The 288,358-nt window shown below is 39.9% G+C and overlaps 1 protein-coding gene across 50 annotated transcripts; it reads left to right on the forward strand.

Moving 5' to 3' along the window:
* The first annotated feature begins 15,800 nt into the window (after window positions 1-15,800).
* LOC129023809 (ras-related protein Rab-40A-like) lies at window positions 15,801-210,316 on the forward strand. Of its 50 annotated transcripts, XM_063660305.1 has the most exons (16): window positions 16,179-16,468; window positions 61,799-61,931; window positions 63,855-63,945; window positions 73,836-74,011; window positions 86,640-86,815; window positions 90,136-90,214; window positions 92,663-92,825; window positions 111,946-112,056; window positions 124,112-124,274; window positions 124,912-125,019; window positions 144,446-144,636; window positions 147,615-147,697; window positions 147,889-147,999; window positions 148,493-148,633; window positions 152,511-152,587; window positions 184,137-188,313. In XM_063660305.1, the coding sequence occupies exon 16, from the start codon at window positions 184,209-184,211 to the stop codon at window positions 185,043-185,045; it is 837 nt and encodes a 278-aa protein (XP_063516375.1). In that variant the 5' UTR covers window positions 16,179-16,468; window positions 61,799-61,931; window positions 63,855-63,945; window positions 73,836-74,011; window positions 86,640-86,815; window positions 90,136-90,214; window positions 92,663-92,825; window positions 111,946-112,056; window positions 124,112-124,274; window positions 124,912-125,019; window positions 144,446-144,636; window positions 147,615-147,697; window positions 147,889-147,999; window positions 148,493-148,633; window positions 152,511-152,587; window positions 184,137-184,208; the 3' UTR covers window positions 185,046-188,313. The 50 variants fall into 50 exon arrangements, 16 of the variants coding, with proteins under 16 accessions (XP_063516374.1, XP_063516376.1, XP_063516377.1 ...); XR_010125377.1 differs by lacking the exons at window positions 90,136-90,214; window positions 92,663-92,825; window positions 124,112-124,274; window positions 124,912-125,019; window positions 184,137-188,313 and adding exons at window positions 134,121-134,331; window positions 135,813-135,942; window positions 205,461-205,514; window positions 208,419-210,316 and having other exon boundaries at window positions 16,184-16,468; window positions 86,640-86,704; XM_063660292.1 differs by lacking the exons at window positions 90,136-90,214; window positions 124,112-124,274; window positions 124,912-125,019 and having other exon boundaries at window positions 16,183-16,468; window positions 86,640-86,704.
* Window positions 210,317-288,358: the final 78,042 nt, after the last annotated feature.

Consider the following 288,358-nt stretch of genomic DNA (forward strand, 5'->3'; position numbering starts at 1 on the left):
TTTTTTTTTTTGTATTTTTAGTAGAGACAGGGTTTCACCATGTTGGCCAGGCTGGTCTTGAACTCCTGGTCTCAAGTGATCTACCCACCTTGGTCTCCCTGAGTGCCAGGATTACAGGCATGAGCCACCATGCCCAGCCTCCCCCAAAGCTTCTTAATGCCCCTTTGTAATCCCTCCCTCCTCTCTCTCCCTGTGCCCCTAACCCAGGCAACCATGGGTCGTTTTCTGACAAAATAGAATTGTTTTCATTTTCTGTAACTGTGTATAAATGGACTCATACAGCATGTAGTCTTTGGTCGGGAGGGGATCTGGCTTATTTCACTTAGTGTAATTATTTGAGATTCATCCATATCATGTGTCTCACTATTTCATTGCTTTTTATTGCCAAGTAGTATTCCACCATATGGCTTTACCACAGTTTATTTATCCATTCACTTGTTGATGGACATTTGGGCTGTTCAGAGTTTGGCCATTATAAGTAAAGCAGCTATGAGCATTTGTGTACAAGTGTTTTTATGGACATAGGCTTTCATATCTTTGGAATGACATCTAACAATATTGAATCTTCTGACCCATGAATAAAATCTCTTTCCACTTATTTAAGTCTCATTTATTTCTCTAAGCAGCATTGTGTAGTTTTCATGCAACATGCTTTTTTAGCAGCTGCATATATTCTTTTATGTGGTTCTATTACATGTTATTTAATCCGTTCCCTGATGATGAACACTGACAGGATTTGGGAAGCATGAGTAATTCTATGATTTGGTATTTAAATCTTATTCTATAGGTGAGGAAGACCAAAGTTGTGATGGGTAAAGAAGCAGCAGTCACTAATATTAGCCAGAATGGGGGCGGGTATTTCATCATTTTTATAATTGGGACAACGATTTTCCGTGTTAATACATGATTATAGAGTAGTCTTGCTTTTGTCTTGATACATGACATTCATGGAGTAGCCTGGTCTGATGTTAATGTTCTGTGAAATTGTTTCAATTCAGTGAGAGAACATCAAGGCCTAGCTGTGAGTGCTGGGCCAGCTCTTAGATGTCAGACTGCTTTTCTTCTTGTCATGGATATTTACAAATATTTATGTATATTGCCTAACCTTCAAAATGAATCTCACCAACCTCATCTCATGGATCATGAATGTCTGTTTCTTCATATACTTGCCAACACTTCGTATTACTGTTTTTAAGTTTTGCTACTCATAGACAAAATCATCTCATTGTTATTTTTATAACAACATTTTAAAGGTTACATAATACTACATATTATGGATGTGACAATTGAATCGCACCTTTATATTCCATTGGGTTAATTGTAGGTATGTGAAGATGGACCCCATTACTTAGTGGGTGGAAGAGAGGAGTATATATACATCTGTGTCACTTTGCCTATTTTCTTTATGCCTCCTCATTGCTGTCCTTCCCAAATGATCTGGAGGCCCTTGCAATTATCACCAACTGACAACTAGAAAAGTTGTATCACTTTATGCCCTGGGAACTAGATTTAAAACAAGAATGAAGAGTTTAGCTGTGCTGACATTCTGTTACAGAGTTCAGGCCCTGAACTCTGTTATGGACCAACACTTAAGCAACAGCCATAGTGATTAGACTTGCAAGTGATACGTACACACAACTACAGCTCAAAACAAAATGGGGCTTATTAATGAGACAAGCACAAATGCTTTCCAGTTACAGTTTTATGAAGATAACATAAATGTACTTCTATTTCTTCAAAGAGTTGATCATTTATAAAATAAGCTTCAGAGAAGTATCATAATTAATTGTGAGTTGATAAAAGTCTTCCAGAGCAACATGCACATTTTGCTTTAAGATTTTAGCTTATCTCTGGACACCCACTTTCAGCTCGATAATGTGCTATCTTGTGTCAGCAGCTCTTCTGAAAGGAGCTCTGGCCACCTCTCTCCTAAAGGTGCCGTGTGCCTCTCAATGGTCGTTGCTAGGGTTTCCCTGAAGGAGAGGAGAACTGCAGAAACTTGCAAACTGGAACAGCTATTTGTTGTGTATGTTGAACACCTCATTTAGCAAACAAAACTAGGCTGTTCTCAGGTTGTGATATCCAAAATAAAGCAAAATATAAAAGACTTGGATAGAAATATTTTTCTTCTCCAGAGGATGTTAATATTCCATGTAGGAGGGAGAGACTGGCTACTCCCTAAGGCCCAGTTAGGTCCTTTGTGGAAAGCTGTAAAATGTTAGGAACAAACAAAATGCTTAGTATGTTAGCAATGAACAGGAAAGAGGAGTAATGCAGAAAGCAATAATGTGTTTCCAGGTGCTCTGCTCTGAATTAGGAAAGAGTGCTATTCCCTCACCTTGTTGATAACAAAATGTCATTTTAATGGGAAATTGCACTGGAGAAAGCGTGCTCCACTAGGCCCATGCTTTATTATGTAGCTTTTATGTGTAGCTGTGCTATTGTAGTTTAAGTATACAAAGAATTAATCTTTTATCAGAACCATCTTGATTCTACAAAATATGATAATGTGATATGAGTTAAATTGCACTCCTTAACACACATCGAATACTTTTTTTTTTTTTTTTTTTTTTTTTTGAGATGGAATCTTGCTCTGTGGCCCAGGCTGGAATGCAATGGCGTGATCCCGGCTCACTGCAACCTCCGCCTCCCGGGTTCAAGTGATTCTCCTGCCTCGGCCTCCTGAGTAGTTGGGATTACAGATGCTCACCACCACACCCGGCTAATTTTTGTATTTTTAGTAGATACGGGGTTTTGCCATGTTGATCAGGCTGGTCTCGAACTCCTGACCTTAGGTGATCCACCCACCTCGGCCTCCCAAAGTGCTGGGATTACAGACGTGAGCCACTGCACCTGACCTACATGAATACTTTTATAATGGCCTTCTGGAAAGCCATACACTTGTGCTGCAATTGTTCAAAACATTGAAATTGCCTTTAGAACCAGTTTGTATTAATTTTATATTTATGATTGACGCATTATAATTGTGTATATTTATGGGTACAGTATGACGTTTCAATGCATGGGTGCATTGTATAATGATCGAATCAGGATAATTACCATATCCATCACTATAACCACATTCAGAACCAGTTTGTGAGTTATACAAGGACACCAGGATCATCGCTTTATAGCCGTGGCTATATATTGAATATTTTTGTACTCAAGATCAGTGCTTTTCCATCTTCATCATGTCCTAACACACTCAGAAAAAGAGTATTTGCATGGTATAAACAGACACATCTGTTCCACCTTAAAGGCATCAGCCTCAAGGACTCCAGCTCCCCCATTCCCACCTGCAGCTACTGTGAGCACTGAGGGAAGTGGTATCTTCAGCACACCTGTAACCTATTTCTAGCATGTGATTGGAATGCTCTACCCCAGGTCCGTGATTTTCAATCTGCCTTTCTTGGAGTCTTAGGATTCCCAGGAAATGCTTCAAAAGGCACTACAGAGGTTCAGGGGAAGCTGAGTGGGTTGGATCTATGTGCTTCCCACTACTCTCAATCAAAACAACTTAGCTTTGGGATTATGTGTAAGAGTGTGTTTGGAAAAAAGTTCCCCCTGTTAAAAGTTGCTGTGACCACTTCTATAAATATCCATTCATCCATCCATCTTTAAAAAGAATCTGCATCTAATGGTTGAGTTGCCCTTCTGCATATTCCTAACACTGACAGTATTACTATCTACTGATTTTTTTAGTTGATGGAAATCTATTCATGTTACTCAAAAGATTCCCGTGCTCAGGTTTCACATAATTTATTAAAAGCTCTAGCTAATACCTTCAAATAAAGTTTGTAAACTTTTATAAATTCTATTTTTGGAGAAGTGTGTCACACACATGGCAGTCAGGCAAGAGTAAATAGTAGTTTTGAATACAAGTCCCAAATGTATCATTTTTTTATTTTGATGCCAGAGTTCTCAACTTCCTTGGCAGTATTTTCTGTCTGCCAAAAGCATAGGCCTCCACTGTACACACGTCCATTTGTGCAAAGGTTCCCCTAGGAAACATTTCTAGAATTTGAATTTCTAAGTCTGAATAGAACATTTTTCATCATTGGTGAAGGTGTAGAACAGTGATTCTTAACCCTGGTTGCATTAGAATCACCTGGAGAGCTTTTAGAACCTAGTCATGCCCAGGATCTGCTCCCAAAGATGCCTATTTAATTGGTCTGGAGAGGAACTTGGGCCTTGATAATTTTTAAAACGTTCCCTAGGTAATACTAATGGGCAGTCAAATTTGAAAACCGCTGTTGTAGAGAATCAGGCAATCTCATCAACTGCTGGAGGCAAAGGAGAATAATTTGGTGTAACCTCTTCTAATGGTCATTTGCCAATATCTATTAAAAATGTTCATATTTTTGAATGAGAAATTAATAGATATTTATCCTACAGAAAAAAATACATAAAAGTGGGCACAAATATTGTATAAATATGTTAATTGTATCAATGTTTGTATTTTTGAAACTAGAAATATTCAGCATATCCACAAATAGGAGATTAAATAGCTTACAGTAGTTCCGTAGTATGGGATATTCTGCATTAGTTTAAAGTAATCGAAGAGATCTATATGTACTAAAATATGATCTTCGTTTTGAAAATGCATGAAAAGAGAAAAACTGGAATGACATATAAAATATCTGATAGGTTTATAGCTAGTGGAGGAACTAGAGTGTTTTATTATCTTTTTATCTTATTTCTCTAATTTTTCTTTGGTAAACAAATACTACTTATGTAATAAAACATACAACCTTAAGGAGAAGATCTGATAAGGAAGCATTTGTTACACAAAAAGTTGAGCATATGCCCATAAAGGAAATATCAATTAAATGGAGCTTCTCGGGCCGGGTGTAGTGGCTCATGCCTGTAATCCCAGCACTTTGGGGGGCTGAGGTGGATCACTTGAGGCCAGGAGTTTGAGACCAGCTTGGCAACATAGCAAAACCCCTTTCTACTACAAATACAAAAATTAGCCAGGTGTGGTAGCGCGTGACTGTAATCTCAACCACTCAGGTGGCTGAGGCACGAGAATCACTTGAACCCGGGAGGTGGAGGTTCCAGTGCGCCGAGATCATGGCACTGCACTCTAGCCTAGGCAACAGAGGGAGACTTTCAAAATAAAATAAAATGAGATAAATGGAACTTCTCTAGGGGTGAATTATTGGGGCAAGATACAAAGTCGAATTTCATGAACTCATATTAGTCTAGGAATTACAAAATATCGTAAATGAGAAGATGTAAATATGAGCTAAAATTCACAGTAATCGCCCAAGTAAATGAGATATTTAAGCAATCCAGAATCTTTTCTCATCAAGTTGATTAAGGGAAATAATCTCCCAAGGTGTTGGGAGGCTGATAGGAAAGTGTGTGTTTCATAATCAGAACCCAAGAAATCTGACAGACACAAACTTTGAAAGTGTATAAGGGAATGATCAAAAATTAGCTGGGTGTGGTGGTGGGTGCCTGTAATCCCAGCTACTCAGGAGGCTGAGGCAGGAGAACCGCTTGAACCCAGGAGGTGGAGGTTGCAGTGAGCCAAGATGGTGCCACTGCACTCCAGCCTGGGCAACAAGAGCAACACTCCATCTTGAAAAAGAAAATGTATAAGGGGATGAGAAATGTTTTGTTTTCCAGAGGTCAAGGGAAGTCGCAGATCTTGGATGGCCATTACATATATTATTGGCAATGCAGAGAGTCAATTTACATCCAGACACCATACTCTCTTTTAAAAATGACTGCACCAAATAAGTCTTGTGAAAAGAAAAGAAAATAATAAAATTGTGTTTTTATCTTAAACTAGTAACAGAAGCAATCAGTTGCTGAATGGTCTGTCGCTTTATATTCAGTAGGACCTCCCTAGACAGGATTATTTTGTGAAGTAGCATGGTTGGAACAAAAAGTAGCTAAGGAAGACATTTCTTTTTTCCTTTTAATAGACATTCTGTGCACCCTTTAACACAATATGGTTGCAGCATCAAAGGACACAATTGATTAATAGTCATCATAAAACTTCACAACCATCCTACAATGTGAAAAACTGAGCACTTAGCCTCTACTAAAGGTTTGTTTATTACATGAATGGAGGAATGAACGAATGAGCTGTGAGGCACTAGATATTGATAAAAACAATTCTCTATCTTTAAAGTGGAAGTTGAGAAGAAAACATTAGTTCCTTGAACAGGCAACTACCTTTGCCACCAGTAGGTTTAGTCATAGAAAAATCTCGTGAATGGAATCTGTGGTCTTTGAGGTATTTCAAACTGTGATAGAAACAATGCAATGAATTCGAGCAGGTCCTTTCTTTAGGACTGATCTACAAAATATGATAATGTGATATGAGTTTAATTGCACTCCTCTACACTATAAAGGACATCTACACTGATCAGGCAAACCTCACAATTCAAATGAACCAATTCAAACTGCACATGTGAGCTTCTCAAATGTTCTGTAGGTATAGGCTCAATAGAGCGTTGTTTGCTATTAAATATTAGAAAGTTTACGAATTTGTGTTGGGCAGCATTGAAAGCCATCCTGGGCCGCATGAGGCCTGCGGGTCACGGATTGGACAAGCTTGCTTTAACTCATAATTTGATTTTTTAATGTTTCTCTGATGCATGCGAAAATCTTATGAGTAAAAAGACAATGCTTGGGCTCTGCTTTAAAATACTCTAGAAAACACACACACACACACACACACACACACACACACACACAAGTGTTGGAGAGAGTTTTAAAAATGACTGGCAAAATGTTACTAGATGTTGCAACTTGCATATGGGTGTTCATTAAGCTATCTTCTGTACCTTTGTATATGCTAGAAATTAAAATTTTAATCCAAAAAAATAAATATTGGAATCTTAATATACAATTTTAATACTTTTATCATTTGACATGTCCTATATAATATGCGGTGAGGATGAAAATACAACTCCATTTTCTTTTGAATATGTGTTAAAAATAATAATAAAAATTATTTTTCTTTACCCAGTGATTTGAAAATGCCACTTTTATCATAATAAACATTTATAATGCTTTGGTCACTCTCTCAGTGGGCTTTCTATTTTATTTCATTAAATTATATATTGTTATATTGGTTTTAATTGTTCTTGTAATTTGTTTTAGTATAAAACAGAGAAAGAGTCTCTTCATTATGCTTCTTCTGAATGGCCATCATTCTTGTTTTATTTTATTTTATTTTATTATTCCTGTTTCTAATGGAAGTAAGGATGGGTAGAGTGACTTACTCAGTGTTATAAAGTAAGAATGTTGTTGATATAGCCCAGGGATCCAGATTTCATGCCTCCCATTACAGTATTCTGTTTGTCAGCATCGTTATTTTGCTTTATTCTTTTGTGGGATCTTGTCTCTCTGTACCTTGAAGGATATAACCAACATCAAGTTCTCTTGCTTCTCTGCTGCTGACAGTGAAAAAAAAGGGAAGCAGGAATGTACACACACCAGTTACATATAAATGGGTGGTCTTTCATCCCTATCTCAATTATATAATCCTAAACATTCTACAATACAAAAATGATGCTTAAGGTAATATATAATGTAATATGTGCTTATTTCTCTGTCTGATTCTTAAAAAATTTCTGATATATTTAACAGTCATGCTGCAATCTCACCAGAATTCTTACACTTAGTCATTACATTCAGTTCAATTAGTTAAACAAAAACTCCCAGAGTGTTTGGCCCTGGCTGAGGCTCTACAGATATATGTTGCTGTGTGGTAGGATACCATTGTGGTTAATACCAATGTGCTTTGATACCATACAGTCTGGGCTAGCTAGTCTGCCTCTGCCCCCTACTAGCCATGTGGTCCTGGACAAGTTTCTTAACCTTTCTGTACCTTGAGGTCCTGATCCATAAATGGGGATAATACCTTAAAGAGCTGTTATGAAGCTCAAATACATTAATGTCATTAAAGTACTGAGCATGGTGTCCAGCATAGAAATGTAGGCTAGGATGGACCTTCATGCTTTTTGTTCATCTGTCTTGACGTTGAAACTCCTTTTGGGTCTGGCTTTACTTGCTGCTCATATAACCAATTTCTACATGTTTTAGCATTTAAAACATGCATTTAATAAAGGGGAACAAAAGCTAAGCTCTAAATTTTGGTTGAAACTGCAGATTTTGATACAGTTTATAAGAACGACTGTACTTCAGTTTGAGAAACTCATGTAAGGATGAAAAAAGACTGGAGACTCTCAATTCTGTATGCCATATGCATTTATTTGACAAATATGTATGGAATGTCTATTATATGCCAGGCTCCAGAAGCCCTCAAACCATATCTTTATTACAGAAATTTCTTCTAGGGTCCAGACCCATGAATTCAAATACCTATGAGCAATTTATATCTAAAGCAGTGATTCTCATACAGGAGCAATTATGTTCCTTAGCTCCAGGGACATGGAAATGTCTGGAGACATTTTTGGTAGTCACACCTGGGGGTGCTACTGGAATCTTATGATTAGTGGCCAAGGAGGCTGCTGAACATCCCCCAATGCCTAGGACAGCCCCCACAGCAAAGAACTCTCCAGCCCAAAATGTCAATAGTGCTGAGGTTGAGAAAACCTGCTCTAGAACAGGGCAAATGTTACTACCCACACCTATCTGCAAAGGTTCATGGTGGAACCCAAGGTTGGGGTCTGACCACCCTGGATTCGAATAACCATGCTGCCTCTTATTGGGCGTGTGTCCTTGTAAAATATATTTAACCTCCATTAGCCTTAGGAGAGCCTGCTTCTGGGGAGGAATAAGTTTAAGCAGGGAATATTGATACCTAACTTACAGAACAGTTGTAAGGACTTAGAGAAACAGTATGTGAAGTGCCTAACACAGTGTCTGACCCGTCATAGGCCCTTGAAGTGTTAGTTTTCTTTCCATCCCCCTTTCTAACTTCTGCTTCTGAGATGACTTTAACCTAAACTACATAGTGCTAAGCAGCATAATTGTGTTCTAAAGAGCTTCTGAAAGCAAGGCAACAGAAAGAAAAATAAACTCACACAGACCCACATTATGTGTAAGAGTTGGTGCCTGTTCTGTGTTGTGGCATCGTGCATTGTAGGTGGGATGGGGAAATGTCACCCCATTTCTTTAGAATCAGTGTACCTTTCCTGACCTCTTTGGGACCCCCTTGGAGAGTGAACATCAGGAGTGGCCATTGACTGATTATCTGGGTTGTTCCTGTGGCTCCATAAAGACAAATCCCCAGGGAAGAGTAGAGCATGAGGATGGGTCTTCTGGAGAGAGCAATGGAGTGAAAGGCAGAAGATGTCACTTCCAGAGCCTGACAAACTGCTTTCTGTGTGATGTGGGTAAAACATATACCTTCTGCTGGCTACGGACTTGGTGTTAGGGCATGTGAGTTGAGGGGATCTTCTAGCAGGCCAATTTTGGGTATAAATCATTTGGCTTGCCTCTTTCCAAGCATTTCTGCCATCATATAAGTTCTCATATTCTAGTGCTGCTGAAGGATTAAATGAATTAAACTATCTCATAGGAAATCTGGGACATTCCTGAGGCAGAAGGTCAAAGTGTGCTGGTGGGACTCCTAGATGGCCCTTATCACTTCTGCTTGGGAGGGGCACATTCCATTTCCCCTCATAGCTCATTGGCCACATCTAGTCACATGCCCAGGTCTGATGTCAGTGGAGTGGGGTCAGTGGGTGCCTCAGTGCACTTGAGCTGCCATAACAAAATACCTGAAAGTGGGTAATTTGTAAACAACAGAAGTGTATTACTCAAAGTTCTGGAGGCTAGGAAGTCCAAGATCAAGATGCCAGAATATTTGTAGTGTGGTAAAGACTCTGCATCATAAATGACACCTTCTTGCTGCATCCTCACATGGTGAAAGTGGCAAACAGGTTCTCTCAGGCCTCTGATAAGGACACTAATCCCATTTATGAGGGCTCTGCCTTCATGGCCTAACTACCTCCTAAAGATTATTAGGTTTCAACATATAAATGTGTGGGAGACACAAACATTCAGAAGAAAGAAGTGGGCCTAAGAGGGACCCTAAGGAACTGCCGGTACATGTAACCTCACAGCTAGGTTTCATGGGCCAGAAAACGAGATTTCATCTCCACCATCATCTTCGTCAACATGAGGGGTTATTGAGTGAGTACCTTTAGGGGACAATACTAGGGAAATGTAAAACTATCATCTTCCAAATAGGAAGCTGCTGGTTTTATTGTGGGGAGGGCAAGAATGGAATCACATTCCATTTCTGCCACTTCTCTGGAGAAGGTCTTAGTCCCTTTGAGAAGGAGCTTGGTCATCTGTGAAATAAGACGCACCACATTATCTTCTTCAGAGTACTGTCCCGAGGGATAAATGAGAAAACCTGTCAAGTGCGTATGGGGATAGTAGGACTTCAGCATATAACAGGCCTGGCTATTTGCCCCCTCCCTCCCAGAGAGTAGATGACATTGACCTAAACCAAAGGGAATTACTGCCATTGAGAGCTTGTGGAAAGGTAGCAGCAAGAGCTGAAATATATCCCCATAACCTATGAGCTTTGGGCCAGTTCTGAGTTGTGGGATGAGTTACATGTGAGAGCTGGGGAAAAGCAAAAATAAATCACCATACCATTTCCTATAACTGCATCTGCCTTCCTATCCTCTTAATTTATCATTCAGTTTGACACTGGAGGAGCAGTTTCCCATTAACTTTAAGGTAGAAGGGACACCACAGGGCAATATGACGAGAATACTGGATGGAAGACTAGAGTCGTAAGACCAGACACATTATGATCCACGATTATGTTCTGTTATATGGCAAAAGGGAGATGATCAGCATAGGCCTGACCTAATTAGTCAAGCCCTGTAAAATCAGAGAATTTTCTCCTGCTGTTTAGAGCAGGGCAAGTCAGAGATTCAAAGCACAGGAAGCCTTCAATGTGCCATTGCTGGATGGAAGAAGGAGGCCACATGGCAGGGAAGTGGACTAGCCCCCAAGAGCTAAGAATATCCCCAACTGATAGTCATCAAGGAAATGGGGACTGCAGTTCAATGGCCACAAGGAAATAACTTCTGCCAGCAGCAAGAATGATCTTGGAAGCAGATTTTTACCTAGATCATCCACATGAGACCTCAGTGGAGCCAACATGGGCACCTTGATTCTAGCTTAGTGAGACTGAGCAGAGAATAAGGTCATGCTGGACCAGTCTTCTGACCTACAGACCTGTAAGCTACTAGACGGATGTAGCTTTCAGACACTAAGTCTGTGGTTACACACCTACAATAAATTAATACATTCCAGTTAAGTTAAATCTATATTCAGTGCATACACAGTATTTTTGTTTACATGTACACATGTGTATAGATGATAATTGGTGGAAACATAATTACAGTTTTTACTAGTGCATGGTGGGGTTAGATACTATCAATATTCATATTGGTATTTGAATGCACTTTCCACATTTTTAAAATAGACAATGGGTTACTTATTAATCAGAGATAAAACACATTAGAGCTTTGTTCATGTCAAATTTGATAGATTTCAGACTTTTCAAAAGGTATTGTAAATATGATAGTAGGCAAACACGTTACACAACCAAGGTTATGAAGCAAAACATTACAGAGTGGACTCTCCTGTGTGAGTTCCCTGATTGCCTCAGCACCCCCAGAAGGAACCACTATCCAAAATTTCTTGTTTAGTCATGAATACATCCCTAAACAAAACACATAATTGCTTTGCATATTTTTATCTCTATATAAGTAACATATTTATATATCAATTATCGAAATGTTTTCTTCTGAAAATAGTGTTTCTGAGATATTTCTAATCAGGTGACTTTGGGACTATTTTGATATTTACCCATGCTCCTGTGAACAGGTTTGCTATGTACCAAGACTCTGCAATGCACATCTGAGAGGGCAGCAGATGACAGAGCCTCACATGCTTCTATTGTGGGTGCTGCTCAGTATCTCCACAAAGAAGTTGTACCAATTTGTCCACTCCAAGCTATGTATGGGCTTCTTGTGGCCCCAACATTTCAATTCAAACAGGATGCAACATAAACACAAACTCGATGATTGGGTTTTCTTTTCAAACTCTAGAATTATTCCAAGACATATTCTAAGGTATAATGTGGAACCATTAGCTAAGCATTTTTAATGCACCTGTGAAATACACTATTTAAAACATAATACAATAGGGAAAAATAAAGAAAATCTAATGTGCCAATAACAGGATCTCAGAATAAAAAATATTAAAAATCTGTGAAACCTATTGTTTGCACAAATCAGGAAAAACAGATGTTTTCAAATTGTTGGATGGAGTATAAGAACTATTAAAGAGATTTTAAAGTTCAACTATATAGGAAGCATTAAAATTGTTAAATGGTCATGCTCTTTGACAAAACAGTTCCACTTCTGGGAATGTATCCTCCTGATATGGCCTCAAGAGTCTCCTGCTGTAACCACTCGTGTGTCCACACTGTTCAGGGCTGAGATGACCATTTCCTTAGTTGGCCCAGTGCCTTCATGTCCCAGATCCTGAGTCATCTACCCCTGGATCAAAACAGGAAAATCAAATCTGAATCATGGATGGATGCCCAGCCTCGAAGGACCATCCACTAATTCACCACAAACATTGATATAGAGCAATGCTCAGGTCCCAACTCCTGGAGAGACTTGTAGACCTCAGACCTCATCCCTGTCTGGGAGAAATCTTCCTTCCTCTCCCATCTTTGTGTCCTGAGAGGCCCCCACGTCCCTACCAGGTACAAGCAGCCCAGTCCTTTCAACAAATTCAGTTTTCATAAAGGATGAAAGAAACACTGGCTCCAGAAGGCTTCTGCTTTCAGCCCTCTCACAAACCTCCCCTGAAGTAAGGAGAGGGGGCACCAACCCTACTGCAGGGAGGGTAAGCAAGGAGAACAGAGATTAACCTTCTTAACAGTACATGTCCAAATACATTTGCTAAAGTCTACCACTAGCAACTCAAGGTGCCCAGGCTGGCAGGTTCTATCCCGGGCTCTGGTAGTGGGCCTGATGAGTAACCTCCTTGCCATTCAGCACTGTGTTTAGGAGCACGTGCTTTATGGTCACTGACATCCATGAGGAAGAGAGGATACTGGTACCTCACTAGCACGGCTGTCATGAGATTAAATCCAGACACTAATGTGAAGAAACTGGAGCTGGGCCCAGCTAAACCATCTGCCTTACAAAATAGTAGCTGTCTTTTCCTCCTCCAAGCAGGGAACTCATGTTGCTCTGAGCTGCCACCTCAGCCAGGGCCCCTTAAGAGGGCGCACATTGTAGTCACCTTGATGAGTCTTTTCTAAACCCTCAGCTGAAACTCCCTTGTTGGTGGAAAAATAGGACTTTTGCATCAAAGATCATTAATGTCATTAAGTTATAATATGAGCCTTAGAAAACAGATATATCCACTTGGCACCAACAGTATATGTGAGCGTCTGCTGGCTTTTCATTCCACCAACACCAAATATTACCAACTTTTGTCTTTATTGCCAATCCGATCTGCTCATTTTCCCCAGACCTGTCCCATTGGAAGAATCAGCTCAGATGGTCATTAAACTTAGAGATTCACAGGGTCATCCCCTGCAATTGCCAGATTTAGCAAATAATAAGACGATTTAAAATTTTTATTTTATTATTTATTTTATTTACTTTTATTTATTTAATTAAAATCCAGTTGGATTTTAATTTTAAATAAACTAATACTGCATGCCACATAAACTAAAAAATATTCCTATTAATCCGGAATTTAAAGTTAACTGAGTTAATTTTAATCTGGTAAATGTACACATGGAGGGCTCTGTGGAGAGCCAAGATGCTCAGGTCAACAGCCTTAACTGAGCTCCCAGCAGACGCCAACACCAGTCATCATTCATGTGAGTGAGCTCTCTCAGATGTCCCAGATGAGTGGAACCTCCAGATGACTGCAGCCCCAGGTGCCAGACATCATATAGAGCAGAAAACATCCAGCTGGGCCCAGTTAACGCAGAAAATACTGAGCGAAAATAAATGGCTATTAATTGGGGGTGCTTGTTAAGAAGGAATGGATATCTAAAACATTATGGTTTTGGTGAACTTTTCCTCATTTTCTGTGTTGTGTTATCACTGCATAAGAAAGGGATTTTCTTATCCTTGAAGGCTTAGTGAAACTTGGTTATAATTGTATTATCTGAGTGTTGGCTTACACGTGGGTACAGATTTCTGAACATGTCATCAATTCCTTCTCGAAGGGATTCCCAAGGGCAATTTACATGATATCTATTTTTCATGCTAGTCTTAAAATTTGAAACCTAACTCCATAAGAAGAATTCCCACTGCAATCATGTGAATTAAGATACTGAGAGGGCGTTGCTACAAACCATTCTATGAGGAAACGTGAGAGGTTGTCTTCGTGAGTATTCATTCTGAACAATTTTAGAAGTGTTTCTCAAAGAAAGTGTCCTGAAACACTTTCTCCTGCTATAGTGATAACCCTTGGCAAAGAAGTAACTTTCCTTGGGCACACATAGACAGGGCTCCTTTAGGAGACAGCAGATAGATATACATTGCAGTCCTTGGTCTTTATGACTGTCCCAATGCGGCACTGCTGGGTGGATAAGTCTGTCCAATTCTAGAACTTACTCACAGTAAGCCCACGTGACAGCAAATCTAAGTCACATTCTCCAATATCACCTTATAAGAGATAAAGTCAATATATGTTTCTCCTTATTCTTTTCCTATGTTTCTCAGTTGGTTTAGAGCTCAGACTAGAAGCAGAAGAGTATTTTGGGGGCCCCTTAAAGAATTAAGCATTGTGAATCAAGAACTATAGGAATAATTGTAGAGTCAGTGAGACACAGTTAGAGGAGTAAACCTGTGGGCCTATTGTAAGTCCCATCTCTGAAGGCAAAGCTGAACAAGTGCCTCCTGAAGGGCAGCTTACTACCAAGAATTTGAAGGGAGAGCACTTGGGCAGAGTATCATGTGTCTCCTTCCAGATTCTCCAATCGGGTAAGTCACTCCTGCCGTAGAGAGGAGTGAGTGTGTAGAGGCTGCATGTATTTTTGTCATGGATGTATTTTCCACATGGAAAAACATACCAGGAATGAAGGATAAGAATTTCCTTAAGGCAGGGCTGGGCGCGGTGGCTCACACCTGTAATCCCAGCACTTTGGGAGGCCGAGACGGGTGGATCACGAGGTCAGGAGATCGAGGCCAGCTTGACTAACATGGTGAAACCCTGTCTCTACTAAAAATATAAAAATTAGCTAGGTGTGGTGCTAAGCGCCTGTAATCCCAGCTACTCGGGAGGCTGAGGCAGGAGAATCGCTTGAACCCGGGAGGCAGAGGTTGCAGTGAGCCGAGATTGCGCTACTGCACTCCAGCCTGGGCGACAGAGCGAGACTCCGTCTCAAAAAAAAAAAAAAAAAAAATTTCCTTAAGGCAAACTACTGTGTGTTTTAATTGACTGGATTCCTGCCTACTAAATGATTATATTATTCTAGTCCGGCCTCCCTGAAATAACTGTATTATTACTCAAATGACAGTTTTTGTGTTTCTAGATCATTCAGTCACTTGATTATAAACAATCTGTTTTCTGCCACAGATAACCAACTGCCTAGCATAGTGTGTGAGTTGTCCATGTTCCTCCTCAGAGGGCTAGCTCATCTCTCAGAGTCCTAGGACACCTCTCTGGGCTTCTGTGTACTGATGATAATCCTCTAAGGTCACTTTTTTTTTTTTTTTTGAGACGCAGTCTCGCTCTGTCGCCCAGGCTGGAGTGCAGTGGCGCAATCTCGGCTCACTGCAAGCTCCGCCTCCCGGGTTCACGCCATTCTACTGCCTCAGTCTCCTGAGTAGCTGGGACTACAGGCGCTCGCCACCACGCCCGGCTAATTTTTTATATTTTTAGTAGAGATGGGGTTTCACCGTGTTAGTCAGGATGGTCTCGATCTCCTGACCTCGTGATCCTCCCGCCTCGCCCTCCCAAAGTGCTGGGATTACAGGCATGAGCCACCGCGCCCGGCCCCCTAAGGTCACTTTTAAAGCAAAATTCCTGACAACATGGACTTCCTTTCCTCTACCATGAAGAGTAGAGAGTCTTGAAAATTGCCCGGATCTCAGCCTCTAATTGGTATGTTTTCTCAGGGAGTTACCTGAAGAGTGAAGGTGTTTTGCTTTAAGGGATAGGCTGGGGATGGAGGAGCGGGTTGTGCATAGTCATTTTCAGGTGTGGAAGACAAGCCCGTGCTACGCGGTTGCCACAGTAACCTGACGTCATATTAGCGACGGTGACGACTTTTTTTTGAGACCAATTTGGCCTGGGGAGAACCGCAGAGTCTCCGCTTCAGGCGTTTGGACTCAGTGGAGGTTGTGAGTGCCCAGCAGTGTGGCCTGAATCTCCGTGGAGTTTAGGGAGACGAAAGGACCCCAGATCGACGTCCCCTCGTTCCCACTTTGGGGATCGGCGCTCTGGCTGTTTCGTGAAGGAGAGAGAGGTGGGTCTCTTCTGGCCCCAGTGAGTGTGGTGTCCTGCTCCAGGGTGTCCCGGGGCTACTTTCCATGTAAAGGCGGGACGCGAGAGGATGAGACAGGTAAAGACCCTCTCTGAGCCCAGTTTCACACTCTGTAAAATGGAGATAAAAATGATCACTCACAGGATTGCTGAAACCTTCAGTGATAACATAGGTGCAAGATGATAGCCCTGTGGTTATTGCAGGATCAGGAATGCCTGTATGAAGTCAGGCCTCTTCTTGTTCTGTTTCAAACTTTCTTACGGTGTAGACAAGGGAGAAACTTTATGTTTAACATGCATTTATGATAAGTTTATATATATATTTCTGACTGCATAAATAATAATCAGTGATTCCCATCAACACTATCAAATGAATGTTGAAATATAATTAGAAGGCCTTCCTACCAATTTGAGATTATAATATGCATTCTCCCATATCTGTTGTGTAATAAATTTGTTTATGAACTATAACTTATAAAATGTCAATTAAAAAGTCGTATGATGTTTTGATATATTTTATACATTGTAGAATGGCTGAATCAAGCTAATAAACCTATGCATTACCTAATGTACTTTTTTTTTGTGGTGAACAATTAAAATCTACCCTTTTAGCAGTTTTCAAGTGTACAATATATTTTTATTAACCATGGTCACTATGATGTACAATAGATCTCTTGAATTTATCTGAATAAATTCTTTCTAACTCCTTTCTAACTGAAATTTTGTATCCATTGACCACCATCTCCCCAAACCCCTCCCCAGCCTCTGTCTAGTAATTATTATTCTACTCTCTGCTTCTATGAGTTCAACTTATTTAGATTCCATATACAAGTGAGATTATATGGTATTTGTCTTGCTGTGCCTGGCTTATTTCACTTAATGTCCTCCAGGTTCATCCATGTTGTCACAAATGACAGGATTTCCTTCTTTTTTCAAAAAGCTGAATAGTACTCCATTGTGTGCATGTATGACATTTTCTTTATTCATCTGTTGATGGATACTTGGGTTGATTCCATACCCTGGCTATTGTGAATAATGCTGCAGTGAACATGGGAGTACATACATCTGTTTGAGGTACTAATTTCATTTCCTTTGGATATATACTCAGAAGAGGGACTGCTGGATCATTTGGTAATTCTATTTTTAGTTTTTTTCAGGAATGACCATACTGTTTCTGTAATATCTGTATAAATTTACATTCCCAATATCGTACAAGGGTTCCATTTTTTCCACATCCTTATGAACACTTACCATCTTTTGTTTTTTTAAATAATGGCCATCCTAACAAGTGTGAGGTGATATCTTGTTATGGTTTTAATGTGCATTTCCCTGATGATTAGTGATATAGAGAATTTTTTCACACACCTGTTGGCCACTTGTATGTCTTACTTTGAAAAATGTATATTTTATTATATATGGACACATGATAATTGTACATATTTATGGGGTACACTGTGATATTTCAATACATGTATACAATGTGTAGTGATAAAATCAGGGTAGTTAGCATATCCATCATCTCAAATCTTTATCATTTATAAGTGCTGGTAACATTCAACATTTTCTCTTCTAGCTATTTGAAAAAATACATTAAATTATTGTTTGATAATTTAGTATAATGGTATAGAACACTAGAGATTATTCTTCCTATCCAGGGTCTGGAGTATGGGCTAGCCTTCAATGGATGTTAATCTGATGTCTGGAGTACAGACATGTGCAAAGTGACCTTGGCTTAGGGGCCCGGATCCCAGCCTAGTTCCTCTAATTGGTATGTTTTCTCAGGGAGTTATCTAAAGAGTGAAGGTGTTTTGCTAGGTCTCTATGGCAGTGGCTCTGGTGTCTGAGGCATGGGCAGGCACAATGAGGCACAGAGCTGGGGTCTGGAGTATGGGTATTTACAGAGTAGCTGTAGCTTGAGGGGGTCAGTGACACACGCAGGATTGGGACAGGTGGCACCTCTGGTCCCAGAGTGGTATAATAGCTGCTGCTTCTTGAGATGAGAAGTGTGCAGCCTCTTCTCCCTCTCTGGGGTTCCATGGGCAGGAATGGCTGTTGGTTATCTCAGTGGCAAAAGATGCCAGTGTCCTCTCCAGAGCAGACTGCTGGGGACCATGGTGGTTCCTGCCACATGGCTAATAGCAATAGCCTTTGCCTTTCTTCTTTGCTCCTAGACATCTCCTGGCACCTCAAGTATACTGATCTCACCAGCAATATTTTCTGTGTGGATAGTCCCCATTTTTTTTTCTACTGTGTTGCTACAGATTCTTAAATGGGCCCCTGAGCCCTCCCATGAATACTTTAGTTTGTGGATAGCTGTCTACACTTGTTTTTTTGTGGCAAGGGGTGGTGAAGGCTGATATCTCCTACTCTGCCCTCTTGGTCCTTCATTATATAGTTTGCCCTATTCTAATGATACCCTGCCATGTCCCCTAAAGGAACCGTATAGGCTTATATATCATTGTTATTATTTTCCAGGACATAACATTTTCAGTTCTGTTGTACCCAGCCTACCCATTCCTCCCACTGTCCTGTCTCCAGACAAATACAGCACTTTTGTCATTATAGATTAGATTTCATTTATTTAAAAATAATCATAGAGGTTTTTTTTTTTTAGGGATCTGGCTTCTTTCATTCACTCTGTATTTTTAGATTTATCCATTTTATTGCCTATTTCAATAGTTCTTTTTTTTTTTTATTACGGAGTAGCATTACAGTATAGGATATACTACAATTCGTTTTGTCCATTCACTTGCTAATGGATATTTGGGTTGTATTCAATTTAGGGGATCTTCTGTATGAGTCTATACAGAGAAATGTGCTTTCTTTCTCTAGGGTAAATACTTAGGATTGCAGTGGCTGGAACATGTTATAGATGTAAGACTAACATTGTAAGAAACTGCCAAACTGTTTTCAAAGTGGTTGTACCATTTCTCATTGTCTCAGCAGAGCTTCATCCTCCACAAACGTGTCAGTGCTTGGTATGGTCAGTCTCTAACTTTAGTGATTCTCATGCGGAGATAAAACAAGAAGACCCAATGGAGCTTAATTAGGTCACACACAAAAAATATTAACTATTTAAAGGAAAAATATTTAATCTACTGGGCTAAAAATTTCAGTTGGGGTAACTTCAGAGCACCGTACAACCTCTGAATGATTAAAACCTGGACTAGACAAGTTATTCATAAAAGTATTTTATAATTTATTGACCCAAGCAATTTGATCAATAGAACAAGTTACCCTAGGGATAACAGCATGATCATATCTTAGAGTTCATATCAACCATAGGGATTTACAATCCTGATGTGGGATCAGAACATCCCAATAGTATAACAGCTATTTTTTGTTTTTTTTTTTTGTGACGGAGTCTCGCTCTGTCACCCAGGCTGGAGTGCCGTGGCACAATCTTGGCTCACTGCAACCTCTGCCTCCCAGGTTCAAGCGATTCTCCTGCCTCAGCCTCCTGAGTAGCTGGGACTACAGGCGCCCACCACCTCGCCTGGCTAATTTTTTGTATTTTTAGTAGAGACGGGGTTTCACCATGTTAGTCAGGATGGTCTCGATCTCCTGACCTCGTGATCCACCCGCCTCAGCCTCCCAAAGTGCTGGGATTTCAGACGTGAGCCACTGCGCCTGGCCAACAGCTATTAATGGTTTATGTTTTCAATGACCAAAGTCCTACATGATTTAAGTTCAGGATCTGGGTTGGTTTCCACCTATTTAATATTTCTCCCAGTACAAAAAGAGAAGAGAATTATGGCACACAAAAAGCACCCTCAATTCAAAAGATGATATAATCTAAATCTAACTTATTATTATACACCTTGCCCCAAAACAGGGCTTGTTAAGATGGTAGAGCCTGGTAATTGCATAAAACTTGATATTTTATAATCAGAGGTTCAATTACTCTTCTTTTTAAAATAATTGTTTATTTTATTTTTATTTTTTGTGGGTATACAGTAGGTGTATGTATTTATGGGGTACATGGGACATTTTGATACAGGCATGTAATGCATATTAATCACATCATAGAAAATGGATATCTCCTCAAGAATTTATCCTTTCTGTTACAAAAAATCCAATTATACTCTTTTAGTTGTTTTAAAATATACAATTAAGTTATTATTGACTATAGTCACCCTGTTGTGCTATCAAATACTAGGTCTGTTTCATTCTAACTATTTTTTTGTACTGATTAACCATCCCCATCTCTCCCCAACCCTCCCCAATTCCTTTCCCAGCCTCTGGTAACCATCCTTCTACTCTCTATCTCCACAGGTTAAATTGTTTTGATTTTTAGACCCCACAAATAAATAAGAACATGCAATGTTTCTCCTTCTATGTCTGGCTTACTTCACTTAACATAATGATCGCCAGTTCCATCCATGTTTTTGCAAATGACTGGATCTCATTATTTTTTATGGCTGAATAGTACTCCATCGTGTATAAGTACCACATTTTCTTTATCCATTCATCTGCTGATGGACACAGGCTTCTTCCAACTCTTGTCTATTGTGAACAGAGTGGCAACAAACATGGGAGTGCAGATGTCTCTTCAATATACTGATTTCCTTTCTTTTGGGTATATATCCAGAGTAAGATTGCTGGATCACATGGGTAGCTCTATTTTCAGTTTTCTGAGGAACCTCCAAACTGTTCTCTACAATGGTTGTAGTAATTTACGTTCCTACCAACAGTGTAAGAGGGTTCTTTTTTCTCTACATCTTCACCTGCATTTGTTATTGCCCGTCTTTTGGACATAAGCCATTTTAACTGAGAAGGGATGATATCTCATTGTAGTTTTGATTTGCATTTCTCTAATGATTCATTATGTTGAGCACCTATATATGCCTGTTTGTCATTTGTATGTCTTCCTTTGAGAAATGTCTATTCAGATATATACATATACATATATATATATATTTTTTTTAGACGGAGTCTCGCTCTGTCGGCAGGCTGGAGTGCAGTGGCGCAATCTCGGCTCACTGCAACCTCCACCTCCTGGATTCAAGCGATTCTCCTGCCTCAGCCTCCCGAGTAGCTGGGACTACAGGCGCATGCCACCATGCCCAGCTAATTTTTGTATTTTTAGTAGAGATAGGGTTTCACCATTTTGGCCAGGATGGTCGATCTCTTGACCTCGTGATCCACCCGCCTTGGCCTCCCAAGCTATTGGGATTACAGGCATGAGCCACCGTGCCCGGCCTGCCCATTTTAAAATCAGATTATTATATTTTTTCCTGTAGAACTATTTGAGATACTTATACATCTGGTTATTAATTCCTTGTCAGATGGGTAGTTTGCAAACATTTTTACCCATTCTGCGGGTTGTTTCTTAACTTTGTTGATTGTTTCCTCTGCTGTGCAGAAGCTTTTTAACTTGATGTGGTGCCATTTGTCCATTTTTGCTCTGGTTGCCTGTGCTTGTGGGGTATTACTCAAGAAATTTTTGCCCAGACTGATGTTCTGGAGAGCTTTCCCAAAGTTTTCTTGTAGTAGTTTTATAGTTTGAGGTCTTAGATTTAATTCTTTAATCCATTTTGATTTGATTTTTGTACATGATGAGAGATAGGGGTCTAGTTTCATTCTTCTGCATATAGGTATCCAGTTTTCCCAGGACCTTTTATTGAAGGTACTGTCTTTACAGTATATGTTCTTGGCACCTTTATCAAAAATGATTTCACTGTAGGCGTATGGATTTCTTTCCGGGATCTCTATTCTGTTCCATTCATCTATGTGTCTGTTTTTATGACAGTAGTATGCTTTTTTGGTTACTATAGCTCTGTAGTATAATTTGAAGTCAGGTAATGTGATTCCTCCACTTTTGTTCTTATTGCTCAGGATCGCTTTAGCTATTCTGGGTCTTTTGTGGTTCTGTATCCCTTTTAGGGTACTTTTTTCTATCTCTATGAAGATTGTCATTCTATTTTGATAGGAATTGCATTGAATCTGTAGATTGCTTTGGGTAGTATGGGCATGTTAACAATATTGATTTATCCAATGCCCGAACGAGGGATATTTTTCCATCTTCTGGTGTCCACTTCAATTTCTTTCATCAGTCCTTTGTGGTTTTCATTATAGAGGTCTTTCACTTCTTTGGTTAATTCCTAGGTATTTTATTTCGTTTGTGGCTATTGTAAATGGGATTACGTTTTTATTTTTTTTTTCAGATTGCTCACTGTTGGCATATAGAAATGCTACTGATTTTTCCATGTTGATTTTGTATCCTGCAACTTTACTGAATTTATTTATTAGTATGAATAGTTTTTTGGTGGAGTCTAGGTTTTCCCAAATATAAGATAATGTCATCTGCAAACAAGGATGATTTTAATTCTTCCTTTCCAACTTGGAGGCACTTTATAGCTTTCTCTTCTTTGGATGCTCTAGCTAAGAGCTCTAGTACTATATTGAATAACAGTAGTGAAAGTGGGCATCCATATTATGTTCCAGATCTTAGAGAAAAGGCATTCAATTTTTTTCCCATTCAGTGTGATACTAGCTGTGGGTCTGTCAATATGAGTTTTATTATGTTGAAGTATGTTCCTTCTACCCCAGTTTTTTGAGAATTTTCATCATGAAAGGGATGTTGAATTTTATCAAATGCTTTTCCAGCATCAATTGAAATGATCATATGGTTTTTGTCTTTCTGTTGACATGATATATCACATTGATTGATTTGCGTATGTTAAACTGTCCTTGCATCCCAAAGATAAATCCTACTTGGTCGTGATGAATGATCTTTTTAATATATCATCGAATTGGGTTTCCTAGTATTTTGCTGAATATTTTTGCATCAATATTCATCATAGAAATTGGCCTATAGTTTTTTTTAATGTGTTTTTGTCTGGTTTTGGTATCAGAATAATACTGTCCTCATAGAATGAGTTTGGCAGTATTCAATCCTCCTGTTTTTTGGAATAGTTTGAGTAGGATTTGGGTATTAGTTCTCTTTAAATGTTTAGTAGAATTTAGCAGTAAAGCCATGGGGTCCTGGACTTTTTCGTTACTGGGTGTATTAGTCTGTTTTCACACTGCTGATAAAGACATACCCTAGACTGGGCAATTTACAAAAGAAAGAGGTTTAATTGGACTTAACAGTTCCACATGGTTGGGGAAGCCATACAATAATGGTGGAAAGCAAGGAGATACAAGTCACACCTTATATGAATGGCAGCAGGCAAAGAGAGAGAGAGAGCTTGTGCAGAGAAACTCCCATCTTTAAAACCATCAGATCTCATGAGACCGGTTCACTATGACGAGAACAGCATGAGAAAGACCTATCCCCATAATTCAAACATCTTCCCCCAGGTCCCTCCCACAACATGTGGGAATTATGGGAGCTACAAGATGAGGTTTGCATGGGGACAAAGAGCCAAACCGTATCACTGGGGAGACTTTTTACTGTGGCTTTAATCTCATTACTTGTTTTTTTCTTTTTTTTTTTTTTTTTTTTTTTACTTTAAGTGTTAGGGTACATATGCACAACGTGCAGGTTAGTTACATATGTATACATGTGCCATGTTGGTGTGCTGCACCCATTAACTCGTCATTTAACATTAGGTATATCTCCTAATGCTATCCCTCCCCCGCTGCCCCCTCCCCACAACAGGCCCCGGTGTGTGATGTTCCCCTTCCTGTGTCCATGTGTTCTCATTGTTCAATTCCCACCTATGAGTGAGAACATGTGGTGTTTGGTTTTTTGTCCTTGTGATAGTTTGCTGAGAATGATGGTTGCCAGCTTCATCCATGTCCCTACAAAGGACATGAACTCATCCTTTTTTATGGCTGCATAGTATTCCATGGTGTATATGTGCCACATTTTCTTAATCCAGTCTATCATTGTTGGACATTTGGGTTGGTTCCAAGTCTTTGCTGTTGTGAATAGTGCCGCAATAAACATACGTGTGCATGTGTCTTTATAGCAGCATGATTTATAATCCTTTGGGTATATACCCAGTAATGGGATGGCTGGGTCAAATGGTATTTCTAGTTCTAGATCCCTGAGGAATCACCACACTGTCTTTCACAATGGTTGAACTAGTTTACAGTCCCACCAACAGTGTAAAAGTGTTCCTATTTCTCCACATCCTCTCCAGCACCTGTTGTTTCCTGACTTTTTAATGATCGCCATTCTAACTGGTGTGAGATGGTATCTCATTGTGGTTTTGATTTGCATTTCTCTGATGGCCAGTGATGATGAGCATTTTTTCATGTGTCTTTTGGCTGCATAAATGTCTTCTTTTGAAAAGTGTCTGTTCATATCCTTTGCCCACTTTTTGATGTGGTTATTTGTTTTTCTCTTGTAAATTTGTTTGAGTTCATTGTAGATTCTGGATATTAGCCCTTTGTCAGATGAGTAGATTGTAAAAATTTTCTCCCATTTTGTAGGTTGCCTGTTCGTTCTGATGGTAGTTTCTTTTGCTGTACAGAAGCTCTTTAGTTTAATTAGATCCCATTTGTCAATTTTGGCTTTTGTTGCCATTGCTTTTGGTGTTTTAGACATGAAGTCCTTGCCCATGCCTATGTCCTGAATGGTATTGCCTAGGTTTTCTTCTAGGCTTTTTATGGTTTTAGGTCTAACATTTAAGTCTTTAATCTGTCTTCAATTAATTTTTGTATAAGATGTAAGGAAGGGATCCAGTTTCAGCTGTCTACATATGGCTAGCCAGTTTTCCCAGCACATTTATTAAATAGGGAATCCTTTCCCCATTTCTTGTTTTTGTCAGGTTTGTCAAAGATCAGATGGTTGTAGATATGCGGCATTATTTCTGAGGGCTCTGTTGTGTTCCATTGGTCTATATCTCTGTTTTGGTACCAGTACCATGCTGTTTTGGTTACTGTAGCCTTGTAGTATAGTTTGAAGTCAGGTAGTGTGATGCCTCCAGCTTTGTTCTTTTGGCTTAGGATTGACTTGGCGATGCGGGCTCTTTTTTGGTTCCATATGAACTTTAAAGTAGTTTTTTCCAATTCTGTGAAGAAAGTCATTGGTAGCTTGATGGGAATGGCATTGAATCTGTAAATTACCTTGGGCAGTATGGCCATTTTCACGATATTGATTCTTCCTACCCATGAGCATGGAATGTTCTTCCATTTGTTTGTATCCTCTTTTATTTCATTGAGCAGTGGTTTGTAGTTCTCCTTGAAGAGGTCCTTCACGTTCCTTGTAAGTTGGATTCCTAGGTATTTTATTCTCTTTGAAGCAACTGTGAATGGGAGTTCACTCATGATTTGGCTGTTTGTCTGTTATTGGTGTATAAGAATGCTTGTGATTTTTGCACATTGATTTTGTATCCTGAGACTTTGCTGAAGTTGCCTATCAGCTTATGGAGATTTTGGGCTGAGATAATGGGGTTTTCTAGATATACAATCATGTCATCTGCAAACAGGGACAATTTGACTTCCTCTTTTCCTAATTGAATGCCCTTTATTTCCTTCTCCTGCCTGATGGCCCTGACCAGAACTTCCAACACTATATTGAATAGGAGTGTTGAGAGAGGGCATCCCTGTCTTGTGCCAGTTTTCAAAGGGAATGCTTCCAGTTTTTGCCCATTCAGTATGATATTGGCTGTGGGTTTGTCATAGATAGCTCTTATTATTTTGAGATACGTCCCATCAATACCTAATTTATTGAGAGTTTTTAGCATGAAGGATTGTTGAATTTTGTCAAAGGCCTTTTCTGCATCTATTGAGATAATCATATGGTTTTTGTCATTGGTTCTGTTTATATGCTGGATTACATTTATTGATTTGCGTATGTTGAACCAGCCTTGCATCCCAGGGATGAAGCCCACTTGATCATGGTGGATAAGGTTTTTGATGTGCTGCTGGATTTAGTTTGCCAGTATTTTATTGAGGATTTTTGCATCGATGTTCATCAGTGATATTGGTCTAAAATTCCCTTTTTTGGTTGTGTCTCTGCCAGGCTTTGGTATTAGGATGATGCTGGCCTCATAAAATGAGTTAGGGAGGATTCCCTCTTTTTCTATTGATTGGAATAGTTTCAGAAGGAATGGTACCAGCTCCTCCTTGTACCTCTGGTAGAATTCGGCTGTCAATCCTTCTGGTCCTGGACTTTTTTGGTTGGTAAGCTATTAATTATTGCCTCAATTTCAGAGCCTGTTATTGGTGTCTTCAGAGATTCAATTTCTTCCTGGTTTAGTCTTGGGAGAGTGTATGTGTCAAGGAATTTATCCATTTCTTCTAGATTTTCTAGTTTATTTGCATAGAGGTGTTTATATTATTCTCTGATGGTAGTTTGTATTTCTGTGGGATCGGTGGTGATATACCCTTTATCATTTTTTATTGCATCTATTTGATTCTTCTCTCTTTTCTTCTTTATTAATCTTGCTAGCGGTCTATCAATTTTGTTGATCTTTTCAAAAAACCAGCTCCTGGATTCATTAATTTTTTGAAGGGTTTTTTGTGTCTTTATCTCCTTCAGTTCTCCTCTGATTTTAGTTATTTCTTGCCTTCTGCTAGCTTTTGAATGTGTTTGCTCTTGCTTCTCTAGTTCTTTTAATTATGATGTTAGGGTGTCAATTTTAGATCTTTCCTCCTTTCTCTTGTGGGCATTTAGTGGTATAAATTTCCCTCTACACACTGCTTTGAATGCATCCCATAGATTCTGGTATGTTGTGTCTTTGTTCTCGTTGGTTTCAAAGAATATCTTTATTTTTGCCTTCATTTCATTATGTACCTAGTAGTCATTCAGGTGCAGGTTGTTCAGTTTCTATGTAGTTGAGTGGTTTTGAGTGAATTTCTTAATCCTGAGTTCTAGTTTGATTGCACTGTGGTCTGAGAGACAGTTTGTTATAATTTCGGTTCTTTTACATTTGCTGAGGAGTGCTTTACTTCCAACTATGTGGTTAATTTTGGAATAAGTGTGGTGTGGTGCTGAGAAGAATGTATATTCTGTTGATTTGGGGTGGAGAGTTCCATAGATGTCTATTAGGTCCACTTGGTGCAGAGGTAAGTTCAATTCCTGGATATCCTTGTGAACTTTCTGTCTCATTGATCTGTCTAATGTTGACAGTGGGGTGTTAAAGTCTCCCATTATTATTGTGTGGTGGTATAAGTCTCTTTGGAGGTCTCTAAGGACTTGCTTTATGATTCTGGGTGCTCCTGTATTGGGTGCATATATATTTAGGATACTTAGCTCTTCTTGTTGAATTAATCCCTTTACCATTATGTAATGGCCTTCTTTGTCTCTTTTGATCTTTGTTGGTTTAAAGCCTGTTTTATCAGAGACTAGGATTGCAACCCCTGCCTTTTTTTGTTTTCCATTTGCTTGTTAGATCTTCCTCCATCCGTTTATTTTGAGCTTTTGTGTGTCTCTGCACGTGAGATGGGTTTCCTGAATACAGCACACTGATGGGTCTTGACTCTTTATCCAATTTGCCAGTCTGTGTCTTTTAATTGGCGCATTTAGCCCATTTACATTTAAGGTTAATATTGTTATGTGTGAAATTGATCCTGTCATTATGATGTTAGCTGGTTATTTTGCTCGTTAGTTGATGCAGTTGCTTCCTAGCCTCGATGGTCTTTACAATTTGGCATGTTTTTGCAGTGGCTGGTACCGGTTGTTCCTTTCTATGTTTAGTGCTTCCTTCAGGAGCTCTTTTAGGGCAGGCCTGGTGTTGACAAAAATCTCCCAGCATTTGCTTGTCTGTAAAGTATTTTATTTCTCCTTCACTCTTGAAGCTTAGTTTGGCTGGATATGAAATTCTGGATTGAAAATTCTTTTCTTTAAGAATGTTGGATATTGGCCCCCACTCTCTTCTGGCTTGTAGAGTTTCTGCTGAGAGATCAGCTGTTAGTCTGATGGGCTTCCCTTTGTGGGTAACCCGACCTTTCTCTCTGGCTGCCCTTAACATTTTTTCCTTCATTTCAACTTTGGTGACTCTGACAATTATGTGTCTTGGAGTTGCTCTTCTCGAGGAGTATCTTTGTGGCGTTCTCTGTATTTCCTGAATCTGAATGTTGGCCTGCCTTGCTGGATTGGGGAAGTTCTCCTGGATAATATCCTGCAGAGTGTTTTCCAACTTGGTTCCATCCTCCCCGTCGCTTTCAGGTACACCAATGAGACATAGATTTGGTCTTTTCACATAGTCCCATATTTCTTGGAGGCTTTGTTCGTTTCTTTTTATTCTTTTTTCCGTAAACTTCTCTTCTCGCTTCATTTCATTAATTTGGTCTTCCATCACTGATACCCTTTCTTCTATTTTATCGAATCGGCTACTGAGACTTGTGCATTCATCACGTAGTTCTTGTGCCTTGGTTTTCAGCTCCATCAGGTCCTTTAAGGACTTCTTTGCATTGGTTATTCTAGTTAGCCATTCGTCTAATTTTTTTTCAAGGTTTTTAACTTCTTTGCCATGGGTTCGAACTTCCTCCTTTAGCTCGGAGTAGTTTGATGGTTTGAAGCCTTCTTCTCTCAACTCGTCGAAGTCATTCTCCGTCAGCTTTGTTCCGTTGCCTGTGAGGAGCTGCGTTAATCTCATTACTTGTTATGGGTTCGTTCAGGTTTTGGATTTCTTCCTGGTTTAATCTTGGTAGGTTGTATGTGTCTAAAATCTGTTCATTTCTTTTAGATTTTCAAATTTATTGGCATATTGTTGCTCATATTAGCCACTAATGATCGTTTGCTTTTCTGTGCTATCAGCTGTAATGTCTCCTTTTTCATCTCTTATTTTATTTATTTGAATCTTCTTTTTTTTTCTTAGTCTGGCTAAAGGTTTGTCAATTTCATTTAACTTTGCAAAAACCCAAGTTTTTGTTTCAGTGATCTTTTGTGTTGTTTTCTTCATTTCTATTTCATTTATATCTGCTCTGATCTTCATTTATTTTCTTCTGATTTGAGGTTTCAGATTTGTTCTTGCTTTTGTAGTTCTTTAAGATGCATCATTAAGTTGTTTATTTGAAGGTTTTTTTCATTTGATGTAGATATTTATATCTATAAACTTCCCTCTGAGTACTGCTTTTGCTGTATCCCATAGGTTTTAGTGTTTCCATTATTATTTGTTTCAATAACTTTTTCAACTTCCTTCTTAATTTCTTTATTTTCATACAGGTCATTCAGGAACATAATATTTAATTTCCACATTTTTGCATAGTTTCCAAAATTCCTCTTGTTACTGATTTTTAGTTTCATTCCACTGTGGTCAGAGAAGATGCTTGATATTATTTTAGTTTTTTGAATGTTTTCAGACTTGTTTTGTGACCTACTATATGGTCTATCCTTGAGAATAAGCCCTGTGCTGAAGAAAAGAATGTGTGTTCTACAGCCATTGTATAAAATGTTCTGTAAATTTCTATTTGGTCCATTTGGTCCATAGTTTTGATTAAGTCCAAAATTTCTGTGTTAATTTTCTGTCTGGGAGATCTGTCCAATGCTGACAGTGAAGTGTTGAAGTCTCCAGCTATTATTATATTGGAACCTATATATCTCTTTAGCTCTAGTAATATTTGCTTTATATACCTGGGTGCTCCAGTGTTGGGTATATGTATTCTTAAAATTGTTATTTCCTCTTGCTGAATTGATCCTTTCATCATTATATAGTGACCTTCTTTGTCTCTTCTTATAGTTTTTGTCTTGAAATCTATTTTGTCTCATATGAGTATAGATATTCCTGCTCTTTTTTGGTTGCTGTTGGCATGGAATATCTTTTTTCATTGCTTTATTTTCAGCTTATATGTGCCTTTATAGGTGAAATGTGTTTCCAGGGACCAATCCTGGAGAAATAGATATATGTGACCTTATTTAGTTCATTTGGTGAGGTCATGTTTTCCTGGCTGGTCTTGATACTTGTAGATGTTTGTCTGTGCCTGGGCATTATGGAGTTAGGTATTTATTGTACTCTTCAGTCTGGGCTTGTTTTTACCCATCCTTTTTGGGAAGACTTTCCAAAAGGACTTGAATGTTGTGATCTAAACTGTATCTGCTTTAGGTGAGACCGCAAGCCTAGGATTGTGCTGGGCCTGACCTGAAGCCAGCACATCACTGGGTCTCACCCAAGGCCTGCTGTAACCACTTCCTGGCTACCACCTATGTTTGCTTAAAGCCCTGGGGCTCTACAACTTCAAGTGGCAAAGCTAGCTAGGCCTATGTCCTTCCCTTCAGAGAAGCAAGTTCCCTCAGGGCCTTGGTGGATCCAGAGGTGTCATCCAGAATCTAGGGACTAGAGTCAAAAACCTTAGAAGTCTGCCTGGTGTTCTAGTGTACTGTGGATGAGCTGGCACTCAAACCACAAGATGCAGTCTTTCCCACCCTTTTCTCCCCTTTCCAAAGGCAGAGGAGCCTCACCTCATGGCCAGTGCCACCTCAGGCCCACAGGAATATTGCCAGACTACCTCTGATCCTCCCTTAAGGCCCAAAGTCTCTTCAGTCAGCTTGTGAATAGTGACTCACCTAGGGTTCACTATTCAGGGAGGTGGACTCCCCTCTGGCCCAGGGCAGGTCAAGAAATACTATTGAAGAATGAAGTCCTGGAATTAGTCCCACCAAGTGGGATCCCAGGAGCCCACTTGGTGCTCTACCCCCCTGTAGCTGAGCTGGTACCTAAAGTATAAGAAAAAGTTCCTTTTACTTTTCCCTCTATTTTTCTCAAGCAGAAGGAGTCTCACTCCATAGCCAACACAGTTGGGAATGTGCTGAGTCTCACCTGAAGCCAGTAAGTCTCCAAGTCTCACCCAAGGCCCTCAACATATTACCTGGATATCACCGCTGGTTATTCTGGGCTCAAGGGCTCTTCAGTTAGCAGGTGATAAATTCTGCCAGGAGCAGGACTAGGTCCTTCCCTTCAAGCAGTGGGTTCCCTTCTGGCCCAGGGTATGTCTAGAAATGTCATCTGGGAGCTAGGGCCTGGAAAGGGGACCTCATGACTCTAATTGGTCCTCTATCCTGCTGTGGCTGAGCTGGTATCCAAGATGCAAGACAAAGTCCTCCCACTGTTCTTTCTCCTCAAGTGGAAGCAAGAGATCTCTTTTGGAGCCGAGAGCTTTGCAGCCTGGGTTTAGGGGATGTGTGATACCAGCAGTCCCTTACTTGTGCAGGCTGATGTCTTAGTAGGTCAAGTGCCCCTCTTGTCCACTGGCAGTGGGCCCAGTTTAGCACTAGGACTCGTCAGGTGTTGCAATCCTTGTGGCCTAGACTGCCTTTCAGATTTATTCGGAGACCCCAAGCACTTTAGGTCACAGTGGTGAGGCCTGTGGAAACTCAAGTTCAGACCACTGGGATCAGCAATTCTGCTCTGGCTAGGTCTGGTTTAAATTCTCCCTCCATGGGTAGGCATTAGGTGAGTTTGGTCCGGTTTTGCTTTCTGCTGTAACAAGGGCAATGCTGAGTTCAATGCCTCACAATTGCTGGCCCTCCCTCTCTCCAGCACACAGAAACTCTCAGCACCAGGTTGCTGCTTCTGGGCAATGGGGGCGATGGGGAAGGGGTGGTGTTCAGTATTCAAGACTGTTTTTCCTGCCTCTTCAGTGCCTCCTTCAGTGATATGAAGTTCAAACCTGGTACTGTGAGTGCTTAACTGGCGTTTGGCTTTTATGAAGGTGCTTTTTTGTGTCTAGATAGTTGTTAAGTTGACACCCTTGTCAGGGGGTGTTGGGACAATCGGTGGAGCCTTCTATTCCATTATCTTACTCTGCCCCCTCCTCAACTTTTTTTTTTTTTTTTTTTTTTTTGAGACAGAATCTCATTCTCCCACCCAGGCTGGAGTGCAGTGGCATGATCTCAGCTCACTGCAACCTCCACCTCCCAGATTCAAGCGATACTCCTGCCTCAGCCTCCCGAGTTGCCGGGACTACAGGCGCGTGCCACCACGCCCGGCTAATTTTTTGTATTTTTAGTAGAGATGGGGTTTTACCGTGTTACCCAGGATGGTCTTGATCTCCTGACCTCATGATCCGCCCACCTCAGCCTCCCAAAGTACTGGGATTACAGGCATAAGCCACCACACCCGGCCAACTATTCTTCTTAACAGCGTGTTTATAATTGATCTTCACCTACTCATTACCCCTGCCATTCTCTCTATAGCATTCGTAACATTAGTTGAACAAAATGTATTAGCCTATATGCAGCTTCTCAAAGGGCCTAACAGTATAGGCCCTTGTGGCCTACTTCAGCCCTTTGTAGGCACAATAAAACTATTAAAGAGCCACTGTGACCACTGACGTCTTCTATACTCTTATACAGTATTGCACGTACCCTAGCCCTACCCCTTGTACTTACTATATGAATCCCATTACCTATACCACATCCATTAATTAGCCTAAACATAGGAATACTATTCATCTTAGGTACATCAAGCCTAGCCATATCTTCTATCCCATGATCAGGATGAGCATCAAATTCAAATTATGCATTAATTGGTACACTATGAGCAGCAGCACAATTTCATATGGAGTCACCCTAGCCATTATCCTATTACCAGTTCTCCTAATAAACAGATCATTTACACTATCAATATCCTAATTATTACCATAGAATATATATGACTAATTCTTCCATCATGACCCTTGTTCATAATAAAATTTATTTCAACACTAGCAGAAACTACTTGAGCTCTATTCATTCTGACAAAGGATGACTCAGAACTGGTAACAGGCTTTAAAGTTGAATATGCTGCAGGCCCATTTGCCCAAATGTTTTAAATAGCAGAATACACCAACATCATTATAATAAGCACTAAACACTATCATTTTTCTAGGGGCACTCCATGACATTCACATACAGGAAATTTATATAATCAATTCTATCATTAAAACACTCCTCTTATGAGTTCATGCATCATATCCACAATTCCAATATGATCAACTCACGCACCTGTTTGAAAATTTTTTTTTAGCATTTGCACTAGCATTATGCATGACACATCAATATGCCCATTTTACTATCTAGTATTCTACCGAAAACATTTTTAAAAGTCTGATAAAAATTATTTTCATAGAGTAAATAAAAGAGGTTTAAATCCTCTATTTACAGGATTATAGGAATTGAACCTACTCTCTTAAGAATTCAGAAATCTTTGTGCTACCTGATACACTATATTCTATAGTAAGGGCAGCTTAATAAGCTGTTCTGTCTATACCCTGAAAATTTTGGTTTATATCCTTTTTGTACTAATTAATCCCTTAATCTTTTCTACCATCCTATCTACTCTCTTCATAGGAACCATAATCACTTATTCAGCTCACAGTGATTAATGATCTGAATAGGACTAGAAATAAATGTATATGATTACCCCCATTTTAATCAAATAAGCAAACCCATGATCCACAGAAGTAGTTAAATATTAACACAAGCACCTGTATCTATACTCCTAACAATGCTCATTGTCATTATATATTGTACTCTGGACAATGAAGAGCTGTAAACATTTCCAGCCAAACAGCATCCCTAATAATTATTATAGCACTAGTTATGAAATTTGGATTATCACCCTTCCATTTTTAAGTGCCAATAGTTACACAAGAAATCTCACTAACATCAGTTGTAATTCTGCTAACATGATGACAATGTGAAAGGAAAATAAATCTTGGGATCCCAGGCTCACTAAGCCAAAGGGAAAAGTTAAGCCAGGAACTGGGTCACTCAAAACTGTCTCCCCCTTTTGATTCCTAAATAAGATGACTACAAGATGAAAAGCTACATGCCTCCCCCATATTTTGCCCACAAGGAAATTCCTAGTGAGCTCCAAGATCTTAACCCTAAGGTGTTTCTGTTAAAATTTCACCATGACAATGTAACTCGATAGCTCATTGACAGGTGCAGTCACTCCCCTGCCCACGTGACACAAATGCATACCTGATTGTTCCCCTGCCCGATTTTGCCTATGTTATCTTATGTGAAAATACAGATTCCTGCATTTTTCCTCTGCCCCATTTGTCTGTGTCATCTTAAGTAAAAATGCAGATTCACTGAGCCAGACAAAGACATGAATGACTGTTTTTCCTTATTCCCCTCTTACATGAAAATTGTGTACTTCTCAATACCCTGCCCTTTTCCCTTTAAATTTGGAGACCTCAAAATCATCTTAGGAGAAAGACATAGACCTGTTTCCTGGGTGCACATCCTTAACTTTGGCAAATAAACCTCCTAAAATGATTGAGACTTGTCTCCTCATTTTTCTTGATTGACAACAACTAGCACCAATTTCAATTATGTTTCAGGTATCATCATCAGTTGATCTAAATATAATGCTAACAATTGTTATGCTGTCTGTTCTAGTAAGAGGGTGAGGAGGACTTAATCAGACAAAACTTTGAAAAATCTTAGCCTACGCATCAATTGCACAAATAGGCTGAAAAACAACTGCCTTCTTTTATAGCCCTTCCACAATAATTCCAAATTTACTAATTTATGTAATCCTAATACTCACCATATTCATAATATTTAGCTTAAATACAAACACCACAACCCTATCACTATCACACATATGGAATAAGTTACCATTAATAACTTCCATAATCCTTATTACCCATTTATCCTTAGGTCTACCCCCACTTACAGGATTTCTTCTCAAATGAATTATTATTCAAGAACTAACAAAAACCACACCATCATCATGGCAACATTTAAAGCTATTATAGTGTTACTCAACCCATACTTTTATATACGATTAATCTATCCTACATCATTAACCATGTTTCCAACAAACATTAACATGAAAACAAAATGACAGCTCAGAAATTTAAAACATTCTTTCTACTGTGAATCCCCAAAATTTGAGACAAATCTCAGCTAATTTAGAAAGTTTATTTTGCCAAGGTTGAGGATATGTGCTCATGACACAGCCTCAGGAGGTCCTGATGACATGTGCCCAGGGTGGTCAGAGCACAGCTTGGTTTTATACAATTTAGGGAGACATGAACCATTGATCAACATATGTAAAATGAACATTAGTTTGGTCCGGAAAGATGGGACAACTCTAAACAAAAGCAGGACAATTTGAAGCAGGGAAGGGGCTTCCAGGTCACAGGTAGGTGAGAGAAAATTGGTTGCTTTTTTTTTTGAGTTTCTGGTTTGCCTTTCCAAAGGGAGCAATCAGGTATGCATTTATCTCAGTGAGCAGAGGGATGACTTTGAATAGAATGGGAGGCAGGTTTACCCCAAGCAGTTCCCAGATTGAATTTTCCCTTTAGCTTAGTGATTTTGGGGGCCCAAGATATTTTCCTTTCACATCCCCCCCCACCCCCAACCTTTTCTTTTTAAAAATCTTTTGGAGAAAGCATTTTAGAAGAAAATGAGTCTCTGGTCCCAGGTTTTATCTGATCTCTCATGGCTAGGATGGTTTTTTCCTAGACAGGTAGGTCTTGATTTATTAGGAAAAGCTCATTTTTAGCAGGTTGTGAAGTCTCATGTCCTATGAAGAAAAAATAGGGGAAGGAAGGGAGAAAAACAACAACAAACAAAAGACCGAACCTGGAAAATCAATATAGGCAACGTTACTCTGAAGTCCATACATCAGTAGGCAGATATGAAGGTGGCTTATGTATGTAAATAGGTTGCTCTTATTTTTGCTGTAGTTTAAGTTGTCTAGCTTCAGTTCACAGGGCTATATGAAAACACAGCTTGGTTTCAGTGACTCAAAATTAGGAAAAATGGGGAAAAAAGGAAAAGAAAGTTGAAAACATTATTTTGCAGACTTGTAGCCAAGAAAAATTAGAATTCGATCCAAACAGTAGAAAATAATAAAATGGAAAAACGTTAGGCAAGAGTAGAATCTAACAACAGGTGTTTTGAAACCATTTTTCTCTCTCCAGTTTCCCATTTTCACTAAAGACAAATTATGGTAGGACTGGTTTGCTTTATTATACTTGGCCTAATCATTTGTATACAATGCAGCAAGAATAATTATTTTTTACATAGGCTTTTAAATTGGCTTCAATGCTACTTTGTTCCATAGAAGGAATCTCAGATAAGACTTTTTTAAAGCCGAGCCCAGCCATGGATTTGTGCCATCAAATTCCTGTGAGTTGGGTGAATTTCCTCTCCTCTTGAGGTTCCAAGATAAACTTGGGGCTCCTGGGCCTGTCAGAAAGTGACATTCTTTACTTGCCACAGGTTAGGAACCCTGTACAGAGCTGTGCAGACAAAGGTAAGAGGCTACTTTTTCCAAGGGGCTGTTATTGGCTCCATAAATTAGGTTTGATACCTTAAAGGATAGCACACCATTCCAGTCAAAGCCTTGGTAAAATAACCAGTTTCTTCAATTGTGTCCTGTTACACATGAAAACAGATTCTTATTGCACTTATGCAAATAACTATATTGTCATAAGTTAAGAATACTCACAAATAGTTTCCAAATTCTGGAGAAATTAGGTAGAGAGATATATGCTTCAAATTTTGTTTACAGGAGTATAGTTTACTCAACTATTACAAGCAGTAACTAGCTTGAAAGTTTTCTTGACTCTGAAAAACAGAACAAAGGATTAGCAAGGTTTTAACGAAAAAGTTAAAAAGATTACTTTAGTCTTCTATTAGTTCAGTTCACACAGTTAACTCCTGTTCTGCTTGATATTCATGAACATTTCAGCTCTTCATGAGAGTCCTGAAAGTTTTTTCCTCTATTCTAGTGTCACAAACTCCAAAGTTATCAGAAACCTGCATTTAACAATGCCTGTTACACAGTTCTATAGCTGATTATAAAACCACCTTCTAAGGAGGATCAAACAAGACAATTGTCTGTGAATGACAAAAGGTTTTAGGGCAGCCATAGTCAAAGACACAATTGACAAGGAAATTTGTTACCTCTGTGGCATACAATAATTTAACATAACAATTATAATTATTACTAATAATGTACACTAAGTCATATCAGAATTATAGGAGTTTCCCATGATTTTGGAACACATACCAATAACATTTATACAAATACATCCTAAAGAAAACCAAATACCTTTTCATATTTGACACTGTTTCCTGTATAATTTTTATACCAAATAAGCCAAATTATTTCATTTTTGGACTTTAGGGAAACTAATATCTCAAAGGATTTATTAGATCAGAAAAAGATATAATTCGTAATTTGATTTTGGAAAGTTTGTCAAATATCAGAGGGTTAAAACACTTGATATCACAGGTCATTGTAAAATAAGTCATTCATTTGATCAAAATGATAACTCAAGGATTTCAAAAAAAAAGGTGAAAACCTTCATTCTTTGATAGAAGAGACTTGATTTTCCAAACAATCAGCCCTAATAAAAAGAGCATGAAGCCAATTAAGTTTGTTTTTCAAAATTTTGTAGTCTATAAAATTTTAATTTTGACCATAAGGTAATAGCTTCCATAAGCCTTTCATAACCTTTATAACCTCTATTTAGGAGTCAGTTAATGCTTCAAGAAAACCTTGTTAATCTGACATGGGCGCATATGCTGGTCTTGCATCAGTGTGCCTTTGACATTAATGATTAATTTATAGGGAAACGGAACTTACTTTATGTCTCAAAATCGGCCCTTATAATCTCATATGCCCACCTCTTCTGCGATAGTCCCTGGGCCTTGAGAAGTTGAATAGCTCTAATTTCTGGCCCTGTGTTTCAGGAATGCAGTTTATTTTGATTGGTATCTTCTACCAGGCCTGAAGATGGGGCTTTAACTGCTGTCAGTGTTTAAAATTTAGCAGGATGTGGTGTCCTTTTTAGACCCAGGAGTCAAACCCCTGTAACTCAATGTCACAAGTACTTTAAAAGTGCATACAGAGAGAAACACAGATGTTAATAATGTTAATTTTTAAATTTATTTCTTCTAACAAAAAATGGGATACATATGCAGAATGTGCAGGTTTGTTACATAGGTTATTACATAGGTATGCGTGTGCCGTGGTGATTTCCTGCACCTATTGACCCATCCTCTAAGTTTCCTCCCCTCACACCCCCACCCCCCAACAGGCCCTGGTGTGTGTTGTTCCCCTCTCTGTGTCCATGAGTTCTCAGTGTTCAACTCCCACTTATGAGTGAGAACATGCAGTGTTTGGTTTTCTGTTCCTGCATTAGTTTGCTGAGGATGATGGCTTCCAGCTTCATCCATGTCCCTGCAAAGTACATGATATCATTCCTTTTTATGGCTGCATAGTATTCCATGGTGTATATTTACCACGTTTTCTTTATCCAGTCTATCATTGATGAGCATTTGGATTGGTTCTATGTCTTTGCTATTGTAAATAGCTGCAATAGACATATGTGTGCATGTGTCTTCATAGTAGAATGATTTATATTCCTTTGAGTATATACCCAGTAATGGGATTGTTGGGTCAAATGGTATTTCTGGTTCTAGATCCTTGAGGAATCACCACACTGTCTTCCACAATGGTTGAACTAATTTACATTCCCACCAACAGTGTAAAATAGTTCCTATTTCTCCACAGCCTCTCCAGCATCTATTGTTTCCTGACTTTTTAATAATCACCACTCTGGTGTGAGATGGTATCTCATTGTGGTTTTGATTTGCATTTCTCTGATGATCGGTGATGTTGAGCTTTATTTCATATGTTTGTTGGCTGTGTAAATGTCTTCTTTTGAAAGTGTCTATTCATATCCTTTGCCCACTTTTTGATGGGGTTGTCTTTTTCTTGTAAATACGTTTAAGTTCCTTGTAAATTCTGGGCATTAAACACTTGTCAGATGGGTAGATTACAAAAATTTTCTCCCATTCTGTAGGTTGCCTGTTCACTCTGATGATAGTTTCTTTTGCTGTGCAGAAGCTCTTTGGTTTAATTAGATCCCATTTGTCAATTTTGGCTTTTGTCGCAATGGCTTTTGGCATTTTTGTCATGAAGTCTTTGCTCATGCCTATGTCCTGAATGGTATTGCCTTGGTTTTCTTCCAGAGTTTTTATGGTTTGGGATATTACATTTAATTCTTTAATCCATCTTGAGTTAATTTTTGTATAATGTGTAAGGAAGGGGTCCAGTTTCAGTTTTCTGCATATGGCTAGCCAGTTTTCCCCGTACCATTTACTGAATAGGAGATCCTTTCCCCATTGCTTGTTTTTGTCAGGTCTGTCAAAGATCAGAATGTTGTAGATGTGTGGTGTTATTTCTAAGTCTCTGTTCTGTTCTATTGGTCTATATATCTGTTTTGGTAACACTACCATGCTGTTTTGGTTACTGTAGCCTTGTAGTATAGTTTGAAGTCAGGTAGCGTGGTGCCTCCAGCTTTGTTATTTTTGCTTAGGATTGTCTTGGCTATACAGGGTCTTCTTTGATTCCATATGAAATTTAAAGTAGTTTTTTTTTTCTAATTCTGTGAGGAATGTCAATGGTAGTTTGATGGAAATAGCATTGAATCTATAAATTACTTTGAGCAGTATGGCCATTTTCATGATATTGATTCTTCTTATCCATGAAGATGGAATGTTTTTGCGTTTATTTGTGTCTTTTCTTATTTCCTTGAGCAGTGGTTTGTAGTTCTCCTTGAAGAGTTCCTTCACATCCCTTGTTAGCTGTATTCCTAGGTATTTCATTCTCTTTGTAGTGATTGTGAATGGGAGTTCATTCACGATTTGGCTCTGTGCTTGCCTATTGTTGGTGTAAAGAAATGTTATTTTTGCACATTGATTTTGTATCCTAAGACTTTGCTAAAGTTGCTTGTCAGTTCAAGAAGTTTTTGGGCAGAGATGATGGGGTTTTCTAAATATAAAATCATGTCATCTACAAACAGAGACAACTTGACTTCCTCTCTTCCTATTGAATACATTTTATTTCTTTCTCTTGCCTGATTGCCCTGGCCAGAACTTCCAATACTATGTTGAATAGGGGTTTTGAGAGAGGGCATTCTTGCTTTGTACCAGTTTTCAAAGGGAGTGCTTCCAGCTTTTGCCCATTCAGTATGATATTGGCTGTGGGTTTGTCATAAATTGCTCTTATTATTTTAAGATATGTTCCATCAATACTTAGTTTATTGAGAGTTTTTAACATGAAGTCATGTTGAATTTTATCAAAGGCCTTTTCTGCATCTATTGAGATAATCATGTGGTTTTTGTCTTTGGTTCTGGTTATGTGATGAATTCCATTTATTGATTTGTATATGTTGAACCAGACTTGCATCCCAGGGATGAAGCTGATTTGATCATGGTGGATATGTTTTTTGATGTGCTGCTGGATTCAGATTGCCAGTATTTTATTGAGGATTTTTACATCAATGTTCATCAGTGATATTATCCTGAAGTTTTCTTTTTTTGTTCTGTCTCTGCCAGGTTTGGTATCAGGATGATGCTGGCGTCATAAAATGAGTTAGGGAGGAATGATTCCTTTTCAATTGTTTGGAATAGTTTCAGAAGGAATAGTACCAACTCCTCTTTGTATTTCTGGTAGAATTCAGCTGTGAATCTGTCTGGTCCTGGGCTTTTTTTGGTTGGTAGGCTATTAATTACTGCCTCAATTTCAAAACTTGTTATTGGTCTATTCAGGGATTCAACTTCTTCCTGGTTTAGTCTTGGTAGGGTGTATGTGTCCAGGAATTTATCCATTTCTTCTAGATTTTCTGGTTTATTTGCATAGAGGTGTTTATAGTATTCTCTGATGGTAGTTTGTATTTCTGTGAGGTCAGTGGTGATATCCTTTTATCAACTTTTATTGTGTCTATTTGATTCTTCTCTCTTTTCTTCTTGTCTAGCTAGTGGTCTATCTATTTTGTTAACTTTTTCAAAAAACCAGCTCCTGGATTCATTTGGTTTTTGAAGGGTTTTTCATGTCTCTATCTCCTTCAAGTTTTCTCTGATTTTAGTTATCTGTTGTCTTCTGCTAGCTTTTGGATTAGTTTGCTCTCGCCTCTAGCTCTTTCAATTGTGATGTTGGGGTGTCGATTTGAGATCTTTCTAGCTTTCTGATATGGGCATTTCGTGCTATAAATTTCCCTCTTAACACTACTTTAGCTGTGTCCCAGAGATTCTGGTATGTTGTCTCTTTCTTCTCATTGGTTTCAAAGAACATCTTTATTTCTCCCTTAATTTCATGATTTACCCAGGAGTCATTCAGGAGCAAGTTGTTCAATTTCCAAGTAGTTGTGTGGTTTTGATTGAGTTTCTTAATCCTGAGTTCTAATTTGATTGCACTGTGGTCTGAGAGACTGTTTGTTATGATTTCAGTTCTTTTGCATACTTCCAGTTATGTGGTTGATTTTAGAATAAGTGCCATGTGGCACTGAGAAGAATGTATATTCTGTTGATTTGGGGTGGAGAGTTCTGTAAATGTCTGCTAGGTCCACTTGATCCAGAGCTGAGTTCAAGTCTTGAATATCCCTGTTAATTTTCTGTCTTGTTGCTCTAATACTGACAATGGGGTGTTAAAGTCTCCCCCTATTATTGTTTGGGAGTCTAAGTCTCTTTGTAGGTCTCTGACAACTTGTTTTATGAATCAGGATGCTCCTGTATTGGGTGCATATATATTCAGAATAGTTGGCTCTTGTTGAATTGTTCCCTTTACCATTATGTAATGCCCTTCTTTGTGTTTTTTGATCTTTGTTGGTTTAAAGTCAGTTTTGTCAGAGACTAGGATTGCAACCTCTACTTGCTTTTTTTTTTTGCTTTTTTTTTTTTTTAACTTTCCATTTGCTTGGTAAATTTTCCTCCATCCCTTTGAGCCTCTGTGTGTCTTTGCCCGTGAGATGTGTCTCCTGAATACAGGATATCGATGGGTCTTGACTCTATCCAATTTGGCAGTCTATGTCTTTTAATTGGTGCATTTAGCCAATTTACATTTAAGGTTAGTATTGTTATGTGTGAATTTGATCCTGTCATCATGATGCTATTTGGTTATTTTGTGCGCTCGTTGATGCAGTTTCTTTGTAGTGTCATTGGTCTTTATATTTTGGTGTGTTTTTGCAGTGCCCGTTACTGGTTTTTCCTTTCCATATTTAGTGCTTCTTTCAGGAGTTCTTGCAGGGAAGTCCTGGTGGTAACGAAATCCCTCAGCATTTGTTTGTCTGGAAAGGATTTTATTTCTCCTTCATTTCTGAAGCTTAGTTTGGCTGGATGTGAAATTCTGGGTTGAAAATTCTTTTCTTTAAGAATGTTGAATATTGGCCCCCAATCTCTTCTGGCTTGTAGAGTTTCTGCTGAGAGGTCCACTGTTAGTCTGATGGGCTTCCCTTTGTAGGTGACCTGGTCTTTCTCTCTAGCTGCCCTTAACGGTTTTTCCTTCATGTCAACATTGGAGAATCTGATGATTATGTGTCTTGGGGTTGATCTTCTCGTGGAATATCTCTTCTGGTGGAGTTCTCTGTATTTCCTGAATTTGCATGTTGGCCTGTCTTGCTAGGTTGGGGAAGTTCTCCTGAATAATATCCTGAAGTGTGTTTTCCAGCTTGTTTGCATTCTCCCCATCTCCTTCTGGTACTCCAATCAATCCTAGGTTTGGTCTTTTTATGAAGTCCCACATTTCTTGGAGCCTTTGTTCAGTCCTTTTTATTCTTTTTTTTTCTATTCTTCTCCGCATGTCTTATATCAGTAAGGTGGTCTTCATACTCTGATATCCTTTCTTCTGCTTGGTAGATTTGGCTGTTGATACTTGTGTATGCTTCACTATATTATGAGTGTTAGGTTTTATCTTTTTATTTACATTCAGAGGCCTAATATTGTATTAGCCAACTAATCACTAGATACTGTCCTTCATGATACATATTATGTCATAGCTTGTCTCTTTTATGTTCTACCAATAGGAACAGTCGTTGCCATTATGGGAGGATTTGTCCACTGATTCCTACTATTTTCAAGTTATACACCTAATTTAACTTGAGTCAAAATTTATTTTACAATTATATTTGTAGGTGTTAATGTTATTTATTTATTTATTTTATTATTTTATTTTTTTGAGACAGAGTCTTGCTCTGTTACCAGGCTGGAGTGCAGTGGTGCGATCTCAGCTCACTGCAACCTCCGCCTCCCGGGTTCAAGCAATTCTCCTGCCTCAGCCTCCCGAGTAGCTGAGATTACAGGTGTGCACCACCACACCCAGCTGATTTTTGTATTTTTAGTAGAGACGGGATTTCACCATGTTGGCCAGGATGGTCTCGATCTCTTGACCTCGTGATCCACCCGTCTCAGCCTCCCGATGTGTTGGGATTACAGGCGTGAGCCACCATGCCCAGCTGGTGTTAACTTCCTTTCCACAAAGAAACGTTTCCAACATTTCCTTGGCCTATTAGGAATGCCCAACAATACTCCAATTACTCCATACATATACAATATGAAATGCCATCATCAATAGGCTCATTCATTTCATTAACAGCATTAATGTTAAGGATTTTCATAATCTGTTAAGACTTCTATTCAAAATGAGAAGTCTCAGTACTAGAACTTTCAAATATAAACCTCAAATGACTTCATTGCTGTCCACCACCATATCATAGATTTGAAGAGCTGCTTACATAAAGACCTAAAATAAAAAAGAAAGGAATCAAATCCCCTATTACTGATTTCAAGCCAGTCCCATAACAATTATGGCTTTCTCAACAAGCAAGATATTAGTAAAAATATTACATACTTTTTTTCAGTTAATTTATAGGTTAAAATTCTTTTTTTTTTTTTTTTTGAGATGGAGTCTTGCTCTGTCGCCCAGGCTGGAGTGCAGTGGCGCAATCTTGGCTCACTGCAAGCTCCACCTCCCAGGTTCATGCCATTCTCCTGCCTCAGCCTCCCGAGTAGCTGGGATTACAGGCGCCCACCACCACGCCCGGCTAATTTTTTGTATTTTTTTAGTAGAAACAGGGTTTCACCGTGTTAGCCAGGATTGTCTCGACCTCCTGACCTCGTGATCCACCTGCCTTGGCCTCCCAAAGTGCTGGGATTACAGGCGTGAGCCACCGTAAAATTCTTTATATCTTTATGGTGTACCCATTCTAACTGGGCTTTCACAATGCAATATCAACTCTTATAGACGTTCTCCATTACCACCACCACACATTAATAACCATTTTCTTAATTATAGAGGACTAATACTATTAATGTTTTATTAATACTAACAACTAAATTAACTTATATATAGATGCTCAAGAAGTAAGCAGTATGAACTATTCTACCCACTATTATTTTGAACCTAATTGCCTAACTGTAAACACTATAGGCCACCAATGATTAACATGAAACCCCTTGAGAAAAAAAAATGAACCTTGATTATTGTATAATTCATACAACAGATCTTAAACCAGGGGAGCTACGATTACTTGAAGTTGATAATTGAGTAGTTTTACGCATAGAAATATCAATTTGCATACTAATCTCATTTGAAAAGGTATTACATCCGTGAACTCTTCCATCATTAGGCTTAAAAACAGACAGAGTTCCAGGGTGTTTAAATCAAACAACCCCAACATCCACATGACTAGGCCTATATTATGGTCAGTGCTCAGAAATTTTTGGATCAAATCAGGGCTTCATACCTATTATACCTGAATTAGTTCCTCTAAATCATTTAAAAAACTGATTAACATTTTGAAACTATTAACATCTATGTTATAATATCACTGTTAAATAGCATTAACCTTTTAAGTTAAAGACTGAAAGTACTCATCTTTCTGCAATGAAATGCCACAACTAGCTACATCAACATGATTTATCACTATGGTTTGAATAATTCTTACACTATTTATCTTATTTCAATTAAAAACTTCAAAATATATCTACTGTTTAAGCCCAATACCAAAAAATATTGAAGCATTATAACATGAAACCCCTTGAGAAAAAAAGTAAACAAAAATGTCTTGGCATCTTTCATTATCCTTACAATAGTAGAATTACCCTTGATATTCTAATCATTTCATTCCCAAACATTGTATTCCCTACCCCAATCACCTAATCAGTAATCAACTAACCACCATACAACGATTAGTGCAACTCATATTAAAACAAATGATAATAATATACAATGTCAAAGGGTGAACTTTATCCCTCATATTAATTTCACTTATTCTGTTTATTACCTCAACAAACATCAGGATGACTAACCCACTCATTTATGCCAATAACTCAGTTATCAATAAATCTCAATATAGATATCCCACTATAACCAAGAGCAGTTATCACTGACTTCCACCACAAAACAAAAGCGTCATTGGCTTGTTTGCTACCACAAGGATCACCCATTCCACTAACCCCTATACTTGTACTTATTAAAACTATTAACCTTTTTATTCAACACTTAGCCCTGGCTGAACAACTAACAGCCAATATTATAGCCAGCCATCTACTCATACACTTAATCGGTGATGCCACACTAGTGATAATATCCATTAGTTTTGCAACAGCTTGAATGTATTTTAACATTTACATACATATATGCATACATACACATAAACACACGCATACAAGGTCTCGCTCCAATGCTCCAACTGGAGTGCAGTGGCACAATCATGGCTTACTGCAGCCTCAAACTCCTGGGCTCAAGTGAGCCTTCCACCTCAACCTCCTGAGTAGCTGGGACTACAGGCACACTCCACCATGCAAACTAATATCTTTTTTTACTTTTTTTTTGGAGATGGAGTCTCAGTTTGTCACCCAGGCTGGAGTGCAGTGGCGCGATCTTGGCTCATTGCAATCTCCACCTCCCAGGTTCAAGCGATTCTTGTGCCTCAGCCTCCCAAGTAGCTGGGCTTACAGGTGTGCACCACAATGCCCAACTAATTTTTGTATTTTTTGTAGAGACAGGGTTTCACTATGTTGCCCAGGTTGGTCTGGAACTCCTGACCTCTAGCAATCCTCCCACCTCAGCCTCCCAAAGTGCCAGGACTACAGATGTGAGCCACTGTGCCCAGCCATATTTATTATTTTAATTATATTTACCATCTTTGAATTTGCTGCAGCCCAAATTCAAACATACCTCTTCACTATACTAGTTAGTCTTTACTTGCACAACAATACTTAATGACCTACCAAATACATAGCTATCATGTATTTGACCCTTGACCCTGACCACTTACAGGAGCTCTATCAGCCCTGCTAATAATATCTGACTTAGTAATATAATTTCACTTTAACCTAGCTATCTTATTATCTTTAGGTCTACAAACCAATAGATTAATGATATACCAGGGATGATGAGATATTGTCCAAGAAAGCAGATTTTCAAGGTCATCACATATTAATTGTTCAAAAAGGCCTACATTTCTATTTATCATGTCAGAAATCTTCTTCAAAGGCTTCTTCTGAACTTTCTACCACTTAAGTCTGCCCCCAACCCCAGAAGTATGAGGTATCCTACTTGCTATCATTATTAACCAATTAACTAATTAACTAATTTATTTTCGTTAGCTTATGCATCTTAAGCCAATCTAATGAAAATAGCCTACATTTTTCATTAGTCTTTTTCTTTGATTCAAAATCAGCCCCCCTTTTTATATTAACCTGATTGCTCTGCTTAATAATTATAGCCAGTCAGCATCATCTCTGCAAAGAATCATACATATGAAAAAATTACATATTTCTCTATTAATCTTTCTACAAATGTTTTTAATGATAAAATTTACTGCTACAGAATTCTATTTTGTATTCTCTTTGAAGCAACACTAATTGCAACACTAATTGTCATTACCTGATGAGGAAATCAAACAGAATGATTAAATACAGGACTCTTATTTCCTGTTCTATACACTGGCTCCCTGCTCCTACTCGTAGCACTAATTTATATCCAAAACTCCATAGGCTTATTAAACTTCTTAATAGCCTCCTACTGAATTCAAGCACTACCACCAAGCCCCTGATCTAATAGCCTTTTATGGTTAGCATGTATAGTAGCATTTATAGTAAACATACCCCTTTAGGCCTTCACCTCTGATTACCAAAAGCACAGGTACAAGCCCCAGTTGCTGTGCCCATGGTTCTTGCAGACATATTGTGAAAATTAGGGGACTATGGCATAATACAAATTACTGTGATTTAAAATCCACTAACAGAGTTTATAGCTTACCTATTTCTTATACTATCCTTGTGAGAAATAGCAAACTGTATTTGTTTATGCCAAATGGACTTAAAGTCACTCATGGTATATTCATCCAAAAGTCATATGGCACTCGTAGTTGTAGTTGTTCTTATCCAAACACCATGAAGTTTTATAGGAGCAATAGCCCCAATAATTGCCCATGGCCTCACCTCATCCATATTATTCTGCATCAAAAACTAAAGTTATCAATGAATTTATAGCTGAACCATGCTATTAGCTCGAGGACTACAGACACTGTTACCTCTCATAGCTAACATGAGTACTAGCTAGCCTAACTAACCTAGCCCTATCACCAGCCATCAACTTAGAGAGTTATTTGTAGTTATAACATCATTCTCATTATCTCATTTTACCATTGCCGTAGTAGAATTTAGTATATTTATTATGGCCTTATATTCTCTCTATATGTTAATCATGACATAATTAGGAAAATTTATATATCACATTAATAATATCAAACCATGCCGTTCACAGTCATGCATGCCTGTAATCCCAGCACTTTGGGAGGCTGAGGCAGGAGGATTACTGGAGTCCTTTCTACAAAAAATGAAAATAGCTGCACATGGTGGCATGTGCTTGTAGTCCAGCTACTTGGGAGGCTAAAGAGGGAAGAGTGCTTGAGCCCTGGAGTTTAAGTCTGCAGCAAGCTATGATTGCACCACTGCACTGCAGCCTGGGTGACAGAGTGAGATCCTATCTATATCTATATCTATTTGCAAAATAATATACTCTTCTCACTTAACCCAAAAATCATTCTAGGACCCATATACTGTAAATATAGTTTAAATGAAACATTAGGTTATAAATGTAACAGCAGAAAATTAAAACTTCTTATTTTTTGAGAAAGTGTGCAAGAATTGTTTATGTGATGGATTATGTTTATTGATTTGCATATGTTGAACCAGCCTTGCATCCCAGGTATGAAGCTGACTTGATCGTGTTGATAAGCTTTTTGATGCGCTACTGGATTCAGTTTGCCAGTATTTTATTGAGGTTTTTCGCATCGATGTTCATCAGGGATATTGGCCTGAAATTTTCTTTTTTTGTTGTGTCGCTGCCAGGTTTTGGTATCAGGATGATGCTGGCCTCATAAAATGAGTTAAGGAGGATTCCCTTTTTCTATTGTTTGGAATAGTTTCAGAAGGAATGGTACCAGCTCCCCTTTGTACCTCTGGTAGAATTTGGCTGTGAATCCGTCTGGTCTTGGACTTTTTTTGGTTGGTAGGCTATTAATTGCTGCCTCAATTTCAGAACTTGTTATTGGTCTATTCAGGGATTTGACTTCTTCCCAGTTTAGACTTGGGAGGGTGTATGTGTCCAGGAATTTATCCATTTCTTCTAGATTTTCTAGTTTATTTACATAGAGGTGTTTATAGTATTCTCTGATGGTAGTTTGTATTTCTGTGGGATCAGTGGTGATATCCCCTTTGTCATTTTTTATTGTGTCTATTTGATTCTTCTCTCTTTTCTTCTTTATTAGTCTTGCTAGCAGTCTATCGATTTGGTTGATCTTTTCAGAAAACCAGCTCCTGGATTCATTAATTTTTTTTGAAGGGCTTTTCATGTCTCTATCTCCTTCAGTTCTGCTCTGATCTTAGTTATTTTTTGTCTTCTGCTAGATTTTGAATTTGTTTGCTGTTGCTTCTCTAGTTCTTTTAATTTTGATGTTAGGTTGTCAATTTTAGATCTTTCCTGCTTTCTCTTGTGGGCATTTTAGTGCTATAAATTTCCCTCTACGCATTGCTTTAAATGTGTCCCAGAGATTCTGGTACATTGTGTCTTCATTCTCATTGGTTTCAAAGAACATCTTTATTTCTGCCTTCATTTCATTATTCACCCAGTAGTCATTCAGAAGCAGATTGTTCAGTTTCCATGTAGTTGTGCAGTTTTGAGTGAATTTCTTAATCCTGAGCTCTAATTTGATTCCAGTGTGGTCTGAGAGACTGTTTGTTATGATTTCTGTTCTTTTGCATTTGCTGAGGAGTGTTTTACTTCCAATTATGTGGTCAATTTTAGAATAAGTGCAATGAGGTGCTGAGAATAATGTGTATCCTGTTGATTTGGGGTGGAGAGTTCTGTAGATGTCTGTTAGGTTTGCTTGGTCCAGAGCTGAGTTCAAGTCCTGAATATCCTTGTTAATTTTTCTGTCTCGTTGATCTGTCTAATATTGACAGTGGGGTTCATGGGTGTAGCAAACCACCATGGCACATGTATACCTATGTAACAAAACTGTACATTCTGCACATGTACCCCAGAACTTAAAGTAAAATTAAAAAATAAAAGAAAGTGTATAAGAACTACTAACTCATGCCCCCATGTATAACAATATGGCTTTCTCAACTTTTAAAGGGTAGAAGTAATCTGTTGGCCTTAGGAGCCAAAAAATTGATACAACTCCAAATAAAAGTAAATAAATGTATTTTTCCATTTTTTTTCACAATTTCACTAATCCTCCTAATTCTACCAATTATTGTAACTATAACTACTTTAAAGTTATTTCTAACCTCACTATGTAAAAACCTCTATTTCATACACTTTTACAACCAACCCCATTCCAGCCATAATATTGATTTGGTTGAGCCAATAAATAATTGTTTCAAACTGTCACGATCCAAACTTTAAAATTAACACTCACCTTCAAGCTAGATTATGTCTTTTTAAAATTTTTTTAAAATTTCCATAGGTTCTTGGGGAACAGGTGGTGTTTGCTTACCTGAGTAAGTTCTTTAGTAGTGATTTATGAGATTTTGGTACACCCATCACCAGAGCAGTATACACTGTACCCAATTTGTAGTCTTTTATTCCTCACCCCACCCTTCCTCCAAGTCCCCAAAATGCATTGTAGCATTCTTACACCTTTGCATCCTCATAGCTTAGCTCTCACTTATGAGTGAGAACATATGATATTTGGTTTTCCATTCCTGAGTTACTTTACTTAGAATAATTGTCTCCACTTCCATCCAGGTTGCTGTGAATGCCATTATTTTGTTCTTTTTTTTTTTATGGCTGAGTAGTATTTCATCTACATGTATATATATATATATATATATGTTTGTGTATATATATATGTATATGTATTATATATGTTTGCGTATATATATGTATATGTATATATATATATATACACACACACACACACACATACATACACATACATTTTCTTCATTCACTCATTGATTGATGGGCATTTGGGCTGGTTCCATATTTTTGCAATTGCGAATTCTGCTGTTACAAACATGCACGTGAAAGTATCTTTTTCATATAATGATTTCTTTTCCTCTGGGTAGATACCCAGTAGTGGGATTGCTGGATCAAATAGTAGTTCTACTTTTAGTTGTTTAAGGAATCTCCACACTGTTTTCCATAGTGGTTGTAGTAGTTTACATTCCCATCAGCAGTGTAAGAGTGTTCCCTTTTCACTGCATCTCTGCCAACATCTATTTTTTTTTATTTTTAGATTATGCCCATTCTTGCAGGAGTAAGATGGTATTGCATTATGGTTTTGGCTTGCATTTCCTTTATCATTAATGATGCTGAGCATTTTTTCATGTGTTTGTTGGCCATTTGTATATCTTCTTTTGAGAATTTTCTATTCATGTCCTTAGCCCATTTTTTGATGGGATTGTTTGTTTTTTCTTGCTAATTTGTTTGAGTTCCTTGTAGATTCTGGATATTAGTCCTTTGTCGGACTAATATCTGATTGTGAAGATTTTTTACCACTCTGTGGGTTGTCTATTTACCCTGCTGGTTGTTTCTTTTGCTGTGCAGAAGCTCTTTAGTTTAATTAAGTCACACCTATTTATTGTTGTTTTTGTTGCATTTGCTTTTGGGTTCTTGGTCATGAAGTCTTTGCCTAAGTCAATGTCGAGAAGGGTTTTTCCAGTGTTATCTTCTAGGATTTTTATGATTTCAGGTCTTAGATTTCAGCCCTTGATCCATCTTGAGTTGATTTTTGTATAAGGCGAGAAATGAGGATCCAGTTTCATTCTTCTACATGTGGCTTGCCAATTATCCCAGCACCATTTGTTGAATAGGTTTTTATCAGTAGCATTTTTTATTACATGATCTGTCATAGAGTTCTCAATATGCTATATACATTCAGATCCAAACATTAACTGATTCTTTAAGTATTTACTCATATTTCTTATCACTATACTATTTCTAGTTACTCTCAACAACAACTTTCAACTCTTTGAGAACAAGCAAGAATTATATTATTTTTGTCAATTGATTATATGGCTGGATAGATTTTTCTAGATTTTCTAGTTTATTTGCATAGAGGTGTTTGTAATATTCTCTGATGGTAGTTTGTATTTCTGTGGGATCGGTGGTGATATCCCCCTTATCATTTTTTATTGCATCTATTTGATTCTTCTCTCTTTTTTTCTTTATTAATCTTGCTAGCGGTCTATCAATTCTGTTGATCCTTTCAGAAAACCAGCTCCTGGATTCATTTATTTTTTGAAGGGTTTTTTGTGTCTCTATTTCCTTCAGTTCTGCTCTGATTTTAGTTATTTCTTGCCTTCTGCTAGCTTTTGAATGTGTTTGCTCTTGCTTTTCTAGTTCTTTTAATTGTGATGTTAGGGTGTCAATTTTGGATCTTTCCTGCTTTCTCTTGTGGGCATTTAGTGCTATAAATTTCCCTCTACACACTGCTTTGAATGCATCCCAGAGATTCTGGTATGTTGTGTCTTGGTTCTCATTGGAAGCAATGGCAACAAAAGCCAAAATTGACAAATGGGATCTAATTAAACTAAAGAGCTTCTGCACAGCAAAGGAAACTACCATCAGAGTGAACAGGCAACCTACAAAATGGGAGAAAATTTTCGCAACCTACTCATCTGACAAAGGGCTAATATCCAGAATCTACAATGAACTCCAACAAATTTACAAGAAAAAAACAAACAACCCCATCAAAAAGTGGGCGAAGGACATGAACAGACACTTCTCAAAAGAAGACATTTATGCAGCCAAAAAACACATGAAAAAATGCTCACCATCACTGGCCATCAGAGAAATGCAAATCAAAACCACAATGAGATACCATCTCACACCAGTTAGAATGGCAATCATTAAAAAGTCAGGAAACAACAGGTGCTGGAGAGGATGTGGAGAAATAGGAACACTTTTACACTGTTGGTGGGACTGTAAACTAGTTCAACCCTTGTGGAAGTCAGTGTGGCGATTCCTCAGGGATCTAGAACTAGAAATTCCATTCGACCCAGCCATCCCATTACTGGGTATATACCCAAAGGACTATAAATCATGCTGCTATAAAGACACATGCACACGTATGTTTATTGCAGCATTATTCACAATATCAAAGACTTGGAACCAACCCAAATGTCCAACAATGATAGACTGGATTAAGAAAATGTGGCATATATACACCATGGAATACTATGCAGCCATAAAAAATGATGAGTTCACGTCCTTTGTAGGGACATGGATGAAACTGGAAATCATCATTCTCAGTAAACTATCGCAAGAACAAAAAACCAAACACCGCATATTCTCACTCATAGGTGGGAATTGAACAATGAGAACACATGGACACAGGAAGGGGAACATCACACTTCGGGGACTGTTGTGGGGTGGGGGGGAGGAGGGAGGGATAGCAATGGGAGGTATACCTAATGCTAGATGACAAGTTGGTGGGTGCAGCGCACCAGCATGGCACATGTATACATATGTAACTTACCTGCACATTGCGCACATGTACCATAAAACCTAAAGTATAATAATGATAATAATAATAATAATAATAAAAGAAAAAAAAAAAAAAGACAACTAGGTCTTATAATAGTCATTATTGGTATTAATCAACTACATCTAGCACTTCTCCACATCTAGACACATGCATTCTTTAAAGCTATACTATTTATATATTCAGAGCCATCATCCACAACCTTAATGATGATCAAGATATTCAAAAAATAGGATGTCTATTTAAATACATACCTCTTCAATCCTCCTTACTTATTATTGGAAGCCTTGCACTCACAGGCATACCTTCCCTTACAGGCTTCTACTTCAAAGACTTATTTATCAAAACTGCAAACATGTTGTATACTACTGCCTGAGCCCTTTTAATCACACTTGTCACCACCTCCCTAACAGCTGTCTACAGTACTCAAATTGTCTTTTTTGCACTCCTAGGACTACCTAGTTTTTCAGCTTTCATTATTATCAGTGAAATTAACTCCTTCCTAATTAATTCAATTAAACCTTTAACAATTGGTAGTATTTTTGCTTTTTTAAAAATTTCCAACAACATTTCTCCTGTAACTATTCCCCAGATGATTATGCCATTATACCTAAAACTTTCAGCCCTTGCCATAACTATCTTAGGCTTCATTATGGCAATTAGAATTTAACCTAATAACATGTAATCTCAAATTTGAATTCTCCTCATACATATATAAATTTTCTAACCTTCTAGGATTTTTCCAACAGTTGTTCACCATTTATCAGTGTACCTAAACCTTTCTAAAAGTCAAAATACAGCATCACTTTAATTAGACTTGACTAGAAAAATACCAAAAATTATCTCATCTCCAAATAATAGCCTCAGTAACCATCCCTAACCAAAATGGCCTAATTAAATTATATTTTTTCTCTTTCTTCATTTCATTTTTATTATCTATACTTCTAGCCACTTAATTACTGTAATTTCAATAACAACAAAATATTAACAAAGGGATCAGTCTCTTCCGACCATTAATCAACTCCATTAACTGTACAATGCAGCCACACCTATAGAATCTTCACAAAGAAGCCTGACTTCTTTACCCTCAAAAATCACCCAATCCTCTAAATTTTTGAAATCAATAATAATTTTTATTTCATCATAGCCTATTATTTATACAATGATTACATAATTCTATTAATAATCCTAACTATTGTTAGGATTTGAACCTCCCCCAAATAACACCACCAGATCCTCACATTTCAGGATTGTCTTTAGTAGCTATGGCTATAGGATTCTAAACACTACCAGTATCCCTGCTAAATAAATTTAAAACACTATCAGTCCCATAAAACATCCACCAAAATTTATTACAATCCTGCATTCCACACCACCATTGATAACCCTAAACCCACGTAATAGGTAAAAGTTTTGAAGAAAGTCCTACGATGCCTACAACAAAAATAGTAACAAAATATAGTATATGTCATAATTCTCACATGGAATCTAATCATGACCAATCACGTGAAAAATCATCATTGCACGTCAACTGTCAGAGCTCTGATAACCAACATTTAAAAATCTCACTTCCTAATAAAAATTCTTATTTATTGATCTACCTGCACCATAAAACAACTCAACATGAAGAAATTTCGGTTTCCTACTGAGTTTGCCTAGCTTTACAAATCATTACAGGGCTTTTCCTAGCTATACACTGTACCTCAGACACAATAACTGCGTTTTCCTCTATCACACACATCTGCTGAGATGTAAGCTATGGCTGAATCATTTAATATCTGCCTGCTAATGGATATCTATATTCTTTATCTGTTTATTCATGTAGGCTGAGGTCTGTACCTTTCTAGAAACCTGAAACATTGGAATTATTCTTTTATTCACAGTAATAGCTATAGCATTCATAGGCTATGTCTTATCATGAAGAGAAACAACAATCACAAGTTTACTATCAACTATTCCATACATTGGCACCAACCTGTTAGGATGAATCTGAGGTGGATTTTCTCTTGACAAGGCAACTTCACACAATTCTTCACCTCTCATTTTATTCTGCCATTCATTGTTTCAGCTATAATTATTGTGCACCTTGTATTCCCACATGAAACAGGATCAAATAACCCAAGGAATCTCAACCAACTCAAATAAAACCCCATTCCACTCCTATCACACAATTAAAGGCATTTTAGGATTTGTTTTTCTACTATCACTTCTACTCAAACTTGTTTTATTCTCCCCTGACTTTTTAGGAAACCCAGATTATATTCCGGCAAATCCCCTCAATATACCACCTCATATTAAACCAGAGTGATATCTTCTATTTGCCTGTGTAATTTAGGATCTACTCCCAATAAACTAGGAGGTGTCGTAGCCCTTGTGCTCTTAATCATAATTTTAGCAATCATCCCAATCCTTCAGTTATCTAAACAACGAAACATGATATTCCAGCTACTAAGCCAATGCCTATTCTGGGTTCTAGTATTATAATAACCTCATATTCACACAAATCGAAGGTCAATCAGTAGAACACCCTTTCATTATTATTGAACAAGTATTATCCATTTTATATTTTTCCCTTGTTCTCATATTAATACCACTTACTAGCCTAATCAAGAATAAACTTCAATGAAGAGTTCTTGTAGTTTATTAAATTTGATCTTGTAAACCAAAAATGGAGAGCACCTCTCCCCAGCGCAGTCAAAGGAAAAGCTATTCACTCCACTATCAGCACCCAAAGCTGAAATTCTATTCCCTGATTCTTATACTGAATGCAAAGAAATTGTTCTTGAGTTCTATGTCAGTATGGAAAAAAAACATAAAATCTAATCACCCTGTGTACATCATGCATTATGTAATTTACCCCATTAATTATGTAGTAGTACTATATACACTTCATCATAATTATACATTTATATCTTATGGTGCTTTAAAATCCATTCCCCATGCATACAAGCATGCACATCAAACTAATCACAGTGCGTAATACATTAAATTAAAAGTTCACATATATGGATTTAACCATGAGTATTGTTCCATACAGTAAGTTCTTCATTTTATAGGACATAATATTATTGATCATACATAGCACAGGAAGTCAAATCCTTTTTTGACAACATGCTTATCACCTCCAATAGGATTTCTTGTCTACCAAGCTTTGATAAATTAGCAGTCTGCTCAGGAAGTGTCCATCTTCTCACTCTGGACTTAGAAAACTTGGGGGTTTCTAGACTGAAACTATACCAGACATCTGGTTCTTACTTCAGGGCCATGAGCTTATAACCATCCACTTGTTCCTCTTGAATAAGACATCTCAATGGACTAATGACTAATCAGCCCATGATCGCTCATAACTGTGGTGTCATGCATCTGGTATTTTTTAATTTGGGGAGATGATGTGATCCAACATGGCTGTCAAGGCCTTGACAAAACTTGACTGTAGTTGAACTTAAATTGAATGTTATTTTCCAAACAAAAACCATAAGGTGTTAATTAATCCATGCTCAATGGACATAATAAAAACAAGATACAGTCACAGATGCATAATTATTCCCATCATACATGATTAACTCTGCAAACTCCCTCTAATCCCCTACTTTAAGCTGTTACAGTATTTATGTAAATATAAGTCTTTTGTTCTTGCCAAACCTCTCAAACAAAAAATCTTGTGTCTGCTGATTATTACCTAAGGCTCTAATATGTACCCACATATTATTAAATTCAATTATAAACTTATCTAAAATATTATTTCAGCCTAACTCCTAATTAAAGCATTTTCTAAAACAGACAAAAAAATCCATTAAAAATTTGATTTTCTAGGCTAAAACTTTTTGTTTCTTAATAAGATTATCAAAAAATTCTCAATACTAGAATAACACTTAAATTTAGCAATTTCCCCTCAAGAGTATTCTCTAGATACAAGTTGATGTAGCTTAATTCAATAAAGCAAGCCACTGAAAATGCCTGGATGAATTCATGTAACTTCATAAACACACGGGTTTGGTCCTGCCCTTTTTAGTGAGATTACATATGCAAGTGTCTGAATACCAGTGAGAATGCCCTCTAGATCAGTGGAAGATCAAAAGGAGCAGATACCAAGCACACTAATTAGTATCTCATAATGCCTTGCTCAACACACTCCCACGAGAAACAGCAGTAAATGAAATTAAGCAGTAAATGAAAGTTCGAGCAAGCTGTAGTAATTTCCCATAGGGTTGGTAAATTTTGTGCCAGCCCCTGAGGTCATATGATTAACCTAAATCAATAGAACCCAGAACGTTTATGATTATATGTAACGAAAGCTAAACTGTAAGCCATAAAAGGCAATAGCTAAAGTGAAAATAAACTATGAAAGTGACTTTATTATGTTCTGAATTTACAATAGCTAAGACCCAAACTGGGATTAGATACCCCACTATGCTTAGCCATAAACTTAAATAACTGAATAAAGTTATTTGCCAGAGTACTACTACCAGCAATAGCCTAAATCTCAGAGGATTTGGCGGTGCTTTATATTCCTCTAGAGGAGGCTGTTCTATAATTGATAAACTCTGACAAACCTCTCCATCTCTTGCCGATTCAGCCTGTATACTGCTATCTTCAGCTAACCCTAAAAAGTCTTAAAGTAATCACAAATATTTACATAAAAACGTTAGGTCAAGGTGTAGTCTATGAGATGAGAGGAAATGGGCTACAGTTTCTAATTAAAGAACACTCCACCTATAATAACCCCTATGAAACTAAAGGTCAAAGGAGGATTTAGTAGTAAGTTAGGAATAGAGAGCTTAGTTGAATGAACATGAACACACCACCTGTCAGCCTCCTGAAATACTTTAACAAACCCAAATTTATAATTAACACAAATTTATGTATAAAAGAAGGTAAGTCACAACAAAATAATCATACTGGAAAGTGTGCTTAGGTAAACCAAAATGTATCTGAATTCAAAACACCTGGCTTACACCCAGAAGATTTCGTATTAATCTGACCACTTTGAACCAAAACTAACAAAACTCAACAATTACGTATATTTAAATGAAAACATTCATTCATAAAAAGTATAGAAGATAGAAATTTATTTAGGTGCTATAGAAATAGTACTGTAAGGGAACAATGCCAAGAATAATTTTTAAAGTACAAAAAAAGCAAAGCCACAAGGTAGTGATGCCTTGTAGTTTTCATTTACATTTCCCTAATGATTAATGATGTTTGAGTATATTTTCATGTGCTTATTTGACAGTTGTTTATCTTCTATAGATGAGTGTCTATTCAACTCTTTTGCCTATTTATTTATTGGAGTGTTTAATTGAATTTTGTGATATTTTTCTATATTTTGGATACAACTACTTCATCAGATATGATTTTCAAACATTTTCTCCCAATCAGGGGCGTGTCTTTTCATTCTCTTAACAGTGTCTTTGTAAGATCCAGAGTTTTTAACTTTGACACATTCCAAATTATTGATTTATTCATCTAAGAAATCTTCACCTAACTCAGGGTCACAATTTTGCTCTCCCGTGTTTTCTTCTACAAGTTTTACAGCTTTACGTTTTATATTTACATCTATGATCCATTATGAATTGCCTTTTGAATTGTCTTTTGTACATGGTACAATATATAGATCAGTATATAATTGTGTATATGAATATCTACTTGTTTCAGCACAATATTGAAGATACCATCCTTTATACATTGAATGGCTTCTGCACCTTTGTCAAAAGTCAGTTGTCCAATATATGTAGGTCAATTTTTTGGTGGTTTATTTTGTTCTTTTGATCTACTTTTCTGCCTTGATGCCAGTAGCACACTGTCTTGATTACTATGGGTTTGTAAGAAGTCTTAAAATTAGGTAGTGTTTGTCATCCGTTTTGTTCTTTCTCAAAGTTGTTTTCATAGTCTAGATCCTTTGTATTTTTACATGAATTTTAGAAACAGCATTTTACTTTCTGTTAAAACTGTATCAGTTAGGATTTTTATTGGGATTGTTCTGAATATATAGATCAGTTTAAACAGAACAGGCATCTTAACACTGAGTCTTCAAACTCATGAAGACAGTATGTCTCTATTTATTTAGGTCTTCTTTAGTTTCTCTTTGCAATGTTATGTAGCATTCACTATACAGACCTGTCACATATTTGGTTAGATTATTCCTAGTTATTTCATATTTCTTGGTGCTCTTATAAATGCCAGTATTTTGAATTACATTTCTGCATATTTTATTTTCACTGAGCTGTCAGCTGCCAAATGTTTGACAGTAGCTGTTAATCTTCTAGGTTGAGATCTCAGACTATAAAATGGAAAAGGTACCTGATACTTAACAAGCATTTGCCTGTGTTTCCATGTCAGCTTTCAGAAGTTATTGAAAGTGTACTGTAACTCGAGGAAAAAATGTCCCAGAGACAAATCAACAGGTCATCTCCAGAAAAATCCATTATAAAATAGTTTAGTAGATTTTGGCTTTATATGTGGTCAGAATTGAATCTATTGAATTGTGGGGTTTGTTACCTACTCCCCACCACCAGCAATCCATCTCAGTGAATTCCTGGGATCTTGGGTGTTGAGAAAGAAAGAGAGAGAGAGAGAACATGTATGTATGTGGGTATGTATGTGGGTATGAATGTGTATATTGCTGAAGCTGCCAGAAGTATTTATTGTGAGGAATACCTCAGGTTAATTACTATAGTCATATCAGACCAGTTCAGTTCCTAGGACATACTAGAAAACAAATTAAAGTGATGGTTATTTTCTTTTCCGAGCTGTCTTGGCCCACATTGTTACCATGGTGACTCAGTGACTGCCATGACATTTGGTACAGAATGAGCATTTGTTTATGTTTTTTGCCTGAATCACATATTATTATGATAGTTGTTAAGTGAATGTTTTCCAGTTCTGATATTCCTTCTGGAATTATTAGTTTGCATCTGAGAAAAAGATAGAGCTTTTTCTTCTCCCTTATTTATTTATCAATGTATTTATTAACATTTATTTATGTCAATATGACTCTGAGATTCCCATGTTCCTCAAAGGGTTACCCTCTGTAATTATTAGTATATATTTTTTGTATTAGGCCATTCTTGCTCTGTTATACAAAAATACCTGAGATGATAATTTATGAAGAAAAAGGTTTAATTGGCTCATGGTTCTGCAGGTTGGACAGGAAGCATGGTCCCAGGATCTGCATGGCTTCTAGGGAAGCCTCAGAGAGCTTTTAATCATGGCAGAAGGCAAAGCAGTAGCAGGCATGTCACATGGCAAGAGTGGGAGCAAGAGAGACAGACAAGGGGAAGAAGGTTTCAGACTTTTAACAACCAGATGAACTAACTGATGGAGAACTCACTTATCACCAAGGGGATAGCACTAAACCATTCATGAGAAATCCACCCCCATCATCCAGTCACACCCCATCAGGCTTCACCTTCAACAATGGGAATTGCAATTCTACATGAGATTCAGAGGGGACAATATCCAAACTATATCAATTTCAGTGCTGAAGTGTTCTCCAAATTGGCCAGTGGGAGCCCTTAAAGTAGGCCTCATGTCCATTTGAAGCTTCCGTAAAATTCCTTGAATATGTACTTGTCCCCCGAAACCTATTATCCCTCATCTGTAGAAAGCAAGCTCTGATGTCAGCCTCAGAACATCGCTGTGAGGACTTGAAGAGAAAAAGCCTGAAAATAACAACCTACAGTGTATGGTACCTAGTAGACTATCAGCAAATGGTAATTCCCCATTCCAACTTGCCTCTTCCATTCTGTCAATGGAATGCCTCTGGCGTTAACATAATGGCCTAACTACTAGAGCGAATACTTGGAAATGTAACATCAAGCAAGAATAAGCCCACATTTCCATTATGTGTGAGCTTCAGTGTCACTGCTGTGTGGGAGGGGTTCTGGGATGGAGTTGAAGAAGAGGAAAAACATCACTGCACAGCTTCCAGTTAACTGAGTGGGGATAGGCCAGACATCATCACCCCATCCCCTGCATTTCATGTGCTTTCTTATCCTCTTACTTTCTTCTCTATTCCATGTGCTTTCTTATCCCCTTACTCTCTCTTCTAGTTTAACATCAGAGACTCTGAAAGCCTCTTAGGTTACTGGAGCAAGAGGAAAGAGACCCAAGTCACATCATGGGGACACTTTAGGCAAGTCATACCTTTCTGCCAGTTTTGTCTATCCAATAGGATAATAATCCCCACACCTCTAGACCACCCAGGAATACTCTGGAATTTAAGTGTGATCCAATGTGGCAATCTGCAGTCTTATGCAGTGGGGAAGAACCAGTGTACTTTCAGCTAAGTATATTAACAGAGCAAATGCAGATATCCCAGAACTTTGTATGGTGGGCATTAAATTTATGGTACCCAACTCTGAGCTGTTTAGGTCAGGATTTTTACAAGTGTGATCTACGGACCACTTCAGCAGATTTGTCCACGGTTGCTTGCTAAAATTGCACATACTTGGGCCCATCCTAGATCTGCAGAATCAAAACCAGGAAGGTGAGGTGAGAGGTGTCTAGATTTTGAGTAATTTATTTTGTTGTTTCTGTTACTCATCCACGATTGAAAAGCAATGCTGTGGATGGCAACAAGGTCTATGAAAAGTTTAAATCCTTTGATGTCTAATTTCATTGTTAGTTGCTCCTGCTACTCAGCTTTAAATTTCTGTGTCTTCTCTTGTGTGTCCAGTAGGTAACAATTTTTTCAATTCAGTAATTCTTATTCAGTGATTTATGTATGAGACACTGAAGAAACATCATAGAGAATAAAAGAAGAATCCCTGGAGCTATCGTTCTAGTTTGGGAAAACTGGCAATAAGCAGGTAAACAAATCAATGAGTGAGGCAATTTCATATGGGGATTTGTATTTTGAAGAAAATGAACAGGTAGAGTAGAAAATGACAGAGACAGGGATTATTATAGATGGGGTTGTCAGTGAAGCTCTTTCTCAGGAAGTGACGCTTGAGCTGAGTCCTGAACAACAGAAAGAAGCCAGGCATGGAGAGGCCATTTTGTCAGTGTCCCTGTGCTGTGTGTGGGCACCATTGATCTAGGAGCAGAGGACAAGTTGAAGTGGCTGAAGCCTGGCACATAAATGCAGACAGGTGGGAGATGAGGTTGAAAGGGCAGACAAGAGCCACATGGTTTGGATCCTTTAAGGAGTTTGGGTTTTATTCTGAGTGTGGAAGGCTAGAGTACAGGAGTGACGTGATCTGATTCTTGTTATCAGAAAGTGACTCTGGCCACTGTGTGGAGAATGGACTGGAGAGGGACAAAATAAGGAGTGGGGATAACCATTAGAAGAATATTACAGAAATTCAGGGAAGAGGCACAGATGAATGGCACCAGGACTGCAGCTGTGTGCAGAGGAAGGGTTAGACCTGGACAGGTTGTGTTTGGAGGTATGACACGGGGGACCTGCAATGGCTGTGTGCGTGGGGTGTGTGGGGATAAGGCACAGTCAAGGAGGACCCCTCGGCTGTTTGGCCGTGCAGAGAAATGGTGGGGTGTTTTCTGAGATCAGTCCTTCCAAGTGCTTTTGAGGCATTCTTAAAGTAATTAGTCAACCAACAGTGGTTGTAGTGAAAAAAGTGATTTTAAAAATGCATTAGTTTATGACTGATATTCATACCTGAGGGTACAGGGAGAGAGGAGAGTAAGGATTGAAAACTACCTACTGGGTACTATGCATATTACCTGAGTGGCAAAATAATCTCCACACCAAACCCCTGTGACACGTGATTTGCCTGTATAACAAACCTTCACATGTACTCCTGAAACTAAAATCAAAGTTAAAAAATAAACAAAAATTTAAAAAATAAGTAAAATCAAAAGCTGTATAAGGCAAAGGTAGGTAAACATGACAGCAAAGTTAAAAACTATTATTTAACAAAAGATACCACAAACAAAAGTAGAGAACTCCAACAGATTTGAGGAAAATATGCCATTTTTATAATAAAGAATGAGTATCTGGATCATAAATAAATAAGAAAAAGGAAAAAGAAGACTCGTTTGTAAGACTATTAAGCTTTATTGAATTTATTGAATTGGCTTGATTTAATCTTTCCACAATGTAAACATATATCAAAACATTACAGTGTACCCCATAGTATATACAATTATGTCAGTTAAAATTAAAATTTAAAAAATACCCGAGTTGATAAATAGGATTCAGTTGCAAGACTATTAAGCTTTCTTTCCCCAGTATCTCTGCCTTAGATAGAATTTTCAAGTTAATGTGATCCCTGGCCATTTATATTTTTAAAAACCAGAACACAGGGACTTTTTAATTTTAATTTTAATTTTAAGTTCCGTGGTACATGTAAAATATGTTTTGTCCTCTATTGTAAGTACTATATAATCCTGGTTTTACTGACAAGACTTTGAGTGATTTTATGGTGAAATAAAAGTATTCAAAGTCACAAGATTTTTACATGGCAGAACTAGGGTTTGTCTCTAGTCTATATACAGAGCCCACACTCCTAACCAGTACACTTAGGAAGAAGAGACAGACATTTGTTGAACTATGTCAACCCATGGTGGTTGGTGTAACACTGAGACCATAGCTCTTTTATCTATGTTTCTGTAGTCATTCTACATTGTACCAGATGGTATTTAAGAAAAAGTAATAATTTTTAAAATAAAAACATTAATAAACATCATAGTTACTTTGTACTAGACAACTTGGCTGTTGATGTAGATAATTCCTTGGACCCCCAAGATGAATGAGTTCTCTTTCCTTTTAGGAACTCAGAGTGGTTTTCCAGATGGGAATCACATTGCTCTCTGTCCCTGAGATCTTGCTGGAGACAGGGCTACTCAGTCCCTCTTTGCCAGGTAAGTATAGATGCAGTGTGGTGACTTACTCAAGGGTACCTAGAGTTAGTGGGATAGGTCTGGCACTGTGGCCAGGTATGTCTCCTGTCGCATATCCATCTGCATGTCCATTATACACAGCTGTATTAGTTTGTTTTCATGCTCCTGATAAAGACATACCCAAAACTAGGAACAAAAAAAAGGTTTAATTGGACTTACAGTTCCACATGGCTGGGGAGGCCTCAGAATCATGGTAAGAGGTGAAAAGCTCTTCTTACATAGTGGCAGCAAGAGAAAATAAGGAAGAAGCAAAAGCAGAAATCCCTGATAATCCCATCAGATCTCGTGAGTCTCATTAACTATCACGAGAATAGCACGAGAAAGGCTGGCCCCCATGATTCAGTTACCTCCCCCTGGGTCCCTCCCACAACATGTGGGAATTCCGGGAGATACAATTCAAGTTCAGATTTTGATGGGGATGATGGGGACACAGCCAAACCATATCATTCTGCCCCTGGCCCCTCCAAATCTCATGTCCTCACATTTCAAAACCAATGATGCCTTCCCAAGAGTCCCTCAAAGTCTTAACTCATTTCAGTATTAACCCAAAAGTCCACAGTCCAAAGTCTCATCTGAAACAAGGCAAGTCCCTTCCACCTATGAGCCTGTAAAATCAAAAGCAAGCTAGTTACTTCCTAGATAGAATGGGGATAGAGGTATTGGGTAAATGCAGCCATTCCAAATGGGAGAAATTGGCTAAAACAAAGGGGTTACAGGGCCCATGCAAGTCCAAAAATCCAGCAGGGCAGTCAAATTTTAAGGCTCCAAAATGATCTCCTTTGACTCCAGGTCTCACATCCAGGTCACACTGATGCAAGAGGTGGGTTCCCATGATCTTGGACACCTCCGCCCCTGTGGCTTTGCAGGGTACAGCTTCCCTCCTGGCTGCTTTCATGGGCTGGTGTTGAGTGTCTGTGACTTTTCTGGCCATATGGTGCAAACTGTCAGTGGATCTACCATTCTGGGGTCTGGAAGACAGTGGCTGTCTTCTCACAGCTCCACTAGGCAGTGCCCCAGTAGGGACTCTGTGTGGGGGCTCCAACCCCACATTTTTCTTCTGCACTGCCCTAGCAGAGGTTCTCCATGAGCACCCTGCCCCTGTAGCAAACTTTTGCCTGGGCATCCAGGAGTTTCCATACATCTTCTGAAATCTAGATGGAGGTTCCCAAACTTCAATTCTTGACTTCTGTACACCTGCAAGCTCAACACCTCATGGAAGCTGCCAAGGTTTGGGGCTTCCACCCTCTGAAGCCACAGCCTGAGCTGTATGTTGGCTCCTTTCAGCCACAGCTGGGACACAGGGCACCAAGTCCCTAGGCTATACACAGCATGGGGACCCTAGGCCCAGCCCAGGAAACCATTTTTTCCTCCTGGGCCTCCAGGCCTGTGATGGGAGGGGCTGCTGTGAAGGTCTCTGACATGGCCTGAAGACGTTTTCCCCACGGTCTTGGGGATTAACATTAGGCTCCTTGCTACTTATGCAAATATCTGCAGCCAGCTTTAATTTCTCCCCAGAAAATGGGTTTTTCTTTTCTATCACATAGTCAGGCCGCAAATTTTCCAAACTTTTATGCTCTGCTTCCCTTATAAAACTGAATGCCTTTAATAGAACCCAAGTCACATCTTGAATGCTTTGCTGCTTAGAAATGTCTTCTGCCAGATACCCTAAATCATCTTTCTCAAGTTCCAACTTCCACAAATCTCTAGGGCAGAGGCAAAATGTTGCCAGTCTCTTTGCTAAAACATAACAAGAGTCACCTTTACTCCAGTTCCCAAAAAGTTCCTCATCTCCATCTGAGACCACCTCAGCATGGATCTTATTGTCCATATCGCTATCAGCATTTTGGGCAAAGCCATTCAACAAGTCTCTAGGAGGTTCCAGACTTTCCCACATTTTCCTGTCTTCTTCTGAGCCTTCCAAACTGTTCCACCCTCTGCCTGTTACCCAGTTCCAAAGTTGCTTCCACATTTTCGGGTATCTTTTCAGCAACACCCCACTCTACTGGTACCAATTTGCTGTATTAGTTCATTTTTACACTGCTGATAAAGACATACTCAAAACTGGGTACAAAAAAGGGTTTAATTGGACTTACAGTTCCACATGGCTAGGGAGGCCTCAGAATCATGGCGGGAGGCAAAAGGCCCTTCTCGCCTGGCGGCAGCAAGAGAAAATGAGGAAGAAGCAAAAGCGGAAATCCCTGATAAACCCATCAGATCTCATGAGGCTCATTAGCACAAGAATAGCATGGGAAAGACTGGCCCCCATGATTCAATTACCTCCCCCTTGGTCCCTCCCACAACATGTGGGAATTCTGGGAGATACAATTCAAGTTGAGATTTAGATGGGGACACAGCCAAACCATATCAGCGGGGATACAGCCAAACCATATCAACAGCATTAGCCGTGTTCATATCTGTAGTGCTTCACTTTTCAAAGGCTCAGAGGATATGTGCTTCTCTGAGATTAACCTGCAGATAATATACAGGAACACTAAGTACCTTCAAATAAGAGAAAATAGAGTGTTGAATTTTTTATGTAGCCCAAACTGTAATGGGAAATTAGAAGAAAAATTCCTAGAATCATACATCATGTTCTCTTTTCTAACTTTCTTCCTTCAGTCAACATACTGTATGTGAGATTTACATTTATTATTATCTATAGTAGTAGATCATTCATCATCATTGGTGGATATTGTTACATCGAGTGGATATTTCACAATAAGCATATCTGCTATGTGGATTTTTTCTAGTTTTTGACATTATGAATAACAGTGTTATGAATGTCTTATACATATCTTTGGATAAACATTTATTTTTCTTTCTTTTGGGTGCGTACCTTCCCCAGACCTAAGAATGAAATTTCTGAGTTGTAGGGTGTGTGTATGATCAGCTCAGTCAATATTGCCAATCACTTTTTCAAAGTGGTTGTTGAATTTATATTTTCACCAGTGCTGTGAGAATTACACAGCTTCCATATCCTCACCAACACTTGGTGTTTTCCATCTTTTTAATTTTCTTTTTCTGGTGTAAGTGTGGTGGTATCTCATTATGGTTTTAATTATACTTTAATTTCTCATTAACTCTCTGGAGTTTTAAATCTCTTTTCTCTCTTTGTTTTTGCTTTTCAGCTTACATATTGAGTATCCCTAATCTGCAAATCCAAAAGCCTCCAAAATCTGAAACTTTTTGATCATTGACATGATGCTCAAAGGAAATGCTCATTGGAGCATTTCAGATTTTGGATTTTCAGATTAATGATACTCAACTTGTATTTGCTTATTATACTGGATCTTTGGTTTGTGGAGTTTACATTCTCAATTTTGCTGATTGTATCCCCATTGTGCTGTTTCTTACATTGCTCTGGCCCCTCCTATTTTCTGCAAATTAGTAGAGTTAGAGGCTTCATCCAGTTCAGGATTTTTTGGCAAGAGTACCTCAGATGTGTTACATACTTCCTATATCCTTACACCAAGTCTTAGTTCAGGCTGCTTTACCAAATTACCACAGACTAGGTGGCTTAAATAACAAACATTTATTTCTCATGAGTCTGGAAGCTAGAAGTCTAATCAGGGTGCCAGTATGGTTGGGTTCCTGGTGAGGATCCTCTTCCTGGTTATGTCCTCACATGGCCTTTCCTTGGTGTGTGCATGCAGAGAGCAAGTAAACTCTCTGTGTCTCTTCTTATAAGGACACTAATCTCATAATGAGGGCTCCACTTTGATGACCTAATTATTTCCCAAAAGTCCTATTTTTAAATACTGTCACATTGGAGATTAGGGTTTCCACATATGAGTTTTGGGAGGACACAAGCATTCAATTCATAGGCATACAAGGAGCCTCATTGTGTCTGATTGTCACTCCTACCTTGACATTAAGATTGAGCACTGGGCTCAGGTGTTGTTGGACTGATCCATCTATTATGAAATTTCCCATCTGCTTTTTACCTCATGATTTTTTACAATCTCTGATCTTTACCAAGATCTGCATTTCATTAAAAATTCTAAAATGATGATATTTAGATACAATTTCTTCTGCATTTATTAGCTGGACATTTTCTATAAGAGAAACTCCCCCCCACCCACCCCCACACCAAACCCCTGCCAACTAGTAGGCTTAACTCAGGTATGGCACACACAGGAAAGAAAGGACAAATATTTAATCATTTTGCAGTATTTCCAGTTTTAAGAATAAGTATTGTTTCTGTAGGATCCTCCACAGATTAGCAGTGAGTTGGTTTTGTTTGTGTTTTTTCTTTTAGAGTGTCATCACGACTCAGAGATGTTTCTGTATGTGATGTGTTTTAACTCACTGTAGGCACCAATGTTTTTGATGCTTAAATTGTTCTTATTTGGTCTGTGGAAGTCCTATCAGGTTGGCTTCTGAGTCTTTTTGACATGTTCGCTGGTATGATCATTCAGTCCAGACTCATCTGGTACAACCCTACCACAGACTTGGATTCAGCCATTTTTCCTCGTGGGTAATATTTTTAGAGGACTCAATCTGGGTACTAGAGTTCTTCATTGCTACTGGGTTGGCCACTGTTTCTTAAATTTTTCAGTGCATCAGACCAGTAAATAGGTATTATATTTTTAAGAGAATATATGTGATCAGCTTCCATCCTGGACTGCTACTCTGTTCCCTTATAAGTAATTATTTTTATCAGTTTTTGTTTTAACCTACTGGTTTAAAGAATATAATAGAATATTATATGACTGTTAGTTTTCTCTTCTCCTCAGAGGTAAAAGGTGGCATATTCAACCTCAGTCAAGTTTCTAGAAGCTCAGAGGTGTGGAGCATTTGAGATATCCCTTCTAAGGTGAAGGATAAATACTTGCACCTGGCCTCTCCTACAACCAAAAAAGAGGTACACCATCTGGTGGGCTTCTTTAGATTTTGGAGGCAACATACTCTTCATATGGGTGTGTAACTCTGACCCATTTACTGAGTAACACAAAAAACTACTAGTGTTGAGTAGGGCCTAGAACAAGAGAAGGCTCTGCAACAGTTCCAGGCTGCTGTGCAAGCTGCTATGCCACTTGGGCCATATGATCAAGCAGATCCAATGGTGCTTGAGTTGTCAGTGACAGATAGGGATGCTGTTGGGAACCTTTGGCAGGCCCCCATAGGTGAATGGCAGCACAGGCCCTGCCATCTTTCCTAGATAACTACTCTTCTTTTGAGAAACAGCTCTTGGCCTGCTAATGGGCCTTAGTAGAGACTGGAAACAACCAAGTTTTCACGTGACGTGAGCTGCCTACCATGACCTGTATGTTATCTGACCCACATAGCCATAAAGTTGGGTATGTACAGCAGCACTCACTCCATCATCAAAGGTAAGTAGTATATATGAAATCGAGCTCAAGCAGGTACTGAAGGCATAAGTAAGTTACATGAGGAAGCAGCTCAAATGCCCATGGTCCTCATTTTTGCTACACTCCTTTCTTTCTTCCAGCCTGCACCTACAATCTAAATTCCCTATGATCAGTTGACAGAGAAAGAGAAGTTTGGTTTACAGATGATTCTGCATGATATGCAAGCACTACTCAAAAGTGGACAACTAACACTACATCCCCTTTCTGGGATGTCCCTGAAGGAAAATGGTGAATGGAAACTCTCCCAGTGGGCAGAACTTTGAGCAGTGTACCTGGTTGATCACTTTGCTTGGACAAGTGACTGGACCTGCCATTTCTATATATACTGATTCATGGACTATGGACAATAGTTTGGCTGCATGATCAGGAACTTGGAAAAAAACATGATTGGAAAATTGGTGACAAAGAAATTTGGGGAAGAAGTACTTGGATAGACCAACACTTACACATTGGGAATCAAGTTTTCAACACATAAACTTTAGTGAACACATTCATACTGCAGCATTCTGCCCCTGGCTCATAAAATTCATGTCCTTCTCACATGCAAAATATTCTGACTCCATCCCAGTAGCCCCAGTGTCTTTACTTGTTCTGGCACCAGCTCAAAAGTCCAAAGTCTCATTCAAATCAAATATGGATGAAAGTCAAGGCATGATTTATTCTGAGGCAAATTCCCTCAAGCTGTGAGCCTATAAAATCAAAACAAGTTATCTACTTCCAAAATGCAACAGTGAGACAGGCATAGGATAGATATTCTAATTCCAAAAGGGAAAAATAGGCAAGAAAAGAGGAGTAACGGGTCCCAAGTAAGTGCAAAACTGAACAGGGCAAACAACGTTAAATCTCAAAGCTGGAGAATAATCTTTCTTGACTCCATGTCCCACCTTCTGAGCACACTGGGGTATGGGTTAAGCCCCCAAGGCCTCAGGAAGCCCCACCCCTATGGCTTTGCTGGGCATGGCCCTTGCAGCAGCTCTCATGGGTTGGAGTCTCCTGCCTGCAGCTCTTCCAGGCTGGAGCTGCACACTGATAGGTTTCCAGGTTCATGGTCTCAGTGGCAACCCTATGCCTGTGGCTCAACTAGGCATTACCCTAATGAGAACTCTATAGTGCCTCTGCCCCTGCAGCAGGTTTCTGCCTGGGTCACAGGGATGTCTGATATATCCTTTAAAATCTAGGTGAAGGAAGCAGTACCCCCACAGCTCTTGCATTCTGCTCACTTGCAGAATTAGCACCATGTGGGAACCAGCAATGCTTACAATTTGCACCCTTCATAGGAGCAGTTAGGTCCACTTGAGATACAGCTGGGGCTGCCAGACAGCACTGTACTAGAATGCAGGGATCATAGTCCCAAGACGGCTCTGAGCAGTGAGCCCATGAGGGACACCCCAGGCCTGTCCCTTGAAATCATTCTGCCCTCCTAGATCTCTGGAGTTGTAGGAAAGGGGCAACTTTGAATATCTCTGAAATGCCTTCAGAGTCTTTCTCCAATGCATTGTCCTGCTGAACAACACCCAGCTTCCTTCTTTCCATGCTAATCCCATTATCGGAGAGTTGCGTGGCTGCACCCTTGCATGCTTTTTCATTCTTTATATGACATGAATGTGAATTTTCCAAATATTTATGTTCTGATTCCCTTTTTTTTTTTTTTTTGAGACGAAGTTTCGTTCTTGTTGCCCAGACTGGAGCGCAATGGCACGATCTCAGCTCACTACAACCTCCACCTCCTATGTTCAAGCAATTCTCCTGCCTGAGCCTCCCAAGTAGCTGGGATTACGGGCGCCCACCACCATGCCCAGCTAATTTTTGTATCTTTAGTAGAGATGGGGTTTCACCATGTTGACCAGGCTGGTCTTGAACTTCTGACCTCAGGTGATCCACCTGCCTCGGCCTCCCAAAGTGCTGGGATTACAGACATGAGCCACCATGCCCGGCCCTCTGATTCCTTTTTAATTATAAATTACAAATTCTGTCTTGAAATCATTTCTCTTTTCTTACATCTTACTGTATGCAGTTACAGATGCCACACGGTTCCTCCAATACTTTGCTTAGAAATTTCTTCTGCCAGATACTTTAGTTCATCACTCTTAAATTCTGCCTTCCATAAAGCCCTTGGGCATCAAAACAATTCGGTCAAGTTCTTTGCCAATTTATAACAAGAATTGCCTCTATGCCAGTTTCCAATAATATATTCCTAATTTTCATCCAAGACCTGGTGAGAATGGCCTTTACTGTCCATATTTCTACCAACGTTCTGATCATAATCACTTAGGTAATCTCTAAGAAGATTCAGACTTTTCTTACAGCCATACTCTTCTTCTGAGCCCTCACCAGAATTGCCCTTAATGCTCTATTCATGGCAATGTAGGCTTTTGCTAGCTGGTTCCTCCAAACACTTCCAGCCCCTATTACCCAGTTCCAAAGCCACTTTCACATTTTCAGTTATTTGTTGTTTCAAAACCCCACTTCTTCAGTACACATTTTCCTAATCCATTTTTGTGCTGCTAGAACAATGTCACAGACTGTATAATTTGTAATGAACAGAAATTATTGGCTCACAGTTCTGGAGGTTGGGAAGTCCAAGATCGAGGGGCTGGCATCTGGTGAGGGCTTCTTGTTGTATCATCCCGTGGCAGAAGGGCAAAGAGAGGAGGAGAGACAGCAAGAGGGGAAACAAACTTGTCCTTTTATGAAGAACCTACTCCCACAATAATGGCATTAATCTGTTTATGGGTACAGAATCACCATGACCCTAGACATCTTAAAGGTCCCACCTTCCAACACCTTTATATTGGGAATCAGGTTTCCAACCAATGAACTTTGGAAGACACATTCAAACTATACCATTGTGGATACCAATTAGAAGCAAGTCACTAACTCCAGCTCACACACAATGAGACAGACTATACAAAGGAGTAAATAACAAGAAACAAAAATCTTTGGGTGCATACTTAGATTCTACTTACGATAACATCACTAGGCCATTTCTCCTTACTGATTACTGGGAATGTTTCCTATGTCATGATAATTAGACTCATATAATTTAATATTATAATCTAATTTAATATTACAATTTTATAATGTAATTTTAATATAGTATATTTAATATATTAAAATTAATTATATTTCGTTAAATATTTAATAATTTGATGTTATATATCATATAATTTAGTATTACAGTTTTAAAGTAATATAGTTCATTATATAAATAAATTAAGCAATGCCCTGGGCAGTATTGCATGTGAGCACTGAGAGAGATTAGAGCATTCAAATTCCTGGTGGCTTCAGGACACAATGCCTTAATGAAATTTCAGTTTCTATTACTGAGCAGGCATTACAAAGCAATTTGTCTGATTTATGTAACTGTTCCTAAATTCCCATAATTTAATCTAAATTATACATTAAATAATAGGCTACTTGAATAAGTGTTAAGATGAAAAGAGATGCAAATTAGAGCATTTCTTGCTCATACTAGTTTTGTCAACATTAATTTTCTACCCTCCAGGTAATCTGTTCCAGAAGAAACATGTGTCGTTCTGACTAAGCCCCTGCGTGTCTGTCACCTTAAGAGCCAGTCAATTCATATGGTCCCCATATCAAAGTCTCCTGTGCCCAGAGAGAGGATTTCATTTCAACCATCACCATCACCACCATCATCATCATCACCAAGAGGGGTTGTTGAGTGATCATGGGGAGGAGAGTAAAATGATCAATTCCAAAGCCCTGGTGGCCAGTCATCTACATAAGAAGTCACTGGGCATAGGCAGTGTTTCTCTCACCTTCTTTCATTCTTGTCCCTGTTTTGGAGGACTTTTAGACATGTTCTTCCTCACACATCCTTTCTGCCAAGAATGTAAAATTTTAATTCCACACATAAAGTGGTAACTGTTTATGTACTGTGGTACTTTGCAGGACCACAAACCATTGTAATGTCTACCATCCTCCTTACCATCAAGAGCCAATTTTCAACCCCTTGGGCATAATGTCGCCTCTGTTGATAATGCATGAAATACTGTGATGACAGCAAAGGCTGGACCACATTCCTGCCCCTTACTTGATGTGTGATGCTGAAATCCTTTCTTACCCTCTGTCAGCTTGCCCTTAGTCATCTGTAAAAGGAGACTCACTACGTCTTCCTTACATAACTAGTCTATGGTGTAAATAAGAAATCCTGTACAGCATATATGTCACCTAGTAGGACATCAACAAATGCTTATACTGACCCACTTTTCACCTCCCTCCTAGAGAAGTGATGACTGTTACCTAAGCCAAACAGCACAATTGCCATAGAGTCTACCTGGAAACATACCAAGCAGTAAGAAGTTAAACCTACTCACATTTGCATTATGAATGAAGCTTTGGGAACTATTCCTGTGTTGCAGGAGGGCTTTGCTGAGGGATCAGGGAAAAGGGAAGGAAATAATTAAAACATTTCCTTTAATCCCCTGTCATTTTCTGCCTCCTTGTTTGATCTTCTAGATTGATATTGGAAAAGCAGTTTCTATTGAGCCCCCAAATGAAGAGTGAGTGCAGATGAAGAGGAGGCAGGACTCACAAGCCCTTGACCTTCATTCCAGATCCGTTAGCACCTACAGGATCCTGCACCGGGATTTCATCTGTACTATCAGCTTCTTCAAAGAGAGAGAGGTTGTTGAGTGAGTACCCACAAGGGCACAGTACTAAAAACATGTAAAATTACAAGTGTTTAAGTCCTAGAAGGTTATGATCTATAAAGAAGATACCTGGGTGTCCTTTGGGAAGGGTGAGAGTTAGAATGCCATTCCTGTTCCTTACTAGATGAGTCTGCAAAATTGATTTTACATCAGCAAGTTTAATATAGTCAACTTCAAAATGGGAATAATGATGATTTCTCCACAAAGTTATGAGAGAATCATGCAAAATATATAACTACATGCTTTTAGCTATAAATATATAAATGACATCATAGAGTAAGTGCTCTTTTAAAAATTTTCATTCTCTGAAAATAGTATTACTTAGCTATATCTAATAAGGTGATTTGAGATTCCTTTAAATATGACTAGCCATGCTATCTTGGCCATCTTACATATATGCTGTCTAGACCTAACAGTACAATGGGTGACAGGTGCCTTGCTTTCTTTTCTCACAGATGTTGCCAAATGTCTCTGCAAAGAGGTTGTACCAATTTGTCTTCCCTAGGCCATGTATGGAATTTTCATGGCCCCACATTTTCCATTTAATGAGGATACAGCATAAACACCAACTCACTGATTGAGTTTTCTTTTCTTTTCTTTTTTTTTTTATTATACTTTAAGTTTTAGGGTACATGTGCACAACGTGCAGGTTAGTTACATATGTACACATGTGCCATGTTGGTGTGCTGCACCCATTAACTCGTCATTTAACATTAGGTATATCTCCTAATGCTATCCCTCCCCCTTCCCCCCAGCCCACAACAGGCCCCAGTGTGTGATGTTCCCCTTCCTGTGTCCATGTGTTCTCATTGTTCAATTCCCACCTATGAGTGAGAACATGCGGTGTTTGGTTTTTTGTCCTTGTGATAGTTTGCTGAGAATGATGGTTGCCAGCTTCATCCATGTCCCTACAAAGGACATGAACTCATCCTTTTTTATGGCTGCATAGTAATCCATGGTGTATATGTGCCACATTTTCTTAATCCAGTCTATCATTGTTGGACATTTGGGTTGGTTCCAAGTCTTTGCTATTGTGAATAGTGCCGCAATAAACATACGTGTGCATGTGTCTTTATAGCAGCATGATTTATAATCCTTTGGATATATACCCAGTAATGGGATGGCTGGGTCAAATGGTATTTCTAGTTCTAGATCCCTGAGGAATCGCCACACTGACTTCCACAATGGTTGAACTAGTTTACAGTCCCACCAACAGTGTAAAAGTGTTCCTATTTCTCCACATCCTCTCCAGCACCTGTTGTTTCCAGACTTTTTAATGATCGCCATTCTAACTGGTGTGAGATGGTATCTCACTGTGGTTTTGATTTGCATTTCTCTGATGGCCAGTGATGATGAGCATTTTTTCATGTGTCTTTTGGCTGCATAAATGTCTTCTTTTGAGAAGTGTCTGTTCATATCCTTTGCCCAGTTTTTAATGGGGTTGTTTGTTTTTTTCTTGTAAATTTGTTTGAGTTCATTGTAGATTCTTATTCCAGGACATATTTAAGACATAAAGTGGGATCATTATCTTTGCATTTGGTAATTTAAATGTGAAATATGCCATTTATAGGAAAATAAAATATGGAAAATGAAAAATAATCTAACATTCCAACAAAAGTATATCACATTAGCAAATATTAATAATATAGTGAAACCCATTATTTGTACAGATCTTGAAAAATGAGTATTCATATCTTGTATTTCATTGTGACAAATTAGTAAAGAGATTTTAAGGTGAATTAGACAAATGTTTAATATTCATGCTTTTTGAGGAAGCAGTCCCACTTGTGGGAACTTATACTCTAGTTAACAGCCTGAGAGGCTGCCATCATCAATCATGTGTCCCTCCTGCTCAGTGCTGAGCTGACCATTTGCCTGATTGGCTTGGTGCCTTAAGGACTCCCTGACCCTGTTCCATCTATCCTTTTATCCAAAGAGAAAAATAGGTCTCATGGATGGATGCCCAGTTTCAATGGACCATATACTGATCAAACCCAAGGGTTTATATGGAGCAGTGCTCAGATCCTTACTCCTGGAGGGACAAGTAGATCTCTGGCCTCGTCCCTATTTGGGATAAATCTCTCTTCCTTTCCTTTCTCTATGTCCTCAGAGGCCTTCCCTTTCCTACCAGATAGCAAGCAGTCCAATCTTTCCCTTAAGTTTAAGTTTCCTAAAGAATGGAAGAAACTGGATTCAGACATCTTTGGCTCCCAACCCTGTCATAAACCTCCCCTAAGGCAAGGGGAAGGAACACCAAGCCTGGTTACTTGCTGGAAATGCAAGGAGGGTAAACACAGGGAGGACATACATTAACTTCCTCAACAGTATGTGTCCAGATACATTTGCTAAAGATCTGCCACCAGCACTTAAGGTGCCCAGGTTGCCAGCTGCTATCTCTGGCTCTCTCAGTTTCTGTGGTAATCAAATCCTTTGCCATTCTACTTTGCCCTTGCTCATCTGTAAAAGGGGACTCACAATGCCTTTTTTAGACAAGTTTTCTGTGGGGTAAATGAGAAATCCCATACAGAGTAGATGGCACCTAGTAGAACTTCAACTAATGGTCATCCAGGCCCACCTTTTTCCTCCCTCCCAGAGAAGTGATGACTGTTATCTAAACCAAGCAGCATAACTGCCACAGAGACCACCTGGAAGGAGAGCAGGAAGATGGAGCATGTGCTCACACTTACATTATACATGGACATTTGGGGCCATTTCTGTGTTGCAGGATGATTTGCTGAGGTATTGGAGTGAGATGAGAAGATCGTCAAACCAATCCCCTATCATTTTCTGCCCCCTCATTTGATCTGCTACGTTGATTTGGAAAAGCAGTTTCTATTGAGCCTCAAATGAAGAGAGAGTGCAGATGAAGAGGAGGCAGGAGTCATAAGCCTTTGACCCTCATACCAGACCCATTACCACCTATAGGACCTTACGCTGGGATTTCATCTGCACGATCAGCTCTTTCAAAGAGAGAGAGGTTGTTGAGTGAGTACCCACAAGGGCATAATCCTGGCAACATAAAAAACTACAAGTGTTTGGCTGAGCGCGGTGGCTCATGCCTGTAATCCCAGCACTTTGGGAGGCCGAGGTGGGCAGATCACAAGGTCAGGAGATCGAGACCATCCTGGCTAACACGGTGAAACCCCGTCTCTACTAAAAATATGAAAATTAGCCAGGTGTGGTGGCGGGCACCTGTAGTCCCAGCTACTCAGAAGGCTGAGGCAGGAGAATGGCGTGAACCCGGGAGGCAGAGCTTGCAGTGAGCCGAGATTGCGCCACTGCACTCCAGCCTGGGCAACAGAATGAGACTCCATCTCAAAAAATATATATAAAATAAATAAAAATAAAAATAAAAATAAACAAACTACAAGTGTTTAAGTCTTAGACGGTCATCCGCTATAAAAAGAGACAAGTGAGGAGAGTGAGAGTTACATCCCCACTCCTGATCATTACTAGATGCCTCTGCAAAATTGATTTTCCATCAGTGAGTCTTAGTTGGTCATCTGTAAACTGGAAATAATGATGCCTTCCTTACAGACTTGGAGAGAATTATGCAAAATATGTAATTGTACATTTTTGGCTATAAATATTTGTGCTATTGTAGAGTAAGTGCCCTTTTGCACCTTCTTCCCCTCTGAAAATAGTGTTTCTGAGATTTCTCTAATAACGTGACTTTGGGACTGTTTAGATATTATGAATCCTGACCATTTTTGTACCGTTGCCCAGGCTGCTTGATTCCATCCCTGGCTCCATTAGTTTGTGTGGTGAGCAGACTCTTTGCCATCCAGCTCTGTGCTTAGGAGCAAGTGCGTTGTAGTCATATACATCCATGAAGAGAGCATAATCGTACCTCACTAGTAGGGTTGTCATGAGAATTAAATTCAATCACTAAAGTGAAGAACGTGGAGCTGGACCCTCTAAACAATGTGTTCCATCAATATTAGTTGCCTTTCCTCTCTGGATCAGAAAACTAATGTGGCTCCTAACCTGACCCCTCAGGTAGGACTCCTTCACTTGCATGCACACCAGAATTAGCTTGGAGATCCTTTTCTAAACCTTTAGCAGAAACTCACTTGTTGTTGGAAATAAGACTTCTATATCAAAGTCCATTCAAGTGATTAAGCCATAGTAATATGGGCCTCAGAAAGTAGATATTCCATTTGACACCTAAAGTGTTATGTGAAAACTCATTTCCCCTTCATTCCATCTGTGCCAGGTATGACCAGCTTTTGCCTTTACTGCCACTCTGATCGCTCATTTCCTTAGACCTGCCCATTGAAAGAGCTCTCTCAGATAATTGTTAACTTAGAGATTCACAGCTCTTGTTCCTCTGTGGTGTCTCCTGTTTCAAGAGCCCAACATGAAAATATGACATGCTTCTATGATGTTAACGTGCTGATAAAATGAGAGGACACAAAATAGCTTATTATCTGGAAATAGGATGCTGATTTTTATCCCTGACCCCAAATGTCATGAATGAGATGATGAGATGGCAAGTGACTGATGATGCTCTATTCTTCACAAGATGCCATCAGCTGGAGATGGAAGCCCCAGTGTGGGTTCCTGGGGCTGCCTCTACTTCCTTTACTCCCTGAATTATTTTCTGTGGACTAAGATTTGTGCTCCGTTTATGGCTCTGATGGTGTTGGTGTGTGCTTTCTGGGAAGTAGGAATGGGGAAGAATGCTAGGGAGGTGTTAGCTGTTAGGGAAGCCCTGAGAGGAGGGGATTCTGATGTAAGAGAGGATTGAAAACCATGGCCCTAAGTCAGGTTAGCCCGGCATGCATGTGATGTCTAATAATAAGGGGGGTGGCACACTTCCCCTCCTAAGAGGCACCTGAATTTCCTGTGAGGGGATGTCCCTGCCATGTTTGTGTGCCTTGGAAACTGACTTCTGACACTGTAAGGACAGCATTAGTGTTGTCCTCAGAAGGCTGGATGGTGGGGTGAGGGTGGGGGAAGATTGAATCCTCAGAGCAACTTAAAGACCCTACTGACAGAGACAGAACAGCCTGCTCCAGCTGAGAGGAGGGCAGGAGAGATAACTAGGTGGGCAACAGGTGTCTCTTAAAGCAGGAACCATACAGTGGTACATGAAGACCTGGACCATCAACTCTGGCTAAGTGAGATGCTGGCCTGAGATGTTAGAGCACTTTTACATGCTTTCATGAGCTGGAGGTAGAACACAGGCCTGCCGATTCTCAGTTCTGTGCTCTCATGAATTACTGCAAGCTGCCTTTTCAAAGGAAAGGCAGACTTGGTTCTCACCATCTTGGAGACACAGTTTCCTCATCTCAAAAAAGGGAACTGATACCACTCCTTTTATAGGGCGGTGCTGAAGATGGACTGTTATCCTGTATGTGCAGAAAACAAACTCCGCAAATATAACCCTATTAAGGAGACCCTGTTAATGAGACAGACCCTGGGGTCATTGGAAAATGGAAGGCTCAGCCAATGGTGCCGTTTGCTCAGAGCACAGAGTACTTGGCACACAGGGCTAGAAAATGTAGGCTGGATCCATGGTGTGAGGTGTCTCTGGCAGGGAGAGAAGGTGGGTTGCTTTTGAGGATGTTTTGAAGGTATGATTATCTTTATCCACTTTGTTAATGGTGCCAGCATTACCTGGGAGTGCTCTTCCTTCCAGAGATTGTATTTGTCTCTGAGCCTCTGTTGCTATGCAACAGCCTCCTCTGAGCTCAGAGCATGATTCAGCGATACTGGTCTGAGCTGCTGCATCAAGAGTCCTGGAGATGAGATGACAGAGAGGGAGTGGGAGAAGGTCTGGGAAGTCTGTACAGGAGTGGAGTCTTGGGGTCTTGAATGGCCTGCTGTCTGGGAGGGGCCATCTCTAGAGCGAAGACATGTCAGCCAACACTGATGAGAGACAGAGCGAGCAAAGGAGATGGATCAGTGAACAAAATATATGGAGTGGACATAAAATGAAGCTTATGCTTAGCCTTTTAATATACATAGGAATTTTCCAAAAAGAATTGGCAACACATTCTCCAAACTGTTTCACGAATGACTCTAAAGACTAACATCTGTTTGGTCATCTAAAAAATTAGGAGCTTTAATTTTTAAGAAAGGAAAACCAAAATGATGATAGATCCCCTTTGCCCATAATTACAGCTCTAGAATTCTCAGATGGTGACTCAGCAAGAGTGGTAGGAGGGAGTAGGGACCTAGGCTTGATGGTTATCAGCCAGGGCTTCTGGAATTTTCCACACATTATCAGCAATCTTGTGTATTCATCACTATCTGGGATCTCTAAGCCCCAAGATAGGAAGCCCAGTCTTCTCTGAGATGGAGAGAAAGCTGTACCTGGGAGTGTGTATTTGGCGTGATAGAGTTTGAGCCCGAAATACACAAACACATACAATGTTGTTGTGTTTTAGCCATAGACACACACCCACATACAAGTACACCCACACCTACTATGTCTAGGCAATTATTTCAAACTGCTTCTTCTCCAATGAGCAATATGTTTTGTACATATTCCAAAAACAGTAGGTGTATGTGTACGTGTTTTTGTCAAACCATGTACAATTTAATCTTAAAATTATTACCTCAGTGGTTTTCTCGATTATAACATTTCAAAAAGTAAAGATATGTATTTATAAAATGAAATATATATATATGGAGAGAGACAGGAAAGAGAAAGTGATAGAAATGATTACTACAGTGAAGCACATTAACATATTCATCTATTCACATAGCTATCATTTTTTTGTGAACGCACTTGAAACCTAATCTCTTACCAAATTTACAGTGTACATTATATTACTATTAACTATAGTCATCATGCTGTATATTAGATTTCTAGGCTTATTTATCCTTCATAGCTTCAATTTTATACCTTTGAACAACAACTCCCCTCTTCCCCCCATCCCCACTCCTGGTAATGACAGCTCTATGCTTCTATGAGCTTGACTATTTTAGATTCTACATGTAAGTGAAATCATGCATAATTCTTCTTTCTATGTCTAGCTTATTTTACTTAGCATAATGTCCCCCAGGTTCATTCACACTGTCACAAATAGTAGGGTCGCCTTTTTAAAGGCCAAAATAATATTCCATTGTGTGTGTGTGTGATTATATATATACACACACACATATATACATAAATAATAATTATACAATGTAATATATATTATATATAATCACACACACATATATATACATACATTATATATATTCATATAATGTATGTATATATATAATCACACACATATACATACGTATATATACATATATATTTATAATACAATATTCCATTGTATATATAAAGTCCTTGATATAAAATGGGGTGGTATATAACCTATGCACATCCTCCCATATACTTTAAATCATCTCTAGATTACTTATGATACCTAATACAATGTAAGTGCTATATAAATGTTGTTATACTAAATTGGTTTTAAAATTTGTATTTTATTGTTGTATGGTTTTTATTTTCTTTTCAGAATATTTTCAGTCCAAGGTTGGTTGCATTCATGTATGCAGAATCCACAGATACAAAAGGTCAACTGTACTTATTTATTTAATTCTCACCACAACCTATGAGAAGGATCTATTGTTGCCTGACTTTAGAAAAAAGGAAACTGAGGTACAGTGAAGACAGAGTTAGCAAGTACCAAGGCGTAGATTTGAACACGGGCTGTGTGGCTCCTGAGTAAATTCATCTATCCAGCGTGTGCTGCTGCCTCTCAAATGATGAGAAAAATCTTACTTTTTCAGGCCGGGCACAGTGGCTCACGCCTGTAATCCCAGTTACAGGGATCACCTGGTGATCTCAGTGATAGATAACACCAGGTAAGCCTAATGGCTCCTGGACTGTTTGGTATATTAATATATTACAGGAAAGCCGGGCACAGTGGCTCACGCCTGTAATCCCAGCACACTGGGAGGCCTAGGCGGGCGGATCACTTGAGGTCAGGAGTTTGAGACCAGCCTGGCCAACATGGCAAAACCCTGTCTCTACTAAAAATATAAAAAGTAGCTGGGCATGGTGACGCACGCCTGTAATCCCAGCTGCTTCTCAGGTGCTGAGGCAGGAGAATTGCTTGAACCTGGGAGGCGGAGGGTGCGGTGAGCCAAGATTGCACCACGCGCTCCAGCCTGGGCAACAGAGCAAGACTCCATCTAAAAAAAAAGAAGAAGAAAAATCTTACTTTTTCATCAGGGCACAACACAATAAAACAGTGGGTTAAATTGTGTCCCCTCTGATTGGAAATGTGTATATTAAAGCATTTCCATTTGCTCTTGACCCCAAATCTGCCTCGCATTTATAGATTTATCTCTCACCTCATCAGTAAAGGTTAGGTTGGGGTGTTCACAGTGTAGAGGAGTCCCTCCCAGAGAGCAGAGTGGTTATCCTTCATTACCCCAACCTGTACAGGTTTTCCAGACCTTCGCCCACTCCTCTTCGTCTCCAGGATACTGTGAACATAGCAGCCCAGACCCCACTCCGCTGCCCCTCTCCTCTGTCAGTCACCTCCTGCTGGCCCTGCCCCACGTTATGCCTTCCAGCCAGTGACTATCAAGGGGCAGTAGAGCTACCTGGTGTTCCATCATATGGATGCCCCCAGAGTATGTTGTTGTTGTTGTTGTTGTTGTTTTACAGTCCTCTTGCACTTTTAAGTTTTTTTCAGGCAGAATTTGAATCATTCGAATGGTTCCATAAGGGTTAATCTAGGTTTTTAGGGAGATATTGTATTTTTTTGGTTTTTGTATACACTTCTTTGCAAAGAAGTTTGATAATGGAGGTGCATTGGTGCCACCTTGTAACAGAAGCCTGAACTGCAGCCTGAACTAGTGTAAGCTGGAAGGTGAAAGGGAGGGACTGTGGTCCAAACTTACAAGATAGAACTTTCTGGAAGTCTGGGTGTAAAAGGTGGCATACACAGGCAAAAAAAGATACTGAAGGCCTCTAAGCAGGAAGTACGGGTTTTTAGTATGTTAAAGAGAAAGAGGTATGTGAGAGGAACTAAAAGATCATTTTAATGTTTATGCGTTGAGACTTGTGGTTAAATAGCTAGAAGCCTATATAAGCAAAAATGGCATCAGACCATTTATGATTTTTGTAACCCACTTTTACTGTTATTGTGATTACCTTTCTGTGTAAATATATTTTTATGATAACATTTGAAATAACTACAACAAAATTTTAGTGTCATTTTTTTAGTGGCCTGGGTATCAGCTCATCATGTGGATGCCCTAAAATTTATTTAATTTGTATCCTAATTACAAAAATTTAGTTCCCTTACTATTTTTTTCTATTACAAACAATAGTATACTTAACACTGTGCTCATATAGATGCAAATATCTTTGTGAGCATTTATTTATAAGTTCCTGAAAATGTCATTTCAAAATCCTTTGAACTATAATATTCTTCAAAATACTATTACTAATTTATATTCCTTATATCACAGTATGAAAATGCCTGTTTTTCCACACATTAAAAATAATGTGAATCATTAATCTTGTCTGCAAGAAATCATTTTTTCATGATTATTTTTATTATAATTTGTTTTTGCTACCTTCTAGAATTCCATCCTATGGATGTGATATTATCAGTTTTACAACTCTATGTTATTCAGAGTATTCTGATAGTTCCTATTACTGACATTCTGTGGATGAAATCTTTTCAGAGTCTGTGCACTGCAAAAGGGCACAGTTCCCATAGCTGTTTGTACTGGTAAGCAGAATGTGTTCCTCCTAGGAGAATTCTGGTATTGTGATAACAGAACATGATTATTGTATAAGAGAGAGTTCGTGTGTACTGACAACTACGTTTCCCTCTTCCTTCTGCCTCTTTATGGCCTTCGGTCCCATTTGGTCTCTAAATTCAGGCTCTGCAGTGAAGGAAGGGAATTATCAGGATGACAGGCCTTAACACTGGGTCCTTATCAACATCTTCCACTATGTCTTTAAGATAAACTTCTAAAAGAGAATTGTTGGTGCAAAAGGTGTACACCTATGTAACCCTTTGCTAGGTGTTGCCATACTGACACCCATAAAGGTAGTTCCGTTTAGGCTCCCCAAGTGGAGTCATGTGGCTGCAGAAGAATGAAGAAACTAGTCATGTTGACATCTAGTCACACAAGGCAGGTGCTGGACTTTGTCATGGATCAACTCTCAAGCCACTACCATAATTGGAGGATGTGGAAGTGATCAGAAGTTATCAAATTTTGCACACAAGCAAAACCCAAGGTAGCATGAAGGGAAAGGGGACAGTCATTGCTTGGAGGAACACAGGAAAGAGTTAGCAGATTGGGATATCGCTACAGTTGTATACATTCATGTTTATATGAAGCAGGTACGTCAAATCAATGTCAGAAGACCAGATCAATATCATATTTTTTAACAGCTTTCTTGCAGCTAAACCTACAGACAATATAATTTATGCATTTAAAGGGCATAATTTGATGAATTTTATTAAATGTATAGCATTGTTCAACCATCCCATAACTAAGTTTTAGACATTTCCATCACTCCAAAAAGTCTCATCATGCTTGAATGCAATTAATCCTTGCTCCCACCCCAAGCCTCAAACCACAGATATGCTTGGTGTCTCTGTGGATTTCTTTACTCCAGAAATTTCATGTAAATGCAATTATATAATATTTGGTCTTTTGCATATATCTTCTTTCACTTCACATATGTTTTGAAGGTTCATCTATATTATGGCATATCCATACTTCATTCCTTTTATTGGCAAAGAATAATCATAATATATCACATTTAAACACATTCATCAATTAGTGGACATTTGAGTTGCTTCCAGTTTTGGGCTATTGCAAATAAGATTGCTGTGTACATTTGTGTACAAGTTTTTATGTAGACAAATGTGTTGATCTTGGGTGTGTACCTAGGAATGGAATTGCTGAGTCATATGATAACTCTATCCATGTAAGGAACTGCCAGATGATTTTCATGACTGATTGTCTTGAGGAGTACAGACTTAGTTTTTCTTGTGATTAGACTAGTGTTATAGGTTTTGAGAAAGAATGCCACAGAGTTGAAGTGCCCTTCTTGTCACATCATATCTGGGTTTACATAATGCCCACATGAAGTCACTGGTGATAATGTTTCATCACTTGGTGAAAGTGGTGTCTGTCAAGTTTCTAATAACTATTTTTTATTCCCTACTCTGTTCTTTAGGAGAAAGTCACAAAATCAGCCCTACCCTCAGCAAGTGGGGTGCAAAATTAAGCTTGACCTCAGGGAGAGCAGATAGCTACATATTTCACTTAGAATTATTTGAAAAAGACAATTTTCCTTCTCTCACCTATTTCTTTATTAATTCAAACTTTTGTTTATATTGGTATGGATTCATGTATACCTATGTTAAATGCTGGGATATTTTATTGAACAAATGCATCACAATAGAAAATCCAACATCTTGGTATCTGTGGTACAGACTGGAACATGAGTGCCAGGGAGATTAGAGCACTCAGATTCCTGGCAGCCTAAGGGCACAAAGCTTTAATGAAACTCCAGGTTCTATTACTGAGCAGGCATTAACAACATAGTTCCCCTGATTTACTTAACCTCTCCTAACTTCCTATAACCTGACCTAAACTATGGATTTCACAATAGGTTACTTGGGTGAAGGTGAAGGTTAAAGGATATACAACTTAGAGTATGATATGATTACAATTTTAAAAACATTAATATCATCTCTCCCAGAAGAAATACCTGTTGTCTGACTGAGCCCCTGTCTGCCATCTTAAAAGACAGTCAGTTCACATGGCTCCCATACACAGGTCTCTTGGCCCTAGGGGCAGGATTTCATCATTATCCTCATCATCACCAAGAGGGGTTGTTGAGTGAGCATCCAAGAGGGATTGTAAAATGACTAGTCCCTAAGCCTTGGTGGCTCATCATCCACAGAAGTCCCCGAGTACATGCAATGTTTCTTAACTTTCTTTCATTATTTATGATCCAAAGGAGGCTTTTTAGACATTCATTTTTTTCCTTATTAGTTCTTTCCTGCCTGGAACATGAAATTTTAATAGCACAGATATAGTGTTAACTGTTTGTGTGCTGTGTGGTTCATTGTAGTGCCACAAACCATTGTAACGTCTACCATCTCCCCACCCTCCAGAATCAATTTTCAGCCCCCTGGGGACAATATCTCCTCTATTGAGAATGCATGGACGTTGTGATGATGGCAAAAGCTGTAACTTCATTCCTGTCCCTTACTTGATGTATGACACTGGAATCCTTTCTTAGCCTCTGTCAGCCTGTTCTTGGTCATCTGTAAAAGGAACTCACAATGCCTTCCTCACAGAACTGTTCTGTGGGGTAAATTGGAAATCCTGTACAGAGTAGATGGCACCTAGTAGGACTTCAACAAATGTTTGTCCTGGCCCACCTTTTCCTTCCCTCTCAGAGAAATGATGACTGTCACCTAATCCAAACAGCATAACTGCCACAAAGACCACCAGGAGATGGAGCAGGAAGTAGAACATTGTGAATGAAGCACTGGGGCCATTTCTGTGTTGCAGGAGAACTTTGCTGAAGGATTGAGGGAGGCTGAAGAAGCTCATTGAACCATTTTCTTTAATTCCTTTTCATTTTCTCCTCCCTTGTTTGATCTTCTAGATTGATATTGGAAAAGCAGTTTCCCATTGAGTCTCAAATGAAGAGAGAGTGCAGATGAAGAGGAGGTAGGAGTCACAAGCCCTTGACCCTCATACTAGACCCATTACCACCTACAGGACCTTGCAGTGGGATTTCATCTGCACCATCAGCTTCTTCAAAGAGAGGGAGGTTGTTGAGTGAGTACACATAAGGGCATAATCCTAGCAACATAAAAAAGTGTCTAAGTCCTAGACGGTCATCATCTCTAAAAGAAGACCATATGTTGTCCTTTGAGGAGAGTAAGAGTTACATCCCCACTCCTGGTCATTACTAGATGCCTCTACAAAATTGATTTTCCATCAGTGAGTCTGAGTTGGTAATCTGTAAACTGGAAATGATGATGCCTTCCTCACAGACTTCTTGTGAGAGAATTACACAAGGCATACAATTGTTTCCATACTTTTAGCTAAGTTAGTGCTGTCATCCAGCTTTTCATTCTCTGAAGATAATGTTTCTGAGATTTCTCTAATAAGATGACTTTGGGATTGTTTGATATGACTAGACATGTTGTTGTGACCATGCTTGTATACCTTTTCTGGTGCAACACGCGTGTTTCTCTCTATAGTCCATGATTAAGAGAGTAGCAGCTGATGGGGGCCTCATTTTGTTTTCTCATAGTCTCTGCAAAGAGGTTGTACCAATTTGTTCTTCCCCATTAGTGTATGAAGTCTTTTCACGTACATTTTCCATTTAAATGGGATGTAGTATAAACACACACTATCAATCATCAAGGTTTATTTCTAAACTCGATAATTATTCTATGATATATTCTGAGGCATAAATGTAAACTATGTCATTTATTTTAAAACGTGATAAAAAAATGAAAAGGAATCTAACATTATAACGCCAGGATATCAGATCAGCAAATATTTAAAAAGTCTTATGAAACTTATTTGTTCAGATCTGTAAAAGCAGGTGTTCTCTTCTCATAGTTGGTTGGGATACATATTAATAAAAGGATTGTACAGTTCAATTAGACAGTACAGCAATGTTAAATTTTCATGCTTTTTGAGGAAACAGTTACACTTGTGGGAATTTAGCCTCCTGATATAGCAGGAAGAGCTCTGGCAGTCATCACTCGTCTGTCCACATGACTCAGGAAGCTGCCCATTTTCCTAGCTGACTCAGAGCCTTCAAGTCCCCTCTTCCTGAGGCATTGTTTTACAATGTAGGTTTTACTATTATTTAGGATAGTGAGGCCAAGGAATCAGGAGACAACTGCCATTAAGGAGATAGTTTATTACTCAAAGTTCCCAAGAGGAGGCACTTTCCATTCCTTATAAGTCCACTCAGAGTCCACCAATTTAGGCAGGAGGTAAACGTGGGAAAAGCCTTTATTGTGGTTTTCCATGGTAAATGACAGACAAGGCAGGATAATTAGGCTTAGGGTGACTACTCGGAATAATTTCAGCAGGTTCTGTGGTGCAGGGGCTGTCCTAAGTTGTCTGGAATTGTTACTGGAAAGAGGTTCTGATCCAGACCCCAAGAAAAGGTTCTTGGATCTCACTCAGGAAAGAATTTGGGGCAAGTCCATAGAGTAAAGTGAAAGCAAGTTTATTTAGAAAGTAAAAGAATAAAAAAATGGCTACTCCATAGGCAGAGCAGCCCCGAGGGCTGCTGGTTGCCCATTTTTATGGGTATTTCTTGATTATATGCTGAACACGGGGGTGGATTATTCATGAGTTTTCCAGGAAAGGTGTGGGCAGTTCCCAGAACTGAAGGTTTCTCCTCATTTTAGACCATATAGGGTAACTTCCTGATGTTGTCATGGCATTTGTAAACTGTCATGGTGCTTGTGGGAGTGTCTTTTAGCATGCTAATGCATTATAATAGCAGTGTGGACAACCAGAGGTCACTTTCATAGCCATTTTGGTTTTGTTGGGTTTTAGCTGGCTTCTTTACTGCAACCCATTTTATCAGCAAAGTCTTTATGACCTCCTATCTCATCCTGTGACTAAGAATGCCTTGACCTTCTGGGAATACAGCCCAGTAGGTCTCAGCCTTATTTTACTTAGCCCCTATTCAAAATAGAGTTTCTCTGGTTCAAATGCCTCTGACAGAATCAGGTTCTGGTATGTTTAGGGGAGGGTACTATTGGCCTGGAGTATAAGAGCCCAGTAGAGGAGGTGTGAGTGTGTATGTGTAGGTGCTCTGGATTAGTTAGTTTGAATATAAAAGGTGTGCTCCTTAGGTGAGTTCTTTGTTAGGACTAGGAATTAGCTAACCCTGGAAGGAGTAGTCCCTCCCCAGTTAGCAAGGCCTCAGATGCCAGAGCATCAAGCATACAAGAAATAAGAAAAAAATGCTACCATTGTTATCTATCCTTTGATCCAAACAGAAAAATCTGTCTCACACTGGATACACACTCTAGGTGGACCATCCAGGGGCCACTCCAAGCTTTGATATGGAGCAGTTCTCAGGTTCCTACTCCTAGAGGGACCTGTAGACCTCTGACATCATTCCTGTCTGGGAGAAATCTCTCTTCCTCTTCCTTCTCTGTGTCCTCAGAGGTCCTCCCTTTCCTACAAGATAATAAGCAGCCCAATCCTTTCCTTGAGTTTTCATAAAAGATGGAAGAAATACTGGCTTCGTGTCTGAAGCTTCTGCTTCTAGCTCTGCCACAAACCATTCCTGAAGCAAGGGGAAGGGGCACCAAACTTGGATCCTTGCTGGAAATGCCACCAGCACCTTAGGGTGCCCACATTGACAGATTCTATTCCTGGCTCTAGCAGTAGGCCTGGTGAGCAATGTCTTTGCCATCCTTCTCTGGTAAGGAATATGTGCTTTGTAGTCACATCCATCTGTGGAGAGAGAATAGCAACACCTCACTAGCAGGGCTGTTGTGTGGGTTAATTCCAACTACTAACGTGAAGAATGTAGCACTAGGCTTGGCTAAAAATCGGCTTCATAAATGTTAGCTATCTTTCCTCTTTGGGGCCAAAAGTTCATATGACTCCTAACCTGCCCCCTCACCCAAGCTTCCTTAACCAAATTGCAGGTCAAAATCACTTCGGGATCCCTTTCTAAACCCTCATTTGAAACTCTTTTGTTGGTGAAATAGGACTTCTGTATTGAAGGCCATTCAAGTTATGAAGTTGTAATAATGTGGGCCTCAAAAAATATATACACCAATTTGGCAGCAACAGTGTATCCAAGTGTTCATTGCCCGTTTATTCCACAAACACCAGGTATTACCAGCTTTTGTCTTTTTTTTTTTTTTTTTTTTTTGACAATCTGATCTGCTTGTTTTCGCCAGACCTTTCCCATTGGAAGAATCATGTCAGATGGTCATTAAACTTACAGATTCACAGGGTCACCCCTTAGACTTTCCAGATTTAAAACAAAACAAAAAAGTATGACTAGTTGAATTTGAACTTCAGATAAACAAAATTATATACATTAAAACATTCAGATTTACCTAGATGTACTCTATTTTATCTTTCTACCCTTCCCATAGAAGACTCTGTATTGAATCAAGGTGCTCTACATGGTAGCCTCCACTAAGCTCGCAGCAGATGCCAGCATCAGTCATCCATGTAAGTGAGCTTTTTTGGAAGTCCCAGAATGCATTTGTCTGTATTCAGATGATTGCAGTCCCTGATGACAGATACCACATTGAGCAGAAATCATCCAGTGGAGCCTAGTGAACACACAAAATCCTGAGAGATAATAAATGGCTATTATTGGGGACATTTTGTTAAGTAGAAATGAATATCCAAAACATATGGATTTGGTGAACTTTCCCTCTTTTTCTCTAATCTATTATACTGGAATTTGTAGAGATTCTGTAAGCCTTAAAGCCTTGGTAGGACTTTGTTATATATTTTGCCATAATCTGCATATGAGTTTATGTGTGGGTATTGAATTCTGAACATATCCTCAATTGCTTCTTGAAGGGATTTTTCAAGGGAAAATTTCACAATATATGATTTTCAACCCACTCTTGGAATTTAGAACCTAATTCAAATCCCCCTCCATAAAAGGAGCTTCCACTGCAATCACTCATTTTAAGGAATTCAGAGGCTGCTACTACACGCTACTCCCAAGCCATATGGAAAATCATATCTTCAGCAGGTTGCTTGATGAATATGCTATTGGGACAAGGGATATCTATCACTTGTGAACTGTTTTTCAAAGAAGATGTCCTGAGATACTTTCTCCTGCTACAGGGATAGCCCTTGGCAAGGAGATTACTTTCCTTGGGTACACATAGTCAGGGCTCCTTCAGGAGACAGCAGGCGGTTAACTGTTCATTGCAGTCCTTGGCCTTTGTGACTGTCCCAATGCAGCACTGCTGGATGGACTAATCTGTCCAGTTCTGGGGTTCATTCATAGAAAGCCCATGTGACAGTAAATCTAAGTCATATTCTCCAATATCACTTTTATGAGGAATAAAATCAGTGTATTATACTTATTACTTTTTTGTGATTTTTTTTAGTTGGTTTAGAGTTCAGACTAAGAGCAGGAAGGTATTTTGGGGGCTTCTTAAACATGAAAGCATTGTAAAGCAAGACCATAGAAAGAGTTGAGGAGCCAGTGAGGCACAGAAAGGGGAGTAGAGCTGTAGGCCGTTGTAAGACCCATCCCTGAGGACAGAGCAGAATGATTGCTCCTGAAGGGCGGCTTACTATTTAGAGTTTTGAAGGGAGAGGACCTGGGGTGAACAACCCATTTCTCCTTTCAAACTTACCAGTCGGTTAAGTCATTCCTGTGATAGAGAAGGAGTGAGTGTGTAGAGAGGCTACATGTGTTTTTGTTTTTTTCTTTTTTTTTTTTTCATGGATGTCTCTCCACATGGAAAAAGTATCAAAAATGTAGGATAAAAATTTTCCAGGATAACCCAATGTGTTATTGAATTGACTAGATGTCTGCCTACTAAATGATTATATTATTATAGGCCTGCTTCCATGAAATAAAGTTGAGGTTCCTTAAATGACATTTTATGGTATTTTAGATCATTTTAATCATAAATGTGATTATAGACATTCTCTAGTTTTCCACCACAGATGACTAACCACTTAGCATGATGTATGAGTTTTGCACTTCACTCTCAGAGGGCTAGCTCATCACCAAGAGCCCTGGGGTACGTCCTGGGTCTCTGGATACTGGTGATACTCCTCTACTGTCACTTTTAAACAAATAAAATTTTTGACCACAGGGACCTGCTTTCTTCTACCAAACTGGGCAGAGTTTCCCCAATTGCCTGGGTCCCAGCCTAGTTCCTCTAGTGAGTATGCTTTTGCAGGTGGTGGTCTAAAGTGGTCTATATGCTTTCAGCTATAGGCAAAGGAACTATGCAAAGGCATGTGAGATATAGAGGACAAGTCAATGCATCACAGTTGCCATGGAAACCTGAAGTCATTATGGGGCTTCTGCATCTTTTAATAGAGCAGAAGACCTAGAATAATATGGCTTTGAGAGCAAGGTCCTGCCTTCAGATGTTTGGGACTCAGTTGAGGTTGTGGGTGCCCCACAGTGGGGGCTGAACTGCCCTGGGATGAATGAGAGAGATAAAGGACTCTTCTCACCCCAGTGAGTGTCGTGTATTGCTCCAGGGTGTCCTGTAGCTACTTTCCATGTAAAGGCCAGGCATGGGAGGATGAGACTGGTAATGACTCTCTTTGACCTCAGCTTCCCCCTCTGTAAAATGGGGATAAGAATGCTCACATACAGGATTGCTGCAACCGGGATTGTAATAACACAAATGCAAGCTCATAGCCCTGTGGTTATTGCAGAATCAGGAATACCTGTGTGAGTTGAGGTCACTTCTCATTCCTTTTCAATTTTGTTGTTAGAAGATAGATGAGGAAAGGAGAAGAAAAAGGTCCTAGTGAGAAACCCACTGACGACCCTTCTAATTGTTATGATCACTACCCAATTGTATCAGTGTCATTGTTCACTAACCCAGTGCCTAGCATGGTGCCAGGCACATAGTTACTCTAAGAAAGCACAGTGATTGCTGGATTCTCTTTCTCCTTGTGCAGCTCTTCATGTGGATGTCTGAGCTCATATCAGGTGTCTGAAAGAGGCAGATTCTGAGGATTTGGGTCATGATGGCTGCCAAAGCTTCTACTCCTGACTTAAAGGGCAACAATCCTAGGAGACCACCAGCACTTAATCCCTGGTAGGACATGACACCTGCTTATGGTGAGTTCATAGATCTGAACAAAAGCATGTGGTAGAATAGCTCCTGTGAGGTTTACAAAATAGCTTAAAAGTAAAGAAGCTACTTTCATCTCATCACTGGGGAAGAGGTTTAGCAGGTGGAATTTCCTTTCATCAGCAGCTGTATACTTTGAAGTAGCCCTTGACACCCATCTAAGTGATGCCTGCTTTGAAAGCAATGAATTACCCACACTGAAGAAATAACTTGATCTTAATATGCACTTGTAATAAATAAATATTTTTTCTGACTGTATAAGTCATTCCCATGGATCTCCCAGATAGGGATTGAACTATGTAGTTGGTTAGAAGGTGTCCCTAGCAATTTGATTCATGTATTAATATTTCTCCTTGCAGTCTTACCAGTTTTAGCCTCGTTTTACATTTTTTAAAAGACTTTAAATCAGAAAAACAAAAATTGAGGGAATTCCACATGAATTTTAATATCAACTTGTTAATTTCTAGAAAAAAAATTATGCTAGTATTTTGACTGGGATTCCATTGAAAGCATAGATCATTTTGGGGAGAACAGACATCATAACAAAACTGAGTCATCCAACTCAAGAAGAGAAGAAAAGGCCTAAAGACAATCTACAGGCCAACTCTAGAAGGATCAATCTATAAAAGAATAGTTATAGTACTTCCAATTTTATATTTGTGGTTAGAATTGAATCAGTTGAATTGTGTTTTTCTTCCTTACCTGATGAATCATGAGTTCTTTGGTGGTGAGAGAGAGGGAGAGAGCATGTGGATATATCAGTGTATGTACATGCACATATATATATGTTTATATCACTGAAGTTGTGATGAGTATCTATTGTTAGGAACACTTAAGGAGTGTTAATGTGGTCATGTCAGTCTCTTTCAATTCTTCGCACATTTTATGAACCAAATCAGAGTGATTATTCTTTGCTTTTTTTCCACCTTTCCTTGGCCAGCATGGTTACCATGGTGACTCATTGACTACTGTGGGATTTTGTGCAGACCGCGCATCCATGTATGATTCTCATCTGAATCACTCACCATGAGTGATTGTCTGTCCACCAGACATAGTATTAGCTTTTGATCTTATATGCAGTTGTTCACTTCTAAAGGGCTCAGAAGAAACTTGCTTTGCTTTCTGAGGTTAAGCTACATAACATAAGAGGACACTAAGTAACTTAAAAGAAAAAGAAATGGGTTGTTGATATTCTTCTCCTTCCTCAAGCTTTATCAGGAGGTTAGAAGAAATATTACTGGAATCATACAGCATGCACTCTCTTGTGTCTAGCTCCCTTCAATCAACATAATGTGTGTGAGATTAATGTATATCGTTGTTTGTAGTTGTAGATTATTCATTCTCATTGTTGTAAAGTATTATATTGTTTGGATACTTCACAATATAGTTATCTGTTATAAAAACTTGGGTATTTTCCAGTTTTTGACTTATCATGAGTAAATGATCATACGAACATTTTTGTTTGTATCAAATAGATGGACATATATTTTCATCTCTCTTGGGCATATACCAAAGAATAGCATTCCTGAGTCATAGGGTATGTCTGTGTGTGGCTCCATAGATACCACCAAGCAGTTTTTACGGTGTTTTTTTTTTTTCAATCTATATTCCCACCAGCAGTGTGTGAGAGTTTCACTTAATCCATATCCTCACCAACACTTGATATTTTCCATCTTTTCCATTTTTGTTGTTCTGGTGAGCATGTGGTACTATCTCCTCCTGGTTTTAATTGTAATTTCTCCAAAGTGTTAAGTCCCTTTTAATTCAAAGAAGGTCCATCCTTTTTTTCAACCTTCTACTTAGTCAGAGTTCTCCAACAAAACAGAACCACTCATATATATATATGTGTACATATATATGTATATGTGTGTATATATGTGTGTATATATACACACATATATACACATACACTCACATATATGTATGTATGTATATCTGTGTATATATATATACACACACACACAGAGACATTGCAGAGATATTACAGGTTTAGTTGCAGACCACTGCAATAAAGCAAATACCATATTAAGCAAGTCACATGAATTTTATGGTTTCCCACTGCATATAAAAGTTATGTTTACACTACTGTAGTCTATTAAATATGCAAAAGCATGTCTATAAAAATAGTGTACTTACCTTAATTTAAAAATACTTTATTGCTAAAAACTGCTAACAATCATCTGAGCCTTCAGTGAATCATTATCTTTTTGTTGGTAGAGGGCCTTGATGCTGTTGATGGCTAACAGATCAGGGTGGTGGTTGCTGAAAGCTGGCATAGTTCTAATAATTTCTTAAGATAAGACAACAATGAAGTTTGCTGCATCCATTGACTCTTCCTTTCACAAAAGATTTTTCCATAAGCATGTGATACTGTTTGATAGCGTTTTACCCAGAGTTGAAGTTATTTCAAAATTAAGGTCAATCTTTCAAACCCTGCCACTGCTTTATCAAGTTTATGTAATATTCTAAACCTTTTGTTGTCATTTCAATGATGTTCACTGCATCTTCACCAGAAGTAGATTCCATCTCAACCAACCACTTTCTTTACTCATCCAGAAGAAAAAACTCCTTATCTCTTCAAGTTTGATCATGAGATTGCAGCAATTCCATCACATCTTCAAGCTCTACTTTAATTCTAGATCTCTTGCTGTTTCCATCACATCTGCAGTTATTCTTCCACTGAGGTCTTGAACCCCTCAAAGTCATCCATGAGGGTTGGAATCAACTTCTTCCAAATTCTTTTTAATGTTGATATTTTGACCTCTTCCTATGAATCACAATGTTCACAATGTCATGTAAAATGAATTCTTTCTAGAAGATTTTTCCATTTACTTTGCCTGGGTCCACCAGAGGAATCACTGAGCAGTAGGCCTCAATAGTGGGCTTAAAGTATTCAGTAAACCATGCTGTAAACAGAGGTGCTGCCATTTAGGCTTGTTGTTTTATTTCTAGAATGCAGACAGAGTATATTTAGCATAATTTTTAAGGGCCCTAGGATATTCAGAATGGTAATTGAACATTGGCTTCAATTTTAGGTCACCAGCTTTATTAACCCCTAAAAAAAAAGAGTCAGTCTGTCCTTTGAAGCTTTGAAGCCAGGCATTGTTTTCTACTTTCTAGCTATGAAAGTTCTACATGGCATCTTCTTCCACTGTAAAACTGTTTTCTCTACATTGAAAATATTTTGTTTAGTATAGCAACCCTCGTCAATTATTTTACCTATGTCTCTGGATAATTTGCTGTAGCTTCTACATGAGCACATGCTACTTCACCTTGCACTTTCATGTTGTGGAGATGGGTTCTTTCCTTAAACCTCACAAACCAACCTTTGCTAGCTCCAGCTTTTCTTCTGGTTACACTTTTCTTCTGCTGCTTCCTCACGTTTTCTTAGCCTTCGTAGAACTGAATAGAGTTAGAGCCTTGCTCTAGATTACGCTTTGGCTTAAGGGAATGTTGTGGCTGATTTGATCTTCTATCCAGGTTACTAAAACTTTCTCCTTATCAGCAATAAGGCTGTTTTGCATTCTTTTCATTCATGTGTTCACTAGAGGATAACTTTTAATCTCCTTGAAAAACATTTACTTTGTGTTCACAACCTGGCTGTTTGGTGCAAGAGGCCTAGCTTTTGGCCTGTCTCAACTTTTGACATGCCTTGCTCACTCAGTGTAATCATTTCTAGCTTTTGATTTAAAGTGAGAGACATAGGACTCGTCCTTTCACCTGAACATTCAAAGCCATTATAGGGTTAATATAATAGCCTAATTTCAATATTGTTATGTCTCAGGGAATAGGGAGGCCTGAGGACAGGGAGAGAGACCGAGAAACAGCCAGTCAGTGAAGCAGTTAGAGCACGTACATTTATCAATTAAGTTAGTCATCTTAGATGGGTGTAGTTTGTGGTGCCTGCCCCAAAACAATTACAACAGTAACATCAAAGACCACTGTTCACAGATCACCACAACAGCTATTACAATAATAATTAAAAATTTTGAAATATTGTGAGAATTACCAAAATATGACAGACACACAAAATGAGCACATGCTATTGGAAAAATGGTGCTAGTAGACATGCTTGATGCAAGGTTGCCACAAAACTTCTGTTTATAAAACATGCAATATCTGTGAAGTGCAATAAAGCAAAGAGATATGCTTGTATGTATATACACACACAAACACACACACATATGTACACACACACACACAAACACACAGAGGGTCCTTGACTTATTATGGAGTTACATCCCAATAAAACTATCCTAAGTTGAAAATATCATAAGTCAAAAATGCACTTAATACACCTAACCTACTGAACATCATAGCTTAACCTAATTTGCGTTAAACACACTCAGAACTCCTACATTAGCCTACACCTGGGCAAAATCATTCAATACAAAGTCTATTTTATAATAAAGTATTGAATATCTTCTGTAATTTATTGAATACTGTACAGAAAGTGAAAAACAGTTGTATGAGTACTCAAAGTACAGTTTCTACTGAATGGATATCACTTTTGTACCACCATAATGTTGAAAAATTATAAGTTGAACCATAGTGATAAAGATTTATTATAAGTAGTTGGCTCATGTAATTTTGAAGGCTGAGATTTGTCAACATCTGCAGTAGGCAAACTTGATTTCCAGGAGAGCCTATGGTATAGTTCCTATTCAAAACTGAAGGTCTGAGAATCCGGAGAGTTAATGTAAATTCCAGGCCAAAAGCCTGCTGGCTAGAAACACAAGAAAAGGTGATTTGAATTCATGTCCAAAGGCAGGAAAAGACCAATGTTTCAGTTCAGAAAATGAGGCAGAGAAATTCCTCCTGGTCAGCCTTTTTGTTCTGTTTACATCTTCAATTGATTGGACGGGGCCCATGCACATTAGAGAAGGCAAACTGCTTTACTCAGTTCACCCATTTGAATGTTAATCTAATCCAGAGACACCATCAAAGACACACCAAGAATAACTTTTTTTTTTTTTTTTTTTTTTTTTTTTTTTTTTTTAGACAGGATCCCTCTCTGTTGCCCAGGCTAGAGTGCGGTGGCACCATCTCGGCTCACTGCAACCTCCACCTCCCAGGTTCAAGCAATTCTCCTGCCTCAGCCACCTGAGTAGCTGGGATTACAGGCGTGTGCCACCACACCTGGATAATTTTTGTATTTTTAGTAGAGACAGGGTTTGGCTGTTGGCCCGGCTGGTCTTGAACTCCTGGCCTCAAGTGACTTGCCTACCTCGGCCTTTCAAAGTGCTGGGATTACAGGCATGAGCCACCATGTCCAGCCCAGAATAATGTTTGACCAAATATCTGGGACCTTTGTTGCTCAGTCAAGTTGACACGTAAAATTAACCATCACACATTCCAATTTATTTGCTTAAGATATTTTGCTCTATGGAGTTTGCTTTGTGGATTTTGCTGACTTATATCCTTATTGTGTTGTTTATTATATTCCACTGGCAACTTCTTTTCCTTTAAATTTGTATTAGATTTAGAGTCTTGATCCAATTCAGATTTTTTTTGGCAGAAAAATCTGTGGTGTTGTTTATTCCTAAAGCATTATACCATGAGGAGGTTAATTGTATCTAGTTGTCTCTCCTCTTACGATGTTAAGATTGATCACTAGGTTCAAAAGTTGTTAGATTTATTGATTATAAAAATTCCCATCTGCATTATACCTCAAGTATTTTGCAGCCTCTAAATGTGTATAAGTCCACATTTCATTAAAAGTTGTAGCAAGGTGATGTTCTAATTCTATTTTTGGCATTTATTAGCTTGAATTATTCTAGAAAAGAAACATCCCCTCATCAACTATAGGTTAGTATGGTATGCATAGGAAAATAAGATGAATGCTTAATTCTTTTGTTATATTTCTACTTTTCAAAATAATGGGTTGTTCTCCTAGGGTACTTCAAAGGGGAGCAATGAGTTGATTTTGTTTTGTTTTCTTTTGTTCTATTCTATTATTATTTTAAAGTGTTTTCATAAGTTCTGGATGTTTCTATATTTGATGTGTTTTAACCTATTGCAGTACTTTTATTGATGTTCAGATTTTTCTGTCTTTGTGAATGGAAGCTTCTTTAGCTCAACTTATTCTTGACATGGTTTTGAGTATGTTAGTTTGGTCTAGACTCCTCTGGTACCATTCCTACCCTAGACCTGGAGTCAGACATTTTTTCCAAAGGAGTCTGGTTCTTTTTAGTGGGAAATGTTTTAGAGGTCTCGTTCTTGGTACTAGAGTTGCCCATTACTATTGGGTTGGTCATTATTACTTATCCTTTTCAGTGCTTAAAACCATTAAATATGTATTATATTTTGAGATAATACACATGATTGTCTTTAATCCTGGGCTGCTCTTCTATCCCTTTATGCATAATCATTTTTATCAATGTTTGTTTTGACCTTCTAATTTTAAAATTATAAGCAAATACATTATTTTCTCCTATTTTATGGTTTGAAACTAGGCTACTCTACTTCAGTGGAGTCCAATATGATTTCTGCAGAGATAAAAAGAGTCTCTGTCTACACTGTTCACCACAGTAGCCACTAGGTCCCTGTGGTTATTGAACACCCAAAATGTGGTGATTGTAACTGAAGAACTGAATTATTAATTTCATCTAAATTTAATCAACCTAAATTTAAATAGCCACGTGTGGCTAGTGTCTACCATAACAAACAGCAACAGCTCAGACATATTTCTGCACCTCATTTTTTCCACTTAAGAATATATTCTAGAGATCAATACATAGCAGTATAGAGAAGGAGTCCTTGCTTTTTATTGCTGCATAGTATTCTAGGATATAGATATACCTTAGATTATTCAATAAACCACTTATTGGTGGACATTTGTTTTATTTCTAGTCTCCTGTTGTTATGATTTGTTCTGCCAGTAATGGCCTTGTGTTTATGCCATTTGGTTTTTTTTCATTGTGTTTTTGGGATAGATTCTTAGAAGAAAGATTGCTGGTACCAAGATAAAATACCTACCTGTAATAAAATAGAAGATTTGAAACAGAGTGTATCTGGAAATGTAGCAGCAGAAAGTGACCTGAGGTCTTTTCATTCCTTTTATTCCACATGATTTTTGGTTTCTTTCTTTCTTTCTAGGGTGACATGGGTAAAGGAATTTCTTTCTTTTTTTTATTTTATTTTATTTTCCTTTTCATTTATTTTGTATTTGTACAATACTATTTGTTTACTTTTTTTTTTTATTTCCACAGGTTTTTGGGGAACAGGTGGTATTTGGTTACATGAGTAAGTTCTTTAGTGGTATTTTGTGAGATTTTGGTGCAACCGTCACCTAAGCAGTATACACTGAACCTGACTTGTAGACTTTTATCCCTCTCCTCCATCCTACCCTTTCCCCGAGTCCCCAAATTCCATTGTGTCATTCTTTGCATCCTAGCTGGAGTGCAGTGGTGTGATCTCAGTGCAGTGGTGTGATCTCAGCTCGCTCCAGCCTCCACCTCCCAGGTTCAAGCAGTCCCACCTCAGCCTCCCAAGTAGCTGGGATTACAAGTGCGTGCCACCACACCTGGCTAATTTTTGTATTTTTAGTAGAGACAGGGTTTCACCATGTAGGCCAGGCTGGTCTGGAACACCTGACCTCAAGTGATCCACCTGCCTTGGCCTCCCAAAGTGCTGGGATTACAGCACTTATGAGTGAGAACATATGATGTTTGGTTTTACATTCCTGAGTTACTTCACTAACAATAATAGTCTCCAATCCCATACAGGTTGCTGGAAATGCCATTAATTCATTCCTTTTTATGGCTGAGTAGTATTCCATCACATATATCGATATATACCACAGTTTCCTTATCCACTCATTGATTGATGGGCATTTGGGTTGGTTCCACATTTTTGCAATTGCAAATTGTACTGCTATAAATGTGTGGGTACAAGTATCTTTTTTGTATAATGACTTATTTTTCTCTGGGTAGATACCCAGTAGTGGGATTGCTGGATCAAATGGTGGTTCTACTTTTAGTTCTTTAAGAAATCTTCACACTGTTTTCCATAGTGGTTGTACTAGTTTACATTCCTACCAGCAGTGTAGAAGGGTTCCTTTTTCACTGCATCTATACCAACATCTATTTTTTTTCAATTTTTTTATTATGGCCATTCTTGCAGGAGTATGGTGATATTGCATTTTGGTTTTTATTTGTATTTCCCTGATCATTAGTGACGTTGAGCTTTTCTTCATGTTTGTTGGCCATTTGTATATCTTCTTTTAAGAATTGTCTATTCATGTCCTAGGCCCACTTTCTGATGGGATTGTTGGTTTTTTTTCTTGTTAATTTGTTTGAGTTTGTTTTAGGTTGTGGATATTAGTCCTTTATCAGATGTATAGATTGTGAAGGTTTTGTCCCACTCTGTGAGTTGTCTGTTTACTCTGCTGACTGTTCCTTTTGCCATGCAAAAGCTCTTTAGTTTAATTAAGTCCCAGCAGTTCATCTTTGTTTTTATTGCATTTGCTTTCGGTTTCTTATCATGAAATCCTTGCCCAAGCCAATGCCTAGAATGGTTTTTCTGATGTTACCTTCTAGAATTTTTGTAGTTTCAGGTCTTAGATTTAAGTTTTTCATCCATCTCTAGTTGATTTTTTATAAGATGACAGATGACGATCCAGTTTCATCGTTCTACATGTGGCTTGCCAATTATCCCAGCACCATTTGTTGAATAGGGTGTGCTTTCCCTACTTGAAGTTTTTGTTTGGTTTGTCGAAGATCAGTTGGCTCTAAGTATTTGGCTTTGTTTCTGGGTTCTCTATTCTGTTTTATATATATAAATGTTTTAAATATAGTCTATGTGCCTATTTTTATACCAGTACCATGCTGTTTTGGTGACTCTGGCCTTATAGTATAGTTTGAAATAAGGTAATGTGATGCCTCCAGATTTGTTCTTTTTGCCTAGTCTTGCTTTGGTTATACAGGCTCTTTTTTGGTTCCATGTGAATTTTAGGATTGTTTTTTCTAGTTCCGTGAAGAATGATGGTGGTATTTTGATGGGAATTGCATTGAATTTGTAGATTGCTTTTGACAGTATGGTCATTTTCACAATATTGATTGTACTCATCCATGAGCATAGGATGTGTATCCATTTGTTTGTGTCGTCTATAATTTCTTTCAGCAGTGTTCTGTAGTTTTCCTTGTAGAGGTCTTTCACCTCCTTGGTTAGGTGTATTCCTAAGTATTTTATTTTATTTTTTTGCAGCTATTATAAAAGGAGTTCTTAATTTGATTCTCAGCTTGGTTGCTGTTGGTGTATAGGAGTGCTACTGATTTCTGTACATTAGTTTTGTATCTGGAAACTTTGCTGAATTAGTTTATCAGTTCTAGGAGCTTTTTGGAGTAGTCTTTAGGGTTTTTTAGGTATGCAATAATATCAGCAAACAGCGACAGTTTGACTTCCTCTTTACCCATGTGGATCCCCTTTATTTCTTTCTCTTGTATGATTTCTCTGGTTAGGACTTCTACTACTATGTTGAATGGGAGTGGTGAGAGTGGACATCCTTGTCTTGTTCCAGTTCTCAGAGGGAATGCTTTCAACTTTTCCCCATTCAGTATTATGTTGGCTGTGGGTTTGTCATAGATTGTTTTTATTACATTGAGTTATGTCCCTTGTATGCCAGTTTTTCTGAGAGTTTTAATGATAAAGGGATGCTGGATTTTGTCAAATGCTTTTTCTGTGTCTGTTGAGATGGTCATGTGATTTTTGATCATGGTGGATTTTCTTTTTGATATGTTGTTGGATTCAGTTCGCTAGTATTTTGTTGAGGTTTTTTTTTTTTTTTTTTTTTTTTTTGAGATGAAGTCTCACTCTGTTGCCCAGGCTGGAGTGCAGTGGTGTGATCTCAGCTCGCTCCAGCCTCCACCTCCCAGGTTCAAGCAGTCCCACCTCAGCCTCCCAAGTAGCTGGGATTACAAGTGCGTGCCACCACACCTGGCTAATTTTTGTATTTTTAGTAGAGACAGGGTTTCACCATATGTAGGCCAGGCTGGTCTCGAACACCTGACCTCAAGTGATCCACCTGCCTTGGCCTCCCAAAGTGCTGGGATTACAGGCATGAGCCATCACGCCTGGCCAAGGATTTTTACATCTGTGTTCATCAGGGATATTGATCTGTAGTTTTTTTTTTGTTATGTCCTTCCCTGGTTTTGGTATTAAGGTGATACTGGCTTCACAGAATGATTTAGGGAGGATTCCCTCTTTCTCTGTTTTTTAGAATAGTGGCGATAGGATTGGTACCAATTCTTCTTTGAATGTCTGATAGAATTCAGCTGTGAATCCATCTGGTCTTGGACTTTTTTTGTTGGCAATTTTTAAATTACCATTTCAATCTCGCTGCTTGTTATTGGTCTGTTCAGAGATTCTATATCTTCCTGGTTTAATCTAGGAGGGTTGTATATTTCCAGGAATTTATCCATCTCCCCTTGGTTATCTAGTTTATTTGCGTAAAGGTGTTCATAGTAGCCTTCAATGACCTTTTATATTTCTGTGGTGTCAGTTGTAGTATCTCCTGTTTTGTTTCTAATTGAGCTTGTTTGGATTTTCTCTCTTCTTTTCTTGGTTAATCTTGCTAATGGTCTATCAATTTTATTTATCTTTTCAAAGAACCAGCTTTTTGTTTCATTTATCTTTTGTATTGTTTTTCTTAGTTTTAATTTTATTTAGTTCTGCGCTAATCTTGGTTATTTCCTTTCTTCTGCTGGGTTTGGGGTTGGTTTATTCTTGTTTCTCAAATTCCTGGAGCTGTGACCTTAGATTGTCTGTTTGTGCTCTTTCAGACTTTTTGACCTAGGTGTTTAGGGCTATGAACTTTCCTCTTAGCACCACCTCTGCTGTATCCCAGAGGTTTTGATAGGCTATGTCACTATTGTCGTTCACTTTGAAGAATTCTTAAATTTCCATCTTGATTTCATTTTTGACCCAATGATCATTCAGGAACAGGTTATTTAATTTCCATGTATTTGCATGGTTTTGAAGGTTCCTTTTGGAGTTGATTTTCAGTTTTATTCCACTGTGGTCTGAGAGAGTACTTGTTATAATTTCAATTTTCTTAAATTTATTGAGGCTCATTTTGTGGTGTATCATATGGTCTATCTTGGAGTTTATCTTGGTCTACCTTGTGTTTTTTTAAATTGTATTTTTGTTTTATAGGTCCTGTGAGATTTATGCTTTAAAGAGGTTCTGTTTTGATGTGTTTCCAGGATTTGTTTCAAGATTTAGAGCTCCTTTTAGCAGTTCTTGTAGTGCTGGCTTGGTAGTGTCAAATTCTCTGTTAAATAGAATGTATATTCTGTGGTTGTTAAATGGAATGTTCTGTAAATATATGTTAAGTCCATTTGTTCTAGGGTATAGTTTCAATCCACTGTTTGTTGACTTTCTGTCTTGATGACCTGTCTAGTGCTATCAATGGAGTATTGAAGTCCCCCACTATTATTGTGTTGCTGTCTATCTCATTTCTAAGGTGTAGTAGTAATTGTTTTATAAATTTGGGAGCTCCAGTGTTAGGTGCATATATACTTAGGATTGTGATAGTTTCCTGTTGGACAAGGCCTTTTATAGTTACATATTGTCCCGCTTTGTCTTTTGTAACTGCTGTTACTTTAAAGTTTTTTTGTCTGATATAAGGATAGCTACTCCTGCTCACTTTTGGTCTCCATTTGTGTGGAATGTCTTTTTCCACCCCTTTACCTTAAGTTTATATGAGTCCTTACGTGTTAGGTTGGTCTCTTGAAGGCAGCAGATAGTTGGTTGGTGAATTCTTATCCATTCTGCAATTCTGTATCTTTTAAGTGAAGCATTTAGGCCATTTATATTCAAGATTAGTATTAAGATGTGAGGTACTATTCCATTCATCGTGCTATTTTTTTTTCCTGTATACATTGTGTTTTTTTTTAAATTGTATTTTTGTTTTATAGGTCCTGTGAGATTTATGCTTTAAAGAGGTTCTGTTTTGATGTGTTTCCAGGATTTGTTTCAAGATTTAGAGCGCCTTTTAGCAGTTCTTGTAGCACTACAAATTCTCTCAGCATTTGTTCATCTGAAAAAGACTGTATCTTTCTTTCATTTATGAAGCTTAGTTTCACTGGATACAAAATTCTTGGCTGATAATTATTTTGTTTAAGGAGGCTGAAGATAGGACCCTAATCCCTTCTAGCTTGTAGGGTTTCTGCTGAGAAATCTGCTGTTAATCTGATAGGTTTTCCTTTATAGGTTACCTGACGCTTTTGCCTCACAGCTCTTAAGATTCTTTCCTTCATCTTAATTTTAGATAACATGAGGCCAGTGTGCCTAGGCGATGATCTTTTTGCAATGAATTTCCCAGGTGTTCTTTGAGCTTCTTGTATTTGGATGTCTAAGTTTCTAGTAAGGCGTGGGAAGTTTTCCTCAATTATTCCCCCAAATCTGTTTTCCAAACTTTTAGATTTCTCTTCTTCCTCAGGAACATGGATTATTCTTAGGTTTAGTTGTTTAACATAATCCCAGACTTCTTGGAGACTTTGTTCATTTTTTTAATTATTTTTTCTTTGTTTTTGTTGGATTGGGTTAATTCGAAAACCTTGTCTTTGCATTCTGAAGTTCTTTCTTCTGCTTGTTCAATTCTGTTACTGAGAATTTTCAGAGCATTTTGCATTTCTCTAAGTGCGTCCATTATTTCCTGAAATAATTTCCTTTTGATTGTTTTTTATTTATGCTATCTATTTCACTGAAGATTTTTTCCCTCGTTTCTTGTATCACTTTTTTGATTTCCTTAAATTGGACTTCACCTTTCTCTGGTGAATCTTTGATTAGCTTAAAAACTGACCTTCTGAATTCTTTTTCAGGTAAATCAGGGATTTCTTCTTGGTATGGATCCATTGCTGGTGAGCTAGTGTGATTTTTGGGGGTTGTTAAAGAACCTTCTTTTGTCATATTACTATAATTGTTTTTCTGGTTCCTTCTCATTTAGGTAGGCTCTGTCAGAGGGAAGGTCTAGGGTTCAAGGCTGTTGTTCAGATTCTTTCGTCCCCTGGGGTGTTCTCTTGATGTAGTACTCTCCCTTTTCCTAGGGATATGGCTTCCTGAGAGCTGAGCTGTAGTGATTGTTATCTCTCTTGGGCATCTAGGCATCTAGCCACCTAGCAGGCTCAGGCTGGAACCAGGGGTTGTCTGCACAGAGTCCTGTGATGTGAACCATCTGCAGGTCTCTCAGCTGTGGATACCAGCACCTGCTCCAGTGGAGGTGGCAGGGGGCTAAAATGGATTCTGTGAGGGTCCTTGGTTTTGGTTGTTTAATGCGCTATTTTTTGCTGGTTGGCCTCCTGCCAGGAGGTGGTGCTTTGAAGAGAGCATCAGCTGTGGTAGTATAGGGAGGATCAGGTGGGTAGGGCCCTAGAATTCCCAAGAGTATATGCCCTTTGTCTTCAGCTACCAGTGTGGGAAGGGAAGGACCATCAGGTGGGGGCAGGGCTAGGCGTGTCTGAGCTCAGACTCCCCTTAGGCTGTTCTTGCAGCTGCTGTGGGGGATGGGAATGTGGTTCCTAGGTCAATGGAGTTAAATTCCCAGGAGGATTATGGCTGCCTCTGCTGTGTCTTGCAGGTTGTCAGGGAAGCAGGGGAAAGCTGACAGTCACAGGCCTCGCCCAGCTCCCATGCAACCCAAGAGGCTGGTCTCACTCCCACCATGGTTCCCCAGCAGCACCAAGTGTGTTTCCAGGCAGTGGGTGAGCAGGGCTGAGAACTTGCCCCAGGCTACCAGCCTCCCAGGTGCGAAAGCAAGCTGGGCTTTCATGCCTCCTTTCCTGTGGCATCTGTACACCAGATTCATGCCTTCCCCTGAGTTCTGGCCAGGAGACTTCACATTCGGTTGGAATTGTTACAAAGTTCAACTGGAGTTCAACTGGAGGTTTCCTTCTCCCTGTGGTCTTTTCCCAGTAGCTCTGGTAGCCCTCCCCAAGGACTTCTGTGAGACAAGGCAGAAATAGCTTCCTAGGGGACCCAGGGAGCCCACAGGGTTTTTTCTCCTGCTTCCTCTACCCCTGTATTTCGCTCGGCTTTCTGAATTGACTCAGCTCCAGGTGAGGTCAGAATCTTTTTCCATGGTCTAGTCTTTCAGGTTCCCCAGTGAGGGTGTGTGTTCGGGGGTGGATGATCCCCCTTTCCCACTTCCATAGCTTGGGCACTCACAGTATTTGGGGTGTCTCCTGGGTCCTGCAGGAACAATCTCCTTCTTTCAGAAGGTCTTTGGGTTCTCTCAGCTTTCCTTGTTTATTTCTGCAGTAGTTCTGGAGCAAAAGTACACGATGCGAGTCTCCACACACTGCTCTGTCTGTCCACGTGGGAGCTACAATCTAGTCTTGCCTCCCATCCACCATGATCCCTCTGGAATTTCTTATTGAGCCCCAAGAAGAAATAGTACAGAAGAGCCAGGAATATTAATGGGCCAGCTGGACTGAAGATGAGAATCATTAACCTTGTACCCCAGCTGCAAAACCCATCAACTGACCACAGGTCTTTGAGAAAGCCCCTTCCCTTTGTTGGCCTCAGCCCAAACGCAGAGGAGCACTCAGTGTAGAAACAGTGTAGAAACAGTGATTAGAGGTGTGGGTTTTGGGGTGAGAAGTTTCTGAATTTGACCCTGGGAACCATCATTTTTTGGTTGTATGATCTATAGTAAGCAATTAATCTATTAATACCATATACCTTATAATTGTTAGCATATTTTATTATTCATTTTAACTATCAAAAGGGTGAATAATAGGAGCAGGAATACATGGCCAGGTATTATGTTTCATGAACCTATAATAAATTAACTGTTGGACAGTGATACATAGATTAAAGGAAGTCTATACTCATGAGCAGACCCAAACATATCATATTATTCAGTATGTTACCTGTATGCCATTTCCAATCAGATGCATTGTTTAAGAATTGAGGCCGGATCAACTGGTAAAGGGTTCATTGGGAAGCAAATTTGGGGCAAGGCATGGTGGCTCTTCCCTGTGATCACAGAACTTTGGGAGGCCGAGGTGAGAGGATTCCTTGAGCCCGGGAGTTCAAGATGAGCCTGAACAACATAGTGAGATCCCATCTCTACAAAAAATTTTTTAAAATTAGGCAGGAGTGGTGGCACACGGCTGTAGTCCCAGCTACTCAGGATGCTGAGGTGGGAGGACTGCTTGGGCCCAGGAAGTCAAGTCTGCAGTGAGCTGTGATCACACCACTGTACTACAGCGTGGGTGACAGAGCAAGAACCTTTAAAAAAAAAAAAAAAAAAAGCAAAGTTGCATCATATCTTTTACCTTGTAATTTAACCAGAATGCCTCATCCACATGTTAGTACTTAAGGTAAAAGGAGAACTAAAATAACAAAAAATACAGTGTACTAAACTATACATATGGTATTTTAATTATTATATGAGTTGTATATGTAATGCATGTACAGTGTGCATGTGCATACATGTATACACAAATCCCAAAGAACATAGCCCAATGTTAATTTCAACCATGATAGAATTAATTTAATTTAATTTTTTTTGACACAGAGTCTTGCTGTGTTACGCAGGCTGGAGTACAGTGGCGTGATCTCGGATCACAGCAGCTTCTGCCTCCCGGGTTCAGTTGATTCTCCTGCCTCAGCCTTCCGAGTAGATGGGATTACAGGTGTGAGACACCTGACATCCTGAGTAGCTGGGACTACAGCCGTGTGCCACCACTTCTACCCAATTTTTAATTTTTTTTTTTGGTAGAGATGGAATCTCACTATGTTGTTCAGGCTCATCTCGAACTCCCGGGCTCAAGGAATCCTCCCACCTCGGCCCCCCAAAGTTCTGTGATCACAGGCAGGAGCCACCGTGCCTTGCCCTAAATTTGCTTCCCAATGAACCCTTTACCAGTTGATCAGCCTCAATTCTTAAACAATGCAGCTGATTGGAAATGGCATACATGTAACATATTAACCACTCAGCTAATTTTTTTTTTTTTTGTATTTTTAGTACAGACAGGTTTTGCTGTATTGGCCAGGCTGGTGGTCTCGAACTCCTGGCTTCAAGTGATCCACCTGCCTCAGCCTCCCTAAGTGCTGGGATTACAGGCGTGAGCCACTGCTCCCAGTCTATGATGGGACTGGTATTTTTAACTTCTCCACTTGGCTCAATATTAAGCCTTTGCTGAGTATGGATTATACTTATGAAAAAAAACACTATATCCCTTAAAACCCCTGCTACTTATGAAATATTTCAGATAAAGAGTATAGAGAACTATAAAATTAATCCAGGTTAAGAAAAACTTTACTCCTCCGTGACCCTTTCTTGACTCCTAGAAATAATCAATATCCAGAATGCCGTATTTATTCCACTTTTTTTTTATTACTTTACTACATGTGAGAGCGTCCCTGGACAAAATATAGTATTCTTTTGCATATTTGTCTTCATACAACCACACACACACATTAATACTATAGGTGTTCTTGTCCTCCAACTAGCTAATTTAACATTGTATGTCTATATGTACACACACACACAAACTTGATTCTTATACTCAAGAGAGCATTGTGAGGAGTTCAAGGGGAAACCCTCCTCCAGATCCCAGCACAGTTTTTGACACATTATTCACAGCACCAATGTTTGCTTCCTTCTCATCCCAACTGTGCTGAGATGTTATTTCTTTACACATTCACTTCTAATTTTACCATTAAGTATTCTTTTTGTCTGCATTCTTTTAGTTTACATTGTGGTTCTTTATCAGACTTTCTGAATTGAATGTTTAACTCATTTTCATTTTTATTGATATAGGTATTTAATGCTTTAAAATAGTCTCTGATAGCTACTCTAGCTAAATTTGTACATGCTCTGTTTTCATTATGATTATATGCACCAAATTCTGCAATTTTAATCTATTTCCATTTGGGTGCAAGTTTTGTTTAATAGCCTCAGATAGAATCAATTTTCATGAATGATCCATGTTTATATGAAAAGTAGGTGTGTTGCCTAATATTAGGCTTCACAATTTAGAATAAGTGTATCTGTAAGATCTATCCTTGGAATTATGTTGCTTAAGTCTTCTCTACAGTTGTTAAATTTTTCTCCACCTGAACGTTTTTGGATTATAGGAAATGTGGTAGAATTTCTATTATTAAACGGTGTGCTTCTTCCTACTTCTCTTTGCACTACTGTAGTTTTTGCTCTATCAATATTTTTACCACATGACTGCATATATAAGTATTAGTAGCTCCCATCTTCCTCGTGAATTGTAGCCTTTGACTTTATCAACTGTTTTTTTGTCTCTTTAAATCCATTTTGGTCTCAGTTTTTTTCTTTTAATTATCAAGACTGTAACCCTTACTTTCTTTATATTGTCAACTGCCTAGTGTATATTTATCCTTACATTTTTAACCTATATGAATATATTTGTTTTACGTGTATCACTTGGAAAACACAGCTTTGGATTTTTCTTCAATAGGCAATCTGAAATACTTTTCTTTTAATAGATGAGTTAAGCCAATTTATTATTATTGATATGATTGATGTCTTTGCTCATTTGTGTTCAATTCTGTTGTATTGCTTTTAAACACTGAAATTGTATAGTCTTTCACTAGTTCATGTTTATTTGCTATCTATATTTAGTATTTCGAATGGTTAATACATAATATCCTTGATATGGAAGAAGTCTTAATAATGAGTAGAAAAATCATCAAAAGATATGAACAGATAATTCACATAAAATGCAATATACATAGTCACTAAGCTTTCAAAAATATACCAAATTACAATAATTCTGCCTGTCACGGGCTGCCAGTGTGCACTAGAGGTATCTCATGTTTCATCTTATGGATGCCCCAGAGTAGAGGATTTTACTGTCTTCTTTTACACTTATCAGTTTTATTCTGACAGAATTAGAGTCATTCTATATGTAAATTCATACGCCAGGTTTTAAGTGAGGAATTTTTTTTTGCTCCATGCAAACACGTCTGTGGAGAAGTTTGACAATGGTGGTACGGTGGTGCCCCCTCGTGACTGAAGCCTGAACTGCATGCAGCTTGAACATCACAGTAGGAAAGTGGGAGGGAGGAGTTGTGGCCCAAGCCCGCCCTACAGAGTTTTCTAGAAGTCTGAGTGGAAAATTGGGCATTCCCAGTGTATAGGAATACTGACAGCCTCCATTTAAAAAATGGAGCTTTTTACTATGTGGAAGAGAAAACTATGTCAGAATAATAAATATATATTTTTAAATGCTTTGAGACATATGGATAAATAGCTGGAGACCTGGGTAAGCTAAAATGGATGCAGATCTTTTATCATCTTCGTAACCCAAGTTTGCCCTTATTATAACCATCTTTTCATGGAAACATACGTCTGTGATAACATTTTAAAATACTTAAACACAAAATCTCACTTTTTTTTTTTTTGGACTGTGTATTTCATTGTGTGGATACCCTCAAATTTATTTCACTAGTATTATAGCAATGAAAATTTAGTTCCCTTACCATTTCTATGACCAAAAATAATGTACTTAACGCCATGCTCATGTATATGCAAATATGTTTGTAAGCATTTATTTATAATAAGTTCCTAAAAGTTTCATTTTAAAACCCTTTGAACAATAACATTTTATATTAATAATGAACTCAAAATACTATTACTAATTTATGTTACCTATATCACAGTATGAAAGTACCTGTTTCTCCACACATTAGAAATAATGAGAATCATTAATTTGGTGCACAAGAAGTCATCTCTCATCATTACTTTCATTATAACTCGTTTTTGTTGCCTTCTGGAATTCCATCCTATGGATGTAACATAATCAATTTTCACAACTTCTTGTTATTCAGACTGTCCTGATATTTCCTATTATCTACACTGTGTGGATGGCATCTTTTCAGAGTCTGTGCACTGCTGAAGGGCACAGTTACGGGCACAGTTCCTGTGGCTATTTGCGCTAGTGAGTTGAATGTGTCTTCCTTGAGTCCAGCAAGCTGTCTTAGGAGAAATGTAACACAACATGATAAATGTCTCAGTTTGTGTGAGTGTGTGTGTGTGTGTGTGTGTATATGTGTGTGCTGACAACCACATTTCCCTCTGCCCTTTCGTGGGTTTGTGTCTCATTTGGTCTCTCTTCCCAAATTCAGGCTCAGAAGTGACAAAAGAGAATTATCAGGATGGCAGTCCTTATAACCAGATGCTTATCAACATTCTTCACTACATTCTGAAGATGAATTTCTACAAGGGAAATTGTTTATGTAAGTGGTGTGTACCCTTTGATATGTATTGACATAGTGGCACACATAGTTGTGCCATTTAGACTCCCCAATAGGTCGGCCACAGAGGACTGAAGAAATTAGTTAATGCCGACATCCTATCACATAGGGTGGGTCCTGGACTCCATCATGGACCTGCTGTCATGCCATTGCCACAATTGGAAGACGTGGAAGTGATCAGATGCAATCAAATTTTGTGCACAAGCACAACCTGATGTAGCGATGAGGGGAAGGGGGAAGAGGAATGATCATTGCTTGGAGTTACAGGACAGAGGCAGCAGGGCTAGGACACAGGCACTCTTTTATATGCATTCTTTTGTTTTTTTAGACGGAGTATCGCTTTGTTGCTAGGCTGGAGTGCAGTGGTGTGATCTCGGCTCACTGCAACCTCTGCCTCCTGGGTTCAAGCAATTCTCCTGCCTCAGCCTCCCAAGTAGCTGGGACTGCAGGCACGCACCACCACGCCCAGCTAATTTTTTGTATTTTTAGTATAGTCAGGGTTTCACCATGTTGGCCAGGATGGTCTCGATCTCTTGAGCTCATAATCCGCCTGCCTTGACCTCCCAAAGTGCTGGGATTGCAGGTGTCAGCCACCACGCCCGGCCCTATATGCATTCATTTTTATATAAAACATATGCATCAATTCTTTTGTATGAAAACGTTTGGTCATTACTGTGGTACAACAAAAGACCAGGTCAGTACCATATTTTTTTTTTCACATTTACACAGATTTTTATTTTGTTTTAGACATTGTCTTACACACAATAGACATTCAGTATTTGTTGAAATTAATGAAAGAAAAGAGAAACATGAAAAGGGTCTGAGAAGACAATAATCTGCTTTTTAATTTATAGACGGCAATTAGGTCAAACAATTATAACAATGATGACAAAGAACCATATCTGAGGTACGCTCAAAACCTTATGAGGGTTATTTGCCAGTTTTCCTGGCTATTTCTACACCCCTTGATCTCTAGTGAATGTTTCTACTTACAACTACATATTTTATAAGTTTTGCCTACTGTATTTCAATCAATGCTGTAAAAAATGAAGAGAGTCTTTTTGGTTCAAATTTGGTTTTTAGTTAATTATGTGATGTGTATATGATTTTCGTTACCTTTTCTGTATAGATATCAGGAGAATCGAAAATATGTTGATGGTGGAATTGTGGTGTGACATTTTTACTGACTACTACTCTGTAAAAGTTTTATCTGTGAGCTCTATGGGTTGTTCCTGGCTTTTGAAAATTTACTTTAAGGAAGTGTTTTTGGAAATGGATTATAAGTATACAAGTATGCCATCTTATGTATTTGCAACTGTCTAAAATGTTATGATACTTTCCTTCCTCCCTGCAATCTGGCATTCATCCATTCAAGACATTTTAATTGAACTCTTACAATGTTCTTAATACTATGATAAGCCCTGAAGGTAAACTGTGACTAAAAATGTTGCAGGATAAAATACAGGATTCCTAGTTAAATTTGAATTTTAGATAAACAACATTCTTATACTAAAAATTATTCTGTGTTTATCTGAAATTCAAATTTAGCTGAGTGTCCTGTAATTTTTTATTTTATTTGTTTACTTGTTTGTCTGTGATAAATATGGCAGCCCTAGTAAAAATAAATATAGCCCCTGATTTATTCTAATTTGCTCTTCGGTTGGCAAGGAAGGCACTAATCAAATAATCCTGCAGATAAATGAAAAATTGCAACTGAGATAAGTATGAACAAGAATAAATTCAAAGCTGAAGAAGAAGAAAATAATTGGAAGAGAAACCTTGTCAGAAAGGGGACTTCGAAGAAAACTTCTCTATGGAAGTGTCAATGGACCCACAATACAGTGGAGAAGGAAAGAGATGCTCTGGCACTCTTTCTTTTAAATGACAGTTTTATATTCAACTTTAATGGTACAAGCAGTAGAAAGCCTGGCTGCTCACAGAGATGCAGAAAACACTCAAAGCCTTGTTTCAGGACCCACCCACTATCTTTCCCATTTGGCATCTGACTCATAATGAAGCCAGAGGCTGCAAGTTTTAGACGTATGCAAAGGTGGTACATTTCAATATTCAATTCCAATTAATATGGATATTTTCTGGGGTCAGAGAAGGAAAGGTTATTTGTCCCATCAGGCCACTGGCCTTTGCTCCTACCAGAAGTGAGTGGAACCATGCCTCTTTTTAAATAGCAGGGAAGACTTTTTCAGCACAGGCTGGTGGAAAGACACAAATCTATCTACTAACCTGGGAGCTGTCAGACAGGAATGTTGCAAGTGACTACACCCTGCAGTGCCTCTGGCAGGATTAGGACTCTCAAACTTTCCCAATAGCCCAGCTTGTGATTCCTTCTTGCTTTCCAAGTTTCCATATGCATGCAGTATTTAAAAATGGTCTTGGACAGTTTGTATTAATTACTCAGATTTTGAATATGCTTATTGTTTATCATCATTATAATAACAGTCCTACCTCAGGTTTATATGTTTATTCCCATATATTTGGGTTCCTTTAATTATCTTATGTATTTTTATGATGTCTACAAAGTAAAAGGGGAATGGGAGTCATTATACCAATTTTTATGGATGCGGGAACCTGAGCATAGCCTCTGTAAATAAGTTGCTAAAGTCATTTTTCTGATACAGTCCACAACCAGATTGACTGCTTACCTAGACTCTTAGCTTTGTCTGGAGCTGTATCAAGCTAGTTAGAAGTGCAAAGTCCAAATTTATTGACTGAAAAAATCTTGAAAAGGTAGTACTAAATATAAATAAATAAGTCACAAAATATGCAGCCAATTAGATTAAACTCATCAAAAATAAACTGACATCTGCTTTTTTTGCTTCCATTTGCTTGGTAAATATTCCTCCTTCCCTTTATGTCAAGCCTATGTGTGCCTTTGCACGTGAGATGGGTCTCCTGAATACAGCACACCAATGGGTCTCAACTCTTTATCCAATTTTCCAGTCTGTGTCTTTTCATTGAGGCATTTAGCCTGTTTACATTTAAGGTTAATATTGTCATGTGTGAATTTGATCCTGTCATTATGTTAGCTGGTTATTTTGCCCATTAATTGATGCAGTTTCTTCCTAGCCTCGATGGTCTTTACAATTTGGCATGTTTTTGCAGTGACTGGTACCGGTTGTTCCTTTCCATGTTTAGCGCTTCCTTCAGGAGCTCTTGTAGGGCAGGCCTGGTGGTGACAAAATCTCTCAGCATTTGCTTGTCTGTAAAGTATTTTATTTCTCCCTCACTTATGAAGCCTAGTTTGGCTGGATATGAAATTCTGGGTTGAAAATTCTTTTCTTTAAGAATGTTGAATATTGGCCCCCACTCTCTTCTGGCTTGTAGAGTTTCTGCCAAGGGGTCAGCTGTTAGTCTGATGGGCTTCCCTTTGTGGGTAACCCGACCTTTCTCTCTGGCTGCCCTTAACATTTTTTCCTTCATTTCAACTTTGGTGAATCTGACGATTATGTGTCTTGGGGTTGCTCTTCTCGAGGAGTATCTTTGTGGTGTTCTCTGTATTTCCTGAATTTGAATGTTGGCCTGCCTTGCTAGGTTGGGGAAGTTCTCCTGGATAATATCCTGCAGAGTGTTTTCCAACTTGGTTCTATTCTCCCCATCACTTTCAGGTACACAGTCAAATGTAGGTTTGGTCTTTTCACATAGTCCCATATTTCTTGGAGGCTTTGTTCATTCCTTTTCATTTTTTTTCTCTAATCCTGTCTTCATGCTTTATTTCATTAAGTTGATCTTCAATCCCTGATACCTTTCTTCCGCTTGATCGATTCAGCTGTTGATACTTGTGTATGCTTCACGAAGTTCTTGTGATGTGTTTTTCAGCTCCATCAGGTCATTTATGTTCTTCTCTAAACTGGTTATTCTAGTTAGCAATTCCTCTAACCTTTTTTCAAGGTTCGTAGCTTCCTTGCATTGAGTTAGAACATGCTCATTTAGCTTGGAGAAGTCTGTTATTACCCACCTTCTGAAGCCTACTTCTGTCAATTCGTCAAATGCATTCTCTGTCCAGTTTTGTTCTGTTGCTGGCGAGGAGTTGTGATCCTTTGGAGGAGAAGAGGCATTCTGGTTTTTGCAATTTTCAGCCTTTTTGCGCTGGTTTCTCCCCATCTTTGCAGATTTATCTACCTTTGGTCTTTGTTGTTGGTGACCTATGGATGGAGTTTTGGTGTGGACGTCCTTTTTGTTGATGTTGATACTATTCCTTTCTGTTTGTTAGTTTTCCTTCTAACAGGCCCCTCTGCTGCAGGTCTGCTGGAGTTTGCTGGCAGTCCACTCCGGACCCCATTTGCCTGGGTATCACCAGTGGAGGCTGCAGAACAGCAAAGACTGCTGCCTGTTCCTTCCTCTGGAAGCTTCATCCCAGAGAGGCACCCGTCAGATGCTAGCTGGAGTTCTCCAGTATGAGGTGTCTGTTGACCCCTGCTGGGAGGTTTCTCCCAGTCAGGAGGCACGGAGATCAGGGACCCACTTGAGGAGGCAGTCTCTCCCTTAGCAGAGCTCGAGTGTTATGCTGGGAGATCTGCTACTCTTTTCAGAGCTGGCAGGCAGGAACATTTAAGTCTGCCAAAGCTGTACCCACAGCCACCCCTTCCCCCAGGTGCTCTGTCCCAGGGAGATGGGAGTTTTATCTATAAGCCCCTGACTGGGGCTGCTGCCTTTTTTTCAGAGATGCCCTGCCCAGAGAGGAGGAATCTAGAGAGGCGGTCTGGCTACAGCGGCTTTGCCAAGCTGCAGTGGGCTCCACCCAGTTCGAACTTTCCTGTGTCTTTGTTTATGCTGTGAGGGGAAAACCGCCTACTCAAGCCTCAGTAATGACGGACACCCATCCCCCCACCAAGCTGGAGCATCCCAGGTGGACTTCAGACTGCTGTGCTGGCAGCAAGAATTTCAAGCCAGTGGATCTTAGCTTGCTGGGCTCCATGGGAGTGGGATCCACTGAGCTAGACCACTTGGCTCCCTGGCTTCAGCCCCCTTTCCAGGGGAGTGAACAGTTCTGTCTCGCTGGCATAGTGCATAAAAATATGTAGTGCCATATTTTTAAACAGCTTTCTTGCAATATACTTTACAGACAATGAAATTAACCCATTTTAAGGGTAAAATTTGATGAATTTTAGTAAATGTGTAGAGTTGTGCTACCATCACCATAATTAAGCTTTTAACATTTCCATTACCTCAAAAAGTCCTGTCGTGCTTGAATACAGTTAATTCCTGCTTCAGCCTTGGCAATCACAAATGTTTTCTGTGTCTATGTATTTGCCTGTTTAGATGTTTTATATAAATGGAATCATACAATATTTGTTCTTTATTGTTTGGCTTCCTTCACCTGGTTATGGTATATAGTCAAGGTTCATCCATGGTGTAGCATGTGTCATAATGTCATTCTTTCTAATGGCTGAAAAATCTTGTATGAATAGACTACATTTTTTATCCATTTATCTGTTGATAGTCATTTGGATTATTTCTAGTTGTTGGCTAATATGAATGACAATTCGACATACATTTGTGTACAAGTTTTCAGGTAGACTTATGTTTTCATTTCTCTTGAGTATGTACCTAAGAGTGGAATTGCTGGTAACTCCCTGCTTATCCATTTGAGGAACTGCCAGATGTCTTTCATGACCCTGACAGTCATGAGGAGTACAGGCTTAGCCAGTTATTCTTATTGTGATCAGACCAGGATTATGTGTTTTGAGAAAGAATACCATTGAGTTGAAGTGCCCTTCTTGTAACATTATATCTGGTAGTCAGGATGCCTACTTAATGTCACTGGTGATGTTAAACTTCATCATTTAATTAAGGTGGGGTTTGTCAAGTTTCTCTAGTGTACAGAAACTATTTTCCATGTGACTAGAGAGCATTTGGGAGAAGGAAAACACTCCCACGTTTCTAATTTCACTGTGAGTCAGTGTCATTTCTGTGTGGTGGAATGAGTGCCCTGATGGTGCTGGGGAAGGGAAGAAGGGGATTCCACCATTTCTTTTCTTTTTTTTTTTTTTTTATTATTATACTTTAAGTTTTAGGGTACATGTGCACAACGTGCAGGTTTGTTACATATGTATATATGTGCCATGTTGGTGTGCTGCACCCATTAACTCGTCATTTAGCATTAGGTATATCTCCTAATGCTATCCCTCCCTCCTCACCCCACCCCACAACAGTCCCCGGAGTGTGATGTTCCCCTTCCTGTGTCCATGTATTCTCATTGTTCAATTCCCACCTATGAGTGAGAACATGCGGTGTTTGGTTTTTTGTCCTTGCAATAGTTTGCTGAGAATGATGGTTTCCAGCTTCATCTGTGTCCCTACAAAGCACATGAACTCTTCATTTTTTATGGCTGCATAGTATTCCATGGTGTATATGTGCCACATTTTCTTAATCCAGTCTATCATTGTTGGACATTTGGGTTGGTTCCAAGTCTTTGCTATTGTGAATAGTGCCGCAATAAACATACATGTGCATGTGTCTTTATAGCAGCATGATTTATAATCCTTTGGGTATATACTCAGTAATGGGATGGCTGGATCAAATGGTATTTCTAGTTCTAGATCCCTGAGGAATTGCCACACTGACTTCCACAATGGTTGAACTAGTTTACAGTCCCACCAACAGTGTAAAAGTGTTCCTATTTCTCCACATCCTCTCCAGCACCTGTTGTTTCCAGACTTTTTAATGATCGCCATTCTAACTGGTGTGAGATGGTATCTCATTGTGGTTTTGATTTGCATTTCTCTGATGGCCGGTAATGATGAGCATTTTTTCATGTGTCTTTTGGCTGCATAAATGTCTTCTTTTGAGAAGGATCTGTTAATATACTCTGCTCACTTTTTGATGGGTTTTTTTTTTCTTGTAAATTTGTTTGAGTTCATTGTAGATTCTAGATATTAGCCCTTTGTCAGATGAGTAGATTGCAAAAATTTTCTCCCATTTTGTAGGTTGCCTGTTCACTTTGATGGTAGTTTCCTTTGCTGTGCAGAAGCTCTTTAGTTTAATTAGATCCCATTTGTCAATTTTGGCTTTTGTTGCCATTGCTTTTGGTGTTTTAGACATGAAGTCCTTGCCCATGCCTATGTCCTGAATGGTATTGCCTAGGTTTTCTTCTAGGGTTTTTATGGTTTTAGGTCTAACATGTAAGTCTTTAATCCATCTTGAATTAATTTTTGTATAAGGTGTAAGGAAGGAATCCAGTTTCAGCTTTCTACATATGGCTAGCCAGTTTTCCCAGCACCATTTATTAAATAGGGAATCCTTTCCCCATTGCTTGTTTTTCTCAGGTTTGTCAAAGATCAGATGGTTGTAGATATGCGGCATTATTTCTGAGGGCTCCGTTTTGTTCCATTGATCTATATCTCTGTTTTGGTACCAGTACCATGCTGTTTTGGTTACTGTAGCCTTGTAGTATAGTTTGAAGTCAGGTAGCATGATGCCTCCGGCTTTGTTCTTTTGGCTTAGGATTGACTTGGCGATGCGGGCTCTTTTTTGGTTCCATATGAACTTCAAAGTAGTTTTTCCAATTCTGTGAAGAAAGTCATTGGTAGATTGATGGAGATGGCATTGAATCTATAAATTACCTTGGGCAGTATGGCCATTTTCATGATATTGATTCTTCCTACCCATGAGCATGGAATGTTCTTCCATTTGTTTGTATCCTCTTTTATTTCATTGAGCAGTGGTTTGTAGTTCTCCTTGAAGAGGTCCTTCACATCCCTTGTAAGTTGGATTCCTAGGTATTTTATTATCTTTGAAGCAATTGTGAATGGGAGTTCACTCATGATTTGGCTCTCTGTTTGTCTGTTATTGGTATATAAGAATGCTTGTGATTTTTGTACATTGATTTTGTATCCTGAGACTTTCCTGAAGTTGCTTATCAGCTTAAGGAGATTTTGGGCTGGGACAGTGGGGTTTTCTCGATATACAATCATGTCATCTGCAAACAGGGACAATTTGACTTCCTCTTTTCCTAATTAAATGCCCTTTATTTCCTTCTCCTGCCTGATTGCCCTGGCCAGAACTTCCAACACTATGTTGAATAGGAGTGGTGAGAGAGGGCATCCCTGTCTTGTGCCAGTTTTCAAAGGGAATGCTTCCAGTTTTTGCCCATTCAGTATGATATTGGCTGTGGGTTTGTCATAGATAGCTCTTATTATTTTGAGATACTTCCCATCAATACCTAATTTACTGAGAGTTTTTAGCATGAAGGATTGTTGAATTTTGTCAAAGGCCTTTTCTGCATCTATTGAGATAATCATGTGGTTTTTGTCTTTGGTTCTGTTTATATGCTGGATTACATTTATTGATTTGCATATGTTGAAGCAGCCTTGCATCCCAGGGATGAAGCCCACTTGATCGTGGTGGATAAGCTTTTTGATGTGCTGCTGGATTCAGTTTGCCAGTATTTTACTGAGGATTTTTGCATCAATGTTCATCAGGGATATTGGTCGAAAATTCTCTTTTTTGGTTGCGTCTCTGCCAGGCTTTGGTATCAGGATGATGCTGGCGTCATAAAATGAGTTAGGAAGGATTCCCTCTTTTTCTATTGATTGGAATACTTTCAGAAGGAATGGTACCAACTCCTCCTTGTACCTCTGGTAGAATTCGGCTGTGAATCCATCTGGTCCTGGACTTTTTTTGGTTGGTAAGCTATTGATTATTGCCACAATTTCAGAGCTTGTTATTGGTCTATTCAGAGATTCAACTTCTTCCTGGTTTAGTCTTGGAAGGGTGTATGTGTTGAGGAATTTATCCATTTCTTCTAGATTTTCTAGTTTATTTGTGTAGAGTTGTTTGTAGTATTCTCTGATGGTAGTTTGTATTTCTGTGGGATCAGTGGTGATATCCCCTTTATCATTTTTTATTGTATCTATTTGATTCTTCTCTCTTTTCTTCTTTATTAGTCTTGCTAGCAGTCTATCAATTTTGTTGATCTTTTCAAAAAACCAGCTCCTGGATTCATTAATTTTTTGCAGGGTTTTTTGTGTCTCTATTTCCTTCAGCTCTGCTCTGATTTTAGTTATTTCTTGCCTTCTGCTAGCTTTTGAATGTGTTTGCTCTTGCTTTTCTAGTTATTTTAATTGTGACATTGGTGTCAATTTTGGATCTTTCCTGCTTTCTCTTGTGGGCATTTAGTGCTGTGAATTTCCCTCTACACACTCCTTTGAATGTGTCCCAGAGATTCTGGTATGTTGTGTCTTTGTTCTCGTTGGTTTCAAAGAACATCTTTATTTCTGCCTTCATTTTGTTATGTACCCAGTAGTCATTCAGGAAAAGGTTGTTCAGTTTCCATGTAGTTGAGTGGTTTTGAGTGTTTCTTAGTCCTGAGTTCTAGTTTGATTGCACTGTGGTCTGAGAGACAGTTTGTTATAATTTCTGTTCTTTTACATTTGCTGAGGAGTGCTTTACTTCCAACTATGTGGTCAATTTTGGAATAGGTGTGGTGTGGTGCTGAAAAAAATGTATGTTCTGTTGATTTGGGGTGGAGAGTTCTATTGATGTCTATTAGGTCCACTTGGTGCAGAGCTGAGTTCAATTCCTGGGTATCCTTGTGAACTTTCTGTCTCGTTGATCTGTCTAATGTTGACAGTGGGGTGTTAAAGTCTCCCATTATTATTGTGTAGGAGTCTAAGTCTCTTTGTAGGTCACTAAGGACTTGCTTTATGAATCTGGGTGCTCTTGTATTGGGTGCATATATATTTAGGATAGTTAGCTCTTCTTGTTGAATTGATCCCTTTACCATTATGTAATGGCCTTCTTTGTCTCTTTTGATCTTTGTTAGTTTAAAGTCTGTTTTATCAGAGACTAGGATTGTAACCCCTGCCTTTTTTTGTTTTCCATTTGCTTGGTAGATCTTCCTTCATCCCTTTATTTTGAGCCTACGTGTGTCTCTGCACGTGAGATGGGTTTCCTGAATACAGCACACTGATGGATCTTGAATCTTTATCTAATTTTCCAGTCTGTGTCTTTTAATTGGAGCATTTAGCCCATTTACATTTAAAGTTAATATTGTTATGTGTGTATTTGGTCCCGTCATTATGATGTTAGCTGGTTATTTTGCTCGTTAGTTGATGCAGTTTCTTCCTAGCCTTGATGGTCTTTACATTTTGGCATGTTTTTGCAGTGGCTGGTACCAGTTGTTCCTTTCCATGTTTAGTGCTTCCTTCAGGAGTTCTTGTAGGGCAGGCCTGGTGGTGACAAAATCTCTCAGCATTTGCTTGTCTGTAAAGTATTTTATTTCTCCTTCACTTATGAAGCTTAGTTTGGCTGGATATGAAATTCTGGGTTGAAAATTCTTTTCTTTAAGAATGTTGAATATTGGCCCCCACTCTCTTCTGGCTTGTAGAGTTTCCGCCCAGAGATCAGCTGTTAGTCTGATGGGCTTCCCTTTGTGGGTAACCCAACCTTTCTCTCTGGCTGCCCTTAACATTTTTTCCTTCATTTCAACTTTGGTGAATCTGACAATTATGTGTCTTGGAGTTGCTCTTCTCGAGGAGTATCTTTGTGGTGTTCTCTGTATTTCCTGAATCTGAATGTTGGCCTGTCTTGCTAGATTGGGGAAGTTCTCCTGGATAATATCCTGCAGAGTGTTTTCCAACTTGGTTCCATTCTCCCCGTCATTTTCAGGTACACCTGTCAGACGTAGATTTGGTCTTTTCACATAGTCCCATATTTCTTGGAGGCTTTGTTCATTTCTTTTTATTTTTTTTTCTCTAAACTTCCCTTCTCGCTGCATTTCGTTCATTTTGTCTTCCATCACTGATACCCTTTCTTCCAGTTGATCGCATCAGCTCCTGAGGCTTCTGCATTCGTCACGTAGTTCTCGAGCCTTGGCTTTCAGCTCCATTACCTCCTTTAGGGACTTCTGTGCATTGGTTATTCTAGTTATCCATTCGTCTAATTTTTTTTCAAAGTTTTTAATTTCTTTGCCATTGGTTTGAATTTCCTCCTGTAGCTCGGAGTAGTTTGATCGTCTGAAGCCTTCTTCTCTCAGCTCGTCAAAGTCATTTTCCGTCCAGCTTTGTTCCGTTGCTGGTGAGGAGCTGCCTTCCTTTGGAGGAGGAGAGGCGCTCTGCTTTTTAGAGTTTCCAGTTTTTCTGCTCTGTTTTTTCCCCATCTTTGTGGTTTTATCTACTTTTGGTCTTTGATGATGATGTCGTACAGAAGGGTTTTTGGTGTGGATGTCCTTTCTGTTTGTTAGTTTTCCTTCTAACAGACAGGACCCTCAGCTGCAGGTCTGTTGGAGTTTGCTAGAGGTCCACTCCAGACCCTGTTTGCCTGGGTATCAGCAGCGGTGGCTGTAGCACAGCGGATCTTGGTGAACTGCAAATGCTGCTGCCTGATCGTTCCTCTGGAAGTTTTTTCTCAGAGGAGTACCCGGCCGTGTGAGGTGTCAGTCCGCCCCTACTGGGGGTTGCCTCCCAGTTAGGCTGCTCGGGGGTCAGGGGTCAGGGACCCACTTGAGGAGGCAGTCTGCCCGTTCTCAGATCTCCAGCTGAGTGCTGGGAGAACCACTACTCTCTTCAAAGCTGTCAGACAGGGACATTTAAGTCTGCAGAGGTTACTGCTCTCTTTTTGTTTGTCTGTGCCCTGCTCCCAGAGGTGGAGCCTACAGAGGCAGGCAGGCCTCCTGGAGCTGTGGTGGGCTCCACCCAGTTCGAGCTTCCCGGCTGCTTTGTTTACCTAATCAAGCCTGGGCAATGGCAGGCTCCCCTCCCCCAGCCTCGCTGCCACCTTGCAGTTTGATCTCAGACTTCTGTGCCAGCAATCAGCGAGACTCCGTGGGCATAGGACCCTCCGAACCAGGTGAGGGATATAATCTCATGGTGTGCCGTTTTTTAAGCCCGTTGGAAAAGCGCAGTATTAGGGTGGGAGTGACCTGATTTTCCAGGTGCCGTCTGTCACCCCTTTCTTTGACTAGGAAAGGGAACTCCCTGACCCCTTGCCCTTCCCCAGTGAGGCAATGCCTTGCCCTGCTTCGGCTCACGCATGGTGCGCTGCACCCACTGTCCTGCAACCACTGTCTGGCACTCCCTAGTGAGATGAACCCGGTACCTCAGATGGAAATGCAGAAATCACCCGTCTTCTGCGTCCCTCAGGCTGGGAGCTGTAGACTGGAGCTGTTTCTATTCGGCCATCTTGGCTCCCGATTCCACCATTTCTATTCAACTGAATCATGGACCCCATGAATGGAGTTTGGGGTAAGGGAATGAAATCACCATACACTCCACTTCTTCCTGTTTCCCGGGTTTTCCTGTCCCCTTATATTATCCCACATCTGCATGAGAGAAGTGTGTTTCCTTTGCAGTCCTGAGGGGCTTGATGAAAGCCTCATACTGTCTGCTGTTCAGGACACTGGAGCAAGAGAGACCAGAGATCTCTCTGCATATTGGTGCCAGACCCAAACCAGTAACTGTGAGATGTTCTGGGCTCAGGCGTGAGTCACTTCCCCTGCTAGCCTCCCTTGGAGAGTGCATATTTCTGTTATGTGGGAGCTTCGTTGCTATGTGGTAGAGTGATGGTGAGGCACACAGAAGCAGGTAGAGATGGAGCACCTGGTGGGTGAACTAACACCCAGGGCACAGGCTCCAGGACTTGTGCTGCCTAATCCACCCTTCTCATGGTCTGAATCTTCCCATTGTTCTGTCCTCTCTCAGGGTACCTCGGATACCTGTGTACATCCCATACTATCACAAAGAGCAGGAGACAAATGAGGTGGGGAAGGGAGCAAAGACAGAGAGAGGTAGAGGTGATCCTTGGAGGGCCCACTGTTTTTTGTTCTCTTCGCTGTTCTTTCTTGTTCCACATGAGGTTATGTTTCTTTATTTCACCCCACAGTTAACCTCAGAGACCTGGTAATCCATATGACCCCACAGCTATGCCTCATGGCCCAAAGGGCAGGATTTCATCTCTACCATCCTCTTCTTCAATGTGAAGGGCTGTTGAGTGAGTACCCTTAGGGAACAATACTGGGGAAGTATAAAATTATCATCTTCCAAATAAGAAGCTGCTGGTTCCATTGTGTGGGAGGGTAAGAGATAGAACCTCATTGCCATTCTGCCAGTTATCTGGAGAGGATCTTAGTATCTGTGAGCCAGAGCTTGATCATCTGTGAGATGGGACTCACCACACTTTCTTCACACTGCTGTCCTGATGGGTAAATGGAATAAACCGTATATTTTTATACCACTATCTTAGTCCGTTTAGTGTTGCTATAAAGGAATATCTGAGGCTGTATAACTTATAAAGAAAAAAAGTTTATGTGGCTAATAATTCTGATGGTTGGAAAGTTTAAGATTGGGCATCTACTTATGATGAAGGCCTCAGGAAGCTTCCACTCATGATGGAAGGCCATGGGGAGCTAACTTGTGCAGAGATCACATGGCGAGAGAGGGAGAAGAGAGATGGGAGGTGCTAGGCTTTTTTCAACAACCAGCTCTTATGGCAACTAATGGAGCAAGCACTCACTCATTCACAGCAAGGATGGCACCAAGACTTTCATGAGGGATCCACCGCCATGACCCAACCACCTCCTGTTAGGTCCCACCTCCAACATTGGGGATCAAATTTCAACATGAGGTTTGGAGGAGTCAAACATCCAAATTGTAGCAAACACTTATTGAAATTATTTCTTCTGAAAATGATGTTTCTGAGATGTCGTTAATAAGGTGACTTTGGGGCTATTTTGATATTTTGGCCACGCTGCCATGACCATTCTTGCACACATGCCAGGGACTCTCTGCAGTGCAGACTTGAGAGGGCAGAGTTGATGGGGCCATGCTTGCTTCTCTCATATATGTTCCCCATTGTCTCTGCAAAGACAGTCCACCATTTTGTTCTCCTGCTGCAGTGTATGTCATTCTTATGACTCCACAATTTCCATTTAAACAGGACATAGCATAAACACAAACTCACTCATCAGGTTTTCTCATCAAACCCTAGGACTATTCAAGGACATATTCTGAGGCATAAAGTGGGACTGTTATGTTTGCATTTAGAAATGCACGTGTGAAATATGCCATTTATGTGGAAATAGGTGGAGAAAAATGAAAAGTATTCTAACATTACAGTGATAGGATATTACATTAGCAAATATTAATAATATTGGGAAACCCATTATTGCACAAATCTAGAGAAACAGGTGCTCTCATCTTGTAGTTGTTTGGGATATTCATTAGTAAAGAGATTTTAACTTTCAACTAGACAGTATATATTAAAAATAGTCATGCTCTTTGACAAAGAATAACCATTTGTGGAAATGTATCCTCCAGATACAGCATGCAGATCATTATCACGCATGTGTCCCCACTGCTGAGGGCTGAGCTGACCATTTCCCTAGCTGGATTGCTACCTTCAGCCCCAGCCCCCTTCCCGACCCTGAGCTATCCATCCTTCCAACCAAACAGGAGAATCTGTCTCATGGATGGATGCCCAGCCTCGATGAACCATATACAGAGCTTCTCCAAACATGGATATGAAGCAATGCTTAGGTCCCTACTCCTGGAGAGACCTGTAGACCTCTGACCTCATCCCTGTCCAGGAGAAACCTCTCTTCTTCTCCCTTCTCTGTGTCCTCAGAACCCTTCCCCTCCCTGCCAGATACAAGCAGCCCAATCCTTTCCTTAAGTTTAAATTTTCATGCAGGATGAAGCAAACACTGGCTTCAGATAGCTTCTGCTTCCAGCCCTGCTATAAACCTTTCCTGAGACGGGGGAAAGAAGCCCAAGCCTGATTTTCTGCTGGAAATGCAGGAAGGGTAAACACAAGGAGAACAGAGATTAAACTCCTTGACAGTATATGTCCTCATGCTAAAGATCTGCCACCAGCAACTCAAGGTACCCAAGCTGGCAGGTTCTGGCAGTGAGCCTGGCTCTGGCAATGGGCGTGCTGAGCAACTTTTTTGCCATCGAGCTCTGTGGTTAGGAGCATGTGCTTTGTAGCCGCAGACATCCATGAAGAAGAGAGGATACTGGTACCTCAGTAGCAGGGCTGTCATGAGATCAAATCCAGACACTAGAAGGGCCTGGAGCTAGGTTCCTCTAAACACTCTGCTCCATAAGTGGAAGCTATCTTTCCTCCCTGGAGCAGGGAACTCATCTATTAATTTGACCTGCCCCCGTGTCCAGGGCTTCTTAACCAGGATGCACATCAGAGTCACCTTGATGAGCGTTTTCTAAATCCTCAGCTGAAACTCCTTTGTTGGTAGAAATAGGACTTCTGCACAAAGGCCATTCAAGTCATTAAGCTGTAATAATATGGGCCTCAGAAAATGTATACATCAATGTTGCACCAATAGTGTATATGAAAGTCTGTTTCCCCTTTATTTCACCAGCACTAGGTATTACTGGCTTTTGTCCTTTTTTTCAGTCTTACCTGCTCATTTTCCTTAGACTTGCCTCATTGGAAATATCATGTCAGAAGGTCAATAAAACTTACATATCCAAAGGCTACACCCGTAGGGTTGCCAGATTTTGCAAATAAAAATATGAGATGCCCAGTTGAATTCAAATAAAATAATATTGCATGCCACATCCAGAGTCACATATCCAATACAGTATGTGTGTGTATATGTATGTATCTATCTGTCTACCTATCTATCTAAATAGAGGGTTTGGGGAGAGACTGATTGATTTTCAGAAATTGGCTAGCGTGATTATGGTAGTTGGAAGTCCCAAATTTGCAGGGTGTGTTTGCAGACTGCAGACCAGTGAAGAGTCAATGTTGCAGTTTAATTCCAAAGGCCGTCTACCAGCACACTCCTTTTGCTTCAGGAGATGTCAGTCTTTTTTTTTTTTCTACGCAGACTTCCAGTTGATTAGATGAGGCCTACCCACAGTATAGATGGTAATCTGCTTTACACAATATCCAGAAATTTAAATTTTAATCTCATTCAAAAACACCCTAAAAGAAACATCCGGAATAATGTTTGATGAGCTATCTGTGTACTTTAGCCCAGCCAAGTTGACATATAAATATAACCATCACACACTAAAATATTATTCATTTTTTATCTGGAATCAAATTTAACTGAGTGTCTTCTATTTTATCTGGCTACCCTACCCATGGAGGACTCTGTGTCAAACCAAAGTGTTCCAGGCAAAACCCCAGCTGAGCTGGAGATACCAGTACCAGTCATCATCCATGTGAGTGAGCCTCTTGGATGTCCCAGATGTGTGGAGCATCCAGATGACTGCATCCCCAGGTGACAGATACCCCATGAAGCAGAAAACACCCAGCTCAGCCCAGTCAACACACAGAATCCTGAGCGATAATAGATGGCTATTTTGGGGGATAATGGTTAAGGAGAAATATATATGCAAAACATTAGGGTTTTGGTAAGCTTTCCCTCTTTTTCTGTGATCTGTTACTGAATAAGAAAGAGATTCTCTTATCCTTGAAGGCTTGGTGGAACTTAGTTATAATTTTGACTATAATCTGAGTGTTGGTTTATATGTGGATAGAGATTTGTGGACATGTCATTGATTCCTACTTGAAGAGATTTCCAATGGAAATTTTCACAATGTATAAATTTTCCACTACTATTGGAATTTGGAGCCTAATACCATAAGATGAGCCTCTACTACAGTCACGTAAATTAAGGTGCTGAGAGTGTGTTGCTACAAACCACTTCATACTATGCAGCCATAAAAAATGAGTTCATGTCCTTTGTAGGGACATGGATGAAGCTGGAAACCATCATTCTCAGCAAACTATCGCAAGGACAAAAAAACCAAACACCGCATCTTCTCACTCATAGGTGGGAATTGAACAATGAAAACACATGGACACAGGAAGGGGAACATCACACACCGGGGACTGTTGTGGGGTGGGGGGAGGGGAGAGGGATAGCATTAGGTAATATACCTAAGGCTAAATGACGAGTTAATGGGTGCCGCACACCAGCATGGCACATGTATACATATGTAACAAACCTGCACGCTGTGCACATGTACCCTAAAACTTAAAGTATAATAATAATAAAAAAAAAAAAAAAAGAAAAAGAAAAACCTCAGAGGTTGGCTTAGTGAGTAACGATTCCAAACAAGGGATATTTCTTCACATTTCTCCTGCTACAGGGATAGCACTTGGCAAGAAAGTCACTTTTCTTGAACACACATAGACAGGGCTCCTTCAGGAGACAGCAGGCCATTATGCATTGCAATCCTTGGCATTTGTGACTGTCCCAATGCAGCACTGCTGGGTGGATACTGTCAATTCTGGGGCTCATTCGTAGCCCATGTGACAGCATATCTAAGTCACATTCTCCAATATCACCTTTATAAGAAATAAAGCCCATGTAATTTTAAAATTATATATCTTGGTTTAGTGCTAAGACTTGGAGCAGTGGAGTACTTGGTGGGGGCTGGGGGCGTGGGGGCTTAGAGATTCAAGCATTGTAGGCTGGGCGAGGTGGTTCATGCCTGTAATCCCAGCACTTTGGGAGGCTGAGACAGGTGGATCATGAGGTCAAGAGATCGAGACCGTCCTGGCCAACATAGTGAAACCCTGTTTCTACTAAAAACACAAAAATTAGCTGGGCATGGTGGTGCACACCTGTAGTCCCAACTACTTGGGAAGCTGAGGCAGGAGAATTGCTTGAACCCAGGAGGCGAAAGTTGCAGTGAGCCGAGATCGCGCCAGTGCACACCAGCCTGGTGAAAGAGTGAGATTCCATCTCAAGAAAAAAAAAAAAAAAAAAAGAGATTCAAGCATTGTAAAGCAAGACCATAGGAACAGCTGGGGAGCCAGCGAGACACAGAAAGAAGAATAGACCTGTGGGCCTCTTGTAATATCCCCTCCTGTTGGCAGAGCAGAGTGAGTGCCTCTGAAAGGCAGCTTACTACCAAGAGTTTTGAAGGAAGGACTCCAGCTGAGCAGCATGTTTCTCCTCCCAAAGGAGTGTACAGAGAGACTAGAAATGTTTTGGTTGTGAATGGCCATTCACATGGAATAAAATATTGGGATGGAGGATAAAGACTTTGTCAAGACAAACCATTGTATGATTGAATTGATTAGGTTTTTGCCTACTAAATGACTATATTATTCTAAGCCTGATTCCCTGAAATAACTTAGAGATATCTTAAATGACATATTTTGGTGTCCCTAGGTTGTTTAGTCGTATGATTATAAACAGTCTCTCAGTTTTCTGCCACAGATGCCTAACTGCCTAGCATGGTGTGTGAGTTATACAAGTTCCCTCCCTCAGGGCTAGCTCATTGTCTAGAGCCTTAGGATACCGCCCTGGGTCTCTATGTAGTGATAATACTCCCTCAAGGTCACTTTTAAAGCAAACAAAATTCCCAACAACACAGACTTCTGTCCTTTATCAAATAAGGCAGAGTTCCACCAACTGCCTGGGTCCCAGTCTAGTTCCTTTTATTGGTAAGCTTTCTCAGGTGGTAGTCTGAAGAGTAAAGGTTTTTTGCTTTCCGAGAAAGGCAAGAGGACAGAGGGCGGTGTGGAAGGAGCATTTCCGATGCGGAGGAGAAGCCTGTACATCTCGGTTGCCATAGAAACCAGACATAATAAGGGTGACTGTGATGACTTTTCAATAGAGACTTACATGGCCTGGTGAAAAAAGCAGAGTTGCCTTCAGGTGTTTGAGACTCAGCTGAAGATGTAGGGCTGAACTGCCCCAGGGTGTGGGAAGACAAAGGATCCCAGCCAAGTCTCCTTGTTCTTGCTTTGGGACTCAGTGCCCTTGCTGTCTGGTGAGAAAGAGAGGTGGGTCCCTCCTGGCCCCAGGAAGTGTGGTGTCCTGCTCCGAGGTGTCCCAGAGCTACTTCCCATGTAAAGGAGGAGCGTGAGAGGATGATACAGGCAAAGACTGACCTTAGTGTCCCATTCTGTATAATGGGGATAATTATGCTCACCCATAGAATTTCTGGAACTTACCATGATAAAGTAGGTACAAGACCATAGCCCTGTGGTTATTGTGGGATCAGGAATGTGTATGTGAATTCAGGCATCTTTTTATTCCTTTTCAGATTTGTTGTTAGGGAATAGATAAGGAAAGAAGAAAAAGGCCCTGGTGAGAAACCCATTGTACCTTCTGGATATGATCACCACCCAATTTTATCAGTGTCATTGATCACTAACCCATTGCCTCGTATGGTGCCAGGCACAGAGTTACTCCAAGAATGTACAATAATGGCTGGATTCTCTTTCTCCCTGTGCAACTCTTCATGCATGTGACTGAACTTATATTAAGTGTCTGAAGGAGGTTCGTTCTGAGGACCTGGGACGTGATGGGTGCTGAAGCTTCTACTCAAGATTTGAAGGGCAGCTGTCCTCAGGAGACCCCTGGCACTTCCCTCCCTGGTGGGATATGATGCCTGATTCCAGTGAGTTCATAGAGCTGAACAAAAGCATGTTATGGAATAGCTCCTGTGAGGTTCACAACATAGTCCAGAAGATGAGAAACTACTTTTTTTAGTAACCTGGATTCCCATCTAAGAGATGCCTTACTTTATCATAAAGCAATGAATTGTTCACTTGAGGAGGGAACTTCATGTTTAACATGTATTTGCAACAAATTTACATACATTTTCTGCCTGTATGAATAGTTGTCAGTGATGCCCATGAATTTCTCAGATGGATGTTGAACTATACAGTTAGAAGGTTAGAAGATCTTCCTAGCAATCTGATTACGGTATGCATTCTTCCATGGTTTCTATGTTTTTGTCTATTCTATAATGAAATTTTCTAAGAAGCCAGAAATTAATTAAGTGCTACCTAAAAATATCAAAATGTCAGGTACAAGAATTTGGCATTTTCAAAATTAATAATTACAATGTAAGTTTGCCCTATTATAATGATACCCAGCTATGTCCACTAAGATAACTAGATTGTTCTGAATACCATTATTATTTCCCAATAATATAAACATCACAATTTCAGTTCTGTAGTACCTGGCCTACCTACCCTTCCCACTGCCTTGCCCCAGGTAAACACAGCATGCCTGTCACTGTACATTATTTTACATGTCCGGAAATATATTTAAATGGAATCATAGAGGTAGTTTCTTTTTTTTTTTTTTATCGACACCTGGCTTTTTTCATTCACTCCACTTATATTTATCCATTTTATTGCATTTATCTATTGATATACTTCATTCTTTTTGATTGCTAAATACTATTGCAGTATACAACCACACTAAACATTTTATTATCCATCCATTTGTCGATGGACATTTTGGTTGTTTCTCATTTGGGGCTCTTGTAAATAAAGCTGCTATGAATATTTGTGAATAAGTCTTTTTGTGAAAATATGCATTCTCATTCAAGAGTCAATACTTAGGAGTTCAATCCCCGGATCACGTGGTAGAGGTAAGATTAACATTGTAAGAAATGGCCAAACTGTTTTCAAAGTGGTTGTACCATTTTTCATTCCAATAAGCAGTGTATGAGGGTTTCAGCTTCCAGAAAATTGCCAGTGATTGGTATGGTCAGTCTTTTAAATTTTGATCATTCTTCTGGAATGTAATAGTATCTCACTGTACTTTTCATTTACTTTCCCTAATTATTAATGATGGTGAATATCTTTTCATGTGCTTATTTGACATCTGTATATTTTCTGTAGTGGAGTGTCTTTTCAACTCTTCTGTCCATTTATTTACTGGAGTGTCTGTTTTCTTCTTAAGGAGCTTTGTGAGATTTTCTGTATTCTGGATATAAGCCTTTTACCAGATAAATGGTTTCCAAACATTTTCTCCCAGACAAGGGCTTGTTAACAGTATCTTTGGAAGAACAAAGTTTTTAACTTTTGGGAAGTCTAATTTATTGATTTCTTCACCTACAGATTGTAGTTTTGTCTCACTAATGAAGTCTTTACCTAACCCAAAGTCACAAGGATTTTCTCCTGTGTTTTCTGGTAGAAGTCTTTTCTGGTAGAAGTCTTATAGTTTTAGGTTTTATATTTATATCTATGATCCACTTTGAGTTGACTTTTGTATATAGTATGATATTTGGATCACTGTTTGTATTTGTGAATATAGATAACCACTTCTCCCAGCACAATTTGCTGAAAAGAGTATCTTTGCTCCACTGAATTGCCTTTGCATCTTTGTCAAAAAAACAGTTATCTGTGTAGGTTTGGTCTGTTTTGGATTCCTTATTCTGTTCCTTTGATCTGCTTTTCTACCTTGATGCCAACAGCACAGTCTTGATTACTGTAGATTTGTAAAGAGTCTTGAAGTCAGGTAGTGTTTGTTCTCTAACTTTGACCTTTTATTCAAAGTTGTTTTTATCAGCTAGATCCATTAAATTTTCACATGAATTTTAGAATCAGCCTATCAATTCCCTTTTTAAAACTTTGGTAAAATTTTTTATTCAGTTTGCATTAAATTTATAGATCAGATCGGGGAGAATTGATATCTTAACAATACTGAGTCTTCTCATCCATGAACACAGTATATTCCCCATTTATTTAAGTCTCCTTTAATTCTCTCAGCAATGTTTTGTAATGTTCAGTATGCAGGTGTTGTACAATTGTGGACAGATTATCCATAAATATTTCATACTTTTTGAAGCTACTGTAAATGGCATTATTTTTAAATACAATGCCTAATTACTATATTTTCTCTGAACTATTATATTTTCTCAGCAGCCAAATAATAATAGCTCAAGTTTTTTTTTTTTTTTTTGGTTGAAAGCACGGGCCACTTTTTGATGGAAAAAGTATTTGAAAGATGTCTCAGAGATATTCTCCAGAAAAATTAATCATTAAAAGAGCATAGTTCAGTAGCTTTCAACTTTATATGTGTGCTTAAAATAAATCTGTTGAAATGTGAGGTTTGCTGTTTTTGTTGGTGATGGTGGTGGTTGTGGTGGTGGTATTTTTTTGGGGTTTTTTTGTTTTTTGTTTTTTGTTTTGACAGCATCTTGCTTTGTTGCCCAGGCTAGAGTAAAGTAGTACAATCATAGTTCACAGCAGCCTTAACCTCCTGAGTTCAAGCAATCCTCCCGCCTCAGCCTCTCGAGAAGCTGGGACTCCAGGTGCACACCACCACACCTGACTAACTTATTGTTTACTTTTTCTTTTTGTAGAGACAGAGTCTCATGTTTCCCAGGCTGATGTCAAACTCCTGGGCTCAAGTGACCCTCCCACCTCAGCCTCCCAAAATGTCAAGATTACAGGCATAAGCCACCACACCTGGCCAGGTTTTAATTTTTTACCTGCCCACCCATCCACTCAGTAAATCTACATCAATGAATTCCTGGGATCTGGGATGGTGAGAGAGATCAACTATGTATGTATGTGAGTATGTATGTATTATGAATGTATATATCACTGAAGCTGCCAGGAATGTTTATTGTAAGGGATAGTTGAGGTTAATTACCGTGCATCATGTGAGTCCTATTCAGTTCCAAGTATATATTAGGAATAAGATCAGGGTGGTCATTCATTTTTTTCCCAGCTTTTTTGGGCAAGCATGGTTACCATGATGACTCAGTGACCACTGTGGGATTTGCTGGTACAAACTGAGCATTTATGATTTTTACCTGAATCACTTACAACTATGAGAGTTGTCAAATGTTGCTTTTCTAATTCTGTTATTCCTTCATGAATTATTACTGAGTACTTGAGTGTAGAGATTTCTCCCTCCCTCCCTCCCTCCTTCCCTCCTTCCTTCCCACCTTCTTCCCTTCCCACCTTCCTCCCTTCCCTTTCCCTTCCCCTTTCCCTTTTACTTCCCCTTCCCCTTCCCCTTCCTCTTTCCCTTCCTCTTTCCCTTTCCCTTTCCCTTTCCTTCCCTGCTTCCTTCCTGTCTCTCTCTGTTGCCCAGGCTGGAGTGCAGTGACTTGATCCTGGCTCACTGCAGTCTCGACTTCCCAGGCTCAAACGATACTCTCACCTCAGCCTCCCAAGTAGCTGGAACTACAGGTACATCCCACCACACCCAGCTAATTTTTTGTATTTTTAGTAGAGACGGGGGTTTCACTATGTTGCTCAGGCTAGTCTTGAACTCCTGGGCTCAAGAAATCCACCTGCCTTGGCCTCCCAAAGTCCTGGGATTACAGGTATGAGCCACTGTGCCTGGCCTCATTATTTATTAATGTACTTATTCATGTTTTTATTTATATCGATATGACTGTGAGATTCCTTTTTTTCAAAGGGTTACACTCTGTTACTATCATTCTGTATTTTGATGCTCACATTTTTCCAGAATTGGCCAGTGGAAGGATCTTGAAGTTGGTCTCAGTGTCTGCTTGACACCTCCCTAGAATTCTTTGAGCGTGTATTTTGCTCTCTGAGCCTGACGGTATTCCCATCTGTGGAAAGGAAGTAATGATGCTCACCTCAGAGCATAGCTTTGAGGATTTGAATTGAAAATGTCTGAAAATAACAACCTAAAGCTTGTGGTGTCTTGTAGGCCATCAGCAAATGTTCTTCATTCTAACATTGCCTCCTTCACTATGCCAATGTGATGTCTCTGACATTAATGTAATAGCATGACTACTAGGGTGAATACTTGGAAATGTAACAGCAAGCACAGATAAGCCCACATTTCTATTATGTGTGAGCTTCAGTGTCACTGTTGTGTGTAGCAGAGGGTGGTAGGATGGAGCTGGGGAAGAGGAAAAGTGTCATTGCACAGCTTCCAGTTAACTGAGTGGGGACAGGCCAGACATCATCATCCCATCCCCTGTGTTTCATGTGCTTTCCCATCCTCTTACTTTCCTCTCTATTCCATGTGCTTTCTTATCTTCTTAATCTCCCTTCTAATGCAACATCAGAGAAGGGTGTGGACTCTGCATCCCAGAACCAGGAGCTGATAGAGAAGAACCAAGTTTGATGTGGAGTCTGCTAGACAGGTTACTGGAGCAAGAGTGAAAAGATCAGGGTCTCATCATTGGGACACTTTAGGTGAGTCACTACCCTTCCACCAGCCTCACCCGTATGGCAGGATAACAATTCCCAATCCTCCAGACTACCTGGAATACTCTGGAGTTTAAGTGTGATCCCATGTGAAAAAGCAATCAGTGGTCTTAGGTGGAATGGAAGAGCCAGTGCACTTTCAAGTAATTACATTAACAGAGACGCTTCAGATGTCCCAGAACTCTGCATGGAGGCATTAAATTAATTATACTTAAATATGAACTGTTTAGGTCTAGAATTTTTCCAAGTGTGCTCCATGGGCCACTTTATCAAATTCATCAAGGGTTGCTTGTTAAAATTGCAGGTACTTGGGCCCATCCTAGATCTACAGAATCAAAACCAGGGAGGTGGGGTGAGAAGTGTCTACGTTTTCAGTAACTTTTTTTTTTTTTTTTTTTTTTTTTTTGAGACGGAGTCTCACTCTGTCACCCAGGCTGGAGTGCAATGGCGCGATCTCGGCTCACTGCAAGCTCTGCCTCCCGGGTTCATGCCATTCTCCTGCCTCAGCCTCCCGAGTAGTTGGGACTACAGGTGCCCACCACCAAACCCGGCTAATTTTTTGTATTTTTAATAGAGACGGGGTTTCACTGTGTTAGCCAGGATGGTCTTGATCTCCTGACCTCATGATCCACCCGCCTCAGCCCCCCAAAGTGCTGGGATTACAGGCGTGAGCCACCGCACCCAGCCCATTTTGAGTAATTTCTTTAGTTGTTTCTGGTATTCATCAGTGTTTGAAAAGCACTGCTGTGGATTGGCAACAAGGCCCATGAAAATTTGAATCCTTTGATGTCTAATTTCATTGTTAGTTGCTCCTGCTACTCAGTTTTAAATATCTGTGTGATCTCTGGTGTTTCCAATATGTAACAATTCCTTCAATTCAGTAATACTTACTCAATGATTTATGTGTGAAGCTCTGGTCTAGGCACCGGGGAAACATCACAGAAAACAAGACAGGCAGGGGGTCCCAGGAGCTATCATTCTAGTCTGGAAAAACTGACAATAAGCAGGTAAATAAATCAGCAAGCATGTGATTTCATATGAGGATATGCTCTTTGAAGAAAATAAGCATAACTAAATAAAGTAGAGAAGGATCAACATAAGGATTATTATAGATGGGGTTGTCGGTGTACTCTTTCTCAGGAAGTGATACTTGACCTGAGTCTTGAATGATAGGAAGAAGCCAGGCATGGAGAGGCCATTTTGTCAGTGTCCCTATGTTGTGTGTGGACACCATTGATCCAGGAACAGAGGACAAGCTAGAGTGGCTGGAGCCTAGCAGACAGTGTGCAATCTGGTGGGAGATGAAGTTGAAGGGTAGACAGGAGCCACATGGTTTGGGCCCTGTAAGGAGTTTGGATAATTATATTGTGAGTGTCAAGATTAGAGTATGGGAGTGACATGGTCTGATTCTTGTTGTCAGAAGGTGACTCTGGCTGCTGTGTGGAGAATGGACTGGAAAGGGACAAGGTAGGGAGGGAGGATAACCATTGGGAGAATATTGTAGAAGTCCAGGGAAGAGGTGCAGGTAGATGGGATCAGGGCTGCAGCTGTGTGCAGAGGCGGGGGTGGGGTGGGTGGACCTCAACAGAGGATATTTTGAGGTAGGGCAGGCAGGACTTGCAGTGCCTGTGCAGGTAGGGTGTGGGGGATAAGGCAGAGTGGAGGAGGACCCCAGGTCTTTTTGTTCAGCCAGATGGAGAAATGATGGTACTGTTTTCTGAGATCAGTCCTTCCAAGTGCTTTTGAGATAGTCTCAAGTTAATTAGTTAGGTCTTCCAGATGTGGTTTAGTAGTGAAAGTTAGTAATTTAAAAAATATATCAGTTGATAATTAAGATTCAATTGTAAGACTATAATGCTTTATTTAAGTAACATGCAAACTACTAAACTTTTAAAACTTGAAAAATCTCAATATGCAAATTCACATTTAATGAGCAGTTACTGTGTTCCTACTACTGGTCTAAGAGTTTGCATGTATTAACTCAAGTAATTCTCAAAGCAACAACTCATGAGGTAGGGACAGTTGCTTGCCCCAGTTTACAAAAAAACAAAATTGAAGTACAGAGTGGTTCTTTCACTCTCCCAACGTCACAGAGAGCCAGGTATCCCAATGTCTCTGTAGTATAATTTTTTAAATAATCGAATTATTGGCTATTTATCCTTGTAAAACCAAAACACAAAGCATTATTTGTTTAAAAATGGTTTGTCTTCTTTGGTAAGTATTGCATAATCCCAGTCTACTGATGAGGCATTTGAGTGACTGTAAGGTGAAGCAAAAGTATTCAAAGTCACATAGGTTATAGGAAGTAGGGCTTGTCCCTAGTCCGTCTCCAGATCCCACACTCCTAACCAGTACAATTATGGAGAAGAAAAAGCCATGTTAGCCCATGGTGGTTCATGTATGTCTTTGGTTGGAAAGTATCTTTCAGTAGCTTTTGTGCCATGTGCCAAGATGATATCTATTTAAGAAAATGTAAAAAGGTAATAACTGTAAAACCAAAAGAGAAATTATTTCAAAAATACATTAATCATCATACTTAATATGCATTAGACAACTTGGCTATTCAAATAATTCCTTGGAATTCAAAGATGAATTATCTTCCTTTTTAGGAATTCATAGTGCTTTTCCAGGTGGTTTGTCCAGTGTTTTAGGTTTCTTTGGTTTGGAGACAGGCCTGATCGGACCACCATTGATTGGTGACGCAGATAAGGTGTGGTGATTTACTCAAGGTCACCTAGAGTTTATGGATTAGGGCTGGCACTGGGCACAGGTATATCTTCTGTCTCACACAGTTATCTATTCTCAGACATGGCATTAGCATTTTTCTTATGTATAGTGAATCACTTTTCAAGGGTTCAGAGGATACATGCTTCCCTGAGGTTAACTTGCAGGTAATATAGGAAGACATGGAATACCTTCAAATAAATGGAAATGGGATAATGATTTTCCTTTCCTTTCCCAAAATCTGTTGGGACATTAGAAGAAAAATGCCTGGAATCATACAGCATGCAGTCTTTTGTGTCTGGCTCCTTTCGATCAGCATAATGTCTCTGTGATTTCCATTATTGTTGTCTATAGTTGTAGATTGTTCATTCTCATTGATGGATGGCATTGCATTGTTCGGATATTTCACAATATATGTATCCCTTTTGGAGATACATATTTTTCAGTGTTTGACTTATGAATAATGGTGTTATGAATGATCTTATACATATGTTTGGATAGACATTTATTTTCATTTCTCTTGGGCATGTGCCAACGACTGACATTTCTGAGTCACAGGGTATGTGTATGTTCATCTCAGTGGATACTGCCCATTTTTCAAAGCGGTTTTTCCAATCTGTATCCCCATCAACAGTGTGTAAGAGTTCCACTGCTCCACATCCTTGCCAGCACTTAGTTTTTTCCGTCTTTTTTGTTTTTTTCTTTTGGTGGGTGTGTAGCAGTATCTCATTGTGGTTTTAATATCAGTTTCTCCTTAATTTAGTTCTCTCTGAAGTTTTAAGTCTCTTTTAGTCAAAGAAGGTCTGTACTCTTTTTAAAAACCTTATTTATTTGCTTAAGAAATTGGATTGTTGTCCTGTGGAGTTTGCATTCTGGATATTGCTGATTGTGTCCTTATTTTGTTATTTATTAAGTTCATCTGGCCACTCTTATGTCCTTTAAATTGGTAATTAGATTTAGAGGCTTGTTCAGATTCAAGTTTTTTGGCTTGAATATCTCAGGTGAGGTGGTGTTTATTCTTACAGTGTTACACTAGGAGGCTCATTGGATCTGGTTGTCTCTCCTGTGATGTTGAAATTAATCACTGGATTCAGGTGTTGTCAGCCTGATCTATTCTTTATAAAATTTCCCTATTCACTTTTACTTCATGTTTTTTGCAGTCTCTGAATATTCTTACCTGTATCTGCATTTCATTAAATGTTACAAAAAGGGTGACATTGTAATTCTGATTTCTTCTGCCTTCACCAGCTGGAATTCATGTATAAAGAAAACTTCCTCTGACCTATTAGATTATGCTGAGATATGGTATACACAGGGAAGGTAGGATGAATGTTTAGTTCTTTTGCAGTATATCCACTTTTCAAAACAGTGACTTGTTTCCTTAGGAGTTTCCAAAGGTGAGCAGTGAGCTTGTTCTGTTTGTGTTTTGTTTTTTGGATTCAGTCTGAGTACTTTTGTTTGCTCATTGCTACTGGGTTGGTCATTGTTTTTTGTCCTCTCCAGTGTGTTTAACCAGGAAATGTGTATCCTTTGTAAGAGATAAACGTCATCTGCTTTTATCCTGGGCTGCTTCTCTGTCCTATGGTAGGTAATCATTTTATTAGTTTTTGTTATTACCCTTGTTCTAAAAAATATAAGCAAATACAATATGTATATTATTATATTACCTCCTCAGTAAAAATTTATCCAGAAATGAAAATGTTCTGTATCTAAACTGTGCAACACAGTAGCCACTAGCTAGCTGTGGTTATTGAGCATGTGAAACATGATGAGTGAGACTGAGAAACTGAGTTTGTAATTTAATTTAAGTTGCCACATGTCAGTAGTGGCTACTGTATTGGATACTGCTGCTCTATACTTTTTTCTTCTTCTTGCTTTTTATTTCACAATGTGCCATGGAGATTACTCATAGCAGTATAGAGAGGGAGTCCTCCTTGCTTTTTATACTTGCATAGTACTCTAGGGTGTAGTTGTACCTTAGATTATTTAGTTGGCCCTATACTGGGCATCTGTCATATTACTACTATTCTGTTAGGAATTTTCTACCATAAATGGCCTTGTGTATATGCCTTTTATCTTTTTGCAGTGTTTCTTTGGGTTGGATTTTTAGAAGAGGGATTGCTGTTTCCAAGAGTAAATACCAATGTATTTTTATAGATAGCATCAAACCCCCCCACAGGGATTGTACCATTTAATATTACTTCTAGTAATGTATGAGAATGCCTATTTCCCCACAGAGTAAGAGGAATGCTGAGGGGAGGTGAACATCATGTGAGAAGTTCATGAAAGCCATCTCACTAAATCAGGAGAATTAGATATTTGGATAGGAGTCCTACTCCTGTGCTTGTCTTTGACAATTCAGTCTCTACTCTTTTCAGTCTTTTGTGGATCTGGGTCCACATCCCTCAAACGGGAGAGGCAGTCTTGCATAAAGCAGAAACTCCATGTCAGCTAGAAGACCAAATGGGAGGGAATTCTCTCCTAGGGAAAAGACAAGCACAAAACCAGAAATCCACAACTCTGATATAGTGAAGGGCTAAAAGAGAAAGTAAACATGTAGTCCCTTACTCATGAGGAGAACCAAGGATGAAACCAACACAAGGATGACCTTATCCTTACTCTCTATCTGCGAACTGAATAGAAAGCTGCAAGAGTTTGTGTGTGTATAATTGTTGTGAAGAAGACCGAGATACAAACAACATGCAGATACCCACACTGAAACATACAAACACACTGTCAAATAAATAGTTTTGACCTTTTTGTCTTATGCATAAAACAGTATACTGTGAACATGTTTCCAAAGCAGTGAATATATGAGCATCATATTTGTAATTTCACAACTTTTTGTTTTCCACATTTTGTACAATAAAGTTTCTAAATTTAAAACACTAGAGAATTGCACATTTATAAAATAAAAGAATCCTCTGTCTCCCTACAATGTGCACACACTGATTTATGAAATATAATTTTTTAATGTACTATTTTCACACAGCAGCATATGAACATGATTCTTAATAAATGCATTTCTACACTATAATTTTGTGACTAGGGTCACAGATTTTTCTGATTTACAGAACAGAATCTCAATAACTTTATCACATTATCAGTTAATTATTTTCATTGTTTAAGCTTTATCAAATATAATCGAAATGTATATTACATATTAAAAATATTGTCTGTCACACCTTCTCCTTCTCCATAATACAAAGATAGTTTCTCTTAATTTATTGGTATCTACTCTTCAGATGTTTTTCTCTGCATGTAGTATACTAACTTACTTTTATTGACACACATACCTCTAAATCCATGTTAATCTATCTATATAAATTATTTTACATAAATCCATGCACTACATTATAATTTATGACTTAACTGGTTAACTAAATATGATTCTGTTTCATATTTTTTGTTTTGGTGTATTCCCAAGTGTTGGAATTTATATCATTTTTCTGAGATTTATATATTGTCTCTTGATATGATTGGCTTACTTCTCTTGTTCATGAATATTTCATATTTGGAGGATATAAAACATGATTGAATATGGGTTAGAAATAATTTCTCCCAAATTTTTGTATTTCTTTTTATTTTCTATTTTGGCTATACAGATACTATTCTATACTTTATAATTTTTTACTATTTAAAAAGCACTTCAGCACGTTGTTTTCGAAAGAACAACTCAAAAATAATAATGCTTTAAGGCTGGGTGCAGTGGCTCACACCTGTAATCCCAGCACTTTGGGGGGCCGACATGGGTGGATCACTTGAGGTCAGGAGTTTGAGACTAGCCTGGCCAACATCAGGAAACCCCATCTCTATTAAAAATACAAAAAATTATCTGGGCTTGGTGGTGCACGCCTGTAGTCCCAGGTACTCAGGAGGCTGAGGCAGGAGAATCGCTTGAACCCGGGAGGAGGAGGCTGCAGTAAGCCAAGATCATGCCACTGCACTCCAGCCTGGGTGACAGAGCGAGACTCCATCTCAAAAAAAAAAGAAAAAAAAAATGCTTTAAGTTATATCAAATGTTAGCTGACAGGACAGAAGGGAAAAATATTTTGAATAATTCTAGGTTTAGAATCCTGGAACAATAGTTTATAAGGTAGTTTCCCTAGATCAAGTTACCAATCTTTTAATTTGTGTTCCCTGATCTAACTAATGGGCATAACTATTGGTACTGGATAGAATTGTTGAAATCAAAATGAGATGAAATATAAAATACCCTTTATATAGTAGTTGTGTACCTGTTAATAGACTACCATCCAGGTTCCCTTTCCAAAGGGCCACAGCTTGGTCTAGTTCAACATCTCAGGGATCAGCCAATCCATGTATATACAGAAGATACTTTATCTTCCATTTAGTAGTGTAACTTGCTTATTTAACTGTAGTGGGTAGAATTTTGTCCCTCTCAAAACACGTCCCAATCCTAACCCACCCAAACTTTATTTGGAAATAGGGTCTATATAGACATAATGAAGTGAAAGATCTCCAGAAGGGAATATCCTGAATGTAGGTTGATGCCTAACTCCAATGACTGGTATCTATATAAAAGAAAGCAGAGGGAGATTTGACACATCCAGGGAAGAAGGCCGTGTGAAGATTGAGGCAGAGATTGAGTTATGCCACCTCAAACCAAATAAAGCAGGAGCCACAAGAAGCTGAAAGAGCTAAGAAAGGATTCTCCCCTAAAGGCTTTGGAGGCAGTGCAGTCCTGCCTACACCTTGATTTTGTACTTCAGGCTTTGGTTTTGTACATCGGAATCATGGCATAATTAATTGCTGTTGTTTAAATATGCAAAGTTTGTGATAATTTGTTATGGTGGCCCTAGGAAACTATTACATGTACAAACATCATACCCCAAATGTCATTGATTATGAATAAACATTGGTCGATACCCTAATTTTTTTTTCATGGCTACAGGGATACGAATGCCAGTAAGACATGTGAAAAGTATTTAAAAGTGCCAACATTTCGTAGGTACTATATGCTTTTAATGTATTGGATCATTCAGTGCCCAGAACACACTTATGAGTTAAATACTATTGAAAATTCAGTTTTACAGATGGAAAACTGAGGGACAGAGAGGATAATGACTTTGCCTAAGACTGAACTGTTAGGGAGTGGGACAGCTTGGACTTATGTCCAGTGCATCATGCTCTAGAGCCTGGGAAACTGTGAAAGCTCTGTTGTTAGGTGAAAGAAGCAGTCTGCAAGCATACATACTTTAGGAGCTCATTAAAAGTAATATGCCCTATGTTAGTGTATTTATACAAAACCTGGACCTAGTAAGAAATGGGTGGATTATGACTTTGGAGAGAATGTTCATGGCAATCCCAGAGACAGAAGCCACAGGACAGTGGGATGATGAGTGGGAAGTGAAAAATGTTAACAGAGCATGTAGAAAACTCTTTGGTACTTCGAATATGAAGGAGAAGAAGGATAAGGGAGGGAGAGACAGAGACAGGAAGATCTGTATCCTGTAGCTGAATGGGTGATGAGGGGGTCCAAGGAGAGATTTTTTTTTTAAATCTTCAATTTCTTGAAACTTGACCAAGTTAAAAGCTAATGTGAAAAAAAGCTATCTCAGAATTAACCCTTGAAGTTGACCACATGTTTATTTCCCTTATGCTTTTATATCACATTAGAGCTCATGAGATACCTCTGATGGAATAGAATGGGTTTGAGCTCAATACATATTTAGTTATTACCTAATGAAATAATAGACATTGTGTGTGAAGAAATGCTAGTAACTCTTGGATTTTTGTCTCTCAGGGAGGCAGCAGATGGCTGAAATTCTGATCCGATGTGGCTGGTTAATGCACGATCTGAAAACCCCTGCACTGGTGATTTTGGGACAGATCTAGAATATACCAATAAATATATTAACATACCAAGTAGTCTAGGAGCAGCCACTGGGCAAACACCAAACCTTGCATCCCTGGTGCTGTCTCTGAGCTCAGCAGGTAAGTTCAAAGACATGCCTGTTCTTCCCAGTGTGGGGAACTAAATTTGGGTCATCTCAGAAGCATGATGTTGAGCAGCTCTTATGAGCTTCTGATAACACCCACGAAGCAGAGAAACTACTGTCTACAAAACTTTGAACTCAAGACATATCACAGGGACATTTGCTTTCTTCAAATAGATGTCTGTGTTCTCATAAGGGGGAGCAATGAGAAATGATTTTTCACAATGCCTGCCTTAGCACTGAGGCTCAGCCAGCCCCTAGTGCTGTGTCCCATTTAAAGGCCATTTAAGTCCCACCCCATGCCATATACTCTCAAGAGGTTTCCTCATGTACCCATAAGGCAGCTATGTAAGGATGGTATGGTCAGTCCCATTTCACAGATGACTAACCTCAGGCTCACAGAGCCTAAGTCACCTCTTCAGGTAAGTGGCAGGATTTGAATGAAATTCCATCCCTCACCCTCCCTAGAGTACCCTGAGCAGCCTCCCTTTTAGAAGATGGGTTTCTGGGCTTGAGAAATGGTGAGATTTCACCCCCCTGCTATTGTAACCCCATGAGTCTTTACTCAACAACTTTTCTGGGTGAAGATGACAGAGGTGAGATCCCATTCTTTGTGCCAAGAGACCTGTGTGTAGGGACACATGAGTTGGCTGATGCCTGAAGTGGTGAGTGGGCTCAGGCAGAAACTCAAGTGTTGGCCTTGAGACAGGTGAGCATATATATATATATATTTAAGTATTAACTTACACAGTCACAGGGTCCCACGATAGGCTGTCTGCAAGCTGAGGAACAAGGAGAGTCAGTCCGAGTCCCAAAACTGAAGAACTTTGAGTCCAATGTTCGAGGGCAGGAAGTATCCAGCATGGGAGAAAGATGTAGGCTGGGAGGCTAGGCCCATCTCTCTTTTTCACATTTTTCTGCCTGCTTTATGTTCACTGGAAGCTGATTAGATTGTGCCCACCAGATTAAGGGTGGATCTGCCTTTCCCAGCCCACTGATTCAAATGTTAATCTCTTTTGGCAACACCCACACAGACACACCCGGGATTAATACTTTGTGTTCTTCAATCCAATCAAGTTTACACTCAGTGTTAACCATCGCAACTCCTTTAGGCAAATGCACTCTGTATTTCATCTCCTTTAATCTCAACAGCTATTCAAGTTACCCACAAGAATACCCACTGAATTATGACCATTATTCAGATCAGGGTACTTTAGGCGAGTTTCTGTACATCAGGGAAATACCTTTGTTGTGTCTTGATTAGCGGGTAATTCTGAATTATTCTAAAGTTTTCTCCAGTTTGTCTCTGTGCCTCCTGGGCTCAGAATGATCTAATCTTCTTGGACACTGCCATTACATGTTCCAAGGCAGTTTAACATTTTTTAAAAAATTGTGATCCATGTGGCTTTAAGTCAGAAAATAATTTAAATTGAAAAATTCTAAATTAAAAAAACTAAGAATAGCGTAAAAACTCTGGAAAAATCCCTACAAACTAGAGCTGAGATACAGGATTAGAATTCATGCTTTGTGAAGCACACTAACAAAGAGCTTGGCAAATAATTTCAGTGGAGAAGTCAAATAGTTAGATACATGAACAATAAACACATGAACTATGCCGAAACCACAAAAACTAATAAGATGTAAATATAAATCCTGAGAAGAAAAGTGGAAAAAATAGGTTGCAAAAGAAGATAAGGATGTGATTCGACCTTTGGAACAGACTATGTGTGTGTGTAGGTGAACATATTTGTGTGCATCTCACTTGTGGAGACACATTTCACAGTATGCACCATTCTATGGACAGCAGACACCTAGGGGTCAGGGATTAGGAGCTGCTCCAGTGAGAGATACAGGTTAATTTCAATTCATATATGTGTTTTTATATATTGTTTTACATTTTATATTCAGGAAAAAGTATTTTGATGAAATATTAAAAACAATATGCTGTGAACATATTGACAAGAGTATGGTACACATATATTCCTTACTTTAGGCATTCATTTATTCAATTTCCTGGGGAAATAAAGTAGATTTTTAAAAAATGAATTGATTCACACATGAGTGTGTGTGTGTGTGTTCTAGCTCCTCTAGCTCTACCACCTCAAATACAGTTCACAATTGCAGCATTATCCCCAGTTCAGACTGATGCTGTACTTCCAATATCAGATTTAGATATCCCCGAAAACGTACTTTTTTATAACCCAGAAAAATAATGGATACAGAGGGATTCCTGTAGGTACGTCAAAAATTCTAGAAAACTGGCTGATCCCATTAATCAACCTCCCAACCTCCATCCCTCCCTTTCCCCTGCTGAACTCACCAGTCAGCTCTCAGAGTTGCAATCCTGGCTCTGGCCACTAGGAGACATCGCAGCCATCTTCACATTTGTTCTTTTTTAAGGAAAAGGAGTACATCTAACAAAGAGTAACAGATGTTATAACATGGTTTGTTCACTGAAATACCAGTTCTGTTTGGAGTATTCGCGTGTATATTAAAGCAGTTCCATTTGCTGTCGACCCCAAATCTACATCGCATTCATTGATTCATCTCTTCCCTTCTCAGTGTAGGTAGAGGTTTCCACACTGTAGGAGGGTCCCTTCCAGAGAGCAGGGCGTTCGTTCACTCTCCATTACCCCACCCCTGTATAGGCTTCCTGGACCTTCTACCACTGCCTCCCACTCATCCCCTCTCCAGGGGCACAGCTGCCCAGACCTGCCCCTTGTGCCGTCATCCTCTCTCAGTCACCTCTCACCTGCCCTGATGCTCACTTAAGATTCTGTCTTCCAGCAACAGCCAAGGAGTGTTAGACCTACCTGGTGTTTCATCCTATGGATACCCCACAGTATATGTATTTACAGTCTTCTTTTACACTTACCAGTTTTTTTTTTTTCTTTGACAGAATTAGAATGAATCATTCTGCACTTAGGTTCATAAGCTGTGGTTTAAGGGAAGTATTGTATTTTTTGCTCCTTGCAGACACGTCTTTGTAGAAGAGTTCTATAATGGTGGTACAATGGCGCCCCCTCGTGACAGAAGCTTGAACTACAGCTTGAACATCGGTGAGCAGGAAGGTGGGAGGGAGGGGCTCTGGCCCATGCACACCCTATAGAGCATTCTGAAACTCTGGGTTGAAAAAGGAGGCATTCCAGGTTAAAGGGATACAGAAGGCCAATAGATATTACAGCCTCTTTATATGCTGAATAGAAAGCTGTATGTGAGAATAACAGAAAAATCATTTTAATTTCTGTAGAGATGAAAATATACTGTCTACATTGTTCAACACAATAGCTAATGGCAACTGTGGCAGTTGAACACCCGAAACTTGATGAATGTGACTGAGGAACTGAACTTTTAGTTTCATGTAAGTTTAATCAACTTAAATTTAAATGGCCATATGTGGACAATGCCTGCTATATTGGACAGCAGTGGCTCAACACATTTTTCTGTACCTTTCTTCACTTAACAATATATGCTGGAAATCATTACAAAGGAGTAGAAGAGGGAGTTCTCATTGCTTGTTTTACCTCCATAGAACTCTGGGATGTAGATGTACCTTAGATTATTCAATCAATTCCTTATTGGTGGACATCTGTCTCATTTCTAGTCTTGTCCTGTTACAAATTGTTCTACCATGAATTGCCTTGTGTTTATGCTTTTTGTCTTTTTTGATTTTATCTTTGGGGGTACATTCTTAGAAGAGAGATTGCTGGCCCCAGAAGAAAATATCTGTGCTGCATAAAATAAAGGATTTGAAACGAGAGGATCTGGAAACATGGCAACAAGCAGTGAATGTTGGTTCTATCTCATTATTCTTTTGATTCCATGTACTTTCTGGTCTCCTATTTTCATCCTAGTGTGACATGGTGAATGAATTTAGTGAGCCCCAGGAAGAAGGAAGATTAAAGAAGAGCAAAGAATAATAGCTGGACAGAAGATGGGGGTCATTGAACCTATATCCTAGTTGCCTGACCAGTAAACTGACCACGGGTCCTGGGGTGAGTCCTCTTCTTTTTCTGGCCTCTAGTCTACCACAGAAGGACATTTAATATAGGAACAGTGGTTAGCTGTGTGGGCTTTGGGGTGAGAAGGACTTGGATTTGAGTCTGGGAACTATCACTTGATGGTTGCATAATCTGGAGCAAATAATTTATCATGTATCCTATAATTGTTGGCATTTTTATTATTGTTTATTTTATTTTATTATTATTGCACCATTCTTCCAAAGGGTGAATGATAGGAGTCAGGATTACACTGTCGGGTATTGCAATGTTCCATGAAACTTTGCTTTTATAACTGATGGAGTCTTTGACATGCAGATTAAAGGATGTCTGTAGAAAGCTCATGAACAGACCCATATATGTATTACATTTAATATGCAATATAGATATGGCATTTCCAATCGGATGCATTGTTTGAAAATTGGGGTTGGGTCAGCTGTTTCATTAAAAGGCAAAGTTAGATTATATATCTTGTAATTTAATCAGAATGACTCATCCACATATTACTACCTTGTGTAAAAGTTCAGATAAAAGTAGAAATGAAAATAAAAACCCAGAATACCAAGCTCCATATATAGTATAACAGTTATATAAAATGTAATGTATGTATATCCATTACATTTGCTTATATACATGTATAAAAAACAAAATAGCATGATGTAAATTTCAGTAAGGATAGGAATACTGATGATAAAAGAAAAACTTCAGCCAAATTAAATTTAAAGGACTTTGAGCAATGAACAATTCATGAATTGGGCAGCCCCCAGAATCACAGCAGATTTACGGAGACTCTAGCACAGCCATATAGTGGAAAAAGATTTATAGACCAAAAAAGGGAAGTGATGTACAGAAATTGGAAGTGAGGTACAGAATGGCTGGATTGATTATAGCTTGGCATTTGCCTTATTTAAACCCAGTTTGAACACTCAGCAGTACATGAATGGTTGAAGTATGGCCTCTGGGATTGGCCAAGACTTAGCTGTTGTTACAGGCACATACTCCTAAGTTATGTTTTCAATTTTGTCTATTAAGCTAGGTTACAGTTCATCCACAAGGACTCAAATATAGAAGTACGAAGTCCTTCTCAGGTCACATTTAGTTTGCTTTAACACTGGATATTAATATTTTTTAATTTCTGCACTTGACTCAATATTAAACTTTTGCAAAAACAAGTGTGGAATACATTTATGATAAAAATGTAGCTCGTAAAATATGTTACTTAAGAAATATTTCAAAAAAAAACGTAGCCATAAAATTAACCCAGGTTAATATTATACCTACTTTAGTTTTTCTCTAACCCTAGGTCCCATAGGCTCCCATCTGGCAGTAGGTTTATGCCTTCCTCCTGAAGTCACATTCTTAACCAGAACACTCTTCTCACGGGGTCGCACTCTCTCCACCCTTTCATTTGTTTTCTCTCTGCACTTAGCCTGGGCAACAGAGCAAGACCCTGAAAAAAGAAAGAAAGAGAGGAAGGGAGGGAGGGAGGGAGAGAGAGAGAGAAAGGGAGGGAGGGAGGGCGGGCTTTGCTGTCTCTTCTTTGTAACACAGGTAACCTGATCATGCAGTGGAGGAGAAGGAAAATCATCCCCTCATTACATTTTGTTTGATGTCCTTTCTTACTACCTTCTTTTACCTTCCATTTGGACATTGGAATAGCAGCCTTTCATTAAGCTCTGGAAAGGAGATAGCACCGAATGACAGAGCATGAAGATGAGTCTGCTATAAAACAGACTGAAACCAGAAGACCTGGGTCCCAAGTACCAGATCTGTCCTTGTATACCCAGTGGTTAGGGATGTGGGCTTTGGAGTCAGATAGATCAGGTAGAAAATGTGTGTACATTTAATAACTGGTTTCATGATCTTTAGCAAATATTGAGTCTTCAAATTAATGAAACCCATATTTAGTATACATACATTAAATATGCGTGCATAGAGAATGAAATGAGCATTAATACAAAAAAATTCTACGTTTAAAAATTAACTAGTGATGTGATTATTTATTAATTATATATCTGGACTTGATTATATTTCCCTGAATTTCTTAATTGGTATGGATCTTTTTAAAATCAGAATTAAGTCTCAGAGAAATAGTGGTTGTTATGAAATATTAAAGTAACACAAAAAATTATAGAATACAACAGACTTCTACATATTCATGTCAACATATAAAACTTTCATAGGTGAGTCAAACACACTTTAAAGTCTTCTCTTATTACCTCAGCTGCCTTCTTTCCCACAGGTGACCATGATGCAGAATTTAGGTTTTACGTTTTTAAGACATTTTTCTATAATTTTATTACATATGCATATATCTGTAAGTGAAATATGGTATTGTTTTCTGACATGGTTTCATCTCTAAATACCTGGCTACCTCATGAAATAGGAGGAAGGAAGAAACATGAGGAGAACAAACACACATTCGCATCTTAATAGAGGGACCTACCATATATGCCTATTTGTCATTTATACTGTCTTTCAGACTCACTGAAGCAGACACACCCATTTTCTCAGTTTTTATGCTGTGGGGAGCTCCAACAAAATCTGCAGATACTATTTTCCAAGCGTCTTTATTCCCTGATGAATTCAAAATCTTAGAGTTTCCCTGAAGCTAACTAGCCTAAAATAATATCTCAGTGTATCCTGACATGAAATACCTTCCATTTGTCCAGACCTAATTTTCTATCTTTCATCCAAACTGTAATTCATGTAGGCTTACCCTGTCTATCTGGAATCTAAACTGGGTCATGCTGGTGAAAGAAGATAGTGATTCCCTGAGTTGATTTTCATGTGTCCAGGCTACTACCCAAATCCATTGATTAGTTCAGGGATGCATGTCATTTAGAGCTTGATCTGATTTTGTATCACAATTGCTCAGCATGAGTATATTTTGCTTTCCATTTGTTATTTTTGATTGCACAAGGAAGGTATTTCAAAAGAGTTTTAATTCGTATGTGTTAATTGATGATCCTGGGGGCAGAATCCATAGTGTAATGGGATAAAGAGTCAGTGAAAAGTGGAGAGTATTAACAAGGAATGTGTAAAACTCTTTGTGGAACTTTGAATTTGAAGAAGAGCGAATCCAGTGGGGGAGGACACATACACATACACACATACATACACACACACACACACACACACACACACACAGAGAGAGAGAGAGTGCTGGAGGGAGAGCGCCAGAGAGAGAGAGGGAGAGAGGGAGAGGAGTGGTATCTCTATCATGTGGTTGAATAGGTGATGAGAGGTCCAAGGAGGGATTTTTGAAAATCATCAATTTTTTGAAACCTGATCAAGTTTAAAAATTAATGAGAAGAACCATCTCATCTCAGATTTAAGCAATGAAGTCACCCATATATTAATTTCCTTTCTTTCCCGGTTAATTTGACTTTAGAGTTCATGAGGTACCTCCAATGGAATAGCGTGAATTCTGGGCTCTGTAAATATTTAGTTGTTAGCTAATTAAAAACTGGATAATTGTGTGTTGTATTAGTCTGTTCTCATGCTGCTAATAAAGACATAACTGAGACTAGGTAATTTAGAAACGAAAGAGGTTTAATTGACTTACAGTTCCACATGGCTGGGGAGGCCCCACAATCATAGCAGAAGGCAAAAACACATCTTACATGGTGGCAGGCAAGAGAGCTTGTGCAGGGAAACTCCCATTTATAAAACTATCAGATCTTGTGAGACTTATTCACTACTATGAGAACAGTATGGTGTAAACTGCCCTCATGATTCAATTATCTCCACCTCGCCCCGTACTTGACATGTGGTGATTATTACAATTCAAGGTGAGATTTGGGTGGGGACACAGCCAAACTCTATCATGTGTCAAAGACTTGCTAGTAACTATTGGATTTTTGTCTCTAAGGGAGGCAGCAGATGACCGAAAACCTGGAGTGATGTGGCTGAATACCGCATGATCCGAAGACTGCACTGGTGGCTGCGGTATGGGTCCAAATTTTTCCTTAACAAAAACAAAAAAAGAGCCCAAAACCATACTGACCAGTCCAGGAACAGCCATTAGGCAAACACAACTTTTTGCTACCCTGGTGTTACCGATTTCTGAGCTCAACAGGTGAATTCAAAGATATGCATGTCTTTCCAGCATGGGCAGCTGGATTTGGGTCAGCTCAGGGGCATGATGTTGAACAGCTCTTATGAGCTTCTGATAGTGCCCAGAAGTACAGAAACAACTGTCTACAAATCTTTGAACTCAAGGCATATCACAGGGACCTTTGCTTTCTTCAACTAGATATCTGTTTTCTCATAAAGAGAAACAATGAGAAATGGTTTTTCACAATGCCTCGTTAGCCCTGAGGCTCAGCCATCCCCTAGTGCTGTGTCCCAACATTTAAAGTTCATTGAAGTCCCACTCTATGCCATATAGTCTGGACAGGTTTTCTCATTTACCCCTCAGGACAGCACTGTAAGGATGGTGTGGTCAGTCCCATTTCATAGATGACCAAACTCAGGCTTTCAGAGCCTAAGTCACTTCTCCAGATAGGTGGTAGGATTGAAATGAGGTTCTATCCCTCATCATCCATAGACAGCCCTGAGTAGCCTCCCTTTTAGAAGATGGGCTTCCAGGGCTTGAGAAATGGTCAGATTCCACCCCCATGCTATTGTGGACCAATGCGTCCTCACTCCACAACCCCTCTGGGTGATGAAGAAGATAGAGAAGATGAAATCCCACCATTTATGGCAAGAGACCTGGGTGTAGGGCCACATGAGTTGGTTGCTTCTCGAAGTGGTGAGTGGGCTCAGGTAGAAACTCAAGTGTTGGCCTTCGGACAGGTGAGCTGAAGAGAAGGAAAGTAACATACACTAAACTACTGTAAGCAAATGCACTTTATATTTCATCTCCTTTAATCTTAACTGCTATTCAAGGTACCTATCGCTTTGACCATTATTCAAATCAGGGTACTTTAGGAAAGTTTATGTAAAGCAGGGAATAAACTCTTTTCTCTCCAGATCAGCAGCTAACTCTAGAATTACTTTTAAGTATGTTTAAGTATTTTTCCATTTTTGTCTTGATATCTCCAGGACTCTCAATGCTTGAATTTTTCTCAAGGCCGACAGTACACACGCCCTAAGGTGTTCTTCACTAGTATTTTCTTTTTAAATTACAATCTGTATATATCTTATTCATATTATTGAAGTTGAAAACACATTCTAAATGAAAATAACACTAAGAATGTCTATAAAATAACGGGGAAACATTTTCAAACTACATCTCAGATGTTGGATTAGTATCCATAATTTATAGGGCAAACTCAGTAACAAAACAGTTGGCAACTAATTTTGACATAGAATTCCAATAGATATAGACATGAACAATGAACTTGTTGATTATGCTAAAACTATAAGAACTAATACGATACTAATATAAATCCTCAGAAGAATATTAAGTGGAAAGGACAACTTGCAAAAGGAGATGATTAATGTGATTGCACTTTTTGGCAAAGATTACATGCATGTGTAGGTGAACATAGTCATGTGCACCTCATCCACAGAAACATGTCTGGAAAGTGTGCACCATTCTATGGACAACAGACCTTTTGGGTCAGGAGGTAGGAGTTGAGCTAGTGAGAGGTGAAGATTAATTACAATTCATATATGTGCTTTTGTATATTGTCTGAAATTTGGTATTCAGGAATAAAAGTATTTTGATGAATATTTAGACACAACATACTTTTGCACAGATTGACAAAAGTAATGTGTATTATGTTCATTAATTTGAAATAGCTGTTACTGTATTCTATTTAATGGTGAAAGAAGTAGTTAAGTAGAAGGACACAAAACAAGTCTCAACAAATTTAAAAAATCAAAATCATATCAAGTATGTTCTCAGACAAAAATGGAATAAAAGTAGAAATCAATAACAAGAGGAACCTGGTAAACTGTACAAATATGTGGAAAATAAACAAACAGCATGCTCCAGAATGACCACTGAGTCAAGAAAAAAAAATATGGAGGAAATCAAAAAGTTATTTGAAACAAATGAAAATGGAAACACAACATACCAAAATCTATGGGATACAGCAAAAGCAGTGCTAAGAGAAAAATTTGTAGCAATAGATGCCTACATCAAAAAAGTCAAAAGATTCCAAATAATCAATCTGACTGTTCACCTCAAGGAACTAAAAAAGGAAAAAAAAACCAAATCCCAAATGAGTAGAAGGAAGGAAACAGTAAAGGTCAGAGCCAAACTAAACAAAATAGAAACTAAAAATATACAAAATTTTAATGAAACAAAAAGTTAGATTTCTGAAAAAATAAAAAATTGATAAACCATCAGCTAGACTAACCAAGAAAAAAGAGAGAAGACACAAATAAACAACATCAGAAATGAAAAAGGAGACACTACAACTGATAACATGGAAATACAAATAATCATCAGAGACAATTATAAACAATTATATACCACCAAATTGGAAAGCCTAGAGGAAATAGATAAATTCCTGAACGTATACCACCTACCAAGATTGAATCAGGAAGAAATAGAAAACCTGAACAGACCAATAGTAAGTAATGAGATTGAATCAGTGATAAAAATTTTCCAACAGAGAAAAGTCCAGACCTGGATGGTTTCTCTGATGAATTCTACCAAACCTTCAAAGGAGAACTAACACAAGTTATATTCAAACTACTGAAAAAAAATTGAAGAGGAGAGAATTCTCCCTAACTCATTTTATGAGGGCAGCGTTATTATGATATTAAAAACCAGACAAGGACTCAACAACAACAACAAAAAACTACGGGCCAATAACCCTGATGAAAATAGATGCAAAAGTTCTCAACAAAATACTAGCAACCTGACTCCAACAGCACATCAAAAAGATAATATGCCATGATCAAGTGGGATTTACACCAGGGATGCAAAGATGGTTCAACATATGCAAATCAACAAACATAATACATTACATCAACAGAATGAAGGACAGAAACCATATGATTATCTCAACCAATCCATAAAAAGCATTTGATAAAATTCATCATCCCTTCATGATAAAAACTCTCAAGAAACTAGGCATCAAAAGAACGTACCTCAAAATAATAAAAACCATATATGATAAACTCAGAGCCAACATCATAATGAATGGGGAAAAGCTGAAACCATTTCATCTAAGAACTGGAACAAGACAAGGGTCTTGTTTTTTCACCTTCCTCACTACTATTCAACATAGTACTGGAAGACCTAGCCAGAGCAATCAGACAAGAGAAATAACAGATATCCAAGTTGGATATCTTTACATTTGTTCCTCTTTGCAAATGATACAATTTTTTATCTGGAAAAACCTAATGACTCCATCAAAACTCTCCCAAATTTGATAAATACAATATAGTTGTAGGATAGAACATCAATATACAAAAATCAGTAGTGTTTGTATGCACCAATGACGAAATAGCTGATGATGAAATAGCGGAGAAAGAAATTAAAAAGGCATGCCTACTTGAAATAGCTACCAAAAAAAACCTAGGAATAAATTTAACCAAGCAGGTGAAAGACCTCTACAAGGAAAACTACAAAACACTGATGAAAGAAATTGAAGAGGACAAAAGCAAATGGAAAGATATCCTATGCTCATGGCCTGGAAGAATTAATATAATTAAAATGACCATACTGTCAAAGGTAATCTGCAGATTCAATGCAATCCTTATCAAAGTACCAATGACATTTTTCGCAGAAATAGAAAAAACAATCCTAAAATTGATATGCAACCACAAAGGAACCTGGATAACCAAACCAATCCAGACCAAAAAGAACAAAGCTGGAGGCATCACACTACTTGACTTCAAAATATATTACAAGGCTTTAGTAATCAAAACAGCATGGTATTGGTATGAAAACAGACACAAAGACCAATGGAACAGAATAGAGAACGCAGAAATAAATCCACATGTTTACAGACAAAACTGATTTTCAACAAAGGCACCAAGAACGTACATTGGAGAAAGGACATCCTCCTCAATAAATGGTATTGGGAAAATTGGATATGCATATGCAGAAGAATGAAACTGCATCTCTGTCTCTCATCATATACAGACATCAACTCAAGATCAATAAAAGACTTAAATGTAAGATCTGAAACTATAAAAATACTAGACAAAAACCTGGGGGAAACACTTTAGTACATTGGTCTAGGCAAAGATTTTATGGCTAAGACCTTAAAAGCACAGACAACAAAACCGAAAATAGGCAAATGACCAATCTGTATGTCCACCACAGAGTCCAGGGCCTTTCCTCTGCAATACCTTGTCAGCGTCAGTACTTTCTTCATTCCTCTGTAGCCTTTCTCACCGCCCTATACTTGGGGAGTCTAAATGGCACTACTTTATGAGTGTCTGTAGGGCAATACTTATCAAGGCCTACATAGGCACACACCCTTTGTGCTAGCTTTTCCTTTTATATGTTTATCTTCAGGACTTAGTGAAGAATGTTGATTAAGATCTGGTTACAGGTACTGCCATCCTGATATTTCCCTTTTTTCACTTTTGGGCTTGAATTTAGAAAGGGAGACGAAATGAGATGCAAAGACACAAGCCAGAAGGAAGTAAAGGGAAATGTGGTTGTCAGCACACACATACACTCACACTCTCTCTCTCTCTCACACACACACACACACACACTCCTACCTCAACCAGGTTCTGTTATCACAATACTACAATTCTCTCAACATAGTTGTTGGGCTCCAAGGGGACCCATTCAGCTCACCAGAGCAAATAGCCATGGGAACTCTGCCCTGGATTACACCCACTACCAGTGCGCAGACTCTGAAAAGATGCTATCCATGTCGTGTAGATAATAGGGAATATTGGAACACTCTATATAATATGGGGTTGTGAAAATTGATTATGTCACATCCACAGTATGAAATTTCAGAAGAGAGCAAAAATGAGTTATATTGAAACAATGATGAGAGATGATTTTTTTTGCCTATCAGATTAGTAAAGATTCACATTATTTCTAATATGGGCAGAAAGGAACTTTCATACTGGAATATTAGTAGTATAATACTTTTATTAAAAGTATTTTGATTTCAGATAAATGCATGGGGGCAAGATGGCAGATAGGAGGCAGGACTAGCTTGCAGCTCCTGCTGAGATGAACAGAGCAGCATGTGGAGACTCATACTGTAAACCTTTGCTCCAAGAAGTACTGCAGGAACATACCAGGAAAGCTGAGAGAATCCACAGACCCTTTGAAGAAACTGGATCACTGTTGCAGGCCCCCTGAGTTGCTGAAAAACTGTGAGTCTGCTTGCTTTGTCAGTGGGGAAGCTGGTGGTCTGGGACAAGTTCTCAGCCCTGGTCCCTGGTTGCCCTAAAATAGACTCAGTGCTGTTATAGGGCACAGTGGGAATGACACCAGCCTTTAGGGCTGCAGGCTGTGTGGGAGCAGGGTGAGGCCCATGACTGCAGACTTTCCCCCACTTGCTGGCAAACTGTATGATTCAGCAGAAGCAGCCATAATCCCCCTGGGAATATAACTCCATTGGACCAGACACCACACCCCCATCCCCCACAGCAGTCACAGCAAGCCACACCCAAGGAGAGGCTGAGCTCAGCCATGCCTATCCCTGCCCCTACCTGGTGGTCTTTCTCTATCCACCCTGGTAGCCAAAGACCAAGGTCATAATCTCTTGGGAGTTCTATGGCCCTGCCCACCACCTGAGAAATCTGAATACTTAACCAGCTGTTCCTAGGGAAAGTTGGCATCCTCTCTGCAGGACCACAACTGATGTACTCTTGAAAGCACCACCTCCTAGCTGGAGGCCAACCAACACAAAACTAGTGCACTAAACCAAAATACAACCAAGGACCCTTACAGAGTCCACTTCACTCCCCTGCTACCTCCACTGGCTGCAAAACCTGAAGATGGATCACATCACAGGACTCTTTGCAGACACTCCCCAGTACCAGCCCGGAGCCCAGTAGCTCCACTGGGTGGCTAGACCCAGAAGAGCAAAAACAATCATGACAATTTAGCCCTCAGGAAGCCCCATTTATAGGGGAAGGGGGAGAACACCACATCAAGGGAGCACCCCATGGGACAAAAGAATCTGAACAGCAGCTCTTGAATTCCAGATCTTCCCTCTGACATAGTCTACCCAAATGAGAAAGAGCAAGAAAAAAATTTCTGCTAATACGACAAAACAAGTTTCTTTAACACCCCCAAAAGATTGCACCAGCTCACCAGCAATGGATCCAAACCAAGATGAAATGTTGAAATAGCCAGAAAAAGAATTCAGAAGGTTGATTATTAAGCTAATAAAAGAGGCAGCAGAGAAAGATGAAGTCCAACTTAAATAAATCAAAAACGTGATGCAGGATATGAAAGGAAAATTATTCAGTGAAACAGCATAAATAAAAAAAAAACAATTACAATTTCAAGAAATCAGGAGCACATATAGAGAAATGCAAAATGCACTGGAAAGTCTCAGCAATAGAATCGAACAAGCAGAAGAAAGAACTTCAGAGCTCAAAGACAAGGCTTTCAAATTAACCCAATCCATCAAAGACAAAGAAAAAAGAATTTTAGGCCGGGTGCGGTGGCTCACGCCTGTAATCCCAGCACTTTGGGAGGCCAAGGCAGGTGGATCACGAGGTCAGGAGATCGAGACCATCCTGGCGAACATGGTGAAACCCTGTTTCTACTAAAAATACAAAAAAAAAAAAAAAATTAGCTGGACATAATGGCAGGTGCCTGTAGTCCCAGCTACTCAGGAGGCTGAGGCAGGAGAATGGCGTGAACCCGGGAGGCGGAGCTTGCAGTGAGCCAAGATCGCGCCACTGCACTGTAGCCTGGGCGACAGAGCAAAACTCCGTCTCAAAAAAAAAAAAAAGAATTTTTAAAAAAATGACTAAAGCATCCAAGAAGTTTGGGACTATGTTAAATGTCCAAACCTAAGAATAATTAGTGTTCCTAAGGAAGAAGAGAAATCTAAAAGTTTGGAAAACATATTTGAGGGAATAATCAAAGAAAACTTCCCTGGCCTTGCTAGAGATCTGGACAAATACAAGAAGTTCAAAGAACACCCGGGAAAACTAGGCACATAGTCATCAAGTTATCTAAAGTCAAGACAAAGGAAAGAATCCTAAGAGCTATGAAGCAAAAGCATCAGGTAATCTATAAAGGAAAACCTATCAGATTAACAGCAGATTTCTCAGCAGAAACCCTACAAGCTAGAATGAATTCGGGTCCTATTTTTAGCCTCCTTAAGCAAAACAATTATTAGCCACGAATTTTGTATCCAGAGAGAAACTAAGCTTCATAAATGAAGGAAAGATAGTCTTTCCCAGACAAACAAATGCTGAGAGAATTCACTACTACCAAGCCAGCAGTACAAGAACTGCTAAAAAGAGCTCTAAATATTAAAATAAATCCTCAAAATATACCAAAATAGAATCTCCCTAAAGCATAAATCTCACAGGACCTATATGACAGTAACACAATGCAATATATATATATATACACACACACACACACATACAGGCAACAAATAGCACAATGAATAAAATAGTACCTCACATCTCAATGCTAACATTGAATGTAAATAGCCTAAATGCTCCACTCCAGAATGGCAGAATGGATAAGAATTCACCAACCTAGTTTCTGCTGTCTTCAGGAGATTCACGTAACACATAAGGACTCACATAAACTTAAGGTAAAGGGATAGAAAAATACATTCCATGCAAATGGACACCAAAAGTGAGCAAGAGTAGCTATTCTCACATCAGACAAAACAAACTTTAAGGCAACAGCAGTTAAAAAAGACAGAGGGACATTATATAATGATAAAAGGACTAGTCCAAAAGGAAAATATCACAATTCTGAATATATATACACCTAACACTGGACCTTTCGATTTATAAAACAGTTACTACTAGACCTAAGAAATGAAATAAACGGCAACACAATAAAAGTGGGAGGCTTTAATACTTCACTGACAGCACTAGACAGGTCATCAAGACAGAAAGTCAACAAAGAAACAATGTACTTAAACTATACCTTATAACAAATGGACTTAACAGATATTTACAGAACAGTCTACCCAACAACTACAGAATATATATTCTATTCATCAGTACATGGAACATTCTCCGAGATAGACCACATGATAGGCCACAGAACAAGTCTCAGTAAATTTAAGAAAATCAAAATTATATCGAGTACTCTCTCAGACTACAATGGAATAAAATTGGATATCAACTCCAAAAGGAACCTTAAAAACCATGCAAATATATGGAAATTAAATAACTGGCTCCTGAATGATCGTCGTATCAACAATGAAATCAAGATGGAAATTTAAAAATTCTTTGAATTGAAAGATTATAGTGACACAACCTATCAAAACCTCTGGAATACAGCAAAAGCAGTGCTAACAGGATAGTTCATAGCATTGAATGCCTACATCAAAAAGTCTGAAAGAGCACAAATAGACAATCTAAGATCATACCTCATGGAACTAGGGAAAGAAGAACAATCTAAACCCAAACCCAGGAGAAGAAAAGAAATAACGAAGATCAGAGCAGAACTAAATGAAATTGAAACAAAAACAATACAAAAGATAAATGAAACAAAAAGCTGGTTCTTTGAAAAGATAAATAAAACTGATAGACCATTAGCAAGATTAACCAAGAAGAGAGAAGTTTCAAATAAGCTCAATTAGAAATGAAATGGGAGATATTACAACTGATATCACAGAAATACAAAAGATTATTCAAGGCTACTATGAACACCTTTATGTGCATAAACTAGAAAACCTACAGGAGATGGATAAATTCCTGGAAATATACAACCCTCCTAGATTAAACCAAGAAGATATAGAATCTCTGAACAGACCAATAACAAGCAATGAGATTGAAATAGTAATACAAAGATTGCCAATAACTAAAAAAGTTCAGAACCAGACAGATTCACAGCTGAATTCTATCAGACATTCAAAGAATTGGTACCAATCCTATTGACACTATTCCAAAAGATAGAAAAAGAGAGAATCCTCCCCCAAATCATTCTATGAAGCCAGTTTCGCCATAGTATCAAAACCAGGGAAGGACATAACGAAAAAGAAAGCTACAGACCAATATCCCTGATGAACATAGATGCAAAAATCCTCAAGAAAATACTAGTGAACCAAATTCAACAACATATCAAAAAGAAAATCCACCATGATCAATTGGGTTTCATGCCATTGATGCAGGGATGATTTAAGATACACAAGTAATAAATGTGATAGAGGGCATACACAGATTTAAAACAAAAATCACACGATCATCGCAATAGATGCAGAAAAAAGCATTTGACAAAATCCAGCATCCCTTTATTATTAAAACCCTCAGCAAAATCGGCATAAAGGGGACATACCTTAGAGTAATAAAAGCCATCTACAACACAAACAAAGGGAAACACATACCATGCTCATGGATGGGTACATATGGAACCAGAAAAGAGCCCAAATAGCCAAAGCAAGACAGAAAAAAAAAAAAAAGTTAGGCGCGTAGACCAATGGAACAGAATAGAGAACCCAAAAATAAAGCCAAATACAGCCAACTGATCTTTAACAAAGCAAACAAAAACATAAAGTGGAGAAAGGACACCCTATTCAACAAATGGTGCTGGGATAATTGGCAAGCCACATGTAGAAGAATGAAACTGGATCCTCATCTCTCACCTTATACAAAAATCAACTCAAGATGGATCAAAGACTTAAATCTAACACCTGAAACCGTAAAGATTCTAGAAGATAATATTAGAAAAACCCTTCTAGACATTGGCTTAGGCAAAGACTTCATGACCAAGAACCCAAAAGCAAATGCAACAAAAACAAGCATAAATAGATGGGACTTAATTAAACTACAAAGCTTCTGCACAGCAAAAGATATAATCAGCAGAGTTAACAGACAACTTACAGAGTGGGAGAAAATCTTCACAATCTGTACATCCGACAAAGGACTATTATCCAGAATCTACAAATAACTCAAATCAACAAGAAAAAACAAAACAAAACAAAACAAAGTAAAAATATCAAAAAGTGGGCTAAGGGCATGAATAGACAATTCTCAAAAGAAAATATACAAATGGCCAGCAAGCATATGGAAAAATGCTCAACATCACTAGTGATCAGGGAAATGCATATCAAAACCACAATGCAACACCATCTTATAACTGCAAGAATGGCCATAATAAAAAAATTTAAAAAAATAGATGTCTGAGTAGGTGGGGTGAAAAGGGAACACTTTTACACTGCTGGTGGGAGTGTAAACTAATACAACCTCTGTGGAAAACAGTGTGGAGATTCCTTAAAGAACTAAAAGTAGATCTCTCGTTTGATCCAGCAATCCCACTACTGGGTATCTACCCAGAGGAAAAGAAGTCATTATACAAAAAAGATACTTGCACACGCATGTTTATAGCAGCACAATTGCAATTGCAAAAATATGGAACCAACCCAAATGCTCATCAATCAATGAGTGGATAAAGAAAATGTGAGATATATATATATGAATACTACTAAGCCATAAAAAAAAAAGAAATAATAGCATTCGCAGCAACCTGGATGGAATTGGAGATTATTATTCTAAGTGAAGTAACTCAGGAATGGAAAACCAAACAGCGTATGTTCTCACTCATGTGGGAGCTAAGCTATGAGGACGCAAAGGCATAAGAATGATACATTGGTCTTTGGGGACTCAGGGGAAGCAGTGGGGAGTGTTGAGGGATAAAAGACTATACATTGGGTACAGGGTACACTGCTTGGGTGAAGGGTGTGCCAAAATCTCAGAAATCACCGCTAAAGAACTTATTCATGTAAACAAACACCACCTGTTCCCCAAAAACCTATTGAGATTAAAAAAACATTAAAAAAAGTAAAAGTATTTTGATTTCATCATCTTAATATAAAATTTTTAAGTGTCTGGGGTTTAAAGATACTCTTTCAAAAACTTATAAAGAAATTATTACTGAAATATTTGTGCATATGAGCAAGAGTGTTATATACACCATTGTCTGTAATAGAAACTATGGTAAGGGAACTAAATTTTCACCACTAGGTTACTGTGGAAATAAACTTTAGGATATCATATAAATGAAACACCAGGTCCATAAAAAATATTGATATTATGTTGTAATTTCAAATGTTATCATAGAAATCTATTTCCATGAAAAGATAGTAATAAAGATGTAAAGAGGGTTTACAAAGATAACAAGTATCCTGGATCCCTTTTTTCTTATATAGGTCTCTATTTATCCAGGGGTCAAAGAATAAAAATTAAAATATTTTGTCTTCCTCTCACATAGAGCTCTCTTCTCAGCACAGTAAAAGGCAGCAATTTTTGTCTGGAGTCCTTCCCCTATACACTGGGAATGCTCACTTTTCCACCAAGATTTCCAGAAAGCTTTATAGGATGGGCTTGGGCCACAATCTCTCCTTCCCACCTTCCTGTTCAGCAGTGTTCTAGCTGCAATGCAGATTTGTGTTGGGAAAGGGCACCACGGCACCACCATTATCAAACTTTTCAGCAAAGAAGTGTCCGCAAGGGGCAAAAACTACAATACCTCCTTACGACCCACCTTATGAACCCAGGTACAGAATGATTCTGTCAGAAAGATACTGATGTATTTAAAAGAAGACGGAAAAAAAAAATAAACTGCAGAACATCCTTGGCTATCCTAGGCGGGCAGCCATAGGGCGGTGCGGGGCAGTGGGTGGTGACAGAGAGAGGATGAGGGCACAGGAGCAGGGTCTGGGCAGCTGTGTCCATAGTGTCCTGAAAAGGGAATGACAGAGAGAAGGTGGGAGGAAATCTGGGAAGCCTGTATAGGGGTGGGGAAATGGAGGAGGGTGAATGCCCTGCTGTCTGAAAAGGACCCCCCCACCCCGCCACCCTCCTACAATGTGGACACTGCAACCTGCACCAGGGAGGGAAGTGAAAAATCAATGAATGCAATGTAGATTTGGGGTCAACAGATAATGGAACTGTTTTCATATGCACGTGAATTTTCCAAACAACCACCAAAAACTTGTAATATTTGTTACTCTATGCAAAATAAGCTGCTTTTAATTTAAAAACAAAAATTGAGATAGCTATGATGTGCCTTCTGGTGGCTAGAGCCAAGGTTGCAGCTTTGAGAGTAGACCAGGTTGCGGGGCAGGCAGGGTTCAGCATAGGGAAGGGAGGGATGGAGTTGGGAGCTTGATTAATGGGATCAGCCTTATTCCAATCCTGCCATTTATCTGGGGAAGTGACTTAGGCTCTCTGAGCCTGAACTTAGTCACCTGTGAAATGTGACTGACTATACCAGAGCTGTCCTGAGGGGTAAATGAGAAAAACTGCCCAGAGTATATGGCATAGTGTGGAACTTTAGTGGTCTTTAAATGTTGAGACACAGGAGTAGGGGTTGGCAGAGCCTCAGGGCTAAGGAGGCAGTGTGAAAAATCATTTCTTACTGTTTCCCCTTTTGAGAAAAATACACATCTAGTTGAAGAAAGCAAATGTCCCTGTGATATACCTTGAGTGGAAAGATTTATAGACAGCTGTTTCTCTAGTTCTTGGGTGTTATCAGAAGCTCATAAGAGCTGTTCAGCATCAAGTCCCTGAGCTGACCCAAATTCAGTTCCTCATGCTGGGAAGATAGGCATGTCTTTGAACTCACCTGGTAATCTCAGTGATAGATAACACCAGGTAAGCAAAGTGTGGAGTTTGCCTAATGGTTGTTCCTGGACTGTTTGGTATATTAATATATTATAGGAAAGCAGGGTGCGGTGGCTCATGCCTGTAATCCCAGCACCATGGGAGGCTGAGGTGGGCAGATCACTTGAGGTCAGGAGTTCGAGACCAGCCTGGCCAACATGGCAAAACTCTGTCTCTACTAAAAATACAAAAAGTAGCCGGGCATGGTGACGCACACCTGTAATCCCAGCTACTCAGGATGCTGAGGCAGGAGAATCGCTTGAACCCAGGAGGTGGAGGTTGCAGTGAGCTGAGATGGGGCCACTGCACTCCAGTCTGGGTGACAGAGTGAAACACTGTCTCAAAAAAAAAAAAAAAAAGATATATATATACACACACACACACACATATATAAAAAATAGGAAACACACACACACACACACACACACACACACACACATATATATATAAAAAATAGGAAAATTCTAGACTGTTTCACAGCCACCAGGGCAGTGACCCTCAGATTATGCATTATCCAGCCACATCACAGCAGTATTTTAACCATCTTCTACCTCTTGAAACACAAAAATCCAAGTTACTACCATTTCTATACACACAATTGTCCATTCCTTCATTCATTAATAACTAAATATATATTAAGCTCAATACCTATATAACTAAAGGCATCTCATGATCTCTAAAATGGAAGTAATAGAGTAAGAATGAAAATAATATATCGCTAACTTCAAAGGTTAGTTTTAAGATGGTATGCTCCTTCACATTAATTTTTAAACTTGATCAACTTTTAAGAAATGAAAGATTTTCAAAAATTCCTCTGGGACCCCTCAATACACATTTAGCCACAGGATTGATATCTCTCCTCTCCTCTGCCCTCCCCTCTCCTCCCCTCCCCTCCCCTCCCCTCCCCTCCTCTCCCCTCCCCTCCCCTCCCCTCCCCTCCTCTCTCTCTCTCTCTCTGTCTCCTGCCCCCTCCACCTCTATGTCCTATCTCTGGGTCTCTCTCTTCTCCTTCAAATTTAAACTACCTAAAAGAGCTTTCTCCATTCCTTGTTAACATTCTTCACTTCCTACTGCCTGCTTATCCCACCTAATTAGCCAAGCAGTGACTGCCACAGAGACAGGAAAGTGGGATGGTCTTCATGAAATCACCCAGAGTTCAGCATTAAAGCTTCAGTGGGGAATGGGGAGGATAAGGAGAGGGGAACCCTGACACAGTGGGATTCGGGGTAGAAGTATAGTCATAGTCTCATTCAGCCCAGGGTCCCAGGAGCAATCAACAAATGTGACTTAATACACCACGTTTTCATTACCTATGTATCCACTGATGAACTTTTAGGTCGATTCCACATCTTGACTATGATGTATAATTACACAAGTACCTTCCTTATGTAATTAAAAGTAATAAAAGGAAAATATACACATGCCCAGCACTTGTAATAGACATCAAATCAAGTTCTAAATGGAATGCATCCCTATACCATCTAAGGGATTTGGGCAGTAGTCTGAACACATGAAAACTAACTCCCAGAAAATACTGTCTTCTTTCAGCAGGATGGTCTAGATTAGTTCTGGATATAAAGGACAGGCCTAAATTAGTAACAGTTTGAAAGAAAGGTAGAAAATTAGCCCCAGACAAATGAGAAAATGTGCATTCAAGATACACTGAGATTGTTTTAGGCAAGTTAGCCACAGGAAAACTGAGACATTGAACATATCAGATAAAAGAAGAGTTTGAAAATAGTAACTGTAGAATGTTTTACTGCTCTCTATAGCATATAAACTGAGACCTGGGTGTGTCTGTTTTAGTAGTCTAAAAGATAATACACACGACTTGGAGACGTATATATATAGCAGGTCCCACTGTTGAGATATGAATGCATGTTTGTTCTCCTCAGGTTTCTTACTTCCTTTTCTTCAATGAGGTAGCCAGGTATTTAGAGAGAAAACCATGCTACAAAACAATATTATATTTTACATACAGGTATGTACATGTGTAATAAAACTATAAGGTAATGCCTTAAAAATGAAAAATCCAAATTCTGTATAGTGATTATCTCTGGGGAAGTAGGAGGCTAATACAATCAGACTTCAATGTGACTATCAATTGCCTGTATACTATTTTATATGTTAGCATGGGTACATAGAAAGTTCTCACATTCTATAATTTTTGTATGTCTGAACTATTTTATAACAAATACTGTTTCTATGAGCAAAAATTCTGACTTTTAAAAAGCTCCATGCTAATTTATAAATTGTGGAAAGCATAGTCAAGTCCAGAAATAAATAAATAATCCCTGACCCCTCCCACTTATTAATTTTTGATAATGTGTCCTTTTTGTATAGTTCCTCCCACTTTGTTCTCTATGCAGGCATACTTAATATATATCCATTACATATGGGTTTCATTTGTCTTGAGACTCAACATTTCCTAAAGATCATAAAACCAGTAATTAAGTATGCTGAAATATTGTACTCACTCTGACTCCAAGGCTCATGTCCTTAACCCCTGAGAATGCCAATCTTTTCCTGTGAAAGGGGTGAGGCCAGATCAGGGGAGCTGACTTCTCATGGTCTTTTTTACACAAAGATAAATCTGCTATTGAGGACCCAGGTCTCCTGATTTCAGTCTGTTGTACAGCAGATTCATCTTCATGTTCTGTTACTCTATGCTGTCTGCTTTCTGGTCCTCAAGAGGCTGCTATTTCGGTGTCCAAATAGAAGGTGAAAGAAGATGGCACAAAAGAACATCAAATTAAAAGTAATTTGCTTAGGATAATGGCCTCAAGCTCCATCCATGTTGCTGCAAAGGACATGATCTCATTCTTTTTTATGGATCTGTAGTATTCCATGGTGTATGTGTACCACATTTTCTTTATCCAGTCCACTGTTGATGGGCATCTAGGTTGATTCCATGTCTTTGCTATTGTGAATAGTGCTGTGATAAACATACACATGCATGTGTCTTTATGGTAGAACGATTTATATTCATTTGGGAATATACTCAGTAATGAGATTTCTGGGTTGAATTGTAGTTCTATTTTAAGTTCCTTGGGAAATCTCTAGACTGCTTTCCACAGTGGCTGAACTAATATACATTCCTACCAGCAATGTATAAGCATCCCCTTTTCACTGTAAGCTCACCAACATCTGTTACTTTTTGACTTTTGCATAATAGACATTTTGACTGTTGTGAGATGGTATCTTATTGTGGTTTCGATTTGCATTTCCCTAATGATTAGTGATATTGAGCATTTTTTCATATGCTTGTAGGTCGTGTGTATATCTTCTTTTGAGTAGTGTCTGTTCATGTCCTTTGCCCATTTTTTAATGGGGTTGTTTTTCTGCTTGTTGATTTAGTTCCTTATAGATCCTGGATATTAGACCTTTGGAAGATGCATAGTTTACAGATGTTTTCTCCCATTCTGTAGGTTGTCTGTTTACTCTGTTGATAGTTTCTTTTGCTGTGCAGAAGCTCTTTAGTTTCATTAGGTCCTACTTGTCAATATTTGTTTTTACTACAGTTGCTTTTGGTGTCTTCATCATGAAGTCTTTGCCAGGGCTGATGTCTAGAATGGTATTTCCTAAGTTTTCTTCTAGGGTATTTATAGTTTTATGTTTTACATTTAAGTCTTTAATGCATTTTGAGTTGATTTTTGAAGGGTAAAGGTGAAGTTTCAATCTTCTGCATATGTCTAGCCAGTTATTCTAGCACCATTTATTGAATAGGAAGTCCTTTCCCCATTGCTTGTTATTGTTAACTTTGTTGAAGATCAGATGGTGTAGGTGTGTGGCTTTATTTCTGTGTTCTTTATTATGTTCCATTGGTCTGTGTGTCTGTTTTGTACCAGTACCATGCTGTTTTAATTACTATAGCCTTGTATTATAGTTTGAAGTCAGGTAGTGTGATCCTCCATCTTTGCACTTTTCACTTAGGATTGCTTTGGTTATTCGGGCTCTCTTTTGGTTCCAAGTGAATTTTAGAATTTTTATTCTAGTTCTGTGAAAAACATTGCTAGTAGTTTAATAGAATAGCATTGAATCTGTAAATTGCTTTGGGCAGCATGACCATTTTAACAATATTGATTCTTCCTATCCATGAGCATGGAATATTTTTTCACAATCTTAATTTTTAAGAGGGCAGAATTGAGAACAAAATGGATTTTAAAAGATAAAAAAGCACACCTAATAATAGTAAAGGTTAAAATTCACTAGGAATACATTATGTATTAATATTTGTGTGCCTAGTCACACAACAAAAATGTAGTTTTTTTGTTTATTTGTTTGTTTGGTTTTTTTTGTTTGTTTGTTTAGATGGAGTCTCACTCTGTCGCCCAGGCTGGAGTGCAGTGGCGCGATCTTGGCTCACTGCAACCTCTCCCTCCCGGGTTCAAGCAGTTCTCTGCCTCCGCCTCCTGAGTAGCTGGGATTACAGGTGCCTGCCACCATGCCCAGCTAATTTAGTAGAGATGGGGTTTCACCATCTTGGCCGGGCTGGTCTTGAACTCCTGACCTCAGGTGATCCACCCGCCTCGGCCTCCCAAAGTGTTGGGATTGCAGGTGTGAGCCACCGCACCCAGCCAAAAATGTAGTTTTATATAGGAAACCTGCAGAAGCAGCAATGAGATATATGAAAAATCATACTAATACCTGAGGCTGTTAAGCTTGGGCCCAAATGCAAATACAGATTAAAATTGTAGAATGCAATAAGAATAATGAAAATAAAAACAGAACATATCAGAATTTACAGCTAGAGCAGTGGTCAGATAATATTTTTATGCATTACATAGCTATATCAATAAAAAGGAATTGAACAATCAATTCAAAAAGCCAGATAAAGAACCACAACATAAACTAAAAGAATGCAGTTGAATAGTTAAAGGTTAAAACAGAAAAGAATGGGTTAAAAAGGCAAACTACAGTAGAATTTATATGTAAAAGTAAGGAAGATTTATTTGAGGAGATACCAAAAACATGAAAAGTCACTGGGTAAAGTATTCAAGAAAACTGAAGAAAACACAAATACACAATTTTGAAACAGAACGGTGACAAGGTCTTCAAAACAAAGGAAATTTCAAGTCTCTTAACTGAAAAATTTGCAGAATTCTATTCAAATACATTTGGAAACAGATGAAATCAGTAATTTTCTAGAAAAACACAACTTACCCAGACTGGCCTCAAGAGACACAAAAAGTCTTAACAGACCAATTGCATACAAGACATGGTGAATTTGGTTAAATTATCTGCCATCAAAAAGCACCAGACCCAGAGCTTTCCCAAAGAGAATTCTAGCAAAATTTTCAAGGTACGATAATACCAATACTATTTAAAATAGTCGAAGGGCATAGGGAATATATGAAACAATGAAGCAAGTACATAAAGTTGATTCTGAAACATGCCAAAAACTGCAGGAGAAATGAAATTACAGAATAATCTCATCACAGAATATGAACTAATGTTCTTAAATAAAATATTAGTAAACAAAAGAGGACATAAAATACAGGTCGTGACCTTATGGGGCTTTTACATATATAAACATGTTTCAATATCAATAAAACTATTACTATAATCTAGTATATTGATACAGCCAAGGAAATAGTTATATGATCACCTCCATATGCAGAAAGGTATTTAACAGCATCAGCATTCCACAAGACTAAAGATCCAGATTTTAAGCAAATAAATTAGAAGGTTAAAAAAAAAGTGCGATGGAACCCACTTTAGATTAAATGAAACGAAACATTTCAGAGTTAAATTAAAGAGAAATTAAATCAAAGAAATTACATTTAAAACCACAATTAGATACCACCATAGACCCACAAGAAATAAAAAAGATTGAAAATGCCAAGTGTTGGTGAGGATGTGGAGCAGTGGAACTCTCAACACTGCTGGTGGGAATACAGATTGGAACACTTTGAAAAACTGGCAGTATCTAGTGAGCTGATCATACATATACCTAACTCAGAAATGCCACTCAATCATATATGTCGAAGTAAAGTAAAAATAAATGTCCATCTAAAAGATATGTACAAGAATATTCAAAGCACCATTATTCATAGTAGGTCAAAATTTGCAAAATATATAAACCTTCATACCAGATACATATATTGTGAAATATCCATACAGGCCGGGTGCGGTGGCTCACGCTTGTAATCCCAGCACTTTGGGAGGCTGAGGCAGGCAGATCACCTGAGGTCAGGAGTTCGAGACCAACCTGGCCAACACAATGAAACCCCATCTCTACTAAAAATACAAAATGTAGCTGGGCATGGTGGTGGGCGCCTGTAATCCCAGCTACTCGGGAGGCTGAGGCAGGAGAATAGCTTGAACCTGGGAGATGGATGTTGCAGTGAGCCAAGATCACACCACTGCACTCCAGCCTGGGGAACAGAGCTGGACTCCATCTCAAAAGAAAAGAAAAGAGAAGAAATATCCATACCATGTATACCATCCATCAATGAAAATGACTGTCTACAACTACAGACAACAAAATGTAAATTACATATATATTATGTTGGTTGAACACAGCCAGACACAGGAAAACACGTGTTTTATGATTTCAGGAAATTTTTTTTCTAACCTTCCAATAGTGTTTGGGGAAGGAGAGAAAAATCAACACTCAATATCCTTTAAACTTTTTTTTAATTTTTAATTTTTGTGGGTGATAGGTGTATATATTTATGGGGTACATGAGATATTTTGATACATGCATGCAATGCATAATAGTCACATCATGGAAAATGGGGTATCCATCCCCTCAAGCATTTTTCCTTTGTGTTACAAACAATCCAATTATATTATTTTAGTTATTTTAAAATGTACAATTAAATTATTATTGATTATAGTCACCCTGTAGTGCTATCAAATACTAGGCCTTATTCATTCATTCTATTTTTTGTACTCATTAACCATCCCCACTCTCCGTCACCTCCCCGCCTCTACCCAGACTCTGGTAACCATCCTTCTACTCTCTATCTCCATGGGCTCAATTATTTTTTGAGTTTTGGTCCCACAAATAAGTGAGAACATGTGATATTTGTCTTTCTGTTTCTGGCTTACTTCACTTAATGTAATGACCACCTGTTCCATCCATGTTGTTGCAAATGACAGAATCTCTTTATTTTTATGGCTGAATAGTACTCCATTGTGTATATGTACTACATTTTCTTTTTCCATTAATCTGTTGATGGACACTTAGGTTGCTTCCAAATCTTGGCCATTATGAATAATGTTGCAACAAACATGGGAGTGAAGATACTCTTCGATATACTGATTTTCTTTCTTTTGGATGTATAGCCAGCAGTGGGATTGCTGGGTCATATGGCAGCTCTATTTTTAGATTTTGAGGACCCTCCGTACTGTTCTCCACAGTGGTTGTACTAATTTACATTCCCACCAACAGTGTATGAGGGTTCCCTTTTCTCCACATCTTTGCCAGCATGTGTTATTGCCTGTATTTTGGAGAAAGCCATTTTAACTGGAGTGAGATGATATCTCATTATAGTTTTGTAGGAAGTGCAGAAAACTCATTTTAGAGCTTTAACTTTGGTTGGAAAAAAGGAAAGAGAGAAAAAAAGTGGGGGGAGGAAAGATATCCAATCCTGTGGCTGAATAGGCAGTGGGGGGTTAAAGGAAGAATTTTTTAAAATCTTCAATTTCTTGAAATTTCAATAAGTTTAAAAGCTAATGTGAAGAACCCATTTCATCTCATATTTAACCCTTGAATTTTCCTATATATTATTTTGTTTCTTACTCTCCTATTTCCACTTTAGAGCTCATGAGATGTCTCCAATGGACTAGTATATGTTTTGAGCTCAATACAAATATAGTTATTAGATGAGAAAAGAACGGACAATTGTGTGTCACAGAAATGCTAGTAATTTCTGGATTTTTGCCTCTCAGGGAGGTAGCAGATGGCTGAAATCCTGGTGTGATGTGACTGGATCATGCATGATCTGAGGACCCTTGCCCTGGTGACTGGTGGACAGGTTCATATTTTTCCTATAAACATATTAACATACCAAACTGTCCAGAAGCAGCTATTAAGCAAACACCATACTTTGCTTTCCTCATGCAATCTATCACAGAGCTCTTCAGGTGACTTCACAAGTATGTTTGTCATTCCAGTGTGGGGGAACTTGATCTGAGTCTGCTAAGAGGCATGATGTTGAACGACTCCTGTGACCTTCTGATAATACCTAAGAATACAGAAAACCTTCTATCTCAAAAACTTTGAACTCAAGGCATATCAGAGAGATATTTGCTTCTTTCTTCTAGATGTTTGTGTTCTTATTAGGAGAAACAATGAGAAATGATTTTTCACAATGTCTCCTGAGCCCTGAGGCTCAGTCAGCCCCTACTGCTGTGTCTCAACATTTAAAGGCCATTGAAGTCCCACTCCATTCCATATACTTTGGACAACGTTTCTCATTTATGCCTGGGGACAGCTCTGTAACAATTGTATAATCAGTTCCATTTCACAGATGACTAAGCTCAGGCTCACAGAGTCTAAGTCACCTCCCTAGGTAAGTGGCAGGATTGGAATGAGGTTCCATCCCTCACCCTCCCTAGAGGATCCTTAGCACCTCTCTTTTAGAAGTTGGGCTTCCAGAACTTGAGAAATGGTCATATTCCACTCTCTTGCTATTGTGGCCCCAGACGTGCTCACTCTTCAACCTCTCAAGGTGATGAAGGTGATAGAAGAGATAAAATCCCTATCAGCAGCTAGTTTTTAGTTATTCTAAAGTTTTCCTCATTTTGTCTTCATGCCTCCTGGTCCCTGAATGATCTAATTTCCCTGAGGGCTGCCATTCCAAAGGGAGCATTCAACTTTTTCTTAAAAAAAAATATATGATCTGTAAAGTTTTTAAGTCATAATATTTTTGAAATTGAAAATCAATTTCGATAGTAATAAAAAAATTAAGAATTATCTTAAAACATTGGAGAAAGTACTTGCAAACTGTACCATATATAGGATTAGTATCCATAATTTGTAACACACACTAATGACAAAGATATTGGTAATTCATTTCAACAGAAAATTTACATAAAATAAACATGAACAATAATCTTGTTAAATATGCCAAAACCAAAAGTACTAATAAAATGCAAATACTTAAAAATCCTGAGAATTTATATAAAGTGGAAAAAAATTGCAACAGAAGATGAGGACTGTGATTGTACTTTTGGAGAAGACTATGTGAATCGGGTGAATGTGTTCATGTGCACCTCACCTACAGGGACACATCTGAAGAATATGCAACATCCTTAGGACAACAGATCCCTTGGGTCAGAGGTTGGAGTAGGGCTAGTGAGAGATTCAGATGAATTACAATTTGTAAATGTGCTGTTGATTGCGATTCCTGTTGTCAGAAGGTGACTCTGACTGCTGTGTGGGGAATGGACTGGAAAGGGACAAGATAGGGAGTGGGGATAACCATAAGGAAAATATTGCAGAAGTCCAGGGAAGAGGCACAGGTGGATGGGACCAGGGCTGCAGCTGTGTGCAGGTAGGGAGGAGTGAACCTGGACAGGGCGTGTTTGGAGGTACGGCAGGCAGAACTTGAAGTGGCTGTGCGTGTAGGGTGCATGGGGATAAGGCACAGTCAAGGATGACCCCTCAGCTTTTTGTATAGCCATGTGGAGAAATGGCACAGTTTTCTGAGAGCAGTCCTTCCATGTGTTCTTGAGATATTCTCAAGGTAATTAGGTCATCCAAACGTGGTTGTAGTGAAAAGAAGTTATTTTAAAATGCATCAGTTGATGATTAAGATTCTGTTGTATTAAACTTTATTGAAGACACAAGCAAACTGTCAAACTTTTAGAACTTGAAAAATCTCAACATGCAAACTCACATTTAATGAGCAGTTTACTATATGCCGACCACTGTTCTAAGGGCTTTCGTGCCTCAACTCAAGTAATTCTCAAAACAACAACCCATGAGGTGGGGATAATTGTTTTCCCCATTGTACCTTAAAGACAACTGAAGTATAGAGTAATTCTGTTACTCTCACAAGGTCACAGAGAGCCAGTTATGCTGATATCTCTGCAGTAGAATTTTTAAAATTATGGGATTCCTGACCAAAATGGCAAGGCAATATTTGTTTAAAAATATTTTGTCTTCTTAGGTCAGTACTCTATTATCCTTGTTTTACAGATGAAGCATTTGAGCTACTGCAAGGTGAAGCAAAAGTATTCAAAGTCCCACAAATTTAGGAAGCAGGGTTGGGCCCTAGTCTGTCTCCACAGCCGACACTCCTAACCAGTATACTTAGAAAAGAGGAAAAGACATTTGCCAGACCATGTCAGCCAGTGGTGGTTGATGGTAGACAGGACCATATGTCTTTGAGTGATAACTATCCTTCAGTAGCCTTTCTTCCATGTACCAGATGATATTTATTTAAGAAAAACAAACAAGATAATAATTGTAAAAACAAAAGAGTATAATTATTTTTAAAAAGGTAATAATCATCACAGTTAAGTTTTCCTTAGACAACCTGGCTGTTGAAATAATTCCTTGGACTTCCACAGTTAATTCTATTCCCTTTCAGGAACTCAGAGTGCATTTACAAATGGAAATCACATTTATTCTTGTTTCTATCCTTCAACTAGTTGAAAGGCAGGGCTGGTCTGATTTCCTTTGATGGGTGAGGCCATTTCTCCTGGGGATGCACCAAAGAGTGGCATTTCTGAGTCATATGACATGTGTATCTTCAGCTCAGTGGATACCGTCAAACAGTTTTTCAAAGTGGTTGTTCCAATCTATATTCCCACTAGCAATGTTGAGACTTCTACTGCTCCACATCCTCACCAACACCTGGTATTTTGTATCTTTTTCATTTTTCTCTTTCTGGTAGACATGTAATAGTATCTCCTTGTGATTTTAATTTTACTTTCTCTTTAACTCTCCTTGAAGTGTTGTCTCTTAAAAGCTATCTGTTGTTTAAAAAAAAAAACCTTTCTATTTATTTGCTTAGAAAACTGGATCTTTCATCCTTAGGAGGGTGCATTATGGATTTTGCTGATTGGATTCTTATTGTGTTGTTTATTAATTTCCTCTAGCCTCTCTTATTTCTTTTAAATTGGTAATTAGATTTAGAAGTTTGATCAAATTCAGCTTATTCAGCAAGAGTACCTCAGAAGTGGTGTCCTTTATTACTAAAGCGTCAAATTAGTAGGCTCATTGGGTCTGGTTGTCTCTCCTCCTGTAAGCTTGAAACTGATCACTGTATTTCAGTGTTGTCACCCTGATCCATCCATTATAAAATTTCCAGTAGCATTTCATCATAGGATATTTGAACCTCTGAAGTAGACACCCAAAACCTATTTAATAAACTAACTAGATGTAGACATAGGAGTATGCAAGGAAACAAAACTATGTATATGACCTGTCCATCTTTTTGTAAACATGAATTTTTCAAAGAGAGTTGTGGTCATGCTGTACTTATTGTTTCATTATCTACTTTGAGGAAAATTTTGTTTCTGTTTATACAAATTATGCCTTTTCATTGGAAGAAATACAGAATGCTCTCAGCTGGTGCCCAGAGTCAGAATTGCAGAAATGAAAGTCAACCAAGAGCTTGGAAAGGGGTAGGAGATTTGAGTGGAGTAAGGGAGGCACATGTATTCTATTGTATAGAACTGTAGAGAACAAAGCTTTCTGGAATTTCCTATATGCATGTTTCCAAAGCAATGAATATGTGGGCATCATAAATATAATCAGGTCACAATTATAGTGTTTTTTGTTTTTAACATTTTGAACAATGAAATTTCCACATTTAAAACACTAGGGAATTGCAAATTTATAAAACAAATATCCTCTATCTCCCTCCAAGGCAAATATACTGATTTATTAAATAAATCTTTTTAATATACTATTTTTATACCACAGCATATGAACATGATTCTTAGTCAATAAATGTATTTCTACACTATCATTTTGTGACTAAGGTCACAGATTTTCCTGATTTACAAAACATTATCATAATGACTTTGTCACATTATTAACTTTTTTATTGTTTAAGCCATATGAAACATAATTGAAATGTATATTAGAAATTAAAAATATTCTGTCCAAATCTTCTCCATCTCCATAATACAAAGATAGCCTGTATTTATTCGTATCTATTCTCCAGATCTTTTTTCTCTCCATGTAGTACACTAACTTATTTTTAGCCACACACACATACCTATAAACCCATGTAGAGAGAGATAGATATATATATATTTTCACAATAGAACCATATACTACATTATAATTTATGACTTTCTTGATTGACTAAATCTTATTCTTTTTCATTTTGTGTGTGTGTGTCTACAAGTGTTTTGGGGAGATTAATATTGGTTTTTATTGTATTGTCTCTTGATATCATTGACCTATCTCTGTTGTTTAAGAGTACTTCATACACAGAGGATAAAAATCTAGGTTAAATATGCATACAGCATTTATATATTAACATATAAAAGCTACCTTATCTAACATTTGTAGTGTAACTTGCGTGTTTAACTGTAGTGGGTAGAATTGTGTCCCCCTCAAAACATGTCCCAATCCTAACCCACCCAAACTTTATTTGGAAATAGGGTCTATGTAGATATAATTAAGTGAAAGATCTCCAGAAGTAAATATCCTGAATGTAGGTTGATGCCTAACTCCAATGACTCGTGTCTATATAAAAGAAAGCAGAGGGAGATTTGACACATGCAAGGAAGAAGGCCGTGTGAAGATTGAGGTAGAGATTGGAGTTATGCTGCCTCAAACCAAATAAAGGAGGAGCTGGAAGAGCTAAGAAAGGATTATCCCCTAAAGCTTTTGGAGGCAGTGTGGTCCTGCCTACAACTTGGTTTTGTACTTTGGGCTTTGGTTTTATACTTCTGAACCATGAGATAATGAAATTCTGTTGTTTAAATGTGCAAAGTTCGTGATAATATGTTATGGTGGCCCTAGGAAACTATTCATTGGCTGATACCCTATTTTTCATGTCTACAGTGATACTAATGCCAGTAAGATATGTAAAAAGAATTTAAAATGACTAACATTTCTTATGAACTATATGCTTTTAATGTATTGAGTCAGTCAGTGCTCACAGCTGTTTTACAAGATAGATACTGTGACTAATCCTTATTTTATAGATGAAAAACTGAATGACAGAGAGAATAAAGACTTTGCTTGATACTGCATAGTTAGGGAGTGGGACAGCTTGGATTTGTGTCCAGTACCTCATGCTCCAGAGCCTGTCACAGATTTGTGTTAAATTTAAAGAAACAACTGGACAAGCATGCATATTTTATGAGTTCATTGAAAGCAATACTCAGTATGGTTATATATGTAAACAAAAAACTGGACCTAGTGACCAAAAGGGGGACTGTAACCTTGGCGAGATCATGTTCATTGCAATCCTGGGGATAGAAGCCACAGTGCAGTGGGATAAAGAGTAAATGGGAAGTAATGTTAATAGAGAATGTAGAAAATTAGAAAATTTTTTGAAGGAGAAGGAAAAGACAGAGTCAAAGAGGGAGAGAGGGAGGGGAGGGGGAGGGGAAAGGAAAGGGAGAGGCGGGGAGAGAGAAGAGGGGAGAGGAGAAAAGAAAGATATCCTGTGGCTGAATTGAATTGATGATGTATTAGGCCATTCTTGCATTGCTGTAAAGAAATGCCTAAGACTGGGTAATTTATAAAGAATAGATGTTTAATTGGCTCATGGTTCTGCAGGCTTACAAACATGGCACCAGCATCTGTTTAGCTTCTGAGAAGGCCTCAGGGAGCTTTTACTCATGATGGAACATGAAGCTGAAGTATATATGTCACATGGTGAAAGCAGGAGAGAGAAAGTGGCCGGGGGGGGGGGGGTGCCACACACTTAACCAGATCTCAGGAGACTCACTATCATGAGGACAGTACCAAGCCTTGAGAGATCTGCCCCCATGACCCAAACACCTCCCACCAGGACCAACCTCCAACATTGGGGATTAGAATTCAACATGAAATTTGGCAGGGACATATATTCGAACTGTATCAGGTGATGAGGAACAAAAAAGGATTTTTAAAACAAAAAAGAATTGTCAATTCTTTGGAGTTTGAGAAAGTTTAAAGTTAATTTGAAGAAACCATCTCCTCTCAAATGTGAACCACCAAGTTACCCATATATTCATTTGAATTCTTACCCTGTTTCCACTTTAGTTAATGAGACACCTCCAGTAGACTAGTATGCTTTTAAAGCTCAATACACTTTTAGTTATTACCTAATGAAAGAATAGAAAATTGTCTGTTATAGAAATTCTTGTAATTCCTAGATTTTTGCCTCTCAAGGAGGCAGCGGGTAGCTGAAATCCTCTTGTGATGTAGCTGGATAATGTGTAATCTGAGAACCTTGCACTGTTTACTGCAGAATGGGTCTACAATATTCCTATAAACATATTAAAATACTGAGCAGTGTTGGAACACTCATTAGACAATTGCCACTCCTTGTGTCCCTGATGTGATCTGTTGTGAGCTCACCAGGTGAGTTCACAAACGCTCCTGTCTTACCACTATGGGGAAGTGGATTTGGGTCTGCTCAGAGGCATGATGTTGAATAGCTCTTAGGAAATTTCAAGCACCTAAGAATGCAGAGACCTTTGGTCTCTAAAACTTTGAACTTAAGGCATTTCAGAGAGAGATTGCTTCTTTCTTCACGATGTTTGTGTTGTCATTAGGAGAAACAATGAGAAGTGATTTTTTTCATGATGACTACCTTAGCCTTGAGGCTCAGCCAGCCCCTGATTCTGTGTACCAATACTTAAAGGCCACTCCCTGCTGTATATTCTCAACAGATTTTCTCATTTACCCCTCAGGACTGCTCTGTAAGGTTGGTATGGTCAATCCCATTTTACAGCTAACCAAGCTCAGGCTCACAGAGCCTAAATCACTTTTCCAAGTAAGTGGCAGGATTGGAATGAGGTTCCATCCCTCACCTTCCCTAGAGGACCCTGAGCACCCCCTTTTAGAAGATGGGTTTCCAGGGCTTGAGAAACGGTCAGATTCCACTCCCCTGCTATTGTGGTCCCATGGGTTCCCACTCAACAACTCCTCTGAAGATGACAGGGGAAGTGAAATCCTGTGCTTTGTGCTGTGAGATCTGGTTGTAGGGCCACATGAGAGGGCTGATCCCTAAAGTGGCAAGTGGGCTTAGGCAGAAGCTCAGGTGTTGGCCTTGGGACAGGTGAGCTGCAGAGAAGGAAAGAAACATGCACTGAATTACTGTAAGCAAATGCACTTTACACCTCATCTCCTTTAATCTTAACTGCTACCCAAGGTCATTATCACCATTATTCAAATTAGGCTGCTGCCTTTAGAGGAGTTTACATAAATCAGGGAGACAACCTTGTTGTTTCCTAATCAGCACAAACTCTGTAATACTCTAAACTTTTATCATTTCTCTTCATTCCTCCAGGGCCCTGAATGCTCTAATCTCCCTCCAGGCTGGCAGTACCTGCTCCCCAGGTGTTTTTCAATGTTTTTTCTTTGAAATTTAAGATCTGTATAATTTTAAAGTCAAATTTTGAAGTTTAATTGGGTTAGTATCCATGATTTGTGAAACATAGTAACAAAATGATTGGCAACTATTTCAACAGAGAATTTAAATGAAATGTACATGAACAATTAACATACTAAAATATGCCAACCCCACAAGAACTAATAAAATGCAAATATTTTAAAATCTTGAGAATTTATAATGACAAGATGCAAAAGATAAGTACTGTGATTGCACTTTTGGAGAAGACAGTGTGTGTGTAAGTGAACGTGTTGATGTGTACCTCACCTTCAGGGACATGTCTGGAGAGTATGCACCATCCTAGGAACAGCAGACCCCTTGGGGTTAAGGAGTGGGAGTTGACCAGTGAGAGCTCAGGTTAATTTTGATTTATCAATATACTCTTGTGTACTGTTCGAAAATTGGTATTTGGGAATAAAAGTATTTTGATGAAAATTTGAACACACAAGATACTTTGGAACAAATTGTCAAAGTTAAGGTGTACATTATGTTCATTAATTTGAAAAAGCATTCATTATATTCTGTTTTATTGTGAAAGAAGTAAATAACAAGTCCAATTGACAGAGGTTTTGTGTGTGTGTGGGTTTGTGTGTGGGTGTGTCCTCTAGCTCTACCACCCCAAATACGCAATAATGGATGCAACTTTATCTTTAGTTCCAGCGGGGATTGGAACCAATATCAGTTTCATATATTCTGGAACATGATGGATACATGGAAATTGCTACCATTAGATGAATAATTCCAGAAAACTGTGGCTGATACCTTGGAGCTAACCTCCAACCTCCATCCCTCCCTCTTCCTGAGTCCCTGGTTTGAGATTATCAGAGCTGCCTTTCTGTCTCTGGCCACTAGGAGGCATCACAGCTATCTCTGTTTTTGTACATTTTGCAGAGTAACATGTTTCAAAATGACTTGTTTACTTTGATTCCAGTTCTGTTTGGAAAATTCACATGTATATTAAAGCAGGTCCATTTGCTGTTGACTCCTAAATCTACATCGCATTCACTGATTTATCATCTCTTCCCTTCTCAGTGTAGGTTGAAATGTCCACACTGTCGGAGGGGGCAGGGGCGGGGGCGGGGGGCGGGGGGTCCCTCCCAAAGAGCAAGTCATTCACTCTCCATAACTCTATCCCTGTACAGGCTTCTCAGACCTTCTCACACTCTCTTTCAGTCTTCCCCTCTCCAGGACTCTATAGATACAGTTCCCCAGATGCTACTCCAGCCTCCGACCTCTCTCCGTCACCTTTCTACAGCCCCGTCACTGCTACCTGGTGTTTCATTGTGTGGATGCCCTGGAGCATATGTTTTTACATTTACACCGATCAGTTTTTTTTTCTTACCAGCATGGGGAACTGGATTTGTGTCTTCTCGGAGGCATGATGTTGAACAGTTTTCGTGAGATTATGAAACTCACAAGAATGTAGAGAACTCCATCTCTAAAACTCTGAAATCAAGGTGTATCAGGGAGATTTGCCTTCTTTATATGGATGTCTGTGTTTTCATTAGGAGAAACAGTGAGTAATGATTTTTCACGATGCCTGCCTTGGCCTTGAGGCTTAGCCAACCCCTACTGCTATATCTCAATATTTAAAGGGCCATTGAAGTCTCCCACTCCATGCCATATACCCTGGACAGGTTTTCCCATTTATGCCTGGGAATAACTCCGTGAGGATGGTATAGTCAGTCCCATTTCACAGATGACCAAGCTCAGGCTCACAGAACCTAAGTCGCCTCTTGAGGTAAGTGGCAGGATTGGAATGAGGTTCTATCCCTCACCCTCCCTAGAGGACCCTGAGAGCACCTCCCTTTTAGAAGATGGGCTTCCAAGGCTTGAGAAATGGTCAGATTCCAGCATTCAGATCATGGCGATGTCTTTAGGGGAGTTTGTGTAAATTAGGGAGACAACTTTGTTATTGTTTGTTCTGTATTGATGAGTATTTAGAATGCTTCTCATTTTTTCCTTTTTAAAAAGATTTCAGCAATACTGTAGCAAATAACCTCTTACCTGGCTATTTTGTTCATGTGAAAAGTGTTTCATCCATTACATGCTTACACATCTATCCCTTGGGGCTTGATTTCAATAATTTAAACTCCCTTATATGTGTCTGAGCATTCTCATTTCTTTAACCATCTTTATATCTGTTGTAGTTACAATATTTAAATGCATTTATAACTGATAAGTGTGTTTCCATTTCCTTGATGTATTTGGTCCCTCATCCTGCCCCCATACACAGACACACACAGAGCCACTTTTTACCTTTCTCTTTTGCAAATTAAAAAAAAATTCTTATTCAGTTTTTTCTACATTTAAATTTTGTCAAACGATAGGTGATAAAAGTATATTTAGATAGTTGCATTTGCATTCCTTAATATATTAGTGAGCTAGAACGCATTTTCTTATGATTATTGGCCATTTGCGTTTCATCATCCGTGAACCATTTACATATTTTGTCAGTTTTGCTGTTTTGTTATAGGATCTGTACGTGTGTTAAATCTAAAACCCTTCATTGATCTATGCATGTGTTATTTCAACACATCTTTCTTGGGTGAATATTATTTATGAGACACTCTAGAAAAATCCATATCCTAGATGTTTCTTCTGAGATCTTGGCTCTTATATTTATGGGAGATGTCCCCCTGCAGCAAGAAAAGTATTAGTGCCCGTGTAAACATGCGTGGCTTGTCAAGGATCACATGCACAGACAGTTCACACTTACTCCTAAACCCGGCATGGCCACAGAGTAGAAAGGATGTGTGGGGCATTATATGAGGAGAGCACTGGCTCAGGATTGTGATTTCTGTGATCTCTACACTAACAGCAAGATTTTTAAAAATTACATAACGTTTCTGAGTTTGCCTTTTCTCATTTGTAAAATGGAAACAATCATAGCTACCAAAGACAATTGTTCTGAGAAGTAAAAGAACAAATTATTTTAAGCGTCATACACAGCGTAGGGTACATACGGTACTCAACACATCTTAGTCCGCTTCCTATCTCATACCCGTCCTTCCTTTAAAGGAGATTCCTTTGACATAATCCAAAAGGCATGGTTCCATAACGAGCACATGGAAATGTTAAGAGAAATGTAAGGTTTCCGTGATGAATTAACTGCTGTGTCACTACTCTGTGCTGGGTAAGAAAAAGGAAAACAATCGCTGAACCAGTTTCCCAGGGTTTGTAAAAGAAAACCATCAAAGCCACCACCTCATTTCACTTTATTTCATAGACTTCCCCATCCCATTTTTTATGTTCTATGTTAATTTCTCAAGAAAAATAGGCCCGGCACCGCCTCTGCGCACAACCCTGCTGGTCTGGCCCAGGCGGGGGGCGGGGCCAGCACGATGAGCGCCCCGGGCAGCCCCGACCAGGCCTACGACTTCCTGCTCAAGTTCCTGTTGGTGGGCGACAGCGACGTGGGCAAGGGCGAGATCCTGGAGAGCCTGCAGGACGGCACAGCCGAGTCCCCGTACAGTCACTTGGGGGGAATCGACTACAAGACGACCACCATCCTGCTGGACGGCCAGCGGGTGAAGCTGAAGCTCTGGGATACGTCGGGGCAGGGAAGATTTTGTACCATATTCCGCTCCTACTCTCGTGGTGCACAAGGAGTGATCCTGGTCTACGACATTGCAAACCGCTGGTCTTTCGAGGGTATGGATCGATGGATTAAGAAGATCGATGAACATGCCCCTGGTGTCCCTAAAATCCTGGTGGGGAATCGCCTACATCTGGCATTCAAGAGGCAGGTGCCCAGGGAGCAGGCCCAGGCCTACGCCGAGCGCCTGGGTGTGACCTTCTTTGAGGTCAGCCCTCTGTGCAATTTCAACATCATAGAGTCTTTCACGGAGCTGGCCAGGATCGTGCTGCTGCGGCACAGGTTGAACTGGCTCGGAAGGTCGAGCAAGGTACTGAGCTTGCAAGACCTCTGCTGCCGCACCATCGTGTCCTGCACACCTGTGCATCTGGTGGACAAGCTCCCGCTCCCCATTGCCTTAAGAAGTCACCTCAAGTCCTTCTCCATGGCTAAGGGCCTGAATGCCAGGATGATGCGAGGCCTCTCCTACTCCCTCACCACCAGCTCCACTCACAAAAGGAGCAGCCTCTGCAAAGTGAAGATCGTCTGTCCACCCCAGAGCCCACCCAAAAACTGCACCAGAAACAGCTGCAAAATTTCTTAAGGAAGGCACCAAGAGGAAACAAGCTGGAATCGCTCCAGGAAAAACTCTGAATGGTTACACCTGGAAGAGGGAAGCTGCATTCTAGATTCAAAGAAATACGTTTTCAGTTTCTCATGGGAACAATGCTGCTTGGGAATGTGTGTGATGCCTTCCGTCAATAAAAGCACTTTACACAGTTTGACTTTGAATTTCTACATGGATGTGCATGTGTTTATAAAGGGAAAATTAGTACTCTGCTTAACTCTTGATAACATGAAATTTTGAATGTTACTTATAATCACACTGCATCTTTTTCCTTAAAATAACCACTTTTGTAAGAATGGTGATATGACAGTGATGAGTATAAATTCAAGGGAATTTGAGATGCAATGATAGTGAGATCATTCCGAGTCATTGATATTACTAGAGGGGCCTTTTTGTAAACCTTTTTGATGTCAAAGCACCAATTTATAAAACACTGCAGATGCATATAGAGATTATACGTAACAGATCTGTCCAGTTTGTGCACGAAATGGATTTGATAAAGTTTTTGCTATGTTATTTTACTACATTTGGAGATTAATAAGTGATTTATATGTATGTTTTTCTGTAAATCTACTTTTTTGTACAAGATATTCTACAAGATATGAAGCTAAGGGAAGAAAATGCCAAAGATATCTCTAGTTATGTTGAACATAGCCAACATGGTTTCAATGGGTCAGTAAGAAAAAAGCCATTTCAGTAAGGAATGAAATAAGTACTTATTTATGAAAATGTTTCTTAACAATAAAAAAGTATATATTTTTATCTTTTGGTAAAACGAAAAGAGAAAGAAAGAAAAATATGTATAATGTAACCCCGCAAGATTAGGCTTTGCAGAAAAACAATGCAATAGAACACGGGGGGCCAGGCCCATTATAAGGCCTTAGGTGAATCATTTCCCCTGTGCTGGCCAGTTTTGGTTAACACCTTTCAGATCGATATAGAGGTTAATGAGATCACATCTGGGAAAGCACTTCTGAGACCTTAGATGGGAAGGAAGGAGAAATGATTTCCACGTGGTTACTTTCCAGTTTACATTGTGGATTATTATAATAATTGATATTGGATGAACTGAGTAAATATAAGTCCTTGTACTCTTTTGTAATTGAATGACCATTTATTTGTGCATTGTCATAGGGTGATTGTAACATAAAGTCCCACAGAAGGGCAGTACCTCTGGCCTCAGGGAGCCATGGGGACTCACCCTTCCTGAACTCTGGTACTTTTCTATCATGAATTTCCCACAACATTCCTGGGAGGTAGAGGATATAATCTCTACACCATTCTGTAGCTTAAGAAACAGTGATGTTTGCAGGTTAAGCAACCTGGCTGGGGAGCATCCTGCCACTAAGTGGAAAAGCAGGGACCGGCACCCTATATGCCCCCAAGCAGACTGTGACACTGAGCTGCACATCACACCATAACCAAGCAAATCTTGCTTTCCTGCTGACCCAGGCCACTACTGAAATCTGTATCTTCAGCTCTGAAGCCAAGCTCCCAGTTCTGTCTCTCTTCTGAAAGACAGCCTTGTCAGACCTAAATTTCCTACTCTGTGGACAAGGGAGTGTGTCTGGGCCATTGCTTTAGAAACTGGAGTCCGCAGACAGTTCCTGTATCAGGAAGAATATGCACTCTCAGAGGGACAGGGGTCATGCTGAGGATGAATACTTGAAGGAGCAGGCCCTAAACACATGCAGATCGGGGATGCATAGAGTCTTTAATAGAAATTATCAAATCAACCTGGAAAGAGGTTGTACTAAATGACATCCCCACCACCGATATGAAACAGGGTAGACTTCCCTGCATGCCCACCTTACTGGAATCCTGAATGGTTTCTTTTTATACTTTGATGATATGACAGATGGAAATTCTTTGTCATTATATTTAATTTGATGTTTAGATAACTTAAAAAATTCCCTAGTATACAAAATGCTCTAATAATCATCATTGCATTATATTTTTATTGCAAAATGGTCCATTTTCACATGTACCCTAAAAACAATGAGCAACAGGCACATGAGTCTGCAGGTTCTAGAGCTACTGCTGGCATTACATTTCCAGGGTGTGTGTGTGGCCTCTAGGTGCTTCTAATGACACTGTTTTCATAGAAGGGGATTAAGAATGTCTCTCCATGACATTGGTTGAGTTCAAGTTTGGAGAGGATCTGGATCTGCACTTTGTGGAGTCTTTTTGAATGACACAAGAGCTGGACCACAACACGCTTCTGAGCAGGCTGTAATCTTTTCCCCATTGTGGAAAGCAAGCCTGTCTGTGACCTCACCTGCTCAAGTCAGGGTGGATCCCTCCAGGATGTAAGGTGTGGAAGTCGGCCTAAATCTGCTTCTGAACACTGAAGCTGGGTGCTCCCATCTTGCTGCCATCCGTTGCAGAGACCTGAAAAATTGCCTGCTCTCAGCCAGCAATGCCACAGATTCAGTCACTTGTGTGAGAACTCTGTCCTGAGAGATAAAATACCATAAATTACCAGCAGCTGTTTGACACATCTTGCATCTATCCATCCATCCATCCATCCATCCATCCATCCATCCAACCATCCATTCATCCCTACAGTTAATAGACATTAAGGCCAAACTCTACACAACCCCTTTTGTGAAGTTTTAGGCTTCCCCAGAATAGAAACAAGAAAGTAAAGTGTGGAAATAGGGGCATGGTGAATTCAGTTTGTAGATCTAAAAAGAGATGGCCCCTTCCTCTTAATATTCAACCTGAAAGGGTCTCTTATCATTGATAATTTTAAAACATAATTTAATACCCTGGACCCCTCTCTACATCCACAGTTATGGTTCTCTTTACATATATTCTCTCCATTGCAACCAAAGTTCTATGAAGAATTCTCAATACTCAACTCACATTCCTCCACCTCAGTCCTCATTGCTCATCTAATGGTGCTTTGTTCCCCCACCCCACCACTGAAATGAAACCCACCAAGGTCTACAGCCACTTCTTTTTCACATTTATAGATCAAGAATGTTGAAATAAACATCCTAATGTTTTCATCTGTGTAATATTTCAGAAGTTTTCTTATGCAGGTACTTATAAATTTATTCACAAATGTATGCATTTATATACTTATCTTCAAAAGATAAGGTTCATCCTACATTTAATATCATAACTTGCTTGTTTCACTGAGAACATACCTCAAAGTTTATTGATTATGAATAAACATGAGTCTATACCATAGGGATAGTAGAGATACTAATGGCCAGTAAAGACAGAAGAAAAGAAATTAAAATAGCTAAAACATATTCTTTGCCAAGTCCTTTTTAGGCATTGAGTCATTCAATTTTCAGAGCACCCTTACAAGGTAGAAACTGTTACTAATTCCCATTTTGTAGATGAAAATCTGAAGTACAGAGTGAATAAAGACTTTGCCTGAGACCACACAGTTAGGGAGAGGGAGAGCTTAGATTTGTGTCCAGTACATCATGTTCCAAAGCCTGGGAGACTGTCAAAGCTCTGTTGTTAGGTGAAAGAAGCAGTCTGCGCAAGCATGCTTACTTTGGGAGGTTACTAAAATGAATATTTTGTATATTAATATATTTATATGAAAAGCTAGATATAATGAGAAAAGGTGGATGATTATGACCTTGGTGAGAGGACATTCATTGCAATCATATGGACAGAAGATATAGTAGAGTGGGATAAGCAATCGAAGGGAAATGAGGAATGTAGAAAACCCTTTTCCAAAATTTGAATTTAAAGGTTATATATATATCATATACACATTTAGTAATTGGCAAATGAAAGAATGGATAATTGTGTGTCAAAGGTATGCCAGTAATGCTAAGATTTTTGTCCCTCAGGGAGGCAGCAAGTGGCTGAAATGCTGTTTGCTGTGGCTGGCTAATGCATGACCTGAGGACCTGTGCACAGGTGACTACAGGACATGTCCAGAATTTTTCTATAAATATATTAACATAGCAAGTAGCCCAGAAGCAGCCTCTGGGCAAACAACAAACCTTGCATCCCTGGTGCTATCTATCTCTGAGCCTGCCAGGTGAGTTCCCAGTCATGCCTGTCTTGCACACTGCCCCTACCCACAACGTGGGAAGCTGGATTTGGGTGTGCTCAGAAGCATGATGTTGAGTAGCTTGTATGAGACAATGAAATACTTCAAAATACAGAATACTTTCTTTCTCTAAAACTTTGAACTTAAGGCATATTACAGAGATACTTGCTTCCTTCAACCAGATGTTTGTGTTCCCGTGAGAAGAAATAATGAGATGTTTCCCTAGGATCCTACAAATGTGAGCATTAAATATAATTTGTTTGTTTTTCTTTTAGAGTATTTTCATTAGATCTAGATACTTCTATGTTTGTCTTGATTGACTCTATTGCATTATTTTATTTGACCTTCAAATAGTTTTATCTTCGTGAAGTGGGAGCCCCTCTAGTTTGGCTTCTGGTCTTTTTGACATGTCTTCTGGTATGTTAGTTGCGTCCAGCATCATCAGCTACAATTCCTACCCAGACCTGGAATAAAGCACTTCTCCAAATAACCTGATTCCTTTTCATGGGAAATGTTTTTAGTAAATTCAATCTGGAGGCTAGCGTTGCTCGTTGCTATTAGATTGGTCACTGTTTCTTGTCCTTTTCTGTGCATGGATCCAGCAAATATGTATTATGTTTTTAAGGGAATACACATGATTCCCTTCCATCCTGGGCTGTTCCTCCATCCCTTACATGCAGTCATTTTGATCAATTTTTTTTGAGACAGGGTCTCATTCTGTCACCCAGGCCAGAATGCAGTGGCACAATCACAGCTCACTGCAGCCTCTCCACTCCCCAGGCTCAAGTAATTCTTCCATTTCAGCCTCTGCAGTAACTGGGACCACAGGCATGCATCACAACACCCAGCTATGTTTTTCTTTTTAATTTTTAGTAGAGAGGCCATCTTGCTATGTTGCCCAGGCTATTGATCAATTTTTGTTTTAAGATTCAAATTTATAATATTATAACCAAATGTAATGTTTATATTAGACTTCTCCTATTTCATAGGTGGCATGTTCTACATTAGTGGAGTCCAATAGAATTTCTGTAGAGGTGAACATATTCTGTATCTACACTGTCAAACTAGCTACCTGTGGTATTGAATATGTGAAATGTGGTGAATGTAACTGAGGAACTAAATTTTTAGTTTTGTCTAAAATAAAATATATCTAAAATACCTTGTTTAAATAACCACACGTGGTCAGTGCCTACGATATTGAACAGCAACAGCTCCACACATTTTTCTGTGCCTTGCTTCTTTCACTTAATAGTATATCCTGAAAATCATTACATGGCAGTAGAGAAAGAGAGTCCTCCTTGCTTGGTATATGTGCATTGTACTCTAAGATGTAGATGCACCTTATTCAATCAATCCCCTTTTAGTGGACATTTGTCTTATTTATAGTCTTGTCCTGTTACAAATTGTACTTCTAGGAATGACCTTGTTCTTCTGCCTTTTTGTCTTTTTGGAATGTATGTTTGGAATAGATTCTTAGAATAGAGATTGCTGGTTCCTGGAGAAGACACCTGTGCCTCATGAAATAGAGAGGGAACAGGGAGTCCAGCCTGACTGAAGTGAAGAGTGAGGGCCTCCCAGGGGAGCAGACAGGGCTCTGAGATAACTGGGCACTCCAGGTCTGAGGCCATCCAGATTTGCGACTGATTGTGGAAGAACACATTTGCTTCGGTGATATGCTGCATGTCATCTTTACACCCTGAAATTACACAAATTTGGTGAGAACAGAAGTGACCTCTCACAGGTCCATGGGCGCAGGAAGGAGACAGGAGCACTGAAAATAGTGAAGTGGTTGATGTCAGTGCCCTAAGCCTTCATTAAAGTGAGAAGCAAATGTCAAGAGGAAGGATTTACCACTAATTGGGTCCTCAGGCTGTCTGGAAATCATACACCTACTATAGTTTCTCTCTGACCCCAGGTCCGATGGTCTCCCATCTGCCAGCATATTTATGCCTTCCTCCTGGAGGCACATTCTTAGCCAGAACACTCTCTCCAGGAGGTCACACTTTCCATGCTTTCATTTGTTTTCTCCTTGTATCCTCCCTGAGATTTTTCATGAGGCTTTTCTCCTCTGTTGCCTCAGCTCCTTTCATCAGCTCAGTGAATTGTATCACAATTCAACACTGCTCTGACAAATTTAGGCACAATTTAACACTCACCTTTACTATCATTTACATGTTGCATCTTTGCAGTTATTTCTGTAGAGTTAAATTTGTGATCCTACCCCAACAGAGCTGCATGTGTTGACCAAATGCCTCCTTCTGCTTAGGCAACTCTGCTGCTGTAGACTCATGGCTCACCACAATTTACTCAAATGGGCAGCTTTCCTGTTGTCCACATTACATGACCTTTTCAACTGTGTTCTGTAGAATCTCTGTGCAGGATTTCCTCCTGGGATGTGATGGTTTATTTCTGGATTTTAGTCATGGTATCTTCACATGTTCCCACGTGCAAAATTGACCCTATCACTCTGCATCCTTGTTGGATGCCTTCAGTGATTTACTAGGTGGGCCCACAATGCCCCTTTCGTTTCTTTCTAAATTCATCTCTCTGCCAACTTACTCAAGGTAGGGAGTAAAGAAGATGCAGGAGATGATTCCTGGGCTGCCCTGAGTCCTTTGACCTGGGAGGATGCATTTAATACCCAGGAAGTGGATCTGACAAAATTCGATTGGTGGTGTTAGCACAGTTTATAACATCTGGAAAACACTGCATTCAAAGGGAGATAATTTTTAAGAGAAGAGAAAATGTCATTTGAGGCCAGAGTAACCTACTGCCCAATGTGGTGATATTAAGATCTTGTCTATTTAGAATATAAGGAAAATATGTACCCCATCCTAAGATATCTCACAAATTTATTAATTCATACATTCATGGGTGATAATGTGCCCTGAACAGTGGTAAGTGCCTGAGTGCCCAGCTCTTTCAATGGCATGGTCAATAAAGTCCTGTTAATATCTGCCATTTACAGTATAGTCTTCAATATTTACTCTACGTATATTGAGGACCAATCAGATCTTGTACTTCCTGCTTCAACCATCAAACAGAATTTGGCTATCTCAAGAGGAATATGGAAATCTATTCTATTTAACTGTAATAGTGTTTTTTCTGTTGTTCTTTATTCTATATAGATGTTTCTGGACCCTTTCAATTATTAATTATTTTGATAAAAGGGATTTTAAACTTTTAAAGACATTGGAAGTTCGCTGGGCGAGTTGGCTCACGCCTGTAATCCCAGCACTTTGGGAGGCCGAGGCGGGTGGATTACGAGGTCAGGAGTTTGAGACCAGCCTGGCCAAGATGGTGAAACCCCATCTCTACTAAAAATACAAAAATTAGCTGGGCACGGTGGCATGCGCCTGTAATCCTAGCTACTCGGGAGGCTGAGGCAGGAGAATCGCTTGAACCCGGGAGGCAGAGGTTGCAGTGAGCTGAGATCACGCCACTGCACTCTAGCTTGGGTGACAGAGCAAGACTCCATCTAAAAAAAAAAAAAGTGAAATTATAATAACTAAAGAACTAAAGTAATGCAGATTTATGTCCTAGCCTATTATACTGGATGAAAACAGAACTTTAAAAATATTCATCTCAATTTGCTAAATAACACATGTAATTGGGCCTGTTTGTATATTATATAATATATAATATATATAAATGAGTGTATTTATCATATATATATAAATATATATATTTGGTAGATCTTATTCCTGCTTCTACTTAAATATGTGACCTGATAATAGTGAGTAACCCCTTGTGAACCTTAACTGGGGCATCTGTAACATGGGCATATTGATAGACACCTGGCTGAACTGTTGTGGGAAGAAAATGTATAATGCTTAAACCTATGCGAAGTGTCTGACATGTAATGCTACAACAAATATATGTATTGGCTTTCCCTGTGTTTTCTCTTCCACAAAAGACGTAGTTTACATGAACATCTCCTAGAGGTCAATTAGAGTTGAAGCAGCAGGAAATAAAATGTTTACATATTTCTATGAGAGAAAAGCTTTTCTGTCTTTTCTTTGTAGAAGTTACCTGATGCGTGGAGTGGAGGAGAAAAAATAATTTCATTATTTTTTATTTGATGTCCTTTTCTAACATCTTCATTTACCTTCTATTTGGACATTGGAATAGCAGCCTCTCATTGAGCCTCAGAAAGGAGACAGCACAGAATGACAGACCATGAAGATGGGTCTGCTGGGAAACAGATGATATCAGGAGAGCTGGGTCCCAAATACCAGATCTGTCCTTATGTACAGAACCATGGGGAGTCACTTCTCTCCTGGCCTCAACCCTTTCACAGGAAAAGATTTTATTTCCCGATAGTGGGGAGGTGTGGCTTTGGAGTCAGATAGAGTGGGTAGAATATTTGGGCACAATTAATAACTAGTTTAATGATCTTTAGCAAATGTTAGGTCTGCAGATAAATGAAATCCCTGTGTAATGCATATACATTAAACATGTCTGCATAGAGAATAAAATGGGAGGTAATTCACAAAAATGATACATTTTAAAAAATTAATCAGCCATGGGGTTATTGATTAATTTATCCTGAAGCTCATTATGTTTCCTAAAATTTCAAATTAGTAGGGATCTCTTTTGAATTCAGAATCAAATATAGAAACGGTAGTTTTTCTTAAATATTTCAGAAATACACAAAATTATAGAATATAAGAACCTTCTATGTTAACATAAAACATATGCAATTAAAATTCACTTTGAAGTGTTCTCTAATTAATTAGTTTCCTTCTTCCTCACAGGTAACCACTATGTAAAATTTGGGGTTTACATTTTTAAGACATTTCTCTATATTTTTATTACATTTGTATAGATCTACACATGAAATATGGTATTTTTAATGGTATGATTTTGTTAACTGAAATATCACCAATTTATAGATTTTAAAAAGGATAGCTTTATTTCTTATAAAAGATTACAGCCTGCAGAGTGGCCATTCTGACGGGCTGGGAATGTAGCCATTGGAAGAAACCCAGAAGCACGCACTTTGAGGGAGTGAGAGGTAAGACAGGAATTTAAGCTGAAGGGGTTGGACAAAGATACATACTCAACACGTTATAGGAGGAGCTATGAATATTAATGAAGGGGGTCCTGGCACATGGGTAACTGAACAAACATGTTTGTTATACATATGGACCAGGTTCGCCTTGGGGTGGAGACTTCACATTTAAATGTATTACAATTAGGCCTTATATGTTAAAAGAACTTTTCAGAACACAAAGGCACTCAAGTCCTGCCCTCTTTAAACTGGCCAGAACCGGTCCATGGTTGGTGATCTTCTAATCAGAAGAAAGTTACCAAAATCAGTCCCTTGTCCAATCAAAACTGTAGCTATTGCTGGTGGAACAGGGGCTGGGGATCAGCATCTAGTGGTGGATGAGCTGCAAGTTGTTTTAATATTGCTTATCTTGAGGCCAGTACTTGTTTAGCTGCTGGAGAAAAATGCAAAGGAAAGCTTGTGTCAATTAGAACACAGTTTATTCTTTAAGTGTAGAGTGTGTGACTTAACCCTTGCCTGGCATGGCCTTAGGTCTTATTTATAATTTGATATCTTATTGCCACAAAGAGTCTGTTCTGCCAGTCTTATGATCTCTATTTTAACATTAATGCTGGTCAATTGTTGTATCTAAACCACAAAAGAGAGGGAGCATAACAAGTTGTATCTGACCCCACTTCCTGTCATGCCCAGGAACTCAGTTTTAAGGATTTTGGGGGGGTCCTCTTGGCCATGAGGAGGTTTGTTCAGTCGGTTGGGGGGCTTAAGGTTTTACTTTTAATTTACAGTTTTATCTCTAAATGCATGACTACCTCATGGAATAAGAGGAAGGAAGAAACATAAGGAGAACAAATACATGTTCAGATTTCAACAGTGGGATTTGCCATACATGCCTACCTGTCATGTATACTCTCTTTCCAACTTGCCAAAACAGACAGGCTCATTTACCCAGTTTATATGCTGTAGGGAGCATTAATAAAATCTGCAGATACTATTTTCAAGCCCCATTTTTTTCCTGATGTATTCAAACACCTAGAGTTTCCCTGGAGTGAACTAGCCTAAAACAATGACTTAGTGTATTCTTTCATGAAACACCTTCTATTTGTCCAGACTACTTGTACTTAACTCAAATTGTAACTCATGTGGGGTTACCCTGTACATCTGGAACCTAATCTGGGCCAAGCTGATGAAAGAAGACAGTGATTCCCTGCAGTTAGTTTTCATATGTCCAAACTACTATCGAAATCCCTTGATTGGTTTAAGGATGCGTCTCATTTAGAACCTGATCTAATTTTGTATGATGGTTGTTATGACATGAGTACACTTTTCCATTTCATTTATTATTTTTTAATTGCACAAGAAACGCACTTCAGAGGTGTTTGAGTTCACATGTGTTACTTGATGTTGTGGACAGAGGCCATAGTGCAGTGGGATAGTCAGTGGAAAGTGGAGAATATTAACAGGGAATGTAGAAAACTCTTTATGGAACTTTGAATGTAAAGAAAAAGAAACCAAGAAAGAGGAGGAGACAAAGAGAGAAAGAAAGAGAGCAATAAAGAGAGACAGAAGAGATATCTCCATCATGTGGTTGCAATGGATGCTGGTAAGTCCAACGAATGACATTTGAAAATCTTAAATTACTTGAAACTTGATCAAGTTTAAACATTAATGGGCAGTAGAAAAATTCAAAAGAAAAAATAATGGGAAGGAGCCATCTCATCTCAAATTTAACATTTGAAGTTGCCCATATATTCATATCCTTTCTTACCCTCTCATTTCCACTTTAGAGCTAATGAGATGCCTCCACCGGGACAGCATGAAATCTGAGCTCAATAAACATTTAGTTATTACCTAACAAAAGAATAGACAATTATGTGTAAAAAATTCTGCTAACTGTTGGATTTGTGCCTCTCCAGAAGGCAGCAGGTGGCTGAAATCCTGGTGTGATGTGGCTGGATAATACATGACCTGAGGACTCCTGCACTGATGACTGCAGGATGGGTCCAGAATTTTCCTATACATACATTAAAATACTAAGCAGTCCAGAAGGAGCCATTAGGCAGACATCACACTTTGCTTACTTTGCTATCTATCACTGAGATCACCAGGTGAGTTCAAAGACATGCCTGTATTCCAGGCAAGGGAAACTGGATTTGGGTCAGCTCAGGGGAATGATGTTGAACAGCTCTTATCAGCTTCTGATAACACCCAAGAAGTAGAGAAACTACTGTCTACAAAATTTTGAACTCAAGGCATATCACAGGAACATTTGCTTTCTTCAACTATCTGTTTTCTTATAAAGGGAAATAATGAGAAATGATTTTTCACAATGCCTGCCTTAACCCTGAGGCCCAGCCAGTCCCTACTGCTGTGTCCCAACATTTAAAGATAATTGAGGTCCAACTCCATGCCGTATATTCTCAAGAGGTTTTCTCATTTACCCCCCAGGACAGCTCTGTAGAGATGGTATGGTCAATCCCATTTCACAGATGACCAAGCTCAGCCTCACAGAACCTAAGTCACCTCCCCAGGAAAGTGGCAGGATTGGAATGAGGTTCCATCCCTCACCCTTCCTAGATGGCTCTGGGCAGCCTCCCTTTTAGAAGATGGGCTTCCAGGCCTTGAGAAATGGCCAGATTCCACTCCCCAGCTATTGTTCCCCACAGGTCCCCACTCCACAACCCCTCTGGGTAATGATGAGGGCAGAGGAGGTGAAATCTCATGCTTTGTACCAAGAGACATGGGTGTAGGGCCACATGAGTTGGCTGATCCTTGAAGTGGTGAATGGGCTCAGGCAGAAGCTCAGGTGTTGGCCTTGAGACAAGTGAGCTGGAGAGAGGGAAAGTAACATGCACTGAACTACTGTAAGCAAATGCCCGTTACATCTCATCTCCTTTAATCTTAACTGCCATCCAAGGTACCCATCACTATGACCATTATTCACATCAGGGTGCTGCCTTTAGGAAAGTTTATGCAAATAAGAGAGACAACTTGTTCTTTCCAGATCAGCAGTTAACTTTGGAATACTTAAGGTATTTTTCTATTTTGACTTGATGCCTCCAGGCCTGTTAATGCTTTAATCTTCCTCAAGGGATAGTACACACACCTCAAGATGTTTTTAAATGTATTTCATCTTCTATAATCTTAAGTATCAGTCAAATTACCCAATATCACCACCGTTATTCATATAAGGTTACTGATTTTAGGTGTGACTAAGTAAACCAGTAAAATACCCTTGTTATCTCCCTATCAACAGTTAATTTTGATTATTTTAAAGTTTTTCTCATTTTGTCTTCATGCTTTTGGGGCTGTGAATGATCTCATCTCCTTGGGGTCTGCCATTACATGATCCCAGAGTATTAAACTTTTTTTTTTTGAGATGGAGTTTCACTCTTGTTGCACAGGCTGGAGTACAGTGGTGCAATCTTGGCTCACTGCAACCTCTGCCTTCTGGTTTCAAGTGATTCTCCTGCCTCAGCCTCCCAAGTAGCTTGGATTACAGGCGCCCTCCACCACGCCTGGCTAATTTTTGTATTTTTTAGTAGAGATGGGGTTTCACCATGTTGGCCACGTTGATCTTGAACTCCTGACCTCGTGATCTGCTAAACTTTTTTTTTTAATTATGACCCATATAGTTTTTAAGTAACAATATTATTGATGTTGAAAAATTCCAAATGAAAGAAAAAGGTTGATATATCCCAGAAAATGTACTTTTAAAAAATAACCTAGATAAATGGATACACACAAATTGTGACAAGTATGTGAAAAATTCCAGAATGCTGTTCCTGATGCCATTAATTAGATCCCACCCTCTCTTCCTCCCTCCCCTGCCCCAACTCTACTCCCAGATGTGCAATAATTTCTCTGGCCACCAGGAGGCATCACAGCTATCTTCATCTTTGTCGTTCTTTTTTAATGAACAGAAGTGTATTTTACAGAGTAATGAATGTTATGAAAATATTTATTATAATAACAATTCTGTTTGGAAAATTCACATGCATATTAAAAACAGTCCTATTTGCTGTTCATCCCAAATCTACATCGAATTCATTGATTTATCTCTTCCTTCCTCAGTGTAGATTGAGGTGTCCACACTGTAGAGGGGTCCCTTCCAGAGAGCTGGGTGTTCACCCTCCATTACCCTACCCTTGTACAGGCTTCTCAAACCTCTCACTCCCTCTCACTCATCCCCTCTCCAGGACATTATGGACGCAGCTGCCCAGGACCCACTTAGGCACGCCCATACTCTCTCAGTCACCTTCTGCCTGCCTTGCACTGACCTATTAATGCTAATGATTGCCAACGTGTGCTAGAGCTGTCTGGCGTTTCATTGTTGATGCCATACATATATACAGACTTATTTTACACCTATCATCAGGTTTTTTTCTGACAGAATTAGAATTACTCTGTAATCAGATTCATAAGCTAAGTTTTAAGGGAGGTATTGTTATTTTTTGCTCCTTGCAGACCCTTCTTGATAGAGTTCGATAATGGTGGTACCGTGGTGCCCTCTCGTGACAGAAGGCTGAACTACAGCTAGAACATCGCGAGCAGGAAGGTGGGAGGGAGAGGCTGTGGCCCAAGCCCACCTTACAGAGCTTTCTGGAACTCTGGGTGGCAAAGCGGACATTCTCAGTATTCCCAGGGACATTGATGGGCTCAAGACAGAATTCGTTATCTCTTACTGTGCTGAAAAGAGAGCTCTATATCAGAAGAAAAAGGTCATTTTAATTTTTATTCTTTGACCACTGGAAAATCAGAGACCTAAATGAGGGAAAAATGGATCCAGACTACTTGTTCAAGTTTTTGTACCCCTCTTAAATCTTTATTAGCATCTTTTCATGGAAATAAATTTCTGTAACATTCGAAATTATGTTACAATATACGTTCAATATTTTTATATTAACTGGTGTTTCATCGTAGGATGCTGTAAACTTTATTTCCCCAGTATCCTAGTGGTAAAAATTAAGCTCCCTTACCATAGTTTCTATAATAAATGATATTTGTAACACTTGCTCATATACACAAATGTCTTGGCAAGAATTTCTTAATAAGATTTTGAAAGCATCCTTTTAAAAACTCAGATACTGTAAAATTTTATATTAATATAATGAAATCAGAATAATATTTATCAGATATACTCCTAATATCCCAGTATGAGAGTTGCTATTTCTTTTATTTTTATATTCAAGTATAATTCATTTCTTTATTCACTTAATACTTTTAAACTTTTACTTTAGGCTAGGGGCTCAGGGGTATATTTGCTGGTTTGTTATATAGGTAAATTGCTTGTCACAGGGGTTGGGTGTACAGATCATTTCATCATCCAGGTAATAGGCATAGTACATGATAGGTAGTTTTTCAGTCCTCTCCCACCCTCTATTCTCAAGTACACGTGTCCATGTGTACTCATGTTTAGCTCCCACTTATAAGTGAGAACATGTTGTATTTGGTTTTCTGTTCCTATATTAGTTCACTTAAGATAATGGCCTCCAGCTCCATCTATGCTGCTGCAAAGAACATGCTCTCATTCTTTTTATGGTTGTGTAGTATTCCATGGTGTGTATGTACTACGTTTTGTTTATCCAGTCTACCATTGATGAGCATTTAGGATGATTCCATGAGTTTGCTATTGTGAATAGTGCTGTGGAATGTGTGCATGTCACTTTATAGTAGAAGAATTTATATTCCTTTGAGTATATACCCAATAATGGGATGGCTGGGTTGAATGGAAATTCCATTTTAAGTCCTTTGAGAAATTACCACACTGCTTTCCACGATGTCTGAAGTAATTTACATTCCCACCAGAAGTGTAATAAGCATTTCCTTTCCTCCACAACTTCGCTAGCATCTGTAATTTTTGACTTTTTAATATTAGCCCTTCTGACTGGTGTGAGATGGTATATCATTGTAGTTTTGATTTGCATTTATCTAACGATTAGTGATGTTGAGCATTTTTTCATATGCTTATTGGCCACGCATATGTTTTCTTTTGAAAAGTATCTGTTCATGTTCTTTGCCCACTTTTTAATAGGGTTGTTTTTTGCTTATACGTTTGTTGAAGTTCCTTATAGATTCTGGATATTAGATCGTTGTTGGATGCATAGTTTGCAAGTATTTTCTCCCATTCTGTAGGTTGTATGTTTACTCTGTTGATAGTTTATTTTGCTGTGCAGAAGCTATTAATTTAATTAGGTTCCATTAGTTAATTTTTGGTATTGTTGCAATTGCTTTCGGTTTCTTCATCATAAAATATTTGCCAGGGCCAATGTCTAGCATACTATTTCCCAGGCTTTTTTCAATACTTTTTTTTTCTTTTCTTTTTTTTTTTTTTGAGACGGAGTCTTGCTCTGTCGCCCAGGCTGGAGTGCAGTGGCATGATCTCGGCTCATTGCAACCTCCGCCTCCCGGGTTCACACCATTCTCCTGCCTCAGCCTCCCGAGTAGCTAGGACTACAGGTGCCCACCACCACACCCGGCTAATTTTTTATATTTTTAGTAGAGATGGGGTTTCACCGTGTTAGCCAAGATGGTCTCGATCTCCTGACCTCTTGATCCGCCCGCCTCGGCCTCCCAAAGTGCTGGGATTACAGGCGTGAGCCACCGCACCTGGCTTTCAAGACTTTTTATAGTTTTAGGTTTTACATTTAAGTCTTTAATCCATCTTGAGCTTAGTATATGATGTAAGGAAAGGGTCCAGTTTCAATCTTCTGCATATGGCTAGCCAGTTATACCAGCACCATTTATTGAATAGGGGGTTATTTTCCCATTGCTTGTTTCTGATGACTTTGTTAAAGATCAGATGGTGGTAGGTGTGTGGCTTTATTTCTGGGCTCTTTATTATGTTATATTGGTCTCTGTGTCTGATTTTGTACCAGTGTGATGCTGTTTTGGTTACTGTAGCTGCTCAAAGTCAGGTATGCTATGTAGCATAGTTTGAAGCCAGGTAACATGATGTTTCTGGCTTTATTACTTTTCCTCAGGATTGCCTTAGCTATTTGGGCTCTATTTTGGTTCCATATGAATTTTAAAATAGTGTTTTCTAATACTGTGAAGCATGTCATTGATTGATTGGAATAGCATTGATTCTATAAATTGCTTTGGATAGTATGGCCATTTTAACAATAGCAATTCTTCCTATCCATGAGCATGGAATGTTTTTCCATTTGTTTGGGTCATCTCTGAATTATTTGAGCAGTGTTTTGTAATTCTCTTTGTAAAGATCTTTCACCTCCCTGGTTAACTGTATTCCTAGGTTTTTGTTTCTGTTTTTGTAATTGTAAATGGGATTTGCATACTTGACTTTGCTCTCAGCTTGGACATTGTTGGTGTATAGAAATGCTAATGATTTTGTACACTTATTTTGTTTGCTAAAGTTGAAGTTCGAGGAGCTTTAGGGCAGATTATGGGGTTTTCTAGGTGCAGAGTAATATCATCTGCAAACAGATAGTTTGACTTCCCCTCTTCCTGTTTAGATGCCTTTTATTTCTTTCTCTTGCCTGATTGCTCTGGCTAGGACTTACAGAATTATTTTGAATAGGAGTGGCAAGAGTGGGCATCCAGTCCTCAAGGGTAATGCTTCCAGCTCGTGGCTGTTCAATATGATATTGGCTGTGGGATTGTCATATATGTCTCTTATTTTGAGATATGTTCCTTCAACGACTAGTTCATTGAGGGTTTTATCATGAAGGGATGTTGAATTTTATTGAAAGCCTTTCTGCATACATTGAGATGATCATGTCTTGTTTTTAGTTCTGTTTATGTGATAGATCACATTTATTGATTTACATATGTTCAACCAATCTTGCATCCTAGAGATAAAGCCTACTTGATCATGATGGATTAGCTTTTTGATGTTCTGCTGGATTCAGTTTGCTAGTATTTTGTTGAGGATTTTTGCATCTATGTTCATCAAAGAAATTGGCCTGAAGTTTTTGTTGTTGTTGTTGTCTCTGCTAGGTTTTGGATCAGGATGATGCTGGTCTCATAGAATGAGTTAGGGAAAAGTATCTCCTCCTCAATTTTGGGGAATAGTTTTAGTAGGAATGGTCTCAGTTCTTCTTTATACATCTGGTAGAATTCGGCAGTGAATCAATCTGGTCTTGGGCTTTTTCTTGTTTGTATGCTTTTTATTGCTCATTCAATTTCAGAGCTCATTATTTGTCTGTTCAGGGATTCAATTTCTTCCTGGTTCAATCTTGGGGAGTTGTATGTTTCCAGGAATTTATTCATTTATTCGAGGTTTTCTAGTTTTTATGCATATAGGTGTTCAAAGTAGTCTGTAAGGGTTTTTTTTTTTTTTTTTTTTGTATTTCTGTGGAGTCAGTAGTAATGTCCCTTTTGTCATTTCTGATTGTGTTTATCTTATCTCTTTATTAATGTAGCTAGCAGTCTATCAATCTTATTTGTTGTTTTGAAGAGCCAACTTGGACTAATTGACCTTTTGTATGTTTTTGTGCAAATAAATTTTATTCAGTTCAGTTCCGATTTGGTTATTTTGTGTCTTCTGCTAGCTCTGGGGTTGGTTTGCTTTTGTTCCTCTAGTTACTCTAGGTGTAATGTTTGGTTGTTAATTTGAGGTCATTCTAACTTTTTGATGTGGAGATTTAACACTTCACCCTTAAAACTGGTTTAGCTGTGTCCCAAAGATTCCATTATCTGATATGTTGTATCTTTGTTCTCATTAGTTTCAAATAATTTCTTGATTTCTGCCTTAATTTCATTGTTTACCCAAGAGTTATTAAAGAACACTTTGTGTCAGGAGTTCAAGACCAGCCTGGCCAATATGGTGAAACCTTGTCTCTACTAAAAACACAAAAAAATTAGCTGGGCGTGGTGGCACGTACCTCTAGTCCCAGCTACTCGGGAGGCAGTGGCAGAAGAATCGCTTGAACCTGGGAGGCGGAGGTTGCAGTGAGCCGAGATCACACCACTGCACTCTAGCCTGGGCGACAGAGAGAGACTCTGTCTAAAAAAAAAAAAAAAAAAAAACCAACAACAACAAAAAAAAACACTTTGTATAATTTCCATGTAATTTTATAGTTTTGAGCAATTTTCTGAATACTGTTTTCTATTTTTATTCTACTGTAATATAGCCTGAGAGGTCTGAGAGTGTGTTTGGTATGATTTTGGTTTGTTTGAATTTGATAAGGTTTTTTTGTTTTTGTTTTTGTTTTTGTTTTTTTTGAGATGGAGTCTCACTCTGTCACCTAGGCTGGAGTGTAATGGTGCTGTCTCAGCTCACTGCAACCTTCACCTCCCGGGCTCAAGTGATTCTCCTGCCTCAGCCTCCTGAGTAGCTGGGATTACAGGCATCTGCCATCATGCCCAGCTAATTTTTGTATTTTTAGTAGAGATGGGGTTTCACCATGTTGCTCAGGCTGGTCTTGAACTCCTTAGGTAATCCACCTGCCTTGGCGTCTCAAAGTGCTGGGATTACAGGCATGAGCCACCACGCCCAGCTGATAAGGATTCTTTTACGGCCGATTATGTTGTTAATTTTGGAGTATGTGCCACGTGCATATGAGAAGAATGTATATACTTGTTTTTGGGTGGAGAGTTCTGTAGATGTCTGTTAGGTCCATCTGGTCAGCTGTTGAGTTCAGGTGCTGAATATCTGTTAGTTTTCTGCCTCGATGGTCTAATACTATCAATGAGATGTTGAAGTCTCCAACTTGTATTGTGTGGTTATCTAAATCTCTTCATAGGTCTCTAAGAACTTGCTTTATTAATCTGGGTACTCCTATGTTGGTGCATATATATTTAGGCTAATTAGGTTTTCTTGTTGAACCCTTTACCATTGTTTAATGCCCTTCTTTGTCTTTTATGATCATTGTTGCTTTAAAGTCTGTTTTATCTGAAATTAGAAAAAGAACCCCTGCTTTTTTCTGTTTTCCATTTGCTTGGTAGATTTTTCTCCATCCCTTTATTTTGAGCCTTTGGGTGTCATTGGATGTGAAATGGGGTCTCTTGAAGACAGCATACAGTTGGGTCTAGCTGCTTTATCCAATTTGGCACTCTATGCCTTTTGATTGGGGCATTTAACCTGGTTGCATTTAAGGGTAATATTAATATGTGCAAGTTTGATCCTGTCATTACGTTGTTAGCTGGTTATTACTGCAGACTTGATTTTGTGGTAGCTTTATAGTGTCAGTGGTCTGTGTACTTAAGTCTGTTTTTGTGGTGGCTGGTAACGGTCTTTCCTTTGCATATTTAGCACTTCCTTAAGGATCTTTTGTAAGGTAGGTAGGGTGCTAATGAATTGCCTTAGCATTTGTTTGTCTGAAAAGGATTTATTTCTCTGCTTACGAAGCTTACTTTGATGGAATATGAAATTCCTGGTTGGAATTTCTTAAGAATGTTGAATATAGGCCCCTAATCTCTTCTGGTTTGTAGGGTTTCTGCTGAGACTTCACTGTTAGGCTGATGGGTTTCCGTTTGTAGGTGACCTGCCCCTTCTCTATAGCTGCCTTTAATATTTTTTCATTTTGACTTTGAAGAATCTATGTGCCTTGGAGATAATTGTCTTGTATAGTATGTTGCAGGGTTCTTTGCATTTCCTGAATTTGAGTTTTGGGCTCTCTAGTGAGCTTGGAGAAATTTTTGTGGCTGATATTGTCAAATATGTTTTCCAAGTTGCTTTCTTTCTCTCCTTCTCTTTCAGGGATGCCAATGAGTCATGGGTTTTGTCTGTTTATATAATCCCATGTTTCTCAGAGGTTTTGTTCATTCTTCTTTATTGTTTTTTGTTTTTGTCTTAGTTGTTTTCGAGAACTGGTCTTTGAGCTCTGAGATATTTTCCTCAGCTTGGTGGGCTCTGCTGTTAATACTTGTGATTTTTTTAATGAAATTCTTGAAGTGAGTTTTTCAGGTCTGTCATATCGGTTGTGGTTTTGTTTTTTTGTTTTGTTTTTGTTTTTGTTTTGAGACAGAGTCTTGCTGTGTCACCCAGGCTGGAGTGCGGTGGTGAAATCTCGGCTCACTGGAAGCTTTGCCTCCCGGGTTCAAGTGATTCTCCTGCGTCAGCCTCCCAAGGAGCTGGGATTACAGGAACATGCCACCATGCCTGGCTAATTTTTATACTTTTAGTAGAGACAGAGTTTCGCCATGTTGGCCACTCTGGTCTCGAACTCCTGACCTCAAGTGATCTGGCCACCTCGGCCTCTCAAAGTGCTGAGATTACAGGCGTAAGCCACCATGCCCAGCCTGGTTCTTTGTTACAACAGCATTTCATCTTTTATCTCCTATATAGTTCTATTGTATTCCTTATATTCCTTGGATTGGGTTTTGACTTTCTCCTGAATGTTGATGATCATTCCTATCCATATTCTGAATTCTATTTTTGTCATTTCAGCCTTTTCAGCCTGGTTAGGAAACATTGCTGGGGAACTAGTGCAGTGATTTGGAGGTAAGTAGACCCTCTGGCTTTTGAGTTGCCAGAGTTCTTGCACCGATTGTTTCTCATGTGTGTGGGCTTGTGTACCCTTAACTGTGGTGTAATTTGAGTGTAGTCAGTTACCTTCATTTCTCGATGTTTTCAGAGGGCTAATGCTTTGTGCAGGGTATTTATTTGTAGCTGAATTATTGTCTTTGGTTTCACAGGGGATATATTAAAGTATTTTTTTGTGTTGAAGTTTGGGCTGTGATCCAGTAGATGGTGCTTAAGCATGCTGGCTGATAGGTAGACTGTTGTTCGGTCACAGGACTACTCTGTATTTGCCCACATTTGCAGCTGTGTTCTCTCTCTCTCAGTGCTCTGAGAGTGTAGGCTCCTTTCCCACTCAAGTGCTGGCTACAGATCTGGGTTTGGCACTCCTGGACGTCATACTGCAGCCCCGGGGTAAGCTCAGCCTTTATGTTCCCTCCACAGCATGGGGGCAAACAGGAACCTTGACAGTGGCAGTGGCAGAGGGCCTTTAATTTGTCTCTTGGGGCTCTATCCCAGAGACATGCAGAACCGCTGTCAATCAGAGTGATTGGCCTGGTGTGGGGTGGTTGCATTGTGGGCTCAAGCCTGGGGGCCCATGGGGAACACAGACTGGCCTCTTCTTACAGCAACTGCAGCATGCTGGAGGTGTGAGTAAGGCACTCAGGGGTCTCTGTTTCTTCCACAGTCCAAGGACATCGAGGGCAGTACCTTTGCAGTGGCAGTGTCCGAGGGACTTTCAGTTGTCTCTGGGAGCCCCACCTCAAAGAAATGCAGAGCGTCTGCTAATGCAAGTGTTCAGCTAGAGGGTGAGGTGGCTGTGCCATGGGCCTGAGCTGGGGGCCCTTCTTGGTGAAGAGTAAGGAGTCAGGGACTCACACGAAAGGGAGACTGAGTTTCTCTCCATATGGTGACTGTGGCATGCTAGAGACATGAGTAATGCCCTCAGGCTCTTTGTTCCTTCCCCAGTCCAAAGACAACAAGGTCAAAACCACTGCAGTGGCAGTGGTAAAGGGGCTGTCTGTTGCCACTGGGAACTCCACCCCAGGGAAACACAGAGCCACTGCCAGTGGGAATGCTCAGTTGGGGGTGGCGTAGCTGCCCTGTAGTCCCAAGCCAGGGGCCTTGCCTGTTGAAGAGTAGGGAGTGAGGCCTCACAGGGAAGACAGACTGGGCTCCTCCCCATATGGTGGCTGTGGTGTGCTGGTGGTACCAGCAATGCGACCTGGACCTTTGTTCCTTCCCCAGCCCAAAGGCAGTAAGGGCAGTACCACTGCAGCTGCAATGAGAGGGGCTGTGGGTTGTCTCTGTGATTTCCTCCTTAGAGAATGACAGAGCTGCCACTGACTTAAACGTTTGGGCGGGGACAAGGTGGTTGTTCTGGGGGCCCGGGTTGAGAGACCCTGCCCACTGAGGAGTAACAGGGCCAGGGCCCATGTGGAAGAGAGTCTGCCTTCTTATCCAAAAAGCAGCTGCACTGTGCTGGAGGACTGCATTAGTCCTAAGTCTTTTGGCTCCCTCCTGAGCCTGAGGGAAACAGGAGCAGGAGCTGCAGAGCAGCAAAAATGGCAGACCTGCCTGCTACGATTGAGAGCTCTGTCCCAGGGAAGTACAGATCCCCCAGGGGGATCTGCTACTGGCCCAAGAGCCCAGACATGGGTGGGGTGGCTGGAGTCCCAAGTCTGGAGGCCCTGCCCAGTAAGAAGTAGTGGGGACAGAGTTCTATGTGGAAAAATGTCTGGCCACTTTTCTGTAAGGCAGCTGTGCTGTGCTGGGGGCCTGCATTAGTCCTTAATCACCCTGCCAAGACTGGTGGACCCGTCTGCTACCACTGAGAGCTCCATTCCAGGGAAATACAGGGCTGCTATTGGCCCTAGAGCTCAAGTGAGGCTGGAGTGGCCATGCTAGGGACCCAGCCCAGTGGGCATTATCCAGCAAGGTACAATGGAGGTGAGGCCTGCAGTCCATCTGCTCCTCAGCCCCGTGGATTTAGCCCCTATACTGGAGGCATTCCAGGGAGCCTGGCCTCTCTTGTTGCCAGAGCTACAGCCACTGGTGCTGGGGTGCCCAGCAGTCCAAGGGCCCTGGAGCTCCATGTGTGCCTGAGCAGTGGCTCTGCCTAGATTCCATGTAGCTCTCCATGTCAGTCTGCAGGCTCTGCTCAGGGAGTCAGGGGGATCTTCTGAGCACAGGGTTGTGAAGATCTGTAGCAGAAGCTTTAGTGAAATTTCAGACCTTAACAACAAAGTTTCCCTGATTTATTTAACTTCTCCTAACTTTCTATAACCTGATATAAAGTGGACATTTAATTATAAATTACTTGAGTAAAGGTTAAGATTAATGAAAATACTACTCAAGTAACTTATAATTAAATGTCCATTATCATCATCAGCATCATCATCTAAAGGGGTTATTGAGCAGGCATCCATGGGGTGGTGCGAAATGACCAGCCCCTAAGCCTTGGTGGCCCATTATCTACAGAAGATATCAATGGGCGCATTAAATGTTTCCCAACCTTCTTTCATTATCCAAAGGAGCCTTATTAGACATGTTTTTCCTCCTTATTAATCCCTTCTTGCCTGAAATGTGAAATTTTAATACCACAGATATAGTGTTAACTGTTTATGTATTTTGGTCCTATGTAGTGCCACAAACCATTTTAATGTCTACTATCTCCCTACCCTTAAAAACCAATTCTCAGCCCCTTGGGGGCAATATATCCTCTGTTGAAAATGCATGGAACATTTTAAAGAGGACAAAAGCTGGAACCTCATTCCTGCCTTTTACTTGATGTGTGACACTGGAAAACTTCCTTAACCTCTGTCAGCTTGCCCATGGTCATCTGGAAAAGGGAACCACTGAGAGCTCATGATGCCTTACTTACAGAACTGTCCTGTGGGGTAAATGAGAAATCCTACACAGAGAAGATGGCACCTAGAGAAATCCTATACAGAGAAGATGGCACCTAGTCTTCAACAAATGTTCATCCTGGCCCACTTTTCTTCTCCTTCCCAGAGAAGTGATGACTGTCATCTAAACCAAACAGCATAACTACCACAGAGACCAGCTGGTAATGGAGCAGGAAGAAGTAGCATATACTTACATTTAGTTTATAAATGAAGCTTTGGGGCTATTTCTGTGATGCAGGATGGCTTTGCCAAGCAATGTGGGAAGAGGGAAAAGATCATCAAACCATTTCTTTAATTCTGTATCATTTTTGCCCCATTATTTGAGCTTCTATACTGATATTGGAAAAATAGTTTCCTATGGAGTCTCAAATAAAGAAAGAGTGCAGATAAAGAGGAGAGAGAAGTCACAATCCCTTGACCCTCATACCATTACCACCTGCAGCACTCTGAACCAGAATTTAATCTGCACCAGTGGGTAATTCAAAGTGGGAGGAGTTATTGAATGTGTATCCATGAGGGCACAATACTACAAATGTGTAAAACTACTAGGTTTTAAATCCTAGAATGTCATGGTGTATAAAATATTGATAATTATTGCTTTAGTTTTGAATTAGGGGAAAATATATCCTCGTATACTTGGAAGTGGCTCCCTCAGGATCTTTATTCTTGAGCTTCAGGGATATTCTTCATTCTAAATGTGTATCTCTTTCCTGTGGGTGGGGTAAGGAATGCTTGAATGTTCCTGGCAATGTTTTTGTATAATTGCAGGAGCATTTGATATTTATTACAGTTATAAATACATAAGAAATGAAATAAACAGCATTACTCTAAAACAAAAGAGAATACCTGCTCTCCAAATATCTTGAGAGTATTTCAAAGAGAATACGTGCTAATGCTTATATCTGTATAATATTCTTTCACAAGTTTTCTTATGCAGGTACTTATAAATTTATGCAGAAATGAATACATTTATATACTTATCTACAAAATATAAGATCTCATTCTACATTTAGTTTTATAACCTGCTTGTCTCACTAAAACCACACCTCAAAGGTCATTGATTGTGAGTAAATATGAGTCTTTACCACAGAGATAGTAGATACTAATGGCCAGTAAAGACAGAGAAACAAATATGGCTACAATATGTTATGTGCCAAGTGCTTTTTAGCTATTGAGTCGTTCAATTCTCACAGCACCCTTACAAAGTGAAACTGTTGCTGATCTCCATTTTGTAGATGGAAAACTAAGGAGCAGATAGAATAAAAATTTTACCTGAGACTGCACAGTTAGGGAGTGGGACAGCTTGGATTTATGTTCAGTACATCATGCTCCAGAGCCTGGGAAACTGTCAAGGCTCTGTTGTTAGGTGAAAGAAGCAACTACACAAGCATGCATATTTTAGGAGCTCATTAAAAGTAATACTTAACAGGTTAATACATTTACACAAAAAACTGGACATAGTGACAAATAGGTGGATTGCAACCTTGGTAAGATCATGTTCATTGCAGTCCTGGGGACAGAAGCCACAGTGCAGGGGGAAGTGAAGAATTTTAACAGGAAATGTAGAAAACTCCTTTTGGTAGTTTAACTTTGAAGGGAAAGAGATGGAGATTCTGGCTGAATGGGGAGATTTTTAAAAATAATCAATTTCTTGAAACTTGAGAAAGTTTTAAAATGAATATACTTAGGTGTTTTGCTAAATGAGAGGATTTTAGCTGTTCTTGCCATGCACAAAAAAATGGGTAACTATGTGGCATTATGAATATGTTTATTTTCTTCACTATATAGTAACTAATACTTTACTTTCTGTATGTATCTTAGAACATCATGTTGCATATCTTAAATATAGACAATAAATGTATTTTTAAAACTTAACGTGATGAAGCTATCTTGTCTCAGATTTAACACTAGAAATTGCTCATGTTTTTTTTTTTTTTTTTTGGCTGGAGTACAGTGTCGCGATCATGGCTCACTGCAGCTTCAACCTCCCGGGGCTCCTGCGATCCTCCCAGCTCAGCTTCCCGAGTAGCTGGGACCACAGGTGCATACCAACACACCCAGTTAATTTTTTTTGTTTGTTTATTTTTGTAGAGACGGGAGTCTCTTTAGGTTGCCGAGGCTGGTCTCGGACTCCTGGGCCCAAGTGATCCTCCCACCTCGACCTCTTAATGTGCTGGGATTATAGGTGTGAGCCACTTCACCCAGCACATTTCCTTTCTTACGCTCTTATTTTCACTTTAGAGCTCATGAGAGGCCTCTAATCAACTAGTATGAGTTTTGAGCTAAATACGTATTTAGTTATTAGTGAGAAAATGGACAATGGGCAATTGTGAGTCAAATAAATGCTAAATTTTTGCCTCTCCAAGAAGGCAGCAGGTGGCTGAAATCCTGGTGTGATATGGCTGAATAATGCATGATCTGAGGACCCTGTACTGGTTACTCCTGGGCGCAGTCACAATTTTTCTATAAATATATTAATATACTGAGCAGTCCAGGAGCAGCCATTAGGCAAACACCACTCCTTGCTTCCTTCATGTGACCTATCACTGAGCTCACCAGCTGAGGTCAATTACATTCTTCCCAACCTGGAGAACAGAATTTGGGTCTGCTTAGAGGCATGATGTGAAACATGTCTGGGATAAAAGCTTTGTTCTATTGACAGCAAACCTTTTCGGGTTAAGGGGTAGGGGAAGAGCAAGTGAAGGATGCAGATTAATTTCTATTTAGGAATATACTTGTATATATTGTTTGAAATTTTGTCTTATAAAAATATTCAAACAAATTTAAACAATAAATTACTTGTGAACAACAGATTGACAAATGTCACGTGCACACATATTTATTAATTTGAAAAAGCATTCACTGTGTTAAATTTATGGTGAAATAAAGTTGATTAAACTTTGAGATAACTGAGTGTGTGTGTGTGTCCTCTGGCTCTATCATCACTCCAAATACACACTCACAAGTGCAGTTTCACCTTGAATTCAGAGATGGGCTGGACTCCAATTTCAGTTTTAGATGTCCTAGAAAATAGTTGATGCAGAGAGATTGCTACAATCAGGTGAATAATTGCAGAAAACTGCCTGATACCTTGGAGTTAACCTCCAGCCTCCATTCCTCTCGCCCCCTTGCTGAGCCCCCTGTTCTGAAACTCTCAGAGCTTCCATCCTGTCTCTGGCCGCTAGGTGACATCCAACTCTATTCTGCTTTTACTGCTTTAATAAAAATGAGTATATTTTGCAAAGAATAAAAAATATCTTGTAATAGTTTATATGCTATGATGCCAATTCTGTTTGGAAAATTCACATGTGTATTAAAACAGCTCAATTTGCTGTTGACCTTAAATCTACATCTCACTGATTTAACTCTTATCTCCTCAGTGTAGGTTGAGGTATCCACACTGTAGAGGGGTCCCTCCTAGACGACAGAGTGATCACACTTCATTACCCAACCCCTGTACTGGCTTCCCAGATCTCCTCCCACTCCCTCACAGGCTCCAGGACACTGTGGACACAGCTGCCCAGATCTGTCAATGGCAGCACCTGATTGCTGTCCTATACCGCGCTTTGCTTGCTGGGGACTGCTAAAGCACACTAAAGCTGCCTGGTGTTTCATGTGGGTGCCCCAGTTTGTTTTTACTGTCTTACTCTTACTAGTTTTTTTATTTTTGGAAGAATTAAAATCATTCTGTACATAGGCTCATAAGTCTGAAGGGAGGTATTTTTGTTTTGCTCCTTGTATGCATTTCTTTGTAGAGAATTTGACAATGGTGGTATATTGGTGCCCCTCATGACAGAAGTCCAAACTTCAGTTTGAACGTCACTGAGCAGGAAGGTGGGAGGGACGGGCTTTAACCCAAGCCCACCAGACCGATTTCTGAAAATCTGAGTGACAAAAAAGGGTATTCCCAGTGTATAGGGATATTAATGGCTGCCAAACAGAAAGTACAACCTCTTCCTTTGTTGAAGGGAAAACTGTATGTAACAAGATTAAAAGATCACCTGGCCGGGTGCAGTGGCTCACGCCTGTAATCCCAGCACTTTGGGAGGCCAAGGCAGGCGGATCACGAGGTCAGGAGATCGAGACCATCCTGGCTAACATGGTGAAACCCCATCTCTACTAAAAATACAAAAAGTTAGCCGGGCATGGTGGCAGGCACCTGTAGTCCCAGCTACTCGGGAGGCTGAGGCAGGAGAATGGCATGAACCCGGGAGGCGGAGCTTGCAGTGAGCCCAGATGGCGCCACAGCACTCCAGCCTGGGCGACAGAGTGAGACTCTGTCTCAGAAAAAAAAAAAAAAAATCACCTTTATTTTTATGTTTTAAGGCCTATAGATAAATAGCTATAGATCTATACAAGCCAAAATGCATCCAGCCCACTTATGAGCTTTATAACCTGCCTTTGCCCTAATTACGACCATCTTTCCATGGAACTAGTTTTCTATCATAACACTTTAAATTACAGCAAAATTTTCATTTTCTTTTTATATCAAGTAGATGCTTCATCTTATTGAAGTATATTTGGGGCATCCATATCTTAGTAATGAAAACTTAGTTTATCTCTATTTCAAATTTTGGTATACTTAACCTTGCCCATATATATGAAAATAACTTTGTAAGAATTTCTCTATAAGAGGTTCTTGAAATTATTCTTTCAAATCTATGTAAAGCTATAAAATTTTATGTTAACACAATATATTCAGAACATATTACTAATGTATATTCCTGACAATACTGTGTGGAAGTGTCTGTTTACCACTCATTAGAAATAATGTGAATCATTGCAAATCTGATAGGCAACAAACCACCTCTTATTGTCTTCATTAAAACTTTTTGTTACTTTCTAGAATTTAATTCTGTGGATGTGACATAATCACATAGTATAAATAATAGGAAATATCAGAATACTCTAAATAACATGGTTAAAATGATAAATTTTATTATGTGAATTTTATCTCACATTCCTCACCAGTGCATATAGCTATGTGAACACTGCCCTGAACTGCACCTTTTAGCAGTGTACAGACTGAAAAGCCACCCACACAGTGGTTTTTAATATATTCACAATGTTGTATAATCATCACCACTATCTTGTACCCATTAAGCAGTCACTCCCCATTCTCCCCTCCCTCAACTCTTAGCAACCATTAATCTGCTTTCTATCTCTATGGATTTGCTTATTTTGGAAATTTCATGTAAATGCAGTCATATTTTATGTGGCCTGGGTGATTAAACTTGGACTCTTAACCTATACTAAATATGGTGATAACCTTCTTCCATCCTTCTCTTTTCCCCAGGGGATGGTGTTCTCACTGGTATTCAGGCAGTGTAAGCAGTTAGTCACAAAAGCCTTAGGGTCAGGCAGATCTATGTTCAATTCCTGACTGTCGTGGACAATTTACTTCGTCATCTCTGCTGTTGCCATCTCAAAATATTTTAATTTTTTTTTTTCTTTTTTGAGACGGAGTTTCACTCTTGTTGCCTAAGCTGGAGTGCAATGCCACCATCTCGGCTCACCGCAACCTCCGCCTCCTGGGTTCAAGCAATTCTCCTGCCTCAGCCTCCCGAGTAGCTGGGATTACTCGTACGTGCCACCACACCCAGCTTATTTTGTATTTTTAGTAGAGACAGGGTTTCTCCATGTTGGTCAGGCTGGTCTTGAACTCCTGACCTCGTGATCTGCCCGCCTCAGCCTCCCAAAGTTCTGGTATTACAGGCATGAGCCACCATGCCCAGCCTATTTAATGTTAATTTTTAAAAAGTAAACTTTTAATTCTAGGACAGTTTTAGTGTTACAGAAAAATATCAAATACAGTACAGGAAGTTCTCATATGCCCCTCATCCAGTTTCCTTTATTATTGATGTATTAGTAGGGTACATTTACTACAATTAGTGAAAATTTTCATATATTATGTACTAAATTCAGGCTTCCTTCAGTTTATTTGAGACAGGATCTCATTCTGTCACCCAGGCTGGAGTACAGCTGTGTGATCATGACTCACTGAAGCTTCAAGCTCCTGGGCTCAAGCAATCCTCCTGTCTCAACCTCCAGATTTCCTTAGTTTTTATCTAATACCTTTCTTCTGAGATCCCAATCCAGGATCTCGCATTGCATACGGTAATTATGACTCCTTAGGCTCTTCTTGGTTGTGAGTTTCTCAGCCTTTTCCTATTTTCAATGACCTTGACAGTTTCAAGGATTATTGTTTGGCTATTTTATAGAATGTCCCTCAACTGGGATTTGTCCATCTCAAATTTTTAGAAAATGTTTACATGCGATAATTGAATATACTTATGTAATTTGTAAAGATCAAATCAGTGTACTTGAAATATCACCTTAAATATTTGTCTTTTCTTTATGCCAGAAACAAATTATTCTAGCTATTTTAAATATATAATCCATTATTGTAAACTATAGTCATCAATGGGTACAAATACAAAGTTTAATAGAAGAAAAAGATCTAGTGTTTCATAGATCAGTAGTGTAAATATTGCTTATAATAATCTATTGTCTCAAAATCCTTAATTTTGAACAAGGGGCCCTGCACTTTAATTTTATACTGGACCCTGAAAATTATGTAGCTGGTCTTGCTTTTGCTTCATGGGGCAGAGGAAAGGCAAGCTGAGCTTGGACTTGCACTTGCAGCAGGCTCTGGCCAGTATGCCTTGGTACTGCCTGCAGGACCTTACTGCTCCAAAGCGGGGGTGCTGGGAGCTATACCCAGGGGCAAGAGGAAACCATAAACATGGAAGAGGACTCAGGGAGGATTCCAAGCAGAGGGAACAGTGTAAGCAAAGGCCCCAAGTCAGGAATGTGATGATGTGGTCAGGAGGCTGCCAAGTCATAGCCCTTCTACTCAAACAGCATATCCAGATGCCAAAGGAAGAGGTGGCCAAGAAGGCATAAAGGAAACCCTCCCAGCATGGGCTGTGCCTGCTATTTTAGATATAATATTTGATTCTATAGGAAATGGGGAGTCATGGGTACTGATTGAGCTGGAGCTAGGCCTCATTGGAGCTGTGCTGTGGAAGTACCTTTTGAGCTGGATGTCAGGGCAGATTGAGGAGGCGAGTCAGTGAGGTGGCCACTGGATGGTCCTGGGACCATGAGACCCTGTCCTAGGGGTTCAGTGGGCAGAGCCTGGGGACTCTTAAGAGGGAGAAAGAGGTCTCCAGTTTTTCTGCCTCAGAGTGTGGGGACCTGGGAGTCATAGAGAGAAGGGGAGTTGGGGAACTGGGTTGGAAAAGGCAGGGGTTGCGGTGGGAGAAGGCAGGGGTTGCAATGGGAGAAATGGTGAAATGAGAAGGGATGGGTTGGGGAGAAGTTGGTAGATCTGGGTTTGGATGTAGTGAGTTAGAAGTCACTGTGGATGTCCCAGCATGCAGCTGTGAACACAGGACTGACTGATGCCTATAGAAGTGGTCACCATCTTAAAAAATAACAATGCTAACTAATGTATAAACAGCAACTACAGTGACACAGACACCATGCCGAGAGCTCTCCAGCAATGGATCCAAACCAAGATGAAATCTTTGAAATACCAGATAAAGAATTAAAAAGGTTGAGTATTAAGCTAGTCAAGGAGATACCAGAGAAAGGTGAAAACCAACAAACAATTTTAAAAACAATTCAGGATATGCATGAAAAATTTTCTAAAGAGATATTTTAAAGAAAAACCATTCAGAACTTCTGGAAATAGAAAACACATTTAGGTAATTACAAAATGCAGTGGAAAGTTTTAGCAATAGACTAGGACAAGTAGGAGAAAGAATTTCAAAGCTCAGATGTAAGGATTTTGAATTAACTCAATCGACAAAAAGAAAAAATAATTAAAAGAAATGAACAAAATTTCTAAGAAATGTGGGATCATGTAAAATGGCCAAACCTAAAAATAATTGGTTTTCCTGAGAGGGAAAATGCATTTAAAAGTTTGGAAAATGTATTTGGGGGAATAACTGACAAAAACTTCCCTGGTCTTGCTAGAGATTTTAATGTCCAAATACAAGAAGCTCAGAGAACTCCTGGGAGATTCATCACAAAAATGACTTTACTTAAGGCATATTGTCATCAGGCTATCTAAAGTCAATGTGAAGGAAAGAATTCTGAGTGCAGTGAGACTAAAGCACCAGGTAACGTATACAGGAAAACCTATCAGACTAACAGCAGACTTCTTACCAGAAACCTTGCAAGCCAGAAGGGACTGAGGTCCTATCTTTAGCCTCCTTAAACAAATTAACTGTCAGCCAAGAATTTTGTATCCAGTAAAACTAAGTTTTATAAATGAAGGAGAAATAAAGTCATTTTCAGACAAACAAATGCTGAGGGAATTTGCCACTACCAGACCAGCCCTACAAGAAATACTAAAAGAATTCTAAATCCTGAAACAAGAGGTTGCTATGCACCAGAATAGAACATTTTGAAAGCATAAAGCTTACAGGAAATACTATGAAGAAAATAAAGTATCAAGGTAACAATTAGCATGATGACTGGAACAGCACTTTACATCTTAATATTAACAGTGAATGTAAATTGCTGTTCCAGTCATCATGCTAATTGTTACCTTGATACTTTATTTTCTTCATAGTATTTCCTGTAAGCTTTATGCTTTCAAAATGTTCTATTCTGGTGCATAGCAACCTCTTGTTTCAAGATTAATGCTCCACTTAAGAGACCCAGATTGGCAGAACGGATAAAACCAAGTATCTGCTGTCTTCAAGTGACTCCCTAATATGTAAGAATACAAATTCGAGGTAAAGGGTGGAAAAAGATATTCCACTTAAATGGAAACCAAAAGTGAGCTAGAGCAGCTACTCTTATATTGGATAAAACAGATTTTAAAGCAACAACAGTAAAAAAAAAAGATAAGGCCATTATATAATGACAAATGGATCAATCCAACAAGATATGAAGATATGATAATCCTAAGTTTACATGCACCTAACTCTGGAGATCCCAGATTCATAAAACATTTACTACTAAACCTAAGAAATGAGATAGACGGCAGTACAATACTGGGAGACTTCAACACTCCACTGACAGCACCAGACAGATTGAGACAGAAAGTCAAAGAAAAAATAAACTTAAACTACACTCTAAAAAAAAATGGACCTAACAGATGTTTATAGAACATTCTGTCCAAGAACTACAGACTGTACATTCTTCTCATCAGCACATGGAACATTCTCCAAGATAGAACATATGATAGGCCACAAAACTAGTCTCAAACTGAGAAATACCAAAATCATATAAAGCATCTTCTCAGACCACAGTGGAATAAAACTAGAAATCAACTACAAAAGGAATCCTCAAAACTATACAAATACATGGAAATTAAACAATCTGCTCCTGAATGATTTTGGGGTTAACAATGAAATCAAGATGGAAATTTAAAAATTATTTTAAATGAATGAAAATAGTGACACAATTTATGAAAACCTCTGGGATACAGAAGCAGTGCTAAGAAGAAAGTTTATAGCACTAAATACCTACATCAAAAAGTCCAAAAAAAGTCACAAATTGACAACCTAACATCACAACTCAAGGACCTAGAGAAACAATAATAAACTAAATCCAAAGTTAGCAGAAGAAATAAGGATGAGAACAGAAATAAAATTGAAACAAAAATGACTCAAAAGATCAATGAAACAAAAAACAGGTTCTTTGAAAATATAAACAAACTTGATAGACCATGATATGGTTAGGCTTTGTGTCCCCACCCAAATCTCATTTTGAATTGTAATCCCCATAATCCCTATGTGTCAAGGGAGAGAAAAGGTGGAAGTAATCGAATCATGGGGGTGGTTTTCCCCATGCTGTTTTCGTGATAGTAAGTTCTCATGAGTTCTCAGGATGAGATCTGATGGTTTTTTATAAAGGCCCTTTCACTAGGTACTTCTCCTTCCTGCCACCTTGTGAGGAAGGTGCCTTGCTTCCCCTTCACCTTCTGCCATGATTGTAAGTTTCCTGAGGCCTCACTAGCCAAGCTGAACTGTGAGTCGATTAAACCTCTTTCCTTTATAAATCATCCAGTCTTGGGCAGTTCTTTATAGCAGTATGAAAACTAATACAATGAACTGGTACCAGGAGTGGGGTACTTCCATAAAAATACCTGAAATGTGGAAGTGACTTTGGAACTGGGTAACAGGCAGATATTGCAACAGTTTTGGAGGGCTCAGAAGAAGACAAGAAGACATGGGAAAGTTTGGAACTTTCTAGAGACTTGTTGAATGGTTTTGAGCAAAATGCTGATAGTGATATGGACAATGAAGTCCAGGCTGAGATGGTCTCAGGTGAAGATGCAGAACTTATTGGGAACTGGAGCAAAGGTGCCTCTTGCTAGGCTTTAACAAAGAGACTGGTAGCATTTTGTGCCTGCTCTAGAGATCTGTGGAACTTTGAACTTGAGAGAGATTATTTAGGGTATCTGGCAGAAAAAAAAAAAAACTCTAAATGGCAAAGTGTTCAAGACGTGACTTGGGTGCGGTTGCTCTTAAAAGTATTCAGTTTTATGCATTCACTAAGAGATGGTTTGGAATTGGAATATGTTTAAAAGGGAAACAGAGCATAAAAGTTGGGAAAATTTGCAGCCTGACAATACAGCTGAAAGGAAACGCCCATTTTCTGAGGAGAAATTCAAGCCTGCTGCAGAAATTTGCATAAGTAACAAGGAGTCAAATGTTAATCGCCAAGAAAATGGGGAAAATGTCTCCAGGGCATGTAAGAGATGTTCACGACAGTCCTTCCCATCACAGGCCAGGAGCCCGAAGAGGAATAAAATGGTTTCATGGCCTGCTGCTCTGTGCAGCCTTGGGACTCTATGCCCTGTGTCCCAGCCACTTCAGCTCCAGCCATGGCTAAAAGGGGCCAAGGTACAGCTCAGGCAGTGGCTTCAGAGGGTGCAAGCCCCAAGCCTTGGCGGCTTACACATGGTGTTGGGCCTGTGGGTGCACACAAGTCAAGAACTGAGGTTTGTGAACTTCTGCCAAGATTTCAGAGGATGCATGAAAATGGCTGGATGTCCAGGCAGAGGTGTGCTGCAGGGTCATGGAGAACATCTGCTAGGGCAGTGCAGAAGGAAAATGTGGGGTCAGAGCCCTCACAGGGAGTTCCAACTGGGGCACTTCCTAGTGGAGCTGCAAGATGAGGGGCATCGTCCTCCAGACCCCAGAATGGTAGATCCACTGACAGCTTGCATTGTGCACCTGGAAAAGCTGCAGATAGTCAATGCCAGCCTGTGAAAGCAGCCAGGATGGGGGGCTGTAGCCTGCAAAGCCACAGGGGTAGAGCTGCCCAAGGTCATGAGAGCCCATCTCTTGCATCAGCATGACCTGGAGGTAAGACTTGGAGTCAAAGGAGATCATTGTGGTGCTTTAAGGTTTGACTGCCCTGTTAGACTTTTGGACTTGCATGGGGCCTGTAGCCCCTTCGTTTTGGCCAATTACTGCCATTTGGAACAGGTGCATTGACCCAATGCCTGTACCTCATTGTATCTAGGAAGTAACTAATTTGCTTTTGATTTTACAGACTCACAGGTGGAAGGGACTTGCCTTGTCTCAGATGAGACTTTGGACTGTAGACTTTTGAGTTATTAATATAATCATATTATATTAGTCTTATTAATGCTGAAATAAGACTTTGGGGACTGTTGGGGAGGCATGATTTTGAAATGTGAGGACATGAGATTTGGGAGGGACCAGGGGGGAATGATATGGTTTGGCTGTGTCCCCACCCAAATCTCATCTTGAATTGTAGCTCCCATAATCCCCATGTGTCATGGGAGGGACCTGGTGAGAGGTAATTGAATCATGGGGATGGGTCTTTCCTGTGCTGTTCCTGTGGTAGTGAATAAGTCTTACGAGATCTGATGGTTTTATGAAGGGGAGTTCCCCTACATAAGCTCTCTTGCCTGCCTCCATGCAAGATGTCCTTTTGCTCTTCCTTCATCTTCCACCATGATTGTGAGGTCTCTCCAGGCATGTGGAACTGTGAGTCCATTAAACTTCTTTCCTTTATAAATCACACAGTCTCAGGTATGTCTCTATTAGCAGCATGAGAACGAACTAATATGCCACATAATCTAAATAGACACAGAAAAGCTTGATGATCAGATGCCCAGCATCCCCTCCCAGCCAACACGCAGACACTCAACATCCCCTCATGATAAGGACCCTCAGCAAGCTAGGCAAAGCAACATACCTCTAAGAGCCATCTATGACAAATCCATAGCCAATATCTTACTGGACAGGCAAAAGCTAGAACTATTCCCCTTGAGAACAGGAACAAGACAAGGATGCCCACTCTCACCACTGCTATTCATCCTAGTACTAGAAGTCCTCACCAGAGCAGTCAGGCAAAAGAAAGAAATAAAGGCATCCAAAAAGGAAATGTCAAACTGTCTATCATCCCTGAGAATATGATTCTATACTGAGAAAACCCTAGAGACTCTACCAAAAGCCTCCTGGAACTGATAAAATTGTTTCAGGATCAAGAAAAGAAAAAGAAAAAAAGACCAATGTACAAAATTTAGTAGCATTTCCATATATTGATAACATTCTGAGAGCCAAATCAAAAACACAATTCTATTTACAGTAGCCACAAAAGAGAATAAAGTAACTAGGAATATGCCTACACAAGGAGGTGAAAGCTCTACAAGGAGAACTACAAAACATTGCTTAAAGAAATCATAGATGACACTAGTGGAAAGATATCCCATGCTCATAGATCAGAAGAACCAACATCATTTTTAAAATGGCCATATTGCCGAAAGCAATCTACAAGAACAATACAATTCCTATCAAACTACTGTCATTCTTCACAGACTTAGGAAAAATTTTAAGTTCATATGGAACTAAAAAAAAAGAGCCCAAACAGCCAAAGCAATCCTAAGCAAAAGGAACAAAGCCAGAGGCATCATAGTACCTGACTTCAAACTGTAAGGCTACAGTAGCCAAAGCAGCATGGTGCTAGTAGATAGACACAGAACAGAATAGAGAGCCCAGAAATAAAGCTACACACCTATACCCATTTGATCTTTGACAAAGTCAACAATGACAAACAATGGGGGAAGGTGCCCCCTGTTCAATAAGTGGTTCTGAGATAACTGATTATCCATATGAAGAATGAAACTGGACCCCTACATTTTACCATACTCCAAAATTAAGTCAAGATGGGTTAAATACTTAGATGTAAGACCTCAAACTATAAAAATCCTAAAAGAAATTCTAGGAAATGGCCTTGGCAAAGAATTTGACTGTATCCCTAAAACAAGTGAAACAAAAAGCAAATTGACAAGTGGGACGTAGTTAAACTAGAGGGCTTCTGCACAGAAGAATCTAGAGTAAACAAACCACCTACAGAATGGGAGAAAATTGTTGCAAACTATTCATCTGACAAAGCTCTAGTATCCAGAATCTATAAGGAACTTAAAACAATTCAAGAAGAAACAATCCTGTCATAAAAATGGGCAGAGGACATGGACACTTCTCAGTAGAACCCACACACGCAGCCAACAAATAAAAAATACTTATCATTAATCAAAGAAATGCAATTCAACCACAATGAGATACCATCTCACAATAGTCAGAGTGACTATTATCCCCAAAGCCAAAAAACAGATGCTGATGAGACTGTAGAGAAAAGGAATGCTTATACACATTGGTGGGAATGTAAATTAGTTCAGTCACTGTGGAAAGCAATTTGGAAATTGAGCTAAAAACAGAGCTGCCATTGGACCCTACCAAAAAGACATCGGAACATGCATGTTCATTGCAGCACCATTCACAATATCAAGCACAAGGACTCAACCTCGATGCCCACCAATGGTGGGCTAAGGAAAATGTGGTACGTATACACCATGGAATACTGCACAGCCACAAAAGAGCAAAATCATGTTCTTTGCAGCAAATGGAGTTGGAGGCCATTATCCTAAGCAAATTATTGCAAGAACAGAACAACTAAATACTGCATATTTCCACTCGTAAGTGGGAGCTCAACATCGGTTACTCATGGACAAAGATGGCAACAGTAGACACCAGGAACTACTAGAGGGGGGATGGTGAAAAACTATCCATGGAGTACTATGTTCACTACCTGGGTGAGGGGACCGTTCATATACCAAACCTCAGCAACACATAATTTATCCATGTAACAAGCCTACACGTGTACCCCAGAACCTAAAATAAGCTGGGAAAAAAAGCCATTGAGAAAGTAAAGTGGCCTAGTGCAGTCTTAGGAATGTGAAAGGTGCAAAAAATTATCAGGCTTAGAGGCATGAGACTTGACACATCCCTTGTACCTATGCCCAGGGGTAATTTAAAGGCACTGTTTTAGCCTTCCCTGTCTTCAGACTAGCTGATAAATTATCTGAAGTGTTCTTGCAAGTTGTACAATCTGACCTTCATCCATTATCCTCATGTTCCTGGATTTTTTTAATACAAGGAACAATGTATAGTCAATTGGTAACTGATGTTATTTTACTGAATCAATGTAAATTCCTGGTAAACAACTTAGGAACTGCTCCCTTTTACTTTAAAGAGCTACTTGTAATTGCTTCCAATTGGAGTATATATTCAGGGCAACATGAATCCAAGACTCCTAGACTGCAGTCCTCAACCTTAGCCCAATGAATTATATTAATTTTGCTCCAGTTTCTTCCTTTAGGTTGATAGCATAAAAGAGAAGCATGGATTTAGGAGTTTCAAAGTGGACTTTCTAGTTCATTTTCTTGGGTACTTTTAGAATTAAGTAATTCACACGTAAAGCTGTTATAACTTTTCAGCCTTGAGGGGAGTGTGGCTATATGGCCTGAGTCACACAGCATATAGCTGCCAACTTCTGCTTTTTTGTATAAGTGATTAGGAAAGATAAAATGATGTCAAAAATGAGAAACCTCCAGGCCTTCCTTAGGTAATGTTAAAGCAATCTTCCTTGGAATGTAGCAAGCTGTAACCAATTAGATTGCTATAATGCATATACTGACCTTTCATGGAAAGTGTTGTAACCCTTCTTAAATGTCTTTGCCTGTGTAAGTGAAAACTTAATTTCTCCCTTTGGAGCACTGACCCCTTTCCTACATAGCCTGTTTTCGAGGTGGCCATCCTCAAGCTTTGTAAACTCTATGCTTACTGTTTTCTGAATCTCACTATTTAAAGTTGACATACTCAGCTGCTATTCACTAGGACCACCAAACCCAGCACAGTCAAAATTATAGTCTAGCACTTCTATGAAGTCTTAACTGATTAGATCTAGTCCTAGCTCTAAAGATGCTGATCACAATTGCTAGCTTCATCCACCAGGAACAAGCCTAGAGAGATTAAGACAACAGACTGGAGAAAGACAAGCAGCTCCAGGCTGTTTTGACCTAGTGTTAGGGTGGTGGCTCTGTTCTGGGGCAGGAGGCAGCCTGGCTCAGCTGTGGATGATATGTTAAAGACAAAAGTAGGTTGAGTTCTGCTCCTGCTTCTCCCCTATTATGTTGAGACAGGGTTGGTCTCATACCTACAGGTATTTATACCTCTGGGCCAGGTGTCATCAAGAATAAAATCAGGTCCAAGCAAAAAGCCCTAAGTCAGCTAAGTAAAAACTGGGAGAATTGCTTAGTAATCTCTCGTGTCAAGAAAACCTCCCACCTCTGCCACTTTCCCCAGGGCTAGTAAGTTACAGCCTAAAACTAGCTTTCTATTGCACCCTCTGCCATGTAAGCAGAGAGGCCTTGCCCTTTGAAGTCATTTTGTGGGCAGGAGAGTGATTAGCCATCTTCCTGGCACCCAGGCATTCTATTTTAGGGTTCATCATCTCTCCGGTATGAGAGACAAGACTAGCTGTATATCCTAGGCGGACTAAGAATTCCTAAGCCTAGCTAGAGAAGGTGACTGCACCCACCTTTAAACACAGGGCTTGTAACTCAGCTCACACCCCCCATCAGGTAGTAAAAGAGAGCTCACTAAAATACCAATTAGGCTAGAAGCAGGAGGTAAAGAAATAGTCAATCATCTATTGCCTGATAGCACACAGGAGGAGGGACAATGATCAGGATATAAACCCAGGTCATTTGAGCTGGCAGTGGCAACCCCCTTTGGGTCCCCTCCTGTTGTATGGGAGCTCTGTTTTCACTCTATTAAATCTTGCAACTGTAGACTCTTCTGATTGGTGTTTGTTCCGTCTTGAGCTGAGCTTTTGCTTGCTGTCCACCACTGCTGAACGCTGCCGTTGCAGACCCACCGTTGACTTTCACCCCTCCGGATCCAGCAGGGTGTCCGCTGTGCTTCTGATTCAGCGAGGCACCCATTGCCGCTCCCAATCTGGCTAGAGGCTCGCCATTGTTCCTGCATGGCTAAGGGCCCAGGTTCGTCCTAATCGAGGTGAACACTAGTCGCTAGGTTCCACGGTTCTCTTCCGTGACCCATGGCTTCTAATAGGGCTATAACACTCACTGCATGGCCCATGGTTCCATTCCTTGGAATCCGTGAGGCCAAGAACCCCAGGCCAGAGAACAAAAGGCTTGCTGCCATCTTGGGAGCTCTAAGAACAAAGACCCGCCAGTAACAACTACCCCTAACCTGTGGAGTTGGGGGTCCTTCAAGCACTGGAGGACTGGCCTTCCCCCAGAGGCATTGTTAGTAGCCAACATCCCCCGGGAAAGTGAGCTCAAGCCAAGATGAGGTTTTAGGAGTACAACTATTTCAGGATAGTTAACTGGATCACAGATTTCAGGAGGAGAAATGTTAAAATAGATAAATCAGAGATTAAAAAGGTATTAGCAACATTAGATTAGGTGTGAAAGTCATGAAAATACAGGATACAATGGTTATGAGAGCAGAATTGATCTAAGGAACAAGTTAGCTTACTTAAAAATCAAGATTGATAAGATCATCTAGAAGGAAAGGGGCAACGCAGATCACATGAGAAGAACACTTAAGATGTGGAGAAGGGACGTGCTATCATCCAAACAATAGGAATCAGAAAAAAATCTGAGGGGGGGAAACATCCGAAGGTTTAGCGATACTAAAGAGTAAAATAGCCCACGAAGAGGATAAGTAAGGAAAACTTCATGCCACAGGTGAGGGGGGCGCTGACAGTCCTACATTCAAGAGCTGGAAGATGGAAGACAGTCAAAGCAACAAAAGCAGACAAGAGCGGGGGCCCTCGGGCAGCTGCCGATGACGCCATCAGCGGGGCCCTGCAGCTGCTCAGTCCCTGGGTAGGTGAGACAGTGCTCTTTGGAGGAAGCAACATTTGAGAGGCCAGAGCCAGAAGAAACTGCTCTCATTACACGCAGAAAGGTGCCCCTGCCTCCCAAGGGAGCAGCAGGGACAATAGGATCCGAGGGAAGATTAGAGAGAGAATCCATCATAGAGATCACAGAAGGGCTTGTCCTAGGCCATGACAGAAACACTGACCCTCTGCAACATCTGCAGGGACAGCAGGGGTTCAGTGGCTCAAGCAGGACAGTCAGGCCCATGAAGTCCCAGCTGTGGGACTGAGGCCAAGGAGAGCCAGGATAGCCCACATTGAGCACATTGAGGTGGCTCCATAGCGGTTTGGTGTGGGGGGAAGTTGGGGGACGGGGGAGGTGGGGACAGTGGCGGTGGAGGGGTGGTGCGCGGGGAACCTTTAGGACTCTGATGCCATTTAGCCAGCTGCTACCACTCAGCTTGGTGCCAGCTTTACTCAAGCCCCTCACAGTAGCAGGGTTTCTTCCACACATGGCTCTCCCACTCTTCTTTCCCCTTAGTGCCTGTGCCAGACAGGATCCAGCTTGGCCTCAACCCTCAGTCCAGTCTCTGCCACAGTTTGCAAGTGGGAAGGCACTAACATTCCTCATTTCTGCAGTGAGGACATACATTTCCCACTTGCAGCCTATATTCCTCCTGCCTCCCACCTCACTGCTTATTAATCTGAGGCTTTTCTCCCTCCTCAACATTCAGCTAGTGCTGTTCTCTCCCCTCTTCACAGCAGCCCCCTCTGCCCCTGCTAAACTAAAGGTCTTGAGGCAGAGTGGGGCCTTGTCTTAGGAGGCCCTGCCACAGTAAGTCATTGTGTGGGTTGATGAGTGATGGTTAGGCTATTCCCAACACCTGGGTACTCTACCTTAGGGCTCATCCTCTCCCCACCCCCTGCACTCAAAGTCTTTCAAGAACTGAATTCTGGCCTTTCTCCATAGGCATTGTGGGGACAGTAGCCAACACCACCTGGGAAAACAAGCTCGAGGCAAAATGAGATATTAGGAGTGTACCAAGCTCATATTGTCCACACAGCTACACAGCTACTCTGAACTTTTGCCCAGTATCTTCTTCCTGTGACACCAAACCACACCAGCTCTCATGCCAGAGCTCAGTCTTCATGATGAATACCAGGAGGTCAGGTGATGCAGAGGCTGCGGAGGGATTTTGTAGCACCTGGCCACTGGCTCTCCAATCAGCTAAGCCACTGTTTAAAGACCCCAATTGTCTTTCCAGAACCCACCCTGCTTAAAGAAAGCTATTAGTTCTAACAGCCAGACCCAAAGTACACAAGCTCAGGCATAGCATTGGCCTCTTTCAGGATCCTGCCTGTGACATTGCCCAGATATGAGGCAGCAGCCATGGGTCAGCCATCCCAGGATCAGCTGGAAGGAATGGCCTAGGGGGCCTGATTGCAACTAAGGCCAAGACTTTGCCACTTTCCCAAGCCAACTTTCTAACCATCCAAGGTGTACCCAGGTCAGGAACCCAAACATGCCCAGGCCACCTTAGAGGGTCAGACAACCTCAGGCACCCAGAGTCCAGGGCTGAACAGAGACTGTTCATTTCTGGAGTTCCCTTCCAACCAGACTCTACAGCCAGCATCAGGTTCCTTTCTAGCTCAGACCAGATGCTTTCCAACTGCCAGCTTTCCATCCCCTTCCCACTTAACACTTCATCACGTGGGAGCCCTGCACAGCTGTGCCCTAAGGACTTCTCATACCCACAGTCCTTTCTCCCTCAGTGGCTGCTTGGCTAAGCACCACATCTGCTTCAACTCCCCTGAGCAGGGATGTCTCAGAACTTCCTCCCTTGGGGGAGGCTGCCATGACCCCTTCAGGACCTGTGCCCAAGCCAGCAGCCTTTAACCCTGAGGCCTGGATAACCCCACACTGAGGGCAGGCCGATACTTATATTTCCCACGTAGTCCTTATCTCAAGCCCGAGTCAGAAAGGTATTGCCAGTCACCAGGCCGGTTGCCTTCTCCCTGCCCAGAGCAAGCCCATCACCTGGAGAGGGAGCCCCTAAACCCAGTCCCTGCTGTCAGAATACCAGGCCGGGTAGATGGAACCTTCCAGTTGACCTTAGTCCTCATCCGGCATCAGCACACATGTTGGTGGAACCTTCTGGCTCTCCTGGAACCAGGAGTCTCTTCCAGATTCAGCCAGGAATAGCCACCTTCCAAGCCAATTCATTCTTGCTCGTCAGCCTCAGCCTAAAAGGCTTACTAGCTTCACTCAGGCACAAGTCACTTCAGCCCTTCTCTGGAAGCCTGTGATGACAGGCACTAGGCTCCTACACCCCTCCGTCCAGCCAAGGCATTGCATGAAGGATTTTATAGGGCCCTGAGCCTCCTCCTTCTTCTAGATTAGCTGTTCTAAAGACTTTAGCATGCATTAAAATCACCTTAGTGGCTTGTTAAAACAAGGTTGCTGAGCCCCATCCCCAGAGTTCCTGTTTTAGTAGGTCTGAGCTAGAACTGAAGAATTTGCATTTCAAAGATGTTCCCAGATAGTTCCAATGTTGAGTCCGCTGCCTACACATTGAGAACCGCTGTTATAAAGTCACCAGGAATGTAAAGGGCCAGTGCCTCCCCGTCTTAATGAAAGCACAGATAGAGATGGCTTTATGAGAATAGCTCTAATACATCGGGGCTGCTTCCTTGGAATTGAATAAGGAGAGTAGTCTGCCTTGGTTTTGAAGTCTCTGTGGTCCCTAGGGCTTCAGTAAACCCCAGGGGACACTGCTATCGCTTGGGAATTGGAATGCAGTACTGAGTGCTTGATATTTCTGCTTCCTTGATCAGTGTCCTGGTGGGTTGGGAGAAGGAAGGCAGAAGAGGGTGAGTGAATATGTAGAGTACATCCTGGAAATAATAGGAGCTAGATTCTCGGCACATCTTTGCCACCAACTCCCTCAGGTACACTGGTAAGTCACTTGCACTCATTGAATCTTGTCTTGCTCAAAATGCTGAGATTGGACCATATTTATCATGGGTTAGCCAACATTTATTGTTATTTGTGTGCCAAGCATTGTGCTTAGTGCTGGAAGATAGAGATAAAAGATACAGGCCTTTGCCCTGGAGGAGTTTGCAGCCTGGTAGTAGAATGACAGGAAACCAATTATCAGGATCCACACGGGAAGTAAATGCATTAGTAAGCAATGGGAAGCCTATTCTGTTGCTCTCTGCAGTTCTTTTCAGCCCTAGACGTAAAAGAGAAGAAAAAGCAGCCAGAGGAGAAGACTGACTCAGCCATTTTGGGGCAAATAGTCTCCCCAGCTCTGGAAAACAAGCACACTAGCTTTCAGAGGGAAGGGATTATATTTAAATTAGATATGAAATCAAGCTCTTAAACTTCTCTCCACCCATTTTATGCCTCATTCTAAGGCATACTGAGCATACGAGAGCCCAATCTGTTTTTATTGTTTATACCGATTTATAATTTACAAAATGTCATATAGGCTAAGATGCTGATGTTCCATCCCAGAACAATTTAAGCAGAATCTTTGGTGCAAGACCCAGGCATCAGAAGTTTCTCTGTATAGAATCTGTGGTTGGTTGGAGAATCGTTGATCTAGATTAGCAGAAAAAAAGATTTCCAAAAGCCCAGTGGAAGAAGCACAGCTCTAGCGGGGTTCTGGGAACAGTAAAGCCCACAATGTGACTACTGAAGAGGGAGGAGTAGTGAGAAAGAGGATGGGAAGATGGCCTGAGCCAGTTTCACAAAGGGCCTTCCTTAAAAACTGGCATTAGGTGTTTTTCATGGTTAATGGGGAACCATTGAAGGTCTCTGAGGAGGGACATGATGTGATCAAAGCTGAATACCAGCCACAGCAGTCTCTGCTTCCTCCTTCCTCTTCTCCAACTCCTAGATTTTATTTCCATCATATGACAAAAAGGAAAGGGCTTGAGCTTTGGAACCCATTCTGTTAGAGAATGCAGCTTTAGGGTGGATACTGGCGGAGAGACAAGAGGGGAGGAGTGCCCAAGCTAAGAGATTAGAAGAGAGACAACTGTCAAAGCTGAATCCTGTACCTTCACAACTATTGACAATTCCCTTTGTGGCCTTGGGCAAGTAGGTTAGCATCTCTGAACCCAAGTGTTCAAACATGGCTCCTCCTGACTGCCCAGGAATACATAGACAATATTATAGAAGCATGCTTTGAAAAGGTGAAAGCTGGACCCAGAAGCAAGGTGTATTTATAACAGTATCCCTTACTGAGCCCAGCTGAGCAGGCAGGGCTGAAGGACTAGAGAATTAGATGATTGGAAGAACATTTGACCAAGATCATTTCCTGTTAAGTCCCAAATCTGGGCGAAAGCATAAGGGTAGGTGAAGTAAGCACATTTAATTTTCATGATCCCAAACTCAAATGTGAGAAGATGGTAGCAGGGGTGATGTGGAATAGAAAATGGATGAAACATTTATAAGAGCCAGGTTAATATTGCAGGAGGAACCAGACCACAAATGTGGAGAAGGGAGGCAAGACCCTTGTGTAACCTTCTCAGACTTGGTTTATCTGGAAAGATGCAATTGCACACATGGTTTAAGGGGAACTGCCTGAGGGCTGCAGGAGGGGGATGGGAGGTTGGAGTAGAGGGTTATGATGAGGAGTTTCCTCTTCCAAATTCAGATCTCAGTTTTGCTGTGTGACCTGGACACACGGTGTTATCTCTCTGGGCTTCCATCTACTAATTCACCTGCTGCCCCTAATTAGGCTAGAACTGGATCCTTGCTTGTGTCGTTAATATTGCTCTGATCAAATTGGTGGTGTAAAAGTGATAATATGAGCCTAAAATGAATGGTGAAAAATAAACGATTAATTTAAATAGCAAATATACTTCAAAGTGGTTTCCTTGCTTCCCAGCACCACCTCAGTCTCAGGCCCTGAGCCTCTGGCCTGCCCCACCCTCAGTCTGTAAGGCCCTTCCCCAGGTGCTCAGCCTCAGGGCAGCCTGGTTGCTGGTCCTGTCTGGCCTGCCTGATTCTGGTTCCTGGCTTGGGACAAGTTCCCATTGGAGCCCTAGCTCTGGGGACTGGCAGACCCTAGGTGAGATTCTTGTTCCCAGGATGAGCTCACTGGTGACTACAGAGCCATGGAGTGAGTCAGCAGCCCCACCAGAGGGTAAGGCTGTAAGGCCTCAGTCTCCCCTTCCAACCCTCCTATCCTCCATTTCACTCTACTATATCTACATCTTCAATTCTGCTGTGAGTTTGGGAACCACAGCCTTGATTTAGCTTGCTTTTTCCTTTTCTATTTTAAATCTGTTTTTTAAACCAGTATGTCACACCAACAATCTGCAGTAGTAGCATACAGTGCAGGTCACCTTATTTTAACAACTGCAGTGCTAACCAAGATACCAGGGAAATGAAATTGTAACCGGGCCTCTTGAGATTTCAATACCCCAGCACTTTTAGTGACCGAATGAAATAATGAAAATTCTTATTACACACTTGCCTGCTTGCACATGTTGATTGCTTACTTTTTGCCCAATATCCCTTTTTCCCACAATATAATTATAAACTGCTGATATACTATTTCTTTTTCAAGCAGGAAGAGAGAACTTCAGGGTCATGAAAAATTTTGCAGAAAAAATGAATGCCTTTAAGGACACTGTGAGCGGCTGCTGACACTCAGAAGTCTAGTTGCTCAAGGTGTTGTCTGAGACTGAAGGAACACAGACTTTTTCCCTGGGTTCCCTGAGATTCCCCCTCCCTTATTCTCTAGCTGCATAAAAACTCCCTGTTTCATCTCCTTGTTAAGATGAATTTGAGAGATTTACTCTCCTGCCTTCTTACTTTGGCCAAATCCAATAACTGTTTCTCTGTCTCCAAGCACTGGTATCTCAGTGTTTGGCCTCAGCTGCACAACAGGTACACGAGCCTGAATTTGGGGTTCTACAACAAAGTGATGATTAAAAAGTTTGACTTCTCCTTCCATTTTCTTTTTTACACAATTGCTGAAGTGCATTAACCAAGAAGACACAAAAGACCAAACTGCAAAGCAGTAAGACAAGGCATTCATTGGAGTCTTAGGAATTGCAACTCAGAAGACACAGATTCAGCTAAAGGCCGAATTGTGTTCCGAAGAGGAGTGTATGGATTTTTATTTTTTCTTTTTTGAGAGAGGGTCGCACTCGGTCACCCAGGCTGGAGTGCATCCTGTGATCATGGCTCACTGCAGCCTTGACTTCCTGGGCCCAAGTGATCCTCCCACCTCAGCCTCCCGAGTAGCTGGTACTACAGGTGCGTGCCACCACATCTGTCTAGTTTTTGTTTTTGTTTTTTGGTTGTTGTTGTTTTCTTTTTTTGGAGAGATGGGGTTTCACCATGTTGCCCAGACTGGTCTTGAACTCCTGGGCTCAAGTAACCCGCCCGCTTCAGCCTCCCAAAGTGCTGGAATTACAGGCATCAGCCACTGTGCTCACCAAGATTTTTAGAAGGAAATTAAGGGTGATTGCACAAGTTGTTTTAAAAGAACTATCATTGGTAGAGGTGTCTGGCTTAGTAATGAGTCCATAGTTCATTGGTTGTCACTGCAGGAGTTGCAGTTGCAGTGCTGGTGAAATTCAGCAGTTTACCAGGATGTTGTGGTCTTGGCAGTTTGGCACAGTTGGAAGATTTGAGACAAGTTCCTGTTATTTTGCAAGGTTTCAGGTCATGTAAGTAGTTCCTGTTAGAATGATTTCCTGACTCCATTTCAGAGCTCTGAACCAGAGTAATGCCATTTTGTATATCACATTTCACAGGTACCTAATAAGAGCGAAGCAATTCCATGATGCCATCTGCCTGAATTTGTTGCTGAGAAGCAGTTGCTGTTAGTTAAGGTAGGCCTTGCACAGTCTGATAGGCCCTGGTAGGCTTTGCCCAGATGGTAGCTTATCCCTGTGTTCAAGGAAGAAACTTGTCTCTTGATCCACTTTCATTCAAGGCTGTTCCGAATGTTGCTGGTCTCAAAGCATCCTTCTGTGCTGGTAGCTCTAGTACTTGAGGTGACAGGTAAAACTCACCATGTATGAGGCCAGCTTTGGCATCCCTGTTTGGCCCTAAGGGGCTATTCTTAGGAGCTGTCCTTCAAATAATCCTTCAGCATGGTAGTAATACTGTTTCTCATAAGTCTAACATAGTGGCTATGACAAGAATTTGCATACCTTGCTGTCAATACTCATCTATATGCTTTCTCTATTTCCCAGCTCATGTGCCTGATGGGTCATGTGATTAGTTCTCCCCAATATGCTGTGAATAGAAGTAATGTCACTTCTGGCTCAAGGAAGTAGGGTGACTGTGCCTTCCCCATGCTCTTCCTATGCAAAAGTGACTCTAGAGGCTATATAATCTAGATAATATAGCTAAAGATAAAATATTCCTAGGCCTATACTAGGAAGAAAGCCTTACACAAATCACTTTACCCTCATAAGACTTAAGAAGTAAATCTTTGTTATGTTGCCTAGATCTGAGTCTTTGTCACAACAGCTTTACTTAGTGTTACTTGGACACATGCTTGTCCCCATGGACTAAGCAATTTTCTCCCTACCAATCTCATTGCTACCCAACTCCTTGCCTCAGCCATGACAAAAAATCATTACTGATTCCATGGTAAACTCAGTTGTCCCTCAGAGCTATGACTCTGGGACCCAGGCTGTGCTCAGGGGTTGAATGCCCTAGTGAGGCATCTGTTTCCTAAATAGAGTCCCTCCCTTCCATGGTGGCTCTGTAATGCTGGTTTCTCTCTGTTTGGCTTTACCTGTATTGGGCCCCAAAGGAACTGTTATATTTATCTTTCTCTATTTTACCTCTAGTTCTGGTGAAATGCCATGTAGTTTTACTCTCCTGGGGTTTCCCTTCTAGTTCTTTTTTTTTTTTTTTAAGATGGTGGAGTCTCGCTCTGTTCCCAGGCTGGAGTGCAGTGGTGCGATCTTGGCTCACTGCAACCTCCGCCTCCTGGGTTCAAGCGATTCTCCTGCCTCAGTCTCCCGAGTAGCTGGGAATACAGGCACGCACCACCACGCCCAACTAATTTTTGTATTTTTAGTAGAGACAGGGTTTCACCATGTTGGCCAGGGTGGTCTCTATCTGACCTCGTGATCCGCCTACCTCAGCCTCCCAAAGTGCTGGGATTACAGGCGTGAGCCACCACACCTGGCCCCTTCTAAGTTCCTTTAGGCCACATCTAGGAAGAGAATATGGACTTCATCTGCTTTGGTATGAACTGAAGACACAACATCACTGGTTTTCCAAAGGATTGTTAAGCTAGTGAGCAAGCTCTGCATTTATCATCTAACATAATGATTATCTGCTTAATGCCAAAGTAGACCCGGGACTAGAATTTTTAAAGGAAAACACTTGACTCTTCTGTCACCAGAATGTTTTATAGAGAAACACGTTGTTAACCAATACTACACATTTAGTGTTGCTGCTTCCGGCCTTCATTCAGCATGTGGATTTGGCGGTTACATAAACTTTGGGGCATATTCAGCTAGAAGCTCAAACAGATCTTTTGCCCATTTGAGTTGGTGTGTTGGCCTTATTAGAGGTGAAGACCCTTGTAAGTTTCTCCTGACTCGCCACTGGGCTCACTTCTGCTCAGGATACCATTCTCTCCCCATGGCCTGCCTAGGAGCTGGCTGAGGGTCTTCCTGTTCTATGGAGAATTACTAGAACTCCACTGAGTGGCTGAGGCTGGATAATGAGGCAGATAGACCACCTACTGCCTAGGAGGGTACTAAGGGGCAGGCATTCAGTACCCAGGACCATTCTATGGCCTAGGGCAGAGAAGCTTCTTAAGATAACAAGAAGCTGTGGTGGGGCTCCTAGGATTGTTGCCTGGGGGTCTTGCTTATCAGGAAAGCCCAGTAGCCTCATGTGTGAATATGTGGTATCTAGGGGGTCAAGATTGCCCCATGCTATGTCCTTGCCTCATTCCTCTGATACTGAAAACAGAGCCCTGCTCCAGTAGCATCTTTCCTGTGGTCTGCCCAAATAGCTTTTCTCTCACTCTTTTCCTTTAAGTCTCTGTTATTTACCCAAGGTGGGGACGGCAGGAAGGGACACATAGCAGGTAGCATCTGGACATCCTTCCTTATACCCTAGCTTGCTGTCCTGCTGTGTGTATACAAGGGGAGCTGTTTATGGGGACTATTGTCCTGGTCCCCTGACCTGTTCTGTCCTTTCTTAGGTGAAATTTCTTGACATCCCTTAATTCTGGGTTATTTGACTAGTGTTACAGCCAGCAACATGGAAGGTGTTTACCAGTGTCCTTCTCTGCATGTTTTTCGAGGTCCTTTTCTTCTAGTTACTACTTTCCCTAATACTGACAAAATGCTTATTCTGCTTAGCATCTAACCTGTCCTGTCTGTTCACTTGTCAGTGTTTATCAAAAATCGGTCTTGACAATCCTTGAATAGGCTCTGGAAGTCTAAGGACTGAATTATCATTGGACTATCATTGTGTGGGGCTGCCTTCTCATCTAGCAATATTTCAGCATGTTGTCTAGCATCTGTCCTAGGTGGGACAAGTGTGGGTGAGAACTTACGTTACTGTCATGGTTTGTACTCCTGGCTAGATGCTAACTTCCCTCTTTGTTTTTTGAATTATTCAACATCCTGAGAACTTCATTCTCTTGGCTAGAGTATGAAGCCATGTACCTTCCCTGCAATAGAGGCAGCTGCATAGCTATAGTAGGTAAGGATTAATCTTGGTTCAAGAAATCTTGGTTCAAGTTAGGGGTTTGACTCCCTAACTAGGAGTCAAACCAGCCTTTTCCCTGGGATCTAGTCTGTTCTGCCCTGAACAGCTGTGCCTTCCCCATGCTCTTGCTTCTGATGGGGATAGGGTGGGGTATAATGGTGACTTGGGAAAACAAGCTGAGTTGACAGAATGCCAGAATTCCCTGTCAGTCTCTGAGGATGGATGGCTCAGTCAACCAGGTAGGATATATAGACACGTTCTAACAGTTTACATGTGGCCATGCTAGTGGTGCCATCTGGGCAAGATCTGTTGCTGAACACCAGAAATTCAGCCTAGGTCTGGTTGCTCACAGCACAGAAAAGCCACTCACTAAGGCAATGAGTATTGCCAGGGAAGAAAAGTTTTATTGCTGGTGATGTCTCCCGAGAGATGGGAGATAAGTCTTAAATCTATTCCCTTTACCAACTAAAGTTATGGGTTCATGTAGAGGTGAGAGAACAGGAATTAGGGAGGCGGATTGTGGAAGAAGAGTTGGTCAACGGGCAGCAGGTGATCAGATAAGAAGTCTGGTGCCTCACTATCTGGATACAGTGATCTAGAAAGTTTTAGCTCTCTGATGCTACCTGGGAGCCCTAACAGTAGGTTTTCTGAGAAAGGAACTCAGATTATACAAATGCAAGTTGCTCAAATTTTAAGACCAGGAAGGTCAATTTCTGTGTTCATTCAAAAGAACTATAAACAGCAGCTCTGTGAGAAAAGTAGGCCAGTTTCTGTTCCCTTTCTATTTATCTAGTCTTCAATCATGGGGAATCTAGTCACTGATCTTCCTAGCTGCTTCATTCTAAGGGACATCGTGGGATAATGAAGAATGAAAACATACCTGTAACTGGAAGTACTCACAAGTACCTGGCTAGTTTCTGGCTTGTTGGAACTAAAGTGATTAATAATGTAGAACATGGAGAAGAACCCCTAGGGAGTTTAAGAACAATCCTAAGCCTATCCAAAAGTCAACTGTGGGATAAATTGATAGAGCAAGAGTTTGTGAAATATGAGTTAATGAGTTACCTTCCCATCTAGAAGCAGGAAGGATCTAGAGAACAATAACCTGAAAAGTGCATATTCTCTTCATAATTTCTTATCTAGAGTCTTTGACAGGGCTTTGAATATTAAGGCTGTCAGAGGTTTATAAGACCATGACTGTTTCCCCTGGAGGGAACCCAGAAGGACTGGTTTTCTCAAATATGATAAATATACAGCTTAACACTGGCCAAATTAACAGATGAGTAGGTAGTCAGCAGCACCTCAAGGATCAATCCATTGTGGTTGCAACTCGTCTTCAGCCTGGAATTACCAGGTTTTCGGCAGGGCTTGGTCCTTCAGTGTCAGAGTAGAGAAGGCATGTCAGTAGGGAACTAATCTGTCAGAAACAAACTCAGACTAATTGGTTTTTGTTTTGTATGTGATTTAGCTTTTGTTGGGAAGAAAAATCCTCAGATGGGGAGTCTGCAGGTCAGAGAAATGGTCGCCTATATAACATTTCAAAGGGGCTAAGAGCCAACCCACCTCTAGGGGCTACCCATACTCTCAGCAGGGCAAGGGGTAAGACCTTTTCCCAGGTAAGATTTGTCTCCTGGGAAGCTTTAGAAAGAGACTTCCTTAATGTCCTACTTATTCTTTCAGCCATCCCAGAAGTTTGAGGTTGCCAAGATAAATGCAGTTTCCAATCAGTACTCAGTGACCACAATACCTTCTGGGCTACTCAGGCTATAAAAACAGCTCCATTGTCACTTTGGAGAGTGTGTAAGAGTCCTAAATCAAGGAATATGCTTCATTAGAGCCTTTACAACTTCAGTAGCTTTCTCAGTCTTGGTGGGGCAAGCCTCAGCCCAACCTATAAAGGTACTGACAAAAACCAGCATCAAATATCCAGGGGCTCAGGGCATTATAGTGAAATCTAATTGCCAATATTCCCTAGGATGAGTTACTTTCCATTGATTTCCTTGCTTAAAGGGAACTTTTGTGCCTTCCTGGGGCTTTGGGTTATTTTTTCAAGCAGATAGGGCAACTTTGGACTACAGTTTGTATTGTTCATTGCAAGTTAGGCCCAAAGATAAGGCTGTATCCAGCATAGAGTAGCTTCCCACTATAATGGGTGCTTTGGATTTGTTCATGAATTGGTCTAATTAAAGTTTCTGGAAGGATAACTTCTTCTTTCATTATTTGTAAGCCATTTATGATCAGCAAGCTTAGAAAATCCTCCTCGCTCAGCTCTTTTAAGATAAGACTCTGAATATCCTGGGTAATAGGTATCTAAACAGAGTAGGAACAAGAGCCAGTCTGAGTAGTGAGCCCCCTGACTGCCTTTTTCACCTCTAGGTCAGTCTTAATATTATTTATGCAACATGGGTGTCCAGTGTCTTTGACAGTGAATAACTGCTGCTACTTTGGGCATTTTTACTGTCTCCAATAATTCAAGAATTTGAGGACCATGCTTTATTATTAGAATTAAAAAGGCCAACTTTCCTTCCAAATTATCTGGTGAGCATTGGATATTAGGAAAACATACTTAGAGTCAATATAAATGTTGACTTTCCTTCCCTTAACCAAATGTATAGCTCTGGTTAAAGCAATGAGCTCAGCCTTTTCGGCGGACGTCCAGGGGCAGAGCCTGCGCTTCATCTACGTGCTGGGTAGTAACTATAGCATGTCTGGCCCTTCTGACTCCTTGTTCCATGAAACTGCTCCCATCAGTGAAGCAGTCTTTGGATTTTGTCAGTGGCAAATCTGAGGTCTGGACTGCTGGAATAAACCTGATCAATTATTTTAATGCAGTCATGACAAGGAGACTGGAGATTCCCTGGTAGCAGGGTGACAGGATTCAGACTAGAAACAGCCTTAAGACTTACATTTGGGTTTTCTAGAAGCCTGGCTTGGTAGTTTCCCAGTTGGACAACCAATTAACCAATAGCCTCCTTTCTGCTCAAGCAAAGATAACGTATAATGCGTAGTATACACTGTCAGTTTTCAGCTTCCTGCAACATGTCACAGGTAGCAGCCACTGCCCTTAGGCAGATAGGCCAGCCATTAGTTATCATGTCGAGCTGTTTCAAAACATAGGCCACGGGATGTTTTTAAAGTTCTAAGGTCTTGAGTTAATATTCCAATTCCCTGTCCTCCTTGAAGGTTTGCATAAGTCAGGAATACCCAGTACTTTCAATGTCTCTTTGAATGACAGGGTCAGAAGAACACATATTTGTGAAAAGCTGTGACTAAGGGTTGGAGACCCCTTCTAGCCTGGAGCTTTAGAAAATACTGTTTAATCTAGGGGTTGTAATTCCTGGTCTCAACATGGATTAGTGCCACACAGGCCCATCAAGGATGCCCAGTGGCCCATACTTCCAGATTTACCTCCTCAACTTTCAGAGGGCAGGGCCTGAGGGAAAGTAAAACAGACAATCAAGGCTGCTTGGAAAGAAGGTGCATGTTCTGGAGGGACTTCAGCTATATTCATTCTGGAAAGTCACTTGGGCATATAGCTTAGATCCCAACCTAGTAATGAGAGGGGATATTCTGGCCCATAGAGAGAAGCATGGATCAAAGAACTTCCCTATCATATGTTTTGAGGCTAAAGAAAATATTTTGGGGAGAGTTTCTCAGGCACTCCAGTAACTATCATAGATTCTCTTCCAAGTTTAATCAATTTAAGATTTAAAACTGAGTAGGTTTCTCTGGTGCCTATCAGAAAATCGACCAACTTATCACCCACTTTAACAGCTACCCTAGGTTCCTGGTGCATGATATTAATCATGGGTTGCAGTGTCCAAAAGGTGGAAAGAGCCTTAAGGTCCCATTGTTCCAGGTCATCTCCAGTGGGTCCAGCCATTTGCAAGGCTGGGTTAGTTGATCTAAGTACAGAAGTTCTATACTAAGTCAAGGCATAGCATTATCAAATGCAGAATAAAACTACGGGTAGTATTGAGACAGCCAAATGGGAGGGGGTCCCTGGAGAAATTCCAACCAGCATGCCCACTGAGATGGAGCCTCTGGAAGTTCACAATGTTTGCAGCAGAGAAGAGCCTGCCCCTCTTCTTCCTGGGTGGAACCTGGAATTTGAATGGCCAGGCAGGAAGCACTCTAACAGGGACTTTGGTCTAGCGAGAGTCCCTGTTTCCCCTTTTCTTCCTTTTCACCCAATAAAACGCTGTCTTACTCACCCTTCAAACCATCCGCGAGCCTAAATTTTCATGGCCATGGACCAGACAAGGAACCCGTCTTTAGCTGAACTAAGGAAAACTCCTGCAACAGTATTGGAGGAGAAAGGGCTTGTCTTATTTTTCCCCAGCCCACAGGACTTACCAGAAGATAGGTTTAAGTGGTAAATTCCCTTACGTTCCTCATGAGTCTCTTTGAAGAAACCAGGACGTTTTGTGGCAACTCTATTATCCTAGTTTCCAGGATGTTCGTAACTCAATGACTTGTCAGACTGCCTAGGAATTGGGTTGACAGTTATTTGTGACCTCTTACGGTTAAAGGTACTTAGGCATGTGAAGAATAGATAAAAAGCTGATCTTTCTCAAATGTAGAGAAGGTGGCCAAGGTTAACACTGGAGGCTTAAGTCAGGGTTAGATCACATAAGATTTTCTAGGGCCAAATCAAAGATTTGGTTCTATAGCCTTTAATGCTCAGGAGCCATGGAAGGAAGGTAAGCAAAGGCAATAGGTAGGCTAGTGACCAGATCAGACTGACATCTTTAAAGATCATCTTTAAGATGATCTAGGCCTATAGGATAGAGACTGGTTGGGAAGGCTGAACAAAGAATTGCAAGGTGAGCAGTTAAACTGTTGCAGCTGCTTGGGCAAGAGGATGAACTTGGGATTGGGAGTTGAGCTGGGATAAAATGGATGGGTTTGAGAGTTGTTTGGGAGATAGGATTTAACAGTGTTTGTCAAGGGAGAAAAGAAGTAGAATTTTTTAATTACCTCATGGTAAACTTTAGGTCGACAACATGACATTATCTGAGAAGATCCACTTCTAGAATTCCTTAGAGGCAAAATTCCCTCAGTTTAGGGCAGTCTTGGTTTGAGTTGCCCAGTTCTCAAGTGGAGATGTCTAGCAGTCAGGTAGAGATCAATCTGGTAGACCAAGAGCAGACTGTCAGCTAGAGATCAGTCATTGGTGTGTTGATAACAAGATCCAGGATGTTGAGATAAAGCTATTAACTGAGAAGTGAACCTAAAAACAAAGGCTACAAACCTCCATTACCTCCTCTGCCCAGAGTTTACACTTGGAGACTAAGCAGTAGAGAAAGATGACAGTCAGCAAGATGAAGTGTCATGGAGGCTAGTGTTTCCAAAACAGAAGTCATGTGTGTTAAATGGGGGATGGGTAAGGGATGAGGCCCAGTAAGAGAACAGAATGTTTATTTGGGGATTAGCTATTTGTAGACTGCTGAGAAACCTTAGTAGCCAGCAGTCTTTACCTACCCCAATCTGATGCTTATCCATATCTCTTGGGGTTCTTCTTAGTCCCCAAGAGACTTCCCCCAAGGAACCCCAAGAGATATGGATAAGCGTCAGATTGGGGTAGGTAATGTGTTGAGATGGACAGTATGGGCTGCTTAGCTGTGGAAAAATAAGATGCCAGATAGAAAAACTCACAGGGTAGAGAGATGAAGGTCTTTTTAAACTTAACTAGAGTCTCCTGTATAGCCATGGAAGGAAAGAGCCCAGTGGTAGAAAAATTGAAGGTAGGAGAGAAGGTTATTTGATATGGTAAGGCCCCTGAAAGAAGGGTTTGCATCAGCCTTCTAGTTCTTCTCTTGCCCAGTTACAGTCACTGGCAATGCTAGATACTAGACTGGTTAGAAGCTGGCTGTTGACCTTAATCCACAGAAGCCTCCTAAGATCTATCCTCAGATATCTGAGGCTGGGGACCCAGGCAGATATCTGGGAATACTACTGAAGGCTTCGGGCAGACATCCCTGAAATGCCAGGAGTCATCTTAAATGCCCCCTTCATCTCACCTCACAAGTGGGCAGTGGTCCCCCTGAGAGCTGAGTTATAGAAAATTTGTGTGCTCTTGAATCTAGATGGAAAGCAAGGCCTCGCTTCTACCTGTGGGTCTCAGGACTTTACCCAGTTGTTTTTCTCACTCCCCTTCCCCTTCAAAGGTAGCAAACTAGGCAGTAGCATCTTGGGGCCCTGGCTGTGAGCATCCTGGGTCCTGGCCTGCTCAGTGTTTTGTGTGGAAACTTGTTTTCAGGGCCTTTACCATCTTATCAACCTGGAGCCTCCGTTCCTGCCAACCATGGGTATGAGGACAATGGTAGCTGTGGTCCTTGGTGTTGGTGCACTCTGCCTGCTTGTACATGGCCTTCTTGCTAGGCCACATGCCAGAGCTGGCCTTTGCTCTGGTCCATTCTGATCACAGCTAGGCTGCTCTCTTTTCTAAGCTCTAGAGCTTTGCTTCTCTTGCCTCTGAGTTCTGAGGTCAGTCAGTCTGTTCTTTACAATCCAGAGGATAAGGCATTTAAGGTCCAAGTATGTTTAGTTCAGACTGTTTTCTACTTCACCCCAGTTGTGTATGTAACATGTTCTGGTTTGCAGGAGTAAATGTGGCTAGAACTTGTGGCTACCTCTTAGCTGGACTTGGCTGTGACTTACTTGTCCAAGCCTCTTCTTTCCGACTTTCTTCCCAGATCTTCTTTCCTAAACTTGCAGACTCCAGGGATTTCTCCAGAATTTTTACGTCATAAAAATTTTTGTCATACAGCTGTGTGTGTGTGTGTGTGTGTGTTTGTGTGTACAATACAACCTAAATAATAGATCAACAATTTGGCATGGCTTGGAGTTACTAAATCATGAGAAGGCCAACACCCTCTTAATACCATTACCATTGCTTCATCATTTCCAGAGGAGATGAGACTCCAAGGGTTTGCTTTGACTAGAGAGCTTCCAGAAGATCACAGCAGATAAGCACTTGATCTTTACTTGAAAAAAAACCTGAATCAGTCCATAGTCTGGGTCACTGCTGCTTAGTCATGGTTATTTCTAGTCACTGTTCTATCCTGCCTCATTCTGCTTAGTCAACAGCTGAAGTTACTAAAGAAGGCCCCTTAAATTTTCTCTCACAGACCTTCTAAGTTTATCACCTTAGAACATGTTACCTAGGGTCCTGATTATTTTTCCAACCTAAAGATGATGACCTCAGGGGATCTACCTACTATGGTAATCCTATATGCAGATAATGGACACTCTTTCTACCACGGCCAGGGGTAGAAAGAAAGCTTAGCTCCTGTCTTTAAGGAGCTCAGTGCAATGAGTGACAGGTCACAGGTGGCTATAGGAAAGCTCTGGACTGTATACAGTACAATCTAAACAATGGATCATCAACTTGGCATGGCTTGGAGTTATTAAATCATGAGAAGGCCAACATCTGTAGTTTAGAGGTATATGCCAGGTAAAGCCTAAACTGGCCTGGGAGGCTTACCAGGCAGCTCTGCTTCAATCAGGGTTCCAAATTGCCTGGCTACTCGGGAAGAGCAATCAACAGAGCAAGGTTTCCAAGTGTGGGAAATATTCATCTAGTCAACGAAGCCTGGGTCACATGTCTACCTTCTACCTGCAAGAGAGATTAGGAAAATAATTAATTCAAATTTCATGTGCTATAGGGCAAGTGGATGCTGCTTCCCACTAAGACTTAAAGGGCAAATAATTCCTAAACATGGGCAGAGATACTCTGATACCAGGTGGCCAAAGGCAGCAAGGCTAGTTTCATTTGTGTGACATTAACCTCTCCAGGTTTGGCTCTTACCTGTTCACATAGGCTGGTCATAGACTTAGAAGGAGCAAGATATATAATTAGTGACAAGAAAGTTTGGGGAAGGAGCATATAGATGAGGTCCTTAGAATGGACCCCAAGTGTGGCGATATCCCTTGTGAACACTAACAAAGGCCCAGCTCTGGAGGAGACCTTAACTTAAATGAACAAGGTGGACTTCCCTTTAGATCAGCTTCTTCCCTAGCCACCTCAGTACTTGAAGGACTCATGGATGAGGTGCTATGGTTCCAAGATTAAGGCCACGCATGAGATCAACAACTCAAACTTCTCACAAAGGCTAACTAACTTATCAGCAACAGTGACCAGGGGCTCACTGATAAGGCACCTTAAACTTGGAAGACAAGCCAGCTACCTGATGATGAGTTCCCTTCATTGGATTTCTATCATGGAGTGGGAGGGTGCTGACCATTTGGCATTACCAGAAAATATACTTGGATTTATACCTTTCCCTGACAAATTTGTTTTAAAAATGTCGGTGAACTCAAATGTAACATTCAGGTTCATTATTTTCCATACAGCATTGTCTGACAAAGGAACCCACTTCTCAGCACAAGTGAATCAAAAGTCTGAAGCCCATGGAATCTGTTACCATGTACCTCATCTCTCAGAAGTCACTGCCTCTAGAACAGTAGAAAGTGCTCTGAAACTTCATTATGGTACCTCCTGGGATTCACTGCTTTGAGAAGGTGGAGTACTGTCATACAAGGTGTGGTATACGTTCTGAACCAATGACTACTGTGATTTATCTCCCTCCTACCCAGACTGCTTGGATTCAGATACTGAACAGTAAAAACAAACATGGTTCCTCTCACTGTAACAGCAAAAGTCCTTACAACTTGACTTCTTTTCTTGGGTTTCTGGGTTCTGCTAGTTCAGAGGCCTTACTAACTTAAGGAAGAATGCTTCCAAGAAACATATTTTATCATTGAAGTGGGAGCAGAGATAGACCCTGGTCATTTGTCTCTAACCCTTTGAACAGACAAGTAAAGGGAGCATTACAATGTTGGCTGGGGCGACCATGTCAAAGATGAGATCATCTTAACGCAATAGACGGAGTGGGAATAGAAAATCCAGGGAACTCCCATGTAAACCTCCTGATATTTGGGAATAGATTAGATGATAGCAGCCTTACACTGGCAGTGCTCCAACAGATATATTTACATCAGTGACAAGTTTGGATCATTCCATCATCTAAATAACCCAATCAGCTAGTTTGATTAAGCGAAAGGAAACAAATGACAGTGGCCTCATAATTGTTATAATAAAAGGTCTTTAATCTGCATTTATCTTTCTTGTGACTAGTGTTTACCTCTGCTTTATGAAAGGTAGAATGCATATTCTTGTCCACAGGTCACAGGACAGGACTACGATAGACCTAAAAACAGAATGAGCATCACCTGATACTAGATTAGAATGGAAGACAGCAAATTTGTGGTGTGATAGGGGAGCAGGCGATTGGTGTGTATCTGAGTAGCATCACTTCTTGAAGTATAGGAAGAATAGATATTAGGTAAAAAGAAGAGTGGACTGTAGTGAACATCTAGTTTTCTTCTTGTTGTAGACTTAAATATTCCCTCTGGGTATCTCCTTTCCATGCAAGCATATGAGTCTTGGTAGGAGTCAGTGTCTTCCTACCATAGAAAGAAATTATTCTAAAAATTGCTTTGGCTGGTCTTAAAGCTCTTGCTTAGGGGAGGGCAGTAGTAGGATCTTCAAGCTGTTTTGGATTGTGACTTGTGGGTGTTTCTGGCTAAGCCTTGCTCTCTAGTTCTGAGTGATTCCCTGGGATACATACTCCTTAAACACCTTTTCTGTTCCAATCACATGAAGTCTATTTCGGACACAGCCACTGGGTGAAAACATTTAAGATACCCTTGGATACATGTTATCTAGCCTTGATTAAGCTGCTGTCTCATTCTCCAGATGCACTGGAGGCCCACTCTGCCCCCTTAAGTTTATACCCTCATCTTAAAAGCTGGCTCCTCTTAGTTTGTTAGCCTTTCTACTTACATATGGGCAGCATCTGCAGGATCATGGCTAGACCTTCTCATAAGCCCTTCCTACATGAGTAGATGGTCTTGGCTTTCTTATTCCAAAGGCATCTTCTTTTAGATTCCCCTGTCTTGCTGATCTTATACTTGGCAGTGCCCAGGAATCCCCTTCCCCCTTCCACCTGGTTCAGCACTCTGCCTTTTACTTTTTATCTGAAGAAAGCCCATCAGGAGCTGTATGAATTTGGTCCCCCTCTTGCCCCTGACCATTCTGGGCCACCGGGTACCTCTGATCCAGAGGCCTATTCTTGTGTGTCTTTCCTACATGGCTGAAGTCCTGAGTGCAAGATGTTGAGTTCTCCCAGAGAGAACAGAGTGGTCCAGTCTGGTCCTATGTCCTTTCTTGAAGCCTTCTAGGACTCCTAGGGGCTATGGCCAGCTTGCATAATAAGAATCCAGTATCCTTTTCCTCACCCATGAGGAAAATCCAAGAAAATGCTCTGCTTGCCCTTAATCCAGCAGTGCTTTTCTAAATCTCCCAAACTCACTAAGCACCTACTGAGGCCTGTGGGATAGGGACAGATTGACATTACTTCTGTCTTTGACCTCGGTATCAGGTGGGCTAAAGGGGCCTGATGGAGCCTAACAGACATGGTGTGAACCTAAGTGTCAGACTTGGTGTACTACAAGACAGGGTGTTGAGTGAGAACCCTCTTTGTAGGCTTGACCCAGAAGTAAAGAGTCATACATCAACTGTACACCACTGCCTCTCATGTCTACCCTAGATTACCACAAGAGCTTCCCAATTAGTCTCTGGGCTTCCATTTTTCCCTCTCATCCATCCTCAATATTTCAAGTGTAATTGTTCTAGGCATACATCAACATGTTTTTCTCTGACAGCCCTGGCTCCTAATAATTCGGATGCTGTTGGGCAGAGCCCTGGTTACCTCTAATAATTTGCTTCTGGAAACAGCTGTCTCACACTTTTATGGCTTTTCAGACTATTCCCTGTGCCTGGAATTCTGAGGCACCTTCCTTCTAAGGAGAAAATGGGGCAGAAGTGCTTAGTATGTGCTATGGGTGTCAAGTCCAAAAGACTCTCTCTTCCTTCAGATTGAGGAAGAAGACAGGCCGACTGGCAGATACTCTCTTCCCTCTGCCCCCAACTTCTTGTCCCAAGAGAGCCTTTCACCAGGCCATCAATAAGCTTCCAAGTGTCTGCCCCATGCCTAGCTCTGTGATGCTCCTGAGGGTGAAAAGGAAGGAAAGGTGGGGCTTGTCAAGAGGTGACTGGCTGCTAACACTTATTTGGTACTTAGGGCACTCTTAAGCACTTCCCATGCATTAACTCACCTGGTCCTCACAACCATATGGAAGGTACTATTCCCTCATCTTATAAATGAGGAAACTGAGGCCTAGAGAGAGAGGCCTAGAGAGAGAGAAGTAATCTGCCTAAGTTCATGTGGTTGGAAAGTGGTAGCACCAAGACTTTCTCAGACTGTCTAGTCCCAGGATGTACACTTTTCCCCCAATAGCTTGTGAAAAAAATATAACCCAACTGACAGAATTTTATACTGAATACCCATATACCATTAACACTTAAAGAAGCTTGTTTTATCACGTATCTACACATCCCCATAACTATCAATCTCACTTTTGGTGCATTTCAGAACAAGTTGCAGACATCTGTATACTTCCCCTATATACTTCAGCATGAATACTAACAAGATCAAGATTTTAGTCTTTTGATATAAAATGACATGAACTTGGGCCGGGAGTGGTAACTCATGCCTGTAATCCCAGCACTTTGGGAGGCTGAGGTGGGGGGATCACAAGATCAGGAGTTCAAGACCAGCCTCGCCAACATGGTGAAACCCTGTCTCTACTAAAAATACAAAAATTAGCTGGGCGTGGTGTTGGGTGCCTGTAATCCCAGCTACTCAGGAGGCCGAGGCAGGAGAATCATTTGAACCTGGGAGGCAGAGGTTACAGTGAGCTGAGATCACGCCTTTGCACTCCAGCCTGGGCAACAGTGTGAGACTGTGTCTCAAAAAAAAAAAAAAAGACATGAACTTATACTTTCAACCACCTTGCTCTACTGCTTCTGTGCACAGGCTGCACAAAACAGAGTAGGCCATTGTATAGTCATTTTACAAATGTTCACTAAGCTGCCATATACAAGAGAATTTGGGGTTATGAAAGTAGATGAAACTCTCTACTAATAGTTCACACCAAGTGCAAAATTGAACAGCACCCAGTGAGAAGAACAGTCAAGTACTGTGGAAGCACAAGCATGAAGCTGTCCACACAAGGGAAATTGGAAGCCTTTATTGAGAAGGTGCTGGAACAAAGACATTAAGTAGCCAGGAACAGCATCCCAGGTGGTGGGCACAACATGTACAAAGGCAGGGAGATGTGAAATGGGATGGCTTACACAGCTGTAGGTGGTCTGGTTTGATTGGAGCATAGAACTGGTCATAAGGTATGTGTTAGTAATTTGCAGCAATAGGAAAATAGTAATTACCACAGACTTGGCTTAAAACAGCACAGACTTATTACCTTATAGTTCTGGGAATGAGAAGTCTGAAATGAGTTCTATCCCTTATGGAGCACTAGGGGAAAGCCTGTTTCCTTGTCTTTTTCAGTATCTAGAGCTCTTCCACATCTCTTGGTTCATGACCCCTTTCTGTTTTCAAAGCTAGAGGTGGATGGTAGAGTCTTAGTCACACTGAAACACTCTAACACTGCTTCCTTTGTCACATTGTTTCTGAATTGCTCCAATCCTTCAGTTATAAGGACCCCCTTGACTACATTGGGCTTGCCTGGATGGTCTCCCCTTCTCAGGATCCTACCCTTAATCACATCTACAAAATCTCTTTTGCTGGGTGAGGTAACACAATCACAGGTTTCAGGAATTAGTATGTGAACATCTTTGGGAAGATCAGTATTCCCCCAGTGACAGGGAGACTGGGTAGCAGGGATTGTCAGGGCTATGTGTGCTGGTCTTGGGCTGAGGCTTCTGGGAAGATGCAGTCTTGGATAAACTTGACTTGGTGGAGAAAGGGCTGGGTCAAGTATAGAGGAGGACAGTCCAAGCCCCACCATGGTCTTCTTTACCTGTTGGCCTTGGCACAGAGGAGATACCCAGAAAGAATTTGCAAAATGAAAAAAGGGTGAGGTGAGCCTGGCCTACAGCCAGTGGGTGGGGAAGTAGTCCCTACTAAGCTGCGCTCTCCCTGGGGGTAAGCTAGAGACTGCAGCAGGAAGATGGGGCTCTCTGTATTGTATGAGACCTGAGACAAGTCTAATACTATTTGTCACTCTGTCACCCATTTAATGGCCATAGAGAGTAGTTGAAAGAGAATCAGTGGGGAAACTTAATTATCCCTGGTTTGTGTGTTTATAGAACAGCTTTCAGGCCTCTCCTGGGCTTTGCTGGGAACCTGAGGCCAGAGATGCAATTCTGCTTATCAGAAGTGGCCAGGCGGAGGGAGAAGCAGGTGATCAGCCTGAGTTGGCTATTCTACTCTGTTGAGATCTGTCAGTTACCTTGTCAGCCACGACTGGGCTCTACTCTCTTGTCTAGAGGTCTTAGCAGGTTAATGATGATGGCCCAGAGCCCACCCTAACTCCTCAACATGAATACAAGCATCCTGCTGCTCAGCCTGGTGTCTGTCTCCCAATGCAACCCTGTTCTTGGTAGCCCCTGTAGTTGATACCTAGCACTGAGCCTTTCAGCATAGTATGTTTCTTCATGCCCAGCTCTGCCACTCCCTTCATCTTCCTTGGTCCACATGCCACCCCCACCAGCTCTTCTGTGCCACCCACCCCTGCCCCATCTTTATTTCCTTATGGGCTGTTTCCTCACTGCCCTAGTGTGCTGGCCTGACCTTTAGCCATGTAATCAATTATGAGAACATGACTGCTGCTGGAGGTCGTGCCAGGAAGACTCAGGAGGCTTTCCCTGACTTGGCCACCCCAACCTCTGTGTGACAGTGTACTCCATCTTCCCATTCTATAAAACAGGAGTTGAGACTAGTCAAGTGGTCCCCAACCAGGCAATTCTGGTGAGCAGCCAGCTCCTGGGGCTGACAATCTGGGCTTTTCTGACTTTCAGTCCTGTACAGGGTACCATGATGGGTGACTGCTAATGAGGAGAGTTGAGAAAGAGACTGTGTACTCCCTGAGATGGTAAACTCTGAGCACAGGAACATTATTGGTTTTACTGATGACCATGTGCACAGCACACAGTAGGAGCTTTGTGAATACCTGGATGCACACCATGACTGAAGCTGCTGGTGGAGCTCCAAGTGAGTGAGAGTAAAGCAGCTGGCCCTTTGTCTCATTGTCCTGTTTTATCTGGCAGCCTCCCTGAGCAGCCTCTGCTCAACACTTGCCTCTTCTGTGTGTGAGGCTGGGACTTGGCAGGGCCCAGGGACAGAGGAAAGAATGTAAAAACTTGGTATTCTTGGCCAACTCTGCTTCTTCTAGTGGTAAGACTTCTGGAAAGCCTCTCAGAACCTGATTTAAGTCATTTTTAAATTGGAATGTTGATAAATGCGTAATGTACAAGGTTGTTATTAAAGTGCTTTGTTAACTGTGAAGGGCTACCTGAATATTTTATTCTGTTCAGAAACTCATAGCAGGGCTGTGGTCTCTGGTAGGGCCAAGTTAACTTTGTCTTCTCCCTGCTGCAGGTCCTCTAATAGAAACCATAACTACCAGAGTCCTTCGAACAAATGGGGATGGGCAATGTTGGTGTTCTGAGAAGTCCTCTGACACCAGGGGAGATCATCACTCCCCTGACCTCAGGGCTGTTAGGAAAAATTTCCTTTAATTTTCTAGGCCTCCCAATCCTGATCAGCACAAATAAGGTAGCTCTGAAATATTTACAGATTCTGAACCACACTGTGATATGGGGGTGCTGGGTGTGGTCTCTGAGCCACACCACCACTTGGCTTCAGCCTCATTCTCCAGGGGCCAGCTCACTCATCTTAGTCAAGTTATGTAACCGCTCAGCACTGCCTCAGTTTCCCTATGGGTAAAATGGAGCTGCTAACATTACCGCCTCTCAAGGTTTCAGGAGGCATGAATGAGATACTGCCTGTGAGGCAGAGCCTGGCATGTCATAGGCACCTAATGCATGTAAACAACTTCTTAAGATTTTGGAACTGCAGAAGCTAATAAAATGATAGGATATTAGATACTGGATAAAGCAGAAGTCATTTTATATGGAGAACACTGAGGCTCTGAAAAGCCTGAGGTAATAAGTCAGAAGAATTTGGAAACAAGCCCTGATGCACCCTTTCCCCAGCAGACAGATGGAGCATGGGGAACTGGGAAATGACTTCAGAGCTGTGAGTAGATGTGGAGCTGATGGGACAGGTACAAAAAGAGGAAAGGAAGCAAGAAGTAGATGCCACAGAGGGTGGAAATGGAGGAAGATGAGGCAGCTGGGCTATCCCTGAACTGAAAAGGTACTCTGGGCTGCTGAGGGTGGCAGGAAGTGGCTGGAGATGATGTTTGTTGGGGGCTATTAAGCGCAGCGCCAGAAGCTGGCTGAGCAAATGGAACCTTCCCTCAGCTAACCATGCCTTCAAACATCTGTAAGACTGGCAGGGAGGACTGAGAAGCAGCTGTGCTAGGGCCTGAGGGATGGCTTGAGGGTGTGTGTGTGTGTGTGTGTGATGTGAGGGTTCCTATGGCAAGCTAATTCTGAAGGTTGCAGAACACCCTGAGACCCTGGGTGTATTGTGTGATGTGAGTGGCCTCCAGCCACAGAAAAGGATGCCTGAAGGGACAGGAGGTCTGCTTCCTTTAGAAGCCAGTTGCCTTCCCAGCCAGCCTGGGCAATACCTCCTTAATCCAGGCTGTGCTGGAGAGAAGTTTTGGACCCTGCTTATCCCTTGAAGCTGAAAAGACAAGGACTTCTCTGAGACTGGGTCAGTACCAGGCCCTGAAATATCTTTGGAATTCCCAAGAGTGGGAACAAGAATGTCTGAGAAGTATAATGGTGGGGGGCAGTTCCAGGATTTCTACATAGGAGGGTCTTAGGGACAGCAAGCTGACAGGGACTGGGGGCTCATCTTTTTTTTTTTTTTTTTTTTTTTTTTTTTTGAGATGGAGTCTTGCTCTGTTGCCCAGGCTGGAGTACAGTGGTAAGATCTCGACTCACTGCAACCTCCGCCTCCCAGGTTCAAGCAATTTGCCTGACTCACCCTCCTGAGTAGCTGGGATTACAAGCACCCACCACCACACCTGGCTAATTTTTGTATTTTTAGTAGAGATGGGGTTTCACCATGTTGGCCAGGCCGGTCTCGAACTCCTGACCTCAGGTGATCCGCCCGCCTCAGCCTCCCAAAGTGTTGGGATTACAGGCATGAGCCAACACGCCTGGCCCTGGGGGCTCATCTTAAAGCTTCATTTGTATATTCATTCAGGGGGACTTGGTGACCTGATGGAGACTGGAGATGATGGAACCCTCTGGAGGGCCTTTCATATCTCTTCAGTCTTGGGTCAAGGAGGCAGCTTCTAAATCTCTAAAGCTTGGCAAGGCCTTCATGATTCTCTCTACTCAGGGCCTGGGAAAGGAGTCCATCTGGTAGGACCAAGTGTTTCCTTCCATACTGTCCTACTCCTGGGGGCTTGCCTTACCTGAGAGAGAGCAGGCTGGGTGGAGGTAGCCCTGTGCTGAGAATTGGAACATTTTACTGCTCACTTGCCATGTGACCTTAGGTTTGTCATCATTCTCTACCCTGCTCGCCACACCACTCTGGGCCTCCACTTCTCAGGCTGTAACATGAAGACACTTATGCTTGATGACCTCTAGGAGCTCTACCAGTGTGAGTTTAGACTGAAAGGTCATAGGCCCAGGGCACAGTTGGCAGATAACCACCATGCAGGTGTCAGAAGGCGAGCAAAGGCAGAAGCCACCTGGGCTCATCTGGACAGGTGCCTCTTCTTACTGGAGACTTTGGGAGATGTAGGTGACTTTGAACACAAATCTCAAAATCATGAAATCCAAAGCTACAGCAGAGAGATCTACTCCAGCTTTGCATCTGAGCCAGAAGCCAGCCAGGCAGCTCACAACCTAGGTGTGGACTCCTTTGGCAACCAGGCACAACTTAAATTTGCATGTCTCTTTACACATAAATGACCGCTTTTGACTCATTATCTCTCCCAAGCTCTGTTTATCCATGTTGTTTCCCCTAGAAAAGTATGGGATTTTACATTTACCCTTCTTAACCCTGTTTCAAGCTGTCAATTACTTTTTATATCTTGATTCCAGTGTGTCCTTGTATTAACTTGCTCTCCCAGCCTCATGTACCCTGTAAATCTGATAAGTGATCTTCTGTGCCTTTACCCAAATCAATGATAACATTAAGATGTGATCAAGTTCAGAGAGCCCTGGCCTTTAGGGAGCCCTCCAATTTGATTGACTCATTAATTAATCTCTTTGGATATAGTTGTTCAACCACTTATGGATATGGCTAACAACCTTGTCCACAGGAAAGTCTTGAGATACTTTATCAAACGCATCGCTGAAACTCAGAAGTTCTAAGCCTATGGCAATCTTCTGATTTATGTGGCCAGAGACCTTAACAAAAGTAGGGGCTAACTGGATTTGGCATGACTTCCTCCTGGTGGCCATATGCCCTTTGATCATTGTTCCTGAACCTGCTGGCTTAGTGATCAGTGCTATAACTTTGCTCAGAACTAACATAAATTAGCCTGACTTTCCTTGAATCTTTCTCTTCAGAAAACTGGGGCATTTGTTGACCTCCTTTTGCCTCTTTTGTTTGTGGCTTTTGAGGCTTGCTGTTTCAGGTTCTGCAAACATAACTGCTAGTTCTTCCAGGAACTTCAAAGACAATTTTTATTCATACTAAGAAGTCAAACTTGTTTCAGGCAGCTAGCAGTCCAGAAGACAAAATTATTGTTTGGCTATGTAAACCATTTTATAATATCTATGAAAAATACCTCTCCAAAAACCTAATTACAAAAACCTTTTCCACAAATGAAAGGACTAATTATCATACAAATAGATCTTAAAAATAAGATACAACCTAAGAAAAATGAGTAAAGGATATGAATAAGCAGTTTATGGAAAAACATATAGGCAGCCCAGGGACTCTTTGGTAGACCCTGGTCAGAGGAGCCTGCACCGGAACATGGCCATGCCTTATGCCACCACTGGGTCTGGCCACCTCGTGCGCCCATATCAACTATGACCTGAATCAGTTCCTACACCTGTGTGTACACCTCAACTGCATACCTGACATCTGGGTGCTGCATTACTGGAGCACAGCAGCAGCAGACATTTTGACATAGCCTTCTTCCTTTGCTGCCTGCGGGAGCCACTGGCCATCTACTCTAACTTGGCCAAGGTGGTGGGTTGCCAGTGGTCATCTCTATCAGCAGCAACTGAAAGTTTTATGCCTGAAGAAATTTGGCACCCACACAGTTTTATGAAATAAGACTTATTCTTTGCCTCTCTCTGACTTGCACAAATTTTGTTTAGATCTTGCATTAGAAGGGGTAGAAAGACGGCTGATGATCATGTTAACTGCTAATGAAATGCTCCAGTTTTTACCAGGTGATAAGCTATATTTAGATTCACACTTTTTACAAAGTCTTGTCTGCTAAAAAAAAAAACAAAAAAAAAAACAAAGAAAAAAACTGAAGAAATCATGAAGGAAGACAAAAAGTTTCACCAAGTAGTGATGTAAAATTGACATCTTAATATTCATGTGACTGTTCAAAGTATAAATACATTCATTCTAAGAATTATGTGGTAAGAACCATTTGTAGGATGCTTCTTGTTTGTAAGCTGGCGTACTTGAAGTAGTCCTAATAAATGAAGGTTGACTAAACTTGCTTGAATCTTTAGAAACTTTGTGCCTATAAAAGTTATAATGTGGTGTTTATTTCAAGTATACTATAGAACTCTTGCTTATTTTATTCTGTAAACTTTACAGTATACAACAAGTACAAAATCTATAAAGTATTGTAAACTAAACATAATATCTTAAGTCCCTCACCAACTGTACACACCCCCTCTTGGCCAAGGGGACCCTGCTAGAGAAACCTTAAACTGAGTTCCTGGCCATAATGGGAAGAGAGGTCATTCATACATTATTATACCCCCTCCCTTTAGGAGTTTAGGCACAACAGTTGACCAGCATTAATGTTAAAATAGATATTTTAAGACAAAACTCTCTTTGAGGCAATAAGATACCAAATTTTAAACAAGGCCTAAGGTCATGCAAGGCAAGCGTTAAGTCACACATGCAGGCCATTAATCTTGTTACATAGCATCCCTATCTTAAAACATTCTTTTCTGTTGATGCCAAGTTTTAGATAGAGCCTTACTCCTTTAACGAACTGCAAATTAAAGAATCTCTGAATCCACCTATAAGCTGTAAACCCCCACACTGCTTCCAGATATCCTGCATTTTCAGTGTGAATGAAAGGATACCTTCCATGTATTGACTCATATCTTTGCCTGTCACTCTTGCCTCCCTGAAACATATAAAACCAAAGTATAATCCGAGTGCCTTGGGTGCAGTTTCTCAGGACTCCTTAAGACAGGCTGAAATCACATTGGTTCAGAGTAAACTTTAAAATATTTTAGAGTTGGCCGGGCGCGATGGCTCATGCCTGTAATCCCAGCACTTTGGGAGGCCGAGGCGGGTGGATCATGAGTTCAAGAGATCAAGACCATCCTGGCCAACATGGTAAAACCCCGTCTCTACTAAAAATACAAAAAAATTAGCCGGGCGTGGTGGCGGGCGCCTGTAGTCCCACCTACTTGGGAGGCTGAGGCAGGAGAATCACTTGAACCCAGGAGGCGGAGGTTGCAGTGAGCCGAGATTGTGCCACTGCACTCCAGCCGGGCGACAGAGCGAGACTCCATCTCAAGAAAAAAAAAAAAAATATATATATATATATATATATATATATTTTAGAGTTTGGCTTATCCATTCACAGTATTAATGATCTTGTTACCCAAACAAAAATTTCACAAGGGTTCTCACTTCTGTATTTTATTATCTCAAGTTTAAATAACATACTCTACTGCTACTGTTCTTACTGTCCAATATGTTAGCGCTTTCCCTAATGTGCTTTGAAGGTTGCTCCATGAATTTCCTTGACACTGCTGAAATTAACTTAAGGGTGGCTGATTATATGGTTAACAATACACTGAGACAAACTTCAAGCGATAATGTCATTGTTTTCTTGCTGTGTTTAGCTTGATGACTAAGATACAATTCTTTTAAGAATCAAGGGACATTATTATATTTCCCAAATTATGAATCTTCATTAATATTTTAAGGAAATATAAAGCCATAGCAAAACCCATTATTTTTATTTTGAATTGTAAATGAACACAAAGAGGTTAGAGAGACAGTATTTAATGTTTATTTTCAGTACATTTAATATAAGTAATTTTTTCACCTCTAAAGAGGAGGAATGTTTAAAGGTGGGAAGTGATAGTTAAGACACCTATTGTATTTCAAGATCTTTGACTATACTATATGTCATACACTGGATTTCATTTTTCACAAAATGCCTTAGTTTTCTTACAAGAGAAAGGCAATGATGACTCTTAAATACAAGAGTCTGATGCACATGAAAATATGCTTAATCTCTCTTGATTATGAAAAATAAATCAAATCTGTCATCAGATTAGCAAAAATTAAAACCTAATGCCCAGCTTGGCCAATATAGTGAAACCCTGTCTCTACTAAAAATACAAAAATTAGCCGGGCATGGTGGCGTGTGCCTGTAATTCCAGCTACTTGGGAGGCTGAGGGACAAGAATCGCTTGAACCCAGGAGGTGGAGGTTGCAGTGAGCCGAAATCACACCACTGCACTCCAGCCTGAGCAACGGAGTGAGACCCTGTCTCAAAAACAAAAACAGAAACAAACAAACAAAAAATAATGCCACCAAGGATATGGAGAAACAGGCACTTGCACTTGCATATGTGGTTGAAAGTGTAAATTGCTGCAATAAATATTTGAAGGGTAGTTTAATGCTAAATCTAAATGTATATGCCTTTGCCTCCAACAATTTGATCAGATAAATATATATGTAGTATGACATTCATTGCAACATTGTAAAAGCATTAAAGATTTATCATTAGGTAGCTGTTCATACCAACACACCTATAAAATGAACTAGTATTCAGCCATTAGAAAGAATGAAGTAGAACTACCTGGACTATTATAAAAAGAGCTCTGACACATTAAGTGGAAAAAAAAAGAGTCTGACAATATGATTCTGTGTGTTTATATGTATTATGAATTCACATAAATATCTTAAGATATATAAGAAGTAACAGATACCCCTGGAGAGTAGGACTGGGGTGTGTGGAGGGGGAGAGAAATTTTGATCTAAAAAAGGTTGTATGTGCCTTTGACTTCTTTACCAAGTGTATGCATTTATTTCATTATTAAAAAATGTTACTGCCTTGTCTCTTGTCATCACCATTTAGGTTTCTACCAAGGAGGCCCATTCAGGCTCCTGATTATTCTCTTTGATGGCAAGGAATGCCAGACAGGACTCAAGGGTCCTTCTTTCTCTGTCCTAGTTTAACTCCGCACTGTCAAGACCTTTAAGTGACTTCATTTTCAGAATGTGGTTAAAGGTCATCTGTTGCCCTTATTTTTCATTATTTTGGTGTTTTTTCACCCTAATCTAGCCTCATGTGGGCACTAGCCTCCAACCCACAGGTCCATTTCAGCCTGTTGGCTAACTGTCCTTCCATCCTCTGCTTGGATCTTTGGTAAACCTTAATTGACATTTTAGAAGACCTTCCTTCTTCCTTGATGTCAGCTGTGTTCATAGGTCAGAACTGTAGTCGAGTCCAAGCTTGTACTATTCGCTGCACAACAGACAATAAGACAAGGTGTTGGGACAAGGAAGGCAACTTTATTTCAAGGAGCCAGCAAACCAAGAATATGATGGACTAATATCCTAAAAACCATCCTAAAAGGCATTAATCTCAAGTTCCTTTTTATATTGGGGAAGGGGAAACAAGGATAAGAGGTGAGGTCAGGAGGTGACTGATGACCACAGACATCTGGACATCAGCAGGGGTCTGAGAAGGTTGCAAAACTCTCATGGTCAACTGTCAGGTGACATAAACCAGGCCACCTATTCCTATGCATCTTTAACATAGCATTGTTACTTCTGTGCATGCTTTATCTCGAGTCTGCCTCGAGAGAGTCATTGGTTCTAAAGTTAAACTATAATCTAAATTCTTTCCATGATTAGCTTGACCTACATGTAGAAATGAGCAAAGGCAGTTAGCTTGTGAGGTTAGAAGCAAGATGGATTCAGCTATGTTAGATTTCTCTCACTGTTATAGAATACAGCGTGGGATGAGGGACCATATCCACTTTTGCTCAAAGTGTTCATGTCTGCCTTCCTGAAGTCCAGGATATCTTTTTTTCAGCACAAGCCCTTTGAGCCCCAGTGTGCTAGGGAGTCACAATGAGGAATCAGGAAGCCAGCCCTCAAAGGGTTAAAGTCTGCCAGGAACAGTATGTGTGCTTATAATACAGATTATTTAAACCATCTTTGTGTTCAAAGTAATGCTCCAATACACCCTTGACTTTTTTGCACACATTTAAGTCTCTTATGAGGTAGAGAGGCAAGGAAAATGAATTATCTGGCCTGTTTCCCCCATATCTCACTCCTAATATGATTGTAATGCTTTGGAGATAGCATTTAAAAGAAAAAAGTGTTCCAATTCTGGTTCTTAAAATACCTTGGGGCACAAAAGGGGGGTAATTGGTAAGAACATGATTGTTCTTTTTTTAGTTGAGAGTTATAAAACACTCATTAAAATCTCTCTGGCCAGGCGCGGTGGCTCATGCCTATAATTGCAGCACTTTGGGAGGCCGAGGCGGACGGATCACAAGGTCAGGAGTTCGAGACCAGCCTGGCCAACATGGTGAAACCCCATCTGTACTAAAAATACAAAAATTAGCTGGGCATGGTGGTGTGCATCTGTAGTCCCAGATACTCGGGAGGCTGAGGCAGGAGAATCGTTTGAACCAGGGAGGCGGAGGTTGCAGTGAGCCAAGATGGCATCACTGCACTCCAGCCTGGGTGACAGAGCGAGACTCTGTCAAAAAAAAAAAAAAAAAAAAAAAGCTTTCTGAACTTGGAAAAATTGTGTGTGCATGTGCACATGTGAGGAAACAGAATGAGGAGGGAAAATCTATACTTTCATGAGGAGCCAATATAGGGCGTGGTGTAGGAATGTGGAAGGGAGTTCAGGGTCCCTTCCCCCACTGGTGTTGTAACCAAGTCCAAACTCTTTCTATTTGCCACATGGAATAACCAGTAAGTTGAGAAAAGGAGTTGGAGCAAGGAAGGCAACCTTATTTTGGAGAGCCCGCAAACCAACAAGATGATGGAGTAGGGTCATAAAGTACCATCTTAGTAGTACAAATTTCAGGCTCTTATGTTAAGGACGGGGGAAAAGGAGGGAGTTGGGATCGAGAGGTGACTGAGGACAGTGAGGATCTGAGGAGGCTGGGAATATCTTTTTTGTTGGTCACAATGTTTCTGTAAATCTCTGACAAAACGTGAATGTTTATGTACTTCCCCTTTAATCACAGAGTAAGTTTCAAAACTATATCATTGCTGTTTTTGCATTTTATCTCAGTACTCTAAAATTACCCTAGACTATGTGCAGGAGTCTTAAACAAAAATGGAGTTCATTATGTTCTTTTGCCATTTCACTGTTACGATTCCCCACTGTCAAGGCTCATTCCACAGTCTTGTGCTATTAGGGACAATGAGACATTATCTCAACTGGCTACTTCTTGGTGAACAGGGTCAATGTGGGGCAACTGTGAATGAAACCGTTTGACCTGGCAGTGAGCTAATATGCAAGTCCTTTTTCCTTCCAGGTCTTCAGGAGGACACTACCTACCCATTGAACAGGATGTAGGGCTACATCTGTAGGATGAATGGTCCTGCTAGAAGCAAACTCATGAACAGAAATTAGTATAATGCCTAGAGTCTTAGAGATTTAGCAATTGTCAAATATATTAAAGCAACAGTTGGTTCTCCCACGGGGAAAGAAACTTGGAATGGCCCACCATATAATATTTCAAAGAGACTCAATTTGAGGCTACTTCAGGGAGCCACCCTGATCCACAACAGGGCAACTGGCAACACCTTATCCGGAGTTTCTTGACATATTTTGGCAATGCTTCTTTTTAGAGTATGGTTCATCTTTTCAGTTTTTCCATTTATTGTGATCTCTAAGATGACAATCTAAAGGTTGCAGGAGGGGGTGAGTCACAGCTTTCCCTGATACTGCTGTAACCATCATAGTTGTTTTTGAATTGGAGCTAGACAGATGTTAACTACAGAATTTATGGCCCACTTATCAATAAGAACGTTAATAAGTTTTTTCCCCACTGTTGTACCCAGGGCTTCTATGGGAATATGACGACAGGTTGGCTAAACATACATATTTAACAGGTTACAAAAGCAGCTATGAATATTTATGGGGTGGTTCTGTCATATGCATATTTAACAAACATGCATGTAACATATGACCCCCATTTACCTTGGGGTGAAGACTTAATGCTTACTTGGCACGGCATTACATCTTGTTTATAATTTGGTTTCTTATTGCCACAGAGTCTATTCTGTCAGTCTTAACATTAATGGTGGTCAGTTGTGTCTAAGCCATAAAAGGGAGGGAGTATAACAACATGTATCTGACCTCCTGTCATGTCTAGGAAATAAGTTACACAAGGAGCTAAAGATGGTGATACTGGAGTTCATGACTTTTATGGGTTGTAGAAAGATTCTACAACCGGCCAGGTGTGGTGGCTCATGCCTGTAATCCCAGCACTTTGGGAGGTTGAGGCGGGCTGATCACTTGAGGTCAGGAGTTCGAGACCAGCCTTGCCAACATGGTGAAACCCTGTCTCTACTAAAAATACAAAAATTAGCCGGGCATGGTGGTGTTATAATCCCAGCTGCTCGGGAGGCTGAGGCACGAGAATCGCTTGAATCCGGGAGTCTGAGGTTGCAGTAAGCTGAGATTGCGCCATTATACTCCAGCCTGGGCGACAGAGTGGGACTCTGTCTCAAAAAGAAAAAAAAAAGAAAGAAAGATTCTACAACCTTTCAGTGATTTAGTTTTATAGTTTTGATAAGTCCCGAGTAATAAGTCTAGATCAGAGACTTAGTTTAGGATTTAGATTTTGAGGACATTTATCAAAGATGTTACAAATCTCAAAACATTTGATCAAAACAGTGTGTGAGTTATTTAACGAAGAATGATAATCAAAAGTCTTTCAAAGCAATACAGAAAGTTACATGGATGTAAAAACCTTAATTATTTTAAATCTGTTTTACTAAAGAATCAAAAACCTGTAAATACAAAAATTTTATTTTGACAAAATGTAAAATCTTTGTTTTTTAGACAAGTTACCAAAAAGACAAAAACCTTCTGCAGTGTGATTGCTTCCCTTTATAGGAAGCCCATTTAGATTATGTGGAAATTAAACCTGATGAGAAAAGTACTGAATTTAATCATACACATGAAGTATGTGTCCAGGGTTATGAGTATAGCAGGGAAATATAGGACTCAGTAAACTCATGTCAAGTTTCCTGGTTACATGAAACAATTCAGACACATCAAGAAAAGCCAAGAGTACAAAATTAGGTTATACTGGAGGAAAACATTGCTTTCTTAGACTTTCAAGATAAAACATTTTGGCATCAGGCCATAACAGCGGATAGAACCAGAGGGAAAAAAATTACAGGAGCTTACAAAAAAGTTGGAGAGAGTTATCATCTCAAGCTTTCTCAAGGGGAGAGAAAGCTGAAAGCAGTGAGGCACAACAAAGGTGCTTTTTTTTTAATTTCCAACTTTTATTTTAAGTTCAGGGGCACATGTACAGGATGTGCAGGTTTGTTACATAGGCAAACATGTGCCATGTTGATTAGCTGCACGGATCATAACATCACCTAGGTTTTAAGCCCAGCATCCATTAGCTATTCTTCCTGATGCTCTCCCTCCTCCCACCCCCTACCCTCCAATAGGCCCCAGTGTGTGTTGTTCCCCATCATGTGTCCATGTGTTATCATTCAGCTCCCACTTATAAGTGAGAACATGTGGTATTAAACTTTAAGATATGAATCTGAGAAATTTTCAAAATAAACGGGTTATAGTATTAAAAATAAAAATATTCTTGTAACTTCATTAAGAGCAAATCAATACCTTAAGAAAATCTTGTTTTAACATAGAAGATCAATCTTAGAAAGACTATCATAAATAATTCCCTTCAAATTATAGCCAACTTAATCATATACAAAATTCTTTTATGAACCTTATCACAACTTAGACCACTAACAACATGCTTGGACTTTCTGACTTGTCCTATGCTACGTCTTTCCTAAATAAGCAGACATCATATTTTAGGACAAAAGTTTACCATATAAGATTCTCCCTCATACAAAATTATTCTGTTTATAAACTTCCTTACCAAAAATACATCTTCCTATCCAAAACTTTCTTCATACTTCTTGTCTACTTACTGGTTCCTTTCTTCTTTCACAAATAACTTTTAAATAATCTCCCAATTACATTAAATTATCCTTTTTCTCAGTAAGAACATAACAAAGAATTATATATTAGCTCGAATTCTTAGTAACTTTAAATTTTAGTGAAAACCTGGGGAGAAAGAAATCCTAAAGTATCTATCAGATGTTAGCATTTTATAGATGAAACCACTTCACAATTTTTAGCAACATGTCTCCCCATATCATAACCCTTAATTGGAAATGGCCCAGACATCAAATGAACATCTATTATTCAGTTCACAATAATTTTAAGATATTAAATTATATAAAGTTCACTTACAAGGATTAATCCCATTTGTATGTACTCAATTCTTTCATTTTTAATGGTTTATCTAGATTACTTCTGAAAACTGAAATATTAGACAAAACTAGTCATCATTTAACTTATTTCTCTGTTAACCATTTTTAAAGCCTGTGATCATCAGGTGTTCACCTAAGTATTGAAAGTAATGGTAAAAACCACAATTACTTTTGCATCAACCTAACAAAAACCTTAAATACATGGGCATTTTGTCAATAACTTACATTATTCTGTTTTTATTGAACCAGCAATCTCAAGTTAGTTTTATTTGTCAAGGAAATCATGCAAAGATTATTCTGGTTTTGGCTGGGCTTATAGTCTTATAACCTTTGTTATAAGTGTTTTATAGATCATTCAGGTCCACAGTTCTCAATCCTGGCTACACGTTGGAATCACTAAGAGAGCTTTTTAAATACCCAATATCCAGGTCTGCCCCCTAGAACATTCTGGGATGGAATCCATGCTTTAATATTTAAAATGCTCCCCAGAAACTTCTGTTTCCAGCCATAAGAGAGGACTAGAAACTGGATCTAGCCTTTCATCCAGAAATCTGGACAAAATGCAGTGTATGTTAGCATTCAGACGTTAGACAACAGTCACGGCAAGACTGTGATCTATTAGAGAAAGGAAATGAAGCAAGCCCTACAATTTTATCAGCTAACTGGTCTAAATTGAGGAAACATTGAAGTTCAGGTAGACCAACATGGCTAGAATTTGTGGGCAGAGTTCTGGAGAGTTGATAGCTGCAAAGAAAGAGTTACACAGTATTGCAAAGAGGTCCTTGGGTGTTTTGTTAAGAATTGATCAGAGCATACGTAAAAAAAAAAAAAAAAACATCTAAGATCAGGAAAAGAACCAGTAGAAATCAATAGGCTGAACAATTTCCAGAGCTCAAACGGGGCTAGGAATTGTTCTTGTTCATCCCAGCCAGAGTGGAAAACCTTGTAAAATAGAAGACATCACCTAGAATCCCAAGAAGGGTGTCACCTTAGTAATGAAACTAAAATAGCCCTAACATAAAAGGTGTTCTGGACTCACCCTAAAAGAAAAGATAAAAAGCCTTGAAAGGATCCAATTATTTCCAAGTAACTTACTTGGCTCTCAGAATAAAACTTTATAGGAGTACATACTCAGAACCCAACAAAGTACAACTCACAATGTCTGGCATCTGACCAAAAACTACCAAGTATGTTCGTGTTCTATTGCTGCCATAAGAAATTACCACAAACTTAGTGGTTTCAATAATACCCGTTTATTATAGTCTCTATGGGTAAGAAGCCTGGGCATCGTATAGCTCTTCTGGGCTCTCTGCTTATGGTCTCAAAAGGCTGAAATCAAGGTGTCAGTTTGCTGCATTCTCATTTGGAACTTGGGATCATCTCCCAAGCTCAACTTCAGTTCCTGAAAGTTGTAGGACTGATGTCCCCATTTGCTTGTTGGCTGTCAGCTAGGAGCCATCCACCTTCCTTCTCATAATGCCCCCTCCATCTTCAAACCAGCAGTAGCGCATCAAGTTCTTCTCATACTTTAAATCTCCCTGACTTCCTCTTCTACATCTGCTTTCAAAGACTCTTCCTTTAATAATTACATTGGGCCCACTCAGATAAACCAGTATAATTTTCCTATCTTAAGGTCAAATGATTGGTAAACTTTACTAACAACATACCTCGAAGGTCATTTATTGTGAATAAACATGAGCTTATACCATAGGCATAGTAAAGATACTAATGACCAATAAAGATAGAGAAAAAATCAAAATGGCCATTGTATTCTTATTATTCTTATTCTTTCTGTTCCTCAGTTTCTCATATGTAAAATGGACAGTAGCAGCACTATTTCACATGTGAGCATTAAATGACTGAATACCCAAAAAGCACTTGGAACATAAGAACTTTGCCCAAGACTGCACAATTAGGGAGTGAGACAGCTTGGATTTCTGTCCAGTACATCATGCTACAGAGCCTGGGAAACTCAGAGATTTGTGTTAAGTGAAAGATGCAGTCTATAAGAGCATATACACTTTAGAAAGTCATTATACAGTACTTACTACTTTGTATTTAAATATATTTATATATAAAAATGAACCTAGTGATGAAAAGGTGTATTATGACATTGGTAAGGTGATGTTTATTGCAATCTTGGGGACAGAAGCCATAGTTAGTGGTATAAATAGTCAGTGGGAAGTGACGAATATTATCAGGGAATGTAGAAAGACACGAGAGAGAGAGAGAGAAAATGAATATTGATACTGTGGCTAAAGGGAGGATGAGAAGTCAGGAATAAACTTTTTTGAATCTTCAATTTCTTGAACAAGTTTAAAAATTATATGAAGAAACCATCTCATCTCGAATTTAACCTTTGAAGTCACCCACGTATTCATTGCCTTTCTTATCCTCTTATTTACAATTTAGAGCTCATTAGATGCCTCAAACATAATAGTATGGATTTAGAGATCAATATATAGTTAGTGAATGAAAAAATGGACAAGTGTGTGTCAAGGAAATGCTAGTAACTCTTGAATTTTTGCCTCTCCAGGAGGCAGAGATGGCTGAAATCCTGGTGTGATATCGCTGGATAATGCAAGACCTGAGAGCCCCTGCCCTGGTGACAGCAAATGGGCCCAGAATTTTCCTATAAATATATTAATATACTGAGCAGTCAAAGAGCAGCCATTAGGCAAACATGACCGACCTCTTGTTTCCCTGGTGCGATCTACCATTGAGCTTACTAGGTAAGTTTAAAGACATTCTTCCCATCATAGGGAAGAATTATTTGGGTCTGCTCAGATTCATGATGTTGAATACACCCAAATCAGTTTCTGAAAACACCCAAAATGTAGAGAAATCTCTGTCTCCAAAACTTTGAACTCAAGGCATATCAAAGACACTTGCTTCCTTCCTCTAAATATCTGTATTCTTATTAAAAGGAACAATGAGAAATCACTTTTCACAATGCCTTCTTGGCCCTGAGGCTCAGCCAGCGCCTAATGCTGTGTCTCAGCATTTAAAGGGCCGCTGATGTCTCTTACTCCATGCCATATTCTCTGGACAGGTTTTCTCATTTACACCTGGGGACAGCTCCATAATGATGGTATGGTCAGTCCCATTTCACAGATAACCAAGTTCAGGCTCACAGAGCCTAAGTCACCTTTCCAGGTAAGTGGCAGCATTGGGGTGAGTTTCCATCCCTCACCCTTCCTAGAGGACTCTGAGCAGCCTCCTTTTTAGAAGATGGCTTCCAGGGCTTGAGAAATGGTCAGAGTCCACCCCCTGCTATTGTGACCCCATAAGCGTTTACTCAACATCTCTTCTGGGTAATGAAGATGATAGAGGTGAGATCCCATCCTTTGTGCCAAGAAATGTGGGTGTAGGACCACACGAGTTGGCAGATACCTGAAGTCGATGAGTGGGCTCAGGCAGAAGCTCAGGTGTTGGCCTTGGGATGGGTGACCTGGAGAGAAGGAAAGTAACGTGCACTGAACCACTGTAAGCTAATGCACTTTATACTTCATCTCTTTTAATTCTAACAGCTATTCAAGATACCCACTGATATGGTTCGGATCTGCATTCCAGCCGAAATCTCATGTTCAATTGCAACCTCCAGTGTTGGGGGTGGGGCTTAGTGGGAGGTGACTGGATCATGAGGGTGGTTTCTCATGGTTTAACACCATCCTCCATGTTGTTGTCATGGCAATAGTGAGTTATCATGGATCTGGTTGTTTTAAAGGTGTGTGGCACCTTCCCCTTCTCTTTCTCTTCCTCCTGCTTCAGCCATGTAAGACAAACCTGGTTCCCCTTAGCCTTCTGCTATGATTGTAAGTTTCCTGAGGTTTCTCCTGAGACCTTCCCAAAAGCTGAGCAGATTGACAGCATCATGATGCAGAACCGTGAGCCAATTAAACCTCTTTTCAATATAAATTACTTATCTCAGGTATTTCTTTATGGCAATGTGAGAAAAGATTAATACACATATCATGATGATTATTTAAATCAGGAAACTAAGGAGAGCTTATGTAAAGCAGCGAGACAACTTTGTTATCTCCTGATCAGTAGCTAATTCTGGAATTAGAGGTTTTGTTTGTTTTACATTTTGTCCCAATGCCTCCAGAACTCTGGATGTTCTAATCTCCTTCAACCCTGACAGTACATGTGCTCTAATGAAGTGTTCAAGAATTTTTCTTTTAAATTATTACCTGTACATATTTTTATCATATTATTGAAACTTTAGAACACATTCTAAATGAAAATAATACTAGGAGTTATACTGAAACAGGGGAGAAAACATTCACTAACTACATCTCAGATATAGGGTTAACATCCATGATTTGTAAAGAGCACTTGCTAACAAAATGGTTGGTAACCAATTTCAACAGATAATTCAAATAAATATATACGTGAAACACAAACATGTTAAATATGCTAAAATCATAAGAACTAATAAGATGCAATGATAAACCCTGATAATTAATATTAAGTGAAAAAGGATAGTTGCAATAGAAGCTGAATACTGTGATTTCACTTTTGGAGAAGACTGTGTGTGTAGGTGAACGTGTTTATGTGCACCTCACCTGCAGGGACACATCTGAAGAGTATGCACCATTCTATGGAAACAGACCCCTTGGGGGTCAGGGGATAGAAGTAGGGCCAGTGAGAGGTGCAGATTAATTTTGATTTATGAATATATGTTTGTAAATTGTTTGAAATCGGTGTTCAGGAGAAAAAGTATTTTGATAAAAATTTGAAAACAAAAAATACTTGTGAACAGATTGACTAATGTGATGTGCACATATATTCATTAATTTGAAAAAGCATTCATTGTATTCCATTTTTGGTGAAAGATGTAGAGTTTTAAAACTGAATTGACAGTGTAGTGTGTGTGTGTGTGTGTGTCTGTCTGTCTGTCTGTCTGTCTTCTCTAGCTCTATCACCCCGAATACACACTCATAGTTTCGACTTTATCTTCAATTCAGACAGAGGCTGGAACTGATCTCAGTTTTAGATAGCCCTAAAAATGAGAGATACAGAGAGATGGCTACCATTAGGAGAATAATTCCAGAAAACTCTGGCTGATTGCCATTAAGTCAAGATCCCAACCTTCACCCCTCCCTACTCCTTGCTGACTCCCTGATCTGACTCTCAGAGCTTCAATCCTGGCTCTGGTCACCAGGCGTGATGCTTCTCCATTTTGCTCTTTATCATCTTGTAATGGTGTGTGTACTAAGATAGCAATTCTTTCTGGAAAATTAACATGTATATTAAAGGCTTTCCCTTTGCTGTTGACACCAAATCTATATCACATTCATTCATTTATCTCTTCCCTCCTCAGTGTAGGTCGAGATGTCCACACTATAGGAGGGTCCCTCCCAGAGAACAGGGCACTCACCCTCCATTATCCCACCCTTGTACAGGCTTCCCAGACCTTCTCCCGCCCCCTCTCAGTGATCCCCTCTCCAGGACACAATGGACACAGCAGCCCAGACCCCACTCTGTCACCCCCATCCTCTCCCAGTCACCTCCTGCTACCCTGCACTGCCCTTTGCCTGTTGGAGACTACCAAGGTGCACTAAAGCTGCCTGGTGTTTCACGGTGTGGATGTCCCAGAGTACATGCTTTTACAGTCTTATTTACACCTATCTGGGTTTTTTTTCTGACAGAATTATAATTGTTCTGTACTTCAGTTCATAAACCGGGTTTTAAGGGAGGTTATCTTTTTTTACACTTCATTGTAGAGAAGTTTGATAATACTGGTACGTTGATGTTGCCTCGTGACAGAAGCCTGAACTGCAGTTTAAACATCGCTGAGCAGAAAGGTGGAGGGGTTGTAAACCAAGCCCACCCTACAGAGCTTTCTGGAAGTCTTCGTGAAAAGGAGGTCATTCCAAGTATATAAGGATACTGAGCATCTTCCGACAGAAACTGCAACCTATTAGGATGCTGAAGAGAAAGCTTTATGTGAGAGAAAAAGAGTATTTTAATTAATATTCTTTGAGACCTATGGATAAATATCTATAGACGTGTATAAGCACAAATGGATCCAAGCCACTTAGGACTTTGTAACCTGATTTTGCCTTTATTATGACAATTATTGTATGTAAATACATTTCTATCATCACATTTTAAATTATTTTACAACTTTTTAAAATATCAACTAGGTGTTTCATTATATAGAGGCCCCCAAACTTATTTCATCAGTATCCCAGAGGTAAAAATTTAGTTTATATTTTTACTATAAACAATAGTACACTTAACACCCTTGCTCATATATACGCAAAAACTTTGTAAGCACTTCTTTATAAGTTTCTAAAAATAGTTCTCATGTTTTTTTCTTCAACTTTTGTTTTAATTTCACAGGTACATGTGCCAAATGTATAGGTTTGTTACATAGGTAAACGTGTGCCATGGTGGTTTTGCTGCACAGATCATGCCATCACCTAGGTATTAAGTCCAGCATCCATTAGCTATTCTTCCTGATGTTCTCCCTCCCCCTCCCGACAGGCCCCAGTGTGTGTTCTCCCACCACTGTGTGTCCACGTGTTCTCATTCAGCTCCCACTTATAAGTGAGAACATGTTTGGTTTTCTGTTCCTGCATTAGTTTGCTGAGGATAATGTCTTCAAGCTCCATCCATATCCCTGCAAAGGACCTGATCTGATTCCTTTTTATGGTTGCATCGTATTCCGTCATGTATATGTAACACATTTTTTTTTATCCGGTCTATCATTGATGAGCATTTAGGTTGATTCCATGTATTTGCTATTGAGACTAGTGCTGCAATGAACGTATGCATGCATGTATGTTTATAATAGAATGATTTATATTTTGGGGGGTATATACTTAGTAATGAGATTGCTGGGTCAAATGGTATTTCCGCCTCTAGGTCTTTGAGGAATCGCCACATTGTCTTCCACAGTGGTTGAACCAATTTACACTCCCAACAACAGTATAAAAGCGTTCCTTTTCTCCGTAACCTCGCCAGCCTCTGTTGTTTTTTGACTTTATAGTAATAGCCATTCTGACTGGTGTTAGATGGTATCTCATTGTGGTTTTGATTTGCATTTCTGTAACGATTAGTGATGTTGGGCTTTTTTTCCATATGTTTGTTGGCCGCATGCATATCCTCTTTTGAGAAGTGTCTGTTCATGTCCTTTGCCCACTTTTTAATGGGGTTCTTTGGTTTTCTCTTAAGTTTCTTATAGGTGATAGATGTTAGACCTTTGTCTGATGCATAGTTTGCACAATTTTTCTCCCATTCTGTAGGTTGTCTTTCATTCCGATGATCATTTCTTTTGCTGTGCAGAAGCTCTTTAGTTTAATTAGATCCTATTTGTCCATTTTTGCTTATGTTGCAATTCCTTTTGTCATTTTCATCATGAAATTTTTGCCCATACCTATGTCCCGAATGGTATTGCCTAGATTTTCTTCTGGGGTTTTATAGATTTCGGTTTTACATTTAAGTAGTTAATCCATCTTGAGTTAATTTTTGTATATGGTATAAGAAAGGGGTCCAGTTTCTATCTGCTACATATGGCTAGCCAGTTCTCTCACTACCATTTATTAAATAGGAAATCTTTTCCCCATTGCTTGCTTTTGTCAGGTTTGTCTAAGATCAGATGGTTGTAGGTGTGTAGTCTTATTTCTGAGTTCTCTATTCTGTTCCATTGGTCTATATTTCTGTTCTTGTACCAGTACCATGCTGTTTTGGTTACTGTGGCCTTGTAGTATAGTATAAAGTCAGGTAATGTGATGCCTCCAGCTTTGTTCTTTTTGCTTGGGATTGTCTTGGCTATATGGGCTCATTTTGGTTCCATATAAATGAAAAAATTTTTTTCTAATGCTGTGAAGAATATCAATGGTAGTTTAATGGGAATAGCATTGAACCTATAAATTACTTTGGGCAGTATGGCCATTTTCACAACATTGATTCTTCCTATCCATAGGATGGAACATTTTTCCATTTGTTTGTGTCCTCTCTGATTTCGTCAAGCAGTGGTTTGTAGTTCTCCTTGAAGAGGTCCTTCACTTCCCTTGTTAGCTGTATTCCTAGGTATTTTATTCTCTTTGTAGCAATTGTGAATGGGAGTTCACTTATGATTTGGCTCTCTACTTGCCTGTTGGTGGTGTATAGGAATGCTTGTGATTTTTACGTATTGATTTTGTATCTTGAGACTTTGCTGGAGTTGCTTATCAGCTTAGGAAGCTTTTGGGCTGAGATGATGGGGTTTTCTAGATATAGAATTATGTCATCTGCAAACAGAGACAATTTGACTTCCTCTCCTCCTATTTGAATATCCTTTATTTCCTTCTCTTGCCTGGCCAGAACTTCCAATACTATGTTGAATAGGAGTGGTGAGAGAAGGCATCCTTTTTTTGTGCCAGTTTTCAAGGGTAATACTTCCAGCTTTTGCCCATTCAGTATGATATTAGCTGTGGGTTTGTTATAAATGGCTCTTATTATTTTGAGATATATTCCATCAATACCTAGTTTATTGAGAGTTTTTAAAATGAAGGGATGTTGAATTTTATCAAAGGCCTTTTCTGTATCTACTGATGCTGAAATCATGTAGTTTTTGTCTTTTGCTCTGTTTATTTGATAAATTACGTTTATTGATTTGCATATGTTGAACCAGCCTTGCATCCTGGGGATGAAGCTGACTTGATCATGGTGGATAAGCTTTTTGATGTGCTGCTGGCTTTGGTTTGTCAGAATTTTATTTAGGATTTTTGCATAGATGTTCGTAGGGATGTTGGCCTGAAGTTTTCTTTTTTTGTTGTATTTCTGCCAGGTTTTGGTATCAGGATGATGCTGGCCTCATAGAATGAGTTAGGGAGGAGTCGCTCCTTTTCAAGTGTTTGGAGTAGTCTCAGAAGAAATGGTGCCAGCTCTTCTTTGCGTTTCTGGTAGAATTCAGCTGTGAATCTGTCTGGTCCCAGACTTTTTTTTTTTTTTTAATTTGTAGGCTGTTTATTACTGCCTCGATTTCAGAACTCATTAATGTTCTCGTCAGTGATTCAACTTCTTCCTGGTTCAGTCTTGGGAGGGTGTATGTGTCTAGGAATTTCTCCATTTCTTCTAGATTTTCTAGTTTAAGTGCATAGAGGTGTTTATTGTATTCTCTGATGGTTGTTTGTATTTCTGTAGGGTCAATGGTGATATTTCCCTTGTTATTTCTGATTGTGTTTATTTGATTCTTCTCTCTTTTCTTCTTTATTTGTCTATCTAGCAGTCTATTTTACTTTTTTCAAAAAACCAGCTGCGGATTCATTGATTTTTTGAAGGCTTGTTTGTTTGTTTGTTTTTTGGGTTTTTTTTTTTTATCTCTATCTCCTTCAGTTCAGCTCTGATCTTGGTTATTTCTTGCCTTCTGCTAGCTTTGGGTTTTGTTTTGTTTTTTGTTTTTTTTTTCTCTTGATTCCCTCATTCTTTTAGTTGAGATGTTAGGTTGTTAACTTGAGATATTTCTAGCTTTTCAACATGGGCATTTAGTGCTATAAAATTCCCTCTTAACACTGTTTTAGCTGTGTCTCAGAGATTCTGGTTCTTTGTCCTTTTATTCTCATTAGTTTCAAAGAACTTTTTGATTTCTGCCTTAATTTCATTATTTACCCAAGAGTCATTCAGTAGCAGGTTGTTCAACTTCCATGTGGTTGTGTGGTTTTGAGTGAATTTCTTAATCTTGAGTTCTAATTTAATTGTGCTATGGTCTGAGAGACTGTTTATTAGGATTTCAGTTCTTTTGCATTTGCTAAGGAATGTTTTACTTCCAATTACGTGATCAATTTTAGAGTAAGTACCATGTGACAATGAGAAGAATATATATTCTGTTGATTTGGGGTGGAGAGTTCTATAGATATCTATCAGGTCCACTTGATCCAGAGCTGAGTTCAGGTCCTGAATATCTTTGTTAATTTTCTGTCTCAATGATCTGTCTAATATTGACAGTGGGGTGTTAAAGTCTCACACTCTTGCTGTGGTGGAAGATAAGTCTCTGTAGATCTCTAAGAACTTGCTTTATGAATCTGGGTGTGCCTGTATTAGATGCATATATATTTAGGATAGTTAGCTCTTCTTGTTGAATCGAACCCTTTGCCATTATGTAATACCCTTGTTTGTCTTTTTTGATCTTTGTTGGTTTAAAGTCTGTTTTTTTTTTTCAGAAAGTAGGATTGCAACTCCTGCTTTTTTCTGCTTTCCATTTGCTTGGTAAATTTTCCTCCATCCCTTTATTTTGAGCCTATGTGTGTCTTTGCACATGAGATGGGTCTCTTGAAGACAGCATACTGAGGGGCCTTGGCTCTTTACCCACCCTGCCTTTCTGTGTCTTTTAATTGGGGCATTTAGGCTGTTTACATTTAAGGTTAGTATTGTTATATGTGAATTTGATCCTGTCATCATAATGCTAGGTGGTCGTTTTGCAGACTTATTTATGTAGTTGCTTCATAGTGTCACTGGTCTGTGTACTTTAGTGTGTTTTTGTAGTGGCTAGTAATGGTTTTCCTTTCCATATTTAGTGATTCCTTCAGGAGTTCTTTCAAGACAGGCTTGTTGGTGACAAATTCCTTCAGCATTTCTTCTCTGAAAAGGATCTTATTTCTCCTTCACTTATGAAGCTTAGTGTGGCCGGATATAAAATTCTGGGTTGGAAATTCTTTTCTTTAAGAATGTTGAATATTGGCCCCCAGTCTGTTCTGGCTTGTAGGGTTTCCACTGAGAGGTCTACTGTTAGTCTGATGGGCTTCCCTTTGTAGGTGACCTGGCCTTTCTCTCTGGCTGCCCTTAACATTTTTTCTTTCATTTCAACCTCAAAGAATCTGATGATTATGTGTCTTGGGGTTGATCTTCTTGTGGAATATCTTACTGTAGTCCTCTGCAGTTCCTGAATTTGCATGTTGGCCTGTCTTGCTAGGTTGGGGAAGTTCTGCTGGATGATATCCTTAAGTATGTTTTCCAACTTGGTTCCATTCTCCCTATATCTTTCAGGTGCCCCAATCATTCATAGGTTTGGTCTCTTTACATAATCCCAATTTTCCTGGAGGTTTTGTTTATTTCTTTTCATTCTTTTTTTCTTTATTCTTTTCTGCCTGTCTTATTGCAGAATGATAGTCTTCAAGCTCTGAGATTCATTCCCCTGCTTGGTCTATTCTGTTATTGATACTTGTGATAGCATTGTGAAGTTCTTGTGTTGTGTTTTTCAGCTCCATCAGGTTGGTTATTTTTCTCTCCCCAAAACTGGGTATTCTGGCTGTCAGCTCATGTATTGTTTTATTATGATTCTTAGCTTCTTTGCATTGGGTTAGAACATGCTCATTTCACTCAGCGAAATTTCTTACTACCCACCTTCTGAAGCCTACTTCTGTCAATTCAGCCATCTCAGCCTCAGCCCAGTTCTGTGCCCTTGCTGGAGAGGTGTTGTGGTCATTTGGAGGAGAAGAGGCACTCTGACTTTTTGAGTTTTCAGCATTTTTGCATTGATTCTTTCTTTACGGGCTATCTACCTTCAATCTTTGAGGTTGTTGCCCTATGTATGGGGTTTTGTGGGGTCTTTGTTGTTGTTGTTGTTGTTTTCTGTCTTTCATTTTACAGTCAGGCCACTCTTCTGTAGTGCTGCTGAAGTTTGCTGGGGGTCCACTCCAGACCCTAGTTGCCTCAATTTTCCTGTACCTGGAGGTTTTTCCAGTGAAGACTGCAAAATAGCAAAGATAGCAGCCTGCGTCTTCCTCTGGAAGTTCCGTCCCAGGAGGGCACTGACCTGTTTCCGGCCAAGTGCACCTACAGGAAGTGGTTGGAGACCCCTGCTGGGAAGCCTTACCCAGTGAGGAGGATTGAGATCAGGGACCCACCCAAAGAAGCAGTCTGGCTGCCCTTTGGTAGAGCAGGTGCGCTGCTGCATTGCAGGGGGACTTTTCCTCATCCAGGCAATTTGTATTCTCCAAAGACAGCAGGCTGGAGTGGCTGAGTCTACTGAACCTCAGAGATGGCAGCTTCCCCTCCCTGCGGGAGCTTAGTCCCAGGGAGAGATCAGAACTCTGTCTGTAGAACCCTTGCTGGAGTGACAGAAGCCCCTGCAGGGAGGTCTTGCCCAGTGAGGAGGAATGGATGGGTTCCCACTAAAAGAAGCAGTCTGGCTACAATCCAGCAAGGCAGCTGTGCTGTGTTGTGAGGGACCCCTTCTCACCTAGACTGCCTTTATTCTTCAAAGCTAGCAGGCTGAAATGACTGAGTCTACTGAACCACAGAGATGGTGGCCATCCCTCCCCACCGGGGACTCAGTCCCGACTCAGGCAGACTCCAGCCTGATGCCACCAGCCAGCTGGAATTCCAAGCCAGTGGGTCTCAATCCACGAGGCACCATGGAAGTGGGGCCAGCAGAACAATGCTGCTTGTCTCCCTGGTCTCAGTCCCCTTCCTAGGGATGTACCCAGACAACTCTCCCATCTTGTCACAGATCCCAGGGCCCAAGTATGCAAAACTCCTGGATCTCTGTGTGTGTCTGAGTGGCCGCTCTGCCAAGACTCCATGTATTGGACCCAAGGCCCTGGTAGCATGGGCTCACAAGGGGGATCTCCTGATCCGCAGGTTGCAAAGATCCATGGGAGAAGCGTGGTTTCCCTGGCAGGGTCACACACTCACTCACCGTTTCCCTTGGCTGGAGGTGGAGGTACCCTTGGCTCCATGCTGCTTCTGGGTGGACTGTCACACCCCTCTGTTTCTCTTTCCTCTCCATGGGTAGAGCAGTTTGCCTAATCAGTCCCAATGCGAGAACTTGGATATCTCAGTTGAAGGTGCTGAATTAATTCGCTCCTTTCATTCCTCTCCGTGTGTACTGCTGGCCACAACTGCTTCCAATTGGCTGTCTTCCTAAGTTTGATAAGGACAGAAAATATTTTTGAAAACCATGAAATCTATAAAATTTTGTATTACTGTAGCACAGTACATTCAGAACACTATTAGTGAGGTATATTCCTAACGATTCAGTAGAAAAGTCTCTTTCTCCCCGTGTCTGCAATAATGTGAATCATTGCTAACCAGACAACATACCACTTCTCATCTTTGTCTTCATGATATCTTGTTATTGCTGCCTTCTAGAATTTCATCCTATGGGTGTAACATATTCAATTTTTACAACCCCATGTTATTCAGAGTGTCCTGATATTTCTTCCCTATTATCTACACTTTGTTGATGGCATCTTTTCAGAGTGTATACACTGCTAAAGGGTACAGTTAAGGGCAGAGTTTGTGTGGCTATTTGCACTAGTAAGCTGAGTGGATTCCCTTGGAGCCCAGTAACTGTCTTGGGAGAATTCTAGTATTGTGATAACAGTGATAACAGAACCTGGTTGATGTAGGAGTGTGTGGGAGTGTGTGTGTGTGTGTGAGAGAGAGAGAGAGAATGTGTGTGTGTGTATGTGTGTGCTGACAACCACATTTCCCTCCACTTCCTTCTGCCCCTTCATGTTTTTACATTGTGTTTGGTTTCCCCTCCCAAAGTCAGGCCCAGAAGTGAAGGAAGGAAATTATCAAGATGGAAGTCCTTACCACCAGATCCTTATTCACATCCTTCACTACATCCTGAAGATAAACTTGGTGCAAAGGGTGTGCACCTATGTGGCTCTTTGATAAGTATGTCCATACTTACCCTCATAAAGGTAGTGGCCATTTTGATTCTTCAGGTACAGTCATGCGAGAAAGGCCACAGAGGAGTGTAGAAACTAACAATGCTGACATTCTGTCACAGAGAGAAAGCCCTGGACTCTTTCATGGACCCACTCTCAAGCCATTGCCACAGTTGGGAGATGTGGAAATGATCAGATGTAAATATTTTGCACACAAGGGCAACCTGAGGTACCATGAGTAAGATGTCAGGAAATTGCTTGGATAAATACAAGACATAGAGTAAGCAGGCCTGGGACACAGCTACAATTTTATATACATTCATGGTTATATAAAGCATGTGTATCAATGCCTTTGTATGAAAAAATGTTGTCATTCCTGTGGTACAGCAGAAAACTAAGCCAATATCATATTTTTAAGCAGCTTTCTTCCAAAGTAATTTATAGACAATATAATTTATAAATTTTAAATGTTTAATTTGATGATTTTTAGTAAATGCACACAGTGTTACAACTATCACTGTAGTCAAGTTTTAGATGATTCGATCACCCTGAGAAATCCTATCATGCTTGAATGCAGTTAAAACCCACACACGGCCGGGCGTGGTGGCTCACGCCTATAATCCCAGCACTTTGGGAGGCTGAGGCGGGCGGATCACGAGCTCAGGAGATCGAGACCATCCTGGCTAAAAGGGTGAAACCCCGTCTCTACTAAAATACAAAAAAAAAAAAATTAGCCGGGCGTGGTGATAGGCGCCTGTAGTCCCAGCTACTCCAGAGGCTGAGGCAGGGTAATGGCGTGAACCCAGGAGGCGGAGCTTGCAGTGAGCCGAGTGAGACACTGCACTCCAGCCTTGGTGACAGAGCGAGACTCCATCTCAAAAATAAAAATAAAAATAAATAAAAAAATATTGAAAATGTGGGGTCAGAACTTCACACAAGGCTGGGGGAGGACAAATTGGTAAATTGATACAAGGTCTTTGCAGGGGCACTGGGCAACATCTACAGGAGAAGCAAGAAAGGCGCTGTCAGCTGCTGCCCGGCGTGAGCCACTGCGCCCTGCCACAATTTCAATTTAAACAGGACACAGCATAAGTACAAAATCGCTGATCAGGTTTTCTTGTCAAACTCTAGAATTATTCAAGGACATATTCTGAAGCATAAAGTGGGACCATTATGTTTGCACTTAGAAATGTACATGTGAAGGCTGGGCGCTGTGAGCCGAGATCGCGCCACTGCACTCCAGCCTGGGCGACAGAGCGAGACTCCATCTCACCAGGAAAAAAAAAAAAAAAAAAAAGTGAAATTTGCCATTTATTTGGAACTCGATGGAAAGAATAAAAAAGTTATCTAACATTTCAATAATAGGATATTGCACTAGCAAATAGTAAGAATGTTGTGGAACCCATTATTGCACAGATCTGGAAAAACAGGTGCTCTCACCTTGTATTTGGTTGGGATGTACATTAGTAAAGACATTTTAAATCTCAACCACACAGTAATTATTAAAAGTGTTAAATGGTCATGCTCATTGACAAAGCATTCCCACTTGTGGGAACTTACTCTCCAGATTCAGCCCGAGGAGGCTTCTGCCATCATCACTAATGGTGTCCACACTGTTCAGGACTGAGCTACTTCCCTAGTTGGCTAGATGTCTTCAGGATCCCCGACACTGCTTCATCCACCCTGCCATCTAAACAGGAAAATCCGTCTCATGGCTGGATGAATAACCCTGATGGACCACCCATGGATCCATCCCAAGTGTTCATATGGAGCAATGCTCATGTCCTTACTCATGGAGGGACTGATAGATCTCTGACCTCATCAACCCTGCCTGGAAGAACTCTTCCTTCCTCTCCCCTCTCTGTGTCCTCAGAGGCCCCTTCTTCCCTATGAGGCACTTCCCTCACTACCAGGCCCAAGCAGCTCAATCTTTTCTTTAAATTTTCATAAAAGATGAAATAAACAATGGCTTCAGAGCTTCTGCTTCAGGCTCTGCAGTAAACCTCCCCTGAGGCAAGGAGCAGGGGCACCAAGCCTGGATCCCTTCTGCAGGGAGGGTAAACACAAGGAGAACAAACATGGACCTCCTCAATAGCATGTGTCTTTTAATTGTCACCTGGTGATCAAGGTCAGACTTGCAGGAATCAAAGTCAACCACGGGGCTTGGCAATGTAAACAGGCGTTTGGCAAAGTGGGGGAGGTACATAGATTCTATCACACAGGCCAAAGCTTTCTGGAATTTTCTACACATTGGTGGTTATCCTGCTATATTCATGTCCACCCTGGGATCGTCAAGCTGTGAAACTAGAAAGACAGCCCCTATGTGAACTGAATAGAAAGCTGCACAAGTTTGTGTGTATAATTATTGAGAAGGTTGAAGAGGTCTGTTTAAAGGTTTGATGGTTTGGTTATTATTTTAAGAGTTCTACTTGGAATATTCATAGGTATATTAAAGAAGTTCCGTTTGCTGTTGATCCTAAATCTATATCTCATTCATTGATTCATCTCTTCCCTCCTCAGTGTGGGCTGAGGTGTCCACACTGTAGATGATTCCATCCCAGAGAGCAGGGCTTTCAGCCTCCGTTACCCCACCCCTGTAAAGGCTTCCTAGACTTCCTCCAGTCCTCTCCTAGTCTCCAGGACACAATGCACACAGCTTCGCAGACCCGTCAGTGATGTCCAATACTCTTTCAGACACCTCCTGCCTGCTTTCTGCTGCCCTATGCCCACCCACCTGCATCTACTAAGGTACACTGCTGCTACCTGGTGTTTCTTCATATGGATTCCCAGGAGTATATAGTTTTACACCCTTATTTTATACTTATCAGTTTTTTCAGAGAGTATTAGAATTATTCTGTACACAGATTCATAAACTAGGTTGTAACGGAGGTGTTTACTGTATTTTTGCTCCTTTCAGACCCTTCTTTGGAGATGTTTGATAAGGTGGTGTGTTGGTGTCACCTAGTGACAGAAGCCTGAACTGCAGCTTGAACATTGCGGAGCTGTGGCTCAGACACACCACACAGAGCTTTCTGAAAATCTGGGTGAAAAAGAGGGCATTTCCAGTGTACGGGGATACTGAGGCATTCAGACAGAAAATATAGTATCTTACTATGCTGAAGTGAAAGCAGTATGTGACAGAAACAACATAATAACTTTCTTTTTTTAATTATTTATTTGTTTATTTATTTATTTTCAGATGGAGTCTTGCTCTGTCGCCCAGGCTGGAGTGCAGTGGTGCGATCTCAGCTCACTGCAAGTTCCGCCTCCCAGGTTCATGCCATTCTCCTGCCTCAGCCTCCCGAGTAGCTAGGACTACAGGCGCCTGCCACCACGCCCAGTTAATTTTTTGTATTTTTAGTAGAGACGGGGTTTCATCGTGTTAGCCAGGATGGTCTCGATCTCCTGACCTCGTGATCCACCCACCTTGGCCTCCCAAAGTGCTAGGATTACAGGCGTGAGCCACCGAGCCCGGCCATAACTTTTATTTTTTATGCTTTGAGACCTCTAGATAAATACTAGCTAAAGATTTATACAAGCAAAAATGGAGTCACATCATTTAAGATTTTAGTAACCCACCTTTACCTTTATTATGACCATGTTCTATGATAACGTTTGAAGTTACCTTACAACATAATTTTAATAATTTTATATGAATGAGTATTTCATCATATGATTCCTTGAACTTTATTTCACCAGTATTCTACAGGTGAAAATGTAGCTCACTTACTATACTTTCTATTGAAAACAATAATATACTTAATCTGCTCATATTTGTAAACATCTTTGTAAGTATTTACACTTGAAATTGTCCTTTCCAAACCCTGGAAACTATAAAGTTTTATATTAACAAAATGCATTCAATATACTAGTGCTTGGCCAGGCACAGTGGCTCACGCCTGTAATCCCAGCATTTTGGGAGGCCGAGGTGGGCGGATCTCCTGAGGTCAGGAGTTCGAGACCAGCCTGACCAACATGGAGAAACCCTGTCTCTACTAAAAATACAAAATTAGCCGGATGTGGTGGCACATGCCTGTAATTCCAGCTACTCGGGAGGCTGAGGCAGGAGAATCGCTTGAACCCGGGAGGCAGAGGTTGCAGGGAGCTGAGATCATGTCATTGCACGCCAGTCTGGGCAACAAGAGTGAGAATCCATCTCAAAAAATAAATAAATACTAGTGCTAATTTATATTCCTAACATCACTATGTAGAAATACCTGTTCCTCCACACGTGGGGAATAATGGGAATCGTTTCCAATCTGATAGGCGACAAACCACTGCTCATCATTGCTCTCATTATAACTCATTTTTGCTGCCTGCCTAGAATTCCATCTTATGGATGCGATATAATCCATTTTCACAAGCCTGTGTTATTTAGAATGTTCTGATATTCACTATTATCAAAACTGTGTGGATGGCATCTTTTCAGAGTCTGTAGTCTGCTGAAGGGTGTTTTTCAGGGCACTGGTCATGTGGCTATTTGCACTGGTGAACATAATGTGTCTTCTTTGAGCCCAGCCAATTGACTTGGGAGAACAGTATTGTGATGACAGAACCTGGTAGATATATGGGTGTGCATCAGTGTATGTGTGTGTGTGCATGTGCACGCTGACTTTATTTCTCCCTGCTTCCTTCTACCCCTTCATGGCTTTGCATTCTATTTGGTCTCCCTTCCTAAATTCAGGTCCAGAAGTGAAAGAAGGGAATTATTAAGATGGCAGTCCTTACAACCGGATCCTTATCCACATCCTTCACTACGTTCTGAAAATAAAGGGGAAATTGTTGGTGCCAATGGTGTGCACGTATATAGCCTTTTGACAGATATTGCCAAACTGACAACTAATCATAAAAGTAGTGCCATTTAGACTCTCCAATTGGAGTCATGTAAGAAAACTCACAGAGGTGTAAAGAAAGTAATAATGGTGACATCCCGTCATACAGGACAACCCCGGGATGCTGTCATGGACCCACTGTCATCACCCATGGATGTGGAAGTGATGAAATGTAAGTTAACTTTTTCACACAAGAGAAACCTGAGATAATATGTGTAGAAGTAAGGTCACTGTTTGGAGGAACACAGAACATTGAATCAAAAATATGTTTTCTGTGTCTATGCATTTGCCTATTCTGCACATTTTATATACTTGCAGTCATATAATGTTTGATCTTTTGAATCTGGCATCTTTTGCTTCGCACAGTATGTTCAAGGTTTATCCATGTTGTAGCATGTATCAGAATTTCATTCCTTTTAATGGCTAAAACACATTCTATTGTGTGGATATGCCACATTTTGTTTATCCTTTCATGTATTTATAGTCATTTTGGTTGTTTTCACTTTTTGGCTATTATGAATAATGACTTTACATACATTCATGTACAAGTTTTATATAGACATATATTTTCATTTCTCTTGGGTATGTACCTAGGAATGGACATGACAAATTTTGAAACATAATTTCACATGATTTCATTGCATATGTGGGAATCCTTTGAGAAAGAAATAAGGTAGATGTTACTGAAGTCACTATAAAAAATTACTACCACCATTTATTAAACCTCTTAGCGAAATCACTTTCAATGAAGCCAAGGTTTAGGATGCAGGAGAAAATGTGTGCTTCATTTGAAAGCACATTGTCTGTAGCACAGCCTTCACATTATCTGACTCTGACTCTATGGAAGGTATTTTACAGCCCTAGCTTTCAGGTAACTGATAACATTGCAATATAATCCTTGTCTACAGACAAGCAAATGAATTGAGTCTTGGAGAGAGAAAGCTTTGTCTACATTTGGACATTCAACACTCTTGGTAGAATCTTGCCAAAACATGTTATGAAAAATGCAATCTGACTCACTTAAATTAATGCAGCATCTAAACTGCCTAGCACATATAAACCATGTTCATATAGATGTTTATCCAAAGACTTCCTCTCCCTTCAAATTATATTGGAGAGTGCTGACAGACTCCCCCGACTGGTGTAACTAAATATATTTTTAAAATCCTAACAGATTCCTGATAATCATCTCAGAGAAAGAATTAATAAGAGTATCACGTCAGGCAGAAGCAAAATCTTTCTTAAGTTATTATTAGAACTCCAGAGTTTAACTTTTGGTAAAAGAAGTCAATTCCAATCACCATCAATATATGTAAGTTTCACCTGAGCATAGGTAGGATAGACGTTATTCTGCTCTGTCTTACACTGTTGATCTGTCTATCTGTATGTAATTATAGAAACTAGAATTGGGACAGACATCATATTTTGATGTCAGATTCTATCCTTTGTCTGTATATAGATACTTCCTAAATCCACCTTATAATAGGAGCTATTACAAATATATGGCTCCATTTTCTTTTTTTTTAATTTAAGTTCTGGGGTACATGTGCAGAACGTGCAGTTTTGTTACATAGGTATACAATAGGCTTAGAATCACAAATATGGTCTCTTATCCTTACTAGTGTATTTCATTTTAACCACTCTTAAAAATATGGTGTATTGAGTTTTCTGCAGCTAATTTATGTAGCAATGTCACATTGCAGGGACCTACAAAAATAATCTCAATGCTTGTACAGCATTAAGTTTGCCTAAGCCAGTAAACTTGAAAGACCAGATCAAATTTATTCTGTACATACAGATGAAGCTGCAATTTCCCACACAAATGAGCAAAAGAGATGGTTGAAATTTTTTTTAAAAAAGATCTATAATGTATATACTCCCCTTTTTCTGGAAGTTCTGGCCAGGCAAGAGAAAGAAATAAAAGATATTCAAATAGGAGGTGAGGAAGTCAGATTGTCTCTGTTTGCAGATGACACGATTCTATATCTAGAAAACCCCATCATCTCAGCCCAAAACTTCTTAAGCTGATAAGCAACTCCAGCAAAGTCTCAAGATGCAAAATCAATATGTAAAAATCACAAGCATTCCTATACACCACCAACAGGCAAGTAGAGAGGCAAATCATGAGTGAACTCCCATTCATAATTGCTACAAAGAGAATAAAATACCTAGGAATACAGCTAACAAGGGAAGTGAAGGACCTCTTCAAGGAGAACAACAAACCACCGCCCTACGAAATCAGAGAGGACACAAACAAATGGAAAAATGTTCCATCCTATGGATAGGAAGAATCAATGTTGTGAAAATGGCCATACTGCCCAAAGTAATTTATAGATTCAATGCTATTCCCATTAAACTACCATTGATATTCTTCACAGTATTAGAAAAAAAATTATATGGAACCAAAATGAGCCCATATAGTCAAGACAATCATAAGCAAAAAGAACCAGGCTGAAGGCATCATGCTACCTGATCTTAAACTATACTACAAGGCTACAGTAACAAAAACAGCATGGTACTGGTACCAAAACAGCATGGTACTGGTACCAAAACAGAGATACAGACCAGTGGAACAGAACAGAGGCCTCAGAAATAATGCCACATATCTACAACTATCTGATCTTTGACAAACCTGAGAAAAACAAGAAATGGGGAAAGGATTCCCTATTTAATAAATGGTGCTGGGAAAACTGGCTAGCCATATGTAGAAAGCTGAAACTGGATCCCTTCCTTACACCTTATACAAAAATTAATTCAAGATGGATTAAAGATTTAAATGTCAGACCTAAAACCATAAAAACCCTAGAAGGAAACCTAGGCAATACCATTCAGGACACAGGCATGGGCAAGGACTTCATGACTAAAACACCAAAAGCAATGGCAACAAAAGCCAAAATTGACAAATGGGATCTAATTAAACTAAAGAGCTTCTGCACAGCAAAAGAAACTACCATCAGAGTGAACAGGCAACCTACAGAATGGGAGAAAAGTTTTATGATCTACCCATCTGACAAAGGGCTAATATCCAGAATCTACAAAGAACTTAAACAAATTTACAAGAAAAAAAACAAACAACCCCATCAAAAAGTGGGCAAAGGATATGAACAGACACTTCTCAAAAGAAGATATTTATGCAGCCAACAGACACATGAAAAAAATGCTCATCATCACTGGTCATCAGAGAAATGCAAATCAAAACCAAAATGAAATACCATCTCATGCCAGTTAGAATGGTGATCATTAAAAAGTCAGGAAACAACAGATGCTGGAGAGGATGTGGAGAAATAGGAATGCTTTTACACTGTTTGTGGGATTGTAAATTAGTTCAACCATTGTGGAAGACAATGTGGCGATGCCTCAAGGATCTAGAACTAGAAATACCATTTGACCCAGTGATTCCATTACTGGGTATACACCCAAATGATTATAAATCATTCTACTATAAACACACACACATGCATATGTTTATTGTGGCACTATTCACAATAGCAAAGACTTGGAACCAACCCAAATGTCCATCAAAGATAGACTGGATTAAGAAAATGTGACACATATACACCATGGAATACTATGCAGCCATATAAAAGGATGAGTTCATGTCCTTTGCAGGGACGTGAATGAAGCTGGAAACCATCATTCTCAGCAAACTATCACAAGGACAGAAAACCAAACACCGCATGTTCTAACTCATAGGTGGGAATTGAACAATGAGAACACTTGGACACAGGGTGGGGAACATCACACACTGGGGCCTGTCGGGGGGTGGGGGGGCTGGGGGAGGGATAGCATTAGGATAAATACCTAATGTAAATGATGAGTTGATGGGTGCAGCAAACCAACATGGCACATGTATACTTATGTAACAGACCTGCACGTTGTGCACATGTACCCTAGAACTTAAAGTATAAAAACAAAAAAATCTATAATGTATATACTTCCCTTTTTCCTTTCTCTCTCCTTTCTGGGGGGGTACAGACAGAATACAAATACAATAAAGTCTAATTAATTCAGATTTTCCTCTTTTAGATATATTTTTAATTCAGGCAAGAATCAGGTATGATCATTCTGAAGGCTCCTATGTTAAAAAAAAAAGTCAGGTATGGTACTTAAACTTTGCAATATTTCCGTTTTTAGTGTTTATTTTCAAAAAAGAAGTTTTCAACTAAGATCTAGGATTTCATACTCTATTTCATGTATAAACGATGATACTAGTGATAAATTTCTATCTATACATTTCCTGTGGTCTTTGATTTAATTGTATTTAATTGGTTCTAATTACTGATAAAACTTGAAATTATTTAAATGGAACTCCAAAAAGATCATCCACGATCTCAAATTTTCAGTAACAGGGAATAGCTTTCCAGTAAGTCTGTATTAGTAAGGCTGAATTAATATTAATTTTTTGGCAGGGGGACCTGTGGGTGATCAGATTAAAGAGTCTGGAGCCAAGGCCAGGTACGGTGGCTCACGCCTGTAATCCCAGCACTTTGGGAGGCCGAGGTGGGCGGATCATGAGGTCAGGAGATCGAGACCATCCTGGCAAACACGGTGAAACCCTGTCTCTACTAAAAATACAAAAAATTAGCCGGGTGAGGTGGCGGGCGCCCGTAGTCCCAGCTACTCGGGAGGCTGAGGCAGGAGAATGGCATGAACCCAGGAGGCAGAGCTTGCAGTGAGCCGAGATTGCACCACTGCACTTCAGCCTGGGTGACAGAACGAGACTCCGTCTCAAAAAAAAAAAAAAGAAAAGAAAAGAAAAGAAGAGTCTGGAGTCAACCTGCTTGGGGATAACTCCTAGCTTCACCACTTACAAGTCTGTGACTTCTTAATTTCTTAAGCAAATAACATTGTGCTTCAACTTCCCAATATGTAAAATTGGGATAATGTTAGAAGCTACTTCATAGAGTTACCACAATTAAATTTAAAGTGCCTGGCACATAGTAATCACTATACAAATTTTTTTTTCAAAATTAGTTAATTAAAGCTGACTTCTGAAGTTTAATTTACTTAAGGCCTGCTTGAAATTAAATCAACAACACCCATATGCACTGTTTAGGCTCTTGCAGTACTGCCTAGTATATGTCTATGGTTGTAGTTTTAGGAAAAACCTATTTTATTCCTAGGTATTAACTTGCTATGTATTAAATTTCATGTGTTATTAGAAAAAAGGCATAAAATTGGCACATTAAAGAGGAGTAGGGCCACTTAAAGTGCTTGTGTGCTATGGAAGGTCACCTGGAACCATCACCATCAATAGGGAGCTCAGTAATGTGGGCAATCTCAAATCTCCAGGTCTCATGAACAGAATGATCCATGAGACATGCAGATCACAAGGACCCTTTCAGGCACATGAACACTGTTGGTTCCTAATGCTGTGAGTCAGGTGAATCTTGCAGCCCTTTGGACCCCACTCCACTGTTTTGTGAAAGGCTTAGTCCTATAGGTAACAAGAGCACAGTGGGCTCCTAAACCATGAGAATCATGAGGCCACTGATATGCTTTGGATGTTTGTTCCCTCCAAATCTGATGTTAAAATGTGACCCCCCAATGTTGGAGGTAGAGCTTAGTGGTAGGTGCTTGGGTCATGGGGGGCAGGTCCTTCATGAATGTCTTGGTGCTGTCCTCATAGTAATGAGGAAGTTCTCACTCTATTAGTTCACATGTGGGCTGACGGTCTAAAAAGAGCCTGGCACCCCTCCCTCTCTCTTGCTTTCTCTCTTGCCTTGTAATATGCCTGCTCCCCCTTTGCCTTCTGCCACAAGTAAAAGCTTCCTGACCAGAAGCAAATTGTGGCATCATACTTCTTGTACAGTCTGCAGAACCATGAGCCAAATAAACCTCTTTTATTTATAAATTACCCAACCTCAGATATTCCTTTATAGCAATGCAAAATGGATGAATACAGCCACCAACCTTCAAGTGGAAGGCCCCCAATTTCCCTTTGAAATCACATTGGTGCCACACCACTGTTGGTCATAATACTATGGTTATGTACCTTTTTTTGGTACATAAATGTTCCCCTACCACAGTCATGTGGCAGGCTGAGCCCTTTCAGTCATGTAAGGACTGTGGGATCCTAATGTTGTGGGTCCTGTGGATCCTGCTCTTTTATGACCTTCACCATCATGTGGTCCTGGAAGTCACATAGGTGACCTATTGCTGCTGGTCACATGGATTCTATGGTCATGTACCAACCTATGGTCACATGAGGTTGAGCCCTCTCAGTCATGTAAAGATCAAGTGCCCCTGAACCTTACTGGTCAGGTGATTCCCATGGTTATGTGACCTCCCCTATGGTCCAGGTACGAAAACCTGCTCTTTAGGTGTAGAGAAAGTCTTTTGAATTTGACCTCCTGAGGAGTCAGACCTATAGATGTAGATGACCTTTAGAACTGGGATCCATGCCCTGGCTCAGGCCAAAGTTTGATCAGACTCTGGCTCAGATATCAGTCTTTCCACCAACATTTATATCCTGACATGGTGGACAATATTCTGGTAGGAGGGGCACCAGCTAGTACTAGAAGTTTACTCAGAGAATTGGGCTTCAAGGGTTGGCAGAGTGGTCTCCAAATAGCAGAGGGGCCAAGGGGGAAGTGGGTGTTGAGTGGAGGTAGAGGGGAAGACTTTCCAAATGTGGTCAAACTTTTATATGCCTGGTAAAGAAAGAATGTGTGTGCATGTGTGTCTTGATCCTGGACTCACAAGAACTGTCAGTGGTAGAGTGAAGTGAAGGAGGAGAAAGCACTGAGGCAGAATGTGGGACTAGAGGGCTGGGGGGAGGGGTGTGGTAGTGGGGTGGTGGCGGTTGATAAACTTGTAAGTCATCTCTCGGCAGCAGGGCTGTAAAAGCTGGGTGGGATCCCCCTCCCACCCCCACACTAAAGCCCTACCCATGCCTATCACTCTGCCTGATTCACTATCTGTGCCAGGTGATGTGGTCCACTGCCCTCCACTGACCATGTTGTTATTCAAGACACCTGAGATTTCCTAGATGCTAGTTCGTATAGACAGTTCCAAACTTAATATTAATCTCTGTATGGCTCTTATTTGATTTTGTAAAAAGATTCCCTATTTAATAAATGGTGCTGGGAGACCTGATTAGCCATATGTAGAAAATTGAAAATGGACCCCTTTCTTATACCTTATACAAAGATTAACTCAAGATGGATTGAAGACTTAAATTTAAAACCCAAATCTATAAAAACCCTATGAGAAAATCTAGGCAATACCATTCAGGACATAGTCACGGGCAAAGATTTCATACGAAGAGACACCAAAAGCAATTGGAACAAAAGCAAAAACTGACAAGTGGGGTCTAACTAAACTAAAGAGCTTCTGCACAGCAAAAGAAACTATCATCAGAATGAAGAAACAACCTAAAGAATGGTAGAAAATATTTGCAATCTATCCATCTGACAAAGGTCTAATATCCAGATTCTACAAGGAACATAAACAAATTTACAAGAAAAAAACAAACTAACCCATTAAAAAGTGGGCAAGGGACATAACCAGACACTTCTCAAAAGAGGACATTTATGCAGCCAACAAACATATGAAAAAAAAGCTCAACATCACTGATTATTACAGAAATGCAAATCAGAACCACACTGAGATACTATCTCATGCCAATCAGAATGGCAATTATTAAAAAGTCAAGAAACAACAGAGCTGGTGAAGCTGTGGAGAAATAAGAATGCTTTTACACTGATAGTGAGAATGGAAATTAGTGAGAATGCCATTGTGGAATACAGTATGGCAATTCCTTAAAGACCTAGAACCAGAAATACCATTTGACCCAACAATCCCAT

This window comes from Pongo pygmaeus, chromosome X, assembly GCF_028885625.2.
Source record: "Pongo pygmaeus isolate AG05252 chromosome X, NHGRI_mPonPyg2-v2.0_pri, whole genome shotgun sequence".
Taxonomy (NCBI): Eukaryota; Metazoa; Chordata; class Mammalia; order Primates; family Hominidae; genus Pongo; species Pongo pygmaeus.

What these genes read in the sequence shown, in the direction of transcription:
- LOC129023809 (XM_063660307.1), top strand. Translation starts at nt 184,209, where the DNA reads ATGAGCGCCCCGGGCAGCCCCGACCAGGCCTACGACTTCCTGCTCAAG.